The sequence below is a fragment of the Halictus rubicundus genome, chromosome 5 (assembly GCF_050948215.1).
Source record: "Halictus rubicundus isolate RS-2024b chromosome 5, iyHalRubi1_principal, whole genome shotgun sequence".
NCBI lineage: Eukaryota > Metazoa > Arthropoda > Insecta > Hymenoptera > Halictidae > Halictus > Halictus rubicundus.
In genome coordinates this window covers 10,094,658-10,346,955 of record NC_135153.1, presented here as the reverse complement: position 1 = coordinate 10,346,955, position 252,298 = coordinate 10,094,658, and the positions used below count along the sequence as shown (strand labels likewise).

At 42.5% G+C, this 252,298-nt stretch overlaps 1 protein-coding gene across 3 annotated transcripts; it reads right to left on the bottom strand.

Annotated features, from left to right (window-relative positions):
- Nucleotides 1–40,079: 40,079 nt before the first annotated feature.
- On the bottom strand, nucleotides 40,080–171,789 carry LOC143354271 (nucleolar protein 4-like). 3 transcript variants are annotated; one of them, XM_076788227.1, is made up of 9 exons: nucleotides 170,268–171,789; nucleotides 86,363–86,417; nucleotides 77,705–77,956; nucleotides 56,802–57,127; nucleotides 53,958–54,161; nucleotides 52,976–53,122; nucleotides 44,974–45,188; nucleotides 43,552–43,742; nucleotides 40,080–42,739 (listed from the first exon to the last, which is right to left on the bottom strand). In XM_076788227.1, exons 1-9 carry the CDS (start codon nucleotides 170,310–170,312, stop codon nucleotides 42,573–42,575), a joined length of 1,602 nt encoding a protein of 533 aa, XP_076644342.1. In that variant the 5' UTR covers nucleotides 170,313–171,789; the 3' UTR covers nucleotides 40,080–42,572. The 3 variants fall into 3 exon arrangements, with proteins under 3 accessions (XP_076644342.1, XP_076644343.1, XP_076644344.1); XM_076788228.1 differs by having other exon boundaries at nucleotides 43,561–43,742; XM_076788229.1 differs by lacking the exon at nucleotides 77,705–77,956.
- Nucleotides 171,790–252,298: the final 80,509 nt, after the last annotated feature.

Below are 252,298 nucleotides of genomic sequence, written 5' to 3'. Positions count from 1 at the left end.
TTCATGGAAATTCTTACATAATCGGGGAGAATTTCATTGGAAGGTGGCCCCGTGTACAATGAGCATACCGTTGTTTCATAAATTTGTCTCATCCAGGCGACTATTCGCGTTCGATACTTTCACATCGACGCTGCGAAGCTTAGGCATAGCTGGGTGCAACGCGGTAGTGACGAAATCGGGTGAGATCTAACGTGGTATCGAGCGTCTACTGCGCATGCGCTGTCGCTCAAAAATATTCGATCATTTCCTTCAGCGAACAGTCAATTCGCAACCTCTCACCAGGAAGAGAAACGAATGAGCGTTTCAGATTTTATTTTTCAGTCGAGATTCATGCATGAAATAAAATAATAGTATCTTCTGGCCGATATATGTCCGTGGCTAGACCCGTGTCTTGGACAGATATCGAGTAAACACTGTACACTGTACCTATTACCTTATTTGTACTTTGTTGACTATTCTGTACAATGAAATATTTTTGCCAACAGATGTTCTAATATTTTACGAAAATTGAAATCGACTGTTTAGTCCTTTTGATGAGAATTTTGCCAGGACCAAAATTAAATAAAACTCTGATTAAAACTTATCAATTTTTTAATTATAATTTTATGTTCAAACGCAGCAAACAATCTCAATACATAGTGTCACTAAAAAATATCATTTGAAATGTTTCATCTGTTTCCCATTATTTTTCTGCATACTCGTCTTGGTGTCCAATACGAACACACCATGCGTAGACACTGCAAATTGTGTGATCAGCCGAAGATGCCAAATAGTTCGCGCGTACTTGAAGTAAAGCGTTCGTTTTTAGTCAAACATCGGAAGAGAAAGAGAGTTAAATATTGAGTCGATTTGTATTCATGAGTACGCGCACATAGTACTTGGCCCCGTTACTACAAGAAGGCACGCATTCGTTTGATGGTTATGTAAGATCCCGTCGATATGAATTTCTTCCTTCACGCTTGCGATTCCTGTTTCTCTCGAGTCGCCCTGATCCTTCTTATTATACTTTTTTTACGCCTTCGATGGCGCGAACAGCCGTCGAAATAAAAAGGCAACCTTCTCGACTCTTCGTCAAAAAAAAAAAAACGGGAACCTTGGGAGAAGTATCCGTAATCGTTCCGAGAACGGAATAATCGATGACATTTATTTTGTTTTTCGTTTCCAAGAATATGAACGATGATGCCTCTGATTACGCGGTGTCGTAGTGTTTCGTTGTGAGATTGAATGAATTTTGTTTTTGTTCGAAAACGACACCTAAGAAGGCTTTTGAAACTTTCGACGGTAGCAGGGGTTCGGTAAATTCCGTCTGCCCGCGGGATGATCATTCTTTTCTACGATGACACCTTTATAATATACGACACAACGCGAAAGGTCAATTTAGTCGGCGAAATCTTTGATTTATTGAAGATTGTGTCGAATTAAACATGCATGTTGGGGAACACTTTTTAATCTTTTTTTTTTTACGTTTAATAGAGTTGGAATCTGTTCCATTGTTAATTCAGTGACGAAGATGATTAAGAATTTCTGAAACATAAGCAATTTTAATCGAATTAAAAATTCTTCCGATTTCATTAAAGATCAACGATAATCGACTCCCCACCCCTGCTATTGTTTCTTATTTTAAAGACGCCCGTCGTTTTGCATACTAATTATTATATGGTTGTCATATTAACCCTTAGCACTCGAATGGTGACTGTAAGGCGCCACTAAAAATTGCTCAAAATATTTTTTACATTATTAAATTTGTTTGTATTCAGTAAATCACTAAACATTTCAGTATTGTACGAGTAAATTGCACCATTTTCGTATGTATAACGTGAAAAAGAAAAAGATACATAGAAGGGAATTATTCTAGGTCGGAAGAAATGTTTCGCTTTGGAGTTAAAATAGCTTCGAGTGCAAAGGGTTAAATTCATTTTCAGGAAAACCGAAGACAAAAACACACGACGCACGATAAACATAAAACTGGAGTTTTCACCAGCGAGTACAGCTTTCTTTCGATATAAGACGATGGCTCGGGACCGTCTTTCGTCGTATTTCGGATGAGGGTACCAATGCGAATTGACTTTGTTCTCGAGTGGGTCGAGAGAGAACACGGAGAGCGAGCGAGAGGCGAGAGGTAGGGGCCGGTGTCGTCAGATGAGGGGAGGGAGCACGAATCGAGGGTGAAAAGTTACTCTCTCTCTCTCTCTCTCTCCCAGTACCGCGGCGGAAGCGAGGGGAACAGCGCGAAGGAAGGGGAAGTTAGAGGAGTGGGGGCACAAGTCTCGATCTGGCAACTCTGGCAGTGTCGCCAGATGAGGGGAGGGAGCACGAATCGAGGGTGAAAAGTTACTCTCTCTCTCTCTCTCTCTCTCTCTCTCTCTCTCTCTCCCAGTATCGCGGCGGAAGCGAGGGGAACAGCGCGAAGGAAGGAGAAGTTAGAGGAGTGGGGGTACAAGTCTCGATCTGGCAACTCTGGCAGTGTCGTCAGATGAGGGGAGGGAGCACGAATCGAGGGTGAAAAGTTACTCTCTCTCTCTCTCTCTCTCTCTTTCTCTCCCAGTATCGCGGCGGAAGCGAGGGGAACAGCGCGAAGGAAGGGGAAGCTAGAGGAGTGGGGGCACAAGTCTTGATCTGGCAACTCTGGCAGTGTCGCCAGATGAGGGGAGGGAGCAGGAATCGAGGGGAAACAGTTGCCCTCTCTCTGCCAGTACCGGAGCATGCGCGACAGAGACGGGACACGTCACGTGACCGGGCCGTGGCGGAAGCGAGGGGAACAGCGCGGTGGAAGGGGAAGTTAGAGGAGTGGGGGCACGATTCTTGATCTGCCGGCACTGAACTGCATTCGTTTTCACATTGTGTTTCGGTCCGTTTGGTTCGCGTAGCAGCCAGAAGCCGCAGAATCAGTATTCGACCGCAGAATCATTGAAATTGCGCGGGAAACCTGCGGGAAAAATGAATCCGTGTCGAGAAACGAGAAGAAAAAACAAAAGAAAAAGAAAACGGCTGATTCCTCGGTCACGATCCCGTGGATTTTTACGGGGAACGGCGACACGTTTCGCGGCGCTCGTTCTTCGGAAGATCGTATCGGCGTCAGGAATCGTGCGCCTAACAAACCTATGAATTCCGCGGGACGCGAAATTTGAGCGTAAACGCGAGGAACGCGACAGACTAAATAAAGGACGCGGCTTCCTCATTGTAAGCGGGATTCTTCTAACGGGAAACGTCGCGTCCCGACGCGACGGTCGCCGTTTAATGGAACTTCTGAAAGCATCAAGTGATAATTATCCTTGTCCCGCAAGACACTTATGACCGCGCCGCGGATATTATGCGTTCGCACCGCGAGCCATCGAACGGAACACGATGAAACGGATGCCCTAAAACCAGATTAATAAGCTTCTCGTTTTATTTCTCGCCCGTCGGCGGTTCTTAGCCGAGGAAGGAAATTCTCGCTTAATTGCCGTGTTAATTACCGGACGCCCAGCACCCGGAAACTCGACGGGCCCGAAACCGAATTTTTCGTGAAATTTTTGCCTCATGCAATCCTAATATGGATTAAAACAGGTGTATATTTTGACATATAAAAATCTTTGAAATCTTGTTTTATACTTGATCTGTAAACATATTTATAATTGTCACGGTTTTGTCTGTTCGAGAAGAAAGTGAAATTAATTTGTGTTCTTATGTAAATATGGGACACCAGGTATATCATTCAGGAGTGACACCTGTTCCTCGCATTCCTTCGCAAGAAGGATAGAGACCAGTTCAAAAAGATATTCATTTAATATTAACATGTTGACCGTCGACTACGGAACCATAAAAAGTGGATATAATTAAAGCAATTTATTTAGTGAAATAAAACAGGGCAATTTAGATTTACGACATCAATTACTAAGACTGCGGATGTCAAGGCAGAATAAAAATGCTCTTCATCAATTGCAAGAAACGGTAGCTAAATAGAAATATCTTTCGTTTTTCAATGACTTTAATAAATTAAGAATAGTAAATCGACGTTGTTAAATCCCTCTGGTAATTAAATCTTCTTGCTGTTTGAAATTTTACTTATTCATTTTTGCCATAAATGAAGAAAATTCGCAGTCTGTTAATTACACTTCCAATGCATGCATCTCAATTTATCACCGAAGAATAGACTTGGAAGATTGAGGAAATAATGCAGACTTTCAAATATAGATGACGTATAGGTTTTGAATTATTTAAAAACGGTGTGTTCTCCTCGGAAAAAAGCAAAGAAATCAATTTGTTATATAATGACAAAAATTGGACTGAATTTTTACGTTGCTAAGAATGGGTTCACCAACTTGTACTAACTCTTACTCGTTTGAAGAATATTTCTATTCAATAATAATATTTAACGCAAAGAGAACCTTTGGAAGACACGTATAACTTCACTTATTCGGTACTTACAAAATTCGTCAACCCTTTTGTATTCCATCTACTCGCTGTTGTCACAAGCACATCAAGTCCGCAGTCTAATTACAGGTCTTCTAATTAAATCTTAAGATTATAGGGATTTGATGGTCGGAGGGATTAAACCAGAAGCGTTTACGCAGAAAATGAAAAGTGGTCTTAGCTGTCCTATCAAACCGTTTTCCATCGGGCAATAAACCTCGTCGCGCAACCCGTCCCATTTACGCGACTCGCCCCGCGCGGAGAGATTCCTCAGCTCGATTCCATACAATTAAATCATCCATCGAAGGTTGCATTTAATTAACAGGTGGCTCGGGGGATCTCCGGATCGGAAGCGGCTCGAACGAGACTATATCTCGGAATTGCCGTAAAAGTGTGGCCAGGGAACCAGGGCTCGGTTAATTCTACCGTAATGCACACTTAAGCGTCCGCATTCTGGTCCCAACTGCGGACACTTAAGCGATGAGGGAAATATTCCTCAATTGATCACATCGTGGTCACTTGCCCCGAGCACAGTACGAAAAGGACATAACACAACTTGCAGAATTAATATGCTGCGAGATACAGAATCCTGCAAAAAAATTTCAACCTTCCTAAAGGATATTGATTCGTACCACCAAGTATGCTGGAACAATGCCAAGCCGAATAGGCACCCTTGTTCGTAAAAATTTCAATAATTCTGCGGTCGGATACTGATTCTGCGGCTTCTGGCTGCTACGCGGACCAAACGGACCGAAACACAATGTGAAAACAAATGCAGTACAGTGTCGGTAGATCAAGACTCGTGCCCCCACTCCTCTAACTTCCCCTTCCACCGCGCTGGGTCACGTGACGCGTTCCGTCTCCGTCGCGCATGCTCCGGTACTGGCAGAGAGAGAGAGAGAGGGCAACTACAATTTCCCCTCGATTAGTGCTCCCTCCCCTCATCTGGCGGCACTGGCCCCTACCTCTCGCCTCTCGCTCATTCTCGAGAACAATGCCAAGCCGAATAGGTACCCTCGTTCGTAATACGACGGAAGCCGGTCCCGAGCCATCGTCTTATATCGAAGGGAAACTGTAGTTCTCGATGAAACGAAAATTCTTGCCGTTCAAATGTGCGTGTAACACGACATTGAAGAAAAATATATCGAATTGCGATAAGATTTTGCGCTCGGCGCATATTAAACCGTTTCTAATTTCGCTGGACGTGACCGATCGGACGGATCGGTAGGATCGTTCCCCTCGCGGAAGGAGTGGACGGTGAAGAAGGTGGATCGAACGTTTATCACCGGCCGCAAGATCTAAATACCCTCGCGACACGCAGAAACTTCCAAGTCATTAAACACACACGGACAAGAGCCGGTGGTTTCGCGGCGATCGAACCGGTACCGGACGCTTCACCGGTACAAATCTGCATTTTGATCCGCTGATAGTATCGCGGCTAACATTACTGGAAACTGGTGCCTCATTAATTCTAGCCAACGGCTCTTGTTGCTGAAACGCTCGCCGGGGCAACCGAGAACCTCGCCGGCTAGATCCTCCGGTATCTATTAACCGGTCTTTCTGACGTATGGGTTTTCTGTGTTCCCCGTGCGCAGCCCGTCCAGCCAGAGGTCGAACAGGAACAAGGTACCTCCGCGTTCCTCCCGATGAAACCGAGTCAAACCTCTATCGGTGAATGGGCCGAGGCCCTCTATCGGCCGGGCACGTCCCTGGAATTGTTACGTGCCAATTACTTTTCGTATCTCGCCCGTCCTATCTGCGCTTTCCGGCTTCGGATCTTTTCTTCGATTTACTCCGACGCGAGCGACGTCTATTTTTCCCATCTCTCTCTCTCTCTCTCTCTCTCTCTCTCTCTCTCTCTCTCTCTCTCTCTCTTTCGTTCTCTTCCTCGGGTGGCGTGTGTCACGCGAGACTCCGCTCGCCGCGATTTCTTAAAAGTGAAACCTATCGATACGGTGCTTCGTGTTACACTTGTTCTGATAAACGAGAGTGAGTCATAATTAGCGATAGATTAGGGCTCCGAGTCTATCGACCCCGGGAACAGATCTTATCTGCCGCACACCGCCGCTCATAATTATTTCAACGACCTTAACTCGCCGATTTTCCGGCTCCGAGCACGATTAAGTACGTGCAAAAATGATTTCGGAGGGTTCGCTTTGCGATTGAGGTAATTTATCCTGTTAGAAGTACTGTTTCGTTGATTCACGCTGTAACGTGCGGATGTTTGCTTTTCTGATGGTTTACAGTACAGTCTTGATCCAAGCCGAACGGAGCTGCACGATCTTAGTCAGTTCGCCTATCCCCTCCACCGGGAGGCTGCCTCGGTCGTCGAGCAGTGTGAAGTCATGCCGCGCCGGCCTTTTCTACGTTCGGCACAAGAAAATAGTAGACCTGCACGATCTATGTCACCGCACGGACCCGAGGATTGGGCTTAGATCGAGACTTTACTGTATTAGTCGAGCGGTTATGCGCGCACAAACTGAACGTTATATTGAGCGCAACGGTGAAGACGAATTATTTTGAACAAACAATTTGCTCTATGCACTCTGTGCTCTGTGTATCAATGATAGAGACATAAAGCGGAGGGTATCGGGTAATTGGATAGAGCTATATACACGACGAAGAAAGATTAATTTTTAATGAGCCTCCACTACAAACACAACGATGCCAAACTCATCGGACGACCATAAAAACATGGAGGCGCAGCGGGTTCAACGAGGGTCAAAGTCGGTAGCGTTAAACAAATGCACCTGACGTCCATTTAGGTGAGAAAAATTAGTTGAGCAGTGCCCGGCGCGGCGCGCTGCACGCCGCAGCCGTTGCATCTATCACGTGCTTAGCAAGCTGATGTTTTGTTTATCGGCACTGACCCGGCTCGTTGAATAGACTATAAATAACGTACAATTTCTAGCCAGTAGTTTTCAATTAACATTCTCATCACCTTCAGAGAAAGTTAACTGTAGCTGCAGCCATACCCAAGAGGACTTCCAAAAGGGTCAGTTTCTTGCGAACATTCGCGCGTATCGTTTCGATGAGTAATTAACGGTTTGAACACATTACGAACGCTTCCTGATTAGTCGGGCTTCTTGTCATTTCTACCTTTACATTTATTTCTCGTTAATCTTACCTTTATATTTACTCCTTTTGTGTTTTTGCGTGCGCCGCACCGTTAGTTTTCGTGCGCGAACACCGAGTATATGTTTGCGTTTACTATCGAAACTTAAATAGGCGTGTTTTGCGGCTACAGGGGCGTACATCGGAGACCAGTCCGACGTGAAAAGTGAGTTTGCATAGGATTATTTTAATTGTACGATTCACCATAAGCGTTCCTATGTGATGAATTAGTTAGAGATCAACTCTACTTAGAGATAACATCGTGCGTTCCAAAACCTGTTAAACAATTTTCCAATACAAAGACATTGCCACCGAAGACGCCACTGTGACGGCATTTCATTCTCAGTGATTTCTCGATATATGTCGCCAAGGTCTGGATGATAAACGTCGCGGAATTATCCCCACTACTGCGGGGTATGCCCCGTGAGGAGCCAAGAAGTATAAATGTAACACGGCTCGGGTATGTCTCCTGGACGATATATGTCGCTGGAAAAACCCGTGTTGTTGACATATATCGAGAATTCACTGTAATTCGATCCAGGTACAGCCTGTTGTGCAGCCGCTGGAGAATACACAAATATTTTTCTTCTTCTATGCAATTATGAACGACAAATAAAATTTAATCACTATAAAATGTACCTAATCGTAGCGCAAGGAGTTGAGGTACACAAATATGTACGAAAACTTGATTTGCAAAAGGGTGAATTCGCGGTGCAAAACCTGTGACGCTGATCAGATTGTAGGGAATTGGAAAGTCTTGTTTGCGAATCTCGTCGACGTTTTCGGGCGAATTAACTACTGTGGCGTCATCCTGCTCGCGCAAAACCCAGGAGATCACGTTTGCAGGCTCGGGCACACGTGTCGCTCACGAACACAGAGGCGAGCGTGCATTTGCTCGCTCGCACGGTCTTAAACGGCACCAGTGTTCTCCGCAAAACAAGTGGTCTAGCCAGTCGAGCAAATTACCCACACTTATTCTCCCGGCACATACGCAAGGGAACAGCCAGGACGTCTTCATTCGACATCGACAGTAGATTGCAGTTGCAGTTGCCCGGTACTGCAACCGACGCCGACCTGTCCCGTTGCTCAGCCAGCTGGGATTTTTCCGGCCTCACGCACGATCGGCCCGTCGATAATTATCGACACCGCTTCCATTCCCTCTCGGACTCGCCGTACCTGTCTCACCCGAGATCCTGGACCCGCTGGCGAAGCTGCTGAAGACCCCTTTCGGTCCGAACGGACGGTGACCCCCCGTATTTTCCGCGACCGATCGTTGACCGAGAACGGAATAAATTTCTCCGATGTGCACACCGCCATGCGCCGATGAGGACTACAGCGCGACGCAACATTGTGCTCGGAGATGCCAGTTCCGACCAGCGAAATCTAGGCGAATGCTATGAATACATTCCCTGAGTGCTGCGGTGTTTCAATGTTGAAGTTGGTGTTGATGAATACGGTTTGCAGTGAGGTCGGAACACAGAACACATGGCCAAACTCCAAATTGTGTATGTACTACAGTATACCGGAATATGCATGAATACGCTCGAATATTCTCGAATGTACTGGAATATACTAGAGTATACTAAAATATACTAGAATATACTAGAGAATACAAGAATACACTGGAATCTACACGAATATACACACTAGAATATATTAGAATATAGTAAGGTGGACTAGAATATACTAGAGAATACAAGAATACACTGGAATCTACACGAATATACACACTAGAATATATTAGAATATAGTAAGGTGGACTAGAATATACTAGAATATAGTAGAGTGGACTAGAATATACTAGAACGGTATAGTAGAATTGATTAGAATATACTAGAATTCTAGTAGAATGGACTAGAATATACTAGAATATAGTATAATGTGCTGGAATATACTAGAATTCTAGTAGAATGGACTAGAATATACTAGAATATAGTATAATGTGCTGGAATATACTAGCCTTTAATAGAATGGACTAGAATATACTAGCCTATAGTAGAATGGACCAGAATATACTAAAATTCTACTAGAATGGATTACTGTATACTAGAATTCTAGTAGAATGGACTACAATATACTAGAATTATGGTTTAACGGAATAGAATATACTAGAATTTTAGTAAAATGGACTAGTATATACTAGAATATAGTAGAAAGGAACAGAATCTAGTAGAATGGACTAGAATATACTGGAATATAGTAGAATGGACTAGAATATACTGCAGTATAGTAGAATGGTTTTGAATAAACTGGAATATAGTAGAATGTACTAGAATATACTAGAATATAGTACAATGTGCTGGAATATACTAGCCTATAGTAGAATGGACTAGAATATACTAGAATATAGTAACATGTGCTGGAATATACTAGCCTATAGTAGAATGGACTAGAATATACTAGAATATAGTAACATGTGCTGGAATATACTAGCCTATAGTATTAGAATGGACTAGAATATACTAGAATATAGCAGAATGGACTAGAATATACTAGAATATAGCTGAATGGACTAGAATATACTAAAATTTTAGTAGAATGGACTAAAACATAGTGGAAGGGAATAGAATATAGTAGAATGGACTAGAATATACTGGAATATAGTAAAATGGACTAGAATATACTAGAATATAGTACAATGTGCTTGAATATACTAGCCTACAGTAGAATGGACTATACTGGAACATACTATAAACCTTACTCAACAACAGTTAAAATAATTCAGTCAACGATTTTGTAATTGGCTGATTTGATTGTTTTCACGTTTTATTATAAAACCGCTGCTATAGAAAGTAGAAACAACCAGCAGTGGCCAGACACAATTATTTCAGTTCACAGCATGTACTGTATCAATTTTAAACAATCGTACATTTTGAGAACGCAAACTACGGTTCTATAAATCATCGCAGATCCGCATCTGAAATGTGAACGTTTGCAATCTTTAAACTTTCCAAAGCGCCGCACCTTTCCAACTTCCCGCAATTTCCCTCGGGTACCTTCGGCGCAACGTAATTGCCGCAAGAATGTTGAAATACTTGACGCGATACGGTTTTCAGTTCCTCGATAAATACACGAGATTCCTTTATATATTTTATGCTACAATGAAATCTGCTTTACGTCGATGACTTATCGTTAAGAGGATCATCCAACGGAACGAAGTAAACGTTTTGGCACGTTGTAACGTTTCCTTTCACTATCCTCGGAATTCCCCTAACACTGAAAGTCATTTATTTGGACGAGTAGGACGATCATCATTTGTCTGTTCCTTAATTAGCTAAGCAAGTTCAAATGTTTTCACTTTGATGTTACAGAATCAGGAAATCTTAGAAATTTCTTATTGAAACATAAAATATTTCTATTTCAATAACTGTACACACGCACGAAACATGTGTGTGCACATATAAATGTGTCAATTATGTAACTCGAAGTGAAGTAAATGAATGTTATTTAATATCCGAAACGAATGATTTCTAATTGCTTACCAACGCGTTGTGTAAGAGATACGTGAAAGATAAGTAATACAATTTTCTCAGAAATATTTCTATAATATCCGGACAGTTTCCACGTTGCTTGAAACGAATGCGTGTACGTTCGAGTTAGGTGTACTACTCCTTTTTTTTTTTTGAGATTAGATTAGGTTTAATCTTAAGTTGTATCTTGTCGTTAACACACTAATGAGAATATATTTTCTGTATTTATCATGTGTAATGTTATTTGTACCTATGCGTCATGTTCTATTTTGTTGCAAACTGGTAAGTACAGTTTCAGTATATCTGTTTGCTCTTTTTGGGGCGAGCATGAAGCTGACTGTTCATCACAGATACCATTTCTAGAAAATTAGAAATTCACTTCGATAAAGCTTGGTAAACATTAATATTCAACAGCACAAGAACGGTAACAATAAAAACGCAATAATCTCACTTTCAAATCTCGATTTTGCTCCACTTGTTAAATTACATGTTCGAATCATGTTGTTCGGAGAAAATTAATTATATAAAGCTTTCTTTCATTTTCAACAGTTAACAGTGTATGCAGTGTAAAACTAACAGAACAATTATGTAGATTAGACAAGAATTCAATTATATATTTTTACAGAATCAGTCGCGATGAGTGACATAAGCGAAAATGTTATGGCTAGATTGCTTGTGCATTGAAAAATAGATCAAAAGCAAAATAGTAAAAAGATTTACAGAATTTAAAAATTCTATTGCTTTATTGTCGATTTACTAAAATTAATAAGAAATGAGATAAATGTCTACGTAGCTGTATCCTTCGGTTAATACAATTTTGATTTTGCAATAATAAAAAAATAAACAATTTTGAGATTACATTTTCAATTTAGCGCTTTTTAGTGCTTTGGTTCATATCGTCAATTATCGAAATATTAATTATGTAGTGGAGGGAACGCTAACAATCGCAGTCGCGATTCAGTGGTGCAAACATGCTTTCTCCTCGTTTCGATACGAATGAATAACGAATACCGAATTTAATTGAAATAGTAGATACTGTTAGTCAATGAAAATTCCTCGAGAGCGTAATCTTTTTGCGTCGGGAATAAATTGGCGAATTGAAAATCGAATGGATGAGAACGTAATGGTTCGCCATCTTCGTTTAGCGTGCGTTTAGTTATTTCCTCGAGAGATTAATTTCCTGGTTCAGTTTTCAAAGCATCGACAGGTCAACAAAAGTCCCGGCTGCTGATTTATGTCGAACTTTATTAGACGAAGCTTCTAATCCGATCCGATCCGGAATCAAATAAATTATAAATTTTCTGTATTTTTACACCGGTGACGGGTCGATTAAAATCTTTGCGAACTATGCGATTTATACTATACTCTTATACTATATTCTTCTTGCACTCTTTGGACACACGCGAATGCAGACTGACACGAGTAAAAAATATCGTTGCATAATTCAAGATGCGAATACCAGAAACGATTTATGTCTCTAGACACACTAAATCATACTTATTTGCGGATTGTGTGATCGGGCAAATAATTAATTCCTTGTCGTGTAAACATTCAAGCAATTTCAGTTATCTGAAGACGTTATCTCGTATTTAGAAAACAAATCGAAACGAGTTACTAAACATTAGCTTGTTTAAAAATAGTTAATAGTTGCAATAGTTTACAAACTGTTTACATCTTCGTTTCATTTTGTTGATGAATTCTACATTTTTATTCACATTTTAATTTTCATTTCTATCTCATTTATTCCCTTTTTATGTATATCTTATTTCTTTACTTTTATTTATATTTTTATTTTTATTTCTGTTTCATTTATTCTCCTTTTATGTATACTGTATTTCTTTATGTATATTTAAATTTTTATTTTTATTTCTGTTTCATTTATTCTCTTTTTATGTACATTCTATTTCTTTATGTTTATTTAAATTTAAATTTAAATTTCTATTTCATTTATTCCCTTTCTATGTATACTGTGTTTCTTTATTTTTATTTATATTGTATTTCTTCATTCCAACTAAGAATGAAACTTTTTCAAATATTTTGCAACACTGCAAGTTTAGAAAATGAATGACAATGCACAGTCTAATTATGTGCGTTCGGACGTATTGTCATAGTAAGAGCTTCTTGAATAGGCGACTGTTTCGTTCGAGGAAAAAAAATTCGCAACAGGAAATGGTGGCTCGTTTCGTCTTCGGGAACTTCAAAGGGAAATAGTGAAACACGGTGAAAGTTATTGTCGTGATTGTTAAACGCAGCTTGGTATTGTAACGCGTCATCGAGCATTTGAAGGGAACAAGGATCGGTCCTGGGAAATGATGTAGTACCTCGAAGATACTGTATACACAGTTCGGGCTATTCTAGTAGTTGTGGGTAGTACTGAGGCACAAGGGACTGGAAGTGCAGACATGCTTCCTGAACAAGCTCTGCTTCAAATTATGCAATCCGATGATTTAAGAAACAACCGATTTTGGATACACAAATTTCACTTTATTAGATAACAGAAAAATATAAGTTAGTATAAGTTAATATAAGATAACAAAAATCTAGTAAGAAATCATTTTAAAATACTATTACTAATATGAATAACAATATTATAATATTCATCAGTTTACAATTTTCGAAGAATTTTTTAAATCATTCATACTATATCACTTCCGAATTGGTTCCTGGAGATAATTCATAGACATAAAATATTATTTAAATTCGAAACAAAAATACTTATGGTAGATATTTAATTGTTTTATAATTCCAAAGTTATTCTACGTATTTTTTTATACTGATTTTGTTATTACTCACACTTCAAAATTTTTCTTCAACTTGCTCCTTCAACTCGCATATCGAGAGTCTGATCATTACTGGCTGGAACCACTTAACCTCGAAACAAGTTCTACAATATTTTCGAAAACGTATTCGAATATATTCTTCACTTGAATTGTCATAAAACTATAGTTTGTCTACTTTTTGTCTACGGAATAACTATGTAATTGTTGTTAAAAAAATTCCGAATTAATTTGTACACGTAATAGATCAATTTCTTACACCAACACAGATATAGCGAACACCACATATCACTTTTTTAATTTCTTTTTGTCCGAGACAACTATGGACACTTGCCGTTAAATTAAAGAATCTCCGGTACGACGAATCCGAGTTAATTACGTCCGTGATTGACGTCATTAATTCAAGCGTGACTCCCCCAAAGCTACACCGGAGTTATGGGATTCGTACGGTGTTCGGTGTGTCTTAACAAAGGCCACGATTCTTGTAGCAACGTGGTAAACTGTACATCGATCGGTCCTCCGATTCCTCGTTCGATCACACTCGCCTAATCGAATTCCTCCGCTAATTTGTACACAGTATGTACACCGCGCTATTTCTGGGAGTCGTTGTTCCACGCGTTGCCCGCTTCACCGTGTCATTATAAGCCGGCGCGGAGTTTCGTACGCGCACCCAACCATATCGTGCGCGTTCCTTTAAAGGCTGTTTTCACGTGCGTCCTGTGGCCAGGGCGAGCAGATAAAACGCCACCTCGATCGTTGTAATTGCGGTTACCAGCCGGCCAATTAATCTCGATCCGACTGACAGGCGCATTAATACGAGACGCCTCGGGCGATTATTATTAACACTAATGACACAGGACAAAAAAAAAGAAGAAGAAGAACACAGCGGAACTCAAAGTCGAGACTTCTACGGTTTAGTCGTAATCTGTTGTAATGACATTGTAAGGGCGGACAGGGAGCATACAATATATTAGGGTCAGTGATCAATTATTTTGAAATCTAAAACAAACTTTGTAGTAAATTCAAGTTTTTATTTCTTAATTTATTATACGATTTGCATCATTATCAAGGACAGTTTGCCATCTTTCCTGCAAATTTTCAATCCCCTTCGTGTAGAAATCCAGAGGACGGACGCCGCCATTTTATTACAGGGTTGTTAAAAAACATTATACTTTTTAGAATATTTTGAACACGGGCTGCTTTACCGAAAACTGTAAAAGAATACGTGTTTCCTCTTCAACGATCGGTACAGAACCAAAGGCAAAACAAAATCTTTGCAAATAATTGATTACTTATGGGTACCCCTAATATATTTGCCGAATTTCAAACACGTTGGTTGAAAAATTAAACGAACGCTCGATTTTTACCCAGAAACGTTGACGGTGTACAGTGTTCCCTCTATACAGGCTCATCCGTTTTTAAACGGCCAAACGTCAACCAGCTATAGAGGACCCCAAATGGAACAACTTTCACCCCTAACACTCTTTTTGATTCGGCCTTGATTTCTTGAAAATATTTTAAACAATACGTACCCAAAAGACGTATCGAATTTTTCGAAGTTATTTCATTCAGTCTCCACGGCGTGCCCCATGTCAAAAAAACCAAGATCCGAAGGTCATAGAAAAAAGTTGACTCAATAAAAAAGATGCCCCTATTTATTTTAAAGGAAAAATCATCAAGATACATAATTGCAGTCCCAATATATTTAATCTTGAGTGAACGCAAAAAATGACGGGTTTTTACAATTATCTAAAAATCAAGACCGATTCAAAAAAAAAATGTTAGGGGTGAAAGTTGTTTCATTTGGGGTCCTCTATAGCTGGTTGACGTTTGGCCGTTTAAAAACGGATGACCCTGTATATGTCCCAAATGCCCAGCCGATAAAAGTCCCAGTACTATCCCCACCGAATCCGAGGCCTCTAGCTGTCCTTTATATGACCTCCAGTTCACGAGAGTGCGAGGTCTTGTGAAAATCAGTGTGACCCGAGCATCAGCCTTGACGGTCGTGGACGGTGCCCGGCGCGGAACGTGTTAATCAAGAATAGTTTATTTATGCGTTCGCAGGATTCCAGCGGCGTGGCATCTTTCAATTAGCCGATCCCCGCTGGCCGTGAGGGGGACGGTGGGATATTAATGCTCGAGCGCAGCACCGCGACGAAATATCGCGAAAGAAACGGGATGATCCCGCGACCCGTCGGAAGCTAGCGCGTCAGCGAATTATTCCGTGAACGTCGACGCCGCGCACGATACGCAATTAAGCCGGGCCGGATGAATTGCAGATACAGTCGTTAGCTCGCCATTACATTCGAATGCTTTCAGAGGCAGCTGGACGCGGGGTCCAGGCTCCTCGGCTCTTTGCCTGTGGGATCCCTTTGCTGCTCCGGGGCTGTTGGATGGCGGATGGCGGATAGTCGCGACGCGAAACCGTCGCCATAGTTGTTCGGATCGAAGAATTTAGGGACATTTGTGTATACATAATTTTGGAACCGTTTGAGACATTGACATGAGGTTTGAACTAAAAAATATTATAAAATCATCTCTTTCGAATAATACATGTTGGAATATATTTTTTGCTTAATTTGTTGGTTAGTTATTTATATGGTTATTTGGTTTAATGGTTAGTTATAACTTCCCTTTACGGTTAATTATAACTTGCCTTTATGGTTAGTTATGCTAACAATTTATTTATATCGTTAGTTTTATTTATGTAGTTGTTGAGTCATTTGCTTTCCTTATTATAACCATTGTATAATAATTGGAAATTCAAATCTTAAAGTTTTCTTATATATAATGTAACTATGTTATTAGAATTATTGATAAAATGTACAGGTATATAAGTTATTGAGTGAGGTGTCGAACATAAATAATTTGTTAGAGCCTGGGAAGTTTTGGAAAAAAATAGATATCCTTTGACAAAATAAACAAATTTTTTTAATCTGTCATGTATCATTCAGCATTGTTTTTTAAACGTATTACTACTAGTTATTACTAAAAATATATATGATTTCTCATTGGGAAGCGATGCTCTGTATCATACAAGAGAAAATATGGGACGAAACGGATGAGGACATCGCAAAGAACTTGAGCAATTTTGCCCGGTCAAATATGCTACTTTCAAGGCGCTCAACTGTAAATGATCGTAGTAACTAAAATATTTAGTAAATTTCATTAATTTCGTCATTTTCGTGGTCTGTAGACGCTTCCAAAGCAATAGAAATGGATTAGTTTTCAATTTCGAAAGGTCGACTTCTTGGTCGAATGTCCCTAAATTCTTCGATCACTGTGCGTCGATTCACCGCGTCATACCGGCGCGGCGCAGCGATCCGAGCGACGAACGGAATTTCAATCTCCTGGCAAATGGAACACCGTGGTCCCATGGCGTAAAGGTCGCCAACCGAAGCGTGCACGCTTGCCGGACGGCTTGATGATGCCCTGGGTCGGTCGTTACCCAGACTAAGTGGTCCCGTCGTTACGGTGATCAGGGTAAGTGCTCCATATTCCGCGTGCAGTTTCTCCGAACGGTCAGATAACACGCGAATGAGAGCCGGAGACACGATTTACGACCCCGGGACGCCACTTGCCTCGCTCTCTGCCCACATGTCGTATTTTAGGCGAGCTTTATATTCGTACGACACGGGGCACCGTTTATTAGGGCACGTCGGCCGAGCTGTCTTAAAACGACCGTAGACTCTGATCGCCCAGGATTTTTCCGCTATTCCTTGGTGCGCGATTCTCGGGGTCTCTTGACCCTCGCCGTTGTCGAGCATATATCCGAGGAATTTTAATTCTTTCGGGGCCAAGATTTTCTGAAATAGTTTCGTCATCGGATTAAGTCGTATACCGAGAGTCTTCAACAGAATGCGCACTGATCTCACGCGATTTCAACACTAGGTTTATTAAAAGGGACTATTTTACGATATTTTATTCAAATAACGAGAATGTCTGTATCCAGAATTTTAGCCGTTTTTTCAATAAAATTTAGTAAAATAAGTTTGTCGAATAATTCCTCATGGACGCGTCTTTACAATCACAATGTTGATAAATTAAAAATATTAGAAGCCGTCATTTTGAGCCGGGTCCCGTGAATCTAGTGTTATTAATTAACCAATAGTAATATTTGAAAATCTAGAAATTGAATTTGTACTCTTTGTAGCTCCCTCGAAATTGTTTTAGTGGGAGTAGTTTTAATATAGCAACAATAGCACTATGTGAGACGAACTCTGAATTTTTGGAAGATATGGTTTTTAGAAAAAAGTCAAACAAAAATTTTGAATACGTATCTATTTTAATACATAATCGTTGGAACGTGAAATGTTTAAAGGATTAATGGGGAAAAAATAAGTATTGGAAAGAAAGAAATTCAAGAGTGAAATTTCGCTCCGGACATAAACGGCTCAGGTTGCAGACGGTCGGTTAATAATTGATGTACATTAAAAATAATTTGAAACTGATCAATTATCTAATTAAATATATTTATGAGTTATAAAGTTAACTGTGTAATAAAGTAATAAAGTGAACTGTGCAAAAAAGTAATAGAGTAGACTGTGGATCTCCGTGCAAAATAAAAGTCTTGTACAGTCAGTGTGAAAAGTATTCGTACACCGTTTAAAAATGAATAGCTTTTTTAAAATTAGACCAAATGGATCGAGTTTTTTTGAGGTGTTAGGAGGATTAGTTTACTAGCTGGTGTGTAAATAACTTTTTTAAAAAAATTGCTAGTTGTCACAGTGGCGAAGGAAAAAATGCAGGTCAAGATTTCTAAGTTTTTCATCTGTGCTTATAATGAAAATTTAAAACATGCCTTTTTGTAAATCTAAGTAAATTGATCTTTCTAAAATCTCAAAAAAAAAAAAGAAAACAAACTCGGGCAGTTTGGTCCAATTTGTAAAAGGTTATTCGTTTCTAAAGGGCATACGAATACTTTTGACACTGACTGTACATAAATTTTAAGATCCAGAAAAAAACTATATGGAAGTTTATTTATTCTGTTAATAAATTTAATGAGTTACCAATGATGTGAAAGAATGCTTAAATTAGTTAGAATTTTTACCATTTACGTCTTTATAGCTAACATAAAGACATAATGGTTTCTTGTTTAACTATCATTGTTCTAAAAATTTCCGAATTGACCTTCGCGTCCAAATTTTGTTTCCTTTCAAGGCCGACAGCACAAAAGGAGTCTCTCACAAATGAAGCCACGTGTTACGCTGTTCATGTCACAAAATCAGCGTAGTCGTCAAGTGTTGTTATCTCACCTACTTTCAACGCAAGAAACTCTGGACCAAGGTCAACTTTCCCTTTCCAGCCGTGCTCTTAAGAGGCTACATTCCGGGCCAAAAATCTAGTTTCGCGAGGCTTACACTGTGTAACAGGACTACACTGTGTAACAGGACTACACTGTTACAGAAGGATTGTTACGCGACACGTATCGTAGTCCTAGCGTATATTTAGCTTGTCATCGGATACGCAACACAAAACACTGAATAGGTGCCACTCTAAAAATGAATGAGATCTTACGCAGGTAATAAACGAAAAAACATGTCGTATTGATCAGATCATGCTAATATGTCGACACTGAATACAAAAAGATTTGTAGGCGTAATTAGCATCAAGTAACATTAATAAATAATTCATTAACATTACGCAATATATAATTTACTCATTACTCGTTTATATAAAAAACATTATGTCAATAATGTATTACAATTTATTTATCAATTTGAGAGATAGGATTTTTGTGTCTAGAAAAACTTACAAATACTATACAGTTGTTTTGGAATTTTTAATTATCTTAGACTGTAAAATTATTAACAGTTTCACAGTTATGAATTAGTTTAGATTTATTTGAGATTGTAGAATTGCTTGGTTTAAAATTATTTTCAGAGCAACGTAATTATTTCAAACATTACGTCAGATTCTAGTATTAAAAATTCATGTTAGGTTTACAAAGGGGAAGAATTTCAAACCTCCTTCCATTAAAATTTGCCTGCATTTATAGGTTATCGAATATGAATTAATTCAGATAGTTTGATAGTGAAGCTTTTAAATACTTTCCAACAAATTCCACTCCGACTTCCTTATTACATTCTGTAGAAATTCTCTCATGATGTTCGGTATGTGTTACCAATTCTTCTAGCTGATTAGTATCACTACTTCAATGCATTTGGCTGAGTTCATTGTAAGAATTATTGTGTAACTACCACTGGGTTGCATGTTTCAATGCAAATGTACATGTTCGTACATCGGTTTATAGACACCAGAACAGAAAGGTGAATTTCATTTTACTTTACAAGGAAAGTAGAAATATGATTGAAATTTTGTAATATATGCTTACTAACAAACAATAATATACTTATTTACAGTTTTACTGAACTTTTGTCTCTCGGAATTGATCGAGACAATTTTCATTTCGCGTGGAGGCCTCTCTCGAGCTTCGGACAGTTCGCGACATTTATCATGCAGGCCGTGGCGACATATATAGAGAAATCACTGTAACACTGTAAAAAAAAAAAGAAATTCTGTTATTCTTAGTATATTCAACCCTCCTACGTTACAGGAAACTCAGAATCAACACAAACGAGATCAGAATAAATTAAATTTGGTAAAAATGAAATTTCAATTTTTGCTCCGCGTTATAGAAGGGTTTACCGTACACCGATTCGACTTTATGCAACTCCGTGAAACCAGCGTGTTTCCGATCTCCAAAAAAAGAAAACCAGAGCTCGCATCCTGAGCCCGTTCATCATCCGAATTTCGCAACGTTCTGAGAATCCCGGCGATCGTTCGCGAACCAGCGCGCTCATCTGCGTTTCTCCTCGTGTTCCGCGCAATCTCCTCTATCCGCTGGGAAATTTTCGAAACTTCTTTCCACGCGGAAGCTCGGTCAACAATGAATCGTTCGCATAATTGCTAGCGCAACGGTTTCCCAACGGATTCGAGTTTCCTCCCCTCCCCCGCCCCCGTGTTCCAGTTGGTAAGTCAGTCAGTCAGTCAGTCACCGAGTGATTTAGTCAGTTAGTCAGATTCACCGAGGCGTTGGAACGGATCCCGACGTGCTAATGATCCGACGTCGTTACGCAACGCTCGTTAGAGCTTGTCCCGCGGTTCCCGATAACAGTCGTCGACGTCGACGTCGGCGTCGGCGACGCCGTTCCGCGGCCCCCGTCCTCGCTGAGAATCGCTGAGAATCCCTGCGAGGGCGTGACACGACTACTTGTGACATTCCGACGGAAGATTTCGCTGTGCGCAATTGCCCAGCCCACGCTCGTTCATTTAGAAATTGGCATTGTCAACGGCGAAACTAGTCTCTCGCCGCGGCGAGACGCTGGCGAAACTGGTACGCCCCGCGGTTTGCGGAATTTCGCTTTTCAGTGGCCCGATTCACCGCGATCGACAACGCGACGCTCCTACGCACCAAAGGTGCTCTTTGATCCATCAAGGATTTTCTCCTGTTGCTAAAAGATAGGCTTTGCCTCGTGCCGTTTTTGAAAGTGGGAAGGTATAGCTAACCGATTTTTAACTCTGCGGGTCACTTCTTCTTGTTAACACTAGAACGACCGGAGCAGTCAAAATGACTGCTTCCTAAATTTTTCTTTCACAATTACTGAAATTGTAAAAATGTTTTCATCGGAAATTTTTTAATCAACCTCTTCATTGAAGCACATATTACAATGAAAATTGTACGAAGTCTGAATGGGCACAGTCTTGTCACTGTTACAAAGCAATATACGTCAGTCGCATTTCTTGCTCGGTCGTTCTAGTGTTAAACAGCGGATTTCATGCGTTTATGAAACAAATTGAGTCGGTATAATTTGAAACAGTAAAGATATTGAAAATTGTTTACAAGAAAGAGTACACAATGACACATAGTTTGAGTCGGTATTTCTTGTGGAACGAAATATACGAATGGAACTACAGTGACGAGAGCAAAAGTGTGAACACGCTTCGATAGTTTTACATAAAACGTGATAATACAACCTATTTTTCAATTGAATGATAAAGATTAGGTATTAACAATTGCAAACTGAATAGGATAAACAAAACACAGCAGTTTATTTTCGTTAATATTAACAGTATACGGAATATTTATCGGAAATAGGGATTGAAGACAATTTTAAAAATTAATATTTTGATCATTTTCCTTTACTTTTTTGTTCTGCTTCTAGCCTGCGTGGCACATGCTATCTATTAAATTTTTAATCATTTCCTGCTCAATGTTGTACCATTCTTGTTCTGTCCTGTTCTTTTCACAATTGACCACAAATTTTCGATTAGGTTCATATCTGCTGACTTTGTGCTGGCCACTTCATCACAGAAAACTTTTGATTTCCTAGCCAGGTCTTGTTGAAATACTACTTCATCATCAGCAAATTCAATAGAATTAACAACAGAAGATAAATTATTTTGCAAAATATTTAAATAATGCTCTTTGCACATGATACCTTCTATCCGAACTAAGGGACCAGCACCCTTATGAGTAAAACAACCCTAACACATAATTCATAGTTTGTTTTATGCTACTTGCTTGATTACTATTTTCGGATGAAGACCAGTACCAAGACCTTCCATCAGATTCAAATCTATTAATTTTTGTTTCGTCAGACCATACAACTTTTTTCCAATCTTCTATTGTCCACTCTTTGTATGTTTGAGCAAATTTTTTTCGTAGATTAATATGTTTGTCTGAAAGAGCTGGTTTGCGTTTCTTTTCTTTCGCTTTATCTTAACTTTATTATTTTTGTAAAATATTATATATATTGTTAATATTATCTAACATAAACTGTCATGTTTTGTTTATCACATTCACGATATAATTACTATTACCTAAGCTTCGTCATTCAATTGAAAAATAGGTTGCATTATGACGTTTTATGTAAAACTAGCGAAGTGTATTTACACTTTTGCTCGTCATTAAAGCTAGAATGTAATTGCAGGCGAAATAAAAACTAATTGCACTCATTGGGATACCAAAGAGAACGAACAGGAAATTAAGCGTCTAAAAACTGCGCAATATTTTTTGAAACACCCCGATGATTGCACACGAAAGTTTTTTTTTACCTCTTGTACAATAATAAATGCTATACACTTTCTAAAAACAGTCTCTGACACAATAACAACCAGCACAAACACTTGCGGCGTGCAAAAGCTTGAGACTCGTTGTAAAAGGACTGAAAAAGTAAACAATGTTACATTACGCGATAAAATTTAAGACTTACCAAATCTTACATCTATGCGTTTATTCTTTCTGCAATTATAAATTGAAAACAGTCCTTTTTAACTTTCGTTGTACTTTAGTGGTAATTGCTGATAATTCGAGACAGAAATTAATATTTTTGAACCTGTGAAGACGTTTGAGGAATTTTATGACATTGCTATATTATTTATGATTTACTGCAATTATTCAGGGAACAGGTGAATTTCTATTTAACTCCTTCCAAGGGTAAACTTCACCTTAGCAACCCTGACATTTTAAACTTTTTTTTATACAATCCTGTAGATCTTGACGAGAAAATGCCAAAAATCCGCGTTTTAATGCGAGGATATCACTGGTTCAAAAGTTATGCGCGTTTAATGAGCGGATCAGCTGGTTGGCAGCACAGACGAGGTATAGAAGTAGACCAATCTCTACGCTGATAAAGATCCACGATGATCTACGTTGGAACTAGATCCACGAAAACGCGATCAAAGGTGATCAAATACATACAGACTCCAAATGATATTACAGACCCGTAGGAAAAATGAAGTATATGCAATAATCAGTTCTTGGTAAGTACTGGCTTTAATCACCTGTACACTACCACTCGACCTGCACGCGAAACGACCCATACCATGTTACATTTTAGCTCCATTTATTTGTTTAACTTTGTAATTTATTTGGTTAGAAATAAAGAGTATTAATTACAACATTCAATGTGTTCTTCTCTCTCCACCCTGGACACGAATATTCTATATTAGAATGAAATTAATGTCTTCGAAAATTTCGAGAAAAGCAAAATTTTGTAATTGGAGAAAATTAAGTGTCGTATTAGGAGAATATGATAGTAAAAGAGGTGGAAATTTCATGCCACCTCTTTTGCTATCATGTTCTCCTTGTAAAAATCCGAAAATTTCGAAAATCGAACTTTGTATTAGGAGAATATGATGTCGAAGGAGGTGGCACGAGGTTCAGTAGTATAAGTCAACGACAAGTCAGACCGTAAAAATTTTCCGAAATTTTTCGAAAAATCGAATTTCGAAGTTCAGAGGTACAACTCAACGACAAGTAGGACGTTCGGGGAAAATTGAGGGTTCAATAATTAAATACGCAGATACATCTTTTCATTACATTGCCTTTATTTAGTCATTTTCGATTTTTACATAAAACGATTGTGTTAAAACACACTATAAATGTTTAGATGTAATGTGGATTGCGCGTAGCAACAATTGAAAGAGCACAGAACATTCTTTTGTCTGCTCCATTATTCATAGTACCTCCGATATGAGATTTCTCGTCTGCGATGGCAGCATAGTGATGTCGATAACGTAGATTTCCGAACTCCCCTCGATTCCAACGCGATATTACGAAGCAAGGAGTGAAACTCATAAATTTGTAATGGCCACTTGCGAATGTGCATACTGTTCGTCCGCGGTTTCGCAACACGTTGTTTCCCTTTTAAAATCGAATTTGAAACACAAATTCGTAATCTTTTACGGTCGATTGGATCACAATAGATACCAGCCGATTTATGAATATATTGCGCGCACGTCCGGTGCGGTCACGATATCGGAAACGTGACTCTCGATACCTATCGTTTCTCTTCGTTCTCTTTGCACGACCCTCGTCGCCCCGAAGAAGACGATCGCCTCGGAAGTAATCAAGAGCCCCTTATTACATCCTAGTTGATTAACCGACACTTGATTATCCTCGCAATGATGGGTTAATTAAGTTGTCCAGTCCGGTGAGTGTTTCACCGCGTCAACAGGTGTCGAACGAACGCAATCGATTTCTCAGCCAAGCCGCTCGTCTATCCGCACCGATTCATCCTCTCGCGGAGCATTGTTTCGCGACACGCGCGACCCTAACCTTCCGCAAACATTTGTCACTTTCGAATAAATCAATCGGCGCGGGAAGTCTGTTTTCCGAATGACCATGCTTTTCTTTCGACATACTCGCTGTCCGCACTTCAACAGGCTGCGCCCGACGTCGTAAACGAATCTTTCGCAATAGCTATTCTAGGTTTGACAAGGCTGCTAACCGCCATGTCTCAGCCATCTTTAACACTAGGTTTACCGGAGCACTAAAAGTGACTATTTTGCATTACTTTATAAAAACAACGAGATCGTGCTGCGCACACTTTGGGGGAATATTTTTAAAATAATACATACCCACAAGAAACAAATTTGCTAAATAATTTCTCATGCTCACAATCTTAATCATTTCAAATTACAAATATTAGAATCCGTCATTTTTACGGGTTCCGTAAACCTAGTGTCAAATAACGTCGTGCACGTATTAACCCATTTGCATCATTAGCGTATATACATATACGCTCAATTTATTTTTTCGTATAATGCTGAAATATCAAGTTCTTTTACTTGTAGTGATTTTTGTACTTAAATATAATAAAAAAAAAAAAAGTTTGGTGATAAACGCCTTCTTTTCATATTTCCTTACGATGCAAATGGGTTGAACAGAAAAATGGTGGTCGCCACGCGACCGAACCTGTTGAGATCTCAGCCGGCCATTTCGTCGCGAACGCGCAAAATCCGCAAGAGTACTAATAAACTAGAAATTAAAAGAATATACCTACAGCTACACGCACACGCGCTCCACACAGAAGCGCAACCGGCCGTCTCCGTATCCAACCAACCACTTTTACTTTTCCCCCGAGTTTCGACGCACGTTTCCGAGGCAGAGAGCTGTCAGTAAAAAATGCAGCCTGCACTCAGACATCACCGGACAGCGATCCAGCGCAAACTCGTCTCGCGGGGCCGCGTTTAAAATTCCATCGGCCGATTAGCGGAGCGATAACACTCGGCCGAACGATCGGCCGGTCGGAAAATCCTTCGACCTCGTTCTCATGGCGTTCGACGTGGCGGCGGCGGCGGCGGCGGCAGCTCGTTAGAAATTCCTGAACGCGGCGTGTTTTCTAGCTCGTTCGCGGGATCGGGACTGGTCGATCCGGTCAGCGGCCTTGCGGTGTTTTTCAAACAATTAATTCGCTGGATTTTTCGGTCGAAGCGGGGGAACTGGTTCCCTCGGCTGCGAGTCGGCGCGGCGCGGCGAGGCGCGGCGAGAGGCGGCGAGAGGCGGCGCGGCTCGAGAATTTCGCGAACTCTTCGATGAGAATATATGGGAGCCGGGTACTCGCAGGCCAGGAGGCAGCACGTTTCTCTCATTATGCCGGTCGCCTCCTCGAAATCCTAACTGTACAATGCACTCACCCCGCCCAAGGGTCCACGGCGAGAGGCATCGCTAGCGCAGCATCCACGGGCGCTCCCGTGCGCGCGCGGAACGCAGAAACGTGCCCGATTATTTCGCCGTGTCGAGGGAGCGTGCGAGAAGGTCGCGCTGAGGACCTCCTCGACTCGGTCATCTTGATTTACGACGCCCGACCAGCGGACGCCGATGCCGCTCGCCGGACGACCGTCGGAGACGTCACCGAACGCTTCGAATCGTAGCTCTGCTCCACGGAGACTGCGAGTGCTCGAGGCTCCGCCAATAAGCTACAACCACCCCTACTCACTGAACAAATTTTTCGTCTCGAAGCTTGTACGCGCGTAGATGGAAAAGATCAGTAACTTCGAGTTTTCTCACATCTGTCACTCGTGCTTGGTTAATTAAAACCGCGCTAGGTTTTAAAGGGTGAGGTGTTTTGTGCGGTGTAATGAATTGTAGAAATTGTTGGTAACAATCACTCTGAATTTAACGATAACAACTGTATACACATGTGGTGTAAATGCAGACTAAAGACAAACTAAAGACAAACTGAAGACTAACGAATCGAACGCAGAGATGGTTTTTAAAGGATGTGAAATTGATGGTGGAGGTGGTAAAGAATAGTGGGAGCAAATTGGGGATGAGTGTTACAAGTGGTCCAGACGCTGTCTTAAATTGTTAGGGTTATGGCGCCGGAAAGTCGCAGAAGAAATGGGACGAGTCCCGTGGCTTGGGACTCAAGAGCCTTCGACTCTTAGGCTAATTTGTTGCCTCTAGTCGGGTAGTCGAAGCGATTGGGACTCGGTGTCGAATTCGAGAGACACTTTCGTGGGTCTCGCATTGCGTTGCGTCTCAACGAAGCTTCTGAATCCAAAACGTCATTCATTTGATTTAGTGTTGTAAACTCGAGTCTTCGAAGCTGAAGCGTTGAGGACTCCAGTTCTCACAGCTCAAGGTTCAAACCTGGAAAGCTTCAGCGTTTACGGCTGAAGTCGCGACTCAAGCCTTCAAAGCTGAGGACTCAGAACTCATTTTAACAACACTATTTTATATAATTCTGTGATAAGCGTTTTAAATACACACAATCGGTTAAACCCAAAGTCAAGTCCAAATACCAATTATAGAATATCGGAAAACAGGTTTCAATGAGACGGTCTCGTACATGTTAGCAGTCGTATTTCAGGTATTTAATCCAGTTTTAAGCATTTTAAAATCCATATATACGGCCGGGGACTATATTAAGTGGACGCTCTTAGAAGTAGCATAACCTTTTTAAAATTGGTCCAAATGACTTGAATTCTTTTTAGATGTTAGACCGACTAGTTTGCTGGATAATGAGTAAACAAAAATTTCTCTAGATTTCAATTGTTTGGAGCGATGAAAAAATGAAAAAATTATGATTTTGCAACTTTTTTAGCTGAGCCTGTAACGATAGTTTAAAAAATGCTTTTGTAGATTTCGGTGACTTGAATCAATGAGCTATAAACGTTTCAAGATGAGAGGGAATTTTGCCATTATGTGGGTTTCATTATATATTGTATATAAATTGCTTAAGTTTATGACAAGATTGAAATAATTTTGGAAAATCAAGTGGGTCTCTAAGTCAAACTTTGTTCAAACCAACAATGTCAAACCTTGACAATACATTTCAAGGTTATTCAAATCGATCAGGTCACCCCGTTCTAAATAATTATTAAAAATTTGACAACATTCTTCCTGGGGCTCGTTTCGAAGGGCAGTCTTCATTTTCACGTGCTTGAACTTGTTTCAAAACTAATGTTGCTTTTTCCTTCCAAAATTTTGCAAATTCAAATGTCCTCGCGCACTTTGCAAAAGTTTGCTTTCTTCCCTAGAGCAAGGTCTCCCGTTTCCAGTGACTTCTTCAAAGTTGATCGGGGATTTCTCGTCGCGGTTTTGCTGTGCCTCGAACGCAAAGCGCGCCGCCAGCATTAGAACAACCCAAATCAACAAAAAGATACAATCTCATACTCCCGACGGGAAGCCAGAAGAAAACAATCTCGCAAGGCGAACGAACCTATTACTCAATAACCGCCGCAGCCTTGCAACTAAACTCCCGGATATTTATGCAACTTCTCATTTTTCCAGACGTAGAGGACATAATTAAACGGAATTTGATTTCCTGCGGCACTCGCCATCGCCGCGCAAAAGAGCATCCCAAAACTGTATCAAATTCAATTAACCTCGGTAATTTACAGTTTCTTGCGAGCCTTTACGAGCCATAAACGTCCGAAGATCCGCAATCTGGCCATAATTGAATCCGCTAATTCCATAGAACAAAGTTTTCAAAGTCCCGTACAGAAGGACACTTAAATCAAGTCCGATCATGAATTAGAGGCGGCACTGTATTCGGCGCGATCATTCTCCGGAACAAAAAATAAAAGAAAAACACAAAAAAAAAAAACAAAGACAGAGAAAAAATTAAGAACGCCAAGGAAAATGGCGGCAGCATCCTGCCGACGCGGCTTGACTTACGATTAGACTGTGCAGAATTTTGCAGCGTAGCTCCGTAAACAGGAAGGGCGAGAACGAGTCGCTCTTAATTATCGATCAATCGCGATTACGGGAAGCGCCGGCGGGCACGGGATGCGCTTTTGTATGATCGCATCGTGGCAATATCAGGGACGGTCTATCGAGAGAGAGAGAGAGAGAGAGAGAGAGAGAGAGAGGGGGGGGAGGGGGGGCTCTTTGAATACGATGTACTAGGAAGTGCGCGTTGTCCTGACAAATGAGATTAATCGGCACCAAATACGGCGGTCGGTTGTTGCACTCGCAATTAAAGCCCGTTAATAAAACACCAAGGCAAATCGTTTCGCGCTCGCCGGAATGTGAAAGTAGATAAGTCTCCGCCGGTCCGCCTCCTGTGCAGAAGAAGAGGGCCGAGAGACTCGCGCATGCTCGCGCCCCAGCGTTTAGATCTCATTATCGAATTCAGTCTTAATTGAGATTAGTTTCGTTAACGTGTTCACGGCCGGACTGGTTCCGCAAACCGATACCGGCTCCTATGTAAATGTCATTATCACGATCACCGAGTCGCAATAGACCTCCAATTAGGTGGGCGAAACCGGAAACCCGCCATTACTTCCAGTGTTCGCATCGACGCCGCGTGGACACAATGTTGTCAATTTTTCTGTTTTGGTGTGCAACGATTGCCACTTCCAAAAACTTTAGTCTTAACAGCCAAGACTCCGTTGATTCGCGATAAGGTAGAGTGACCAGGTTACCGACAAAAATAGGCGAAAAATGGTTTTACGTGCCTCAACTCTTCGTCCTTATATGAGAATATTTATCGCTGGAAAAGGGCTCATTCGAAAAAGGAAGGTTCAATCTAGCGCGCGCTAGTCATCAGATTTTTGGTAATATAAGCGTTAGAAGTAGGCCAAAAATTGAATCCAAGCATTTTTATGCCATTGGATGAGTTTTCTGGATGAAATCGAGAGCAGCGCGCACTAGAAAATATCTCCAGCTATAAATTCAGCTATATTTTGCCTTGATTCTCTGCGAAATAAAGCGACAAACTTGAAGCACGTTTCTGGCCTCAGAATTCATGATATCGATAATACAGAGCAAAAAATGTGACAAGTTTAGTCACAGACTTCAGACCCGTCGGATCAAGACCAAGAAGTATCTTAAAGTCAGTGGTTGAAGACTGTGAACGGAAATTATAGTTACCGATCTGCTGGCTCTACAAAAGTCGCGCGACTACCCCTGGCTCTTAAAGACCGTTAATGAAGCACTCGAACCGAGCGCGTCGTCTCATTGAGCGAAAACCCACATTTTCATTTTGAGTTTTTAGTTATACAGCGATTTCTCCATATATGTCGCCAAGGCCTACATGATAAACGTCGCGGAATTATCCCCACCACATATACCTTCTAAGGGGCCTCGGACGCCAAGGAACGTAAGCATAACATGGCCCCTGACGACGCTGACAAGACCCGTGTTGTTGACATATATCGAGAATTCACTGTACAGCTATATGTACACGACTGTTAATATTTTCATCAGTGTACACGCAATATTGTACCATTCCACTACTTTTCTCAAACACAATTTTTGTATGCACGACAACGTATCTGCTGCCTATGTAGACAATTAACGCGAGCATGTCAATTCGTTAGAGTTTGCAAAATTTATTTAGAATAGATTGAAATATTATAAACGGACAGCTGGAACAGTGAACACGGACGAAATATAAAATTTGTCGGACCATAAGCGGCCTGCTCCAAGGTTTTGCAATTTCAATTCGTTTAAATACACCGTAAAAGGCGCCGATTTATTTCTATGGTGCAGTGTAACTCTCGTGAACGGGATATTCTTCAGAGAAGGTGAAAGTTCGAGGATCGTCCACGATGTCCTATAAATCATTCGACCTGGTCACGGAAATAAAACGACAGAAACCCTTCAACTTACTTGCAACCCCCACCACAGTCTCCGCCTCGTTCGAGATTTATCGACAATTCGGAGAAGCCTTTCTCGAATAGCTTCAAGGATCCAAGGATCTTTCTTTTCAAGCTGGCCATCTGATGACCAAAATTACAAACTACTTACCAATTCTTTAAAACCATCGCAATTTTTGCATCCTATTTTTTTAACGCTTTGTTGTCCGAAGAATATCTTGTTTTACTAAATTAAAAACGTCGCATTTTCATTAAATGTTCCGTGTCCAAATTATGACCATAAAAATCAAATTTTATGTTCTTATAATTCAGATATATATTTATTTCAACGAATTAAAACAATTCAATTATACCGTAGGCAACATTATCCATTATACGATCGAAAAGAAACTTTTTCGTGGCTTTAATAATTCGATCAGCCGCAGTACAGTATTATCTCCGTAACTGTCGCAACGGTGTCCATCATAACTGTCAAAATGTTATCCCCACCACCGTGGGGATTCCGGTTGGAACCAGTCGAGCGGTAAACACGCTCGTCGACCGAGCCAGCGAGGGGTCGAGTATCGGTGAGTATTACACTAATGCAAGCGAAGCAAAAGGTTGCAACGTTCCTAATCTTGGACATTTTTTAAATAAACCTTTTACCATCGTATTCGTCTCGTTTTTCCAGTTAAAACGACACCAAACACGACATAATTACGATTACAATTACTCGTTGTACCTTCACCGTAAATGTCAAGTCCGAAATTGGAATCGTTCGTTACACAAGTAATTACGATCGTAACCGTACCGTGTTTGGTGTCACTGTAACCAGCGAAACAAGACAAATACGATGGTAAAAGTTTCATTGACAAATCAAGAAATTTTGAATTTTCAATTTAACGCTAGGTTTACGGGACCCGTCAAGAACACGAATTCTAATGTTATTTTTTTTTTATAAACTAATGTAAAATTCTTAGTGCTCCGTAAACCTAGTGTAAAAGGCTGAGCTGACACGGGTCCTTTGATGTTTGCCGAACGCCCTCAGTCCCTCTTTCTCCTTCCATCGCTATCCTTCTCTGCGTTTACAAGGAATGTAGCATCTCTACTGGAACTGTCGCTCGACAAACCCGACGGTACGACAGTTAGGGGAGACATTACCGTAGTTTAAATACGAGACCGCATGTGCATTGTGCTTCCGCGCGGAGACCCCGCAACGAAACCATCCACTAATCTCGAAACTGCAATAAAAAACTATCAAACAACTTGTACCCTCCGAAGACGGTGGACGATCAAAAACGTTCGTTAGGCCTGCTCGAACTAAGCAATAAATATTCCTCATTGCGAGGGGCTTACACGGTGGGGGGACAGAAAATGCAGTCTAATAAGAAGAAAGCAAGAAAGATAGAAAAAAAAAAGGAACTAATCGTATACAGTGGCTAAACAAGGTATTCCAGCCGTATTCATCCGACGAAAGCGAAGCCCGTGAGGCTTCGCGAAAGGCCACCGGGACCGGAGAGCCCGGCTAAATCGCGCCTTGTAATCGTTGGGTGGTGTGTCTATGACCTTGACGTGACCTTCCTTTGAATCGAATGACCCTGGCAACCTCGCCGGGCCCAGCGGGGGACGAGGAACGTTCCCCATTTCGCAGCGCGGCAGAGCCAGAGAGGCTCGCGATGAGTCCGTCCCATTACCGGACGCGGTGCAAGGGGATTAAAGCCGGATTTAATGAGCAGTTTCTCCTTTCGGTTGGTGCGATATGCGCGCTGATTGGTCCCCAATGGTTTCTCGATAGATCGAGAGGATAATGATGGTAATAATAATAATAATAATAATAATAATAATAATAATAATAATAATAATGACAATATTGATAATAATAATGATAGTAATGACAATAATATTCCCACCGTCTTCCCGACGATGGTGGGGACAGAGGCTGTCCAGGCCCAGAGCTCGGTGCGCTACCTGGGGGTGATGCTCGACAATAGACTCACCTACTGGGAGCACATCCGGCGGATCTCCGACAAGGCGGCGACGGTAACGGCCAACCTGACCAGGATGATGGCCAACATCGCCGTTCCGAGGACTGGGAAACACAGGCCCTTCATGCCCACGGTCCAGTCCATACTGCTCTACGGAGCGGAGTCTGGGGCCCGGTCTTCGTAGATTCCCGATAAGGTAGAGTGACTACATTACCGTCGAAAAATGGTTTCACGTGCCTCAAGTTTTCGTCCTTCTGCAAGAATATTTTGTCGCTGGAAAAGGGCTCGTTCGAAAGAGGAAGGTTCAATCTAGTGCACGCTGGTCAGGAGCTGCCGAGATTATGCAGATATTTGGTAATGTAAGCAGGTAATATAAAGGTAATATTATATTTATATTTAACAACTTCGTGGGGGTCATGCTGAGGAGCGAAGAGCTCTGGGGCGCAGTCGCGGCGGAGACTGTCCTCCGCAGCAATGAGAATGACGGGTGTCTACAGGACCCCTGTCCAGGTCCTTGAGGACCCATGGAGGGCCCGGAAACGGGCACAGTACGCTAAGCTAATGCGTAGGCAATGCGAGAGTGGGGCCGGCTTTTTTTTGTCGTGGGGCATTACGCAACCCCCAAACCCTCTGGGAGGGGAACGGGGGTATGTGGGACTCCCCAGCGGTGTGTGCAATGCCGGGTGTACCCACTAAACCCCACGGTGGCCTTCGTGAGCTAATTGGGAGGCGGTCGGGATCTCGAAATCGAATGTAACCGGCCACCCCCCTAAGAGAGCGGGGCCGGCCTGGACCAACGTGGGCGAGAGGAGGTTTTTTAGTGGGTACACCAGGCATGGGAGTCCCATACTTGCCAAGTGCGTAACGCATTTTTGCTCCTATGAAAAAAAAAATTGGGACCCCATCTATCATTTCCCCTCGATTCGTGCTCCCTGCCCTCATCTGGCGGCTATAAGTCCCATCGTCCAAAGAAATTAAAAAATATGAAGTAGTTTCGTTGAAGAATTTATGGTAACTCCTAAATAAGGTTGAGACTATGAATCTGATATATGTATTTTCAATTTTGTTTAAAAGGTGTCTCAACTATTTACATGTCTGATGGAGTATAAATTTTTGTTTTGAGCGATTTGTTTTCTAAGAATAGAAGCCCATGCCGTTCGCAGTTCGAGATATTACTGTTCGCGGTGCATGTCGAATAATTTAAGCCCAGGTCTGCTTCATTGGAAATAAAAAAGATCGGGCCCGATGTTACTTTCGTTTGTTGCTCGGAACCATGCTCGTGGGCAGCTCTTATTTCACAATCGAAATAAGATCGTGATCTCGTGCGGGTCTCATTCGACTTTCCATTTCGTTCGATACCATGTGTACATAATACATTATCCGGCTGCTTGTTCGTCGCTTTTAAGGCGCTGATTATGCGTACGAGCGGATATATAGGGTGATCTACGAAGAAACATCCATAGCGCTCCGATTTAACGTCGGCAAAATTTTATTCTGTGCGTACAGAGCGGAGAAGCATAAATTCCCAAAGTTTTGGTTCGACTGATTCACTATGCAATAAATAAACAGGATTTTTGTGCAAAATAAGAATTGTCTGTATCAATTTCTAGGACAAAGAAGCTATACATATATAAAACTATAGTTTTCGGGGACCAAGGTCATTTCAAGGTCATGTTGTATTATACGTCTGAGCGTATCTTTTTTATCAGTGCCATAGTAGAATAGAGAACATCAATAACGTTCGTTCACGTTAAATAAAAAATATTTTTGCATCGTTATTAATGCAAGAGCAATGTTTATTATTGCAAGGACAAAGAAGGCACATAGACATTCATTTCTTATGTGAATAATTGTGATCAGGTGAAAATAGTACAGGAGCATTTTCGAAATTCTTTAAATGTCTTCCATATTTTGCATTTGATCTGCTAATTTTTATAAAAAGAAAAAATGCATAAAATGCCCAATCTAGTGATCAAATTTACGATCAATTTTGTATTAATAGGAACACTATTATCATTTAGCAAAATCAATAACAGAAGAACTTTATTGTAAATATTTAATTTCTTTTTCGTAAAAGTCTGTCGCGGTCACGGAAGGACGCATAATTTAAAACCATAAACGGTAAAGGGAGAGGACAAACGAACCGAGGCTCGTTTATAAGTTGAATAATCGATTATATTTGGTAAAACATTTACAAGGTAATAAGATTTTTTTTCATTTAACGTTACATTTACAGGCAAGGCATCATCAAAGACCGTACCAACTCTACAATAATCGTAGTAATGTATAAGGTTACTTATAAGAAAAGTATGTACCATCAAATTATCTTTATAGTTACTATCGATATTAATATTACGGTAGTGCTACTCTTATTATTTTCTTTCTCAGGAACAAATACATATTCTTCTCAATTTTTTTTATCTTTTATCTCGTTAAGTAATATTTATATCTTTAGTCAATATACATCAATTCGCGGTTACATTGAACGGTGTTAGAACTGCACCCCGTGTAGACAAACAAGATACGGACACGTTTTCTCGAAGATGTGTTCGCGCGTTCGCGTGGACGATCGAACGAAAAATATAAATATATAGTTTATCATATTTATATGTCTATCATGTATATTAACATGTACGTGTATATGTACGAAAAATGAAAAACGTAAATGCAACTGTCTGTCTTTGACGTGTACGTTCGTGTCTATGTATTTACGTATGTATGTATATATGTATGTATGTATGTTTGTTTGTTTGTTTGTTTGTGTTTTCTCTTGCTTCGGAGTTTCTCGTAACCTTCCTTGTCTCCTCGTTTTCCTTTCGATCCGTTTGTCAGCGTATCGTGGAGTCGATGCCCGATTTCTTTTTCTCTCTTTTCCCTAGGAACGATTCTCGGCCGACTGTCGGAATCGCAGTTCCGATTCGCTTTGAACAGGCTTCCACCGAGTTCGGTTTCTCTTTCAGTGATCATCGTCGGGTGGAACAGCGGAAAGTTCGACCAGCCGCGAACTAGTTCGAATCAAACTTCATCGCCGATCGATAGACTGCAAAATCCGTCTCTACGGGGTGTCCCCGTGAAACTAATCTCAGCGAAGTTTGAAGCGACTCGTTTTCAACCCCTTCAGTGATCTTTTCTCCATATATGTCGCCAAGGCCTGGACGATAAACGTCGCGGAACTATCCCCACTACCGCGGGGGGTATACCCCGTGAGGCCTCGGGCGCCGGGGAGTGTAAACATACACGACCCGTGTTGTTGACATATATCGAGAATTCACTGTATCCGATGCGACCTTTATTTCCGCGCAAACGGATGAATTTGTTTAATAATGTTCCGCAAATCTTCGCTATTTCGGTACCAGATTAAATAAAACTCTGAAATTGATTGTTTCGACACGTTCGGTAATTTTAGTGTTGACAACGTATAATTGAATTCGTTGATTATATTATTTATACCCGACTAAAATTGTTAGAAATGTCTATGCAGCTTCTGTTTCCTGCAATCGATCCACACAATTCTTATTTTACATATACGATTCATAATAATAACTGACATGAACAAACTACTGCTGCTTAGAATCGGATGATAACGTAACAGACTTGATTTAAAAGGATCAATGATTTCGATACAATGATTTTACAGAGATCCGAAATATCGACTAAGGTCACGTGTGGTCAAAATTGAATGTAAAATTCAAAATAATTTTCGGACAAGTCTCTAAGATCTCGAACCGTCATCTATTGTTTCATGGATCAAGAGGGATCGACCCAGATCGATTCTTGCATCGCTGCCATAAATATTCAGATTTTTATTTTGCCATTTTTAAAAAATTTCTCCCGGTTGGGGCACGAACCCTTCGCACTCGGAGCCATTTGCAAACAAGAGGAATAAAAACTGAGACTGAAATGTTCATTTATTAAGCAAACAAACGGAGGTAAAACCTATATGTTTACAGTCGAGCAAAAATTGATTTCACTAGAATTATTAGCGGTACAATAACGTCGCATTTCTCGCCAGAGACCGTCCGAGTGCGAGGGATCAAAACGAGCGTCTCGGTCTTTGACGGAAGTTTGATCGGGACCCGGTCGACAGCTGGTTCCAGAAACTGTGTGACTGCGAAACAGAATTGTTGTGGGTATGCGTTGACAGGTGCACGCGAATCCATTACACACGGTACAGGTGTACGAGTCCCGGAGGTATACAATCTAACGCGGTACAACTAGGCTGTAAAGATACGACGATCCTAATGATTATTACGTTCGCGTTGAGGAGACGTTCGAATGAAAGGAGGCGTTCCACGGTGCCGCGAAGCGGAGTCTACTTTATGCGCGCGGAGAAAGAGAGACAGAGAGAAGTTAGAAGTGTGTAAAAGGCTATTGCACTATACCGAATCACGATAGTCGCTCTCGATCACCTAGACAATGCCGGCAGTCCACGGGCGATTGGGATTCCGCGAGTCAGATGCCCGACGCGATACACAGCGATTTCTCTATATATGTCGCCAGGGCCTAGGTGATAAATGTCGCGGAATCACTCCGCGAAGAGCCACCAAGCTCGAGAGGCCACGGTAAACGTAACACGGCTCGGGTATGTCTCCTGGACGATACATGACAAGCTGGCAAGACCCGTGTTGTTGACAAATATCGAGAATTCACTGTGCTCGTCGACGTGCACATGATTCGGTTCGTTCGAAATTCTGATCTCCGATTTGCATCCGACTGGTCTCAACCGAGGCAGCTCCTGAACAACTTGCTCGCAGCACAGGACACCATATCGATTAAGAGTTCTCTCGGTTGGAACGGATTTCATCTCCGACGCAACTGCAGAGAGAAGCGGGTTTAGGGGAGGCTCGTTAAACGCTATGGATCCGGAGAGGATAGGTTCGATGATACGGGAGAAATCATGTGGTTCGTCGGTTCGGTCCACGAGACTCGGGTGGTTTTCACGCAAGAATGAGGACGTTGGGGAGGAGAAGAGTTCGTTTGGTTGAAGAAGAACTACAGAGTACAACATTCACCAATGATGAAGGGTTCCCGGTGAGCGAGGTACTAGACAATTCTCCAGGAGAGAGGCCTCGACGAATCTTAAAGAGGAACATAACCTCGTCACTACTGGAAAGTCGCCAGCCAATTATCTGGATGCCAAAGTAATTACAACATGGACTTCGTTTAGCAGAAAGCTGGTTGACATTGATGATTTCTTTGGGAAGAAGGTTGACTAGCCAAGAGCGTGCGACAGCTCCGACGATACCCACCATAGAAGGAGTTAGGGGATATACCGTCATACTTGTTGATTGGATTTGACTTGTTACATCCACCATATTACGGTACAATGAATACCAGCATCTCTATTCCAATATGTAAAAGTATCTCTGAATTCAACGGTGGCTTCAGCAAGTAAGAATCTTCAGATAACGTGAATGAATGAATCATAGAGCTTAGTGGATAATGGTTAATTGTAAGGACTGTCTTTCCTGCATCCACATAACCTCTGTAACAAACATTTTCTCTTGCTACTCAGAGAAACAACTAAATTCATCGTACACTAGATTTTTTAAAACATTCAACATTTAACGTTGCTGCGTACAGGAGTTAGAGGAAGTATCATGTCAATACCCAGATTAATGTTATGTGTAATCAAACCATTGTTGCAAGTAATAATTTCGTGTTCGCAAACAATAAGTTTCGTGTTGATAGAAATTTTATTTGGCTTTCGAAATGCCAGGAGAACATTTTCAATAATATATCTATATATATGAAGAACAGAATTTGAAACGGTTACATTCTACATCTATCAAGAGAGAGTGATCAGCAACAAGAACGCTTTCTGAATACACATTGGGTCAGTGACTTCATCTATGACCGAGTCCTTCGAATTTTCCGAATTCAGGAAAATTTTGAACGTTGTGCAACTAGATTGGAACCCACTCGGCACATTGAACGAGCGGGGATAGACGCCGATGATCGCTGGGATAGACTGGACAAAATGTCGGGTGGAAAACGGTCGCGAAACGGAAAAGGGAAGAAGGAAGCACGAGTTCGTTGGGAAATTCGCGTTTGCTTCGCCGGAAACAGTCGGATGGCTGTTCGTCAACCTTTTCTTTTTCCTAATCGTCCTCCCTCCCCTGGTGGTGGAATGTTTTTCTCTGAGTTCTCGAGCTCGGTCGTGGCGGCCACGGCCATCGGTCGTTCGCGTGAACATATTTTACAGTCGCAAACAGTATATACACACAATACGATTCGTATATTTATACGTACACGGTGCGTCCGGTTCGAGCACGCGCGCGATCGTCTCTTAAACTAGTGCAAATGAAAGGATCTTGTTCGATACGCCTCTTTGAGATACCTAGAGATTATTAACGCTTCGCAGTCTGTCGACGCCATTTTGCCGTCGCGATTATCTCGGCGGTCTTTTTAAAAAAGAAAGAAATTTAATCTAGATCGAATTCAAGAATTTTTAATATACACAGGAGCAGTCTGTGCAAAGAAAATTGCTCAATATAATAATTTTACTATAACATTCTTATTTTCAAACTACGTTTCGTCCATATTGTCAACCATTCTGACAGATTTCTTTTCACCCGTATTCGTTAAGTAAAAATGTATGACGATGTCCAGACCTTTACTACAATATTTTATGTAGACTTTTATCAAAGTATTTAAGTAGTAATAATTTTAGCAGCAACATTTATGACATGATCATTTTTCGTTGATTTGCTCCATGATTCTAAGACAGGATGCACAGCATCGTGCTAATGAGAATTTCTTAATGACCGTTAACTAGGCACGCATACGAATGTCCAATGAAATATTGATTGAAAGTACACTTTTATTTACACGGTTCAGTTAAACAATGATTCTACGAAATTTCCTTTGCGAACAACATGCTTCCATCAGAAGTAATTCGCGAGAGAATCGGGGGCACGCGACCGGACCCGGCGCGCTGTGTACAATAATTACAATAATAATAATAATAATAATAATAATAATAATAATATATATATATTCTCTCTTGAAATCTCGTTAAAAGAAACTCGTCTATCCGCAGTATTCTCTCACCATTTTCTCGCATCGTGACACAACGACGTGTATAAACCATGTGTATAAACTATGTACAAAACAACGACAGAATAGAATCAGCTCACGAGACAACCATAGTCGCGCGAAAAAAAACTAGTTCTCCACGAAGAGGAATCATCGTCATTCTCTTGAACCGATATAATCGTAGTGACAGTATCGTGTGCTAGAATATAATATAAAATGGTAGTAGCGAGAATTAGACGCGTGTTAATCGTTACTATTAGGTATAACAACGTAATTAAAAAAAAAAAAGAGTGAAAGGGAGAGAGAGAGAGAGAAAGAGAAACATCGATTGGAGAAATTGATCTATGGCGGAAGATACCGACGCGACCCACCCCCCTAGGGTGGCTTTCATCTTTTTAAACAGGTTAAGATGACTCCTTGGTCCGATGGGAACAACAATAAAAATGATTGAAACGAATCAAAAACAGAAAGGAAGAAATAAACGCCTGTATATATAGCGCTACGTATATTATCGTATAATAATAATAATAATATTAATAATAATAATAATAATAATAATAATAATCAGTGTTCTTTGGTAACACAGTGATGCGTCCGGAGACCATAAATACGGTTTCAACGTATTGTCCGATCGTGACAAGATGGTCCCGATAAATATGTACAGCTCGGGTCAAAAGCCGTGGATTATAATCCATAAGTATATTCCATAGTATACACCATAAAAAAGAATTCGACGTTCCGTTTTGTTTTCGAGAAATAGCTGTCCAAACAACACTGGAGCGATCGCTAACATTAAATTATCTTCCAGCGAGTTTGTTTGTTGAGAATTGCAGGAAAGTTTGAAAGGATAAATTTAGAGTACGGGTAACGGTTGTGTCCGATCGTTGCATTACAGCGCTGAAGTATAAAATAATATTTAATGCCTTTCTATAATATCGATTATAGTCGTAAAAGAACATATCGTCGTGAATAAAGTTAAGTAATAATGCTATTTAGCCTTTTTGCAATTGACAAGTCACAACCAATTACTAAAAAACTTAAACAGACTTTTAATCGTTCTTAATCATTCTAAAGGAGAAACCACTTGTCTATGGCTTTTGGAAATTCGATGTTTCTGAAGATTTAATGGTCCCATAAAAGTGTGCTTTATAGCATATTTTTTAATCACGTCAAAACATTATATTAGTATTTCTAAATTTTTATCTGGTAGTTCCAATTCAATTTCGGTTATAAAATATATCCTTCAAATGACATTAACGAGTTCATAAAAAAGCAAAGCACAACAATATTTATCGATTAAAATTTTGTTACTAGAGAGTCTTACAAATTCTCCCAATTTTTATAGGAATCGAATACAAAGTGATTCGCCAATCAATAACAACCTTCTAAAAATATGTTTAGTCATAAAGTAACTAGAATTAAATAAATGTACCTATAAACCAAAACATATTTTATCAATAAAATTGAATTGAACAAAAAGAATAATGTATTCCGCGTCCAATGTATCAAGTTCCTTTATCATTTAAAAAACACAAGTCTCCTTTGTTCACCGTTTAACGAAGAAAAATTACATAAATCATCCGGAATCGAACAAAATTTTCATCATAAACGCTTCGCTTCCATGTTTTCGATAAGTCCATCAGCAAGATAAAAAAAGATCAAGTCAATTTGCCCAGCAAATTACTAAGACCGGAATTCTCAACAAATCTGAAGGGTCTCGAAAGTCCTAGTTCTCAAGAACAAAACGTCACAGACCTGACGGCCTCTACGGGAAAACATCGTCTACCAATTTGTAATCCACGATCGTCGACGAAACCTGCACGATTCAAGTACTATGCTCTCTGCCGGGCCATCGTGGCTGCGCCAGTGTACGAATAATTATCAATAAACTCGTCGGTTCCCCACTGTCTCCAGTGGAAAAACAGCCATCTTTTCCTGCGACCTATTTACATACATGAGTCTACGCGCGAGGGTATGCGTACGCGCGTGTCTATGTACACGTGTGTCTGCGGGCGTTCATGAATCCTCAGACTGCTCTCATCCGTTCGCATGATCTTCGGATAACGGTAACCTTGTTTCACGACCATGCCGTATATACACGCGATTGTTGCTCTGAGCCGCAAGCTCCAGGACAAAAATCGCCAAGTTCGAGCATACAGATCGCACGAACGATCCTTGCCGTTGACACTAACACTGGTGATCGTCGGTGATCGTGGTGATCGACGTACGACCGGCAAGGATCGTTCGTGCTGCACGTGGTCGTTGCGATCGGGGACTCGGCTCGCAGGACCCTCGGAGCAATACACCTCAGCGACCGGAATCAGGTCCGCGGAGTCCTCTCGCACGCGCTCACACACGCACACCGCACACGCCATCTCTCGTCATTTAAGCTTAAGCTTATCGGTAGTTAAGTAAATATCTGTAAATCCTCTCTATGTACACCCTGTTTGAATAGTTCCCTTATATCTAGTCTTAAAACTCCGCGTTTCAGCGCTTGTCGTGTCGCAAGTGGAACCTCTGTTATCTAAGAGAAACCTCCCACAGCCCAGCCGGATAGGCTGCCGACTTCGAAATCCCGGATCTTCGTCCCCCATCATTTCACCCTCGGACCGATTATCCCAAGGACAATCGTCCGAGGAACTTTTGTTTTTTTTTTTGGTCTCTCTCGAAGGGTTGTCGACCAGGGACCGCAGCGTCCGCCCCTTCTCAAGGTCGACCCGCTCTCGGAAATGCGTTTTCTAATGCAGGATAAGAGAAACTCGTTTACCGACCGTCGGTAACCGAAGACGTCGAAAGGGGCAAGCGAGCCTCGTTCATGCTGGCGTTCAAGTCCCCGAACATCAGATATTGCCGGTGTGTGCCCGTGGCTCGTGCGGTTCAACGACGCTTTCCTTCTTTTTCTTTTTTCATGTTTTCGTCTTTGCTACCCGGCTGACACCTTACGAACTAATTTGCTGACCGCCCGCTACGTACACGTAGCTCTATGGTTGCTGGAGCAACAATTGCTCGAGTTCGTCGGCGGACCTCAGCAGGAACGCCGCGGACTCTCGATAGCCGGTGATCAATTGCCTGACCGCGGTCATTTCTGTTGCGTTTAGCTTGTGACTCAACAGCGGCTTCGTGTTCTTCATGCTCAGGTCTGTCGGTCCTGGAAAAATGATCGAGGTTACGACTTATGACCGACGGGATCAGTGGCTGCGGTTTCAAGCGGGTTTCAAGCACCCCATGCACCTCATCTGTTTACACTTTTTGATTGAGACCTTCTCTTTTGAGATTATTTTTGAAAAAGATTCTTAAGGTTCTTTTGAATATAGCAGAGTTTTGGTGGAGATTATTCTAAGGCTTCTGCTAGATAAAGTGGCTGCAGACGATTGTTAGTAAAATTTCAGTGAAAAAATTGAAGTTTGGCATGTTTTATTCCAATGTGTTTTATACACACGATCTACTGGGAAGGTCGAATGCGTTGCGTGAAAAGTAGCTCAAGCGACTCCCAACCACAAAAATGCGGACCACCGAGAAGGTATGAAGTATTTTCTAAGCAGGACTTTTTTAAGCACCGAATGTTTGAAGTTTTATATGTCAACAAAGCCAGGTGTTGTCCTGTTCAAGAAAAATCCCAACACACGGGGAGTATTTTTAAAAAAACTCTATACACAACTCTGTGGGTACCGGCGTCCAGATTGCGGCGTTGCAGAGGCTAAGCAAACGGAAGCTAAAAATTGGATGTGCAATCTCGGACGCGGAGCGTGACTCAGTTCCGATCGAAGCGAATAGAGGAATCGTCTTATCCGGTGGGAGTCGGTTCAGCTGCGCGTCCTCTAATGATTCCAGCAACCGTGCGCTCACGGATGAGCCAGCCGCGGGAACCATTCGAGGACGGCGTCTGGAAAACTGAAAAGAACAGGGGGGAAAGAGGCTAAGCTGAAGCGAAATTATAAGGACACCGATAACCAATATTACTTTGTGTACCGTTGCTCAGGAGACCTGATGTGAAGCTCTGCGTCGGGTACAGTCCCGCCGAGAGGGTCGGCGGCACCGTCGTCGGACCAGCACGCTGGAACGCCTGGCTGAAGTTCGGTCTGTACATCGCCGTGGGTGCACCGCCGCTGGCAACACCATTAACGGCCGAGGAGCTGACTATCGTTGCCTGGCTGAAAAACGCGAGCGAGATTCGTGTTAACGATAAGGTGTAGCATTGATTAGCTCCGCCCGGTTCCGCCTCCGGCTCATTCTCTCTCTCTCTCTCTCTCTCGCTTTTCGTTCCGTGACCTTTGCCCGGCTACGCGACGCTTTATCTACGACTCCTTCTGAGGCCGTTGTTACTTTGCCGATCGGTGAATGAGAGATCACTCGCCGAGAATGAACGGAATTGATTAGAACGACGAGCGTGATTTTCTCGATCCTGCGCTATCGATCGCCAATCTGCATACGGTGGCTGGCTCAAATTATTAGGGCGTCCGGCACACGGCAGAATTATACCAACCGAACAGGGACACACGACTGTTCGAATATTAGAACAATTACTCTGCCATAATGCCAGATTCAATTGTGGTAAGACTTTCGAATTCCCTCCCTCCTGTTACAGCGATTTCTCTGTATATGTCGCCTAGGTCTGGATGATAAACGTCGCCGAATTATCCCCAATACCGCGGGGTATACCGAGAGACCTCTGACGTCGAGGAGTGTAAACATAACACGGCTCGGGAGTATGTCTCCTGGACGATACACGACGCTGGCTGTGTTCGTGACATATATCGAGAATTCACTGTGTACGCCATTCTACTCGGTGTGTCGAATATGACCGTTCTTTTTGGCGGAAATCACAAGTTACCGAGATTTTGCTAACAAACCTTCGATTCGATTCTACCAAAACTGATTTCCGCGAAAAACGAAAACATGATAACCGGTTCGGATAATCGAGGTTCTGCTGAATCTAACCCGAATAGCGCCGTGTTTGGTCTCGTTTTAATCAGGAAAGTGTCACGAATATGTCGGCACTACTTTCCTAAAGAAATAAATGAAAACAAAATTTGTCATTGCACGTGGCTTCTGGGCTCCTCAAGGCGAATACTCCACAGTACCGCGGAGACGAGTTTTTCACTAATATCGTGCACATCATTGTAACATATACCGAGACATTACCGCATTACTATCTCTAGTTCGCGAAGTAGAAACGCGCGAATACCCCGGCAACGAGCGAGCCAGGAGCAATGAAACACAACCGTGGTATGTATCAATGAAAAGATCGTAGCTCACGCTCATCGCTCTCCAAAGACGCGTTCGCGATTCCGTGTAACACGTTTATGGGTTGCGGGAGGGGAGGGGGAAGGGGAGGGGGTAGAATGTTCGATATATTTTTGACCAAACGAAGTTCGTACTGACCTCATGAGACCCTTGTTATCCGACGGCGTGAGCAGCTTCGACGCTGGCGCCAGAGACAGGGGTGTAGAAGAGAGGGTGCCGCTCGGTAAGTTCGCCAAGCTGGTTAACGGTGCTAGGGACGTTAACGATGTCGGCGGTGTATCCTCCCTCTTGCCCGGAAGTGATTTCACCGGCGTACTCGAGAAATGCTCCAAACTTGACCGGACATCCGTTTGCTGTAACCAGAACGCGATCTTAGCCCCTTCTCCGTGTTAAATGACCGATGGAAACGCATCGGGGGAAGCTCTCGCGTTTTCATATTCACTCGCGAACTATTGTAGTTTCCGACCGTTTCATGCTCGAGAGCAGCTGACCGCTGGAAAAACTGTTGCGAGTTATCAAGCTTTTTTTTTTATCATTTTCGGTCAGCTCAAAGCGGTTGCACCGCTCGGTTCTCGAGCTTCTTTATTCTTGCGCGAATTAGTATAATATTCGCGTTCAATCGCTGGCAGAACGGTAGCAGCAAAGGGTTCAGCCTGCTACCAAAATTATCCTTGGAATAGTAGGAGATAAAAAAATTCAGTTTTGGGGATACAGTATATTGTTATTGTTCTTGTTGTCTCAGTGACAGTGGATTAAAAAAATCTAAAACCAGTCCCACTTTGACCAATCCGGTTAATTAGTTTGTTCAAGCTGCTACAGTGAATTCTCGATACATGTCAACAACACGGGTCTTTCCAGCGACATATATCGCCCAGGAGACATATCGGAACCGTGTTATGTTTACACTTCTCGGAGAGGCTTCGTGGCCCCTCACGTGGTATACCCCCGCGGCAGCGGGGATATTTCCGCGACGTTTATCATCCAGGTCTTGGCGACATATATCGAGAAATCACTGTATACCTTTTATGAACAGTGTACAATTATATTAACCGGTCGCCAAACGAAGAATTATTCTGTACAAGCTTAAAGATGCAACAACAATTCCTCATCGAACTGGACAGATTTGTGAAAAGATCTCTGAAGCCGAAACAGAGAGTCGATCGTTTTCCAAACGACAGAACAATCGCTAATCATAGCAAAATCTATTCAGGTCTGAGTCAGGGCACGACTTTTGGTTCTCCGGTTAAGTGGACCATAGTCGTAACATTTCGCTGGCTCTCGATTGGCTGTATCTCGGGCGCCCCCTCCACCGGTAGCACGCGCGAAACAATTATCTCACGCTCACAACAATTTTTTCGAATCCTGACCTAATTTCCACTACTGACGACGTCGCGTCGTTCCGACGCAGTTTCCAACTAGCGACAATTAACCAAAACAGAAAAAGAAAGACCGCGACTCGAACTCTCCTCGGAGAGGAAGAACGAAATACAGTCTTTTCTCGATATATGTCCACGACACGGGTCTACCCAGGGACATATATCGTCTAGAAGATACTATTCTTCGATACACTGCCGAAACGTAGAAAAGTACAACCAGAGTACGGGGTATACCCCGCGGCAGTGGGGGTAGTTCGGGGACTTTTATCGGATAGGCATTTCCGACATATACAGAGTAAACACTGTAGGAAAGCACGTGGGTGATGAGAGATAGAGAGAGAGAACGAGGTAGCAGTACCTGCTGGATCTGCACGCTATCGTACACCTGCTTGTGGACCACCCTTAGGTTCTTTTTCCTCATGTTTGACCCCGAGTGCAGTTTCGATGGCAACGTCACAGTGTCATAATCCTGGCCGATCGGCACACACCTGGCTGGGAAGCCGGTTAGCACCTGGTCGTCATCGATCGATCGAACGAACGCGGAACACACGTCGAGAGTCAGGACGCTGAAGAGGACCGTTCACGGGAACGCGGAACTGATCACTGAGGAGGATCGCCGTGGCACCAGTCGCTTCATTCAGCCGGTTTATCTTCAGTAGCCGAAGAGAAGCGGAATCACCAAAACAGCACGTGTCACGGTCCGCGCGTATCAGCGATCCCCTAACCGAGAGAGGAGACGTGTAGCCGAGCTAGCTATAGCGGCCGGGCTAGGTCGCGGCCGCGATCATCCCCGGCTAGGTGGGCCGGACTCTCTCTCACCTGTCTCGCGCGGTTCGCGTGGAAAAACCGGTGGCAAGAAACGGCTGGCTACCGGCGTCGAAGCAACGCGAGAGGCGGCTAGATGTGTCGGGCAGAGACGTTCGGCCATGAGTAAGCCGATGAAATTAATTCGTGGAAAGGAGAGCCGGCGAAAGAAAGGGGAGGAACGAAATCGAGAAAGAAAGAGACCACCCGACACAGTGGCGAGGAAGACGAGGAACGGACGGGAGAGGAGAGGGAGCTTGGCACGGAGGAATGAAATCGTCAAGAGAGAGAGAGAGAGAGAGAGAGGAGAACGGATGTAGGGAGGTGTTTTTATGAAAGGCGAGCAGTGTGCGTTGACGTCAATTATATAGGTGGCCACGGCAGATAGCCGACCGCGTCCGTGCACGAACCCCGGTCTTCTCCTTAATGGGTTAGGTTTAGGTCGCCGGAGAGGTTATCGGTCTCGGCTTCAGCGTTCCTCTCTCTCTCTCTCCATCCCGGCTCTCTCCGCATCCGTGTATCTCTCGCTCCTCCTCGCTAGGGATTTTCAACGTAGATAAGTCGAAACGAGAAACCAAGTTTCTAGCTTCTTGCAGCTCAACCGGGAAAATGGGGGCGGGGTGCGGAGCAGAGAGAGAGAGAGTGAGGGAGAGAAGGGTGGGGGGAGAGACCGGGTGGATGTGCACTATTCAAGAGGTCAGAGGGAGGATTAGGTGCGCCAACGACACGCCGTGCAGACCCTGGACCCAGTCGACTCTGATGTCTACGCCATCCGCTCGCAACACTCGGAAAACTCGAGTCTCTCCTCTCTATGCTTTTCCGCGATCAGAATGAACGAACCGGAGAGGATATCCGAGGATGTACCGGCGTGAGTTTCAACCGTGCTCTCTCTCTCTCTCTCTCTCTCTCTCTCTCTCTCTCTCTCTCTCCTATGGAATTTCTGCTCGGGTGTTCGCTTGTAACACGCAGCGGGCTAGAGAAGCTGTACCGTCACCTCCACGCTCCCCTATCGCCTGATTACCCTGATTACGTATTTCGTTGATTGGAAAATGTTGCGGCTCTCAGCTGTCAGGTGCGCCGCGCTAATTTTTATTGTTCCGACGCTGGAACGGCGGATTCTCGTTATGCTCGCGGAGGAGAATGCGTTTCAGGCAGCTGGAGGCCTGATTGGCAACCATTTTTGTACTCCGACCTTAGCTCTTCGGTTCAGATCAACGATTCTATACGACGCTCAATTATTTTGGGATCGTTAAGAACCAAGGGTGGTCACGTGACTTTTCCAGAGTCAGCAGGTCGGTAACTATTGTATGATTTCTGTTCACAGCCTTCAGCCACTGACTTAAGATCCGTCTTGGACTTGATCTTGATCGCGGCTCAAGACCGTGGAGTAAATGCAAGTGAGCGGACCATTAGCCGCTTCTTAAAGAGAATCGGGTTCAAAGCGAAAGAAAAGAAACGCAAACCAGGTCTCTCAGACAAAAATATTAAACTACGGAAAAAATTTGCTCATACATACAAAGAGTGGACGACAGGAGATTGGAGAAGAGTTATATGGTCCGACGAAACAAAAGTTAATAGATTTGAATCCGACGGAAGGTCTTGGTACTGGACTTTATCGGAAAATAGTAATCCAGAAAGTAGCATAAAACAAACTATGAAGTTCGGGGGTGGCTCAATTATGTGTTAGGGTTGTTTTACTCATGAGGGTGTTGGTTCCTTAGTTCGGATAGAAGGTATCATGTGCGAAGAGCATTATTGAAATATTTTGCAAAATAATTTACCTTCTGTTGTGAATTCTATTGAATTTGCTGAAGACGAAGTAGTATTTCAACAAGACGGGGACCCTAAGCATACTGCAAAGATAGTAAAATTATGGCTAGGAAATCGAAAGTTTTCTGTGACGAAGTGGCCAGCAGAAAGTCAGCAGATATGAACCCAATCGAAAATTTGTGGTCAATTGTGAAAAGAAGGCTAGCAAAATATGACAATCCACCTTCACGAATTGTGGAAAATGACAGAACAAGAATGGTACAACATTCAGCCGGAAATGATAAAAAAATTAATAGATAGTATGCCACGCAGGCTAGAGGCAGTACAAAAAAAGTAAAGGAAAATGGACAAAATATTAATTGAAAGCTTTATTTCAACGAGCAGAATTAAAGTGCAAAACTCTAAAAATTGTCTTCAATCTCTATTTTCGATAAATATTCCGTATATATCACTTTGTAATTATTAGTACCTAACCATTATCATTCAATTGAAAAATAGGTTGTATTTGCTCGTCACCTCGGCGGTGGTGGGGATAATTCCGCGACGTTTATCGTCCAGGCCTTGGCGACATATATAGAGAAAACACTATAAGTTCTGGCATAAAATACGGGGATTAAAGTTCTATAAGTCCGTAAAGAGTATAAACGAATACTAATCGAGTCGTTTAGTGCTATATCAAATCCGGAGAAGTGTAAACTGATTTGTTAAAATTCGACCTTTTACAAATGAGATTATAAACTGCTAATTACGTGGGACTCTTTAAACGTTTGATTTACAGCCTCGATATCCGAGGAAACACTTACAGCAAATCAATTCCAACATGACAGCGCTGTAAAAACAGCCATTCATCATTTTCCAGGAAGAATACGCACGTGTGGTGCAGCTTCTGTTTCTACGGAATCTTAGTTTATTTTGTTAGTGACATATTCCAGTGAATAGAAGAAGAGCAGCTTTCAGAGACACGATTCTACGAAAGAGTATTTGGACACGAAGTTCTAAGGACGACCGCATAATCAAGAGTACTAATTACGTCTTGTTAGGTGTATAATTTTACCCGGTGCTAAATCAATGCAAAATTATAATGAAGACAGCTTTCCCTCAACGTTCGATCAGACACTTTTCACAGTCGAATTCCTGTGCAAATTGGCACACTGTCGTTGCGAAAGAGTATCGAAAAACTGAATTTGTTCGAAACAGCAATTCTCAAATATCGGGCAATAAACAAACGATGTGCCCCGACGCCGACGAGTGCCACGAATGCTCAAACATGCGAAGCAAACGGTCACGGCCGCTGAATAAAACAGCAATTTTTTTAAAGGAAGCAAGTCAAAATTTGGCTTTCAGATTTTGCTGTCGCCAGCCGGTAACCTTCGGGAATCAAAGCATTTCCTTGGCCGTTCATAAAGAGAGACTTGGCAAATCGTAGGAGGCATCGGTTAATTGTCGCATCGTCGAACAGTGGCATTTTCGTCGGGATTCAGTCGAACGTCGTCGAGGAGGTTAATTGAAATTTCGAACAAAGTATGATGACACCAAACCGAGTCGGTTCGAGGCTTGTTGACGTCTCCTTGACGGCGAGCGTTTCAATTTTTCCGTCGTTCCGCAGCACGCGTGGAACGTGGTCAGTGTGTGCGCGGATCGCATCAGAGTGGGAGAGGTGCGCGACCCCCGGGGTTATCACTAGTCTCTCGGACATACCTATATCAATCCTAGCTTCGTTTCACGTATCGCGGCTCTGAACCGTTGCGCAGGAGAGCCCGAAGAGCCGCTCGGATTTCTACAAGCGATAATTATACGAGCGGGGCCGCCGGTTTTATGGAAAACTTTATCGCTGCCGCGCCGCGCCGCGGCGCGTCCACACGCCGTTGCGTCACGAGGTCGATCGGCGCTCGATCTCGCGATCCATGGATCCTCGGGCCGATTTCACCGGTCCCCATTGACTTGCCCCGTTTCCCCCAAAAACTCCCGGTTTTCCGGCCACTTCTACAGAACCTCCACGCCTCGTGTTTATAAACAATACGAAAGATCCGTGTGGATCGAAGGATCCTGAAAATTATGGTGCTCTTAACACTAGGTTTTCCTGGCACTAAAAGTGTGACTGTACTTTATAAAAATACAGTGATTTCTCGATATATGTCGCCAAGGCCTGGATTGTAAACGTCGCGGAATTATCCCCACTACAGCTCGGGTATGTCTTCTGGACGATACATGACGCTGGCAAGACCCCTGTTGTTGACATATATCGAGAATTCACTGTAATTGGAATCTAATCTGTCCATTTAACCATTACAGTATACAGGCTGTCCCAAAAATGTTGTACTTTCTTGAGGTGATTCCTGAGCTCATTCGAAGTAACTTTTCCCTTTGCGAAAATCTTCTCCGTGGCTTTGTGTTAACGTGTTATAAACGAAAAACGCGGACCAATCGGAGCACGATTTGCACGGTGTGGGCATTGGCCGAGCCGGAATCAGTCTTGTAGCGGCACTCTGATTGGTTCGTGTTTCGAAGATACTTGATTAAAATGCATTTTCAGTTTTGAAATTAATTTACCGCATTGGGGTCCATTCCGTGACTGTATATTTGAAATAAATTCATGAAATCAGAATGGTATTTTATAGAAACAAATTTTGTTCTACCTTTTTGATTAACCTGAACCCTCGTATGCTGTTTCCAAATAGTTGCATGAGGATGCTTGGTTAAAATGAATTTGCGGTTTACATATTGATTCAACGAATTGAGTTTGATTCGTGGATAAACATTTCGAACAAATTCATCACGTTACGACTGCATTAAAAAAACATAAAATATTTGATGGTACATATATGTATCTAGTCGAAGTAATTTGAATTAAACAATGTCTGATTTATTTAACTTCGTAGCATTTTCAGTGTGTTCATCATGTATTTATGCTTATTTGAGTATCGTGGCAAAAAGAATATGTCACGGTTAACCTTTTCATAATTTTGCATAGCTTGCATTTTTAATCAAGGTTCAACTTTACACACAATGTCATTGTAATTTCAATTTGTAGTAATACAGTTCCACGGGAAAATTCTAAATCTGACGTCAAAGTATTGGGTTATTAATATTTAAACTTTCTGAAGATCCTATAGATCTGTAAAATATTTTTCAAAACTTTTCGCAGGTGATATATGAAAAGTGAACAAAATGTTAATACCAATTTATAGTGTCTTGTTTAAATCCTCGTTCAATGACGTGTATAATAGCTGTATTAAATAAATAAATATAGCCACAAAAATAAAATAAAAATATTGACTTCAATAATTTCCCAGAAATCCAAAAGGTTAGTAGCTCAAACTTGAATTTATAAATAATATTTTCATTACTGACAATATCAATTGAAATGTTGTTATTAAAAATGTAGAAAAAGTATGGTATTTATATTATGACATATTTTACTTTCTTGTTTTCGACCCCCATTTCATCAAAGCTGTCACACTAAAAATGCATAAAATAATGCATAACATCGAATCAGTCTAGAATGTTTATTCCACACGAACATAGTGAACGAAATTCTTTTTCGCTATATGCTTTCTAAATTCGCGGAAAAATGGACTCGAATAATGAAGAAAAATGGAGAGTCTTTCTGTACGTAATTATGTTATCAATTATGAAAGTTGCCTTAGTTCAACATCTGCGAAATTTGGATTTATCACTAGTACAGGAGTTGCAGGGTTTGATTTATGATCATAGTCAACTGGATGGCGCAATGTGTCTGAATCCGAATGTATGAACCATGTGTTATTTAAAAAAAAAAAACCGTTCGCAAGTCAGTTTTTCCTAATCAGTCATTCGGATGTAATTAATTGTAATAAACATTCTCACTTTACACGCGTCATTTATACGGACCGGTTGTAACACGAAGCAAAATTCAATGTAGATAAAAAACAAAAATACTTAAAGAAGACTTAAGCTTTCAATAAAATATCATAAAAGGAGGACAAAAATTCATATAACATTATCAAAAAATATTGACTACCCGACACACAAGTGAAATCTTTTTCTTGGATATCTCGAAGAGTTTTCGGAGCAGATAACTTCGAAAAATCGAAAATATTTTTAAACAAATTATGCGTTCAGAGGTGAACACTTTCTTACAAGGAAATCAGATCGAGTGATCCACGTGGGTGAAGTACGATTAATAGTCTTGCATAAGTAATGTTACTCACCGTTGCGGCCGGAAGAGTTGGCATAGGCTGTGACACTGGTTCCATACCAATTCTCATGCGTTTCGCGTTGTCGCTCTCATTTTCGCAAGCCGTTGCCAAAATTTGTTCAGCCTGCACGGAGGTCAAGTGTGCCGGAGTGGGCCTCGCCTAAAAAGAAATGCTTGCGTCACGTGATCGTCGGCATACCGAAATCTCGAACTTGACTCAGACCTCAGGAATTCCCGAGCTTTCGCGAATGACCTTTCACGGTTCACGGAAAATGGGGAGGAACTTTTGCCGAAACGACACTATCTCCGAGAATTCTTAGTTTATACAAAGACAGACTCCTATCAATTTACACGAATTAAATAAACATTTGACTCCCTTGAGTCTAAACAGAATACAGTGCATTCTCGACATATGTCAACAACTCGTTCGTGGCCCCCCACGGGGTACACATGGCGGTAGTGGGGATAACTCCGCGACATTTATCATCCAGGCCTTGGCGACATATACAGAGAAACCACTGTATATGACACTTCATTCTTTCCCAGATGTTCTCTTCGATTTCCAAATTTTTACATTAATTATATACTGCATTGTGCAAGCACGAAGGGAGCCATTTTTGAAATATTACAAATTTTTCTTGTCCACTGAGACAAGGCTTCGCTGAGCTCGAATTTAAGTGTAACAAATTTGAAAAATTCAAGTGATCGCTACCGTATCACTCTATATCGAGACATTTCATATACTAAAGACAGCAGTGCACATTTAAGCGGCAGCGGTCGGGATCGAATGCGGACACTTAAGTGATGCAAGTGGCTCCGGCGAATCGAACCGGCAGAAAGTACAGGTGTGCGAGCGTGATACCGATATCCGGCACGTTCGAGGTCCGATTTCCTCGGAATTGGAGGGGTTGGCGGGCGGACACTTAAGCGTGCGCTACTGTGCACAGAGTCTGCGTATGCAGACAAGTAGAGCGAGAACGAGGATTCGAGCTTACCGCATCCCAGGGCGCGCCCTCCCTGCCCCGTTTGTTCCTCCGACAGCTCTTCAGGTACGTTCTGATCCTCTTCCTGGCCCTCTCCGCGAACTCGGGGAACTGTCTGGTGCAGCTGTCGATGATCGCCTGTATCTTCTCCTTGGGCTGTTTCGAGATGGGCACGATGCGGTCCAGGTTCTCGTCGACAAACAGCCTGACGAACATCTGTAAGAGGACGCGGGCCGACCGCCGCGGAATGAATTAAACGAGCCCCCGTACACTTCGCCGCCGGGACGGAATTAAGAATTCCGCGGCGATGGTGGGAGAACGCACGGGGCGTTCTATTAAACTAATTGTAATTAATAAGGGAGAGCTGGCTCTCGCGGTAGCCGGGCTCACGGCCATCTGCGGGCTGGCTACCCGGTTGGATTTCAGGTTACGCGCTGGAAAATGAACGGAGACGAGGAGGGATATCGGAGACGGAGCAGACGAGAACGAGGATGAGGATGAGGATGAGGAGGACCGCGGCGCGGAGCGGAGCGGCGTGCCGGTCCGCCACGCCGGTTTCATAAAATTTTACGATAATTGAGGCTTTTTCGGGAAAACTCCGATGCCAGCCGGCTAAAGTTTCATTGGATCCGGCGCTTTTTCCTCTTTAGGCGGTTCCCTTCCTGTTGCGAACGCGCGAACAAGTTCGTACTCCTTTTTACGCGGCTCCCGCCCGGTAATGGCGGCCGCAATAAACTCGCCGTTTCCGGTTTAATGCGGCTCGCGTGGAAGGAAACGGTAAGACCGTGTGCGCCCGCGGCCGGATTCGATTTCAGGTGTTGCACGCTCCCCCGGAGACGTTTAACATCGGATAATTAAATGGAAGTAATTGCTGGTAAACGGTATTTAAGGCCGGACGGACATGCTGGGCGGCGCCGACGCGTTTCAGGCGATCTTCTATTTTTATAGATTCACTGTTTCGATAACGGGATCTTCGCGAAAATCTGATGGAAAATTGCCGGAGCGGTCCCGATTCTTTTGCTTTTCCGCCGAGATATAGCCGTGTGACAATGCCGAAGCGCGACTACTCCTCTCTAATTGTCCAGTCTTCGCTCGAACGTTACAACGCTTGTAGGAGCGGCACGATGACACTGAAACGTCTATGAAATTGCTGGAAGAACAATTCCAGCTTGCTGGGAAATTTTAAGATCGAGGAAATATTTTTAAACGAATACGAGGATATTTTGAAGAATTTAAATGTCGAGAGACAATTTTCAAGAGTTAATTGTCTCCGGTGGTATTACTTTTGGTTTGGGCACGCTGCTTCGTTATTTTTTACGACGGTCAGATAACGTCGGTTCCATTTTTTTCTTCGATCGTTTCAAGCGTTGAGTCATACTACTTAACTATTCTTCGTAAAACATTTTTCCACCGGAAGATATGATTTCAAATCTAATCGCAGATGAAAAGAAATTTTACTGAAAGAAGTTTGTTTGCTTAATGCACTGTTATAAAAATCAATTTTTAAGTCAGTGTGTGTGTGTGTGTGTGTGTGTCATCCGCATATGACTGACAATGGCAAAGAATACTTTTAGGTATTACGCTCTGATGGCAATTGAAATAAGGTCTACTTTAATCATTGGATTTTGTCGCCTTTCCTACAGTTTTACGCGTTAAAAACACAGTTCCATAGTACGGTAAACAAATTTAAACAGTTGGCTGTGCTGCAGACCTTGAAATCTATTTTACAACGGTACGTGAAACCAACTCATAAATCAATCGCTTTACTCCAAACTAAGTAGATACCTACACTAGGTAGATTCCCAGACCTCCCTTTATTTAAAATAAACTCAAGTTACCAAATCTGAATTTATCTAGGCTAAAAATTCAGTCAAATGTTTAGAAAAAATGAAAATTTTCCGTTCCAGATCTCTTTTCTACTCCTGTATTCATCACGGAGATACGCACTTTTTAAACGGCCCCGGTAGAACCACCATAACATCCAACGGAATAATTATCTATTCATGCGAAAAATTCTGCATGTCCTCCAAAGGCTAACGGATAAATAATTAATATACTGCGGATATTTCAGCATGTGTAGTATTACATGACATGCAGGAGTCGAGATTCCAATCAAACTTTCCAGCGCACGCGTATTTTTCGGAATGCAATGAAAAAACACCCACCACTGGAAATGAACTCGTTCCCGTCTTACATTTTTAGAAATTCTGAAGCAGTCAATCTGCATTAAAATCTGTAGTGTAATTATCAGGTGTAGAAATTCTTTTCTACAAAAAAAGAAGATTGAAAGATTGTCCTACTATTTTATCATACCTACTATTCATCCATGAATTTTTCCCGATTTTTTAGCTTCGAAACCGAATTTTAAAGAATAAAAAAAAATGGTGAAATGCCGATTATTACAGTTCCAGCATCTCGTTATAGTTGTAAATTTGTTCAGATTTTTCAAAGTGGGGGCACATAGTTAAAAGAAATCAAAAACCGCTATTTTTTACCCCATCCGGCTACGCTCTTTATGACGAAAACGAGTAGGCCAATTGCATAATAGTAAAAGCATTATTTTCAATTTCTATGGTGCCATAAAAATCCGTTAATAATTAGTCTCTTTAAATGGTAATGAATTAATTTATTAGGAAATATAAGGAAGAACAGAGAGGTCAAGAGAGGGGATGCTGGTTGGGTTGGGGTTAATGTGGCATTAAAAATTTGGAAAAAATGTCAAAGTTTTTTGGCAGTCGAGGTGGGGGAGGGGGGGGGGGGGAGACTGTTAAAATATTGGGCGTCCTCCGCCCTTGCGGTTCTCCTTCGTCCCGAGAAGAAATCGGCCGCGGCCACGATACTCGAACGGGGACTCACGTTGAAAGCCTTCAGGCGCTCCGGGTCATGATGTCTGGGGTCCAGCCTCTCGTCGGCGTCTTCGTCGTCGTCGTCCTCGTCCTCTTTATTGCCGCTGCTGCTGGTCTCGTCGTGAGCGCTCCCCGTCCCTTCGCCCCCCGGTGGACTGGACTCTCGATCGCGATCCGATCGCGAGGGCGTCGCGGACGATCCTGGCGGCGGCGTCTTCTTTAGTCCCATTGCGTAGGACGCCCACAACGATGCCATGTCCTCGCCGGCCACGGCGCCCAAATTGGGAACAGTTCCGGCGGGCATGTCCACCATCTCCGAAGAGCCGTTCCGCGAGTCTGTAACCATTAAACACGATCCCCGTTAATACAGAAGAGAAAACGAACCCGGGCACAGGTGTGACACTTATCCAGATGTTATCAATTTTCTCGTACACCTTTCAGCGCATAATTTAAATCGAAACAATCCAAATGTTCCAAAACAAGTTGAAGAAATTTGTTACTCGCGCAATTATCGTACAGTACAGTAGCGACAGTTAGGGTACAGATATTCTATAGAGGTTACGAGAGATCTCAATGTATCATTTACAGGTTCAACTTTTTGGATCCACTAAAACTTTCTAGTCAATTGGTCAAGTAGAGATATCGGGGTAACCGTTCCGAAAAATTAGATTTTGGAGAAAAAAACGTTGGAAGATTCACCTGTACGTTCTGTGACGCTGTGTGTACAGTGATTTCTCTATGTGTATATGTATATGTCGCCAAGGCCTGGATGATAAACGTCGCAAGACCCGTTTTAGTGACATATAACGAGGATTTACTGTATTTGCGAGTAATCAAGTCCATGGGGCTTTTTAAAAAATGTGAAAAAAATGTGAAATCTGAATCTGTTCAGAAATCCGATTAGATGAAATTCGATTGTCCGATTGTTTTTTCTTGGCAACGGCGATTCAGTGGCGGTGAATTACGTCCTCGAAAGAGCGAAACAAAACGACCCGTTTCGTATTTGCATCAACGCACCCGACCGAGTTACGTAACTCGACATTACACCGTAAACTTTTTCTACATCCGCGACGGTGTCTGTCAACTTGTTGCGCTTGCTCGCGAAGACAATACAAATAACTTCTCGGCTGCTCGTGAAACTTACTCGCGTCTGTCGACCCGCGACTCCCTTTGAACCCACACTTCGAGACCCCGCTAAATAAATCGATGAGACGGTGTTCATCGCCGCCGGCGTAACAGGAAAATGGCACAAGGATTTCACTCGATCGATGCTGATATCATCGGAGATCGACGGAGTTATCGTACCTTTTGACGGGTTCCATTTAAAACCACATTTTTCCCCAAAAAGAAAAAAGAAAAATGCAGAAAGTACATATTTTTTGCTGGAAAAATTAGGTGACTGTGCCGAACGTTTATTCTTTTGGTCGGTGTGAAGAGTGTTTGCAGTAATTGAGCCGGGACAATAATTTGTAAAAAAATTGTCTGCGTTTGTATGAAATTTCAGCATTTCCATGGGAAATTCAGACTAAAAAGTTGAAACAATAATCGGGTGAAGTGTGCAATGGCATTGTGGCCAATCGAAAAACCCCAACCACATTATTTCTGCTGCGCCTGTTCGGAGAGTTAAAATATTTAAATAATTTGCGCATAATAACAAATAGCGTAAGCACCATTTACACGATTTTCAGTAATTTTCGCGCGTTCGATGGGCAAGCGAGTGCATTGTATTAACGTTCTCGTCAAATATTTTCCGCGGTTATCGCGAGAATAAATAAATCACTCCTACAACGACGATATTAATTTATTTATTATTTTCCGCCGACAATAGCACTTTATTCCCTCCCGCTTCTATTACAATGGGCGATCAATTAATTAGAAACCACAGTCCAAAAAATATACTTTCCGTTGCTGAATGGACAATTTGCAAAAATGAATTCTTGATAAAAGGCATGATAAAAATTCTTGAATAGAACTTGCTAAATATTATCTAACATAAACTGTTATGTTTCGTTTATCACATTCACCATATAATTATATTATTACCTAAGCTTTACCATTCAATTGAAAAATAGCTTGTATTATCACGTTTTATGTAAAACTAACGAAGTGTGTGAAACAAAATTGTTAAATAATTCCTCGTGGATGCATCTTTAGAATCTTGATAGTTGCAGATTAAAAATAATAGAAACGCAAAAATCTGGTGTTAAAGATGACTAGAAATAAAAGTGCATATCGGCAGTGTGTCGACCTATTATAAATTGTTCTGACCGCTGTTCCAGGTCATTGGAAAGCAGAAAGGAGCAACGTTAAAGTTCACAAATAATTGATGCGACGGCGCACTCGAATCCTTGACCGCAGAAAAGAACGAAGCGCTCTTTCCTTTTTTCCACGGTACGATTGGGAAATGTTGAGCAGTTAGGTTAGATCGAGGGGTAACGAGACCCCGTGGGTGGTATTTATGTGACGGTATAATAACGACGAGCGCGAGCCACTTCTTGATCGCGCGACAACGTTGATTGGGGATGATCGAAGTAGCATTTCGGAGGCAGTTCATCACGCCGGTATCCGAGGGTGGCCATTAGAGTTATCCCGATTTATGGCACAGGCTTGACAGAATAAGCACCGCGCTGCCATGCCGTCACCGGTTACCACTGCTATACGCGCTGCCCCGATCGTTCATGCGATTCCGACAATTAGCCGTGCTATCAAACGCGATAAAAAACGATAAGCTCTTTAGATTTCGCAAATCCTTCCCGTCTCAAAGTAATTTCATTTACAAGAATAGTTTTCCTGTTGTTAAACTCTTCATTAATCTCCGCCGTGTTCCTCAATAAAACGTTCGACGTCTTCCTGTTTTGTGTCTTCTGCGAACTGTAAACTTCTTTAAAATGCGAAATTATTAAGGCAATTCGCGTAAAGCGAAAATTCTCGATTATCCTAGTGCCTTTTATGCTAGTATTTCTGAGGAGCGTAAGAGGATTAATGATTTAGTGGCTCTATCGGTTTTCATCGCGGTTCGCCGTTTTGCGTGTGATCGAGGATATTTGTTTGGTAAACGCAAGATCTCCCATCGAAGATTTATTGGAAATCTGTTTTCGTAGTTTTACTCGATTTCGAATTTTATCGAGAAAACCGTACAGGATACAGGCGGAGACGAATTATTGAGCCTGCAAGAGCCGGAGGACATCTTAACGGTTCCTAAACGAGGTGGTCACCATCTTTGACAACGAGTCAGACCGTTATGCCCATTAGAAAGCCTTTTCCACCTACAATTTTTCTTCCTGCTTATTACCGGACGCGCAGCTGAGTGAGGTGCTTGATGAAACCAACGATTCAAGAGAGGTTTGTACCTCTAAGCACCGGGGAAACTTCTAACACAATTTAATATACACTTTTTGCAAATTAATATTTTTTAAATACACGGCCATTACGCTTAGAGCGCAGATATCTTTATTCAAACCATTTTCTCTCTTCTCCTTAAATTTTATTCATTACTAGAAGAACACGAGCACGTATTATTTTGATACTAACCTCTTTCTCGGTCAACTTTACACGCGTATAATTTTTCAACGAGCGAGCTCCGCGCTTTAAACCTTGCATTTCTCGAGTTTTCTCGCCAAAATCTACAGGAGCGTGTAAAGACAAGTGCGAAATTTTTGGTCCCAAAAGTTGAAGTTTAACAAAATTGAATTTTGTTGAATTCTGTAGATCTTATTTACCACATTTTTAAAAACTGTTATTGCCATATTGTAGTCCCCTGTATACGGAGAAACTGGTTAATAAAGTTTTCTCATATTTTCAATAACAGGAGATGCGCTAATACTGGACCACCCAGCATAGCAAACCTTAAAATTGCGTTGAAAAAATACAGCTGCACACTCACCCCTAAAGTAAAGGGGTTTCTCCTCTCGTACGTCATTTTAAAAATAGCGAATATAATATTACTTTCGTGGAAAACGTTTCGAACACAACATTATCGATTAGGTATTGAAACGCTGTTTCCAGCTTATTAGAGACATTAATTCACGGGTAGGTTCCCCGGCGTTGTCATCCCTTTAAAATGCAAATTCCCGTGTTTATTCGTAGCGCGAAAAACAAAAACAAAAAAAAAATAAGAAAAAGCAGCGGCGCTATTATTTATTCAATATTCGGTGCATTTTGCCCGGGCAAAAACGAATTTGCCGGGGGTTTCCGCGTGCATCGTGCAGGAGTGCATGCATCCCGGACACGGTTCCCGGTCGTGGCCTGCAGTATTTACAGCGTCGTCCCCCAGGAGCGTATCCTTTCCGGCTGGCAAAAAGGCCGCGACCTGTTTCCAAAACCTGTAATAAGTCTAAGTAGATCCCTCTTCCACAAGGTGCAAGAAAAAGGCAGCGCTGCGGCTCCGTCGTCGTCTTCGTCGTTGTCGTTGTCGTCGTCGTCGTCGTCACGATCCCCGGGAGAGAATGTACGGCAAAGGTGCTTTCACGAGGATATCGGCGAGGACAGGTACAAGTCCGACCGGCAAGAGAGCTACACGCGAACCCACGAAGAGCTGCGGATCGTGGATCGTGGGTAGGGAGTGCCGCAGGGGAACCGTAAAGAGGCTACTCACGGACTTCTGCCTCCTTCGAGGCTCGATTAGAAAAGGTGCACCGCAGACCATCGACTCTCTTCTCCCACCTTGACACCCCTGTCCCCTCCCCTCCGCCCAAAAGTCGCCTCACTTATCGAATAGAAGAAGAGGCGACAAAAAGTCGATGTTGTTTCGGTGTGGACGTAGCTTAACACTGAACCCACCATTTTGGCCCTCTAAAATAATAACTTCCAAATACCATTCGAGATAATTGAATGAAATTTAGTAGGTGAAAAGGTAACATGTATAGCTTCAAATCGCAACAAAAATCAATTTGAATTTACACGGTGTTTATTACACAGGTTTTAAACAAATTATAGAGCGAGGTCAAAATGGCCGGTTCCAGATTTTTGATTTTAAGATTACTGAAATTGGAATAAAAAATATTCAAAAATATTAGCCCTAGCACTCTCGAGCCGATATTTATCGTCCAGGTCTTGGCGACATATATAGAGAAATCACAGTAAATTCAATCTTCTCAGTTTTATAAGACACCATGTCGCCAGTCACTTTTAAAGCTCGGTGGGTGTAGTTGTTGAGGATATAAGAACTGGAAATATTAATTGTTCCTGACGATGCAAGAGTTCCTGACAAATAACAACGAAGATTCGGTCTCAATGGTTAAATAACTTTATCCTTTCGTAAGTATAATATCACGTTTCCGTATATAACAAGGGTAGCTTATTTCGAAATACACGGTTCTATCTGGAGGAACGCGTAATTGCATTTTTTGCGTGCATATTTAATGTGCACAAAATTATATATCTGAAGCGCACGCGTATCACATAATGATATCATTCAATTATATCTAACGAGAATTTATTTAACTCCGACCGTTTCGAAGATATAGAACTCGCGACAGTCACGTGTGCACACTAAATACCTCGAATTTCTACCGGAATAAGATAACAGGTTTACCGAATTTCCGAAAAAATTTGGAATGCAACATAGCTATACAATTCAGCATATTCAGGAAAAATGATAGAGACTCGAACTTTGCATTCGAATTAAATTGTAATAAAATAATTCGAAAGCGACGTAATAAATAAAACTATTACGAAGGAAGCTCGCGAACAGGCCGCCGGTTTATATTGACATTTATCGAATTCCTGAAGTTTACTGTTTCCAAAGTATTCCCTGCATCTGAGTAATAACGACGCGATCTGCTTTTGTATCTTTACTCGGTTTTTATGATTTCCGCTAAGAAAACATCGTGTATACTTTCCTTCTTTATATATGTTAGTGCATAAAAGCAAACAGAACTTTATGTCCCTTTCGCACTCATTTTTCAAGTTGGCGTTAAATCTTTCTAGGAAATTATTCTATTAGCAATGTTATCTATATCCCCGGATACAATAGATAAATAGTATAACGAATAGGGTTCTAGAACCAATTACGATCATTCTGGTATTCCCCGGTTTATCGATAATATTCTTAAAAATAAATATCGAGCTTTATCTAAAGTATTTTAGCAACTCTTCCTTGCACGCGATCGAAAACATTATTTCAGTGCGCCTATTAAATATTTTTTCCTCGGGATGTTTCGTTTTGAATTACCGGACACATGAAAACGTGAAATGTGATAAATTTAGTAGGGTTTGCATCGTTAACGCTGGAACTATTGGACGCTCCAAAATGGAGGACTTAGTATTCCTTATCTGGAAATTATTGCGATTCTAAAATTGCTTCGGTAAATAAATAATAAATTTTTATTTCTTTGGGACTATATAATAAAATTCGCACAAAATGCACTAACAGGACAATACAAACCGCCTCGGCAGTGGTAACGTTACTATTGTTCATTATGCTAGCAGTAGAGTGTAGTGTTCCGGAAGCCTCAATGAATGACCGATAATGATGAACAATGATTAGATAACATTACTGAAACCTATTCCTTGCAGTCGGGATTGAAGTTATTACTGCTACAAGAAAATCGATCGAAAAATCCATAGCCGTGAGGCATAAACTTTGAAAAACTATTAACACGCTAAGCGCCATGCCAGTCACTGGTGATTGACGATGAACTTTTGGTTCAGGCCACGTCAGTCACCGATGACTGACGATATGAAATTTAATAAATTGCATCTTTACATTAAAAATTAAAAAGCTGTCTACCCCTTGTGCCCCAAATTCACCCTCTGTCTACAGCATGGTGTGACAATACTTTTTAATATTTCTAACAGTGAAGATAAAATTGGCATACAGATGCTCTCGAATGCTCGGCGATGATCGAACCCTCCTGCAAACCGGTGTCCAATTTTCTCGTTCTATAAACTATGCAAAAACAATCATTCTTATTTTCTTAATATATTTTTTTGACAAGTTTTACCAGTGCATTTATTTCTACCGTTAAAGGCCGGTAAGGTAGAGTGACTACATTACCGTCAAAAAATGGTTTCACGTGCCTCAAGTTTTCGTCCTTGTATAAGAATATTTTGTCGCTGGTAAAGGGCTCGTTCGAAAGAGGAAGGTTCAATCTAGTGCGCGATTAGTGCGAGTGATGCGAATTCATAATATCGATAATACAGAGGAAAAAATGTGACAAGTTTAATCACAGACTTAAGACCCGTCGGATCAAGACCAAGCCGGATCTTGGGTCTGTGACTGAAGGCTGTGAATGGAAATGATTAATTAAGAAGTCACGTGACTATCCCGGGTCCTTAACGGGAAACATTTCCTGCGTTGGAAACATGATTGGCGAATGGACATTTGATTTGTTTGATCGAATGATGTTTGTGATGGTCTTTGTCGGCCAGATTTCTATAGCCGGAGCATTTAGGAAAAATGTGCTCATCCGGTAGGGATTCGGCAAGAGGAGGAATTTGTTCGATGCACCTAATCGCGTCCCAACCGAGAGATCCTTTCCCCGAGCCTGGAGAGGAGTGGTAGGGGTATCCCGTCGCGTTCCCCATGGCCACGAATTGTTTGAGCCGAGTGTACAAGCGCAAGAAGCAAGAGCCGAAGGTGCAGCAACCTCGGGCCGGCGTAACCGGGGAGCAAGAGAGAAGGAGAGCCCCCTGGACGAGGGTCCAGTTTCCTGGGTCGTCTACTCGCGCGTTCAGTTACTGGTTCTACCGGAGAGTCTTCCTGGAAGCGTGTGTGCGATCGTTGAACGCAGAATTAGAATCGGCGTCGTAGGGTGGCCGATTACCCGGCGCCTGGCTTTCTACCTCGCCACGGATTTTCCTCGGCCGTCCTCGGAGCTATAGCAAACGGGGAACCGTCCGAGGAGATCCCACAGCATCGGAACACGTCGCCTCGTTCCGTGAGATTGCGCCCGATTTCCGAACTCCAAGATCCAACGCCGAACAAAATGTTTCACACTTTAACCCTCCGCGGGCGACCTGGCTCATGTCCGGAATGAAATTTCAATCTTCAATTTATTTCGCTTCAATACAGTGAATTCTCGGTATTTGTCAACAACACGGGTCTTGCCAGCGACATATATCGTCCAGGAGGTATATGTTCTAAAGACACGGTGAATTCTCGGTATTTGTTAACAACACCGGTCTTGCCAGCGACGTATATCGTCCACGAGATATACGTATGCTAGAGATACAAAGATACAGTTTGCCTAAATTAAAAAATAAAAATATCTACCGATCTTTAATTAGTACAAATTAATTGTTGCTAACTGGAAGAACTAAATGCGTGGAGATAGGTACACTTGGAAACGTTTTACAGCTAATACTCGATATAGGTCAACAACATGGGTCTTGCCGGCGACATATATCGTCTAGGAGGTATATGTTCTAGAGACACAGTGAATTCTCGGTATTTGTCAACAACACGGGTCTTGCCAGCGACATATATCCTCCAGGAGATATACGGTGACTCCCACTGATATTCGGACGCTATTAAAAATCGCATAACTTTGTCAATGTTGCACTATACTACTTCAATTTTTTTGAGATGTTAGAAGAATTGGTTTGCTACATAACGTGAAAAAAATGTTTGAATAAAATTACAATTGGTCGAAATTGCAGAAAAAGTACTGAAAGTTGCGCCGAAAATTGCAGCAAAAAGTACAACTTCTTTTTGAGGGCTTATACAAAAAATTTAATAAGTACGTTTTGTACATCTGTATCAATTATACATATTCTGAATATTTCATCCAAATCGGTGAACATTGCAATGAGCTACATATAATGATAGTCGCTGAATTTTAGCCTTGTCAGGGTATTTCGCCCTTATGTGATCATTTTGATCATCATCATTTTGTTGGCAACTCGAAGAACTAAATACGTGGAGATAAGTACACTTGGAAACGTTTCACGGCGAATTCTCGATATCTGTCAACAACACGGGCCTTGCCAGCGTCGTGTATCGTGCAGAATGCATACCCGTGTCATGTTTACACTCCTCGACGTCCAAGGCCCATCACAGGGTATACCTCGCGGTAGTGGGGATAATTCCGCGACGTTTATCACATCCAAGCCTTGGCGACATATATAGAGAAACCAGTTTTATTCATTTTTGTACTTAACTTTGTTCGTATGCTGTTACTAAATATGTACACAGAATGTTTTAGCGTCGCTTTGATTGAAAAATCACATTGGTGAAAAATGAGTGTCACCCACAGGGCGACCAACGTGGCACATAACGCCATTAGTACAAAGATTTGTTGACCCACAGTGCACGACTATACCGAACACGTTAACTGTAAAAAGAGATCAGAAGAGCCTCGCCCTGACCAGTGCTCGGCGCCGAAAAGAAAAACAAAGAAAAGGAAAAGACATCGGGTAACGAGATCTCATCAGGGTGTCAGAAGTAGCCATAAAACAAAAAGCAGAAGAAGAAGAAGAAGAAGAAGAGGAGTAGAGGAGGAAGAAGGAGGTAGAAAAAGGGTTGGTGGATCGGCACACTACTTTCGTTTCACCGAGTATGCACACAGAGAGGCGGCAAGTAGAAGGCGCATGGGGTACAGCGGGTACGGCGGGTACGGCGGGTACGTGCGGTGAGGGTTCCTGGCCTCCGGCGAGCGGATGCCAGCATTGCAAAAGCGGCAGAGGATCGGGGGAGAGAGAGAGAGAGAGAGAGAGAGAGGGGTACACGCGCAAACCCCGGGTAGGTTGGCTAGAAAGCCGGTTACCAAACCCAATCCCACCGGCATCGTTCCTGAACTGGCTGGCCGGCCTGAACCTGAAATCAGTCGCCGCTCGCCACCACCCCACCCGGCAGTTCGTCCTCCTCATTCTTCCAACCGCTTCCCGCAAAAGGAAACTAATACCCGGCCCCGGCGACTTCCTCTTTTTCTAGCCGCTATGCACGCGGCGCGGCCGCCGTGCAACAAAATTCACGGACGAGCTGGCGCACGCCCACGGCTCCTCTCCGCTCAGCTCGGCTCGGCTCCGCTCGATTCCCGGCCAGGAAGAAGAGAACCGCCAACAACCACCGTGTACTCGCTCGCTTGCGAGACCGAGAATGTTTTATCTCGTCCCTCCTGGCACGCTACACGCTGGAACGTCGGCTCACGAGGACAAGGATACAGCCAGGCCCCGAGGAATTCGGAAGTCTTCGGGCTGAAGAGACTCCCGGTCATTCGCGGCGTTAATAGGATCGTTGGGGTTCCTGTCCTTCAACCGGGAACTCGATGTGGTTCGCAATCCGCTTCGGGCGGATATTGATTCGGCCATCGGAAAACTCCGGCGCGGACTTTTTCATCGGCTCCGCTTAGCACGTTTGCTACCACCGTTAACCCTTCGCACTCCATCGTCCCCTCCAAGACACCCTAAACGAGACTATTACTACACTGCGGATCTCTATGCAAAATAAAAATTTTCTACCCGAACTGCAACGGACTGGAGTGAAATAGGAATTTATTTTCTTTCTTAGTACGTTTAATAGGTTGAAAATGATGTAACAGTATTTGAATATTCTTCTAATGTTTTTACTGTTTTAAAATACGCCTACCCATTTTTGTCATAATTGCATCAAATCCGCAGTCTAATTGTTACACTATAATTTAAAACAATATTGCCGAGTTTCTAACTGGCAATTTGATGTTAAAGTATCAATATTTAAAAATTTCAATATTTCGTTTGCAATCTAATATTAGGTTCAATATTTTCCTCGGAGAACCACGATCAGTGTCTCAAATAACGGGAAAAGTGAGCATGTGCTCACTTGTTACGTAATGCGCATAATTACAGTGATTTCTCTGTATTTGTCGCCAAGGCCTGGACGATAAACGTCGCGGAATTATCCCCACTAGCGGTATACCCCGTGAAGGGCGGCGAATCTCGAGAGGCCTCGAGAGGTCTCCTGGACGATACATGTCGCTGGCAAGACCCGCGTTGTTGACATATATCGAGAATTCGCTGTAAATTGTACGTTTGCAACTTGAGGCATTAGATCCATAGCTCCAATGTCGTCGATACGTGTCACGTTGGTCCTCAAAGGGTTAACGGTTTCGTAGAATCGATTACCAACACATTCTACACGTATATTGTTCCGGTGACAACACATTTATCACATTCTTGGCCAGGTGCATGCGTAATTCGGTCGCCAGCCGATAATACTAAGTTGCACACATAAAATAAGCAGATAGCGAACCCTTCTACGCGTTTCACACTTCACCAGCGACGGGTTTTATCTGATAAGTTTGAAAGGTAACATCGTTCCTGGTTGCCAGATAGTGGACAAATTATGAGTGCAACGTGCTTGATCGCGGAGCATGAGCTTGTTTCAGAGCTGGATACAAAGAAGTTATCGCAATCGTTTAAAATGTTTTTGCGAGCCTATAGAGTGATTAATAATAGACTGCAAATTCCATGGTTGTCCTTCTGTATTAATTCAAAGACACATGTTCAGATGTCTTCTCTGACAAGTTCTAATACGCTAAAAATTTATAATAACAAGCCAGATATTTATGATAATGAATGCTGTTGTAAACGCATAAAATCATCATCAGTCTCGTAACTACAGTTATTAATGCGGTTTATTTACAATACACGGTATGCTTAGTCTTCTCTTAGAGAAGAGCCGAAGAATTGAAGAAAAATTAACAATTTTAATTCGGACGGTGTGTAATTATACAGTCCCGGAGATTTTCGGTTTTTTTTCCTGTCTCGAGTGCTTCTTGTCTTCTCCCATCACTACCTAGGTACTAATTTCATCATAACACACGAACTACAGTATATCATCTTCTTTTCAAATACGGCACGCTATAACGGTATCGGGAACTAGGAAGAGCGTACACTTTGCAAAAAATGCCAAGCATTTAACGTTGAATAGACTGATTTATGGTGTTAGCTGCGATAGCTTGTTGGTATTCAATTATTTATTTACCACAAATTCCCTGGGACGTGTTTGACAAAAATTTTGGAACCCAAGCGCTGCATTGATATTATTCTGGTATACTGGCTTTTCAACAAAATTCGGACAACATGATATTGTCATAGTAATTATCGATTGAGGACATTCGCAAAGACCATAAAGACTCACGCCCATAACTCATAAGGAACAAGAAAAGAATTGTGAAATTAAAGGTGCCAAAACAGTGTTAAACTATAAAGTAAAATATACACTTGCTTCTGTTAGTTACTAATTAATAGACTGCGGAAATTTATTTTTAGAGAAAGATTTAAGGATATCAGCGTGTTCGTTTCAACTTAATAAAATAATTAAAACAAGAAATAATTTTTTATTTCGCTCCTGCGTCTTGCAATCGATGCAAACATTTTTTATTTTGCATAAAGGCCCGCAGTCTACTAATTTTTCATGTATCCTCGTCTCATTTAGGAAATGCCCAGCCTAATTCAACTGTCTCTAGCTTTTTCCTGATGTTAAAATAATTTGCCGAAGGAATTATTTCTTATACCTCTATAAATTCGAAATTTTTCAACAACAAATTCTCCAACCTTATTCCAATTCGTTTCATTCGCACAGTCGTTATCTACTAAAAAGGAATATACAAAGAAGCACAATAAGTATTGCGACAAAACATTAATCCGCGAAGAGTGCTGACCGAATGAAAAATTCCGCTGGAAGCCATTCCCATTCGACACGTACAAAACTCCTAATCGTTCGAGGATCGGGCGAGTGTATTACTTTCGATATTAAAATTTCTTGAATCGTGTGTGCCGCGGCGCGGTTATATAATAGGATCGTCAACATGCAAATGCGAAATGATTCACTGCCGCGGGAACTTATCAAGATTCCCCTTATCCGAAAATCTCGACACGACACACGCGCGCGCGCGCACACGCACGTCCACGACGAGAAAACGAAAGTATCCATTGCCGAGCAAGCTGACAACCATATGAGAAAATCGCCGGAGATACGATTCGCTTCGTAACAGACGTTTGCCTCGCGTTGATTTCGTAAATGTCACAGGCCATTAAAGCGGGGATTGCTTATCGCGATGGGGACTTGCGACGCCACTGTGAGATTCGGAGTCCCGATATTCGGCCAGATGAAAAAAAATGAAAAATCCTGATCCAGCCAATATTACCGACACGCGTAACTTTCGAACCGGTGAATTCCTCGCCTCGAAACTTCGATTTTTCGCATTTTCTCGTCAATATGTACAAGATGATACAATAAAAAGCGAAAAATTTCTGTGTTGCCAAGGTGAAGTTTAGCCCATCTTTAATTTAATCTCGTAAATTCTAAATTTTAAATCTGTTATTTAGACGGGTCCGGTGGTTCCAGGGTTAACGGTACACTGTATGTATAAAAATCGGTAAGAAATTGTGTCATAATAATTGTTTGGACAGGAAATATTTTCAAAGAGAGTGGTACGAACAAGAAGGCGAAACGCGTTCTAATACAGGTTGCAATTTGAGGAAACAAACGGCAGACAAAGAGACGCAACCACGGTTTCGCTCGGCCACGCGGGACCCAGTGATTTTTGTCCCGTTATTTGAATAAAATTTTGTCCGTGGCTGGCATATACAGCGAGAGGAGATACCTTCTCGCGATTGCACGGATTTACATAAGAGACTAGATATCTTTCGCGGCGAACGTGGGCTCCTTTTCGCGCATGCTTTCTGGTCAGCAGGTTTTCGACTGGCAGCGTTTCGTAAAATCGATTTCCCGATAAAAGCTTCCTACTCGGCGCCTCGATCACGACGAAAAGATCGCCGGGAATACGTGCATGAACCATCGTCCTCTCTCGCAATCGCTCGTCGTATAACGCGGTTTCGAATCGTTCCGGGCGACTTTACCTCGACGAGAAGGAGAAAAAAAAAAAAAGAAAAGGCAGACGGTTCCCGCATAATAGCCGGTGACATTTACGGAGACGTCGGAACGGTCCGTGTACTTCCATCCCGGCTGGAATTTTACCGGCTGTTTTTCACCTTGCTGTGGGAAATTGTTTTTCAACGGTCGATTTAATCCACGCAAATCGAAAACTGTGTTCCAACAACTTTTACCGAAAACCGTAAAATTTTAATCGAGCGTGCGAACAGGGGCTGAGAAATCCATGTAAATGAATTTTGTTTCCTCGAAATTTGACGTCCACGTAGTTAATTAGCGTCGCGTTAATGTAAAATTAAATGTAGTTGTTTAGATTTCAACATTGTTTTTGGAAAACTATATTTCGAAATTATAGAATTTTGATCAAGGATGCTAATAGGGGATGAGAAATCCATATAATTGAATTTTGTTTCCTCGAAATTTGACGTCCACGTAGTTAATTAGCGTCGCGTTAATGTAAAATTAAATGTAGTTGTTTAGATTTCAACATTGTCTTTGGAAAACTACATTTCGAAATTATAGAATTTTGATCAAGGGTGCTAATAGGGGACGAGAAATACGTGTGAATGAATTTTGTTATCCTGCGATTTAACGGTAGTATTTTTTAAACATTTGAGTTTATGTCCTCGGTCGCTTTGTTTTGTTTTTTTTTTAATCCCCTTTCGCAGCTGCGTCGATGTAGAAGTTAAATCGATTTGCTTCGTCATCGAACGCATAAGAAGCTTTCTGGTATTATTAATAATAGATGGTTAATAATAATCCTGACCCCTTAACATTACGATTTTTTTCAGCAGACATTGCAACGAAACTTCCACTAATGTCTGAATCAAACTGAGGTTACTATTCGACGAGTATTGGTTGCATTTATTAATTCCTTCGAATGCATCAAATGTAGTAGAAATTAAAAAAGTAGAAATTAGATTCTTCTTTTCTGATTTTTTTTATTAAACTAATACCGAGTTATCAGCACAGTTTTAGAGATCACAGCTCGCATGGATACAGTGTCGCGTTTACTCGAATAGGAAAAACTTTGTTTCTCCCGTGCAAATATAAAGAACGTACGCAAATCACTTTGTTGTGTACAATCTGCTGCGGCCATCGCTCGAGAGCAGCATCTGCCATGCAATACGTGTTCTCTTTGGCAAACATCACTGACGAAAGATTCTTTACCGTTATAGTGCATCTTAAGCACGTTAAGGAGCATATTAAGCGATTAAAAATCCAGATAACTGTACGATTACGGGACGGGGATTTATTCCATCGCATTTATAAAATTAATCCTTATATGGCGAAACAACGGAATACTCATCATAAAAAGAATTTATCTGCAACATATTGCTGAGGGGAAAGATATCCAGTTTTAAATACCATACTAAGTTCACGTAAAAACTCTGCTATTGTTTATATTGCTCCGGGATTTATACAGAAATAAATTAATAAATCATCTCGAGAATTGTGAAAGATGATACTAGTGGACCCAAAGTTTCACCTAGGTGGGTCAAATTGTAAATTCCAAAATATTTGGGAAAAAAAAAAGGTAAAAAAGTTAGACACAAAGGAAAGACTTCTACTATTCTTATAACGTAATCGTTCCTCATTTGTGACAGTAATTACTCTTTATTGCGAACTGTTTATCAACACATTTCGAAAATACAACTCGCTGCCCGCACTTTGGAAACCCCTGTTTTATATCTCTCGGCTTCTCATACTGACCGACATAAAGCAAGACCACTAACGCCGTTTTTTCCCTGAAAACCATATCATTATCAACACTAAAAACGCTGTTGCAATGGTTCATTTCCGACATCAAAACATTTCCCAAACCGAAACGACTAATAGGGCAGAGAGTGCGCGCCTGATCCAGGATAAATAAACTCGGCGAAACCGCGCGATTCCGGTCCATCGTGGCGGCGTTTAAAAAATTCTGTAACAGCAGTAAACTGTCGGAAAGAAGCGCTTTCGTCCGATTCAGGTATCCGCGGGCGTCCAGCGAAACGAACTCGAACGGAAAAACGTACTGAAAGAAGCGAACCCTCGAAGACGGCCAGTCGTTGAACGTTTCAATTAACGGGCTGCCGCGGCTTTAAAGCGGGAGGGGAAAAGACAGGCCGCTAAAACGAAGCGGAACACCAGTAAACTAGCAAGAAATATGGTCCGCCATTTTCCCGGCAAATTTCTGACGCGATCGTAAACCGGCGGACGCGGGTTTATCGCGAAATCGATTTGCGAAACGTTCCGTCCGGGAGAACGGGGAGTCCCGGGCATCATGCGCGAAATCCTTGCTGGTCATCGTCGTTGCCTCGGGGGGGGCTACGGGAGGGGGCAGGGGTTACGAGGGGGAGCTACGAAGAAGGAGCAAGGAGGACGAAGGAGGAGAGACAGGACGATCTGGTTGTACGCGTACCATCGCGTCGCCGCCAGCTGGTTCATTACGCAATGACCACGTCTGAGATGTAGAAGCCCGCTGCGAAACCAGTTTCGAATAGCTGCCACTAAGGAAGATAGGTGGTGAGAGGGGACAGAGGGCAACGGTGAATTATCCTTCCGCAACCTCGCCTAACTGAACCACTTTCGGAGCCGCGCGCTGCTGGGAAAAACAGGACCTACGCTGATCCAGGTGTCTCCTCGACGCTGTTGGGATTCTCGCGAGGGATCAATGTTCTCGATTCAATTGCACCTTTTTCGAAATCAAAGAATAAAAATATCTACCGACCTTTAATTACTACAAATTAATTGCTGGCAACTCGTGGAATTAAACACGCGGAGATAAGTACACTCGGAAACGTTTTACAACGAATTCTCGATATATGTCAACAATACGGGTCTTGCCGGCGACATATATCCTCCAGGAGGTATATGTTCTAGAGACCCAGTGAATTCTCGGTATATGTCAACAACACAGGTCTTGCCAGCGACATATATCGTCCACGAGATATATATATTCTAGAGATACAGAGACACAGTTTTTCTTAATTAAAAAATAAAAATATCTACCGACCTTTAATTAGTACAAATTAATTGTTCGCAACTCGAAGAATTAAATACGCGGAAACGTTTTACTGCGAATTCTTGAAATATGTCAACAAGACGGGTCCAGCCGGCGACATGTATCGTCCCGCGGTAGTGGGGATAAATCCGCGACATTTACCATCCAGGCCTCGGCGACATATATAGAGAAACCACTGTATTTTGCATAAAGATCCGCAGTGTAGTGGCGACACTCGCCCTCAAGGGGTGAGATAAAATTTTGCAAAAATTGCGAGCAGTTTTACAAGAATGGTATTTGTTTTCAGAAAATAAAGAAGTTGAGTTCGAGCTAGAAGATCGGATAAAGGGCGATCGGTTAGGAGAGGCACTCGCGCGACGTAGAAGTGGGACTCGGTGGCTTGTTTAACACTAAACCTACCACCGGCGTTCAAAATGACCGGTTCCAGATTTTTTATTCTACAATTACTGAAATTATAAAAATGATTTCGTGGAAATGGTTAAATGGATACATTTAGTGCAGCATATATTATAATACGAACCGCAGAAAATTGAAATAAATTCAATCTCATCACATTTATAAGACAACATGCATTAGTTACGTTTAAGGCTCGGTAGGATTAGTGTTAATCGGACGCGATTAACACCGGCAAACGAACGAGGCGGCCGCGTCACCGAATCGGCTCCGTTGCTCGCCTCGGTTCCGAGGGCCAAAGAAGGCGTACTCTGAATTTCCTACGCGGCGCGTCACAAGCCGACAGTCCATTAGTCACGTCGAGCGCGACGACAAAACTCGCGCGAGCTAAATACCCGGTACACCTTGGCCCCGCGAAACCTGCAATTCACTCGTCGTCGGAGAAGGACGCGAAAGTTGAGCATTGAAGTCTCCGCGTCCGCGCGCGTCCGCCGCGCGCAGCGCCGCTCCGCGCCGGCCCGGATCGAACAATTCAGCGACGATTTGGCACCGTTTTCAACAAGAAACAACGACATGCCGTTTTCCAGGCGTCGAATGACAAAGTTGTAGTTGAAAAACAATTTTTTAGCGAATATTTAACTTTCAAACTATTTCCTGTTTTAACACGTTCGGTGGCGCGTCGCCCATATTTGGGTGACGGCATTATTTGTGCAGGTTTTAACCAGTTAACTGTGTTTGACGAGTATACTCGTCATGAAGAAATGGCAATATTTTGTGTCATGACGAGTATACTCGTCAAAACAGCTATAATTCAAACAGCGGTTAATTTTGGCGACGCAACTTAGGTACATATTTTTTAAAGAGGTCGCAACAGCTAACTGGTTAAAATGAATTTTTACGTTGATATATTCATTGTACTCAACTTGATTAGGATCTGTAACATGCAAGAAAGTTGGAGGATTACTCCGTATCATACATTTAATTTTTTGCAATTTTTATTCCATTAAATAACTTACTCTGATTTTATGGCATTTTTGGGGTTTCTAGTTGGGCGCTCAAAGTGTTAAGTGTACTTTGTGTCTGAATTTTGGCAATAAAGTACAATTTTAAAGTCCAATTATTTCGTACTCGGTTGATAAAACTTCTGGAGGAATATATACTATTAAACGGATTTTTTTTTTTTATGTGAAACTTGAAATTTTGTATTCATTTCTCGCTAAGCGTTATTCAAGGAATTATAAGTGGGATGATTTTTGTAGAATTAATTGTTGCACTCTCACGTTGAGAGAAAAACTGGAAAAAAGGCATTCTTTATCTATACGCTCTTTTTTAATTGCATAAGAAAATATTTTGAACAAAAGTGAACTCGTATGAGGAATCTAAAATGATTATTTCAAATTTTGGGAAATACCATCCCTGCGTAAAAAATCATGTACTTCCTGTCATTGACATTGATTGAAACATTATGATACTAGATTATTACATTCTGAACATTCAAAGTATATAAAAATTCTTAAAAAACAATAAAGACCGCTTTCAATCTGCCCCTCTAGAATTTTAAGTGAATTTTATTTCTAGATTAGATACTTTATAATTAGGGATGGAGTATAAATCCGCAGGATTACATTATTGTTCGAATTTGTATTCGTTTGTACTCTGAAACGAATGTATAATTACACATTACAAACATATAATTACAATTTATATTATTACACGTTCTACGTAAATCTGCTACACGCGTGTCTTTAACAAACCAGATTTTTTTGCAGAAAATTAATGGACAAGTGTACTTTAATTGAACGCAATTAATTTAATGCACGTTTCAGACTCACACAGAAAACTAAAATTCTGTTCTTATATATCTCTGAAACGATCGTAAGTCTCGTACTACCTTTCAACAATTATTACTTCGTGCGAAAACACGAATCAACCCTGAGCAAGTTTAATAAGCGTATAATAACAACATAAAGAAACGAACAATTAAACATTTTAGCGTCTAATATGAACGAAAAAATCGGAGCAAAACAGTTACTAATGGCAAACCACCATGATCAAAAAAGAAGAGAAACTAAGAACTCCTTTACTCATGCCAGCAAACGATAAATACAAAATAAAAAATACAAAATACGCAAACACCGTTCGCGTGGTCGACGACGAAAACATAAACGAAACCCGGGTACCATGTAACTATCATAACTGGACTTGGGATTTTATGGATTTTTGACAAAAATGAGTGGGTGCAATTTAAAACAGATTGGAAAACTTCAAGAGTATTAGTATATCATATCAGATTTTTATAGTAGTTCTGGTGTTAACCCCTTGCCATATAATATTGCGCCGAAATCGAAGTACAATCCTAATTTTCTATCGCCAACATTCACGCATGAATAGGTTCACGGAGGGTTAAACTTCACTTTGGCAACCCAAAAATGTTTAACTTTTCACTATATATTCCTGTACATCTCGAAGAGAAAATGCCAAAAATCGAAGTTTTAAGGGGAGGAATTCACTGGTTCCAAAGTTACGCGATGATGTTAAGCGATTACACTGCTTTTGCATTACCAACGTTCGAACCAGTGAATTCCTCGTCCTCGAAGTTCGATTTTTGGCATTTTCTCGTCAAGGTGTACAGGATTATTTAGCAAAAAGTGAAAAATTTCTGGGTTGCAAAGGTGAAGTTAAGCCTCACGGAGCAGTAAAAGTGGCTGTTTTGGATTATTTTATAAAAATAAAAATATAATCTATTTGGCCAGACTTTTAGCGGATTTTGTATACGTTCCAAGGAATACTACATGTATTCAATAAATTTTCTACAAATACATCTTTACAATCCCACTAATTATAAATCAAAAAATTTCGAACCCTCTCTCACCTAGGAAATTGAAACTAAGCCTACCAAGCACTAAAACTGATAGAAACGTTTCTAGAAACGACATGCCCGAATTTATATAAATCCTGTGCGATCCCCATTAAAATATGTGCTCGAATAAATGATTTTATCAACCCTTTGCACTCGAAGCTATTTTAACACCAAAACAAAACATTTCTGCCGACCTAGAACATTTCCCTTCTATATATATATTTTTTCATGTTATACATACGAGAATGGTGCAGTTGACTTGTACAATACTGAAATGTTTAAATACAAACAAATTTAATAATGTCAACAATATTTTGAACAATGATACAGCAATCTTTAGTGGTGCCTCACCATTCGAGTGCTAAGGGTTAAATCGTATCCCAAAGAAGCATCTCTAATGACTGAAAAAAAAAAAAAAGAAAAACATAAAATATGTAATCGATCGTTCGACCAGTGGTGGGAGATTTAGTGTGAAAGAGGCCGCAGCAACTGTGAAATCACCGCAGCTGTGAATAAAATCATACGGCAAGGGGTTAAACGATAATCAAGCATAGCTGACGACGAAAAAATATCTAGGGTGTTCGTTATATTCGGACCCTGACGTAACGGAAGAAAACGGAACGGAACAGAACGGAACGAGAAAGAAAAAGAGAAAAGAAGAAGTGACGTGAACCCCCTGTACCAAGGGCGCAACCAATCGTTAAAGCAAACCCTCCCGGAGGCGGTAATTAAGAACCCGGTCGGTATCGCGCGCTCGTGGAAGCGTTAAAAACCCGTGGCTCGAGCCGGAAATTCGGTCGGTTCGCGGTCGATTCGGTCGATGAAATAAGGCGTTACCTGTAAGTGTGGAGTTGTTAATGGTGTTGTTTGCCGTGGAAATAGCCGATTGACTGGTGACAGGTGTGCCAACGGTGGTGGCCGTGGTTGTCGAGGAGTTATTTGGCGAGAGGGCCGCGTTGGCGGCCTGCGCCTGTACCTGGGCCTGAGCCTGAGCCTGGGCCTGAGCCTGAGCCTGAGCCTGCTGTTGAAGATTATAATTCCACGCGAGCAGCATCAGCTTCAGCTTATCCGCGTCTTTCATGAGCGCGCCTGCCGAAATTAAAAGTGCCAATTGGTCTCAGGGCATGATTATTCATCCACACGGTGGATAGCGCCGAATGGAGCTTTTTGGGGGGAAAAAAAGGCTAGGGCCGAGCTTCGAAAGCGGTGTGGTTTACAAGTGATAATACATGGTGGTGGTGGTGGTTGGTTGGTGCGCGACTTGCAGTGGTTTCTGGGGGGAGAGGGGGGGACATGGGACTTCTCGATTGGACCGGGTGTTTTTGTATCTGTTCAACTGGTGCTACTATGAGACAGAGATATAATGCAATCGATTGTGTTACCCGGTAATTACACTGACGTTTTCCGGTCCTTTTTCCGTTCGGTCTTGCTACTGCCAGGGGATGCGCTCCGAGAATTTCGTGGCGGATTCTTTTTTGCGGGGGACGTGAAACAAGCGAGACACCTGGAATTCCCGTGATAACGACGGGCGGGGGTTGGGGTTGGGGGTGGCCTCGAGAGTGTGAAATGAGTGAAGTGTGAGTGATCGAGTGTTCCGAGTACCGGGGGATGATTTACTGTCTGTCTTTCGAATTTCATGGAACATCTTGAAATCGTTTTGTCGTATTTAATGATCGGCGGAAAAGTAACCGGGGAAAGCTTTCGAACCGAATTTCGATTCGAGTATCGCGCGGACCCGCGAAAATGATCGCAGAAAATGAATGAGAATGCGATGGGTTCAACGAAAACTGGTGAAACGAAAGTTTTTAGCGACGAATTCGAACAATAACCTCTCATTGACCTCTATTTCGCTCTATTATACACGGTTGCATATTTATGCACTTATTTTTTGGTCGCGACCGTCGTAATTGCAATATCCCAGAAAAGTGTATCCATTTACAAAATATAAACAAAATTTGCCAACAATGCCACAAACGTACGTGCACAAACGTAATTCAATTTTCTTTATGTTAAATACGAAATCACGAAGGTCCAGAAAGAATTTCAACACTTTTCTCATTCTCGAGAAATCGACTAAAATTAAGCTGACAATTTAAAAAGAAAAATACTGCAATATACCGGAACTCATTTCAAAGCTTGAAACTTCTACTTTTAAGATATAAATAAAGAAGACGCTTTTTTGGTCCGAAATAAAACGGTTGTCAGAACATTGAGAAAATGTAGTGTTCAAATATTTTTTGGACCCAGTGTATGCGACGCTGGCAGCCTAATTTTAATTTCTAGTGAAACGACTTTCTATATACAGTGACTCCCACTAATATTCGGACGCTTTTAAAAATCGTACAACTTTGTTAACATTGGACAATGCCACTTGAATTTTTTTAAGAAGTTAGCACATAATGTGAAAAAAATTTTTACAAAAATTTCAATTGGTCGACATTGCAGAGAAAATACTGAAAGTTGTATTTTGCAACATTTTCATGTGGACTTACATTGAAAATTCACAAAGTACGATTTGTAGATCTGCATGAATTATACATATTCTGAGAATTTCACCAAAATCGGTCAACGTTGCAATGAGCCACAGATGTTTCAAAATGACCACATAAGGGCGAAATTCCCTGACAAGATCAAAATTCTGCGACTTTCACCCTTAAGTTTTCATCGTTAAATGCTTGTAGCTCATTGCAACGTTAATCGATTTAGATGAAATATTCAGAACATGTATAATTGATACAGATGTACAAAATGTCCTTTTTAAATTTTTAGTATAAGCCCGCATAAAAACGTTGCAAAATACCACTTTAGCACTTTCCCTACAATTTCAACTAATTGCAATTGTAATCAAACATTTTTCTCACATTACGTAGCAAACCAATTCTTCTAACATCTCAAAAAAATTCAAGTAGTATAGGCGAATATTGACAAAGATATGCGATTATTAAGGGTGTCCGAATATTAGTGGGAGTGACGGTAAATCGTTGGCGGTGATATCCGCAGGTTAAAAATAAGAGTCGCAGCGGAATCATGCCTTATTAGAAACTATCTTATCGACAGCAATGTCAACGAGTTCGATCGATGAACGGTTCCCGTCTTCGAACGGTCCACATTCAACAGGTCCAACTATCGAAATTCATTGGTGTAGGTCGAATTCTCGAGGCCGATCGTGCGAGCATGCAACGCCATTAAATTGTCCCGTTAAGAATCGCGCGAGCACCGACGATTTTCGTTGTACAATAGCTTCGTTAATTATTATCTTTCTGTTCTCTCACCGCCGCGGATCACCTGTCATCGTATCTTACATCGAAGCGAATATAAAGTGTCAAGTGATCGACAAGACCTGCAATTCAAATCCGTGTAACAGATTTCCCCGATAAACTGTGCTAATTGATTCTTACCGCTCGGCCACATAGCGGCGAGCTATCAGCGGCAAGAATCACTTAATCACTGGGAACAAGGGAATTCAGTATTCAAAGTCGGACATGAATAAAGATGCCATTCCGTAATTATACCACACTTCGCGATATCATATTTCTTTGTCGCCACTTCGGAGATATACGCCTGTATAATTTTCTATTACATATACGTTCTTTATCAATTCCAATTAAAATCGGAAATAATTTATTGCTCCCACAAAACCATCTCGATGTAAACCGAATAACTCTGTTCGCTTTATCTCAGGAAACTAAACATTTTCAACCCTTTCTTTGTGTAGATCTTGACGAGAGACAATCACACATCTTTGCACACGCATAACTCTGCGACTAGTGATTTCCTAGAATCGACACTTGGATTTTCGGCATTTACTCGCCAAAATTTATGGAATTACTGAAAAAGAAGTTAAAAATTTCTGTTTTCCTGAGGTGAAGTTTAACCATTCTATTACTAAGTTGCCACTAACCCCTCTACTTAGCCTGTAAGTATCCCGCTAATAATTGTATTTAATTTTACTCTTTTATGTGATTCAATTTACCAATCAAACTTGTATGTAGCAAGCAACATTAACTAAAAAGACAGTGAATTGCACGCAGTAAATTACACACAATATAGTACAGTTTACATTTATAGTCTCTCAGTTTACCAAGCCGTAATATACAACTTTTATTCACCGACCACCGTGAATTAGTGTACACACGAATTAATAATAAACATTAACACTACCGGATGGGTGAAAATGACAAGTTTCTAATTTGATCTTTTACAATTATTAAAATTATAAAAGTTATTCTTATTAAATTATTAAAACTACCGAGCCCTAAACGTGACTTGGACTTATCTCTTTAAGATAACAGCAAGATTGAATTCGCTCAGGTTTCATACGATTTTTATGGTAACTCGGTAACAATGGTACTCCAAAGAACAGATATATTAAAAAATTTCTCGTGAAAACGTTTTCATAGTTTCAGTAATCGTGAAAGAAGAAATTATCCACCAGTTATTTTGACTGGTTCGGTAGTTTTAGTGTTAAAAATATTGAAAGAAATATTTCGTTCCAAGGAGATTCAGAAAGGACAGTTTTTGAACTTTGACCGGCGAAACTCTGTCTAAAAAATTCTGCTTATTTTCGCAGACAGTTCCTCGCCGGTTGTATTCCTGTTCCATAGCAAATTCGCCGTCGGGCTCTATAGCAGCTCGTTACTATATAAACACCTTGCCAATTCCGTTTCTTCTGGCGGAGCAGCGAAAAAAATTGGGGAGGTGGAAAGTGTTGCATAAATGAAGCGGCACAGGGGCGTGGTAAACATGGCGCACAAGTGCGACAGCGAGTTCGTCGAGTGTCAATTAAAACCTCATGCCCAATGGGTACGACCCCATCCCCATTGTGCACGCACTCGATCATCGATCTCGTTTCGTCTAGTGCGAGTAAAGACCCTCTTGTTTTTTCCTGGTAGGAAATCGTGGCGCGGCCGAGCTTAACGAAGAAATCAGTTTAGTTGGCACGGATCATTCGTACTGCCACCATTCATCTCGATAGAGAACATTCGAACCCTTCAATTTGCGAATACTAGGCACCGCTGGGAAAGCAATAACAATATATTGTGCAGCGGGGAAGAAAACTCCGAGGCTCAACTAAATAAAATAATCTACGAAACTAATCCCCCACTCCAGTCCTCATTTTTCGCGAAAAAGTTTCGCATCTTTCGTACACGAGACCCAATTTTATTAAGATAAGCACGCCTATTAATATTTCATTTTTAATATGTACACACATGTATGTATCACTGGTTTGAGAAATTTAATTTATTTCGTCCCTCTTCTCGAAGGTAAAAATAATTTTATTAATAGCAATATTAAAGATACAAGCTTGAATCACTTTTTGAAAATGAATTTTCATACCTAGTAGAATTTACTCAAAGAGTTATTTAATTATACAAGAATAGAAAAGACAGAGTTCGTCGCAACAATAATTTTTGTAACTGGTAAAAATTGATTCTCAACTGACAGTCAAAGTGTTAATTCAGAATGTGCATTTCGAAACCTAATATTTATTATTTTGAGATCCACAAGATAGCCACGACTACGATTTTTGATGCATATTAAAAATTGTTCCATTTCTTCATTTCAATCAATTGAAATTAGTACGACAGTGCATTCGAATTCTTTTAGTTTCACTTTTCACTGTTTCGCATTCAACTTCTCATTTTTGTGACGAACGCGCGAGATCAATGAATAAATCCATTTTTGAAAAACGAAGAACCAGAATGCTCCCTTAAGATTCCATTGGTTACACGGTTCACGCGATGAACCGCGAGCAGACGCGGCCGCGTGAAGAATTAAATCATCCGATCAAAAAGCTACGGAATCAATTCGAAGGGGGACGCAATGGCGGCACGAAGATCCTCGGCTGATTAATCAGTGGTTTCTCGGAACCGCGCGGCAACGTCATCGCGCAGAAGGCGCGAGTGCGTCTCGCTCTTTTATGTAAGAGGCCGCGGTAACGAGATTACGAGGTTGAAGTGTCGGTGCATGTTAATAAATGCATCGGTCATTCGTAACGCGGATGGCGCCCAGGTCGCCTTTATGGTCGTTGTCTACGAATAAGCCGCCAATTGCCCGATCTCTATTGCGTATTTCGATGAATTTACCTTATGGCACTTCTACGTGTCAAGCCATTGAAGTTGTACGCCTGGCAAATGTTCTAAACCCAGAAGAAAATGTATAGTGCAAATTTTAATAATGATCTAATTCAACTTAATTCGTTTGTATTTAACCCTCCGTGGCCAACTGTAGTGAAATTTGCCTCTTAGGCAGAATGTGCTAGTGAATTCTCGATATATGTCAACAACACGGGTCTCGGCAGCGTCTTGTATCGTCCAGGAGACATACACGAGCCATGTTTACCGAGGCCTCTCGAGCTTCGTGGCCCATCACGTGGTGTACCCCACGGTAGTGAGGATAACTCCGCGACATTTATCGTCCAGGTCTTGGCGACATATATCGAGAAATCAATGTATCTTCTAATTTCCCCGTCAAAAACGAAAGTCATATTCAGCGCACGAAAGCGAGTAAGAATGACGTATATAGTAGGTGCCAAAAGCTTGAGAAGGGGGTGGGGGTGGGGAGGCAATTCGAAAGTGTTAGCGAGCGCGCTGTTCCTACGGAATCCGTGGGAAAGGGTTAATTCTAATCGCCTTGTCATGGAACGTCTGTCCTAGATTCCCGTGGCAGTCACGCCTGACTGAGACGGATCGACAGAAATCAAGGAAAACTAACACCTGACCGAGGTAAGTCGCGGTTGGGCCCCGCTGATCGATACCCACCCCATCGTGACGCAAAACTCGGAGCCCGCGATCGGTTAAGTGTCCCGTCGCTCTCCAGATTTCCCTCCGGTTGCCGGGTCGACTCGTTCGAGCGGGAGAATTAGCAGTGACACGTAGAAGAGCACTCGGTCCGCGGTAGAACGAAAGCGGAGAGAGAGGGAGAGAGAGAGAGAGAGAGAGAGAGAGAGATTTATTAGCAACCGGATAAAGTTGGCGGGTGACGGGACCGGCGTGACATCTAAATCATTCAGCCGGTTCAATAATGCAGAAACACGACGCCGCCATTGGATTTGGGTCAGATTCCCGAAACGGCCGCGACCTGACCCCATCCAAAGGACAACGAACACCAAATTGCCCGGCGACTCGAACGCCGGGGCGCGACACGATTTCGATCGACTGTTTGCTGGCCGGCTAATGAACGCCGAACGCTGTTTTAATTGGTTTTTACAGCCCGTTCCAATGGAAATGATAAACTTCGCGAACTCATCGGATTTAGGACCAAACACCTGTTTACTCGGCCGTCTATAATAAGGGGTCGTACGCGTTTCGGACAATATACAGGGTGTCACCGGATCCGGCGGTACCAACCACAAAGAGCTGAAACTACGTGAAAGAATAATGTTCTTTCGTTCTCGAGAAAATCGAGTTTGAAAAAGTTCGACGAATACGCGTGCTGTTAGATAGGAATCAGCTGGCGCGTCTGTGCATGGCTGACCGGTTCTACTTACTGGACATGCTACGGCCGCGAGCCGACATTCGGATCCATTTTTCTCGAAAACGAGGCCCTCAACTGGAAAACATTATTCCTTTTTTTTTTACTTATTTTCTCATGTAGATTCACCCCCTTGTGGCTGGTACCGCCATATCTAAAGCGAGTTAGATTTCTCGCACGAACAATGACATTTTAATTTCGACTTATGAGGGAACGTAGTCGAGTTCCAGGCGCGTTAACAACGACAGTTTCTTGCAATATTTGTTGTAATCACGGAAAATGGTTCGGAGGATAATGTTTGACAAGAGTTTGAAAATTTTATTTGCAATCAACATTTTCCGGAACGCACACGCTAAACACTGAAGCTTTAATAAAGTTATCCGGGCTTGTTCGCCAAAATGTAAAAATGAAGATTAACGGTTTCGTTGCAACACGCTGTGTCTGGCAAATTTAATAAGGTCCGCGCATTGTTCCCCGCAAATTTCGTCACGCTGTGTACACGCCGTTGCTGGCCAGAAATTTCGAACCGTCTATCGATTCCGAGTGAAACCGTATCGTGCGAGAAAGTTTGCGTTTTTAGACAGAAGTGCTGGATCTCGAAATTCTTGACTCGATGAAATCGTGAAACAAAGTGTGAAAACAATGTGGGGAAAAATTAGCGAAACGAATAGAATGACTGACAGTCTATTAATTATTGAATATGCTGATCAGTATTTCCATTTAAAGAGTGAATTTTTTTAATTGACGCATTGCATATATAAAAAGATCTAAAACATTCGTTACGAGGTTATGATTAATATCTGTACGCTCGAAACGATCTCATCGCGGCCTTATTAGTGAAAAATTAGTTTTAAATGTGTACCTTAAATTTGTATTCTGGGATTTATATTAGATCTTTTTGATATAGAGTTGTTATCGGAGATTATGTGCTTGATGAGCAGTTACTGTGTGGAACAGACTACTGTGAACATCCAAGAAGGTCGTTTCAACAATTTTGTACAGTACAGAAGTATTTTACAAAAATAACGATAAAAAGTTCTAACGATGTACTGGATATTGTAAAATAAAAAGTGTCCATAAATTAACTGTTGAATAAAATTACTACCAACTTCATAGCTGATTTAAAATTATAAATTATGTACATATTTCTACATTTTCTTCAAAGAAAATTCGAAACCGTAGACGAGACGAGGTGATTCATGAAAAATGATTTAATGATCCTAGTCGAATATACTTCTTATGTTCTATGAGATGGAGAAGCATTCTTAAGGCAGTTAAAAGGAGGGTAATTCTATGTCTAAAAACGAATTAAACATGTACGAGAAATTTTCTGAATTACAGCAACAAATGATTATCAATAAATTCGGTGTGTGCTAATATTTAAAAATAATTATAGTGAGACGGCTTTAGTTACTTCTCACAGTAACGAGATGTAAATGAATTGGTAGAATTAAGATGTACTGGAATGACTCAATGTCACAGAACTGTCCGAGTCCGCTATAAGTAGAAACAGTGAGCAATAGACAGACACGTTAGGCAATCGAACTTTTTTCTCAAAATTAAAATCACACAAGAAAATTGCTGGTACATTTTTAATCGTTTTACCTAACGTAAATACGAAATGTTTATCCTAACGTACTGAGCGATAGTGTACAGTCTAATACTAAAACAAATTTTGAGTTTTCTTTTTTCCTGTAGTGAGCCGAATTTTGATAAAACAAAGTATATTCAAATTAAAGCCCGATATTATTCCCCCATATTTTCCAGCTCGCGGGAGTTAAGCTCGCGTTAGGGGAGGGAATGTCGATACGTAAAAACGTTACTATAAAACACTTGGAAAACGAGAACAAAAGAAATGTTGACCAAGACGAATCGAGTGGAGTTTCAAACCGCGTCGCACGATTATGGCGCGGAGGCTACGGATAATTATTTATGTGATGCTCGTGAAAGTGAGGTCCGATCGTCCCTGGCTAAAATATGAAACGAGGTCTACGGAGACGGGTAACAAAACGTTTTGCTTACTCGGGTAATGATCGTCCTCCGATATGTCGGCGGGTTCGGGAGTCGAGATATTTTCCTGCAACAAGAGAAACACACAATCAGCATCGATTTAATTAAAACATCAGTACATTGTAAATTTAATCCATGTTTGAAATAACTGTTACTTTTAGTTATTCCTTTATGCAACTTTCACCGGCACATTTGTGACATTTCTCCGATTGAAATGACACCACACATGACATGACTTGAAGCACATTCGCTCGTGAGCATAATACAGTCATTTCTCTGTATACGTCGCCAAGGCCTCGATGATAAACGTCGCGGAACTATCCCCACTGCCGCGGGGTATACCCCACGACGGGCCACAAACCTCTAAAGCTTCGCTGTCATTTTCCACATTCGACGTGTATCAAAGAATACTATCTGCTGGCCGATATATGTCCCTGGCTGGACCCGTGTTTGGGACATATATCGAGTAAACACTGTACGCATTTGTTGGCTGGATAATACAATTTACAGAGGAATATTTTATCAGCAAGGAGTTTAAAATTTTTAAAGGGTATTTAATGGTAAAGATAATTGAAGAAATGTTTTCATAAGATATATTAGTGGAAGTTTTGGGTTTCGTCCAGCCAGGTGGCACGGGAAGGCCGTGCACGTCGGTGAGTTTAACGCCTGGGCTGTTTAGGCGAAGTCGCTTTCGGGTTTCCCGCAGAGAGCGTGCTCTCGCCGGGTTACGCTATTGATCCGGGATTCCCGGCGTGCCTCGATCCCGTCTCCCGCGGCACGTCGTCGTCGTCGAGCCGAGGCGTAAGTAATTTGCGTTCAGACGAACCGCAAGAGCCGCTGCCAGCTCTCGATCCGGGACAATAAAGTCCACGGCCGTTCCGTGGGTGTACGGAAAGTCTGTCGGGAGTGTTTTTCTGTGGCGCAATCGGCGAAGACAATCGCGATTCCATGACACGAGGCAGACACCGCGTGCACGGTTCACCGCGGCACTGATAAACTCCGGCTGACTAGCTCTACGCCTTAATTTTTCAATGATCCGGCAATTGCGAAATCGGGCCAATTGTTCGAAATTCCCGCGTACACCTCCGCTCAGAAGCGTCCGCGCGCTCGCGGGTAACGGGGGCGAACGCGGAGGATCGATAGCTCTCGGACTACGATTAAAATTACCCATTCCCTGGTTTTTCCGCTTTCGCTGAAATTCCGCACACACTACCGCGCCGAAATTGTTCCATCCGAGGCATCTAATCACCTCGAACCACAGTGAATTCTCGATATAAGTCCCTACAAGCCTTACGTTTAAAGGGGTATAACACGGTCGGGTATGTCGGTGTGAAACCAGAAGACCACTACCAATCCAATGACAAAACTTCTTTATTTTTCATTACTTTTTTTATGGGACTTTCACCAATAGTAGGGTCATTTACGATTCCAGCGTACACTGTGTAATTCGTATGCAACGTTCGGCGGGAATCAAAGATTTCGTGTATACGTCCCTCGCCAGGACCGTGCGAGGGACTTATATCGAGAATTCACTGTACCTCTAAATTATGAACAGAAAAATCTACGGATGTTAACTGTTTTCCGTGGTAGTGGTCTTTGCAGGTCTGAAATCAATAGAAAGTATCGAATTCTGTCAAATTTTTCCACTTTTTCCATTTTTTGAAAATTTTCGTAATTTTACGGATCGGGTGTTTCGTTGATTCCGTGGGTCAGGATTCCCACAGATGACGGCATGAGATCATCTTGTGGTCCGGGTGTGCTAAATTCGCTCGGCGACATTGGTCCACCGGTTCGTCAGAGCAGGGTTCCCCGATGAAACGTAGGAGCAGCTTGTCGATTTCGCAAGGCGTGCTGCTGAGCGGCGCGCAGGCAATGCCTGGCCCGACGGACTGATTGAGTGTGGCTCTCCTATCTGTGTCAGGTCTCGTGTTGCAACTGCAGAAGGTCGACCGGTATACACGGAGCACGGCCAATTGATACCGGCCGCAACTTTGTCCGGCGGTGTTGTAGGACGACGAGCGCGGCCGACTTGTACGCGCGCATACCGCGCAAAAAGCGCCGGTGATGTAACCAAGAAATTCCGACGGTACCGTGCGCGACCTGAACAACCGTTCTGCGATTGCGGCCGCCGAACGAAATTGGAGGACTGAGCGATCCTCGAAGGTGCGACAAGCCATGGGAAACCGCGATCCCTGCGCAACGAACGGTCTGTGTCGGTCTGCTGGGCCCGCCGCGTCGGCCGCATGCCGTCGATCGTGCCCGATCTATCATGGGACACGTCGATCCTTTCTGCGGAATCGTTAACGAGAAACTGCCCAAGCTGGACAAGCTCGGTGCCAGAAATCTTTTCATTGGGAAAACCAACCCTTTAACCCTTCGCAGGGTTGTCCGCCTCCTTTGTTTCAGAACTAGTCACAGTATGATAGGATTCAATTGTATTTCCATTAACCCATTTCGAGAAGTTAAGAAATTTTATAATTGTCCCTACGTACAATTACAATACGTAACATTATGTATAATTGACAGACAGTGATAGCGAGCAATGTTTGAAAATTATTTTTGGTCAAATTACTGTGAATTAATTCTGTAATTTCGACGAAATTATGGTGAACGTAGCAGTTTCAGATTTGTATACATATTTATACTGCTTTTTATACAGGGTGTCCAAAAAATATAGTTCTTTGAAAGGGGCGATTCCTGAGGTCATTTGGAGTATCTTTTTCCTTTGCAGAAATGTTCTCCGTGGCCTCGTTGAGGAGTTATTAAGGCAAAAGACGGACCAATCAGAGAGCGGCAATAGGGGACCGATTGCGGCTCGGCCAATACCAACGCCACGCTCGGCGGGACTTGTCGCGGGGCCGCAATCGGTCCGCGGTTGCCGCGCCCTGATTGGTCCGTGTATTTCGTTAATAACTCGAGAACAAAGCTGCGGAGCACATTTTCGCAAAGGGAAAAATTACTTGAAATCACCTCAGGAATCAGCGCCTTCAAGGGAGTACATTTTTGGGACACCCTGTACTACCATTGACAATCTTTACTTATACATAGAACATAACCTTGTATAGGATACATTTTCTATTAGAGATACAAGATTAGAAAACTCTAACAATATTGTTTTCAATGCAAGAAGTCCAGTTAATTGATAAAAAGTTGCAGTAATTACTAAAAGCATGAACCTCGAATTTTTAGCAATTTCAGTTAATCAGCCGGCGCCGCTTCCTTTGGTATAGGACGAGGAACACAATTTCACGATCAGGTTTCGAATGTCAAAAAATCGAACGCGATTTATGTCCAACTCTCTCGCGGCTCGTCCACTATCAGCGATAAGCATAACCGGTTACGTTGTCCGATCGATCAAGCAGCGGCATTTCCCAATAAGAGTAATTCGTTTCGGTATTTTAATTGATTCAATCTCCGCGCGAGCTCCCTCCGGCCTCGACAGCCTGTGATTGAAATTCATACGCATCCGGAAAATAAAGGAGGCGGACGAATGTTTAATGGAAAGGGAACATTCGAGCGTACAAGGGTTTCTGGTTTACCTTTGTCCGAAGCATTGTCTTCGCCCATTAACACGCTGGCCGGTCCGGCGACCATAAAGACTTCGCAAACTCTAATTTGTTTAACGAACCTCCCACCGAAAAGTTCGAGTCTTCGCAGTAATTACTCTTCCAAGCTTTACATATTCGATAAATTTTTGTATGTAACAATAGACTCCCAGGAAATCATGTGTCGATAAGTTTTCTATTAATATAATATGCATGCTATTAACAGCTAGACCCATCCTATCGATAGTTAGTTAATTCGCTAATTAATTCATATATCGTCCAGGAGGTATGTATTCTAGAGATACAGTGAATTCTCGATTTGTGCCAACAACATGGGTTTCGCCAGCGTCGTGTATCGTCCAGAGGATGTATATTCTAGAGATACAGTGAATTCTCGATATATGTCAATAACACGGGTCTTGCCAGCGACAAATATCGTCCAGGAGATATATATTCTAGAGATACAGTGAATTCTCGATATACGTCAACAACGTGGGACTTGCCAGCGTCGTGTATCGTCCAGGGGACACACTCGACACGTCTTATATTTACACTCTTCGGATGATTCCGCGACGTTTATCATGCAGGCTTTGGCGACACATATAGAGAAATCACACTGTACATTGTAAAAGAAATGGCTGAAAATTTGGGTAGATACATTTTCGTTAATTTTACAAAGTAGTGTAGTAGAACAGGCATGTTACCCCGCATACCCCGTAAACCTGGTGTTAATGGCGGCAACATCTGCCTAGGAGGAAAATCGGGGCGTAGCAGCTCCGGGAAAAGAGAGAGAGAGAGAGAGATGATAAACAGCAGGCTACAGGTCAGCAAACTATGAAAACAATGACACCGTGAACGGTTACCGGTTTGGTGGCCCCGACCGTAGGGTCCCTCTATTGCAAAGGTTCGGCCCGATGTTGGGCTGCGGTCGATTGCCGGTCCTAAACCGACTCGTAAATCATGTCGCCAGAGGCCCGAGGTATCCTGAGGTCGTAGGTACTAATGAACAATGTCCTCTCTGGCTTTCTCTCTCGCGGCTCCGCCAACCTTCTCTCTTTCTCCCCGTCTCACCTACGCACGGGCCGCCCCACTTCCGGCGGATGTACCCTGATAAATGGGAATCTCGCTCAGCGCGCGACCAGTCGGCCGTATACACCTACGACGGCGCACACGACGCCGAATGAGAAACGAGCCGGGAGCGGTGCTCGTCTTCGAGGCTGCCAACCGAGAACCGAGAAAAGAATGGTGGAAAGGGGGTCTGTGTCTCCCCGATGGTGCCCGACACCAACCCCTACGGCCCTGCGTCGCGTCGGTCGAGGTCGAAAGGAACATGATTTCACGACCACGACCGCTAAAAGTCCTCGATACGCCGTTCCGAGAGACGCAGCAAGACCTATTGTACAGTGAATTCTCGATATATGTCAACAACACGGACCTTGCCAGTGTCCTGTATCGTCCAGGAGACACACCCGAGCCATGTTATGTTTACACTCACGGGATATACCCCGCGATAGTGGGGATAACTCCGCGACATTTATCATCCAGGTCTTGGCGACATATATAGAGAAATCGCTGTACAATCTCCCATTGACACACAGTCGCATAGCGCTTTGAAGGGGTTGTTGAGTTTTCGCGGAGTCGAAGGTCGAACGCACCTGTGTCAAACATGAAAGTTCCCGGGAACTTTATTAATTCTGAAATCGTGGAACGATTTGATGAACGTCATAAACGATCTTGTGCGCATATTAGTGAGATCGATATCTGGAAGTTACACCTAAATTATAGCATGTCGAGAAAAACACTGGTCAGTCATTAGCCATCAACCTGTTCTATTCATCGTCGATTCTATTTTCCACGTCGGCAAACGTTTATTATTCACCATATATTTTACTACGGAACAATATCAATTAATTTCGAGTGAAGAAACCGATCTACATGAGAGGTGCTCCCGACACTCATAACAGCTGTCTACTACACTTCAATTACTGCCACCGCGCGGGCGATAGCGGCGAGACAATTATTGTGACTGTCGGCGTGGTCCGAGGTTTCTTTCCGACCAGTTCTCTACCGATCGACTGATTGTATCGGAGGACAGGCGAATTCGTTCGAATACAGTGTTTTCTCGATATATGTCCAAAATACGGGTCTACCCAGTGACATATATCGGCTAGAAGATACTATTCTTTGATAGACTGCGAACGTAGAAAAGCCGACCAAGGTCACTCGAGCTTTGGGAGCCCTCAGGGGGTATACCCCACGGTAGATATTTCTAGGAATTTTATTAGGTATTTGTGACATATATCGGCTAGAAGAAACTATTCTTTGATACACTGCCGAACGTAGAAAAGGCGACCGGCTACTCGAGGTTTGAGACCTCTCAGGGGGTATACCCCGCGGCAGTGGGGATAGTTCTAGGACTTTTATCGGCTAGGTATTTGTGACATATATCGGCTAGAAGATACTATTCTTTGATACACTGTCAAACGTAGAAAAGGCGACCGGCTACTCGAGGTTTGGAGCCCCTCAGGGGGTATATCCCACGGCAGTGGGGATAGTTCTAGGACTTTTATCGGCTAGGTATTTGTGACATATATCGGCTAGAAGAAACTATTCTTTGATACACTGCCGAACGTAGAAAAGGCGACCGGCTACTCGAGGTTTGAGACCACTCAGGGGGTATACCCCGCGGCAGTGGGGATAGTTCTAGGACTTTTATCGGCTAGATATTTGTGACATATATCGGCTAGAAGATACTATTCTTTGATACACTGCCAAGCGTAGAAAAGGCGACCGGCTACTCGAGGTTTGGAGCCTCTCAGGGGGTATATCCCGCGGCAGTGGGGATAGTTCTAGGACTTTTATCGGCTAGGTATTTGTGACATATATCGGCTAGAAGATACTATTCTTTGATACACTGCCAAACGTAGAAAAGGGGACCGGCTACTCGAGGTTTGGAGCCCCTCAGGGGGTATATCCCGCGGCAGTGGGGATAGTTCTAGGACTTTTATGGGGTAGATATTTGTGACATATATCGGGAGAAGACTGTACCTCGGGAGACACCCTGTATAGGCTCGTATCTGATTGCTTGCTGACCCATCACTGGACATGTCCTTTCGCGCGCTCGCCGCGAGAGAAGCCCGGTGCGGCGCGAAACGTTGTTAATGCACATGACAAACACAGATCTCGAAGGTTGCGAGAGGATAGCGCGCGTCAGCCGGCAGCGTTGAACGACTCGCGATAGGGGGAGGGAGAAGAGCTGCTCTCCGCACCAGGTATCTAGCGTCGGCTCTATTTTGAGCGCAGCGCCGACAACTGCCGGAACCAGCTGCCTTCTTTCTACGGAATGCGATTTAAATAGGATTAGGTCAACGTCTCGCGTCCAGCAAATATGTTCGTCTACTTTATTCGGTGACGCATCAATTGAAACGGAGTCAACTGGCGACGCGAGCCTCGGTTTCTATCGTTATTCGTTTTGGCAGCTTCGCCAATTCATCCGAAGTCGCTAACCCGATCCGTTCGATCGACTGATGATTCTGTGATTTTTCATTTTCGAAAAGTCCATGCCTTTTGCACTTTCTTTGACATTTGGATTCTCATAACAAGACCTGTGGACGTTTATGCGAATTCTATAGTTCTAGGTACGAAAATCGTGAGCATAATACAGTGATTTCTCTATATACGTCGCCAAGGCCTGGATGATAAACGTCGCGGCATTATCCCCACTACTCGAGAGGCCTCGGTAAACATAGCACGCCTCCTGGACGATACACGACGCTGGCAAGACTCGTGTTGTTGACACATATCGAGAATTATGCTACTATATGTGATTATATGTAAATATTTGTTTTTCTTATTTTTTAATGTGCTGAAAGCGGAGATATATTGAGAAATTCGGCAATTTCAGTTCAAAATGCCGCCATTTTGTAAATAATCAAGATTTTTCATTCGTTTTGGTTCAGACCGTCATTCATACTGGTTAATATACTTCCTCATTTTGTTGCTTTCGATCAAAAGTACCGGAATCATGTCAACAGTCAATACATGTTTTTCAAAGCGTACCCTGTCAAAACGAAAACATCGTGCAACAAGCTTTAAAGAGCCGTTGCAAAAAAGGAAGCTTCACTTTTCGAGTCCATGGTAGATACAGTTGCAAAAAAATGTTCCGGTGCTTTCAGAGACGTTTCAGTTTGTAGCATATTTCAGTGAAAAAACATGTCTTCGGTTTCCCTTCCTATATGCCGTGTAAAAACATTCTCGAAAAAACACGAACGATGATTTAAAATGAGACTAAGATTATTGTTTTACCATTTCCTTTTACGAGATTGTAACAATTCAAATGTGGATAATTTGTCGAAAATTGAAACTGCGTTTATACGTCACTTCGAATTTTTGGAGTCAAAATGATATTGTTGTATCAACAGTGCCGCTATCCTCGACTTCAAACAATCATTAACCCATTCGCATCATTAGCGTATATACACGATCAATTTTCCTGGTCACTGTCACTTATTTTTTCGTATAATGCTGACATATGAAGTTCTTTGACTTGTAGTCATTTTTGTACTTAAATACAATAAAAAAATTCTTTTCATATTTCCTTATGACGCAAATGGGTGAAGCAAAGGGAAAAATAAAACATACACAATCCCGAGGACAAGAACGTATCAAAAAAGCTCCAGAGAACACGGTGTACGCTTGAACCCACAAACTCGCTTATGTCAGCCGCAGTAGGGTGAACCAAGAAGCCACCATGATGGTCAGGTCTAGCCACGATCATAATTGATCAAATACGTACAGTTGACAGTGCATGTTTGATCTGGTCAGTGCGCCGTCGACGCTCGTGATCCTCCAGCTTCGAAGTGGCAGCGTTAGGGGAAAAATCGAATACTCCGAGCAAACAGAAGGGGGCAATGGGGCAACAATAGGGGTAATGGGGAGGGGGAAGGGGGGTAGAGGCCACCGTGAACCGTGCCGGGGTCTAGAGCAGAGAGAGCTGTCCTCGCGAGGACCTGGAACCCGGGCTATAGAGAAAGAAATTGCCCCGGGCCTGGGGGAGAGGCTGCACGGCCCAGGGAGATACGGTTGGAACATTTGTTTAGTTGGCTGCAATTAAGCCACTTGGCGGCAATTGTTTGTCGCTCAGCACAGAATTCCGCTCCCACGTGCGGGTACGTGGCTCATAAAGCGCGCGGATGCGTGTGCGTACCGCGTGTCGTGTTGTACCAACTCGCCACCAACACGGCAATTCCAGACGATAAAGCCGAGCGAGTTGCCGAGGTTAGGGGTCAACCGGGTCCAGTAGCCGGTGTCCGACCAATCAGTAGCAACCGGCAACCGGTCGGACACTCCGCGAGAGATCGGCTCAGACGATTGCCTGTCTTTTGTCTTGAGCACCGTCGACGGACACGATGAATTGTGCACCGAAGTCACGCGACCGTAAGCGCCCCGCTCTCTGCGCTGCTAGATGTCGGCCCAGTGCAGTACATAGCGCGCAGCTTAAGTGTCTGCCGCGATCCCCCCACCCTCCTCCCCAATTCCAAAAAATGGGGGCCTCGGACTGAACTTTGAGCGGGAGGATTGAAATTTGCGACGACGGTGCTACGGGAGTTGTGCGGGTACCCGATGGTCCGGACGGGCCAGGAAGCCATCGGGTTCAGACGAGTCTCGGGTTCTCGAAAGTTTGGGATTCTCGAATATACCGGGTTTACCGAGAATTTTCGGGATCCTCCAGAATTTACGGAATTCCCGAGGATAATCTCGATAATTGTCCAGAGCCCGTCCTAATCCCGAATTAAATTCTAGACCCGGTCCGGCCCGGCCCGGCCCGGCCCGGTAGTTTCGGGATCTCGCCACACCTCTAACACATTTCCTGTCCTTTTCCTTCGGTTGAATTCGCAGAAGCCGCTTTCATCATTTAAGTGTCCGTACTCGGTCCCGACTGGGAACGGTTAATTCTGCACTACTGTACAGTCGTGCACGGTTAAATTTACATCAGCTAGCAGTGAAATTCTCACGAACGGGATACCTTTTTCCCGAGAACTGTCTCATAGTTTACAGCCATCAATGATTCATACAAATTAAAAGTTTGATTGTTTCAAACGGAAAATCTCTCTTTTCTGTTGATTTTTTCTAGTATTTTGGAAGTTTTATAAATTGCATATTAGTCTAACCTTGGTTTTGGTGATTTATTCTAAGTAGGTACTTTGTTTTTGCGATAATCTATGTACACATTTGGAATACGAATTGGCAACAATCGGTAGATTAACCAAATCGTTGTTTATCTCAAATATTGTTTCATTTCGAACCGGACGAATTAAGCTGCTGGTAATTTTGTACGTAATTAATTAAACATTTACAAGGCCGTGCAGAACGTTGGATTTTAAAGTTCAGATTTAACGATGCGTGATAGAGTTGCAAATTTTAACGAGCACATTCGCGCGACACCCTTTATCATCAATTAAAGCGAAAGTATCAAAAATCATTTCCGCAATTATATTAAAAACGCGATATAATCAGCTATCGGCCGCGCTGACCGACGTTTCGTTTCATTAAAAATTAAATCAGATAAAAGAACGCGGAAAATCGAAATGATTTTCTGCGATGGAACGAATCAACGTGCAATTAAATCGGACGAAATAATGTATCATTTGGTCAATCGTATTAAAATTATTTCGTTTCCCTCTTCATAAAAATAATTACTGTGACGCGAGGAGTGATTCGGTTGACGAGTTGAAATTATTGGACATAAATATTATCGAGTAGCTGTTACTTTCATGTTTTCTTTCTTCTTTTTTCTTTTTGCAGAAAAGGCTGGGAATAAAATTTACTCTTTGCCGCGAGAGATAACAACACAAAACTCGTCCCGATCACGACACGGTTTCTGTCGAATCGCCGGGGCGGTTACCGCGGTCACGTTTTTTTTTCGGCCACTTTTCTGGATAATAGGGAATTGATTGTGGCCTACCGGTGATTTCAGGGTCGCCTGTTTTGAGCCCGGCGAACCATCTATTGGTTATTCCACTCTCTCCGGTCCCCCTCTCTTTTCCTGTTGCTCGGCCTCTTCGCCAAATCGCGCGAGCGGCTCTCAATTTCGACTCATTTGCCTACCAAATCTGCCGGCCTCTAAATACACAGAGGCTCCAACGGTGAACGGGTCTCAAGGTCGCCGGTAATTACTGCAGAACGACGGTACGCCCTTGTAAGGGGACTTCTCATCTTCCTTTTTCTCGGCGAAATCGATTTTTATCGTTTGTCATAAACCATCAAAATCCACTTCTCCGCGCAATCAGGACGAACGAAACACAGTGACGAGACAACTTTCCAATGTTTATTTATAAAATCAAAATGCTGAATTCTAAAGAGCATATTATTTTCACTGCTTCAAAATTCTGAAGCAATTTTGTGATATCGGCAAAAATCATGAAATCATTAAAGAGTGCAAGACGAAAGATACACCCTGTATAACAGCGAATGTCCAAACTAATTACGCTAAAAAACGCGATCATTTCAACGATGAATGATTATTGAATCAATCAGGCCCACTGATTAAATTTGCTTTGATTACTTCAGTTATTCATTGATCACGATTGCTGGATTACTTAGCAATCGTAATCATTAATCATGAATACGATTTCCCGTTCGTTATAATCGTTAATCATTAATCAGATTACTTTTCGCCCGGCTCATACAATTAGCAGAGCAGGTTGCGCCCACGTCGTGCAAAACTGACATATATCTGAGAAACGCAATTTTTGGTGGTTTTTTATTGTTGAAAAATATACTTGTTTTACGAGTTCTTCTTGTTCATGCTATGCTTTCGCTCCTCGGCGTTCACGGGATATACCCCGCGGTAGTGGGGACAGTTCCGCGACGTTTATCATCGAGGCCTTCGCGACATATATAGAGAAATCACTGTATTCGATGTATTTATGCTCTACTAAATATGTTCATTTAATCGTTTCCCACGAAATCATCTTTACAATTTCAGTAATTGTAAAATAAAAAATCTGGAACCGGTCATTTCGACCGGCGCACAGTGGTCCAAAAGCGCTAAAACATGGCCAAAATAGGAAGGAGTACTTCAATTTAGTTCAAAATTGATACTCATAGGTTTCTCGGGTCTCTGATTATAAATCTGATGTCAAAATTACAAAAAACAAAATGGCGGATTCAATATAGCGGATGCGTAACCAAAAAAATGATTGGACTTTCTTGAAAATTAGTATTCCCATATTGTTCGGGCCGGCGAATGTGAATCTGATGTGAAAATTACAAAAAACAAAAATTAAATTTTTTTTTAAACAATAAAAAAAAATTGTTGTATCAGAAAATTCTATAAGTGGCACCATACAATGCTTATTTAACAAATTTTATTATAACTTCTAAATTTCTCGAGAAAACATGCTTGTACCTAGTACCATGACTACCTCTGCGTCACAAAAATGTTTTGGGCCGCTACTTTTTCAAAATAATCTAAATAACAGTATCCACTACAAGACTCGACAAGAATCTCCGTGGAATATTGTGGAATATACAACTTTTACTATACATTTGTAAAATCTGTGCACCAAGTTTCATCGTTCACTTCATACATTCCAAACATTAATTAATACAAATCCAATGTTATTATTATGCGTAGTACTTGCTTCCAGGAACAGCATCCATCGTACACGCACAAAAAAAAAATTCAATTTCCGTAAAATTGTAAGCGTGACACCTTTTTTTTCCACAACGTAGTTCACTGCATGAAAACTGCGAGACGACTGTATGGGATATTTGTACTCCCACCATTTACCAGGTATAGATAGTAAGACCTTTTTACCTTCGGTTTCTTATACAGTCATTACAATACTGCAAGAGCCATACCCCCAACGGGAAATTCATTCTTTGCATTTTGGCCACGTTTTGACGCTTTCGGACCACTGTGCGGTAGGTGTCGACATTCGATCGCAATTTCGAAAATGTAACCGTTTCATTGCCGCCAAATGGCGATCGAGATGGGGGGAAAAAAAAAGAAATGAAAAACGCTCGTGAAAAGACACACCTGTGAGCCATCATCGAGCCCGGGGCAAAAAGAGAGGAGTCGACGGTCCGGGCCTCTGCGGCTGATGTATCCTGGCCAAGGATACCACCGTGTGGTCTTGGCGCTCGTTTTGGAGCATATTCGTCGGTGCACACGAGCAACAAGAGCAACGCGTGAACGAAGAGAGGGCAAGAAGGAGCGGTGGTCTGACGTCATCGGGAACGAATGCTCCGAAGAGCGGCTTGTTCAGGTTGCGTCAGGGGGATCCGTGATGATTGCCGGGGCTCGTCCGATCTGCGAGGAGGAGTAGGAGGAGAGAGGACGACGGGGTCACCATCGACGGGATAACCTCACACGTGTGCAGCCGAAAAAGAAGAGAAGAAGAGAGGAACCGACGGGGGAGGAGGGACGAACGCGACATCGGAGAGCCCAGCACGCTATATATGCCATTTTAGCGTTGTAACCTCGCTTTACTCAAAAATCAAGAGTCCCCACGAAGCTGACAAGTTATTACCGCACCGTGCATCTTTATGCTGATGCGGATTTTTCACGACTGATTTATAGAAATTGAAATTCTTTATCCTATTTGGGGGCTGCGTCGCCATCCAAAAAAAAAATATGCTGAGATTTTTGTGTGATGATTTAGGCCTTTCGGGCTACTATTACTGAGCTACGGTGTGACGAAGATCACTGGGATTCTTATACCTTTTTTAACCCCACACGTTCTTAATCCACATTTTTCCTTCTCTTTTTTTTTTTAATTGTACAATAAAAATTCTAGGATCTTGTGTGTAACTATTTTCGAGGGCCGTTTTAATCGATTTTTGTAATTCCAGATAAATGGTAAAAATGTCTCAACAGAAAATGGATAAAATAGTGTTCTCTTTTTTAGAAATATATCATAATCGAATCTTCCAGAAAAAGCTACTAATTATTTTTTGTTTGCAAGTTTGAAAAAAACATGAAAATCATACTAAAATAAGAAACTCAAAACGGGTCAAAATGATCAAAATCAATCTCATTTGAAAAACGTTCTCGGAGCTCTTAATTTATTAAGACACTCGTTATCACTTGCTCGTATAATCCCCGAAATCTTGCTTTCACAGTCGCTGCCTGGTATGTTGCCGAGATTACGTTAATCTTATCCGTAACATCTTCGAACCACATAAATTTATGCGAATTGAACTGTCGCTGTTGGAATGTCGGCCTGATAAAAGATGGTGTTGGATCGTGCCCAACTCTTGATAGAGTTCAATATCTCTGATATTACACTCTGATATGCAACACTAATAAAATTAAATAATCGATGAGCTAAGCTTAGAGTCTAGGTGGCCTGAAGTATCCCAGCGGCAAATCGCGTCTCATCGGTGATAGCGACTGTCTCGTATCAACGTTGTCTTTTGATGCAATCACGTTGATACTTCACGTTGAAAGAAAACAACACCGTACCTCCCGCTTCAAAGAATGTGTTTCACAAGACAAAAATCATCGATACAAATCTACAATAATATAAATTCACACTCGTACAAAAGTGCATCATTCGAACGCATCCGTACGCAAAATACAAATTATTATCGCTAAACGTACCGAGCATTAAAGTGTCCGATAAATTCGCCTTATAAAAATGGCAACTGTAAATTTATAATTCTATAAATATAATTATACAATCGAAATTTGTAAGTCCAATAATTTTGATAATCCCAACATTGATTCCAGGATCAGCTAGAAATGACAAACAAAGGAAAATATGTGGCTTCAACACCAGGTTTACGGAGCACTAAAAATTACTGTAACGAACCTCTGAAAATTTGTAGCAATCTTTTTATAACAACATATACCGAAAGAAAGAAATTTCAAAGAAATAAAAGATATTAGAATCCGTGATTTGGACAGGTCCGGCGAATCTAGTGTTAAAATTCTAGCAGAAAAACCGCGATTATTATAGCGTCAACCTGACACGGCGCGCCGCAGAATGGTGGCAGAACCGTTAGGTTATTTTCTGAGGGGACTGTACGGAATATTGCAGCGCGCAGGGGATCGGTTCTTTTCGTGCAACGATTTCGAACGCAGCCGGGTGCTATACTCGCTGTATAGTGGACACCAGCGACTTCGGGGGGAGCTCGGACGAGCGCCGAGCAAAGCGGAGGACGTGGCATGACGATATCGTAAAGTAACGTCGTTGTTTTCCCACCGGTCTGTCGCTGTATTTTCGAACAGGCCTGCAGTTTATCCAGCACCAGTCACGGATGACAACGGTGCACAGCCGTGGCCGGTTGGCTACCTTACTTGACCCCCGCACAACGAGGGACAATTGGGTGTAACAGTCTCCCATTCGTTTGTCTGTCCGTCCATCCGTCGAGCTGTTCGTCCGTCCAGGCCGTCCGTGTTTCTCTGAATCCTCGGCCGTGTAACACGTCCATTATTCCCGGGGTGCAGCTCGTCTGCGACCGTGTACCCGTGTACGCACACGCGCGACCGATCTATCCCTCTCTCTCTCACTCTCTCTCTCTCTCTCTCACTCTCTCTCGCTCTCCCTCTTCACGTTCCTCCTCATCGCCTCCTACACTTAGATCATCGTGTTTTCAGCTTTTTGCGCTATTCGCCGGTCTAGCCGACTGCGCCGAATACCCGCGGAAAATGAAGAGCCTTCTCGGAACCGATCGAGGAAGATCGACTTTGAGGAAGACGCTGAAGATCTTGATGAAGACGATTATTTGGTATTTTAGTATTTTTAGCACTCATGATATATAAATGTAGAAGAGAGTAGCCCAGTTTAGACCAACGTTCGTTATTAGTAGACTGAGGATCTTTATGCCAAATGAAATTTTTATACGTCAATTGCAATCTATAGGAGCTAAGTAAAAATTTATTTTGCTCGTTGATAATTGTTATATGTTACAAAATGGTATATCGACGTTGTTGAACTCTTTGAATCTTTTTACCGTTTTGAATTACACCTACCCATTTTTGTCATAAATGCATAAAATCCGCAGTCTAGTTATTAGACTGAACCATCAGGTATAAGAGTACATAAACATTAAAAAGATTAAGGAAGAGTCTTTTCGAATCTGTCAGTGATATTAAAAATATTAAAAATTCGTCTGATCGAAAAATATTGAAAATTTTTTAAATATTGTCTTATAGTTCTTAGAAATTATTTCAAAGAAACCTATCTAATTTGACAATTGAAGGAGATGTTATTACTCCGTGATAAAAGTAATAGAGACAATCTAATTTAGATGAACATGTCTATTATTATACCTACATTATTTTTAAGAATGTACCAATCAGATAAAAATTGTATAGTTTCTCCGATTATGTCGAATCGTCACATGGATCGATCGAATGTATCGTAGATGTTTGAGGATGCAAATTTTTCAATATAGGTGCAAGCATGAATTCGTGCATTCCTTGTTATTTACATGAGAACGGTCTTGTTGTACAGGATGTTGGTTTACACGAGCCTCAATTTACCCGATTTTGACTTACACGATACCAATTAACCGTGTAAACCGAGGGTTACGTGTACTGTTTATTATAGGGCGAGCACTAAGCCAATTATGCACAAATTATAGCGCGGTCGGCGAGCATGGGACAAAGTTAGCGCCCCGCACACCATCAGCCACGCGAAAAAGTTTCAAGTCGTTTGCATACTTGAGACTTCGATAATGCCTCATCGCCAAATTGGTTCTGTAATCTAAGCATAATTCCAGGCCGATTTTCGTTACACTCAAGGTTTGTAATAATTAATTAGTCGATCTCGTACTTGTTGCTCGCACGGAGCCGTGTTGGATGGAAGCCGACTGCTATACTGGGATGCGGGGAACAGTGTCTTCGGAAAACTGAAATTTTATTCCTTAGCGATTTCTTCAAAATTTTGCTTAGCCGTTATTTAGTAAACTGATGCTGCCAACATGTGGGCAAATCGTTTGACCCAATTTTATAACAAAGTTATTACTTTTTAACACGTTAACTGCCATGTCAGTCACATTTAACATTTCTAGTTTCGCTTTCATTAATTAAATTACTCTGATTATGTAAGAATCTCTGAGAATGATGAATGAATGAACACCGAACCTACCACCGCCGGTCAAAATGACCGGTTCCAGATTTTTTATTTTAGAATTACTGAAATTATAAAAACGATTTCGTGGAGATAATTAAATGAATATATTCTGTAGATCATGCATTATAATACGAACCGCACAAAATCCAAATAAATTCAATCTCGTCATTTTTATAAGACAACATGTATTAGTTACTTTTAAGACTCGGTAGGATTAGTGTTAAAGAATGTCCCCTTAACCCTTTGCACTCGGCGCTATTTTCATTCTAAAACTAAATTTTTCTTCCGTCTTAGAATATTTTCATTTTATTCATACGAAACTGATCCGATTTCCACATATAATATTTAAATGTTTAGTAATCTGTTAAACACAAATTTTGTAATGTAACAAATATTTTGTAAAATTTCTCGTAATTTCTTTGAAATAATACCACAATAATTTCTAGTGGTGCTTCAGAGTGACCACTCGAGTGCAAAGGGTTAATTTCGACTTTATTATCTACACGTGCGACTAAATCTACTAAATAAATAACTGATCGGACGTCAATTTCTCTTCGAGTTATTTAGTGTCACAAAATTCATTTCCTTTCATTCAGTTGCATTTGCGTTACAAATTCTTTCGACAAATTTTACAACGACGAGAAAACTTGGAGCGGTCGGTACCGGCACGCTCCCCACCCTAAGGCAATTTGATGCCAGCACTCCCATGATCTTTCCGTAAAAATTTCACCTTAGCATGCTTCGACAGAGAGAGAGAGAGAGAGAGAGAGAGAGAGAGAGAGAGAGAGAGAGACTGGGCTGCGTATCTAGAAGTATTTATAAGCGCGTCATCAATAAGTATAACGTTCCGAGGCAATATTTCTCCCGGTCCGCGTGTTGGCCCCTCTCACCTAGATTCCGCGTCGCGCCGGCCGCGACAAGAAGCGGCGACGAGACTGGTATCAGACGTGGTTGTGCGTGAGATATCACCGGGCCGAGTGTTCGACAACACACAGGGGGTTGGAGGACGCGAGGAGAACGGAGGAGACGAGGAGGAGACCGAGAGAGGAGGCGAAAAAGAGGAAGAGAATAGAGCGTCGGTTTCGAGCACGCGCCCTACTCTATTCGGTTCTGCCGCGTAGACGCGTTCAATTTGTTCCCTCCAGTCGCGTCTCGCGCCACGAGCAGGGAGTATGGCACTCTTCGTGACCCGTTTACCCGCGATCTTTTCCAACCGCAGTCCGCGAAACGATCGCTCGATCCGAAGCCGACGGAATCCTGCTGCCTCCTTCCTACCCCGGAACGCACCTGTGATTTTCGCTCGGTCTCATTTTCTTTTTTTTTTTTTTCTTTTTTTCTCCCTTTCTCCCGCTATCCTCGGGCAAAAGTGGTATTTTTCGTCGGAACGGGACACCGGTCGCGGCCGTACGCTCGAAATTATTTATTAACCACACGCAAGTCTGATAGCCCACTAAATTTCGGTTTTACCACTCGCGTTTATTCGCTCGGTCGCGGTCGGAAATTACGAGCAGAGAATATCGTAACGTACGAACCGCCCCGCCGCGCCGCGCTGCGCTGCGCTGCGCCACACAGCGCACAAGCAGCCATCGCGCTCGCACCTTCTGTACGATAAAAACGTACGCGGACGTACCGTTTTTCGAGAATTTTTATGGACACCGGATCGAAAAAGTATTCGAACGCTGAACCTCTCGAGAAATTGCCAATATTTGATGATTCCGTTGAAACAAAAAAATATATTGTACGATAATAAATTCGGACTGGTTTTATAGCAAGCTATTCTGTTCTTCTGGGATGTTTGTGGCATAACTGGGGACACGGTTCTCCTAGAGAATGCGAATTTAATCGTCTGTGAAAGCACCAACAAATTTTTTTCGGTATTAATCTATTACAGATCCGAAGATTTTTTGTTTTTACTGTTTTCTGAAAGAAAAATTGGGAACAAGTATTGTTATTATACTGTTGCAAAGATGGCGCCAATGGCAAAAATGGGTAGATTTAATTTTTGAAGTTATTAACGAAGGACAGAGATTTTCTACCACACATTCTGTTCATACTCTCATTGGTAGACTGCGGATATCTATAGCAAGCAAAAATGTTCTGAGTCAGTTGTGACAAAGAGAAGCTAAATAAAAATTCTTCGTTTAATACTCGCGATAAGATTAAAATATAATATAACCACGTTTTCGAAGCCTCTTAATGCTTTTACAATTTTGTATTTCTGTACACACATTTTTGTGACAAACAAAATTCGCGTCAGTCTTCTTATCAATATTATCAACTTTCAATGTACGAGGACATTGATTTGAAGCGGATTTTATGCGCTTACGGCAAAACGGGTGGGTATAATTATAAACTATAATTGGAAAAAAATAAAAAAATATTACGATAATTTCAGAGTATAAATACATTTTTTTGCAACTTAACAGAACCACTAAAGACAGAAATAAATTCCTGCTTGGTTCCTACGTCTTGCAATTAATGCAAACGATTTTCATTTTGCTTGAATTTTTTATTTTTGCAGTCTATACTTATTGCTATAACTCTACCATGCTTTTTATAAGCGAACGACGGAATAAATTCTATGAAATTGAAAGGACTCACAGTGGATTGCATTTTGATCTGTATACACGAATTACATAGTATTTGAACATTACAAATATGAATGGTAACCAACCACTCGTTTCCCACGAACCTAATACATATGTATGCGCTAGCCGAGGCACCAAAAAACGTTTTGCTTTCTAGAGATGGAACGGCGTGCACACTCCGAATATTCATACTTTGAACTTTTTACTATACCCGAAAAATAAAAATCGAACTGAAATTGGTTTCCATTGCAAACTCTAACTTTTTCCATGATTTCTTCGGCATTTCTTTCTCCGAAAATTCTACGTGTTACGCAACCAAAACTTTTGTATCATATTTTTTGAGATTATTACTTATTTGATGAACTATGCAAATTTCAAAATTAATTCTTCTCGATGAACAACCATTTTAACCGTATTTTAAGTGAACTTATATGTAAACAACAATGTTCAAATTAAGGGAATAAAAATAAATTTAATGTAGTTAATGTACAATTTAATTGTACGAAATAAATCCAAAAAGTTATTCAATTAAGAAGTTCGGATATGTTTGAATAAATATTTAACAAAATGGAAGAAGTTAGAAGTACATATAAAAAAATATTAATATACAATTTAATTTACGAAACGAACTCGAAAAGCTGTTTAATTAAGAAGGTACGTACGAGTCGGATGTACGTGTATATGGATTTGAATAATTGTTTGATAAAATGGGAGAAGAAGGTAGAACAATAAGGTGCTGAAAACTGTTCTGATCCCCTTCAGAATTTTCCTGCTCGTGCCTCTCCCACGTAAGGGCCGCAGAAACCATTCTGTGATCTCGACGATTAACGAGGAATCCAGATGACAGTGGAACGTTGAAACACACGCGGCACACCGATTAATGCCGATCTCTTCTGGATCTTTTCAGCTGTGAATCCTCTGGCAATCCTTGACATCAATCTTGAGATTGCCATCGGATCTTTATTCTAACGGCCTTGTTTTTATTGTAAATCCGCGACGCGACGTTCCGTTGATCGGATTCTTGGCGTGCCGAAGACAAGATTTATAGATTTCCTCATTTTTTCCTCTACCTCGTCTTTTTCCCAAACAATAGAATTACAAAAGACTGTGAAATATTATCGACGACTGATGTCGTTGTTCTTTTTCGAAGCATTTACGCACAGAATGATTCCTTTTTTTATTCTAATAGTTCTAAGCAATTTATATTTAAGCTAACAATTTGTCACAACAATTTATAATTATTATTGTTTTAACAGAAAGTGAAGCTAATTTTTCGGTCAAAGCGTTCTCCATTTTTTTCTATTATTTTTAAGTCGTCTTAAGTCAATCGATGCGCCCTGCCTCTTTTATTTCATTGATTATTATTGATATTAATATTGTTTTTTAATTAATACTAATATTTTAACCACCTGTACAATCCTCGATTCTTCACTTGCACGCTTAACATTTTCGATTTTATGTCTACATTGTTTTCTTTTTTATAAATTATTGTTGTTCTTGCTGTGACGTATGCATTTAGAACAATTTTCAAAACAAAATGAGAGAGAGAGAGAGAGCGGGCAAAATTATCAAAAATATTTATTACGTGAAAATTGAAGCACTGTTCACTTTAAAAAACAGAGTACGCGCATTAAACCATTGACAAGCTGCAGCATCCACTAAAATTGTCGAGCTCTAATCAAGCTTATCAAAATAAAATCCTTATGTGAAATGAAACACTAGCGAGGAAGTGAGCCGGCTGATGTTTATTCAATCCTTTCCATGTGTATGTTCAATCTCGTGCATTTATGCATCGCGCCATCAATGCCACTTACAGATACGAGCACAAAATTGTTGACAAAAAACCTGCTAGCCATTGAACAAATAACAGGAAGAAGAGCTTGTTCCTGGTCAATCTTTCAAGTGGCGTGTCCGATACGTCTGAACACTAAGTGCCGAAGAATAATTGGAACAGCCTGAGCTATCTGTTTTTTAAAAAATTTTTTCACAATAATTCCATTCTATCTACAAAGGTTCGAGAAAAGAAAAATTTATTATTTGTACATTACAGAAATGTATATAACTTCCCTATTACCCATTCCATAAATAAAGAAAAATGAAATTGCAAATAAATCCTACAATACAAATAAAATTCTTTAAATACGTAAAAATATATTAATTTAACGAATTAATAATACATTTTATTAACACTAGGTTCACGGAGCACCAAAATTGACTATCCCGCATTAATTTCTAAAAATAACAAGAACGTGCTGCCCACATTTTTAGGAATATTTTTAAAACAATATACACCCAAAGAGAAATAAATTTAATAATTAATTTCTCATGTATGCATCCTTAGATTCTTCACAATTTTAAATTAAAAATATTAGAAACCGTCATTTTGACACAAATGCAGCAAACAAATATAAATTCTCTAGACAATAAAAAAATCTCTAATTTAGTATTGAAAAATTCAAGCTCGTTCCGAAGACTTCATTTTATTTTCGTTCAACGATATGGTAATGTAAGGTTCGTGTTGTTGCTAATTTGCGTAAATAGTCGCGGCAATTGCCCCCCCCCCCCTCACCAAAAGAAACGAAGCTGTTTATTCAGGGTCGCCTAACGATCAGTTAGTCAAATATCCAGTGGAGTCGTATATTCGCGAAATAAGTGGCGAAACGTAATTATAGAATTGCATAGCGCCCCAGGCGAAATCGTAATGAGGAAGCAAATCAGCTTACTTAATTCCTCCCAGAAATGAAACCCGACATTCGTGAAACGCACCGCGGCCGACCGATGCAAATCTCAGATGCACGATTACAGCGGGATCATACGCTTCCATGCTAATTCCTAACGAGACGTATAATATTCTTATTAAACGCATCCGCGCGTAACAGGCGCACCTCGTCGGCACCGTTCTGCCGTGCACCTAATCGAGCCGCATTAATTGACACCGGGTCACGGGCTGGAACATCAGTTATCATGGCTAATACAAATATTAACATAAACGCGGCGTGTTAACCCTGTTGCCGCGATGTTACGGCTAATAGTAACAGTAATGCGAAAATACAGTGTTTACTCGATATATGTCCAAAACACGGGTCTAGTCAGTGACAAATATCGGCCAGGAGATATTCTTCGATCCATGCCGAACGTAGAAAAGTACAGAGGGGCCCCGTATACCCCGCGGAAGTGGGGATAATTCTGGGACTTTTATCGGCTAGGCATGTGGGACATATATAGAGTAAACACAAAAACAAAATTTATAATAGTCGTGTTGGGTATCATTTTAATCGGAAAAGTGTGACGAATACGTCGGTGAAGGTTCCGCACAGAAGTGACTAAAAAGCTACGGAAGTTTTCTCACTGGATTAGGTTTCGGTCCCGGAGTTTGCGCGTGTGTATCGACGCATTAGTACCGAGATCGGTTTTTGTTATTTCAGCGAAGGTATGCCGCTCCTTGGAAGATAAACTGGGAATAAAGCTGCGGAGGGACCGGTGGCCTCCGGAGCGGGCTAGAGCCACGGTGGTGCCCCGACTCTCGAGCGGAGACAACCCCCTTTCCGTGCGCGCGGGGCATCGAAATCCTTCGTGCTTGTCGCGTCTCGGTGTGCGTGACGGGCGTCGAGGGCCCCCTCGAGCTGAACTCGCATGCGAGATACGAGAAGCCGAGGCCTGCCAAGGGAATATTATACTTGGCGATGACGCGTACGCGCCGCGAGGAGGAGGCCCGCCTCGCCTCCGCTCTCGGAGAGAAAGAGAAAGAGGGAGGGGACGTCCAAGAGAGAGAGGGAGGGAGAGAGAGAGAGAGAGAGAGAGAAGGGGAGACAGCAAGGAACGGGAGAAGGAAAGGAAGGTAGAGGGCATGGGGGCAACAGACAGTGAGAATCAGAGTTAGGGAGTACGACGGAGAGTAAAAAGAGGAGAGGAGCCCGAGGAGCGAACGAGGGAACGAGGAAACGAGAGAGGGGGGAGAGAAGGGGGAGAGAGAGAGAGAGTGGTTGAAGGGATTTAGAATATAAGGGGGGAAAATGAGAGGGCCGGGAAGCAAGAAAAAGTGGGCGCGGGGGGAGGGGCAGAGCGAAGGGAACCGACGAGAGGGGGCCGAGGAAAGAGAAGAAAAAGGCTTAAGAGATTTTGAGCGAGTGCTGCAGGGAGAGTAGAAGCTGGAAAATGTTACATGGGAGAAATTCTGAGAGTATGATAATCGAATGTAACTGGGGAAAAGAGAGGAAAACGGGATACGAGAAAAATAGCATCGGCAAATGACGGAGAATTTATTCAAACGTGAACGACGGTGGAAAAGAAGAAACTGAGGCGCGTTGGGTTAGGGAAATCGTACATGTGTCTGCGACAAATATGAAAGTATTAATCTGAGATATACAAAAGATATGCAATGGTCCATTATCACCGGACGCTTATGCACTTTTATAGTCCAATATGTGCGGAGGAACCAGAATCAAATAGAAATCGGTTCACTCGAGTTGCTCGTTTAAAGTTGTGCACAAATTGTTTTCCTACAGTTAGGTTAGGTTCGGTTATGCATAGAACTATATTGAACAAGGCAGCCGAAACGTACTGGAGGAGAAAGAAATATTCCTAGTGGTTCTACTCGGTGTTGCCAGATGAGGGGAGGGAGCACGAATCGAGGGGAAATGGTTGCCCTCTCCTTGTCAGTGACGGAGCATGCGCGACAGAGACGGAACGGAGTCACGTGACCGGCCGCGACGCCAGCGTGGGGAATAGGGCGGTAGAAGGGGAAACTAGAGTGGGGGAGCGAGTCTTGATCTGGCAACACTTCCTCTACCAGACCCTGGTTCAGCTACCCCCACTCTCCCCTATGTTCCAATTTTGACGACATATTGAACTGCCCCTGAATATATTTTGGATATAATTCTGAGACAGTAAATCGGATTGGGGGAGTGATTTGAAAAAATCTTGATAAACAGACAAATTTTTGCAACGTAGTTAGGAAATGGATTATCGACATAAGGGTCGCAACCAGCCCTCTTCAGGAAAGTCTACGGCTCCCAGACGGTCCGAAGGTTTAATCAGACAGGACTGTCCGCATCAATCTTCTTCGCGTGCACCCGCTCCTAGAGGTTCGAGGCGAGGCGAAGGAATCGTTAGCTGAAAGTAGAACCGATACCCATTGGCTCTACACCCAGACAAGATCTATGGCCGATCCTCAGGATATCGGAGAATTCCTGGTGGAGGTATCGAGAGAGTAAAATGCGTTTGTTGATAATCGGTGTGTCGTTTATCGCTGGCGACAAGGTATGCCAAGGACTCCGGGGGTAGATTTAATCGATCCGAGAACGGATTGGTGATTGGCAAGGTGCGTGGTTGCCATCGGACAGCAACGGGGCAAGTTCTAGGTAGTTTCGACTGTGATCTGATTCGGATCAAACTTGTGCTCGCAAGCGCCGGCTTTTTCGCCCTGTGTTAATCTATTAATGGACGCGAGTGTCGGCAATGTTGCTGCATTTTGATTTGCAGAGCCTAAATATAATTTAATAACTTTCTGCAGAGATGATTCGTGTGTGTACGCATTTCCCAATAAAAGTTGTTTCACTTAAGATTATTAGTTCACTCATTTAATTGAAAACTTCATTTTCAGAAATTCATATTTAATATTGCATTCCACTGGTCTTGTTCTATTCGCATGTAATTACTGAAATATAATATTGAGTTTAGAAGACAGCATCTCTCGGTGGAACTATTTTTTTAATTTATCATTTAGCAGCCACTTGAAATGGACAGAGGTATTATATTGTTAACGAGACGTGCCCAATTTTCGCCTCTGGCACTAAACACTGTTATAGAAGTCTTGGAAATCACGCGCGAGATGACCTGCGCTGACACGATCCGTGGTCAGGCACAAGACACGTGACATGTGGTGCACGGCTGTCCAAGAATCTCAAGCTCATCATGTTGTCATTCCCAGACTTGACAATAAACTGACTTCTGAGGTGTTGAGGTCTGTACAACATGCTGAGTCAGAGCCGCTGTGCACCGTTTGGTAACTAAATTTTCCACGTTTTTAACAATCAACGAGTATTCATTGAACACGACCGCTCAAAATTAATTCTAAAATTCGAATTAATTGATAGGCTGAGAAAATAGTTTGAATACAGAACATTTTAAAATTTGGCGACTGATGGAGGCACTGATATTTGCTAAAAAATAATCTCTATTAGTTTTCTAACGAAAACTCTATCTTTGTACTATTCATTGAATATATAATGCACACAGTAGTGAATAGAGTGCAGTTATAGAAAATATAAATTAACAAGAATCAGTAAAATACATTACTGGATTAATTTTCGTCCACTGGGTATATTGAGTGCAACTCCATTTTGAGGTTTGTCCGCGAAACTAGAAATTCCCAAGCACAGTCTAGTGTCCCAGCAAGCGATTTATAAAAGTTGTATTTATTTTATAATGAATTTTACGATAATATATTTATTTTATAATTTCGTTTAAAAATACACGGCTTCGACCACTGTTTTAGTCGCCGGTCATCAATATACATGCACGCTATCAGTCCGAATGCAAATGTTCTCCATTTCGTTATGAAAATGTCGCTGGAAGGACGCCTCGGCGTCCTCTCGGGTTCGAGACCGCTCGAACGCCAGGTAATTTAATCAAGAAGCCCCGGCCGTAGCCAGAAAAGGCGTCCAGACGCATTTTCAGACACTGACCACGTGTTTCCGGTGCTCGAGGAGCGAAGCAGTCTGTCCTTGAGTCGCTTGACCAAACCAGTGGGGAACGGTGACACGTGGGGGTCTCGAAAAGCAAGAGATCACGGGGCGTACTTGTCCTCGCTGATACGGTCTGCGCATCGGAACGCAACGGGAAGAAAGAAAGAAAGAAAGAAAGAAAGAAAGAAAGAAAGAGAAGGAAGAAAAACGACGAAAGAAAGAAGCGAACGGTAACGGAGGACGGCCCCTCGTTTGTAGCCCCCCTTCGTTATCAGGCCCTGCCCTTTATTCCCTTTTCTCGCTGACGGTACTTGATACCGCAGCCATCAAACCAATAAAATTGATGATGGATTCACTCTGGAAAAAGGGGTGTCCAGGCTGGTCAACGAAATGGACTTCTTGGAATTTTTATGCCAATCCTGCTACCTTTAAAGTATTGTCGCTTATTCTACATTATATTAGAGAGATTTATTTATTATTATTACTATATTCTTATTATATTATATTACATTATTATTATTCTAATATATTTAGAGTATTAACCATTGTACACCACTATAGTGGCTTCCGTGGAAAGCATCAGTTTCAACGGTACGAACCACTATAGTGGCTCTTGTGCATTGCGTGGCCAGGCGCATCGTCCCTGGGAAACAGAGTTGCGGACGAACGCGCCGAGCTTAAGAGTGTAGATGTTTTACTGCGGTTATTTTTGTAGCAACCTGATATAATGATTGTCAATTATTATTTGATGATAAAAATTTTATTGGAAAATTATTTGTAGTTTCCGAGAAATGTTTCGTTTCGAGATTTAGATTTCCTAGGATTAATAGCGTTTATCGGTAGCGTAGAGGAATTGTAGAAATCGCGATTGGGAAGATAAGCTATACCTAGAAGTATATTCTGCATCGAAAGAAATACTCGCACGGTATCGATAAATTTTAATCTAAAAGTTCATCGGAGAATGTTGTGCCAACTATGGTGAAGTACCAGCTGTTGTCTTCATAGCTGTCAGGTTTAATCTATTATCGTACAAAGGAACATTTTGTTACATTCACTTTGAAGGCAGTGTGCTATATTTACAGCATGAATCATGACGGAATTCTTGCTGCTTCTCGAAATCTGTTTCCCTAAATTCCTCCATTAAAGTTGATTACGTTTCTGACACTAGTGTGCTTTGCTCAGGTGTCAATTATCAAATGCTTATTGTCGGCGAAATATTTGTAATTTAGAACAGATAGAATCAATTATGTGAATTCCATAGTTTTTAATAATGTAAAAGGAGTTGTAAACAAATGCTCCAAAATTTAGTGAAGGTCTTTGTATCTTTGTACCTTGTGCAATTTTACAAAATCTGATTTTTCTACGTTTTTATCCAACATTTCGATTTAACATATTGTCAATGATTATTAAAAATATAATAAATTGCTCGGGAAACTAGAATATATAAAAATATGAAAATCAATAAATATATCGGTAAAAATCTTTACACATTTTATCGATTATTTTGTAAAATCTGAAAAGAATTCTGGTAGCTGATTAGAGAAATTTTGCAATAAAAATAAAATAAAAAAGGCTAGCAGTTTCGCTAAGCAATTCCACGCACATTGAAAATTCAGGGGCTGCATTCTTTTATGAAACGATCATGTTCACAACTCTGTTTAACCGTGCGGCCAATTCCAAGCGGTGTGATTACAAGAACGGAATCTTGCATGACAGGGAGGGCAACCTATCAAGATAAAATCCATGTAAACACAATCAATTCAGAATTCAAGCTGCCTAGTACCGCTCCCAACAACCGAGTGAAATCAGGATCGAGCAACGACGGCAGTTCCAATTTGTATACTTTTCATTAGTATTCGTTAGTTACCTTCGGAACAGTTTCTACCAAGAAATCGTTTAAAAAAGAAAAAAAAACAAGAAAAGGGAAAACAACTGCACGTTGTTCCAAGTTTGATACCCTGGCAGACTTCAAGAGACGCGTTCCCGGTATTGTCGATTATCGGATTTCCATGCTCCTCTTTTTGCTCCCTCTCCCTCTTTGCTCGACCTCCTCCCGACGGAATACGTCAACGACAGTGGTACGGCAATGATCATAATCGGAACCAATAAAGTACAGTACCGTTTGTCCGCGGGCGAGTCGAAAACAATGCTGCTAATTCAGTATATCGATTGGTTTGGGTTGGGCTCCACTTAATCGCGTTATTACGAAATTATTATCTCAAATTTTCTATTTCGATTCCATAGAGAAGCACAGGCTCGCCCAGAAAGGCACTAGGCCATTTCAAATTCGAATTTCTTTGCGAAAGAATAAATGTGAAGTTTTTAAAAATGAAACAGTTACTCTATTATATGAATTTAACCCTGGCATGACGATCACCGAGTCTTCGGTGACCCACAATATGTGTGCGCGTGAATCCCTACATTTTTTGTCTCCGACTAGCTTGTATGGGTCACACGAGACCCGGTCACCGGCAACTCGCAGAGAACTGTATTTCTGTTTTATATTGTTTACTTCGTTGTCCCGAATTTTAAATTCCACAATTCACTGTTTAGATAGGAGCAAATAGAAACAATAGAGTCGATATAAATTTAATAATACACAAATTGTTCTGAATCATGGTATGGTAATTGTCAGTGGCGCCACGGGATCGCCGTTTTATCAAACGGAATTCGCTAAGTCACGCTAACTAATGCTTGCCAATTACAACAGAAAAAGTATTCCATAAAACAACGTTAGTGCCACTATACGTGAGAATAAAAACCGCTGCTTGAAATCCACACGTAGATCTGAAACCTTTGATCATTCCCGGGAGTATCGAGATTGTAAAAACAAACCAGAAATTGAAAAAGCAAAACACTGACGATCCCAGTAGTTATTAATATATTACTGTCAACCACGTGTTACGAGTCTAGATTCAAATGAATAGTTATCGTGAATATTAACGTTCTATCATAACACCACGAAATGATAAGTTTAAGCACAAAAAGTACGAATTGATTATTTATGCATATAGTGCTGCAAAGCAAGTATAGCCGTGTTCTACTGAATCGTCAATTGAACAAGCAAATGTGCTGTATCGTGTTTGGACTCATTTTACTCAGGAGAATGTCACAAATATGTTGACCCTTAAAACGATTAAAAAAAAAAAGAAAAAAATAAACAAATTCGCAAGTGGTTCGTGTGTTCTGCAGCGGACGCAGACAACTGTTATTTTGCGTAAAGATCCGCAGTCCAATCATGGCCCAATACAGTGATTTCTCTATATATGTCGTCAAGGCCTGGAGGATAAACGTCGCGGAATTATACCCCGTGACGGGCCTCGGACGCCGAGGATTGTAAACGTAACACTTCTGGACGATATATGTCGTCGACAAGGCCCGTGTTGTTGACATATACCGAGAATTCACTGTGTCTCTAGAATGTATATCTCCTGGACGATACATGTCGCTGGCAAGACCGGTGTTGTTGACAAATATCGAGAATTCACTGTACATCCCGATTTTTCCGAACCGGTGGAACTCTCGATCGATCCGAAACGCGGATAGTATCGCGTCCGAGTTTCAGCATAATCGAGCAGTTCGGCGGAAGTGTCAGCCGGCGCGAACACGAAGCCGGCTCTCCGCGTCGAAACGTCGAACAATCTCCGATCGGTATCGCCGCGGAGCCGTCTTCGATAATCGACAGTCCGTCGCCGATTCGCTCGGCGTCCCGAAGATTAAGCCATCGGGGGACACTTAGCGGGACACGGGGGCAGTAATGTGCAGGACTGTGCGCTGCGACAACGGTCTTCTCTCTCTCTCTCTCTCTCTCCCACCCGGGTTCCCATCGTCCAATCCATAAATCGAAAGGTACCTCCGTTTTGTACTTCGCTAATTGCCCTTGAGGGGAATCGGTTTCCCAGAGTCCAATAAAGTGGTTCTGTCTCTGTCCGGCTACCTGTCCCGGTTCCGTCTAAGCGTCCTCTCTTCTCTGTGAGCCCCGGTCTGTTGATCGCGGCCGGGGCCGAGAGTGAAAAGCTAAAAGAAACGCGAACGGGGGGAGGGGGAAGAGGTGGAGAGGAGGAGGAGGAGGAGGAGGAGGAGGAAGAGAGAGAGAGAAAAGAAGAAGAAGAGGATGAGGACGAGGTGGAGGCGATGGAGTAGTAGTAGTAGTAGTAGGAGGAGGAGATGGGCTCGACCGTTTTATTTTGGCATGCCGCGAAGAGAGAGGAGAATCCTTTTTATTTCTCCCGCAGCACTGGCAGCCATGCTCGCTATAAGGTATTCTATGATGGTTCGTCGGTTCCAACGGCGCCCCTGCTAAATGGAATACGACTGGAGACGGGTCGACGAACAGCTACAGAGGGAGAAAGAGAGCAAGAGAGAGAGAGAGAGAGGCGGATAGCAAGAAAAGAGGAACACCGTGTGGAGGAAGAAGCAGAAGAAGAAGAAGAAGAAGAAGACCAAGACGAAGAAGAGGCAACGCGGCGGGGGAGCCTCCCGTAACTCTCCTTCCTCCTTTCCGAGGCACAGAGCGTCCTCTCCCGGCTAGACTCGCCCCTCCTGCCGCTCCGCAGGACCACTCCTGCCCCCATTTCCCCTGGCATTGGGGGATTTTTTCGAGGGCTCGGCCAACAGCACCAGGGGGACAGAGAGGGAACACGAAAGAGGGAGCAGCAGCACCAGGCAGGCAGGCAGGCAGGCAGGCAGGCACAGCACCAGCACTCTCTTCGTAGTCGCCAGGCTGCCAAGCGTGAGCAAACCGACCGCTCTCGGCCCCGAACCCACACCTACGAGGGCCGAGCGAGGTCGATAGCTCCTCTTCTGCTCCGCTCCGCTTTGCTTGGCTCGAGAGAGGACACGGCATCCAGCCGAGCGAGCGAGACGAGAGTTTACCGTGCACGCACAAATCGGCCACCGAGCTGTGCGCCGAAATACACACGCCGCGCCGGATAAGATAAGAACCGCGCCAAGCCGCTGCGATCCCACGACGCCACGGGGACAGCCCGAGAGTGAGCTGTCACGATTTCGACCACACGCCGCCTATCGACGGATCGAGGATCGATCATACCCCCAGGCAGCCCTTTGTACCGACCGATGTCGATGTCCTGCTTCGATCCTACCGGTAATGAGCGGCGCCGATGCGTGCGCCTCGCCTCGGAGCGCATACGGTGGCTTCTTAAATTAATAGGCAAATACACTTTTATTGTCGAGTTAGGGCCGCCAGAATATTTGGAAAACAGAATGTACGCATTCTCGACACTAAACCTACTAAGCACCAACAGTATTTGGTAAATACAGTGATTTCGCTATATATGTCGCCGAGGCCTGGACGATAAACGTCGCGGAATTATCCCCACTACCGTATAGTTGAGAGGCCAAGAAACTCGAGCGGCCTCGGACGCCGAGGAGTGTAAACATAACACGGCTCGAGTATGTCTCCTGGACGATATAGGACTCGTGTTGTTGACATACATCGAGAATTCACTGTACTGCCTTATAAAAATGGCAACCGTAAGTTTATTGAGATTGTCTGTAATTTTCAATATAATAAATGCTTGTACAAGGATTCTACTATTTTCCATAAATGAATTTTTATAGTTTCAACAATTGTAAAATATAAAACCGGACCGTTTGACCGTGGTAGGTTTAGTGTCAACCCTCGGACGGATCTTTTTTATAACTAAATACTTGACGATGTTTAGTCTAGAAAATGTTGTTATCCAGACACATTTTTAATATTCCTACTTTAATAGTTCGTGCGAAATGATAACAATTCAGTGTAGCTAGGTTTCTATTTAAAAATTGATTGTTTTAATATACAATCGTGGAATTAGACACTGGAGTTAAAATAGATTTTTTAAGTGTTTTACAATAACTGTACAAAAATGGATGTCAGGAAAGATTTATTTCGCTCGCTGAGAGATGAAATGTCTAGCAGAGCGAATAAGTCATAAAATCTTGACAAATTCATCCGAATCTTGTTTACACTCCACTTTGCTCGTCCCCCTTGTCTACGTCAAATATACGCGCAGTGTAATGATTAACGTGATGCGTTATTTAGCCCCGTGTAACAAGGTAACTCGGATAAACTCCATAGCAATACTGTCCAACATATACATTAGAGTTTAAAGACCCTCCTTCACTCTACCATGGATAATTCCTCCACTCCACGAGAGTCATATGCCGCGTCGTAAAGAGCCCCAACTGTGAACAATAATGGGCTACAGTATGTAAAGTGTAACTAGAATACAGCAGCGAACGCTGCTAACATTTTACCTGTGGCCGCAAAATTAGTTACTGTGAATCGTTTACTGTAAATACCTTGCTTACTGTTCTATCGGGGTGTTCACTGATTGAAACAATATAGATACACAATGAACACATTAGGTTGTACTAATGGAAAGGATTATTCGTATACGTTTTGCTTTCTGAGCACTAAATAATAATTGTTAAATATCATTATTCGTCTTCGAACATTTCAAGAAGAATAATTGCAAACGTGTTTTTGAAATTCTAAAAAATATTTCGAGTTAACGCTTTACTTGTTCAAAAAAATTTTTTAAATAAAATATTCATTAAATCAATTTTATTGGCCTCAATATCTTTTTGGAAATACATTCAACGTTTTCAGTGACTAAAAGAGACTATTACAAAAAAATTACAATATTTGCAATTTCAGCGATTTTTATAATATTTGACTAAAGAAATAAATCTTTGGAATATCAATGCCTAATTGTAAATGAAACATTTGGAATTCGTTATTTTGACGTGCCTCATGGTTCTAGTGTTAGTGTTCTAGTAAGATAAATAAGATATTTGTTAAATCTATTTTGTTAGTTTTAACACCTTTTTGGAAAGACGTGAAGGTTGTCGGTGACTAAAAGAGAATGTTAAATTGTTTAAAAAAAATTACAATATTTAGAATTTTAGCGATTTTTATAATATTTGACTAAAGAAGTAAATCTTTGCAATATCAGTATCTAATCGTAAATCAAACATTTGGAATTCGTCATTTCGAAGTGCCCCATGATTCTAGTGTTAAATATAATATTTTTTGAAAAATAAGGAAATATCGAATTTCATTTATCGCGTTACAAATGTTCAAATATTTATGTAAGAAAATAGAGGAAAAAAGTTTACGAGTCCCTGCTCGTATGCATGGTCTTCTTTCATACGCGCATACCGTCACTCACTCCCACAAACACAAATTTAGTTCTTCAAGTTAGCCTACGCTCGCAACGGATCCTACGGCACTCCTAGTTGCGAAACGCCATTCCACGTGCCTGCCGGAACAATTTTTCCCACCATAATGCTCGACGGTGCTCAACGATAAACAGACTAATCAATTAAGCACCAATCTACTTCTATTACAAATTTAATAACCTGGGGCCCGAGCATAGGAGCAAACAACCTGAGTGGATACTAAATCATAAAGCACTTTTTTGTTTAAACATTCTACATCGTAGTAGTTAGTACAGCAGTTATAGCATTAGAATAGCGTTATAAACATTTGGCATTCAAAATATTCAAGCCTGTCACCTTTTTGCAGTCATTGAACGCGCTTATGCCTGACTATTAATTTTGTTTACAATCTCCATAAATTGTAACGTTGAGTAATTGGATGCAATTTAGAAAATAAATATGGCTGACTGGTGTTAGTCGGATAAAGTTGGAAGTTTTGAAGATGGCCTTTCTCATTTCTCTTTTCCCTCCAATTTTTCTTTAAATGAAAGTTTTATCTTTAAGCTGTAAATTACCATTGTCCATTAAAAATTACTATTCATAATCTATCAAACATGTTATGCCAAATGCAATGTAGAAAATTTTCAAAATTCTTAAGACTTCGCAAGGGATATCTTCTGTATCATACGAGATCATAGAATTTTACAAAATGGAGTGTTTTCAGCGTACTTTCTTCTACACAATCATATAAGAATTATTTCCCATCTCGTCCCATATCACAAGTTATTATTGCTTAAACTTTGTCCATTACTTCAGTATATCTTCTAAGACAGAAGAGATCATGGAATTTTACAAAATGGAATATGTTCAGCACACTTCCATCTATAAAATCGTGCAAGAATTATTTCCTATTTCGTGCAATATCAAGCGTTATTATTGTTTAAAGCCGTCCACATCCGTGCAGCTATACGCATAGGTTCTCGGGTTCTTCGTCGGGGCTCTTTGACGACTAAAAAGCGCTTTAGGCACTGAACCAAATCAGATTTAAAGAGCGATTTTTCAAAAATTTAAATGAACAATATATTCACTAAGCTGTGTTTCTAAGAGTTGTTAAATTTGTAAATATATTTACAAAATAGTAACGAAAAGCTGTTACATGAACCAAAAGTATGGTACATTGTGCGCCATTAAAAAAGAATACTTGTTAATATTCTACACCCCAAATGCCACTTCGATATCTCTGACAGTTCCGAAGTTATGCCAAAATGTAATTTCGCTGTTTAGACCACTGTGGGCCGGCGGGCAGATACGAACGAGGCGGGTCGTCGCGATTACAAGATCTTCGAAGCGTGATTACGGAGTACGTAGAACTCGGCGTGTGCTTCCTGCCCGAAAAGAGTATCTGATCGAGAGGAGCCCGGGTATAGAACCGGGGTCGTCCTATTCCCCCGTGAGCGAGCCGAACGACGCGGCGCGTCGCGGCGCGGCGCGACGCGACGCGTCTGAAAAGCATCCGTAGCCGTTGACAACCATGGAGTTTCCCGCGTGTCCTCGGGAGAGAGCCGTCCTTATCCGCGGGTTGTTCCAGCTCTCGGTGCACTCGAGACTGCTGCTAGGCGCATCTGCACGGGTGTGCAGGCCACGTCGCGTCGGCTTTCGTGCAAGAGCAAAACGTGAGAGAGAAGAGCACAAGCGGCGAGAGAAGCCAAGAAAGTGGCGGCAAAAGGGTGGGGTGAGGTGGGGTGAGGTGGGGGCGGGGGGTGGAAGGGGGGATCGATGGGTGGGTGGGTGAGTGGGTCGAGGAGTTAGACGAAGAAGCTGGTAGACGACGGGGGCTCTTGCGTGGCGGCACCGGGGGGAGCAAGGGGGGCGGTGCAGGGGCCAGAGGAGGGGTTCGAGGTGTAGGGGGAGGGAGGCAGAAGGGAAGAGTCAGTAGGAGAGGAACTGGGGGAGTCGGATTGAGAAAAGAGACGGTGGACGAGAGGGACGGGAGGAGGAGGAGGAGGAGGAGGAAGAAGCGGGGAGCGAAACAGGGGGGCGGGAGGGGAGGGGGAGGGGCAGAAAGAGCCAGAGACGCCAGAAGTGGGAGTCAAGAACCCTACAAGGAATTAAGAGCTTATTCGTAACAGGCACTGTGATGAAGATCCTATGGCTCGTGAAGAGAGGAAAGGAAGGAGGAAAGTACCTCGACTCTCCCACACCAAGGATCTTTGGAATACCAATCAACCAGCTAATACGTTTGCCCATGCGGGCACGAAATTGCCTGGGACGAGAGGGCCCTCTCCTTGTTCGAACTTTCGTCCTCTGACGTGCGTTACGACGCTTTTGCCTTGTTCCGCGGGCACGCCTGTTCGACAGCCTCTTTGGACGTCAGCTTTTAAATGCACGGTCTGTTTGGAAAGGAACGTCGGCGCTGATCAATGGAGTCAGAGCCCCGGCCGATTGAACGCTTGTTGCGCGCGCGAACACGTTGACGAGGAAATTTTTCCCTCTTTCTCTCTCTCTCTCCATCGCTCTTTCTCTGTCGGGCTTTTTTACGATTTTTCGGAGCGCTGGAATTTTAGGTGGCCTGCGAGACCGAACTCTCTGCTCCCCGGATTTTCGTCTAATTTTGACTACGACGCTTTTGTGCGGGTTCGACTGCTTTCGACGCTCCTGCGAACACACCTATTCGAGAGCCACTGAATTTGCTTAGAAATATGTCCCTTGTCCGAAAGGGTTTAACGTCACTGTAACGTGTTGACTGAATTTTCTGAACGCCGTGACTGTACAGGGAATTCTCGATATATGTCAACAACACGGGTCATACCCAAGCCATGTTATGTTTGCAGAGGCCTCTTGAGCTTCGTGGTCCTTCTTGGAGTACATCCCGCGGTAGTGGGGATAATTCCGCGACGTTTATCATCCATGCCTTGGCGACATATAGAGAGAAATCAATGTGTCAGTAAGAAGTAGTGAATCAAGTGCGCCTTTCCTTTTGAGTTTCACAAAATGGGTCCTGATAAATTTAATGAGTGCACTCTCATTTTTACTATTTCTTAACACATTTGTTTATAAAAGTCTGATTCAAGAGGAACGTTATACGTTACATTCACTTTCCTCGCAATTAGGGCAGATTAAATAAGCTATTCGGGGCCATTTCCCGAAAAACGAGTGTTTGATGTAGAACGATGACGTCGTCGCTTCAGCAGGAAGTAATTGATTTAGGATCTGTCGTTCTTACGATATTAATTTCGCATTATAGCCCATCAAGATGAAGATCGCTCGACTGTTAACTGCTCGATGAATGATTTTTCCTGCTACAGTTATTTTATCTACAATTAAATGACGGTCGATTGGCTGTCCGAAGTGTGAATAACGCGAGACAGACGGTACAGTCGGTACAACAAGTTCGAGAAAATGAAAATCAGACATCGAGCGAAAGAAAACATTATGTTTTCCGAAGAAAAATCCATTCTAGTTTCCCTGGCGGGTTTTTCACCAATTTTCGGGAAATTTTTTTTTTAGAAAAACTTAAATTTTTTGTATGAGGATTTTACACACCCATCCATGGGTATTCCAAGTATACCAGTTATTTTTCTTCAACAAAAATAATTGAAATTACGCGAGTCATTTTTTGATACGTTTTGAAATGTTGGGGATGCGCTGAATTATATGAAATGCGAGTTCTATTGTGCTTTCGGGCACAGATTCTACAATACTCGAAGGAAATACAAGCGAAATCGATTTTTTGAAAATGGGAAATCGGAATAACCCCTTAAGACCAGCACGTAACAATTCCAGTTCCGTTAGACAGAAGGCGTGAAAAATGTCGCCATCGGGTCGAACACGGGGCACGGCATCCCCGTTTTCCTTTGAAGCCATTGTGTATATGCACAGTGACGCCGACTCGTTACAGATCTTTGAAGCACCACTTCTCGCCAGGCCGCGGTAACTGTCGTATAAACGACGCGATCGCAGGGCAGTTTGCGCGGGACGATCAGCGTCGCGGCGCTATAACGGCTCGCGAGTTACGAGGGAGGCTTAAACTTTTACTGGTTCTGGAACGTCAGCGTCTGGGATTGTTTTTCCCCCGCGTCCTGCATTCGAGCCGACAGAAATATATTTTTTCCGTCGAACTTAATACGCACCCGCCGTTTCTGTATCCCCTTTTTAATCGCCCGATCGCTTTCCTAATGATTCGCCATGCGAAGCTCAATTACACACCGTGTAAAAGTGACAAACGTTTACAGATCTTTGTGCAAAATTTTTACCCGAATTGCAATAAACTGGAGTGAAACAGAACATTTTTTTTTGTCTCGTTCAGTACTCGTTTAATTAGTCTCTCGTGTCCAATAGGCTGATCTTGTCCTAAACTATATAAATTGTTGCTGTTAAATTAATTTCAAAATTAACCTCCTTAGAATATTAATTTTCTAAAGAAATATAACGTGGCATTCTGTCCACCGAAACAGATTTCTCAATAATTATGCTACATCAAAAAGTACCTCGAAAATCTCCTTTTAGACAACAATTTTATGAAAAAAAATGATTCAATCGCGCCACCGAGAGTGAGATTACAGCTACTAAAGAAACGTTTAGCTACGAATAAACATTAAAAATTACAAAATAATTGCCGGTAGGTAACGTGTTGAGAACGGAGCCCTTATTTTTGAAAATCCACTTCTCGGAACACGGTGATCGGAATAAAACCTGTACAGATCTGTAAATGTTCTATTGAATCGATTTGCATAATGATATTCTCGGTGGAATTAAAAGTGATATCCGTATGCAAGAAACATGAAAGCGACCGGCACGTGTCCAATAATACTTGCGCGAACATGTGTGAGAAAGGACATACGGCATCGACGAGTCCGTCGGACATTTTAACAAGCCATCGAGAATCGTACGAAAATGGATAAGGGATGACGCAATGCCCGCGTCCCACACCAACCATCGTTTGCGAAAGGGGTTATACGTTGCGATAGAGAACGATATTGGCTTGGTAGTCCTCCGGATATCTAGGTGGGGGCGAGCCTTAAAACGGCAGTGAGATTTTATAGGAGTTTATCTTCCGGTAATGGGAATGCTGGATGGGAATGGAGCCGTTTCAAGCTATAGTTCGGCGCAGTGACTAAAGACGACATGGAAAATGACGGAAGAATTCCTGATGCCGAACTACGAGATTTACGCGATCATGCGTGCAGTTCAAATACAACGTTGTCGATTTTTCCACTCGCTAATTCAATATTTCGATATTGAATATGACCCATGTTGTTGACGTATATCGAGAATTATCCGTGCATAGAAGCCAACGAGAATAATATCGAAGTGGAAGCAGGAGATCTTGGACGCGCTCTAATGAGGAAAAGAATAGGTTCCGTCGGGGGGATGCAAGGGTGATTAAAATTGTGTCGTCGCAACGGTAGCCGGACGAGCACCTAAACCCAAGTGTTTCGTTTTAATCGCGGGCCGTTCGCTTTCGATGTCTAGCAAATAGGCAGCTGGTCCGAAATGTCTGCCGGACAGAAGGGAGAGATGGCCAGGCTAAAACTGCAGGAACACCTGGGAAGTATTAGCATAGCATGACTTATTAACAAGGCTAAATACCCGACGGAGGAGATCCAGATGAAAGTTTCGAACGGGGAGAGACTACTTCGCCTGTAGCCGCCGCCGCTCCTCGGCCTTAAGTCATTGACGAGGTTCCAGCCGTTAGTAATGGAACCAGAACACCGTAACGAAGTCCCACACATTCCTGGTTTAACGAACCGTCGCGGCGTATTCAAGGTCTCCTTCATCAATCGCGCTGATCTCCTCGAGTCCGACGCGGACTCGTCGAATTACGGGACACCTCGTATCGTATCGCGCGTCTCGCACCTCGTCGCCGGTTTAGCATTAGACAGAACTACTAGGATAGGTCAAAACGTTCCATGCTTTTTTTATTTGTGGAATTCCATGGGCTTATCATGAAATATTGGGTCGTGTAACGTGAACATGTGATACTAGAATATGCTAGGATATACCAGACTACACTTCAATATACCCGAATACACAAGAATATACTAGAATATACGACAATACGCCAGAATATTCCAGAATATACCAGAATATTCCAGAATATACCAGAATATACCAGAATATACCAGAATATACCAGAATATACCAGAATATACTAAAATATACCAGAATATTCCAGAATATACTAAAATATACCAGACCATACTTCAATATACCCGAATATACAAGAATATACCAGAATATACCAGAATGTACCTAAGTATACTAAAATATACTAAAATATTTCAGAATATATCAGAATATACCAGAATATTCCAGAATGTGCCTGAGTATACTAGAATATACGAAAATATTTCAGAATATACCAGAATATACCAGAATATACCAGAATATACTAGAATATACCAAAATATACCAGAATGTACCAAACAATACTAGAATATACTAAAATATGCCAGAATGTACCAGAATATATTAGAATATACCAGCATACACCAGAATATACCAGAATGTACCAAAATATACTAGAATATACTAAAATATTCCCGAATGTACCAGAATATACCAGAATATACTAGAATGTTCCAGAATATGCCAGCATACACCACAATATTCCAGAATATACTAGAACACACCAGAATGTACTAGAATATACTACAATACGCTGGAATATTCGAGAATGTTCACGTTTCCATCTGCAATTTGATCGTTCAAAGGATTTTTGATCGAATAGTAAGGAGGTTCTACATTCGACAGGGCTGCTAGGATTATAGTCAGATGAGGGGAGGTAGCACGAATCGAGGGGAACAAGTTACCCTCTCTCTGTCAGTACCGGACTAGTCACGTGACACTGTGACGCTACCGGAACGCGTCACGTGACCGGGCCGTGGAGGAAGCGTGGGAGAACAGCGCGGTAGAAGGGGAAATTGGAGTGGGGGAACAATGCTTGATCACATTATTATAGGTTGTCGTGTATCGGTCCTGTATTATAGTTACCAGCGGCGGATCGAGGAATGTCAATAAGTTGTTTGTTTCTAGAAAAGTAATCGATTACTTTTGCATAAACTTTGAAGTAATGGAGAAGTGACATATTTCTTAACATTCAAGCAGAAAACCATTTGAACGATCAAATTGCAAATTAATTGAAATCTAACATTCCATTTCGCACGACTTAATGCATTGCGGCTTTCCGGTCTGTTATTTATAGGGCGATTATACACCTGACATTTTTAATTTATGTTAATTGCGCAACACACCATTTGAAAGCACGAATGTAGCTCTATTAATTAGCGTCTCGTTCGGTTCCTATTATGAGCTGCGTTTTTGTTCTGTGCGTTCATCTAATCTGAGTATCGGTAAACAAATTCGTGCAATTTTTTAATAAATAGGACTTGAAAATTATAGATGAGTTATTTTGTAAAAAAATAATTATAGATGAAAAAAAATTATAGATGAGTTATTTTGTACAATACTTTGAGTGTTAAACAAAGGATTAACTGCACAAGATAATTACACTTGAAAGTTCAATATGTTATATTCTTATCGGTTCTAACGAATATTCATGAACTTAAAAGGAGAAAATGTGTGTAAATACGAAGCTGTAATCATAAAACAGCATGTTCAGTTAGTATTTCGAAATTACGTAATTATGATTGCATAAAGCTACTATGTTAAATTAATTGGTTTGCAAATTTTCGGTAAAACGTCCTCCGATTTTGAATGTACCTTATAGAAATATTCGCGTGAACGTATTAATTAATGTATTAATTTACATTTCTTTGCCGAAACGTGCTATTTTTATGAGTGTAGTGAAAATAATCGTTAACTTGAGCAGTAACAGGTTTTTAAAATCGCATAATCAAGTATCGAATATTTCTAGTGGAATTCGACACGTGAATTAAAACTGATTATTCATTCAACTTGAAGCGTTCACATAGAGATAAGAGATCAAAGTGTAACAAATATAATATTATGTAAAGAAGTTTTCATATTGTGTTTAAAAAGCATTAACATTTACGAGAGCTGAAACAACGGTTTAAATAAGTACCACCACCCAGTAGAACCAGAGATAATCCACAGGTAAACAAACACGCAGGAATATAAAATATTCCTTGCTTAAAGTATGCACAATCAATATTACAATGCAATACCACATTTTACATCCATCGTTCGTACAACAAAATAAAAGTGAAAATTGCCTCCAATAATGTACTCCGACCGAAGTTACCCTCGAGTGAAAATAAAATGAAAAGTTTTTCAATAATATCTGCCCCACCTATAATTCGTTCAATGAAATCGCCAAGTGAAATAATTAAAAAATTACAGATTTCAAACGCTTGAGAAAGACAAAGAGGGAACTACACAGGTATAAATTTATTCAAAGTGAAAGAGCTAACATTTAATACTGTTGTTTTTCATCCCAACTTGTCATCCGAACTTACATTTCAAACACGTTAATAAAAACGACAAGAAAAACATTTTAAAACAACATCGCAACGAATTATAAAGGAAAATTGTTAGTAATTCTCAAGTTAAGAATAAAGATTAACAATCTATTATGCAATTCGCATTAATAAGAAACTCGTCGAGTACCTACGCGTACTAGAAATCGGCTGACGGTATTTACTCGATATATGTCCAAAACACGGGTCTAGGACAAATATCGGCCAGGAGACATCTACAATTCTTTGATCCACGCGACGTTACACTCCTCGGCGACCGAGGTCCGCTGGAGTGGGGATAGATCTGGGACTTTTATCGGCTAGGCGTTTCGGACACATATAGAGCAAACACTGTAGTAATATTTCAAACTATGCGAAAGATATGTGTGCGAACACGCGTGTTAGGGTCTGTTCATGGCCTATTCTACCGGTTCTACTTTTTACAAAATGGACGCCGAGCCTGAGGAACTTGAAAAATTTCAGCTTTTCGAGGAAACGCACCGTTGCACTGTGCGCTAATTTCCAGATTATGGAGGAGCGCGCGCTCCTCGCGAGAACGCTCGCGAGCTCTCCGGAGCGGTCCAGGGGCACGAGGGCGGGGGCGCGCGAGTGCTCGCCGCGAAAAGATAACCCACGTGACCTTCCCTCGCCCCCCCCCCCCGGGGGGCGTCATCCGGCGTCAGTGGCACGAGGAACAGCACACACAGGCCGTCGGCGGCAGCGGTGTGTGGCACCGGTCGCGTCGCGAACCTCGCCGCTCTGCACCGCTCTGCTCCGCTCTGCACCGCTCTGCACCGCTCCTCGCGTTTCGCTCCGCGCGCGGCTGGGCGCCGCGGGGCGCGCAGGGACTGACAGGAGCGATTGAAGGGCCACCGGGTAGGAGAGAAAGTAGACTCCGCGGGCTCTCTGGTGGTGGTGATGCCGGTGCGGTGGTGGTGATGGCCGATGGTGGTGGGGCACCGGGGCGATAAATTCGCTGCGGGGCGAGGCAGGTCGAGGCGGGCGGAGGGGAGAGAGCCAGGCGTGACGCGCGTGCACGCCCGAAACTCAATGAACTGCTATCGATTAGCTGCTCATTTTATTCCTCGCGTTCTCGTGCGGCAGACTCGTTAAACGCTTCGATCCCTTTCTCCGCATCCCGCGTCTCATCATCCGCGTTTTTTTCCGCAGGGGTAGGGATCTGAGTCACGAGGGTAGTGGGTCACAGTGTGGCTGGCTGCATGGCGCTTTTTTTTTTGTCGTACCGCGCCGGACGAAACGGAGAAAGCGGGTCGTGCGGGTGATTCTGTTTCTCCCCCTCTCTCTCTCTCTCTCTCTCTCTCTCTCTACCTCTAGCTGCTCGTCTTCTTTCTCTCTACCAACCGGTGTCCATCCCCCCCTCTCCCCCTGCCGCCATGCTTCGTCCTGGCTGACCAGGACAACACGATTTTGTAATAAAACGGGAAACAGCTGGGATCCGCGTAACGGGTCTAGATGCCTGGTGTCTACGGATCCGCGGGCAGCCGTGAGCTGCTCGAAAGTAGACAGGGTGCAGCGTGGGTAATTTGCGCTGCAATCGGAAACGCGGAATCTCGGTGGGAATATAGGAATCTAGAAGGTTGAAGGAAATTACATGTTTCGAGAATCGTCTTCGAGATCGCAGTCGCCGTTGGCGATGTTACGTTTGTGATTTTTATTGCGTTCCTGATCCTTTCAAGCCTGCAGGTTCGTTTGATACGCGGGACAGTGTGTCCGCCCCTGGTCGGCTGTTTCTGCTCGTAGAAATACGAATAATGGTAACAGGTGTTTTGAAGAGAATTCAATTTGGAGAATCAAATTTTAATTGGCAGTTCGATACCTGAACGCGACCGAGCCAATCGTCTGTGTGAATAACAAAGGAGACTGAGTATATGATCGAAACAATAAACGTAACACTACGGGTAGTACGTGGTAGAACATTTTCTCGAAAGTAGTGTGAACGAGATGCGAAAATAGCGCGCACCGGAAGTCGAATCCGAAAATTGAATTGTGTACACTTCGGAAACAGAAACTTAGCTTGAGACGTACGAATTTCTAATACTAATTTCTGAGGCGTATTGGTTCGGTTGATTTCTCTGTCTAACGCTTCCTGTAAAACCTCTCTTCTGCCGAACAGAATTAACGAAGTCGTTGGAAGACGTATCCAAACGAGCAATTAGAAACGTGATTCCCACGAGTAACCGTTGCATCCTTTCAATGAATTTATCGAACAATGCGGTATCAATCTCGGTATGCAAATATCTCGGTATGTAGTATTCTTTCGTATAAATATGACGACGATTTATTCACCACAATGAAACTGGTTTAAGGATTATTCGAAACTGGAAAAGAGAAAATGGTATCTAGTGAAGGGACACAATCACTTGCACATCTTTACGTATATCTTTTATGGCAAAGAGCCACGATAGTGTAAGGGACCTAATTACTGTGCCTATATGAATTATACTTATCTTTATAGCATATGAATATTAAAAAAGCGATATACAGTGAATTCTCGATATATGTCAACAACACGGGTCTTGCCAGCGACAAGTATCGTTCAGGAGACATACCCCGAACCGTGTTATGTTTTCGAGGCCTCTCGAACTTTGTGACCCCCATGGGGTATGCCCTGTGGTAGTAGGGATAATTCCGCGACGTTTATCATCCAGGCCTTGGCGACATGCACAGAGAAATCACTGTATAACATATATTGAAAAAAGTTGAATATCTCTTTTCTGATATGCATTGCGCTCTAAAAATAAATATAATTAATATAGGCACAGTGAATGGTACCCCCACAGTAATTGGCTCCCTTACCCTTCATCGTAGAAGGTACTGAATCTCGAGTGGTGTCGATTGAAAATTTCAGAGGTCCTATTTTTTACTCGATGACGCGACAACACAAATTGCAACAACTAATACGTTCGCCGAAGAGGATTTAGTGTTGGCTTGCAGAGCGCAGAGTGGCGAGCTCGCGGGCAGACAACGCGCCGAGAAAGGGAGCGTGAAAAACTGAGACGCGTCTGCCGAGCAATCACGCAACGCGTTCGCCGCATCCACCGGCCGATGATCGCGAATTCAAAGGGGAAATTTGCCTAATTCGCGGTTTGATTTAACGAGCGATCGTTCGATTTGGCCGCGATCCAATCGCTCCCGTTTCTATCGGTCGGGGGATGGCCGGCGTTCGGTTGCCGGAGAGGCAGAGAAGAGGAGGAAGAGGCCGAAGAAAGAGAAGAGGTGGCCGGCGCGGCGCGGCGCGGCGCGGCGCGGCCGCGTGTCGAAAGGTGCGTTGTACTCAAACAAAGTAAGATATAATTAGACCGGTAGACGGCTGCGACTGCAGGAAGCCCACGTGTGAAAGTCGCTCGCAGAAACCTCAGTCATCGCTAAAAAGATCCCCGGGAGGACGGGAAATCGTTTGCTTTCTACGACTTTTACCGGCGCGGCGTTCCCCGCCGATTTCTGTGTCGAAACCCCGCATGGAAATATATTTCCAAGAGCAACGCGACTTTATTATACAAGCGGAATCGCATGAATACAAAAGCCGATGAAAGTGCGTGTGCACGGAGGTTCGGGGAAGCAAGGGAAATCTCTAACGGCGTCACTCATTAACGGCGCAGGAAACTAGACTTTTCGATCGGCTAACGGCAATGAAACTGTATTCGATTAGAATAAATCATTTTTATACGGCCGCGATGCGACCTGCTACTCGTTTGACGTTCTAATGCGGGAATTTGCATTTTTCAGTTGTGAGACCGAGTTTTAGCGACGATAAAGGAGGAACGCTTTCTAGAATAAATATCTCAAATTTAGACCACAAACAGATAAGAAGCTATTAATTTCGAAAATATTCGCTATTATTATTAACAATATGATGCCAACTTTTTGAAATCTCCTGCAGAGAAGACGTTACAATTTTAGGTATCATGCTCTTTTATTGTCATTGTTGTGAATAACAGTGAATATGAACTGTCTGGAAAATTTTATTTACATTTAGTTGAAACGAATCTCATGAACTGTTCCAATTGCCGATCAATTTTTTATAATTATTGCGACCTTTAGAGAATAGTACCAGTACCGCAATTAACGATGAATTTCCCTGTAAGCTGCGGATGTGATTGATTCATTTAAAAACTCGCTGTCGAAGATTCACAAAAATTCTACCCGTATTGACAACATTTCCATCTCATTAATCCTCTCTCATTGAACCTACCAGCGAAGAACCTTCAAAGTGCCGTATGAAAATGTACATTTGCATAAATATCGACAGTCCGATCAAACATCACAGTTTGCAGTCGAAACGGCTCTCGCGAGCACGTGCAAAAGAACCGTTGAACGAACGGTAGGGGTTGTGTGCGGCGGTGGTGGGGAAGGCTGGGAAAGGGGGGGGAAGAGGGGGAGAGGGCAGGATCACGCTAATCCGAGGTGAAAAGCCGGAATCCGCGGAGCGGCGAACAGTCAGCTAACAAATCAACCAAAGGTGCCGGGAGCGTCAGAGTTAACCGGGACACGTGTAATCAGTAATTAGCGGTCGCGCGACAAATCGTCCTTTATTGGCACGCTGCGAGCATTATGCGCGCTCGTTAATATCACTCTCCCTCCGCGAGACGGCGAAGTTCAAAGTCGTAGATTTCAATTAGCCGGTGCGCCGCGCGTAGAGGCCGATGGTGGCGGTGCTAGAGCCGCGCTTGTCCGAGCCCAGGGCAGCGCGCCAGTTAGCCGGTTAGGTTCCCTCTTGAAACGGACGCGCGCGCGTACGCGGCGCATAATCGAAATGCAAAGCGGCCAGATCGATGATATTAGCCGCGATAACGTATCCCTCCGGCTCTTTCTCTCTCTCTCTCTCTCTCCCTCTCCCCCTCTCTCTCTCTCTCTCTCTCTCTCTCTCTCTCTCTCTCTCTCTTTCGTAATGGAAGGGCGACGCGGGGACCTCTGCGGAATCGTGAATGATGCAGTCGTACACGGAATAAGACTGGTGCCGGAACCGGCGCGCGATTAATCGCGGCTGTCGGGGTTAATTCGTTACCGTGCCCCCAGGGTTTCGATGATTCACCGTGCGCTAGAAGTATCAAGGATGATGGATCCTGGGACCCATGACCCCTTTCCTCCGGTGGAACGCTCTTTTCACTCAGAATCCCGGGGATGAAAGTTTCAGCGGCCGCGCGGAGCTGCCGTCGTCCGTGTTTCTTTCGGAGGACACGAAACCACGTTTACTGTTCAGCATAACCGAATTATAGCAACGTCCCTATACGCAGGGTGAGGCAATAACTCTGTCCTCGAATATTCCCGTTACTTGTGATAATCAGGAAAAATTATATGCACAAAAGTTGCATGGTGTACAGAGGACAATATTATGATATAAATATTGTCTTACGTGCGTGACGGCGTTTCACAGATTTCAAGGTCACTCTGACTTTTTTTTTTTAATGGAAAGACCTGGCATTTGTATCACGAATCGATAAAATATCAAATTCTGCGTGAAAATGTATTAATCTTCATAGGTTCTGGGCCTAATAGCGAAGGCGTTTCGGAGATTTCAAGGTCAGCTTGACTTCTTTAAATGGAAAGACTTGTGAATCATGGGTCGATAGAGTATTCTGCGTGAAAATGTATTAACCTTCGTACGTCCCAGATCTAATAACCCGATGCAGTTTTCTTTCGATATAAGACGATGACTCGGAGTTGCTTTCGACGTATTATGGACGAGGGAACCTATTAGGCTGACATTGTTCTTGGGTGGATAATTGGTGTATCAGTAAATACGATCGAAATTGTGTCGTGTTTGGCATCATTTTAATTGGAAAAATGTCACGAATACGTTGATAAAATGGAAAAATTGATGAAAAACATAGGCTTCTAGAGTTCGGGAGCTGCGAAACACTTTTTTTCATGTATCCTACGCTAGAAAGCGATTGCCCGATTGATTACTATACTTTCTCTCGGGTAGCGGGTTTGCCTCTCTGTGAAACTTAGGTGTTACGTGCATCATCAAGACGCGCGAGCGGCGAGTTTAGCATAAAAATCTCTTTGAGCCGATCTGTATAAGCGCGCGCGCGCGCGCGAGCTTGTATTACCGGGTATTACTGTAACTACCACATCATTATAGCAATTTCAATTTTGCCGCGTTCTCAATCGCCTCCCGCCATGTCTTCTCTTCCCCTTCGCAAATGAGCTGCCATAGGGCGAGGGAAAAAAAAATTGAACCGACGTCATTGATTTGCAAAATTTACGAGCTGACCGTGCGTCGCATAATTTTTTCACGTCAACGTTCTTATTTCTCGCATAATAAACTACAGTAAGTGGAACCTGTACAGGCCGATGCAAGTAACTTTGTCAGTTCGAAACAGTTCGAAATAGAAGTTGTACAAGTTGAAAATTTTCAATTGATTTTGCTGAATTTTCGATTGATCTTCGCGAACAAGCATTGCGATTCATTGAAAAATATCATTGCAACTTTGAAGTAGAATTATGCGCGTATAAATTCAAGCACGATAATTAAAATTGAGATCTCGTTGCAAATACCTTTGTTCGTACCACTTCGTTTTTCCTTCGACGATTGGAAGTAAATATATGGTTCGTTTCATAAATGGCATGTTACCTGTAAAGGAGAAAAGAATATTTGATTAGTTCTCGAAACATATGCGGACAATTATGATATAGAAGAAAATATGTAAATTTGTATTATACAAGATATAAAAAAAACTGTTCAAAAAAATTTGTTTCAACAATAATTAACAAGTTATTATCAATTAGCAAGTTAAAACCGCTAACAATGCCCTCAATCAAGAGAAAATTGCCCAATTTGAATCAGTGTACATGTTAAAAGTATTTAACAATATTAATGTATCCGTTTCAGCTTGTAAACATGATTAAAAAAAGAAAAGAATTTTTACTGGGCTCCTCTTACTCGCAATTTTTCTTTTAAAATTCTGTTATTTTTGACAAGGTCCTTTCAAGGGCCCCAAAAATTTCGATACAAATCGAGGAATAGGAACGATGGAGAAATTAGAAAATTTTGTATTAAGAAAATTGAAAAGTCGAGACTATTTTTAAACAAATAGACGGATAGAAACGATTCACGAACCAGAGAATTGGAACAGAAAATCGCGTACATATTTCTATCGTGATTTTCTCAATGGAGGAAACCATGATGCACGGTGTGCAACGGTTGCGTTCTGATTTCGATAAATGCGGCGATTCGATGCAGCTTGATCGCGAATCAACTTGGTGGTCACGGTTGCTCGTGACTGCTGCAAGTAACGGTGAAGATTGCCAGGGTTCTTTCGCGAAAGTAACGGAGCGAAGGAGACTGTAAAGGCTGTCCGTTGTATCGAGCGACGAAATTAATCACCCGGGATCGATAATCTCCGCTTCGACCTCCGAGGATCTTAATCTACGAAATCGAGAAGGAACCGAGGCTGCCCAAGGCTGCGATCGTATTTATTATGCGCCGTAGATCCTTGAAAAGGCTGTGCGCACCTTTCTCGCTTAACCGTTCGCGACGTGTTGCGATTAATATGACCGTATCTATTACAGTTATTCCAACGAAATAAAAATTCGAAAAAAAATATAATCTCAGAGACAGGCCGTCCGTGTCCAAGTATACGAACACGTCTGTAAGAGCACCAACTTCTGTATGTACAGTTTATGTTTTCATCAGTTCATAAAATTGTATAATAACTCACGGTTGCATGACGAAACGCGAGCGATAAATATTCAATGAAGTAGTGCGCATGAAGTTCGTTGAAGATTTCGATGTAGTATGTTAATAAGTAGCATGTTCTCACTTCATAAATTTCCTTGAAATCATGTTTTCCGAAAAGAAAATGGCTTTATTATTTAAAGCAACAATCAAAATTGTGTGGAAATGATTTTATTTGTAAACACAGTGAATTCTCGATATATTCTCGCTCGAGCTTCGCGGCCCCTCACGGGGTATACCGACGTTTATCGTCCAGGCCTTGGCGACATATATAGAGGAATCACTGTATTCAGGTAACGGACCATATTCTAATATTTAGATTCTAGATTTTCTAATTACGAGTACAGTGAGATTATACATTCAATTATATATAAGAATGTGAGGTGTTTTGCAGTGTGTGAATATATGAACAAGACAAGTAAACAGGCGCTACTTCAATGTAAATCAAGTGTCGGTAGCCTAGCTGAATAACGTTTCCGATTCGAGCAAGGCAATCTAACCTAAATTGCTAATGATCGCGCGCTAGACAAATTATTCAGACGAAAAGAACTCGTCCGGCCGATCATATCGGATACGCATTCATTCCGCGGGTAATCATTTAAAATGCATATTCATTCGAACGCTGGTCGAATAATGGACAACACGCCGCGCCGGCTCGATCCGACCGAATTCTCACTCTTTCCCCGAGCAATTCCATCGAGACTCGGTTTACGATCCCATCCCAGAGGCTGCGCGGCTCGATTTCTTTGCCGGCGTTTCAACCGAGCCGTGCGTTTCGCTCGGCGAATGTCAGAGGTAACACTGTTCGCTGAGAGTTTTTCGCAGGAGCGGAGCGATACGATGCAGATGAAGCCGGAACGAAAGCTGCGAGCGTTCTTAATAACCTGGTAATATATGCACTTTCGATACAAAGTCTGTTCCACTCTATCTCCCTAATCGAATAAAACAATTTTCGAAAATTTCTGTATTGAAATTTCTACGCAACCTCGTGCATAAGGAGACTGCGGATTTTTATGCTGAATGAAAATATTTCAAGTCGATAAGATGAGAGACAGAGAAAAAAATTAATTTTTCCTTTTGATAATTTTATCGAGTCCAAGATGGTCCTTCAATTTTTCTGTCTTCACAAGTTTTATATTTTGTCCATTCAATTTTGAATACGAAAATTTTGTTGAATGAGAAAATGTCATATGTGCCATAATTATAAGTAATACAACAGGTGTGGAAAGATTGAAACTGAAAGCTAAATTATTAAAAACGTGGGCCATATCTGTAATGGATTATGAAAATTTACAATAAACAGAAAAAATTTTACATTATTCACATAGTAATATTTCACAAAATTCCGCATGGTCTAAAACGCCATAACGCAGAAAGAATTTCAGTAATTTCCCATCGTTCTTTCGGATACGCATTTTCACGGATGTTCAAATGTTCACGATCAAAGGTGTACGTCATTATAGCACATATTGATTCGCAAATAAGGCAAAAATATTCCACCGGCAAGCCCCACCCATAATCGCAGGTAGGGCACCAACCACGAGCAGCCCGGCCGCGGCCGGTTCGATTTTGCTGAAACTATAGTGCTAGCCCACGTTCACCAGGTCAATCTCGAAAATTATTCATCGTCGAGGTACATTTTGTTCGGCTGTGTTTTCCGCCTCGTCCCTCCAGCAAATAAATTTAATTTCCTACCTCTGGACCGGTCGCGCAGCAACGATATTTTCCATTTTCCATCGACAACCTCTCGGGTTCCGATGTTCTCGATGATTTAAGCTCCGGCGCATCACCGCGCCCGCGACATCAAAAAATTAAATCAATTAAAACAATTCGTTTAATTGAAGTGATAATTGAGTTATCCGGCCCGCGGTTCAACGTCGCGATCAAACCCTTTCGCGCCTTATCCGCGAACGCGAATTTTCGGTCGCGAATTAGCCGCGCCGATGGTAATTACCCGTGAAGCCGGCTCTCGACTCGACTTAATGGATGCGTGATCATGTTCTTTGTACACGGAAATTCCGTTCCGAAGTCATTCGTTGATTGATATTATTCCTGTCGACGGTGTAATTTCGAGTAATGAGGGTCACGGTGCGATTTCATTTTATTTGCAAACCGACTTCCTTCGACGTTGGAATCGTCTCTAATTGGGACGTTAGATTGTTTAGTATCGATTTGGCAAGATCGAGGCTGTCCATTTGTTACATTGCTACGTTACATAGTTGTTAGGTCGAATCTTGAAGCTATGCGCTTGTATTCGGAAAGAAATGAATATTGATTAACAGGTTCGTTGCCGAAAAATCCGAAAAATGGTATGAAATTAGAAAAATGTCATAACAGTGCAACAACACTGCAGAGTTTAATGCTTTGGTGCAGTGATGGGCCCCTACCGCGCCCATCACTGCTTCAGAGTATCACTAGACAATATACAATAGTCCTATTGTAAGTTTAGTTTAACAAAACTTGGTCAAATTTGAACAACATTGCCAAACTGTAAGATAAAAATACTCCAAGTGTTTAGACAGCTCGGGCCGACGATACTGTTACGGCGCGTGAATATCGAAACAAAGGGAGCGGAGGCAGCAATTCACCGTTTAATTACAAACCGAAGTGTCAGGTCCCCCATTAGGAGCTCATAAAAAAGCTCCCATAGCTCGAACACCTCCGCTCATCAACCATTCTTCGGCCCCGGCGCGCGGCGGCGTTCCCCATACCCTCTTCCTATCCCAGCCGGCTCCATTTACAGATTAAAACGCGACACCCAGTATAAGAAAGTAGGAATCGCGCGCAGGCGGGTTCAGGTGAAAGAAACACAAGCGGGGCAAAATGATTTCGGCCTCCAGAGGATCTCGCGCAATAATTTCCCGATCCATTAAGGCTGCGAGAGCCGCGGTCGTTCCGTAAATACGAATACACGCGTGTACGTGTAAATTGTATAAAGATACGTGAACACACACGTGTGTACCATCGACGAGCGAAGAGGATCCTGGGGGACCTGGGTGTCCCTCTCGTAGCTGGTAGGTTGGACGGCCGCCACTAAGAATTCAATTAACGGTAATTATATGGCGACCCTCGTGGCAGCCCTCGTTAATTTCTCCCCTCCGCCATCGGTCCTGCGACCTTCCACCCTTTCTTTCAAGTCTGCAGGTGCATCCGCGATGCGGAGGATTGGCAGACGCGCTGCCAGAAACTTTCCACCAAGTCCCATTTGGAGGCTAATGCTAGGAAGCCAGCAGCCCTCCCTTACTCTCTCTCTCTCTCTCTCTCTCTCTTTTTCTCTCTCCTCGCAGCTTTTTGTCCTTTTTACCCTCCTCTCCTCCGCCCCTCCCAGGCCATTCCACGTCCCCTTTTCTATGAACCACCACCTCCAGAAAAGGGGCTCGCATTTAATACCGGTGGAAGGTTCTCAAGAATTGGCAGGAATATCCACGGTTTCACGATCCCCTAATTGTGTATCCGCGGACTTCTCGAGGTGGAATGGCCGCTTTTATGCCCACGCCGGGATCAGGCTGCATGCCAAACCCCGACGAATCTTAAGCCCCCGAAACTCTTTTCGGCGCTGCGAGATGCCTAGCCGGCTCTGCGTGACCGTGAGTTAGCGTCCCGTTGTGTAATTTGCGACGAAGTTTAGATCGGTGGACTGGGTGTGCCTTGACGATCTCCGGGGAGACTCCGACTACGTGAAACATGTCAGCACGGTTAATGGTCTTTATTAGATAGAAACCGATAGCGCGAACATTATTTTGATGCGGATCTCTTCACGAGACATAATTAAACTTACAGTCTTCTGCGTGGTTCCCGTGGAAATGCGATTCATGGGACTTTTTGGTTACCATTTGCGTTATCGTCAATGTTACCATTCTTTTTAAATATACTTCTTGTATCAGGTTGGGTTTGCGCCTCAAATATCTTTGTTCTTTTCAAAGTTCGTTCGATGCCATCAAAGTATTTGCTTACATGTTATTCTTGTCAGAGATCTCAAGGTCACCTCCATCTTCTTAAACGGGACGTTCTTAAACACCTACGATGATAATCCCTTTCGTTAGCGATTCAGTGGCTATAATTGCTCAAGGTCATTCAAGGTCACAGACAGAGGAAACTGTACGTTCGTAACCTGAGATAAAGTGAAAATATTCGTTTTCTTTTGGGAAACGATTAAAGGCAAAGAAGCTATTGTGATTTCTCTATATATGTCGCCAAGGTCTGATTATCCCCACTACCGCGAGGTATACCGAGAGCCCTCGGACGCCGAGGAGTGTAAGCATACTGGTTATGTCTCCTGGACGATCTATGTCGCTGGCAAGACCCGTGTTGTTGACAGATATCGAGAATTCGCTGTACTGTTAACGCATTCTCTTACGGCATTCGCCGAGTATTCTATTCGTCAGCCCCTAAATTGAGACCTCGATGATACTCCCGGAAAATTTCGTGCGTAAGAGCCGGTTCGTTCGGGGCGTGACCGAGCACAATGAATTTTACACGATGACGAGGGAACGAATGTGTTTTGTAAACGCGATGAAAAGGTATTCTGGTGGCCGTTTGCCGTTTTTTCGATTACACGGGATTGGTAAATATTCGACGAATTCTGGCCTCGCGACTGGCGGAGCGCAGATATACAGGTCCGGGGCATAGTTATTGGTTACGCGTTTATAATTGATATTACAGCTCCGCGCGCGAGGTCGCTCGTGAAATTTACCGACGATTGCCGGCCGTTGTTTCGATCGTTCATTCGTGTTTGCCCTGGTAAAAAATATTTCCGAGTTTAAAAGCTCGATGCCGGTTAAATGAAAAATATCCCCAAACCGTGGCAGTGACGGGGGTTGTTAATCCGGCGTTTTCGAGCATGGACCGAGCCGGAGGTTCTCCTTTTTTTTAAATTTCCTGCGGGTAACGATGTTCAGTTTCTTGATTTATACGGGACGCGCGCGCGCGCACGATTTTCCTTGATCGTGGCCTCATTCTCCGAAACCCGCGGTTTCTCTTTTTCCCCCAGAGAACGATTCGAAAGGAAAAATTGAATTAAGCGGCCTGCCCCACACATCGAAACTCATGAAAAATTGAAACGGCTTTTATTTGCGATATGTTTCGTTGAACGATTTTTTAAAAATCGTCGAAGACTATTTTTTTTTTCGACGAGTTTTCCCCCGGCTGAAATCTTTGTAGTGCAGTTTAGTTATTGATAGACCAGAAAAACAAATCCAAAAATCCCCGCGGATTTATTAGAAGCTTTTTCGGTTGATTCGTGAATGTGTTCAATATTTAATGATGACGAACGTGCCGAACATAAAGTGGCTTAATTATTATCCAATGAAACGCCCGCAACATTGATGACGTCGAATATTTATTTATTAAAATTCATAATGTCAACGAAGGAAGTCGCGACGGTCAAACATGTTGCCCAAGGAATTTCATTTAATCTGTATATGCATTTTTTCGCGCAACACAACAGCGCCGGTGAACTCGAAAATTTCGAGATTCGTATTCATGATTACCATATCGGTCGCAGTAACGAGTAGATCGAGTAGAAAGAGGCTCTGAACCCGGCTCGATCGAGACGAGAATTCGCTGGTGAAAAATGATTCAAATTGTTATAAATAATTCATTAAATACTTGCTCACTTTTGTCGAATTACTCCGCACTGTTGTCAGCGATATTATAGAAAGTGGTTCGCGTTGCAGGAAATGAGTCGTTTAAGAATGCAAACGGTATTTCACATGAACATTAATTTTCTGAATTAAACGTTATTAAAGAATATCAAATTGATTTTATGCGTGAAAGCAGCATTCCGTGAAACTAGAAGAACCCGTATCATTGAAACCTGCTTCATAAAATATACAGTTAATGTAGGACAAAAAAGTAAATTAAACATTTCTTCTTGTCACAAAGGTTTAATTTCCAATGTGAACATCCGTTTGAGAGACATCAAGTTATTTCCTGGCTTGACATTAATAAATGTTTGACAATGAAAATTTGTCGCTCTTCTAATTTATATTAAAGAAAACGTTCGCAAAAGGAAGACAATTTCAAGTTGAAATATTCGCAATATTTCCTGCAACGTCCTGCCAATGTAACTTTTTATTATAATATGCTGTTAAATTAAAGCATAAAATAACGCGATATTTTCTGCAGTTAAAAATATCCATATCATCAGGAAAAGAACCAACTAAATTTCTCTCAATAATATTTTCAAAATGGAGAACATGTTAAAATAGCGAAACTGTTTAAATATCTACAATATCTTCAACAGCAGTGCAATAATAATTCTTCTTCGTAAAATTGAAAATATTCCCCTCATCGAAAGAAGAACAGAAATTTTTATGACGGCGAAAGAAGGATAAACAAAAATGTGGATACAATGGTTTCTGCGAGAGCGTATATGCTCTGAACGAAAAATATTAGGAGAATAAAATAAACTCCGTGATATTTTCTCGGGGTGTGATTGTTTTATATTTGCGTCAACTGGCGCGAAGATTCGATAAAACAGGGACAAACTGAAAAGTTGGTCATCGATACCCGACGACACGTACACGCTACCTGCTTCGAAACTCGTGCCGGGTTAATCGCGGAACCAGCGGCAGTGTAGATAAGTGTTAGGTATCAACTTGTTGCATTAATTACAGCGGGGAGGCTATTAGCCATCGATTCGCGCGAAATCTCGTTTCTCTCTAGTTACCTCTCTTCTCGGTTTTCCGTGTACACAGACGCACGCGTACGCGGCTCGACCACTGTTTAGGGGCTTCGTATACACGCGTTCAAGTCTTCCGGATTTACGATACGCGCGTACTTTCCGAACAAACGCGGACAACAGCTACTAATACCCGGGGCACGATGGTACCTCCGTTATACGGACTAGGAAACTGACATGCTCGGATAAACCGAGCATAACAAATCATTTTCAACATCTAAGCTCGACTACGGAGGTAGACAACGGCTTTTGTAAAAACCAATAACAACGTGTCCCCTCTTCCGGACCCGGTCTTCGTAGATTCGCGATAAGGTAGAGTGACTACATTACCCTCAAAAAATGGTTTTACGTGCCTCAAGTTTTCGTCCTTATATAAGAATATTTCGTCGCTGGTAAAGGGCTCATTCGAAAGAGGAAGGTTCAATATAGTGCGCGCTGGTCAAGAGCTGCCCATGTATGCAACTTGGGACTGTTAGTGTTAAACAATTGTTGTACATACTTGCACACAGGAAGGATTAGATATTGCGGACGACATTCAGGTGGATCACGACACTGGACTAGACTAATAATATGTTGAATTACATCAGTAATTAGTTATTAGTTCATTGAATATGTTCAATGAGTACAGTAGATGGCGCAAGGGGTGCGACCGTAGGTCAAATTTCCAACAGATATTAGGTAAAATAAAAAGCTTGTTTCGTTTTGCTTCTATTACCTAATTAAGCTACACGGTGTTCCAGGAATTCGCACAATTAAACTGTGCATCGTAAATCGTATAGTATATTCTTTTTGCGTGCCACATTTCACAATGAAATGTGTGCATCATTTTATTTTAAATCGTGCGCGCAGTAAATCAAAGAAACAGAACTTCTGTTGCAAAGGTAAATATTTATTGTATGTTAACAAGTGCACCAAATCATATTTCAATAATATTGATGAGATGTCCGTGAATGAAATAAACTGTGAAATAAAAATTTGGAATAATACCGCGTTGAGCAAACATAGAATTTTGGAGAAATTTGTAAATAATCCAATTTTTGAAAGTATTCATTTAATTTGTTACTAGACACAACATAGGGAAGTATGAAGAATCTAATAACAAATAGAAGTTGTTACTTAAATATAATGATGTAGTCTTTTGTATAATTTTTTATCGTTCGCTTATTGATCCCACAAATTTTTTAACGATTTTCCGACTTTCTGCATATCATTTTTTATTTCTGATGGGCCAAACGATCGATACCGTTCATCAGCGCAGCAGCGTGGACAAATATTTTTAGATGGCAAAAATAGATCGGTGCAGATATGGTTTTATGCGACTGTAACGGCTAGTGTGTCGCGACGAGGCGTAGACGAGGATGATACGAGTCAAAATTGAAATGTAGTGGAAATATTTCCGAATTTACCGAAATTATATTGCATGTCATTTTCATATACGTATTCTACGAAATTTATTGGGTTTGAAATATTTTCGTGTATAATTCCCAGTTTCTTTCGGTTCGAGATCAATTGATTTCTAGCATACGTAAATATTCATTTTTGCTGACCTTGTCGAGCAGCTACTCAGACCTTTCACATTTTACAATATTTTACCTACAATCCTTTTGCAATTATGTATACCTTGCACATTTCTGTGAACGGTTACCAATTAATGCGGAAACTAACAGTAGACAAGACATACTCTCATATGTTACATAACCTCTTTATTTCTTCATAATTTCGTTAAATGGTATTTTGTATTATTTTATTCAGTGATTATTCTGGTGTATAAATTGTGTTAATAAAGAGGTGAAAAATTACATGATTTCTGAATAATGTGGAAGACATTGTTTCCAGGACTATACATCATTCGCTAATGAGTCCATTGTTACAGTTCGGGGAATTTTGGATGATGGAAGCACTCCCGACTGGTTGCAATTCCATTTACGATGCGAATTCGACGTACATATCTATGGCGTATCGGCGGTAAGTGAAGCACAGCAAAATATAAATACGTGGACCAATTTTGCCGCGAGTGATAACCTCTCTCCGAGCGGATCACGCCGTCTGCAAATACTGCGTTTGTACAGGCTAAGACGGAAACACTATACTCCTTTACAAGAAGAAAGAAAACATTTCTTCCAATATACTCAGAAATAAAATTTTTTCATTTTCTCCTGTATTAATTAATTTAATTTTATGGATAGAAACAACAGTTCACGTTATAAGAGAAATATTAAATATTTATATACAACAATAAAGCTTTACATGAATTTAGCAATTCCACAGAAATTATTAAGTCTTATAAAAATATTATGGTACACATTATTACGTCGTAGTGTGCTTGAAAAATTCGAATAAAATTGAATTACGTTAAATTTACGGTAAACGTAAACAGATCTATAATATAGTGATTAAAGATGAAATTATGCGGAAGGTGCGTAATATAGAATGATGGGAGCAGCACTTAGGATCGTCATTATCACTGGGATTCTGAATTTATGGAAAGATGGCGTGTGTTGAAACGGCTGTAAATTTTATTACATCGTAATAAGAGTGATTGTCGGTCATTTTACTGTAAATTGTAATTAACTTTCGAAACTATAATACATTTTGGTCTCACCAGTGAATTATGTTATATATAGCTCGGAAGTCGTACTGTTGGGATGATAAACAAGCTGAGAACGATAAATATAAACGGGAATGCCCAAATATTTCCGTTGCTTTTAGATAAATAAAATGGCAGTTTAAAGCAGAGTTGAACTGTTCGAAATTCGTGAAATTCTTTTTTTTTTTTATTGTTCGCACGCCTACCTGTAAATTTTTCTTTTAATTTTTCGTTCATTTTTCAATTTTCCACGAACAACTCTAAATAACTTGAAATTTCAGATATGTTGCACTAGCAGGTCATCTTATTTCACTACTCGAGCTTAAAAAGAAAATAAACGCACAAAAAAGAAAATTTCAAATTCAGTAATTTTTGTTTCATCTCTCCAAATCTGGTACTAGTGGATTGTTGAGATTCTTCCGATTAGAAAGAGTCCAAACACGACGTAAATCGGTCTACTTTTACAGATTTCGTATAGTATAGCAATTGCACATACATTCGTTTTGTTATTTACATTAAGTCTATCAAACTAGTCCGAAGTACGTCGTGTTTGTACTCGTTTTAATCAGAAAAACATCAACAATCCGCTGGTACTGCGTTCGAAAAGGTAAGATAAAAACCTTCAGCTTAAGTGTCTGAGGTCACTCTACAGGATGTTCCAAAAATATTCTTCCTCGAAAGGAGTGATTCCTGATGCCATTTGAAGTAATTTTTTCCTTTGCGAAAATATTCTCCGCGGCTTTGTTAAGGAGTTATTAACAGAAAACACTGACCAATCAGATCGCGGCTACAGCGGACGGATTCGGGCGTGGCGTTGGATTGGCAGAGCCGGAATCGGTCCGCTGAAGGCGCGCTTTGATTGGTCCGCGTTTTTCGTCAATAACTCGTTAACGAAGCCGCGGAGAATATTTTCGCAAAGGAAAAAGTTTCTTCAAATGGCCTCAAGAATCACTCCTTTCAAAGGAAGAATATTTTTGGGACAGATTGACACTTATTGAAAGCAGAAACGTTTCGTTACGGAGACGTGGTTTGGAAAAAAGGTGTGGTCGAAAAAGTTGAAGTGTCTTCAGTTCGCGGGAGTCCTTTGTATAGTTTTACGATCTCGCGGGAGTCGTTTTCCGCCGAAAGGAAGGTGCTTGCAGGAGCGGATACGTGAGCGGAAGTGGTTGGTAGTACCGCGCCGGCAATTACGCGAACCCGCACGGCCATCCCTATCAGTTCGTCCACACGTGACCGTATGAAAAACACGGGTGTGTTGCCGCGTACATGCGCTTCGTTTCTCTTTCGGTGTTCACTTAAGACCCGTTCACACTTCGTTAACGTCGCCAGAACGTAGCCAGCGGTAGTCACTTTGAACCTCGGACACTCGAATTCATTACTCGGAGAATAATAAAACAAAAGGTCTTCTCATATTTCTCGTTCAGGAGACCTCTCGAGCTTCGCGACCCTTTACGGGGTATACCCCGCGACGTTTATCATCCAGCCCTTGGCGACATATATAGAGAAATCACGGTATTATATTGCACATTGAGCTAACAAACGAGGAGCCACTTGCAATAAATATCTGAGCAGTCATTAAACTACTAAGTCACTGACTAAACCTACTGCTTCAAACAAACGCGAAAACTAATTTAAAAAAATATGATGAAATTAAAAATTCAAAGTTAAAAGATCTGATTTAGTTTTAATTTTTCACGGGATCATTGCGACGAGTGGGAGGTTGATTCAAGGCAAAAATTAATTGAAATAGGGAAATACTCTCATCATGGCGGCACCCTAATATCGAGGCACCCATTGTCATGCTCTCGCATAGAAAGGTTTGAACTGCAATCGCAGACGAGATTCGTCCAGCGTAAACGCGGCTTTACTCGCGCAAATACGGCTAGCACACCGGATGAAAAAAGTGCGCCGCGCTTTTTTTCCTTTTCTGTCGGCGCGGTCAGCTCACCTTGATAATGCGAGATATCACGCGAATATACTAACAAACGAGTGTACGTACGGTGAAAAAAAAAAGGAAAAACGATGTGTGCCGAGGGAAACGGGGTAGGAGGGACTGGCAGGGAGGGAGGGAGGAGGCCAGTGGGTATCTGTAACTGAACACTGCGGTTCGCACGAGTATGCGAATCTACGAGGAAAATTAAATATTATATGGGAGCACTGCCGACGGGTTTTTCCGTTTCTGTTATTTTCTATTAATTTGGAGGAAAATGTACTCGAGGAACAGGGAAGATTATGTGTTCGTTTCGACGTTGAATTGATACATTTTTTTTTTATTAGAAAGTTTTACAATAATAACCGTATTGAATTTACTCAGTTCTCTTACGACTTTTATTATAAAATCGTGCTTGAATTAAGAAGTTTAATCAAACATTTCTAATGAAAATATTTTCGTAATTTCTGTAGTTGTAAATTCAGAATTAAATTATTTTGGCCCCCATTCGACCGTTCTAGTGTTGGAGTGAGTATAAGAATAGTTTTGTGACAAAGAGAATGATAATTTCTAAACACAGTTACAACTTTAAACAATCGTTCAGTTATTCGAAAATGGGATTTTTCATAAAGATGAAGTTGTTAATTGTATAAAAACAAAAAAACCAGATATTGTCAAAGCTGTCGAACCGGCCTGTAAAGCGTATGTACATACAGTATAACGGGAGCCTTTTTTTTTTGAAATTATAAAATTGGCCTCTTGTAGGTGACGCACATCACAGCGAGCTTTTAGTTTAATAACCAATACTTGTTGCCTACTCGTATCGTCGCAAAATTCATTTTGGCCGTACGCAACACAGCACTGCGACAAATTCATTAAAAATTGATTGCGTGTACAGCACTTCGGCGGACACGGAACAGTGTTCGAATGTACAAACTGCAATTAATATCTTCGAAAATTTTGTGTCGAAAACTAGTAGCTATTAATTAACTACCAAACTTGTGGAAGAATGTTCATGAACGAATATGAAACACTTGATCACTTTCGTGTTGAAAAATCGTTCAATTAGTGAAGAAAAAATAATTCTGAATTTATTTAGTTTTCTAAACCTTTCTTTCATTATGAATAAACATTTATTATGAAGCGACTCGCTTCAGATGAACTTTCTAACAAATCTACCAGACTAGTTAATGATACTAAAATATTTTCAGTAATTATAGTGTTCGCTCTATATATGTCCCAAATGCCTAGCCGATAAAAGTCCCAGAACTATCCCCTAAGGTAAGGTCGCGTAGATCAAAGAATAGTATCTCCTGGCCGATATATGTCCATGGCCAGAACCGTGTTTGGACATATATCGAGTAAACACTGTATCTATTGACAATGACTTTTCAAATTGTTATGTGTGCCAAGAAAAACGATCGAAATTTTCTACACCACACAGACAACGCTCGGACAACTTCTTAGTATCGCGTGCGAGGGTCAAACCGACAAATGACCCCAAGGGGACAACAATAAAGAGACAACAGACACAGTGCAAAATTAATGCAGAGTTAACTCCACATCCACAGCCGACCGGATCAATATTAACATGATCATAAAGCAACCCTAAATCATCCACGGAACTGTAAGGACCCTATAAAACTCGGTAAGGGATCGCGAAGCAACTGTAAACCGACTTTAAAGCGCGCGCTTTTGGTAGCGAGGTCAACAAACCTCTACCTTCAGGAAATCTTAGACAAAATGAAAAATGGGCGATTTTGTTACATTTGTTAACGAATATACTCGGAGTTCTATCAAATAATAATCTTACCGGACTGCGGACCTTCGTGTGAAATAACAATTGTTCCAGTCAATTCTAACGAAGCGAAGTTAACGTGAGATCTGCGGGCTATTATAACACATTCTACATAATTTATAATTGAATCTATTACCAGTTTTGAGAAACATTAACCAACACATTTGTGACACATTCTCGATTAAAATGAGAACAAACACGATACAGTTCGGTGCATGTTTGTTTTCTTATCCACAATGATAAATTTTGGAGTTCTCAATTTTAGCTACATTATTTTGTAGAACGGGCCACCAAAGCTGTCAATTTCGGACCGGTACCAATGTGACTGGGCTTTATAGAATGATTTCAGTATCAATCGTTCCAGACCTTCTTCGACTACCTAAAAATTGCAAAGCCCCAAAAAAGACACTTGTGTCCACCTAGCCCGACAGTTCACGTGACTTTCTCGGTTCCCGAACCAAAATGCTCGGCGAAGGATCTACACAGATCGGTCTCGTCGCCCGGCGATCAACCGGTGCCCCGTGTTCGCCGGGTGGCGACCGTCCGAAATCCATCGGCGGCGACTGCATATCCTGACTAAATTCGAAAAGGTCGATATTTCAAATGCCAGCATCAGGGGTTAACCGGGGGCTATTTTGAGTGTGCCGTACAGCATGTAGGACCCGAGCACACCACCCGTCAATAATCCGCTGAATAAACTATCGTCCATCCGCCCACATGGCCACCCACCCGTCCACCACAACTCCACTCAACCGCCACGTACAGCCAGACATATATCACGTAGGAGTTGCCCGGTGTGCGTTTATGTGTGTGCTCTCTCTCGCATGGCGCTGTCTGTCGGTTCTGTGTGCACGGAACGTGCTAATATATGTACCGCAGGCGCGGCTGGACGAGATTCGCGCGCGTCCCCCCCTCCACCCCCACCTTTCACCCCCTCCCGCCGTTCGTTGCGTCGGTGCATGTGCACGCGCGCACCTGTGTGGCTGCTGGCGAGCGTGTATGCACACGCGACGGTGTGCACGCGTGTGTGGGTAGCGGGGACCGCCAGGGGTGGAGACCGGGGAGCCGTAAACTCGACCAGAGACCAGTCACGAGGGAGATACAACGATGGCTACGACCGAGGAAACGAGCAAAGTTCCGCGAATAAAATAATAATTTTGTTGCGGCGTTGTCCGCGGGATCGCGCTCAAAATTTCGCCGTGGAATTGCGAGCGGAATTGGCAGAGCCCGAGAGCCCGAGAACCCGAACCCGAACCCGAACCCGTACCCGAGGCCGCGCGCGCTCGTTCGAACCGGGCAACCCGTATCGCGCCGGGCTTGTTCGATCTCGCGGAGCATTTTTGCACGCGGTAGAACGTTTCGGACGCCTACGAAATATTACGTAGCTTCGGTTGTTTTGTTTTCTGTTGAATTCTTCTTTTTTCTTTTTTGTTGGTTGCCAAGCCGCAACGGAATATGGGGCTCGCGGAACGACGACGGTGCCCGGCCCGTAGATTGCGACGCGAGGTGTTTTTTCTCGATTCGAATGATTTTTTCGGACGCGTTTCTGCATGGAAATTGCTAATTCGGGGACCCTACACCGGCCTTTTCTGTTGCGCAGTTCATCCTAATCTCAATTTGAAGGTTTCTCATTGGGGAGAGTGTCGCGATAGACGGAAACGTTGATTTTGCAAAGATTTGTGGATTTGAATATTTTATTTTTGAATTACACCTTTTGAATAACGAAGAACTTGATCCCTTTCTGCGTGATTTATTTGATTTTGTTCTTCTGAAAGTTATTTATCCTTAATAAGTTTACAGAAGAGAAACGAAAAATTATAGTATGCATTCACTTGAATGCTTAAATATTAGTTGCAGAAAATTTTATTTCCACCACAGTCGTCGTAAAATAATTGAAGCATTCTCGCGTTTAAATTTGCTATGAATGTATTAAAATTATTCAGTTTTTCTGAAAAAAAAAACAATTGTCGAAACTGCGAATTTTTCAATGATTTAATGTAAATGCTGTTGTATATTAAAAGCGAGTAAAGATTGAAATCGCGCGGAATAAATTGTATGATTCAGTTACAAAAAGTGCAACGCCGTCAATAAATTTCAGTTAAAATTCATGTAAACTGCGATCAATGGGGACAACAAAATTGATTCGGCTGATAACGGGTGTCAGCCAACAGCTTCAGGTTCCAGTATATGCACAGATATCATTATAGAGTGTTCCCTCTCTATAGAGCAACGCGCGGAATTGATAATGTTAATCATAGAGAGCAGCGGATCAGATTCTGAAACCTATTCGGTCGATAGCATCGCGTTTCTGCTTGTACTTTTATATCGAATAATTTAGACTGCACAGTTTGCATAAACGAACAAAAATTAAATTTTTGGAAGAAAAAACAAATCTCCACTTAACTCCTGTTTCTTAAAGTTAATTCGCAAAATTTGTACGAAGATCACCAGTCCCAAATAAATCACAAATAAATCCCAAATAAATTGTAGAATTTCCAGATTAAAAATCAAATAAAAACTCCGCTAAAGATTACTGAAAAAAAAAATCGGAGTACAAAATTCGTCTTTCACTTGTTAAATATTCCCCTAAAAACGTACCATAAAAATCTCATTTTTTCCGATTTATTCACTATTTAGTCGAAATCGGTACCCCCACCCCAAAAAGAAAAAACCGTCGCAGCGGAGCGTCGCACGAAGCGTTCCCAAAGCAATCATTAATTTCGCCTATAACGCGACACCGGTCGCGTCCGAGATTCATCTTTCGAATAAACCACAAATTTATCAGGATGGAATGAAATTGAACAGGCCGGGGGTCATTCGTTGTCTTGCAGGGCTTATAATTCCGCGCTGAGGAGACGGTTCGGTGCCACGGGGGAATAAAACATCGGAAAAAATTTATTGGTCGCACCAGTGGACACCGATGTGTGTGCATAGTTTGTGGAACGCCACCCGGTACTTATATGTATACATATATGTATCTATAATATATATATATATATATACATATATACCACATATATATACATACCTATACATGTGTACTGTGGATACACATATAGGTGTATATACGGAGCATATATCTGGCGCGCGCACACGCGGGAGAGCACATACCTGTCCAATTTCCAACATGGGAGGGCACAAAGAGGGTCGACGGCGGCGGCGAGCTACATTGGGGGTTGCGGTGTCAATAATACATCGTGGCTGTTCGTATGTAGGTGACTCTCGGTAGCGACTATTCGAATAGCGCTCGGATACAAACAAAATGCGGTGAATTTTATAGAAGCGAAATGATCATGCTGACAAGGGGCTCGCCCCGGGTCGCCGATTCGAAATTTCGAGCGGAATTGGCTTGGTTTAACCGCCCTTGACTGGCCTGTTGGTTTCGCGGAATCGAAGTCATTAAGCTCCGGTTATATGTGGAACGTCTGGAGAGACTTTACAAATTATTTTGCGTATTCTCTGCTTTGTTATACAGAGCGACTGATAACTGATGGTACGATCTAAAGGGGCTGATTCCACGCGAAGAACAATTCTACGGGTACAATACCCTCGAAGGTCAATTGAAGGTCACACATGTTATACATGGTTGAATTTGACTTTTCATTAGCTATAACGTTACGTTACAGTATAAGCTACAACCTAACAGAATCGGTAGGCCATGAACGCGTCGGCCGATTTCTAACAGCGCGCGCGTTCGCTGAATTTTCGAACTCGATTTACTCGAAAACGAAGCGTCGAACGGAAAAATGTTATTCCTTTGTTTCGACTTGTTTCTTCGTGTAGAATCGCCACCTGGTCGTTTGTACCACGATTTCGTTGGAAGAAACGATGAACAGCAGAGAACTTACAAAATCACTGCAGAATAAATCGTAGCGCGACTGGGGTTGGTGAACTGTACGTGCTACGGTATGTCTAAATGGACTAGCAATCTTCATCGTGGATCCTAAATCCAGACCCGATCCTCCAGCCGAAGAAGAAACCCGAAACTTCGCACGAGAACGAAAATAATCGTCATTAGAGCGCGCAATCGGTCCCAGACGGAATGAATCATCGACGCGGCGGAAAGGCTAGAAAATCGGCAACCTCCATTATCGCAAATTCAGTGTGACAGACGAGGGAACGATTCTCGCTTTACTTCAATTACGTGGAACCCGAGAGGCATCTCTGATAATATCGTTCTACCCACCCGGTCGCCCCTCCCCCTCCCGCAGCCCCCCGCCCTTCCCTCACGCACACGCTGACTCTCTTCCCCCGGTTGGCCCCTCATTTGAGTCGGTTGTCAGTCAGATGGAACGGCGCGGGCGAGGCATGAAAGTTTTACTCGTGATTACTCCGGGAGTCAATTAGCGGCGAGCGGATTCGATTATCGCCGAGTAATCCCGGACCTAGGACAACCGAAGGGCTCTTGACTGTCGTACGAATTATTCGGAGCGGAGGCGACGATGAATTAAGGGCCGGCGGTCGCAGTTTAAGGGTGGCGAACCGGGCGAGACGCGGCGAGGATCCAAAGATAGGCCCCCGGGCCGGTTCGCCGTGGAACGGAGCGCGTGCATTCCGTCGCCGCGCCGCGCCGCGCCGCGGCGGCTGGTAATCGAATTCGTCCCCAAAAATACGGCGAGCGCGCATCCGAAATCCCCGGCGCGAACGAAAACGCGACGATTGTCTGAATCGAGACCGGATGCGACGCTCCGCGCCGGTAATTATACCGAGTCGGAGGATTTTCATTATTTATGCGCATAGGTGGGAGCCGCCGCGCTAGCCTCCCGCTTCCACCTTTCGCTTCGACAGACAGAGAGGATCCAGGAAATTAACGATGAAACCGTCTGATGGCTGAACCGGGGGCTTCGCACCGCGCGGAAACGTTATTTTTTAATGCGAATAACTGCATGCCACGCCGCGTGGAACGCCCGCCCCTCTTGCCGGCTACTCTGCTGGGTTCGAGGCTTCTTCAGGAAAGTTGAACTGCATAAGCTGCTCTCTTCTTCTCTAGACAGCAAACTCACGTACCCTCCAATTTCAATGATTTTTATATATCTTATAAATCTCGACATTTTCGACAACTTTTTCCTGTGTATGTTGCTCGCGATGTCGCTCAGTTTCCCAGATATTTGCGAAAAACTTCGGTACAGTAGTATCTTCGTAATTGTCGTATTCTCGGGTCTGCCGAGCGACAATTCTCGTAGAGGTGCTACATTCTTTGTGTCCGCCGAACGCAGAGAAGTAATTACGACCGTAACTGTATCGTGTTTGGTGTCATTTTAATTGGGAAAATATGACGAATGTTAAAAGTTTCATAAAACAAATTAAACATTAGAAAAGTTGCAATCTTTTGCTTAGCTTGGTTCAGTGTGAGTCTCACCGATACTCGACCCCTAGCTGGCTCGGAACGTTCAGCGTGTTTGCCCCGCTTGACTGGTTCCGAGGGGGATCCCCCAGTGGTGGGGATAAATTCTCGACAGTTACGGTAGAGACCTTTGCGACAGTTACGGAGACAATACTGTACAATGAATTCTGCTTATACTTGTGCGCCTGTAGCTACGAACCCAGATATTTGCAATTTGCGCTGAAACCGATACATAAACTAACCAATGGCAGTTCTGCGACGACTTTCCACGACAATTACATAGATTCGCATACGCCGTGATTTAAATAACAGATAAAATATTTCACACTCACTACGCCGTTTGTCGTTATCAAGTGCCTTACAAACATAACAGTGCAATACACTTAGGGGTACTCTTGTGTCAGTCTAACAACGTGTAATTACTATTAAAGAACGATAAAGTCCAAACTATACCCGCAGACACGTAATTACCGTCGTTCCCATTAAAGTACAATCGATCCTGCCCCCTCCTTCTCGAGCATAATTTTGATCACTGCCATTTGATTCGAGGCGTGAATTATAAAATGTAAAAGAGACCTAAGTGTCCTTTAACGTTGAAGCGGTGAAATTTCGTTACTCGAGCGTGCCTACAGCAGGACCGGAACAATTCTCCCGCATAATCGCGGGCCTGGCACGCCCATAAAAACCATGAAACTCAAGGTGGGACGCCTATTGTTCCATAATTTTGACCGACGTACCCTTCGGGTTATTATGGTGTTCAGGTAGCAGAGTGCCTGTTTAAATGGCGATCGTTAGCCGGTGTCAGCCCCGAGGATTACAAAGAGTGTCGTCGGCGAGTAGAAGTATTCCGGAGGCCGCGCAGAGGGGTGGCAGAGAATCATGTGCGAGAGGCAGGTCAGGCGGGTTCTGTTGCCGGGTGACCTTCCCGAGGAAACCATAATTCGATTACCGTTCGCATTTCTACGGGAAGATGCGATATCCCCGGCACTTTCCGAATATTTGAAGTGCGAGGAGCCCGGCTATTCAGAGCCGGTAACCATGTTTAGAATTTGAGTCGCCTCGAGCACGAACGGCTTCCATTCGAAATTTCGCGAATCTAATTACCGCCTGCTCTGGTGACGTTTAGCTATTAAGAATGGACACTGATTCCGAACCCGACGTTCCAGTATTCTCGAATATTTATCGTCCACGATATAGCCTAATTGGAACGGAAATCGTAACTATGGCTTGACTCCGGGTTTTCGGCATTTATGATCAGCACGAGTGAATTCTCGATATATGTCAACAACACTCTATATACTCTTACACTTTACACTCCTCTTGACACTCTCTTATTACTCTCTTCACAGTCCTCCTTTACTCCTTCCATTCCTTGCGGTGGTGGGGATAATTTCGCGACATGTATCATTCAGGTCTTGGTGACATATATAGAGAAATCACTGTCCGAGGGAAACAGAACCTAGGCACACAAGCCCAGTTTTCTTCTCTTCAAATTACCGTCTATGATACTAAATTGATGGAAATCAGACTAAACGAAAATTTCCATTCGTCGAGCAGAAACCTCCTCGTGGTAAGAACGGAATAAAAATATCATCAAATGTTGCTAATTTACGCGTTCCGTTGTATTTCACGAATTATTTCAGGTAATATATGTATAATACGTAAAAATTAATTTGGTATGCAATTTTAGAGGTATTAAAACAGTTTGTAGGTTTTAATTAATTTGAGCGGGATTGTGCGAAGTTAGGAGGAGCCCGTATCAACTGCGATAGCGTTCAGTTTGAATAATGTATAAAATAAAGTAATTTAGAGTACAGTGAAATACAGAGATTTAAAGCACTTGAAAAATCCTAGTCACGGTGGTCACGTTTGAAAATCTGGTTGTTACGAATTTTAATTTGATCGCGACTTCAATTACTTTATATCTAATGTCGGTAGGGAAACTTGATGGAGATTCTCAGTTATGGTAATTTAACACTTTCACACTCTTTTATCTCAAATTTATTGAAATTCAAAAGATGCTTCCATCAGAAATGAGTAAATAAATTTCGTCATCAGTTATAAAAATTGTAAGAAATTTAGATACATTCGATCTTGCAATTTTTATAAAATATGAGGTCACATTTTGTGCTCGGTACGGTTATTGTTGAGAATGACGATTGGACTGGAGTTGCAATCGGAAACAATAGTAAGATTAAAGTGTTTACTCGGTATATGTCCAAAACACAGGTCTAGCCAGGGACATATATCGGCCAGGAGATACTTTGATCCACGCGGGCTTACCCGACAGTGGGGATAGTTCTGGGACTTTTATCGACTAAGCATTTGCGACAAATATAGAGTAAACACCGTATCGATTAAATCAAGAAATAAATCTATAGGCGACTCCCGTTTCTTTTGACGAACGCAGAAAATTTTTACTTCGCATAAAGACATCCGCTAAAGTATAACGATCACGAATCTTCGTCGGAGATCAACTATGTCCGCGATCGCCGACTCAAAAACAACATAATACATCTGCTCGGGGTCGCGTTACTTATCTGTTCGAACGCGCGACTAAAATTACGCGTCAGGTCGAGCCTTATTTCACAATGTCACCGGCCGTGTGATTATATCGATCGACGGCATTCCTCGTATCGATACGTTTTCGCAACAACGGAGAAACGCGCTCGCGCGCGCCGCCTGTCCCGCGAGTTGCGCTCTCGATCGCCTCGTAATTTCCTTCCGGCGCGGCGCGCGCGCGGCGGGTTTCGCGTAATTTATCGCCGAATCGCGTGTCGCGGTTAATAGAAACGTTGTGCGAGAAGACGACACTCGTTCTCGGAACGATCTTGAATCCTCGATCGCCAATTAGACGCTAAACCGTTCCTTTTCCACGCTCAAACTAAAACGATTGATGGATCGATCGTTACCCGCGAATGTATTCCGATCGAATGCAAACAATAAAAACGTTTAAAGAATTTAGAATATTATTCTACTATTTTCGACTCGTACAAAAAAATTAATATAGGAAATAAACGTCTATGTAGCCAAACAATTTTAATTTTACTCGCAAAATTCGAATAGTGTAAAAAATTTATGAATTAAAATAATTCCATGGGAGGTTGGTTTGTTATTGCATTTTATGACACTAAACAAATGGCAAGTATATCCGTATCCTATCGTAAAATATATTCATAATTTTCGTTTATGTAATTTCAACTATATACAAACGGAAAGTTTTAAGTCAGATAGTTCACCTGTTGAACTGACTAGACGTGAACCTTTAAAGCAGCGGTCCTTAACCTTTTCAGTGACCCCTTGAACCTAAAAATAAGTTCTCGCACCCCCGTGAAAAATTTGTTCCTATTTCTTTACTTAGAAAATTACATCTATTGCGAGATAATTTATTTACTGTGACATAAATATTCCGTCGAAAATTTCGAAACTTCTCTCGCACTCCCAGGGGTGTGCACCCCAGGTTAAGAACCACCGGTCCAAAGACATCGTAGCAAAAAGGAAGCTTGCATCTTTCCAAAAGCTCTAATTACACGTCATGCAGAATATTTGGATACACTTTTAGATTCGAGTGAAACAATTAGTACGGTATATGTGGACTAATTGTCTTCAGTTTCCTAGCCTGCCCATACATCATCAACGCTCTCCAAGAGCACGCAAGCTGGATCCAAGCACAGACCATGACGAATATTTGATTATGCTCCGGGAGCATTGTTACGAGCAGTCCCAGCCTCTCCAAAATGGAGGTTCAAAATGGTTCAGATACCCATGATCCACCCGTTGATTGCCTTCTTAGCTCATCTTCTTTGTCAACACTATGCCGTCGCCGAAACCGAGTGTACAGTACATCAAAAATATTTTATCTAGTTTCAACATCTCCTCCGAACGACGCTTTTCAACTACCTCCGGGCAATTCGAAACGAGACTGTCTCGAGATTTCTATCCGACGTGCTACATAATCAACGCTAATTGGCCAATTAGCCGGCGAGACGGGCGGCACAGAATTTCGAAACTATCTCGTTGAAATAAAAAATTCCGCGACTTTTCAAACCGGCGCGGCGGCGGCGATTGCTCCGGGTGATTCAAGGTCGCCGTGAAAATTCAGAGTCCTGTTATCGTTCCTCAGGTTTTTCGGAGCATCGTCGTCGGCGCTGTCCAAGTGGCCAAGCGAACACGAGCGTGCGCCAGTTGGTACGTGTGCACGTGACTGTTGCAAAAAGAGCACAGGACGTTGCATGTAGACGTCGATGCGGTGTACCTTGACACGGATGGCTCCCTGAATCAGCCGACAGCTAGCAACAAACATCACCTCGCTATCACACACGCCTACCGGCTGTGCGACGGGGAGCCCGGTGACAACGAGTGTGCGTGAGTGTGCGCCAGTTGACGAACGGCGCCGATAAGCCCGTCATCAGACTGACCAGACAAACGACGACGACCACGGCTTCGTAGGAAATTCCATTTCCTCCGGTCCCTGTCGTAGGCCGAACTCCTAATGCGACTGACATCGTCGCCCACCCCCCACTCCTCACCCCCGCACACCATCGTCCACTATTTTAGCGTTCAGCCATTTGCGAGCATTTTTTCAAATAGAACATATAGTTTTCTCGATATATGTCAGCAACACGGGTCTTGCCAGCGACATATATCGTCTAGGAGATACTATTCTTATTGTAATATTATGTTTGCATACCTCGGCGTCTGAGGATACCAGGCATACCCCGCGGTAGTGGGGATAGTTCTGCGACTTTTATCAGAAAGGTATTTGCGACATAGTATATTGAGCAAAGACTGAAAAATATGTGAAACAGGCAAATATCACGAGATTCGCATTGGAACGGTCAAGGAATGATGATTGGAAGTATTGAGACACGCCTCGGTTTCTAGAGATATTTTTAGTTTTGATGGACAAATGTACAGATATTCATACGTTCGTTGTAACTCGTGCAGCATGTATCAACGTGGTATCGCAATGCTTTCTTTCGGGCAGTGTTGCACGAACGTACTGTTCATCAGATACACGCGATGTTTCAGAACTTTTACTTTTTGACAAACATCCAACAGTTTCGAATTTCGTCTGCCAATCACGGCATTCTCTAGTTGGCTGGGGTTCCATGCTCCGAACGCGATTCAAATATTTTTGAAATGGAAGCTAATTAGTTCAACTACTTCCTTCTCTACTCGAACATAATTATTTCGATGCAGCCATAAATAATGAATTAATTAAAATTAATAAAAGAGAAAAATTTTAATTTTTTTCATTATTATTTATTTTTTATAAATTACATTACCTTGGCACCACTGAGTCGTTTAACACCACGTCTCGGGGGTTGAATCATAATTAAATAAAATAATTATTAACTATTATTAATTAAATAAAAGTACCACTGTTGTATCAAATACGCTCGCTCATGTTTTTATTTACGTTTGCAATTAGTCCTTAAAGGAACGAAGCAGACGAGGTGAGGCGGCGTACTGTATTGGCGGAGATTAGCGTTCTGGAGTTAATTACGCGTTAAACAATTAGTCGGTGGCCTCGGTAAACACCGAGGAACGTCACAAATGCACGAGGCTCGTCCAGAAAGTAAAAACCGACTGCAGAGAAGACTTCCTGGTAACCCTATCGCGTTTCAATCATGCGACATCATTGTTTCACACTTCCGATAAGGGAAACGCTATAAATGTATGAATAGCATTGTTCTGAAAAAGTGGTTCTGATTATAAAGTGCAATCTGTGATAACCAGATTGCCGATTTTGTTTATAAAAACGAGTCGGTGGAACACAAAATAATGAAAATTTTTAAAAATTATATTATTCGTAAGTTCTCAAAATTATTAAGAGAAGAAATAAATGTCTGTACAGCTCCTAGTTCTTGCGATCGATGCACCGCACCATTTCTCATTTCGTTCGCTGATGAGATTTTCAAAGTTCATAGTAGAGAAAATTTCAAAAATTCAGAAAAAAAGTTTCTCGCAACAAACACAAAACACGTTTCTGTGTCGAGTTAGTGACGAAACAATGAATTACGAATCCCTCCCGAGCAACGGAACTTTTTCAGTTAGATAATGATGAAAAAATTCTCCCGACATTTTCTTATGCATATTGGATTTTCAGTTTCTGTGCAAGGCTGGTACTTAGCGTGTTCCACACGGCGCGGCAGGGAAGACAGCTTTGAAAACGGGGCTCGACACGAGCAGCCCCCGGGGTGGCTCGAAACGGCTCCGAAGGAAGGGGGGATGGCTCTCTTCTTCCCTTTTTACTCCCCCACCCCTCGCCCTTCCCCCAGTTCCCCGTCACTGAATATAGCGAACGAGCACACTGGCACACTCTTATTGTCGGTTCCAGGCACTGGCATACCTGATCTTATGGGAAATCCATACTGGCCCTTACCTCGCCTGGAATATGAGGGGTGCGAGAGAGGCCCACCCCTCGCTCAAACTCTTTCCTTCCCTCTCGCAGTGCCAGGCTGCCCGTGTGATGAAGAAGCTCCACACCGAAGTCCACCCCCCTTGCTCGCCCTCCTCTTCTTCTTCTTCTTCTTCTTTCCAGTTCCAGTTCCAGTTCCAGTTCCAGCGAACTCGCCCCGGCGAGATCACAGCACCGTGGAAAAGCAAGGGGTGGCAGGGTGAAATAAAATTCGTGGTACGATCGGAAAGAATACGATTTCCTCCGGAGACACAAGTCTGAGGTGTAAAATGAAAGTACCTTAAACGTGGTTTCGTATTCGGGAACGCGAAATTTAAGAATTCGTGAACTATGCACTTCCCCTGTAGCTCGATCAATATGTTTCTTACTCGCATGAAATTTTACTTCCACGATTTCGGGTTCGTTACTTCTTTCTGACTCACTGTTCCAACCCTAGATAACTAAGCTTTTGTGAAAATTGTGACGTCAAATTATCCACCAAATATGACTTTAGCATTTTACTTGCACTACTTTTTTGGATCTCAAAGTATCTTTTTTTCTTTTTGCTTAAGGGAAAGCGACCAATTATTTTTCCAAGAGAAAAAGTTCTCAAATTCTGCGCTATACAGTGATTTCTCTATATATGTCGCCAAGGCGTAGGAGCCAACAGTGATTTCTCTATATATGTCGCCAAGGTTATAAATCATTCTACATTTCCAATCTATTAGAAACATTTTCGGCAAGAAATAAAAAATCGTTGTAAAAATTCTGTCGGTTAATTTTGCAAGGGTTGTGAACCGATTTTGAGTGTTTGAACTGTCAAATGTATCTATTTTCGAGATGCTAAAGGAGTCGTTTAGGGGAGTAATATTTGACTGAAATAGCGTTCAGCTGGCTGTGCATGTATACGATTGAATCGCTCGAAAATTAGCAAGTTGGGGGACCGAAATGCTCCTGAACAGTTGCGTGTCGGTCTGGCACGTGTATAACCGATTTAATTGCCTGATCGAATGGGAGCGATCGTGTCAGTGATAAACCAGAGACGTCGATATTGATATCGGGAATGCTGTTTCTTGGTTGATAACTTTAGAGAGGGCAAATCAACGGGGTGGATCGAAATACGCCGTTCCGCTCAACTTTCTTAGACATTAACCAACAATTCTCGTGGCTTTGTCGTCAGAAAATTTGACCCTTTCAGCGCCAAAAAATTAACTATCCTATAATTTGTAAATTTTTAACAATTCTATCTTATCACACTAGAATATCAGAATTTATGGATTCCTCACCGAGTTAAAATTTGTTTAGAAAATTGCCGTTTAATTTTGGCTCAGCATTTTTTACTGAATTTTAATTTTCTGATCAGCACTTTCGACTAAGCAATTTAAATTTAAATTAAAAATTTAATTTTTCTTTTTTGTGTTCGCATCGAAAAATTATACAAATTTTCCGTAATATTATATTGTCGTATATAAGTTTTCATAATCGTCTCGTTGCGCTGTACCTTTTCCAGTTGCGAACTTTTTACGATTCATTAGAGTCGCAGTTGAACTTGCGCAACAAGTGTCAGAAACTTCATTAGAAAGAATGGAATATGTATAACATTCCTATCATATTTCTTCGCCTGTCTATCGGCTTTTCCGTTAGGAGAAAAGACGATCTCGCATTGTTCCCATCGGTAAAATTCGCGATAGCCAATCAAGTCGGAACACATTAACCCCGGGGGCGAACCGGAGAAGGCAAAGTCGTAGAAAAGTAGTGTTTCGCGAGAGAATCGATTTTCCGTCATTTACAAGCTCCATTAAGTCCTCGGGATCGTCGTTAAAGGACGGGAACACCCCAAACCCCCCCACCCCACCCCCTTATGCCTAACCCTCCGAGCTTTTACGACGATTTTCCGCGTCTAGTAATTTAATCCTTTAACGAGAGAATCGCACGCCTCATTAGCGCGCTCCGGGATTCCACGCGTCTAGAACAGCTTTGGGAACCATGCAAAGTCGCTTTCGGCGGATCTTATCCGCGGGATTTTGAAAGCTCGCCGAGGAGTGACTTCCGGACATTTTCGGAACGAAAAATCTAAACCGAAAGCCGAAAATCGGCATTTAGTTGAACAGTTTCGCTTTTGCGGTTTCACGATGATACTACGACATTTAGAGCAGAAGGAACTTTTTTAGACGAAGAACATTCCGATCATTTTTATAGAACTGCCTTAAAAAATTTGAAAATTTATTGCACTATTATACAGAAATTATTTTCCTCAAATAGTCGATTTTTAACAACTGTACGCCTCACAACATTCCTAACGAGTTGGAAGCGTTAGCCCTCCTACTGCGACGCCTGGGTCTACTGTGACCCATACTATCAGAATTAATGAATTTCAAAATTTATTATACTATTGAACAGAAATTATTTTTCCCAAATAGTCGATTTTTAACAACTGTCCGCCTCACAACATTCTTAACGAGTTGGAAGCGTTAGCCCTCCTACTGCGACGCCTGGGTCTACTGTGACCCATAATATCAAAATTAAAGAATTTCAAAATTTATTATACTATTAAACAGAAATTATTTTCCCCAAATAGTCGATTTTTAACAACTGTACGCCTCACAACATTCCTAACGAGTTCGAAGCCTCCTACTGCGATGCCAGGGTCTACTGTGACCCATAATATAAAAATTAGAGAATTTCAAAATTTATTATGCTAAAAACATGCGAATCAAGTTTATTAACCTTTAGTCGCAGTGTGCTTATTGTGAAATAAATCTGTAATTAATTAATTTACACTAACTGTTAAGTAAAATAAAATGTTACATAGAAACGACATTACTTATGGTAGTAAAAGGTATTCCTAAATTGGTAGTCACGCGTGTTCGTTGACTGCTGCTGATTGAACTCGTCGAACTATACTACTCGATCGCCATAGTAAAGCCAGAGGCAAGACGAGGAAAAGAATGAATAAAACCTGAATCAGTCAATGAGACGATGGATGAATTGTTTCCACTTTAATCACGTTGCTAGTGCCAAGTTGTGCGACTATACGAATGGAATGTAATTAATTGAGGATACTACACTCGTCGTGCCACGATTGAAATTCAGGTCTCATTTCCTTGGAAACAATCACAGTCACGAGGCAATTATAATTTATCAGAAATTTGTGTATTCGCGTGCGATATATTTTTGTCTAAAAGAAATATTGATTTGCACAATTTATTTCCAAGAAAAGTAAATCCATTTCTAGTTCAAGGAACCTAGCTTCATTCACGAGGAATATATTTCATATTACAACAACAACCTAACAAATATTTTTAATTTAAACAAATTGAAATTTAAGGGAAATGCATGTACATCGCTAAATGCTTCACAGGACTCCAAATAGAATTGCACATAGAATTTAAATAATAAACTTAGAATTTAAATAAATAGTAATTATTAATTATGTACATTTCCTTGATATGTACTAACGTTATCTTCCGAATTGAGAGCTGCCGATTTCGCAGAGATGCAAATGAATGCGATTCACAGTTAAAGTAGTCGGAAGGTATGGAGTAAATGTTACAGGCTTTGGATTAATACGTTAAAAGCGTCCTAGTTACAAACATTTCTTCCTGTTTCCTTTTAAACGCGTCGTCCATTCTCAGCTAATCCAGCTTACCTTTTGCCGTGTTCTTCGAATAATGTACGCGGCAGGGGCTAGGGGGAGGGGGGAAGGGAGAGACTCTAATCGCATTATGTAATAGTGCCAAATACATCGTCCCCGAATTCTACGCTTATCTTTTATCTGTTTCGTTTTACGCGAGAACCGACCCGCACAGGTCCGTCAAAAAAACATTTGAATTTCAAAAGAATTTTAAATGTGTCTGTTGGTTCGTATTAGCGGCAAATTCCGGGTAAAATGTGACCATTGTTTACGTATTGCCGATCCTATCCGGAAGCTGTGAATAACAATTTTTAAGCAATGTTTTTGATGAATATTATCGTTATAAAATTACATTTACATTGGACAAATTAATAGTAATTTGAATTGCATTTTAAATTACACTTGTATGTAATATTCATAACTCTGTCGAAATGTTAAATGGAAAAATAGTGAGATTTTACATTAAATAATTATTAGCCTAAATTTAAGCGGGGTCCCATTGGCCCCAATAGTTCGCTTAAGGGTTAAACAAAGGGTTTTCTTCTGGTAATTACTAATGAAACCGATTCGCGGTAATACATAAACGGTATAATTTGATGGTTAGATTTTACGGTATAGTTCTTTAAATTTTACATTTTTCCTAGTAGAAAGCAAGCGTGAAAATGCTTAAAGTGACGAGACAAAAAGTTGCGTGCTCATGTATAAAATCCTCCGAATGGGGCAAAGAGTTCATAATAACTTTGCCAGAGAACACTACTGGGGCGCGGTTAGCACGCATAAAGGACCTACCACACTAATCCAATTCCAGCTAAATGAAAAATGCGAAGGTATTTTACCTTGCTAGAAGCAGATTAACCACGGAATTACAAAAAGATACGATATTATTGCAAACCATTCTTCCGCCATCGACTTTGGTTAAGTAACGAGCTGCAACAAATCCCGCGGCCATCGCGTTACAGAGAGCAGTGTGAATCAGACATAAAGAATTTTCAGCAACGACTAACCGGGTAAATCAAACGCACAATGGATTTTCATGACGAGGTTCGCGAAAAATGTGTGTATTTCGTTGCTTCACGCTCGACTACTGTCAACTGAATAGACAATGTGAATCATGCTCGTCGCACCGGGACGCAGGACGAATAACAATCGGATAAATAAATTTTCTAACACAACAATTGCGATTTTCGAATACCGTCGCGCCAAAAATATTCGAAAAGGAGCCTTCGAATTTCTAAAACAATTTAAAATCCTGTTTATTTAACCGTGGAACTTTGCGAGAATTATATCTGGGTATTTCGAAATTCGAAACTTTCTTTCACGAAAGACATTTTTATCGCAAGTGATTTAAAACACTTGTTATTGCAATATTATCGATTTTTTAACACGATAAATTTCAACGAACGCCGACGGAATATTTTATATTTATTATATTCTAGGAAATATTTGAGTGCCCCCCTACTAAAAAATATTCGCGTACAAGATAAACATGCTATAGTAAGTTGTATAAAAATTTATGTAAAATACCGTAAGCGATCGGCTTTAGTTTTTTTTTTAAATCCGTTCCAAATAGGTGTATAAATCTCTGCAACTGTTCACGGATGAACTGTAAACCGTGCGCTTCGAAAGGGATGCAGCGTATACGCAAATAAATTAATGCTTTCAAGGTAAAAATTCAAAGCATATCGCTTCCGCACGTTTCCCCGCGTAGCCAGTTTTGATTCACTGCCATTGACGACGGCCACCGGTGTAAACTATTTTTTTTTTTTTTCGTAGTAATGAATTCAAACGAGGTTCGGACAACACGGAAGTGGCCAACCTTAATTTTTTCACTTCAAAAGCATTAATCCATTCCACCTCACCGCCTTTCCTTTGAAAATGTAAAATTTCAAGGTATTACTATTAACCGTGTCATCGAATGCAACTTTACCTGAGATGCGCATAAATTGGTCTGACAAGATTCTCGAAATCGATACAACATTTTTACATGAAATTTGTAGTAACATATTCGTGACATTTTCCCGATTGAAACGAGCCTAAACACGACACCATTCGGAGCACATTTGCGAGTTTAATTCACGATACAGTAGAACCTCTATTATCCGAACTGATCAGTAGAACAGTTACTCAGAGCTACACTGTTAGAGTACATCTTTACCGAGTTGCGCAATGTATCGTACATTGTACACGAATCGCTTTAAATGTTTACAGTGTTCGGGTATCGCCAGTTCGGATAGTCGAGGTTCCACTGAATCGTCAATTAAACGAGTAAACAACCTCCGAATGGTGTCATGTTTCTACTCGTTTTAATCAGAAAAATGTCGCAAATAAGTCGGTGGAAGTTTCGCGAGGAGAATCGGTAGTGGGGAGAAATTTTGTCAAAAATATCGTGGCCGACCTCTTTCGCCTACACCGAACACGTTACTGGACATCGAGGTACTAACGAGGGTTAAATCCCAAGAATACACAATTTCATTCCCCGAAAGGTTTAATCCCAATAATTTCCTTGCGGCCCGACGGAAATAACCGAGAAGTATCCGAACCGCGGGGGTGGATTCGAGCTTCATCCCTTGACAGGCGCGCGGGCGTGAAAAACTTCGAAATCCAGCAGGAAGAAAGCTGGTCCGTCGTGGAAACGAAAGGGAACCCGGAGGGAAGATTGATTGCCCTCTGAATGAGCAGGAGAAAGAGAAGAAATCGAGGGGGTTGAGGAGTAAGCCAGGGGTTGGGGAGAGCGGGGGGCGGGGAGGGGTCGAGGGAGAAAGAAGGTACACGGGGGAGAAAACCGGTGAACGAAGACGAAGAGGGGGAGGATGAGGGAGCTGGAAAAATATAACCTGTTGGACCGCGAAGGAGCGAGAGGAAGAGCGCAAGCGCGAAAGAGAGGGACGATTCGGAGGGAAAGAGAGGGAAAGAGGAGGAAAGAGAGGCAGCGGAGCGAGACAGGCTCGTTAGCCCGAGGTCCGGGGAACGGGGCGCAAAGGGAGGAGGACGCAACGGGGTAGGGAGAAGGACGCGGACACGTCCCGAACCTGCCTTAATTCTAACTTGACATCCGCGGTTCAATTTTGATCGGATCGATCTAAGTGGCGCAGCAGCAGCACCGGGTAAACCGGCCACCAGTATTTACTACCCCTTCCCTTGTTTTCTCTCTCCCCTTGTTCAAGCGTTGTAATCACTTTTGTTGTGTAGCGGAATTAGCCCGATGCTCACAGATCGTAACCGAGGGGATGCGTAGCCGTAATACAACGGCGTTTGAAAGTTTCAGGGCGCACTTTATTTCCGAACAAACAAAGATTTTCCCTCGAGCGCAGCCAACCCCCGTAACCGTGTACGGTTTCACGGATATTCCCCGAGCACCATCCCCGGATCTATTAATTTTCGAAGTCTAACCCGGGATTTTGAACTAAGTTTAGCTCCGGGACGGTGTAACCTGCGAGGCTTTTTTATGCATTCGATTTAATTCGGGACGATGAAATTTTAAAAGGTCGCTGGAATAGAAACTTCGCCATTAAGTAAAAATTGTAGGGGTAGCGAGTCGAGGGGAAAATTTTTCAAAAAATTAAAATTACACTTTTAGATATTGCTAAGCTCGAAACTGTCTGTGGAATAATTTTAAAAAGAGCATGAACAAATAAAATTATTTTGCTGGTAAAAATATATTTTTAAAAGACCGTTTAGCTTTAGTTACAATTTCAACGTGCTTTTTTAAATATCCTGCTCGAAAACATTTCTCTGAACCCCATGATCCAAGCATATGCAATTAATCGGAGATTTTAACGACGTTTCGAACGGCCCCTACCCTACACGCTGCACCAAAATTGAATTTCCACATCAATTAGGTGCAACACGAGTAATTGGAATATATATATATATATATATATATATGTATATATTCACTCAGAAATTCGGAATATGCAACTATCATAATAAAATTCAGAACGATTGCAATCGACACAAATTTGCACAGACCTACATATTAAAATGACTCCTACATTAATCCGACATATAACAAAAAATGGGAAAATACCAAAAAGTTAAAGCACATCACACTTTTCAATACATCCTTAAAATGTATATTTAAACTGTTATTAATTTAAAAATTTGTTTCGAAAATATTTCTCTAGATTTATTGCAAGAAGAAAGAACAAAATTGTAACAGTTATAGTTATTCTAATTACACATTTTATTATGGTCTTCCACTTTTGTGTAAATTGTCCTACATATTTTCAGTAGCGCAAAAACTGCTTTTCACTTTGAGTAAAATGATTATTTCAATATTTATTTTGCAAATCAAATCTATACGATATAAATAAAAACAAAATCTATACGATATCTCAAATTTCAGAAAATTCTGCTCCAATTTTCGTTGGAGTACAATTTTTTACACCCCAAAAATCTCTGAACCGAGACAAATTTCGTCAGGAATATTTCACCCTAATGCAACACCCCGGGGATAAAATTTAGACCAGCGACGCAACTGATTTAAATGCGGCTAGTCACGAAGGCTCTTCGATCGAGCACGTGCTCGATCGGCCGCCCTGGAAACGCGATCCGCGGATTATCTTTCGCGCGAGATATTACAGGCCTAATCTGGCCGAGGAAAAAGAAAAGGCTTCGTGATAAGACAGATCCGACGAGTTCGTCGATGGTACGTCGTCGATTTCCGCCGATCAATGAGAGTTACGCGAAAAATCAACAATTATACGTAGAAGTTTTCAGACACGTTTACATAACTCGTAAATCCCGGCAGTATATTTCGCGAGAATCAGAGAAAACGAAAACTTGTCGCCTACACACACAAAAACAATATCGTTGTTTTTAAATAATATACAATCTGTTTTTCTACACTTTTAAACGTTCGAGAAACACACTAGATGCAATTAGAATTTAGTACAGTGACGGAAAAATTTGAAAGAAATCTGTTCCTATTGATGCTTCAATCAATTGTATAAAGTACTTTTTTTCATAAAAAATTAATTTCACTGAAAATTCCTTGCCAAGGTACTTTTATTCTGTCGAAATAATTTTGGAGTTGAAACTTCTGACAAATTCAAAGAACATTAATATGCTCATTGTACCAACAAATTTACCCCAATTTGTACTAAATTCGAATAGTATTGCATAAAAGAATGTATAAATCGAATGATTAGATAGAAAGAATATTGAAAGCGTAATATTACGATATTACAAAAATAAGAAATGAATGAGTACACTGCTAGTAGTGCTAAGTAGACTTTTATCTTCTATCAGAAACTTTTCGAAGATGGTCGATCAATCTTTTTCACTCTCCGATTAACCCTTCCGTCAATAATATTTACCAGCACGCTTAGTACAGCAATCTTCCACACTTAAGATTGTTCCAAAGTTGCAAAACTGCATTCGACTTTCCCAGATAATTTATCACAGATTTTAATTTCTCAAAGGTATCAACTCCCAAGGCTTCGAAAATAATTGAACACCGGTAGAAATCGAACCACAATACCGTAATTACTCTAGACAGCGATGATCCCTGTGTACGCTTGAAGTATCGGTGCTCACTGGGAACGGTTAGTATATCGACGCGCAGCGGTGGCGGGTCTCCGGTAGTTCGAGAAACAAAAATCAGAAATAACGACGCAGCTGACGGTTAATGAGTCAATACGCGTTAAGTGTCGCCCTCGCAACTTTTACCCGCGTGTCCCGGGTAACATTTGCGTAACTCTTTCAATTAAAACTTTCGCGGCCGGTTCATCTTCTCCCCCGTTCCAAAAACACACGGAGCGTCGAGTGGGCGGCTATGGGGGCGTAAAGGGAGGGGGTGGCAGAGAGAGAGAGTGGGTGTCCGAGGGGTGGGGGTAGTAGTAGTAGAGTAGCGACGGAATAATGAGTTCCGTGGAACGAGTGGCTCCGGGGTCGTGCAAAACTCGATCTCCAAACTCGATCCCGGACGGATTTTCCGGCCGTTACGAAAATTGCTCGCCCTTCGAAAACGGGTCTGTTTATCGCGACGCGCACGGTTCATGCCGGCGAACGTGCCTGCGTGCGTGCGTGCGTGCGTGCGTGCGTGCGTTTGTACGCGCTCGCGCGATCCCTCGGCCGCAATTTCACACGACACTTTGCGAGTAGCCGGCGAACGTAACGACGAACAACCTTGAACCCCGTCGTCGCTTCGCGTTAAACTTTGACACCCGGCGAAACGGTTCTCGTTTTTTGCTCGAACCGCGACGGATACATCGCCGACTGATTTACGGGGCCTCGCCGCGCAGCGAAAAGAAAAGAGAGAGAGAGAGAGAAAAAAAGGAGAAGTCCGATCACGTGGCAACGCAGTGGCAGCAATCGGTCGACTCACCTTGTGGTGCTGCATGATGGCAGTGGCCTTTCGCTTAGCGGACATATTCAGTCCCGACTGGTCTGTCTTTCTTCACCGCGTGCAACGGTAATCGTGGTTCCCTCTCTTTTTTCTTGCGTCCTTGTCCCTCCGGCCGTTAACCGTCTCTTCGCTCTCGCTCTGTCTAGCGGGATCTTCTTCTTTGTCGATTCGGTACCACCCGCGCTACCGAAAACCACCGATCACAAAAACAATAAGAAAGAGATCTCTCTGTGTGTGTGTGTGTGTGTCTGCTATCCCCGTTTCTCTGGAGGGATTCGGGTCCCACTGTCCTTGTCTCGTAGGCGCGTACACACGCGCACAAACTGGCACACACAAAAACACACGCGCGCGCGCGCGTGGGTACACGGAGTGAGAGACCGATAACAGAAACTGGAGCGAGAGAGAGAGAGAGAGAGAGAAAGAGAAAGAAAGAGACGGAGATGTCTCGAATTCGTCTCGATAGCACGTTTCACCCGCGAACTTTCGCGGAGTTCTCGGGTTTTAGTCTCGTCTCTGTCGCGCACTCGCGGTCTGTCTCGTTCTCTGGCCGACGCGTATGCACGGTCGCGCACTCTATCCTTGTTCGGCGCACAGCCGCGAACTTTAAGCTCGCGCACAACAACACCACGCAGCAGCGCCGCGAACCACCGCGCGATAAAATTCCCGCGGTCGCCGCAGGTGCCGACGTAGTGGTAGACGGGTGCGAGAGTGGCAAAAAGGGCAGCGAGCGAGCAAACGAGCGGAGAGCCAAGCGGCAAGCGAGGCGAGGCGAGGCGGAGGCGGAGGCGGAGGCGAGCCCGCACGAAAACTGTCCCGTCCTAGAGACCGATTCGAACTTCCGCTCACGTACACGCGATACTCGCCGGCCCGGCTGCCTCTATATAGTCCATCGAGTCGATGCGACAACACTGCCAGAATCGCGATCAGCTGGTCGATCGAAACGTTCGGTCATCACAAGAGGGGCACAGTCACTCCAATCACTGACAGCGTTCCCCGTACGATCTCCGTGTATAACGACCGGTAAAATACCCGCGCGCGTGTGTGTACGGTGTGTGGTTGTGTATGTCGGCAAGCAGGGTGCAGCCGTCGAAGCGGTCGTAGTCGTGTCGCACAATTCACAATAATCTCGCCGCGCGGTTAGATCGGCGGGAATCGACACGGGAATGAATGTACGTAGTATGGTGACCCCGCTCCGTCTCTCCAGTCAGAGGAATGATCGTGTTTTCCTCGTGCGGGGGTCGCGTGACCGCGCACGCCGCGGCTCTCTCGACTTCGATGAATAGAAGGATCGTCAATCGTTGCGCACGATCCTGTATCGATGTCCCCGTTGTTGTATCATTCGGCTGTGCACGGAGATGATATTCGCTCCACACCCGGTTCTCCAGGGAGCGCGAATGTGCGAAAAGAAAACGCGACACACGTTCCCCTCGTTCCTACTTGCGATAGTTAAGAGAGCGCCACGCTCGTAGACGAGATCATAGAACGTCCTCACATCACGAGCGCTCACGGCAAACTGGCGACTGGCGACGCGGCGGCGACCCCCCTCCCCTCGACCCACCTCACCCTTTCCACTACTCTCCTCGCCGCCGCCGCGCCGCTCCCCTGTAGCACTCGACTCCCCCACGTCTCCTCACCCTAACCACGCCAACCTCACTCCACGTTTCTCCCATACCCCACTCTCCCTTTGCTAGTCGCACTCCTTCTCCTTTCTCTCTCTCCTTCCCCCCTGCCCCGCTCTGTCTCTCTCTCTCTCTCTCACTCTCTCCCGTCCCCTCGTTACGTCTCTGTCTCTCCCTGACGCCGCGCCCTGCTATGACCCGCGCCGCTCTCGCTCCCCAACGGTCCTCCTCGAACACGTCAACCCTCTCTCCCTCATCCCCCGTTCCTTTCGTCCCTCTCTCTCTCTCCCTCTCTCTCTCTCTCTCTCTCTCTCTCTCTCTCTCTCTCTGTCGCTCCCTATTTGATGCGGCGGTCTCTCTCCCGCGGACAGTCCTTCTCTGTTTTCCTTTCTGCTGTTCCAGCGCCCTTGCCGGTTCCTCTCGACCCTCGCTAGCCCGCGGAGGCGGCAGCGGAGGCGGTAAGGTAGGGTCTGTCACCATCAGAACACAGAAGAGGCCGCTGGACGGGTAACTCCAAGGGAAAGCAGGGATTGAAAGGGGCGCAAGGGGCCGCACACGGACGTCCATAGGGCTTTCGGGGGAGCGAGAGGGGAGGGAGAGAACACGACGGAGTACCTTTGGCTGTGTGGCGTTGGGGCGAAGGGGGACAACGGGAATAGCGAGGGGGCAAGGGGCGCGGGTACTCATCGGCCGAAGGGGCTTTTACGGGTGTGTTAGGCTTGTGCTTAGGAGGGTATGTGTATACGCCGCTCTGCTGCTGCTGCCTAGCTTCTCTCTCTCTCTCTCTATCTCTCTCTCGCTCCGTCTCTCTTCTGTATGGACACGTCGTCGCCGCCTGTGTGGATACGCGGACGTACACGGGTCCGTGGTCTCTGTTGCTTGCCATCTATCTGTACGCCCATCTTTGTCCCCTTGCCCTCGCCCGTGGCGAGCTGGTGTGCGATATCAATGCCCAGTTCTGCCCGTGTGCGCGACGCCAACTTACACGCGCGCCGCGCTGATGATGACGAGTCATCTGAGCGCTGGCTCGCTCGCTCGCTCGCTAGGCTTCGGATACGTATCCCGACGGGTCTTTGATAGCGCCGTCTTTCGAGTTATTAGCTGACCGGGGGTATCGGCGACTGCTGCTGCGACCACCTGCGGCCTTGATAAGGGAGGATGCGTGCTGCAAGGATGTTCAACTTTGAATCTAGGAACCCGCTGGAGCAGCCAACCCTCCCACCTCTCCGCGCGAACAGTTTTACAAAAGAGACGTTGTACCTCCTTGGTACAGGGAGGCCGTTCTGTTCGCGTAACGCGCGGGAGGCCACGGGTGGCCGTGGACTTGGAATTCGAAACGGTTTCGCGTGTTCCAGACGCGTACTTGTTGTTCGACGCTGCCGTACAACGGTTTTCGATATTTCGAAACCGATTCGAAATAGTTTCGCTTTCGATGAGCCCGAACTTTCGGCTAGCTCGAGTTTTAGCCGATGTAATTGCGTTCCTACGCCCGACTCGACGGCGATAACGCTTTTCTGCAAAAACTTTCATGCTAATTTGATTCGCTGCGTCCACGCTCTTCAAGGTAGGCTGCCATGGCCTTACTTGGAATTACAACGATAAGGAATTATTTACGAAAGGGTACTTCTCTCCGATTTTGATGACCTTGAAATATGTTGTACTGCTCGACGTTGTGAACTTTTTGTGAAAAATGTCGCTCGGCCTTCGGTTTTTGAACATTCACAAAACACTGTTGGGTCCACCGTATCGAATTCCGCCATTTTAGACGAATTTTGGTTAGGTTTTTATGAAAGGAGGTGCACGGAGCAACACTGGTCTTTGCCAACGTCACGTATCCGAGGCCTCCCGGTATACCCCGCGGTAGTGGGGATAATTCCGCGACGTGTATCATCCAGGCCTTGGCGACATATATAGAGAAATCGCTGTAATTAGGAAATGATAGAAGACCGAAGATTTATTATGGTGATTATATGCTGACCGTTGACCCATCACATTATGTACAATCTAAAAATTAAATTTTCATGGTGGACTAAAAATCGCATCGCCCGTTTATGTCCGTCTCTACCTATTTGGAGGAACGTTTGCTTTGTCTGGGTATTCACAATTCATCTGCGATTATCCACCGTCCGTCACCGAATGGAAGCGTTAAAATTAATGTCCGTCATTTCATCGGTAGTCAAATTAAACGTTGCCCGCGGTTTTAAAATGGCATCTATTAGCCACGAGGAATTGAGAAGTCGCGAACGGAACGGAATGAAAATAAACCGTGTCCCCTCGGCGCGGCGCCGGGATTGTTTCTAATTCCTTCGCGTCGATAGGGGGAGTATCCTCCACCCTTATCGGACGGCGTACGCGATAACGATCTAAGCAACAGTTTGCCGCGGGGGCGGAAAACTTCGGGACACGGGGAGCATAAAAAAGGTTGAAACTTTCCGGCGAAAGTGCAATTCTCCGCTTTCGATTCCGACTCCCTTCGGCGCTATCGATGACACTCTCGGTCACAGTGTACCAGAACTGTCTTACTTTGTACTTTTTGTTTACTTTTCGAACTTGCAACACTTATTGAGTAATTCAAAAAAGTTTCCCGGCTTCAACTTCGCGGCTCGAGCTATTACTCTATCTCCATGAAGTCAAGAGACTCGATTCGAGACGACTTCTCGTAACTGCTTCCACATCTTCTAGTAATGTTTAATAATATTAGCGATTGTAACTCGTTGAGTTTTCATTTTTACAACCGTACAATCGATGATGTTTAAGACCGCTTCGTTTGTCAATTCTTTAACAGTAACCGACCAAGCATTAACAGTAAATACAGTGAATTCTCGATATATGTCAACAACACGGGTCTTGCCAGCGTCGTGTATCGTCCGAGTCATGTTTACACTCCTTGGCGTCCGAGGCCTCTCGGTATACACCGCGGTAGTGGGGATAATTCCGCGACGTGTATCATCCAGGCCTTGGCGACATATATAGATAATTCACTGCATGAATATGCTCAAAAGTGCTAAGAATTGAATAGTTGTAACATTTAAAAAATTTTGGTTATTGGTATAAGGCTTAATTTTGAAAACAATTCTCACATTCATTTAAATCTATACAGATAGCAAATTAATTTTATTAAATTTTCGAAGAACAAAATTTCCACGTAGCTTAAACGTAGGTTAAATAAATCCTTAGGTAATTTAAATTCGCGTAAAAGTTCAATGTGTGGAATTTATTTACTTCGTTCCCTAAAATTATTTCCAGGCCTTGGCGACATATGTACAGAAATCACTGGATTGCCTTATAAAAATGGCAGCCCGAAAATTTATTAAGATTGTCCGCAGATACGATGTAATATTTCCACTGTTTTCAACATTGCGAAATATTTACAATTATTATTTTGTATGTATTTACAGTTACAATTATTTTGAGCAATTTCTTACTTTCGTCCTACCAAAATTATTGCAACTTCTACTTCTTGCAACAAATGCAGACAATTTTTATTTCGCGTGAAGACCCGCAGCCTAGTAATTCATTGACGAAAAATGCTAACTTCGAGTATGCTGTACATTGAAGAACCTTATATTGTTGAACTTGCGAAACGTAGCATTGATATTGAACGGGAGTATCTTCGTGGAATAAATTAAAATAAACTTTCCAGGGGTAATGTATCGGAACACACGATTCATTGACCGTGAGTCCAGTCACTGACAGCGTGCAGCAAGAAGCTGAGAGTAGGGTGAGGAAGGCTCCCGGCCCGCTTTTTACGAATCGTTTGAGCCGGATGCAGAACGTCAGGGAACCCCTACGAAAAGCTTGATAGAAGATCCATGTTCATACACGATTACTCAATTCTTAACTGTCATGATACGATCGAACAACTGGGGAACGCGAAATCAACGTCAGAGATGTATTTATTATTCTAGCGTTACGGAACGTGGACGTGTACACGGAATCCGTTATGTGTTCGCGAATTAACTAACCGTCTTCGTAATACACGTGTAATCATGCTATTCGCCATGCACGCAGACGTAGAGATCCGCGTAAAAGTATCTGACTGACGGGTTTTTGTTTCCCTCGTTATCAATCCTCCAACAGTAACCCACCAAGCATTAACAGTAAATACAGTGGATTCTCGATGCATGTCAACAACACGGGTATTGCCAGCGTCGTGTTATGTTTACACTCCTCGGCGTCCGAGGCCTCCTGAACTTTGTAGTGGGGATAATTCCGCGAGGTTTATCGTCCATGCCTCGGCGACATATATATAGAGAGGTCACCGAACCTCCTGTATACCGAACATTCTCTATTTTATCGACGATATTGTTCAGCATTTGCCGATTTTCCGCGCCTTCAATTCCGCACGGTCGGATTAAGAAAGCACGGAACGCGGCGAGGCACCGCGCCAAATGAACTTTCTTAGCGCGCAAAAAGCCGCGAGCAGACGGGCTATCTTGCTCCATCGGTATCGTGGATGTACGTGTACGTATATTCGCGATCGCGGGTGAGACCAGCGCACTCGCGGGCGCAACGTGTCATCCCACGAGGGAACAAAGACCACTCGACCCGCCCGCACACCCCCGCACACTTTCAGAAGCGTCGAACCGCGCCAGATCCTCCCGCCGCGCCGCCTCCTCCTGCCACGGCTCCGGCTCCAGAGCTCTCCCGACTCCTGTCCCGCTCGGTCGAACAAAAAACCTACGTTCCGTCCGTATATGAAAGCGGTCGAATTAAATCTATAATACTCCGGTCACCCCAACGGTGGTGGCGCGTTCCCTCGACGCGCTCGGTCCCGCTTTCCAACGCGCGCGACCATAATGCAACGGCCGGCTGACGTTTGGTCAGCCCTACCGTATACCTAATACACCGGAGGCTCGTGGCGGCATGTACTGGATCCATTTACGGCCCGCTATCGACGCAAGATACGCGCGTGCATTTCGCGCAACGTTACCGTGTGCACCACCTGAAACACGTGTGCACACGACGACCGTTGCCGTAGCCAGGCCAGCGTTGCCTCTGTCTGCTGCGACGCAACGCGCGTGTACTTGTATACACAGTGTGTCATCTCGCGAGCAACGAACAAAGTCCACTCGGCATTAGACACCCTTGGTTTCTGAAGCCTTGCGCGGTACTCCCCCCTCCCCCTACCCCCTTTGCCGGCACCCTTACGTATCTCTCTCGCTCTCCTCTACCCGGCCCACAGACCACCCCCCTCGGCGCAACGACCCTCCTAACCCCCTCGCCCAGACCAACCATCCACCTTCACCGTCTTCACCCTAACCTCCACCTCTCGTCCCTTCTCGCTTCCTCAGCTACCACCATCCTCTATCTATGTTTCTCGTTCCCTAGAGCAGCCCCTGCCTGCCAGTTCTCTCCCTCCCCCGCCCTCCTACCACCACTGGCCTCCCTGCGGCTCCTCACAGTCGCCCCGTCTCCCAACCCCTCCCCCACGTTTCTCCCTCGTTCCCCCTTCTCCATCCTCTGTCCCTGTCTCTCTCCCCCCTCTCTCTCTCTCTCTCTCTCTCTCACTCTCTCTTTAGCTCACCCGCGCACTGCTCCCTCACAAAAAACCCAAGTCCAGTGTGGTCGCAACGGGGGGTTTCTCCCTTCACCTCCTTTTACCCTCTTCCCATCGTACGTTTCTCCTTTGCCTCCCCTGTCTCCCGGCAGCCCGACCCGCCCCGCCTCCCCTTTCTGTCCCTCTTCCGAGCCAAGTCTCATCGTGCTATACCTTAGTCCGATCGTACTCTTCTTGGCTCTCTTTTCCTACCCACCACTCTCTCTCTCTCTCTCTCTGTCACTCCGTCTTCGTTTCCTCTCTGGTATATTTTCTCTCTGCGTCCCTCTCACGCTTGCGCTATCCCCCCTCTCTCACTCACTCTCTTCCTCCTTCTCACGATCTCTGTCTCTGTCCCCCCCCCCTCTCTCTCTCTCTCCCGCACGCGCGTTCTCGCTCTCGCTCGCTCGGTCTCTCCTTCTCTGTTGCTGCCTGTCTTTTAGTCTGAGGGTAGTGACTCTCAACCTACGTCAGTCGATGACTTTGAGACGTTCTCGTCGGAGAGTTTCGGCTCCTCCTGCGAGGAAACGTTCCGGGTTACGGCGACGGTAGCGGCGCGATCAGACGTTTGGTATTACGTCGCATGGGGCTGCTGGCAACCGGAGTACGATATTGACTGATGTAACGTGTTGGAATGATAACATTTGCGACAGCATGCCCGAGGATACTCCCGCGATCGATAGTATTATAACTATTTAGCTGCCGGATAACTGTTGATATGTTCCTTGAGGGCCCGGGATAATCACGCGACTTTTTAATTAATAATTTCCATTCACAGACTTAAGTTCCGTCTTGGTCCCGATCCGACGGGTCTTAAGCCTGTGATTAAACTTGTCACATTTTTTGCTACGTATTATCGATGTTACGAATTCTGACGCCAGAAACGTGCTTCAAGTGTCTCGCTTTATTTCGCAGGGAATCAAGACAAACTATAGCTCAATTTGTAACTGGAGATATTTTCTAGTGCGCGCTACGCTCGATTTCGTCCGGAAAACTCACCCAATGGCATAAGAATACTTGGATTCCACGGCATGCGCATCGTCAATTTTAAGTTAAGTAATTTAATTATTGTAACTTTATATGAATAAATTGCTGAAAATTTAAGATTGCACATGAGTCAATGCTACTCAATCTTAGATGCACAAAATGGAACAGGTCATACAAAATGAAAGTATTCTAACTTTGGAGGCACAAAGTGAAGCGTATCACAAAGAATACAAATACTCTCGAATTAAAGCGAGTGCAAATGCTTAAACTAGAAATTCCAACGGGTAAGGTTGTTATTAAATAATATTTTGTAACGTTACATATGTTGCAACTGCATTAAATTCCCAATCTGTTGGACAATATCGTAAATAACTTTGACTCCCGGTTTCGATGTTTCCTCTTGCAAGACGCACCGACAAACATTGATTTATCGCACGCTCTCGGTCGTAATTGATCATAATAATAGCAATTCGCCTTTAATGTCTTCGATGTAATTGTCGACTAATCATTATTCAGTACTCGTTCCACGCATGCGACGCGAATCATCTACGACTGAGCCCAACGCATATTACTAGACCGACGAGTTTTATGCCAAATAAAAGTTTCGTGCATTAATTGCGACAAACGTGAGCCGAATAAAAATCGTTTGCTTTTCTCAATAATTTTAACAAATTCGAAGCAAATTCTCTTAATCTTTCTACCATTTCAAAATGGCCACGTGTCGAGTGTTACTCGATATATGTATATCCAAAACACAGGTCTAGACACGGACATATATCGCCAAGGAGATACTATTCTTTGATCCAGCGTGACCTTACGCTCCTCGGCGACCGAGATCTCTCGATCTTCTCGGCCCCTCCCGGGGTATACCCCGCGGTAGTGGGGATACTTCCGCGGCATTTATCATCCAGACCTCGGCGACATATATCGAGAATTCCTGATTTTTAAAAATACATACTTTGTACAGGGTGTATAAACCACCATAGCGTGATTCTACACCTCTGGATCGGTGGAGATCTGTTCAAAAAATGCATCGCAAAATTGACCCCGACCTTGAAAGTCAAGGTCAAAGTGTCGAAAATCTTTTTTTTTTATTGCATCGTATAGTACTCGTCACTCAAATTTTTCGTATTTTGGAATGTTTCGACGTGTGTGACCGTGAGATCACGAAACAGCGTCTGTAGGTAGACGAGTGAAATATTGGTCCGAAAGTTTTCGCATATACCGAGGCACTACCGTATTCCTGTCGGTCGGCATCGGCAAGACGAAAGCTAGCGGCCGGCCAATGAAACGATCGCAAATTGTATCCGGTGCCCTTTCTAACCGCGTTACGTGAACCGTGCGGGGCAACTATACGAGCCGAGCTGTACATGCACGGTTCGAAAGTTTAATCAAACCCCTAGACAGCGAACGCAGACGGTTAGAAGGCTGGAGGAACCGCGAGAAAAAGTCCATCGTTGGCGGAACGATACGACGGGTCGACCTCGGGCATTCTAGCCCCCGATGACCCATTTTATTGGCGTCGTGACAAAACAAGCGGCGCGCAGAGACAACCGGAACTCGCGGTTAATAACGACAGCACTGTACCGATCAACGGACGCGCAGATGGTAATCGTAACGGGACGCCGCTCAGCGCGGCGCCGCGAGAAGGAAGATCGGTCACCGGTCGAAACGCATCAGCCGTACCGTTAAGACGAATCGTGATTTAATCGGATAATCCCATTACGATCGGCCAAGAATCGGGGACCTCGGCGCGCGTTTCGCGCTCGTAAAAGCCAACGCGTTGCTAAATTATCGTCCCCGGGCTGGCGCTCTCGCATGCGATGCAACGTTCTCGTCTCGAGCCAACCACTCCCTTCGGCTCTTATTACCTTGTTCCATTTACGCGGGCAAAAATGAGATACGCGATTACTTTCGATGGCTGCTCCGCGCCGTAGATGCGATCTAGGAGGCGTGCTTCGCCGTCTTGTCGACCGGCTAGATCTTCGCAACATCCCCTTCTCGTTCTCCACTAATTTCTCGTCTCTTCTCGAAATCTCTTAACCTCTTAACGGACGATTACACCGGCATTCTGCTTTTCCATTTTCCAAAAATTGGTTCTCTTTCACCACTGTTCTTCGAACAGATGAATCTTTTAACGCGTGTAACAACCTTCGTATGTTTTTCAAAACGTACTGTATAAAACAGTTAATAATAAATAATCGAAATTAGATGAGAATTGATTCTATTTGACCATAAATGGATTTCTTCGAACAGATGAATCTTTAAACGCATGTAACAACCTTCGTATGTTTTTCAAAACGTACTGTATAAAAAAGTTAATAATAAATGATCAAAATTAGATGAGAATTGATTCTATTTGACCATAAATGGATTTCTTCGAACAGATGAATTTTTAAACGCATGTAACAACCTTCGTATGTTTTTCAAAACGTACTGTATAAAACAGTTAATAATAAATAATCGAAATTAAATGAGAATTGATTCTATTTGACCATAAATGGATTTCTTCGAACGGATGAATCTTTAAACGCGTGTAACAACCTTCGTATGTTTTTCAAAACGTACTGTATAAAACAGTTAATAATAAATAATCGAAATTAAATGAGAATAAGAGTAATCACTGAACAGAAGGAAAACTGTATCATGCAAACAAACTGATAAGTTTATCAACAAATTCAAAGTTCAAACTCTTCTTTGTTTTACAAAGTTTTTAAACTTCGACGTGATTGTTTCGCAAATGTTTCAGTATTCGGACAGAATGCAATAAAGTTTCAGATCTTTTGATATATTGCTGACATATTTTATTTTTTTGGGGGGTTAAAACACGAGAATAATGCAACGCTTGCTCACGCTTCATTTGAATATTCAAATAACGTTTACAAAATATGAGTCTAGATTTTAAATTTTGCTGTTTCGAGTTTCGAACTTTGCATATTTTCGCGCATTTAGAAATCCATAATTTTTCGCATAACCTTACAGGAAAACAACTTCGTTTGGTATCTTGTGTGTACATTCTGGGTAAAAAATAATTGACCACTCGTTGAAAACCCACAAACCCATTCTTTTAAAATAGAAAATTGTTCGATAGATAAATAAAATATTTTTGAGGGATAACATACATGTACAAACGAGAATACTATCCATCTCGTTTGACATTTTACTTACCGGAAACGTATTATTAGACTCCTGAATGACTGTGCTACATCAAAAGAAACTTCACAGCCCGTTCTCAAATAATAATCCCAAAAGAAATAACTAGATTCGACGCGATTTACATTTTAATGGCGGCTCTGAAGCGCTACTAATTGTAAGATTTATCATACCGTCGTTTCAAACAATTTTTACGTTACTAAATTCATATTTAATAAATTGCTGCAAACTTCTAGTGTCACTTTTAGTTCACTATTTCTTATTCATAAAATATTTTTGGCGAGATCAAATTGCTGAAATGTCCGAGCTCAAGAGTCAAAATAATTTCAACTGCAAAGAATTAACAAAATATCGAATAACCCTAGGTAGGTGATGTGTTAATACGTTTTACATATTTTCGTTCAAATTAGAAATCTTTTCGTATTAACACTAGGTTTACGGAGCACTAAAGGTGACTATTTTGCATTACTTTATAAAAATAATAGGAACGCGCTACCCACATTTTTGACAATATTTTAAAAACACTATATACCCAAAGAAATAAATTTGCTGAATAATTTCTCATGTATGCGTCCTTAGAATCTTAACAATTTTAAATTAAAAATATCAGAACCCGTCATTTTGACGAGTCCCGTAAACCCAATGTTAATATTATCAGTGGACAGCGGAACTTTATGCAGAATAAAAATTTTCTACCGGAATTGCAACAAATTCGAGTGAAACAGAAATTTCTTTTCTTTCTCAACACTCTCTTACTCCTACCCATTTTTGTCATAAATGCATCGAATCCGCTATCTAATTATCAGTAATGTTTACACATGCACGACCGCTGACGTGAATTCGCGTCATTTTATATTCTATTCCTGACGTGAATTCACGTCCTGCAATTTTTCTTTCTGAATGGGGCAACATTAGGCGCATTAATGGGATTGGACTTAAATTTAAATTATTAAATAATTTAATAAATTAAGGAATCCTTGCTTCAGCGATATAAGTTTGCGGCAACCAGCTTCAGAATTTCATTATTTCCGCCGGTACTCAGTATTAGAAACGGAAACAATTTAGACGGGATTATTTCTCCACGTTTGAAAAGAATTTTCGTATTAATATATTCAGCGACTACGAGGATCTAGGAAGTCCAAGAAGGTAGAAAGACTGTTCAACGTTCTACAACATTATTCAACATTATATGAAATTACTTTGATTTTACGGGAGTTAAGCAGGCCAGCGTGTTCCGTGCGATCTCCGCTAAATTTTTCATCGTGGGAAATATGAATTGCAGAGTCCCATGGTCCTCTGTTGCGGGTCGAAAAAAGATCGAAGAGAGGCATTCGTTCTGGACGGGTCCCGGGCATCGTTGTCGGAAACCTCCCTTGCAAGTTGCGCAGTCGTCCCGTTGCCACCGGCAGACGTTGTCTCCGCGGCTAAAATTCCTCCACGGTTACTTTCAAAAACCATAAAGCAGCACAGCCATATCTCTCCGGACAGGTATGACGCAGGCGGACGCGGGCAGGCGCAGGCACCAGAAGCATCGCGCCGCGCCGCGCCGGCTGCGTAAGTCTCTCTCTCTTATGCAGGACGCGCGGCGGGGCACACAGATATATGTCCGGCAACGGCCAAGAAAGAAACTTCAGCTTTGCTATCACACATGGTGGCCACGTTGCCGCCTCCTCGGCACACACAGTTCGCCTCCACCTCTAATGTATTCCCCGGCGTTAATACCCGAGGAAGGCTCACCGAGGCCATTCTGTCTCCATCACACGTGCAAAGACGCAGGCCCGAGAAGCCCGGCTTCGCTCGTCCCTCTTTTTCTCTCTCCCACTCCCTCTCTCTCTCTCTCTCTCTCTCTCTCTCTCTCTCTCTTTCTCTCTCTCCGATCCTCTCCTCTCGGCCCGTCGTTCACGTTGTCTTACCTCTCTCGGGGGTGAGAGGCTTCTTTTAATAGTGCTAGAACAGGATCCGCAGCTTTCATGACCGTGCGCCGCAGTCAGATGACTTTCAACTCACACGGCACTTTTTCCCCGGCCGATTTTATGTACGCCTTTTATGTCCCGCTTCCTCCTCTTGCCCTTTCGTTTATTCTTCCCTTTGACTTTTTCGATTTCTTTATGTCGGCCCGATGGATTGTGATGTTAGTACCTTCCCTGCGCCTATGAGTAATCCACCGTTCCCCGAAAGAGACGGAAGGATAAAATCGGGAATCTTTTGTTACGTACTCACGTGTTTTGGGCTTTCTTGGAAACGGTAACTAACTAATGGCACGGTCAATCGGGATATAATATTTAATTTTCTCTTTTCTTCGAGGAGCCAATTGTTACATGGTACAGGTAACACTTTGTTCAATATGCTGCTGTAATCTATTAATTTTTACCATTCGTCATTTTGTTTTCCCTCGCGAATGAGGCACTCGTAAATGTTGCACGTAATGCTTTGTTTAATAGTCCCCTGTAAACCAGCAGTTTCAAACTTTTTATATTCTTTCTTCTTGGAGGAGCCAACGATTTTGAGCATTTTGTTTTTCTCGGAAAATTGGTAAATGGTACGCTCATCGTTTTGCTCAACAGTCTCCTGTAAATTAGCAGTTTTAAACATTTTATAGTTTCTTGATCTTTGTTCTGCGAATCGGAATTCCCTTCGATTGTAATTAATGCAAACCGATTCTGGTGCAGTATAAATTACACGGGTCGCTTAGGCGTGTATCCACAGATTTCCGTGGCAAGATTTTCCATAAATTCGTTCGGTCGACAGCACTAAAATACAATTTTTACTGAAAATGTCAGTAAACATGGTGGTATAGTCAATTACAAATACAATTACAAAAGTGAAAAGTCTGCGAATCAGAGTTCCCTTCGATTTCAACACTACCGAGTTATAAAAACAACTGATGTACACTGATTTCTCTATATATGTCGCCAAGACCTGGACCATAAACGTCGCGGAACTATCCTCACTACCGCGGGGTACACTCCGTTAGGGGCCACGGACGCCGAGGAGTGTAAACGTAACACGGATCGAGTATGTCTCCTGGACGATCCACGACGCTGACAAGACTCGTGTTGTTGACATATATCGAGAATTTACTGTATATTGTTTTGTAATAATCACAGGACTACATATATTCAAACCTGATATCATTTTTATTCTAACACGTGCTTCAATAAAGAAGTTCGTTCAAAAATGTCTGATAAAAATATTTCTACAATTTCATTAATCGAAAGAAAAAATTCGGAGTAACAATTGGCTAGTTCTAGTTTTAATTAATGCAAAACAACTCTAGAGGAGTATAAATTCTACGGGTCGGTTAGGCGCGTATCCGCAGATATCCGTGGCAAGATTTTTGATAAATCCGTGTCGTCTACAGTGCCAAAGTGACTGCGTCGGCGTAGTTAATTAAAGGTGATGCGCCCCGGGTAATTAATACTCGATACACGAGCCATACGCGTGGATAACGAGCAAAGGGCCGTAGCCTGTCGCGCGAGGCGCACACAATCTCGTCGGATGTCCCCGTGGAGGCACGAAGTTCCGTGGATTTCATAAATGTGTATCCGATCTGACGTGTAATTCGACACAAGAGGCGATTCGACGCGGCGCGGCGCGGCGCGACGCGCTGCGGCGTCGGATTCGTCGTTCTGCACCGGTCGTTCCGCCTCGTGTTCTCAAGTTCACCGAGGAAATATCTAGAGTTCTATCCCAACAGCCGAAGACACCCACGGCAAACAAGAGAACAAGTTGCTCATTGTTCTCAATTAGGCATCAGCCGGATCGGCTGGCAGCCGGATAGATCTGGATCCGTGTGGACAAGCGATTCCAGGGTTGATTGCCTGAACGAAGACGTTTCGGTGATCGGATGTATGACGTTTATGTAATTGCGAGCTTTCACTGCTCCGGCTGGGTCATACGTGATCGTTCACCTATCCAGAACAGCCTTTTTATCACTAGGTTCTAGTGACTGAAAGTCACTATTTTATATTACTTTATAAAAATAACACGAACATGCTGCCCAAATTTTGTCCTAATAACATACACCCAAAGAAATAAATTTTTTAAATAATTCCTCATGGATGTACAGTGAATTCTCGATATAATGTCAACAACATCGGTCTTCTTCAGCTCCAGCCCCTCGAGCTCGTGGCCCCCCACGGGGTACACCCCGAGGTAGTGGGGATAGTTCCGCGACATATATAGAGAAATCACTGTATCTTTAGAATCTTTTTGTCGGGTCCCGCAAACTTAGTGTTAGTACGCCTACGTCCGCTCGCTATACAGGGTGGCAAGTTCATTTTTGTTAATTCTAATGTCTGCAGGGAGTTAAACGCATTGGTTAGCAACAATAGAGACTCAAACAAATTAGATGAAATCAAAGCCATTGAACTCTTCGATCTCGAAGCAATTTTAATTCCGAAATTAATCAAGCGATCATCAGAACATATTTACGAGGAAGAAACGTGTGATAAACTATAATTCTAGAGCCTTTTCCCATTTTAAATTTTGATCGTTATGTGTGTGGAAGCGGTGTAGAAATCTTACACAAACACATTCATATCGTATCGTTTTCTGCGTATCGATTCATTTTACCTTTTAGACACAGAGATTGATTAATTTGTCCAAACTTAAGAGCACCAACGATATAATCTAACCCGAAACCGCCTAAATGTTCATTAATATTGCAAGCACATATATTGCGACGCTTCCGCTCATGCTCGTAATGATACCCATAGTTTTTCGAAATAATATTGATGGCCGCATTAATGAGCATCGCGAACGAGCCGCTGGCCGCGACGTGATATAATTAATGATCAAGTTCCGAGATATTAATTAGAAAAATAATTGCGTATGATACTATTGCCTCGCGCGAACTGGAGTAAGTATTGAACGCTAGAATATTTCTATGGAACGATCGTTTTACTTTCTAGGTGATTTGAAATCGATCAATCCCATTATCGCAGCAGGAACCCTAATGCTTACTTTATACGCGAGCATTGACATAAAAGCAACGTAATTATGATATTGCAAATATCAAAGCAGTACTTGTTTTGGCACTGGTTAAATCTTTTTTTTATTTCTGGTCAATACCAAGCGCGTCATAAAAATTATTAATATTGTTATTGTGCACGAATAATCAGTTTGAAAGTGATCAGGTTAGCAAAAAATGATTTCCACGTAGCAAAGGTTAGCTTCCCACTTGGGAAAATGAATCATCGACTCCCAATAAATAGACTCAAAGTCTCTTCATATTATGAACGAAAACTTCGTATCATGAATAATAATACCGCCACCGTTAATTACTAATTAATGAAATAAATTAGTTATGAGATTGCAGAAAGGCATATAGTAGTAACTCGTTAGCGTTATTAATGCACACAATTCACGGAATAACTAGAATATTAAAGCTCGTGTACAATAGCCGATTGAATCTAATTTAGACTTTGTTTGCAAATCCCTTTACAAACCAAAGTATAGTGATATCGAAACGCTGTGTAAGTCTTTGCCACTTACCTTCAGCAATTAAATGTGCAAATCGTACTAATACTAATTAATTCTTAATCATCTCCAGAGAGCTATCGATAATATATTCACTTTTCTGGAATGTATAGCTAGGTGCATATATCTTTAATCCACAAGAAATCATTTTTTAACGTTGCTTTCGTTTATTTATTTGTTCCAGGGAAAACCATCGTCTCAACCTGCTCTGCGTGTATGCCCTTATTTCCGTGACGAAACAAAGATAGATGTACCAAATATTAAAAATATCTTCTTTATTCTTCTTTAAAATTTTCAACAAATCATGTATGTGCCATCAATTTGCCTATGTTTAGAAGATAAGATTTTTTCTTTCCATTTTTTATACTGATAGATAGCATTTTGCAGATAAAGTATATACCACCAAAACGTTAAATAAATCAGGTGTGCCATCTTTTTGTCGCACAGCGTATGACTAATTTGGCACCTAGGGGGCAGACTTTCGATTGTTCCCTTTTGCGCAGGCCATCGCGCATATCTTCTCTGGGCAGCGTTGCCAGATCAAGACTTGTTCCCCCACTCTAACTTCCCCTTCCGCCGCGGACCGGTCACGTGACGCGTTTCGTCTCTGTCGCGCATGCTCCGGCGCTGACAGAGAGAGGGTAACTTCTTCCCCTCGCTCCGTGCTCCCTCCCCTCATCTGGCAACACTGCCAGCGGAGGGGGAGACACGCGTGTTCCCGCGTGCCTGCAACGAGAAGGGGGATTTTCGCGGGCGTATGCGTACCACCCACATAAAGCCACTCGTTGGAAGTTAGACTTCCTTTTAACACAGCCAACCGAGCGATGTGCACGGCCTCGCACACGAGTGCACGCCGCGCGCAGCGTTACGGTGCTTGGTGGGTGCATCCCGCGCTGCACCGAGAATGCACTTCGCGGACCGAGCGTAAACGGTTCAGCTGGAACGGTTCAAACGCGGGGAACGAGCCTGTGAATAGGGAAAAAGTACCCTGGTCCGAGGGAAAATGTCTAAATCCTTTTAATAGAATTGAAAGTGAAAAACTGCTCCGCTGGGTCTAACTGGAACTTGCGTTTCGAGTAATTGTTGCGCGCAAATTCGCGCTCTGTACCGCGAAATATAAAAGGGAGACTCGTCTTGACGCAGACATGACAGTTCATAAATAAATTATGCGGAGACAAAAGTTTTTTCTATTTCGCCTCGGCTCGCTTCCAATTTTATATTCTTCGGTGTAATTTTTTGTTCTGCGCGCAATTTGGGTAAGACTTATTGGATCATTAGTAGACTATATTTAAATTATATGTAGACTAGATTTTATGCATTTATGTATGTCAAAGCCGTGCCTAGATGAAAATTAAAACAGGATCACAAAATTGGAAAAAAGTTTCTTTTAAATTTAAAAAAATTTCTCAAATGTAGTCGCAGTGTTTTCAAGCTGGAAATTGGAAATGGAAATTTTTCTTTTGCATAAAGATCCGCAGTCTAGTTATTAGTTAGGTAATTTGGAACATTCTGTTCGCCTTTAGCAATCTTCACAAGATACAGACAATATATTTACGTTAGTCTTTGTTATAACGATGAAAACATTTGTTTCCGTCGTAAATTCATAAAATTCTGAAAATTCGCGTCACAATTATCGCCAACCCTAATGGATTTCAGTCTCGCGCAGAACGAACTGCGTCTGGAGGGTTCGTGGGGGCCGGGTTTAAGAATTTCGAGGTTTTTCGTGCGGCGGGCTCGAAGAACTATTTTTCGCGACGAGGTGAACCCGCGGCAAATAAAAGTAATCGAGGTAATGGATTTTAATCGGACGGTCGCATGCCGGGGAACGACGCGCCTTAACGTAGAACGACCTAGGCAGCCTTTTCAACGAGGTCGGGTACGTGTACGCGTGTGTTACATCGTGCGTTTAATGACGCGCCGCAGCGTGGTGCATCCCGGGCTGCACCGAGAATGCACTCCGCGGACCACCATAAACGATTGCACGCGCGAAGGGCCGCCTTGCCGTTCGTAAATCTGTCAGGAGCAGCATTTACGACGGCATTAATAAGCCTTGTACTGATGTAATCTGTCAGAATTTGTCGAATCGATGGACGAACATGGAAATGTCGGCGTTTTCGATATTAGCGCACTCGTTGGCGCGGTTTAAGTGTCACGGTTCGCGGAACGTCGCATAACTCAGGAAAAATTGCGCTCCACATATTCTACAACGTTAAATTATTCCTAAATTATTATTATACGTACCTTTTACACACAATACACGTTGGATCTTTATGCAAATTTTAAATGTTCTACATAAATTGCAAAAAACTGCAAACAAGGAGAAATTTCTTTCCTTCCGTAGTTACTTCAACGAAATAATAAATCTGTAAGTTAATTTAATCCCTTTCAAATTGCGCCTACTCATTTTTATTAGAAAAACATAAAATTCACAGTTTAGATATAGTGTATACAGATAGATATTTTTAATGAAATTCTTTTTATATGAACGAAGAATGTAATTTAAAACAGTAAAAATATTAGAAAAATTAAAGAATACCGATGAGATATATTAAGAAAGAAAATGATAAATCTTAAAGCAAAAAACTGCAACCAAGTAGAAATGTCTTTCCTTCCGTAGTTACTTCAACGAAATAATAAATCTGTAAGTTAATTTAATCCCTTCCAAATTGCGCCTACTCATTTTTATTAGAAAAACATAAAATTCACAGTTTAGATATAGTGTATACAGATAGATATTTTCAATGAAATTCTTTTTATATGAACGAAGAATATAATTTAAAACAGCAAAAATATAAGAAGAATTAAAGAATACCGATGAGAAATATTAAGAAGGAAAATGATAAATCTTAAAGCAAAAAACTGCAACCAAGTAGAAATTTCTTTCCTTCCGTAGTTACTTCAACGAAATAATAAATCTGTAAGTTAATTTAATCCCTTTCAAATTGCGCCTACTCATTTTTATTAGAAAAACATAAAGTCCACAGTTTGGATATAGTATATCCATATAGATATTTTTAATGAAATTCTTTTTATATGAACGAAGAATATAATTTAAAACAGCAAAAATATTAGAAGAATTGAAGAATACCGATGAGATATATTAAGAAGGAAAAGAAATGTTTGATTCCACTATTTCTTGAATATTTCATCGAAAAACAGTATTTGGGGAACCAGTGCGCGAAAGAATAACATTTTTGATAACTCCACGTCAACGTCGTGATCCAAGTTACTTCACCACTCCCGGAGAAGCAGCGGGAAGACGCTGTCTTTGTGGCAAGCTTTACCGCACTGCGCAATGGGGTGAAAGGCATGTGTACGCTCTACTTTTCGGGCGCATTTACATTTCGGGTTACCTTGTAACTGGCCGGAGAAGTGAAGTCGCGAAACTTTTATCAAAAATCTTCAAGAGTCAATAACCCACAAATTTCTATCACCCAGTTCGGTGAGAAGGCACAGAACCGACGACCAGATTTCCAAATTTCGATTTTCACTCGTATCTTCAGAACTCGACCCTAAACTTGCTCCAAAGACTTTTTCAGTTCTAACTTTTTTCCACTCATACCACTGATGCACTTTTTAATGGGATGCATTTTCATCGCGATATTCTTGTTTTTCCTCCGAATTTGAGGATTGAAAAATTATCCAAATATTTTTGTAGAATTCTAATCGTGTTTTCGCACCCAACTTGAGGATTAAAAAAAGGATTATTCAAATATTTTCGTAAAATTGAAGCTGAATGGCGAAATGAATAACAATAATTTTGACGGTTTTATCAACCGCGCTTATGGTGATACGGAGATAAATATAATAAAACAACAGCGTTTTCTTGGCATAATTACGTCTTACGTCGTCCCCACTGCAACACAATACTTTTGTTCTTCCTCTCCCTCTCATTTTTGCTCATTACTATTTCACGCCAATTAGTGACTTTCATTAAACAAGCAAAAAATCGGGCGCATAACCACTCATTACAACAGTGACTCTCGCCTATTCTCTAAATGTTGAAATGCAATTCAGCACGCTATCGACCAAGACTAAAACTAGAATGAAAAAATCGACTTTTCTCTTTTCACCAAGAGAGATTTCATTTCTGATCGTTTGTCCGCTGAAATGATTTATTCGAAACCATCCGCGAGACTTTCCTGCTCTTGATCTCCACGCGGAAACAGAGAGACAAGTCATTCGATAAAACAATCACAATATCGTGTAAACGGCAAAGTAAATTACCTTAACCGTTCACTCATTTTTCCATTCTCTTTAAACATTCCTTTATTACTATAAATCCTTGTGCTTTATTTCTTTCGTTTCTGCTTCTTTCTTTTCCTTTGTTTACCTCGGCTTGCTATCTACCGCCCCGAGCATTTAACTACTTTCTCCCTTTCATTTTCTCTTAACACTTCTACCAACATGTATACTCTCCACTTTTCATTTACTTGTTTCAGAAATTTTATTAAAAATTGTGGCGAAGGTTTTTCATTATCAAACTGAATTTTATGTTAGATTTCCGATATATTTTACGTGCCAAGAAATAATTTCCAACGGCCTCGACAATACCACCAGCTATATAGACACCATCTGACTGAGGAATGAAAATATACTATAATATATTACCATAATTTTTTAAGAGAACGACTGCGTTTTGACCCATGGTTCCCTCTGCACTTTCTATCCTTGCGATGAGTAGCATAGAAAGCAGTAAATAAAAAATGGTTGACCTTTTGACCTTGAAATACAAGGTCAAGGTTAATTTCGCGGTACCTTTCTTACATCGATCTCCACCGAACAGAGGGTGTGGAATCACGGCTATTATAGTCGCGACACGTTTCTTTACAACCTGTACCTGCAAACTAATTCGTAACCACTTCCGCAGAATTTATTGATAATTTCCAAGCAATTAGAATACATTATGCTTTCCAAAGAAAACAAAACTTTCAGAATTCTTTACATACTGAAAGTAAATGTTCATGGTTCTATTGTCGGACCGAAAGCTTGTTTAAACCGATAGAAACGACAACATAACTTGCAGATGGAACAGTTTTACAGATGGTTCGGTGGTTGGGGGTTAGAAAAATGTGGTTGCCACGGGAAATGTCGAAAGGTCAGTTTCTGTCTCGCAAAATAGTGTTCTTGGGTTTCGTAGAATTCTCAAGGTTCCAATTCGTATAAGCGTTCGCTCACAACGTTTCCACCCCGAACTAGCCCGGGCAAGTTCCGCTGTAGCGTCGTCTTTCCTCCCGCGGTCAGCGTTCATCGCCATTCTTCCCCCCCCCCCCCCCGAAGAAATTGATACAGTCCCGACGACCCTGATCCTGGCGTATCGTATTCGTCAGAACTGCCGTTTCCTGGCCAGATAGACAAAAGGGCGAGTTGTTTACGCGCGTTGGCCGGCCCCGTAACACGGGCGATAACGGAAGGAACGAGATCGAGTGGGGTGGTTGATGGAGAGAGACGGGGGGGGGGGTGGAGATAAAAAGAGACAGGGAGCGAAACGATTTTCACGGGACGTTGTTAAACTGCATTAAACTGCGACGCACAGCGCGGCGCCAAAAACACAGCCGGCTCGTCGGAGGGCAAAAACGGAAAAGGAAAATCGATATAGCGCAGGGGGCGGGGGTGCGAGGGGGTAAAAAGGGCACACGGCGTCATCATCGACAAACAGCTCGGTGGAAAGCTACGCGGAACGGCCGCGTTCCATTTTCACCGTTCTGCCGGGTGGGCAGCTGCGAAGGCCACCGATACGCGGGGCCAATATTTGACGAATTTGTATGCACGTTCACGAGCGTCCATCTACGCGTCCCGCGCCGGAACGCCTCTGCGAATACAAGCGCCGCCGCCACCGTCCAGGGGGTCGGGCCGAGCCGGGCCGGGCCGGGCCAAGCTGGGACGCATCCCGACGCGCTATGCCATTCCGCGTTGCAAACGCGCTGCGCCGCTCCGCGCCGGGGTGACATCACAGAGGGACCAGGTCGCATACTGTTGCCAACGCGATAAAACCAATCACCGAAATAACCACGGACTACCACGGCCATCCCCTCCTCCCCCCCCCCCCCCCCCCCGATGAAAACGTGTGGCCACGCGTACTCTGCCTACTATTACAGGGACTGCTGACACCGTGCACACCAGCCTGCATTTTTATGGAAACTGCTGATCGGAAACCCGGGGCCATTTGTTGCCGCTGCGAGACTCGCGGTCTTCCGGTTGCGCCGGTGTAGTGCTACGATTGCCATTTCAAGGTTGAGCATTAACCCTCAACATGCTTATTCTGTTTCGGTTCGCAACTTGCTGCAATATCGTATTGTTACATCGAAATCGTGTTTTAGGATACTGTGTTAGGAGAAGGTTGAGTATACACTGAATTCTCGATATATGTCAACAAGACGGGTCTTGCCAGCGACATAGATCGCCCAGGAGACATACCCCGTATGTTTACACTCCTCGAGTTTCGCGGCTCCTCGCGAGGTATACCCCGCGGTAGTGGGGATAATTCCGCGACGTTTATCATCCAGGCCTTGGCGACATATATAGAGAAATCATTGTACAACAGGAATTGTTCTTAGGTACCATTTACAGTTAGAGACAGCGAGATACCGAGGTGCTCTGGACGATTCTTTATTACGCCAATTGTCCTCCGACAATTATAAAGATATTTTCATCAGAAATTTTCGAGTGAAATTCTTTATTGAAGCATATGTTACAATAAAAATGGTATAAAGTCTTGTCACTATTACAAAGCGATATACATCGGCCGCATTTATTTCTCGATAATGTTAATTGTTAACCCATTTGCATCATTACTATCACCGGAGGCGTATGCATACGCTCAACTTTGTCGGTCACTACCATTAGCGAAGAAATAGAAATGGAGGGTGTTGTTGGAGATGAAAGTAGTAATTCTGATTTTTCCTTATAATGCTGAAATGTGAAGTTCTTTTACTTGTAGTCATTTTTATAATAAATTTATAATAAAATAAAAAAGTTTGGTGATAAAGGCCTTCTTTTCATATTTCCTTATGATGCAAATGGTTTAAATGGAATGTTTACGTTATTTTTTAATTAATCCGAGCGTCCAGGCGTTTAGGGCTCTGACCAGATTTCCCGAAATTTTGTGAATCGGACTGTTACACGAGTAAGATCGATTCTACTATTTTGACCTACATCCCCCTGAATACGTAATCCGCCAGGGTCGCAATTCACCGGCCCTTATTTCTATTCATTTGCCGTTCCTTATCCTTTTCCGTTCGTATCTCTCGGCGTTTCCGGTGGCCGCGCGTTTGTGTGTACCACGCATCCCCGTATCTTTCTTTCCACCCCCGTTCAACCCCTGTTTCCGACCTACACGCATGAGAGGCCGTTGTATCAACGGCACCGAGGTATGTGTAGCTTCGACTGCTGCGGCTCACCGATGCCACCGCTAAAGGTTTAATTAGTGAGTCAGTTAATTGAATACGTGACTATTAGTGCGAAATCTGGGGCTCTGTCGCGGCGCAAGAAAAACATGGAAGACGACGTTCGAACGGATTATTCTGCCCGGCGTGTTCTCCTATCGATTCCGCCATCTTGTCTTTTTATAATTACTCAAAGCATACGTGCAATGCACGATTTCGACTGCGTTTTCTAAGAGAATTTCTGAACACGTGACAATCTATTACATTTTCATTATGGACTCGGATAATAATGTGACATTAACCCTTTTGTACTCGAAGCCATTTTAACTCTAAAACGAAACATTTCTTCCTTTATGTACAAACAAATTTAATACTGTAAAAAATATTTTGGATAATGATACAGGAATTTTTAATGGCGCCTTACAGTCGCCATTCGAGTGCTAAGGGTTAATATTCACTATTTTTTCGCAGTTCGTGCCGAAAAAAGTTCCAGTTCTTGCCAAATTTCTCCAAAAATTGTTATCACGCCATTTAAATAATTCTTCTAAACTCTTGAAAAATGTCGTTTCTTAAGAAAACTTGTTGAGAAAATGAACCAAAGAGAAAGGAGAAGCAGGGAAAAGAATACGTTCGGCACGCTACAGAGAATGGTAGCATCTCTACTGTAACTGTCGCTCGGCAGACCCGACGATACGACAGTTACAGAGATACTACTGTACTACGCATAATCTTCCGTACAGATATTTGCAATTACGTCTACAATAGTTTCGATAAAATGTACTTTTTATCCCTGAATTTTCATGGCGTTGACGTTCTTCAGGTTCGAGGAATATTCCGGCGGAAAAAAATTCTACGGCAGAGCTTGCGGCATATATAACTATGCAGCATGAACTGATTACGTATGCTTTGGAGTAATAAGCAAGTAAGAATCGTACTCCCATCGTTAGCCGTAAAAGGGGGTTGGCGGGGGGTGAGATAGGAATCACGGTGTGGCAATTCAGCTCCCATTGACCGGCTTTCTCCTCCTCCCCCGAGCTGGCTAGGTAAACCAAACTTTAAGAGAGGCTGGCACGCGCGCAACTGCGACAATTTATGCCCCTGTCCCGCTTATGCGAGGCCGGCTCGCGAGCGTACGGGGAAAAAAAGGTCCGCGGGAAAAGGGTTGGAGGATTAAACGCGCCGGCTCGAGAAACTCGGTGTCTCGCCGCGCGCACCTAATGGCGGCATAAACTCTCTCTAAAATCTTAAAATAGTCCCAACAATTTATGCGTCCTGTTGTTGCACCTTTGCCACTGTTCTCTCCCCTCCCAACGGTGTTTCCCAATGATTTCTCGCGATTTCAGAAACGAAACTGCTGGAAGGGTCACGCGGAAAAAGAAACGCGTCCGTTTATACGCCGGATTTTACGCTCGCGGCGATGAATTCGAATTAGGCTCGTTCCTTCTGACCTGGTATACATTGTAATGTACAGAACCTTTTTTGCGCACTGGTTTCATTTCGTTTGAATCAGAATTATTTCTAAGCTTCTTGTCGGACGGTTCGTCGACGTTTCAGCTCTGTCGCGAGTTATACCAAATTCCGTGTAATGTCAAATGGTTCTGTGAAGGATAGGTTTGAACGTGGAGCGGTGTTTGTTTTCCCTAAATGTTAAATCAAACGTAATGCAATCAAACGGGAATCGATAAGACGGTGAGAGACGGCCACATGGATGCTCTCGAAATCGGGGTCATAGAGGAATTAAATCGTCGGTAGGTTAAATACGTCAAATTAGCTAAGACTTTGTTAAATCTGACTCAAATATTATAAACGAATCATGTGCCCCAATTACAACATATTTATAAATTATTTTGACGCAGAAAATAATACTAAAAACACAATATCACAAATAATTTCGTACAACGGAGAATGCAGATGCCATCCATTCGGATAATAGAGACTCTACTACCATCGTGTATTAAACAAGTAAATATGCTCCGAATGGTATCATGTTTGAACTCATTTTAACCAGAAAAATGTCCCAAATGTGCTATTAAAAGTTAAAGAAATCATTAGACCCAAGGTAGTGGGGAAAATGTTCCACAAATATCGTGCACATGTCTGCCACATATACCGAGGCGTTACTGTACTTCCATTTACCGAACACAAAGCTCTATATAAAAAGTTTACTCCATCGTTTCTTTTCGGAAAAAATCGGAACAATTCGACTCCGCAGCTAGACTACATCGCGAATTAAACAAGCATCATGTTTAGGCTCATTTTAACAAGAAAAATGTCGCAAATATGCCAGTAAAAGTTCTATGAAAAAAATCATTTGAACCAAGGTAGCGGGGAAAAATGTTCCACAAATATCGTGCACATGTCTGCCACATATACCGAGGCGTTACTGTACTTCCATTCACCGAACACAAAGCTGTAAATAAAAAGTTTACTCCATCGTTTCTTTTCGGAAAAAATCGGAAGAATTCGACTCCACAGCTAGACTACATCGCGAATTAAACAAGCAATCATGTTTAGGCTCATTTTAACCAGAAAAATGTCGCAAATATGCCAGTAAAAGTTCCATGAAAAAAATCATTTGAACCAAGGTAGCGGGGAAAAATGTTGCACAAATATCGTGCACATGTCTGCCACATATACCGAGGCGTTACTGTACTTCCATTCACCGAACACAAAGCTGTAAATAAAAAGTTTACTCCAACGTTTCTTTTCGGAAAAAAATCGGAAGAATTCGACTCCGCAGCTAGACTACATCGCGAATTAAACAAGCATCATGTTTAGGCTCATTTTAACAAGAAAAAGTTCGCAAATATGCCAGTAAAAGTTCTATGAAAAAAATCATTTGAACCAAGGTAGCGGGGAAAAATGTTCCACAAATATTGTGCACATGTTTGCCACATATACCGAGGCGTTACTGTACTTCCATTCACCGAACACAAAGCTGTAAATAAAAAGTTTACTCCATCGTTTCTTTTCGGAAAAAATCGGAAGAATTCGACTCCACAGCTAGACTACATCGCGAATTAAACAAGCAATCATGTTTAGGCTCATTTTAACCAGAAAAATGTCGCAAATATGCCAGTAAAAGTTCCATGAAAAAAATCATTTGAACCAAGGTAGCGGGGAAAAATGTTCCACAAATATCGTGCACATGTCTGCCACATATACCGAGGCGTTACTGTACTTCTATTCACCGAACACAAAGCTGTAAATAAAAAGTTTCCTTCATCGTTTCTTTTCGGAAAAAATCGGAAGAGTTCGACTCCGCAGCTAGACTACATCGCGAATTGAACAAGCAATCATGTTTAGGCTCATTTTAACCAGAAAAATGTCGCAAATGTGCTACTAATAGTTCCATGAAAAAAATCATTTGAACCAAGGTAGCGGGGAAAAATGTTCCACAAATATCGTGCACATGTCTGCCACATATACCGAGGCGTTACTGTACTTCCATTCACCGAACACAAAGCTGTAAATAAAAAGTTTACTCGAACGTTTCTTTTCGGAAAAAATCGGAAGAATTCGACTTCGCAGCTAGATAAATGCGTGAAATTGTGAATACGCTGGCAATCGGGCCAAGAGCAGAAAAGTTGCCACCTACGCGGGCCTCAATGGCCAGTACGAAGTGGCTTGCAGCGAGGTCAGAGATAGGGACGTGGACACCTTTCACGCCCACTTCCGGTCCGAAAGGGTGTTCGCTACCGGTCCAGGACAGATAACGGAACTGCTCGAATCCGTTATCCTCGACGTGCCTCTCCTGTGAAGTCGTTGTCAGGATTTGGAAAGGGAGAAGAGGAACCGTAAGCATCGGGAACGGTGTCACGATAAAAAGAGCTGTAACAGTTGGAATCCGGTTCCCGGTGAGGGTTGACAGGCTGATACCGCGGAGCCGGAAATGGGCTACGGAATCGCGGCGGTGGTTTTTAGATGAAGAACGTCGGGAGGAAATGATGTTTTCGTGTAGTCGATAATTATTATAATTTCTCGCATTCCGACGTTCGCTCCAATGATCGTCTCCCCGATGTTATACGAGAACAGCATTATTTAGCGATCGTTAAAATGATTTATTCGTGACAGATGTAACCGAGCTAATTTCTGCCACTTAACTGAATCCTGTTGGAGCGCCATCTGCTTCGAAAATTAAATATCTTTTTTAGAAAGTAATCTTATTTCTATATGGACAGGGAGAAGGAAAATATGTACGTACATAGAGAAAATATTGTTAATGCCCCGTTTGAACAAATCGCATATCTCTGAAACTATCGATGCCATTGAAAAATGATTCAAACAAAAGTTACATGGTTTCGAGGGAGACATAGTTCTGTGTTAATCGTTTTTTTTTTTTTTGTAGGTGGAGGACACATAAAGGTCACTTTCAATTTATTGAATGGAACCATGTACTTTCCGATACGTAAGTCGATGTAATTCATTGTTGTCCATGAAAAATGATTAACATTCTTATATAGATTACTTTAGGAGATATTTAAATTCTTCCGATCCCTTTAGTTTGAAACATTTCTCGAGATCGTTAATCATTTCTGGAGTGGCTGAAATGGGACACCCCGTATAACCATTATCGCCGTCGAACTATTTAACATAATATTCCATTCACTGAAGGCTGAAGTCTTAAGCCGTACTAATAATAAATAACAACACACTGCGCAGGAACATACGGAAGTAACGCAAGAAAAGCTGCCGGAAATGCGAGGCGATTCTCCGAGAAGTCGGGAAGACGTTTTCGGCCGGGATGTACAACAATGCAAATAAACAGGCAGATCCTGGTTTATTTGTAGGCAGATAGGAGGGTCCGGGATAACAATTTGTAACAACAAACTAGTCGTAGATATTTCTCGTGTGCGGGACCGACTCAAGACACTCCCCCGGCTACCCTATCTCGTTCGTTGCACGAACGCCACCCCTAATACGATAATCCGGCCACGAACTCGGAACGTATTTTTTCATTGCGCGAGTGCCAGGTACGAATCGACCACCATATTGCCATCACAAAAACGCCCTCTTCAAGTAATTTTTTCTTCCAATTTCGACGACCTACCCTCACGCCGCATCTGGGTAAACCGTTTTTTTTTTCCAACGTCAAACCCATCTAAATTATGTAATTTTAGGTTCGGAAATTTACTGCTCTCTTAAAGACTATGTTTTCGCGACATATGGTGGACTATACGCTTCGGGGGTGTACGTACGAGATAATTTGAGGGTGTGTGCGTGGGATCATTTTTGCGTGACAATTTAATTTGCGAGCACCTGAAATTACAGTTTTACTTTGAACGACACTGCCATCAATATTTTAGTGAAACACAAATTCTCGATAATCAAGTAAGGAAAATTCAGTACATCTCTGTATCTATTGCATTATATTTAAATATAATTTTGGTGCTAATATAATTTTATTTGTGTGATATTAGAATTTATTTTCTTACAAGAGGTTTTAATAATGGAAAAGAAATGTTGAGATTACAATATAAAATATAATTATAACAATCCTCTGAATTCAATTGAAGGAAGCATAATTCTTTTTTACAAATGATTGACAAATTCGAAATATCAAAGATTGTCGTATTAACCAGAAGATATCATCCTCCAATTTGCATAACACATTCTACACATTACCTTTGTCTTAGCACCGGAACGAAGGTAGAACGTTCTATACTATCATCCTGCCGGAATTAGATAATACAAACGCGAATTTCGACTTCTATAATTCAGGCGGCATAATTTTGGTGCATTAGTACAACTTGTGCAGCGAGTACTGTCTTATCCAACGTGCTCTCTTCAATTTCACTTATTTCGCTTGACGTAACCATAAGCTTTTTGGGTTCGAGAAGCCCCGAAACGAAGTGGAGCACCGAAAACGCGTTGACGATATACGCACGTACACTGTATTATAACGAACAATGAATATTCTAATTTGCTTATCGATTTCCCTCGCGAAGACCTTCGCCACGTTCAAAATACGATTTAAAGAATTTCAGTAGACCTTAAATTATCTTAACTTTATCACATCCGAATTTTCCCATCCGCCATATTATTGTGATCAAGTTACAAAAATAATAAATGGAATACCAATTTTTAAAAGAGTTCAGAGGCGGTTACTGAAATGAAATTATTTTTAGAACACAATGGCATATACCAATAAATGAAAAATGAAAAGAAATTACGTTGATATTTTATACTTCTTGGATCCACTGCATGTAACAACGCAATACAGTGATTTCTGTATACAGTCAAACGTGTGTTTGTGCGGTACTTTTCTATGCGATTTTTTTTTTTTTGTGAGTTGTTTCGTGCGATTTCTTTATGCGGCATTATAACACCCTTGTAATGTTCTCATCACAAGAAGATGCGCGTTTTGGACTACGAGTAGTATCGAATTATGTGCATTCTGAAAATTTCTCCACGTTTGAAATGAGAAATTACATTTTTAATTGTGACAAGTTTAGTCACAGACTTAAGACTCGTCGGATCAAGACCAAGACGGATCTTAAGTCTGCGTCTGAAGGCTCTGAATGGAAATTATTAATTAAAAAGTCACGTGACTATCCCGGACCCTTAAGGGTTAAAATATCACGCATCATAAGAATCTCCCTTAAACTCCGAGCTAACCGGCGATTAACGTGATCGGGGCTTCACACCCCATCTCGAGCAACACCGTTCAAAGCAGCCCCGAGTGGATCGAACTTTTGCAACAACCCATCCGTCCGGCAGTATCCATTAGCATTCCACAATTATCCCCTTCAGAATCTCCGACACGACAACTATTCCCATCGAACAATACCAATCCCCCTAATCCCGGTGCCCCATCTGGCTACGCCGCGCCGGTGGTAATGTCCGCGGAAGGTGCGTCTCGTCCACGAAGCAAAAATCGCTTCGAAACAGAAAAGGTCTTCGCCCTAGTCGCCTGGTCCGCGGTAGGAAAACCGGCGTAGTGCGTTGGGGGTAGGGCGGGGGCGAGGGGGGGGGGCTGGAAAGAGGATGAAGAGGGGGCCGAGGGGGTGGGCAGAAATGGATCCAAGGAACGCGGGGCTCTCGGAACCGGGGGCTACTCCAGTTTGGAGGTTATCCCTAGATAGGAAAAAATGTCTCGGGCACGGCAGCTGGGGTAAAATCGTATCTCTCTCTGGGCAGCGTCTCTCCGTCTCCACCACCAACCCCCTCCCCCCTGGGGGGTGGCTCAAGGAGAGGAGTCGACCGTCTCCTTTTAACGAAGGGCTCCTCTCGTCGCCGTAGCCGGAGAGTATTGGCTACCACAAGCAAAAACCTGGGAGCCTTGGGTATGTACGTGAGAGAGCGAGCGAGCGAGCGAGCGGTGGCGGATGCACGTAGACCCGTGCACGTCTAGTGGAACGAGAAAAGAGGGTGACAGAAGAGAGCCAGAGAAGGCTGCCCGAGAGAGAGAGAGAGAAAGAGACCTGGTGTGCACGGAGCTACACACACACACACAGAGGGAGAGATGGACGGAGAGAAAGAGAGGGAGAAAGAGAGAGAGAGATGGGGGAGAGGAAGGGAGACGCTCGAATACAGAGAGAACGAAGCTGTGAGACTCGTTCCACCGCACACAGGCCATCCTATATTACGAAGTCTCACCCTCTATCCTGGCCAACCTTCCTCCCCCACCGCCCCTCCACAACGCTCTCTCATCCCCCGAGCCCTCGAGATGAAACCCAACTTCTCTGCTACCTCGACTCTCTCTCGGTCCTCCCTTTCCACCCCCACACGGCCCTCGTTCCTACCTCCCTTCCTCCCCCCTAGAGCCCCCCACAGCCCCAACCCCCTTCGCCCTTCACAGCCCCCGTTTCCCTTCGCTCTTCGCTATGCCCTGTCGAGGAGAGTAAGGGAGTCCTTTGGGGTTGAATCGAGGATGCGGGGGCGGACGGGAGGGGCGGGAAACGGGACGGGTACATCGGCGCGGAGAAGGTAGAAGGACACGACCGGAGAGAAACGTGTCCGAGAAGCATCCCTATACTGGGTGGCTCCGTATATCATGATCCCCCGTTTGAATGTCTCTCCGGTTGATTTTGACGTTTCGAGAGCACGCCGCGGGGAAACGTTATTCGCCTCCTCCTCGACGCTCCTCCTGCACGTGTATATGTGCGTGCGACCTCGAGCGCGCGCCGCGCTTTTTTTTTCCTTTTTATTTTTCTTCTTTTTTTTTTTATCGGATCTATTGGGATCTTGTCAGCCGATCCTGCGACCACCTCTTTCGGGGGAGGGGCGGCCGGACGGCTATGTTTATTAATGCCGAGCGCGGCGGGCGACTGGAAAATAAATTCGATTATGCACGACCTGGTGTGCCTCCGGTGACCGGGAACAATGACATCGAGGTCTGAAGAGCTTTGTTGACGGACCCGGAATGTTCAGGTAGATCAGTGTTTCGTGCACCTCTTGCGGCGGTGCTCGCATCATTTTTACCGGGAAAACTAAGAATTCTAATGAAACAGATTCTAATGAAACACCGCTATCTTTTCGCTGCCCGTTTTTGCCTTCGTTCTTGTATTTTGTAAGGCACCATGTTTTCGTATTTCATTAATGCGGCTATGCGCGCTATTTCTGTTTCTTTCGATTTGGGAGTCATTTATTTATTTTTACTTAATGTCAGTCATCTATTTTTTTTTATTTTTTTACTGGCATACTAGCCATTTGTGTCTAGCAGTAAATAAATAGCCCCTTTTCTAATCGAAATGAAGAAATCCATGAGTGTTAACGAAAGATAACGATATTTATCAGTGTAGAGAATTGTTATAGTTTTCTCTGTACCGTTAAAAGTGATGAATAGAACTAATATTACCGTATATAATATGAATAATATGGTCGTTTTTACTTGGCGATGAAAAGACTAGTTTTAATCGTGTGGTTGAAACAAATGTGTTAATAATAGTGTGAAGTTGTCATTTAATGAAATAACATTAACTCGTTGGTGTTATTCGTTAATCCGTAACGCGTATGAAGTACTTTGAGCAACATTTTGTTAACTAACAGACTGTCGATTATTTTCTTACCTGTTTATTCCACATATTCTGTATTAAAGATTTTTTACGTTATTGCATTGGTGAGAGATTAAATAGATGAACGAATCGTTTTCAGGATTCCAATAATTAGATTTTGTCCTCTCCATTCTTCGGTGAATACACACTTTAACCCTTAAAAGCTATCGGTGATAGCACCTCAAGCCAACCTCTTTTATTAGGTTTATAATAAAGTACGTGATCGAACCAATCTATTTTGTGGTTGAAAAATGAGTCGTGTTATCTGATAATGTTAAAACTATATTCGCGCAGAATGAAGTTTCACCTACGATAATTTTTAATTAATTAGTTCCCATTCATTCAGATAAGAATTAATTCGCATTGATTCATACAACTTATGAATCTTCAGATGTAACTTGTCTGCGATTGAAATGTACATACATGTTCGATATTTAATTACCACAGCCATAATATTACATTTATATCGAGGTCTTAACCGTGGTATCAAATTACTGCATTTTTAATACTAGTCATTCGAAACAAATTACTCCAATCGGGGGCCACAGTTTAATAATAAAAACACTTAAAAAATAGTGTCAACAATTTCTAAATGACCGAATTAATTATGTCTAAAGAGCACTTCCTTGTAACAATGCTACTTACAAATAGACTATTCTTCACGATTAAATGTTATTGTAGACGCAGTTTGTGAGCATCAGTTGCATCGCTGAACAAAGATGTTAACGGGGCTTACAAGAGATGTCTACCAACACACTGGAATACATTTGAATGAGCACAATGGTCAACCTATTTCTTACTTGCAATGCGTAGCTTCGTGTCCCTATATAAAACATTTAGGAAACAGCATATGAATAATAATGAATGAATAATTCATTCAAACATAAAAAACGTTATACAGGTCATTAAATTTTGTTAAACAGCGCAAAACTTTCCTGTACAACACTTTTTCTATCTTCAATAATACTCGACTTATCTTTCGGCCCAGTCACTGGATACACCCTGTATGAACGTCTGCCGAGATGCTCTAAATAAAAGGTAAAAGAATGAAACGACGATACCCGCAGATAGGTCGCTCAGTGTTTCTGGTGGTGATGCCATTAAGAGCAAATAAGGCGAAATTTATAATGGGATCCGGGGTATAAGAAGTCGGTCGAGAAACGATGAAAAAAGAGAGGGAGCTCTACCGTACGAGCCACCCTGTATAACCCATCGTGCACAGAGTCGTGCACACCTATGCAGCACACGCGTGGGTCTGCGGTACGTATGTACGCGTGTACGTATATAGGTGAACGCCGCCGCTAGGCGATATTAATTTCTGTGCAAAGGCTCTCGCCCACCTACCTTCCTGCTGTGCCAGGCCCCTCGTGACCCTGCGCGAGAATGCTCTCCGAGTTGCGACTTTCGGCGGTCATTTCAAACCAACGCCAACTTCCCAGCCTCCCCCACCCCCTCCCACCTCCCACAGCCCACTCAACCACCCCGAAACACCCCGCCAGCAACCCAGCCACCCACCCACAACCCGGTGCTCGTGCCTCTTTGCAGCCACCCATCGACCCTTCCTCGGCTCCCTATTTGACCCTTTGCAGGTAGCACTACTCCGAATCCTGGCGAGCCCAGCGAACCTGGCCAAGACTGCGGCGTCTCCGTGGAAACTTTCCTGCCAGGTATATTCCTGCTCTCTGGCTCTCTTTCCTACGAACGACCGTATACCCACCCAGCCAGGAACAAGTGTGACGCGTTTCCGGGGTGGCTGACAGGCGAACGACCCCGACTCGGCGAGACCGCAATTTCATTTTTCAAATTGTGCCTCCTAATTTTCAGTCGGCGACCAACCGTGTGACGGCCGTTCAACTTTATTAGGAATGGTTCCCCCTTTTTTCCCGGTTCTTATTAATGAGAGACTGAGGCACGAATCTCATCGGTTTGCCATTCGGATGATCACATTTAGGTGGAAACACCCTATACAGCCCCACGGCTATCAATAGGAATCGGACTTGGTTTTACAACTAAACTAGCTTAACTGGAACCCGCGATACAACTATGAAACATATAATGGAAGGCAGAACAGGTGTGTTCTGGTAAGAATTTTTATTCTTCCATTTCTAATGCAGCCCTATTTAAAGACTATAGCCGGGGTTAGGAGTCAAGATCGCCACCCAGCCGATTTTAATCGGACCTGAACCATTCGATAACCTACAAAACCAGAAACCTTTCTGCCAGGTTTCAGCCCGATACCTCATCCGTAAGGGTAGTTGAAGGGAAAATTCGAAAAATCAGTTTTTGCCCCATTTTCCCCACTTAGTCGCAATTGAAAAATCTGAAAATAATCGGACATACTTCGGGTACCGAGCCACATGTTACAGAATTTTTTCCGATTTTTCCGTTGCAAACTCCGGTTGTGAAAAATGAAAAACACGGGGGGAAAATCGAAAAATTGTAGATTCCATGTAGAAATCAATAGGCACAGAAGTTAATAGTATAAAAATCGGGAAAAAATTCCCTAACATTTGCTTAGGTATCCGAAATGTGTCAGATTTTTTTCAGAATTTTTCATTGTGATTAAATGGGGGAAACGGGGTAAAAACTGGTTTTTCAATTCCACCCTGTAGCTACCCTCACGGATGAGGTATCGGGCTGAAAGTTGGCAAGAAGGTTTCTTTTTGGTAGACTATCGAATGGGCCAGGTCCGATTAAAATCGGCTGGGAGGGGGGGGGGGGGCGATTTTGACTCCCGAACCCGGCTGTGTCCTTTATGCTGCAAAGCAGAATTGATTTTCTTTGACTTTGACATACAAAAATGAAATACGTAATAGAAAATTGCGATTCAAGTTTAAACACACTGTGGAAGGTCTGAAATTAGCTTGTCTAGGAATTTTGGAAAAATCGTGGTTTTCCGGTGGGGGTCGTTTCACAGCAAGACCTGGTATTGTGAGGGATTGGCTAACAGGACATTTCGGTGGGCGGGCTCGCAGAGGTAAACTTACCTGCGAACTAGATAAGGGACTGGTAATCGCAGGCAAATGACAGTTTGTTGTTGGTGTAACATGGAAGGAGGGCAACTGTGGTCATGGTCACTTTGCTGAAGAATGGCCCTCGACAACGGTACCTGGAAATGGTCCGAGTCTATGTAGCCTTCATCAAAGTGGTCGAAAGTTGAGCCCCTGTTTCGATTATTCGAATTGCTACCGGTGCGACTATCACGTAGAACGGGCAGAGCCCGTGAAAATACTTATCAAGCCACTGCCAGCGCGCCGCTGCCCCTGTTAATTATGTAGCTGGCATAATTTAACGACGCGGAGTCGTTTTAATCGCGTTAGTCGGCCGTCCTGACTAGGCGAATTTCACAAATCATACTTTCGTTTATAATTAACGCTGCGAAAGAGATCGATTTAAATTATATTTATAGTGTGTCACGGGTAATGTGATGTGACACAGATAATCCTTTTACCTTTCCTCTGGCAGCCATCGACGCAATTAACCAGATTACTCGCCAATAATAGCCGAATTTCGGGAACGAATATCCTGGAAAATTGTACCTTCGGCCGCGCCATGTTCAACCCCGGCACTCCAACTATAGTTCCCGGTCGATCTTGCGATGAAACCTAAAATAAAAATGAATCGATTAGAATGCGAACGGTATTAACGCGACCGTCGAGGTCTCTGAAAGTGATGAAAGATTACGAGATTACGAGATTGAAATATTCGCTCGATGAATCCTTTTTTTTCTGAACAAAAAGTGTTACACCTTTTCATAAAAGATGCATTTCAATGTGCAAAAATTTTTTACATTTCCCGTGGTTTTATGTTATCTTATAATTAAATGGATTTATCCGTCTTTTCTCGTTTGAGATTAATTTAGTCATTTTTAGAAGAATAGAAAATTTGATGTAAGTGTGACGTTGACAATAGAGATGTGTAACCGAGTCTTCGAACGAGATTGTTTTCTACGTTACGAGACTATGACAACAGATTGATCGATGAGATTGTGTTTTGTGGTAGGAAAAAGAGGGTAGACCTAATCATTTACACGAGATCTAATCTTCAGTTTACGAACTTTTGTGTTTAGTGACTACCGCTGCTTCGAAATACTTTGTTGAGAATTCTGCGTGTGCTGGATATTGACTTGAACATAAATATTAGAAATTAATGAAATTGTATGGTCGAAAATTAGTGAGTGATTACTAGACGGCGGATTTTATGCATTTATGACAAAAATGGGTAGGCAAAATTTAAAGCAGTGGACATATTAAAATGATTTAAAGCCTCCAGCGTGTTGGCTTTAGCTTAATAAAATAATTAAAATAATAAAGAAATTTTTATTTCGCTCCTGTCTTGCAATCAATGTAAATATTTTTTATTTTGCATAAAGGTCCGCAGTCTAGTGATTACTTAAGCAATCTGAAATTAAAAATTTTACAAATGTGTTTCTACAAATATGGATATTATAAAATAGTAAAATTGTAAGGTCGAAAATTAGTGATATAATTTGAAATTAGAAATTTTAATCGTGTCTCCTTATTATGATTTTCACTATTTTCGTAATTTTTCAGATTAAATTGTATATTTTGGCTTGCACAAGGTTTTAAGAAATGTAGAACGTAAAGTTCATTTGGATTATCTTTTACCTTCAGCAAAACCTGAAATCGTGGAAACTAGCGCTGGAAGATTTCCAAACTTCGACAAAAGACTTAAAAATTTCAAGGTTTTTGAAACAAATCCGGGGAGACTTGGAAATGATAAAAACGTTGTACGTGTACTGCACGATAAAATTAAAGGACGTTCAGTTAGTAGTTTAGATAAGCTCCATAAATTGATGGAGAAATGTCAACAGCTTTTGCAACTATGAGAACAAAGACAGATGCAAGATTACACAAATTAAGTCAAATGAAATATTGTAATAAAACTTTTAATATTGTAATAAAAATAGTCACTGCGCATTTAGTAGTCATTCAGCTTAAAGGGACGAAACAAAAGAGATGTTAATATAAATTAAATTGTAAATATAAGTCAAAACTTTAACTGGAGGCCACAGATTGTACTGCTAATTTATAATAGTTTTTGTCAGCATAAAAATTAAATAAACGTGAGGGCCATAACGCAGCTGTCGTCTTATCGTCCTCGTGTTTAATAATTCTGTTATGGCTTTTAGCAAGGTACCCAATTCATACAACACTTTCTAATATTTACTCGAAGAATATGCCAACAAAGTTAGGTTTCGCTTGAATAAGACCTACATAGACACTAATGTTTTCGACAAATATTCTCGAAAGTTTCGAAGAATATTTCTAAACTATTAAAGACGGTATACAAGGGTACCCTAAGCTTTCCCGCAAAACGGTGCTAGCATACTCTATGACAGTGGTCCTTAAACTTTACGAGTTCGAGGGCCCCTTACGTATGACGTCCATTTTGCTGGACTCCTAGCCGCTAACTATATGCTCGGATACAAACCCGAGTGCATGGTACTTTCATTATATTTTCACCGATAATACTAAATGAAAAATCATATTTTCCAAACATTTTGATTTCCCATAAAGATCTTCGGTCCATGGAAAAATGAGTAAATGAAATTCCAATCAATGGGAGATTAAAATAATTTATAAATGTCGACGTATTACTCCAAGATTATTAAATTAATTAAATAAAGAAGTTTACCTGGCTCCTTACAATCGATGCACAAAATTCTCGCACAAAAGATTCGCGGCTCTGACAATTCGGTCGCCCGCCGTCCTTTACGTCGTACATAACAACATCCCCGCTAAATGTCACTCGAGCAATCTTCCCGAGTCCCGTCGAGCGATAATTCATTTGTATGCGAACGCATTCCGACGCTCTCGGTTTACAGCTGGTCTAATTCCGAGCTCACCAAAATCACTACGGACATCCCACTTAATTGAACAATCGCTATCAACCAAGAGCCGAGCGTCCCGCGGCACAACGGGCTGCGAGAATCGTCATCGACCGAGAGTCATCGTTCTCGTCCGTTCAATCTAACCTAATAACAGGCCCCAGCCTCGAAATATCAAATTATACGACATGGCAAACAACAGGGCCGTGGAGGACCAAGGACCAGAAGAGAGACGCTGGAGGATCACCGACGGGGCTGGGGGTGGGGGTTGGGGGGCAGGCTAGAAGTCGAAAAGTAGAGTATTCCGAAACGTTTCACGTCCTCCTGCTTGGTATGGACCAGCGAGTCGACGATCCTTTGTAATCTCGTTGAAAACGATCGTGGACCATCCACGGTCCGGTGGATCCCGGAATCTAAAACCCGTATAGTGGCCCGTAGCCACCCTCATCGCGCGCATAAATCACAATAGAGGCGGAAAGTGGCGTGGAGAACTTCTCAAGCAGGGATATGTTCTTGGTGTAGTCTTCCAGGGCCTTCTTCCCCCTCCCTTTTCTCCGGCCTCCCTTCAGCCGCCGCTCCCCTCCCCTGTCCCCGTCCCTCTATACAAACGCGTCCCATCCTCGACGCTCACCGTCGCCTCACCACCACTTCCACGGATTCTTCCTTTTCTTTTTGCCGTTCTTCCCCCCCCCCCCCCTCCTCTCCCCGGGCTTCTTCTTTGCCTTCGCTCCTTTTCAACCCGACTAGTCATCCTTTTTGCGCCGGGGCTAGAGCCCGGGGAGCTTCTTCGCCAAGTGCCGGCGGAACCGTGTCACGGAGCTGGCACCGGGGCTTGATGCATCGCGGAAATATCGTCGAATCTTGTGCCGCGTAATGCTCCGTGGCCGCGGCAAATTGCATCGACGTCGCAATTTCGGTATCGCAGTAGACTCTCCCGACCCGGGGATCGAGAAGCCCCAGCCGATCTCTCACTCGCTGCTCTGTTGCTGCTCCCTCCCCAACCCCCTGCCGATTTATGGAGCCACCGATGATCTTTGTCCGACCCGTTCCGCGTTGCTCTGCGTTGCTTTGCGTTGGCTGGGAATTGCGCGAAGTATGAAGTAGCAATAAATGCGGAACAGCCAGCAGCGACGCTCAAAATTTCGCTGCCGGGATAATAGCCGGAGACAATGCGTTCCTTCCGGATTTTACTGGTGCGCTTTCGACGATGGAAAAACCGGTTAACGGACCCACCGATGACGACGCTGTGATAACAAGGTGCTCGCGAGCTTTATTAAATAATCGGGGGATTGTTTGCATTGGCCGGTGGCCCTTTTATTGACAATTTGTTTATCCATGTCCTCCGAAGAATGGCGTTAAACCGCTCCGAATGTCCGTTCTTCGGACTCCACAGTGATTTCTCGACATATGTCGCCGAGGCCTGGATGATAAACGTCGCGGAATTGTCCCCACTATCGTAGGGTGTAGCCCGTGAGGCGCGTCGAACGTGGATCAAAGTATCTCCTGGACGATATATGTCGGCAAGACCCGTGCTGTTGACATATATCGAGAATTCACTGTGTTTCATTTATAGTTTCAAGATAAAGATTTGGCCAAAGAATCACAAATAATTTTTAAATTACTTAATTATTTCGTTACCAATATAAAGGTAGGCTTTACTATTAATTTATTGATGTTTCAAGTACGAGTAAATAATGGAAGGAATCTGAAATGCTGAAGCTTTGAAATTACTTACTAATGTAGTTAGTAACGTAAGAGTAGAAACATCCTGTAATGTTAATTATCTTATATATAATTATCTTATGTTAAGTAATCATTGGTAGATAAGGTGGTCTATATTTGAGAATATAGAAGCTAAGTGACTTTTTAAAGAGTATAATATCGACAAGTATTATTGTTACTATTATTATCATAGTTAACATACAATTATACATTACCTGTAACATAAAAGTAACACTCGTTGATACATGTCGATTAATGGTAATTCATTTAATTTTTGCATAAAAATAGTCTGCATCGATTACGAGGTATAGGGATTAAACAATAATTAATTTCTTCTTTTAATCATTGTAGCAAGTTGAAAATAATAAGTAACGGTTTTTCGTAAATGCATAAAGTACAATTATTAATTTAAACCTAGTACTGTCACGACTTGAAGTTCATTGAAGCTAACTGTTTTTGTCTTCGAGATGCAATGTAATGCAAATTTACTATTAATGATGCGCCATACATCACTTCTTGCGAATTGGATTATGCATGAGAGAAGACGGCGGCCGTATTGAAGATTGTTGGCAGTGATAGCTTTCGTAGTTTCATTAGCATTATTTATTTGATTAAATATTACCATTTGCCACGGTGCTAATAACCTAAGTTCTTTTAATTCACTGTCTCCAATACCTCGATCGTAATATTCATTGGTTTACACGTCAGTAATTACAAGCTAGTAACATTGATGTTAAGAATTGTTATCGAAATATTTGATTTTTGTTCAATTATGTATATTTAACGGCAGGATTTTTGAATATTTATTTTCCGCAATAAATACTGTTAATGTTCTACGTAACAAATTGTAATAGCATAATACTCCATGATATTCTATAAATATCGTATTTATGCATCCTATTAAGCTCCGCATGAAAACAAAATCACGCCACGAAATATACCTATGTAACGCAATCAAGATCATGTTACGTAACACTAATGAACTATTACAGCTTGCGATAAGCAACTTCATGAACCATATTTTTTCGCGATGAAATTTTCGCCGTGTTTAAAACTTTAACGCGATTTTGACGGTTACATTCTGGCCAAAAAAGATTGAAAAAATCGTGGGCGAGATTGTAGTAACAACTATTCTCTGGCGTAAAAGATAAAATAATGTTGCGAAAGAACTTTTTCAAAATTTATATATACAACAGAGAATTCAATGATTTAACACTGCAAGTGTAACTATTTTCACTATGCTTATAATATTTTTAAACTATCTTCTGGCATAAAGGTTAAAATATTACTAAAAAATATTTTCAAATCATATACACAAGAATTTAACAATTTTACTCTGCAAGTATAATTTTCACTTTGTTTCTAATATTTTTGATAACGCAAGTGGTATTCGCAGATGGGAAATTTCTCAGGTTTCTTAATTTTTTCATTCTTCTCCAAGTGAAAAATACATTTTTCCAATAATTTATTACAAAGAATAAGTTTTCAATCAATTTTATCATTAATGAAAAAATATTTTATCTCTCGCAACATTCAGAAATTGCAGAAAATAAGGAATGCTCGAGTTCAACCATTTTTATGTAATTATGTATTAGTATATGAAGTAAATGTTGTCTGTATTAATTGCAAGATACAGAAGCCGCGTAGACATTAATTTCTTTTCTAAGTAATTTTAATGAATTAAGAGTAATACGATACTGTTTCGCAGTTGACCTACTCATTTTGACCATGAACGCGTATAATCCGCAACGAATATTTCTTGTTGGAAGAACCCAACTAAAATGACTTGAACCTCCACTGGACCCGATAAAATTCAGCAGAAAATTGAGTTGTGGTTCGGAGGAGCGTAAGATTAATTACGCACTGATTAAATATCAGCGGGCTCTCGCGACGCTTTAATCCGTAATTTTTCTTACAGTCATTCTTATCATAGATTCCCGGTGAATCCAGCCCCAGATAGAGAGTGTACATAACCGCAGCTATGAAAGCACATATATACGAGCACTTCTGCAACGAACATAGCCCCACACGTAGAGAGACGTGCACACTGACGGAAGCACGAAGACCGTAGAGGGAACAAATATGGGGGTGGAAAGACCGAACGTCGTCCTTTATACCTTAGGTGGTCCCCGTGGATCCTCCGGCTGAGTCCTCCTTTCGTATCTTTACCCCCATTTCATCTTCTGCCACCCCCGCCTGGCTCCCGGCCACCCTTATTCTCTTTCTAGCCTACGCCGTGCTTCTCCGGATCGAGTCTCTTAGGTTGGGTTTCCTGCCACCAACCCCCTCCCCTCCGCCCTTCGTCCCGACCGCCCTTTCGAACCGCCCGAGGCAAAAAACCTGCCAGCCCTTCGCTTGGGGGAGAGGGGTGAAAAAAGGGGAGTGGTGAGACGGGGGGCGAGCAGTGTAGGGGGCAGCTCTACCGGTAGATGAAGGTGGAGAGTTATTTTTCGAGGGCTCCGGACGATGATTTTTTGCCCCTGCTCCACATCCTGCGGAAAATCGATGCGGCACGCTTTTCCGCAACCCTTGAGCATCCCTACAATAATATGTTTCAACCGCTCTTTGTCTTTGACCGCGACTGCTGATTCTGTTTTCACCACCGGATGGAAATAATCAAATTGGAATAAAGTATTCCGTTTAAAAAGAAGGAAAATTGTTGTTACCTTGTATCAAGGTTACGAAGGACATTAGTGATATATTTTTTTACGGTGACAGTAATTCTTCTCTTTGGGTGCCCATAGGCATTTCGGCGGCACCCTTGTATAATATTTTTAGTAAGAACGAAGCACCTGTGCGAACCAAGGGAAAATCTATAAGGCTTTCCTTCCTCCTGTTCTTTAGCTGTCACTAAATTCTCCTCGATATTTCTGAAACGGAGGACAAAGGCCGGGGCACGTCGGGAAAGAATGCAAAAAGGTACGTATGGGTTAGAGGGTACCGGAGGACGAGGGTTGATATGGAAAGATATTTTTCAGGCTTCTGCCCGGTTCGTCGAGCCTTATAGAAACCAACCCTCAATCATGATCCCGGGATCCCCCTCGTTCTGCGGGCTCGCCCGTTGATCCTCGTCATCGTACACCGAAAAACATGTATTAACGGGACGCTCGCATTTTCGGGCCCCCCTCAAAGGGATTAATTACCTGGGGGATTTAATTCGCGCAGTATGTCCCTTCAAATCTCTCGCCGCAAATTTAATTCCGCGTCAAAAATCATATAAATATGTAATACCGTCGAGCGACACGAACGGTCAAATATTATACAGTAAAATATAAATGTTTTTATGATGTTCACATGCTAGTATACAAAAATTAAGGAACATAAGATCATTTTACCGCGCGGTAGTGGGGATAATTCCGCGACCTTTATCATCGAGGTCTTGGCGACATATATAGAGAAATCACTCTAAACGTAATTGCATGCACAATTAGACATGCGAAATTAGTGTGGCCATCTGAGAATTGAAAAATCTTCATCCGCAGAAAGAAATTTCGCTGTGAGAACTCCTACTTTTAACCCCTTCGTTACGGGTGCCGACTATAGCCGACTATACAGACCTGTGTATAGTGAATTCTCGTTACGAGTCAGTTGCGCTGTTCTGGTGACTGACTCTTAGACGAAATCGCGTCGCATTTGAGATACACAGGGCACGCTGGAAACCTAACAGTCATATCCGTCTACAAGTCATAAAAGCCTATGACTACTAAGCGATAGTGACAAGAAGACTGAGAAAATGTCTTTCTCCGATACAATGTTGCACATAGCTCGAGAGACGGCTCTCCCTCACCACGGTGGTGTGGGTAGTTCCACTGACTCTAAATTGTAAGGTTGGCACTGACTCGTAATAATAATTCAGTGTATCGAGTGCCGACTATGTTCACACTTTTTGCCGCGGTGTCACATTCAGTGGTGGTTCTTCGGCTTAGCGGACTGTCGTAACGAAAGGGTTAAGTAAATGAGTTGCACATTTAATCCGCATCAGGGAGAAGAACTATATAAAATTCACCGGTCATTATCCATCGAGAGAACGCATAAAGGGGTTGAACTATGCATCGCCAGAAGCTATTATATCTGCGAGAATATTACCGATAGAATCTTTCCAACGCGCGCGGAGTCCCCGCGATATCCTCAGGGGCGCAATTCCTCCCCCAAAGTGGCCTGTTCCCTTAACCGACGTCCATCGACGCGCGTCGACCCTAAACGTCCCAAGGAGCCCGCGCACGCGGAACAACGAGACGCGCAGAGCACACCGTACGAAAAATCATCAGCACGCGGAGGTCTGTTCAAAGTGCATACGACTAATTGCGCGAGCGGGAGTCCGAAGTAGGACAAAAGGAGGGACGAGGAACAATGCCGGATGACCGGGCTCGAATGGTTTCTTCAGGGTAACACGTCGGGATTAAACGTTCTCTTTGTTCGTCCGAGCCAAAGTCGCCAGTCCGGTCTGTCGGTACCCCTTTGTCCTCCGGTGTCTTTTTGCAAGAAACTTCTCTTTCTATCTCCGCCAGCCCCGATTCGTCCCTCCCCTGCACCCCAGGTTCCCTTCTCCTCCTACTACACCTCCTCCTCCCCCCCCCCCGTCGCCCTCGTATTAGACCCTTAGGTAATGCCTTCGTCCCTGTTACACCCCTGGCGTCCTAGCACCCCCTGACATTCCCTACAATTCCAACCTCTCCTCCACCCTTCGCAGACCGAAACTCCCCGGCTTCCATCCAACGAACGAGCCCCCGCAGCTCTCTCTCGCCTGTTACCATCAAGCTCCTTCCACAGGCAGGAGCGAAGGAAGGACGTCCGGAGGCTTGGGGGGTGGAGGGGACGGTGGGCCAAGAAAGGGAGGTTGGACGGAAGGGTAAGTTTCTTGTTAGGGTCCAGACTCACTGGCGACTCCTAAGTTGCTATAGGTATGTGCTTCGCAGCACGGAACGAGCCGAGGGGGTGGGGTCGCAGGGGCGGGGGAGGGGCGGCGGAGACGGTGCTAGCGAAGGGTACAAACAACCGTGGCTCGACAAACAAACCGGACCCGGACACGGAGCCCCAAACCAAGCCGAGTCGAATTGTTTGAAGATTAAATCAGCCTCGAAGCACGACACTGTACGACCACTTTGCTTCGATTGCTTCGAGAGGGGGTGGAACGAGGGTGCGGACCCGGCCACGTGGACCGTCCTGATGGCGAGAGCCTGGCTTTCGATGCGGAGGACCGTTCCGAGGTGTGTCACCACGCTATCCCCTAACGGCACCGCTCGCCTCTTCGAGGATAATGGTTATTAGCTGTTTATGCCTCCCTTCCGCGGTGCCATTCGCTAACGAATTTCTTTGATTCGCAGCGCTCCCGTGTCACAGATGCCAGCCAATCGGTCCTGCAGACTTGGTTCGAGGGGTTAGGCGATGTTTAACACATTGCCACGCGTAGTTTATGCACCTCGCGCAAGATTCGCCGTAAGTGATGACGCGAGTGTTTTTCACCTGAGTGGGGAGGTGTTAATTGAGTGACTTTCCTATTGTGCCCACTTACGAGGGACAAGTAAAATTGAGATAACAACAATTGTATTGTAAGCAACCTGAGTGATTTCTCTATATATGTCGCCAAGGCCTGGATGATAAACGTCGCGGAATTATACCCACTACTGTGGGGTATACTCTGTGAGGGGCCCCGAAGCTCGTGAGGCATCGGTAATCATAACACTTAAGACAAGAATGGCCAAAAATTATAACGAACGAATAACATTTGAAGAATTTAAAAATACTCATCTTCTGTACCAAAATCTACAAAATTATTAAGTACAGAAATACAGTGATCTCTCTATATATGTCGCCAAGGCCTGGATGATAAACGTCGCGGAATTATCCCCACTATCAGGGGGTATACCGAGATGCTTCGGACAGGTATCGGAGAGGTATCGTCTCCTGGACGATACATGACGCTGGCAAGACCCGTGTTGTTGACATGTATCCAGAATTCACTGTGTTAGGTGATTGCAAAAGTAAATTAGATTTGACAGTGAAACACAAGTTACATTCTAAAATAGCTGTTCTGCTAATCACTACTATTTTTCACCAAGTTGGTGGATTTCTTTTTCCTAAAAATTGCGTGATTCTTTTCAGAGGAATTCTGTGACATATGACACAGCGACTATGTCAGCGACGTATAGTGATTGTGTAAGTTCTATGTCCATAGCGATTGAGAGTTAAACTTTCGGTAATACTTTAGTAGATCTTCGAAAGGTGTGGGTAAAATTAAACGTATTCCACGCGACATATTGGTTTCATTTTTCTAAAAATGAAACTCACCTAATCTAATCTATCGGTCACGGTCTAATACACCATATCTTTTAATTAATACCGGCGGTATGTTTGCACTATTTAATGTATGACTCGTCTGGGGAGAGATGATGTATAATAAATGAGTTTCGAAAGTTGTTGATCGATGAAAGATCGAAATTCCGAAACAGTCGTTCGTCGTAAAGAAATAATAAGGTGCCGCGGAATCGATGGTTCAAGTGGAAGTTCCAAGCGCGCGGGTCCGACCGACAAAACATTTCCGCTCAAACGATTAAAGCCGAAGGTACAGAAAGAAGGAAGCGCCTCGTCGAATCCGACGTTTCGCCTTCAAAAATCAAAGAACCTCCAACAACCCGGAATTCTCAAGGACAAACGTTTGTTTAACGCGATCCTCGCCGATGTTTCGCCCTTTTTAGCTTTTCATAAAAATTCATTCTGGTCAACTTTCGCGCGTACGAATTCTGTTTCTTTAATTTCCAGCTACCCTCTTCCCCGTGTAGAAGTTGTTTTCTTTTATCCGTTATTCGACGAAGCTATTACGTAGCTATCTTTCGGGACGTAGAATGCTTGGACCGTAGAAGGAATTTCGGAATTTCTGAAGGGTTAGGGGTTTTATCTTGAAAATGAAGTACCCGGTCTTGTCGAAAGGGAACGCCAAAATTTACTCGCCAGGAGCATCGTACAGTTTAAACCGATAAGAACGAGTTTTATCAGACAATTTCTGGAAAATAGTGAATATAAATAATGATAATAAATAAACATTTGAAAGTGTTGTCAACTGTATTTAGCAAATTTATTTCTTCGGGTATTTTAGAAATAGTTCTAACAATGCGGGTAGCACGTTCTGGTCATTTTTACAAAGTAATGCGGAACACGGTGAATTCTCGATGTATGTCAACAACACGGGTCTTGCGTCATGTATCGTCCAGGAGACACATCCAACCTGTGTTATGTTTACACTCCTCCGTGTCCGAGGAGTCTCGAGTTTTGCAGCCCCCCACGGTCTATACCCCGCGGTAGTGGGGATCATTCCGCGACATTTATTATCGAGGCCTCGGCGACATATATAGAGAAACACAAATATAACAACATTACAGACGGCATAGCCGATCGGACGTCTAATAAATACATTTTTCGTGCGGTGTGTCCAATAAATCAATTACCCAAAGTACTCGCGACAGACGCAGTTCCACAAAACAGCACTCGACGACCTCCGACCCCGGGTCTACGTTACAAAACAGCGTTTCGAAGTCCAACGATTCCGAGGGTATCCTCTCGACGGAAACCGTGGCCGGCGTGGAGACGCACTTGGGGCATCCGATCTTTACACAGCCCGATGGAAGTTACAGCTCGTACCTCGAAGAGAGACAGACAGAGAGAGAGAGAGAGCGAGAGAGAGAGAGAGAGGGGCGTGGGGGGCTTGCGAACTGCATTGATTGGACCCAGTTTCCGAAAACCGCCCCGGTAGTTCTCGGAAAGTTTGCGGGGCGAGGAAGTTACTTTCGAAACACCCGGTGGAATCGGGGCTCGATCGCGGCCACGTCGAATCACGAGGAAGCGTCCAAGGCGTGGAAATCGATCAGGTAGCCGCGGTGGAGCCCAAACTCGGCCAGCAGTTGTTCACCAGGTGGAACGGCGCAGATCGAAACCGTGAACACACACGTGGACACACACCACACACACACACACACACACACACCCACACACGTGTACATACATACAGAGACACACACAACGTACGCGTGCACATACATACAAGCAGACGGTTGCCGGTTCGATCGGCCTGGACTCGTCTCGGCCAGAGGTGAACGTTCTTCGCTCGTGTACGGCCGGACATTATTTAATAATGCATTACTACGTACATTAACGCGATACACCGGCGATACGTGGCCGTGCCTGGATGCACTGCCGCGGCTGGTGTACGTGGGTGCACGGGTCCGCATATACGAGCACACGGCCGCCTATCTTTGTATACCTTTCAGCGTAGTGACGCGCAAAGAGGGGTGGCCACCCTTTCTCTCACTCGTCCGCGTCCCACCGATCCCTGCCGCTCTTTATCTCTGTCGTGCCGTGCCGTGCCGTGCCGTGGGCACGCGTACAGGCCGCTTCATAACTCGTGGCGTCAGCTTCAAGGATGATTAGGTCTTGAACACGGTTTCGTGTGCCTTCGCCTTCGCCTTTACGCTTCGGGAATAATTCCTCTCGCCAGAGCGGGGCCAGCGAGCAGGCCGAGCACACCAGTAAGCGACCGAGCACCAGTCACTGACCGTTTCCATGTAAATACTAACGGGAGACTTTAATTAATCATTTTTAACTAGTGTCGCGGTAGATCGAGCCTGAAGATTCCTTCTATCGTATAATTATCTGTGGTCCGGAATGGCGAAAAATATAGTTTGCCACGGCTGCTTCTATGGCAGAGTACTTTTTTCGATATATGTCGCCAAGGCCTGGAGGATAAACGTCGTGGAATTATCCCCACTACCGTGGGGTGTACCCCGTGTGGGGCTCGGAAGCTCGAGAGTCCTTGGACGCCGAGGAGTGTAAACATAATACGAGTAGGGTACGTCGTTCAACGTGGATCAAGGAATAGTATCTCCTTGACGATATATGTCGCTGGGAAGACCCGTGTTGTTGACATATATCGAGAAAACACTGTATATTGTAACATCGATCACCCACGGAATATATTATTGATTTCTAATTGACAGTAGAGGTAAAATAATTTTAGTTTGAAATGTTAGTTAGTTTGAAATGTACAGCAATGCGAGCTATGCGGAATAGCACGATCAAAGACTTCATCAAGTAGTTTGATCCAGTTATGTGTATAGGTCACTAGTGAAAATTGCATAAGTGTATAATTGAGAAAGTTCGAGCAAGCAGTATGGAGAGTCTGTAAAAACTGCTTATACTTCAGTGTTTCTCGTATTAACGTGTCCCCTAGTCGAGGGTTGGGGATTATGTTAATGCACATAGATGAAGAATGATTTTAAGCAGTAAAAGAACTTCGATGACGGTTCTCAAACGGAATAAATTAAGATTGTTGGAGATGAACAGCTAAACAATAACGCCAACAAGACCCGCTTCATCTTATTCAATGGTGAATGATTGTTCAAGGACTGGACTACAGCACTATAGCATTCATTTCAGACGAAGATGACTGTGAACCACCTGTAACATATCGATCAGAATTCCTTTCAAACGTTCCTGAAGAAATTGTATCAAAGGCACGAGTCTCTTTTGTCATTTCGAATACGTCGAAACAATCGTAATGCTTATTATTATTAAACGGGAACTCCTGTTCGAGACCTTTCTTAGAAATAGTCTTCTATTCAGTAAATTATTACTACTAAATAAACTGTGTACTATGAAACTAACTAATCAATGTCTTCAGTTGACTAGACTTTATACTTACACAAATTTTTATTCGAAATAAGTATTATTTATAAATATTAATTATAATTACGTAGATATTTATTGAATTCCTTAATAATTTTAATAAGTCGAGCATTGTATAGTAGTATTTCCAAAGTTAAATGTCTGCAATGTTTTACATTCGATCTACTCGTTTTTATAATAAATGCATAAAGACTGGTAATGTTAAACCAAATTAAAAGCAATACAAGTTTAGTAAGTATGAATACGATTCTAAGGAAATGTTATTTTTATATCAGTAATTACACCGTGAGACGAGCGCAGACTTAAGATAATCGTGGAATTCGTTCTTCATGTAAGAAATTATTAACGATAAAGAAACTCCGATGGGCACGGTTGCGGAAGATGTCGTAAGAAAAGGGGTTAAGAATAACTCTCAAGAGCAGCTCTTATGCTTATCTTCACTCAAGAGTAGTCTCAAATGGGATTCGCTCTTAAGACCAAAAATTGATAAATATCGAAGTGTCAGCTGTTCGAGAGATATTCTTATGTAACGTGTCTGCTTAAAAATAATTTTTCAGTGCAAATTTGAGAGATCTCATACATTTTTATTCGCATGGTGACTGTAGCGTCTTCTATTCTAAAGAAACGCAACAGTCCTAAATTGTATGCTATTCCTAATATAAAATATATATAAATAGTATAAATATATATAATATAAAATTAAGGGAAAGTTTTATTTACAATTATTTGTTTAATATTATATAGAATGTTTTATACCTCACTTCTTTTATGCTTTTATTATAGTCTCTCAATCTTTATATTGATGAGCTAAAGAGCAAGCTGTTGACGTGAACATGCTGCATATGTCAGTTATGCCATCACCTCGAGCAACTCTAAAAAATAAAACTCCTGTGTCGACATTTTACTGGACGAGAAAAAATTCCATTCTAATTCATTTTGGCTCAGATCTTCAAAGTCCGGTAAAAGTAAATTGTCAACATTTTCCCAATGTTAATTACCGCTCAATCTGCTCAAATCAATTTTACACACACAATTTCTTAATTTGGAAAAAACACTGAATCATGTTACGAACTTTTTCACTCGTTATTATTGTCTTTCGTTCAACCGGTTAAATTTAGTCTCAAATCATTTCGTTCATGTTTGTCATTTAATAACAGCCTACTGGATTAAATGCTCAGCTGCTTAAACAATTTCCATGTACGGGGAACGATTGATGGAATCGATGAGGCACAGTAAAAATCCATATTCCATTAACTTTTTGTGTCGTTATTTTTAATACATCTTGCGCTATCGCGTAACAAGATCAGTCTCTGATTAATTAATGTCGCTTTCTTATCTGATCATTTAAAATGTATTCGATGTAACACACTCTGTACTGACGGCGGGGGGGGGGGGGGTGTGCAAGTAAATATTCATTTTCGAAAGACGAACATTTTTTAAACGTAATTCTTTCGAATATTATTTTTTTGTATTGTTACGTTTGCTGTCTTTTCTCTGTAATCTCCATGCTGTCTTAGAATCTTGTCAGTTGGCAATTTTGTGAGTTTTAACCAATTTCACGGCATAAAATATTTTTTAATTAATTCCACCTGTCTCGTAGAAACGGCCCGCTGTGCCGAGGTGGTATTTTATCTTTGGGATCGTCGGGAAATCTTCTGAAACAGCCTGTACGAGTGCACATGCGGAAGCCTCGCACCCGTTCGTGTTTCCAGCGGGCTGTATATTTCAGGACCGCGGGCATGGTTACAGTGCACCGTGCAATATGCACACCGCGGAGAGAGCTAGACCGAATGAGAGAAAGGGAGAGAGAGAGAGAGAGAGAGAGAGAGAGAGAGAGAGAGAGGGAGGGAGAGGGTGCAGCTATAGTGCTCGAAGCCTCGGAGTACCGGCTGGGAGAGGGTAGAGGGTTGAGGGTGGCCGTAGCTGAAGGGGGTGGGTTTAGTGCGAGGTATAGTGGACAGAACGGTGGACTAACTGGGGCTCGTGTTACGGTCCGCACACCGGCGAGTTCGGGGTAGCTATACTGTCGTCGGAAAGTTTTGGTAACTGTTCGCGAAGGCGATAAACGGCTGAAAATCGGCGTTGTATGATTAGTTGCTGAACATAGGGTATAAATTCAGGCGCAAACAGGAGACGGAATTTTAATGCACCGAGATTTCATTTTCGATTATCCCGAACTCCATTCGCTGTCGAATTTTTGATAGGCTGGTCCTGCGATTTTTAGGTCGCCGCACAGTGGGCGAAAACGCGATTTCGGCGCTCGAAAATGGAACAGATTTTCTGTTTTTAAATAAATGAGTGATGGGGATGTTTTAAGAACATTCCAAAGGAAGTATATCCAAGAAAAAAAATTTTTATCCCCCCCGCGACCCACAGGAGGCCGGCAAAGTTTGAGGAAAAACATGATTCACATGATTTCACATGATTTTTCCAATATTCAAGTGCAATTGAAAAGAAAACTATTAGAAATGGCTGAGTTGGGCTTAGACAATACGAAAGCTTACACCTTCTAGGATTTAAAACGATGTTAAAACAAATAATTGTTAATACATTTGAAACATTATAGTTTTTTCAAGTGAGCACAAGTTTTTCACCTAAATTTGAACTAGTATGCATTTGTTAGCGGGAACCTAATAGAACCTAGCAACGATTACACTGTGATAAACTATGATTTGTTGACTAAACGATGCAAAAAAATTCATTTACAACAAATTGCAACAAATCTACCAGAAATTACAGATTTACTTCAGGAATATTAATGCAGAAGAACAGGTGTATTAATTTCACTTATTCTATAATTTGTTTAAAACCTGTGTAATTAATAAACACCGTGTAAATTCAAATTGATTTTTGTTGCAATTTGAACCTATAAATGTTACCTTTTTACCTATTAAATTTCATTAAATTATCTCGAATGGTTTAGAAGTTATTATTTTATATCGCCAAAATGGCATTTTTGGCCACTGCGCGCCGGCGCGTTTGGCTCGCTAAAAAATGTTTGTTTGCACGATGTGTGCCGTTCGATACAAAAATGTTGTAAGGCAAAATTAATCAGTAAAGAATTAAGTAGAAGTAATATCAAGCTATGCTAAAATTATATTACAATTATTTTATCTCATGACAGTTAACAAGATGTAAATATAAAAATTTGTCTTGTATCAATGCAATACAAATTTAGAAAAATTATCACACGAAAAGTCGAATTTTACTGTGATTCGCGATTTTTCCTTTAGCTTACTGTTCACCTTCCATTGCAAAACTAGAATGACGATATAAAAAGATTATTTTAAGAACACTAATCTGCGAATACCTGATATTTATTCTAATCGAAGATCAATTGAGATCTTCCCAAGTCGAAGTAGTTTAAACAACTTCCATACGAAACAATTCCGAGAATTATAAAAATATTGTCTATTCCTAATTAAGGTGGCGCAGTTATTTTTTAGGTTTACCCGAACGAAGTATATTCCGTGGCACCGTCAAGGTGTCCTCATTTACTGCAAGCTGTTCTTTTCAGAACACCTTTTCCTCCGATATTAATTGGAAGCTCTCGAGCAGCCATCGCACCCCTTCCCCGCCCTCCTTCAAGGGGTGTGTCCCATTCGGTAGTCCCGGCACCCTTACCGTTCCTTATTTCGTGCAGCGGCTCGTTAGCTGGAGTTTCCTGGATGTTAAATAATTAACATTTTGGTCAGGCCGCACTCCCGCCAGCTTCATTCTATTCTCCAGTCTTTCGCCACCCCGACAGCCGTCTTTATCCACCTAGCTCCCCCGAAAGCTATATACGCTATGGTCAAAAAGTTTCTGCTGAAATATAGTAATAATCAGTCGGGGAAAGGGAAATGATCGATCACCGGCGGAGCACTAGGACTTTTGGTGCGTATGTTATTATAAATTCACGTTTTACAAAACAAATGTTTCGTGCATCTATTTTAAAGCAGCAGAAACCAAGTAAAAAGCTTTTTCTTTGCTAATTTCAATAATTTAAAAATAATACATTGATGCTTCAAAATTTTGATAATTCTCACTATTTTAAATGGCACCCACCTATTTTTGGCATAAATGAGTAATCAAAAAGGTCAGTAACTTGCTGACCAGAATAGCATAATAGACAACAGTAGAACCTCGATATTTGCACGCATGTTCGGCCCCGTTTCGTGCAACGAGCGAGGCTATACTGTACATAGTTGCAAGTTGATGGGACTTTAAAAATCCCGGAAAAAAAAGATAGTTTCATATTTTTTATCCAACCGGGGTTATCTAATGCCGACATAAATGCGGTCGTCGTGGCACAAAAAGATCAGCGCAGGTTTACCTGTCCCCGAAGCAAATTCCGATTATGCTAGTGGCAAGCAAGTTACTGGGGAAAAATTAATTGTTCACCGAAAAGCTCAGTGAACACGTCGAAAGTAACGGGAGAGCCTGAACAATATGATAACACGATTGTTTCGCTCCCCTACCCTCGGCCAACCCTCTTTTGTCCTCTTTCTCCCGTTCGTCCTGCCGCGCAAGAGTGAAAGGGCCACCCCCGGCCGGGCCACCCCCGTCGCTGGGAATGGGGTAAATCGAGATGAGGACTTTGAAATTAGTGCGTGGACGATTTTATTAGAGCGGCTGCCGCCTGTAATGAAGATTTTATAAGCGCTACTCAATTATTGGTCATTTAACGTCGTCGCGTTTGAACGGGATGCGCTGGCCACCGCGCTGCCACGCCGCGCGGTAATTGTTTCGCCCTATCCACCGAGTATCGAAGTCCTTGGTAGGACTCGATTCGATCAGAATTCCTAATTAGGTTCGCGCGAGTATCAGCCACCGATCTCCGTAGACCCTTCGAGTTTATGGAAATTAGGACGATACAGATATGCCGCTGGTTTCGCTAATTCTTCCCCGTCTGTTTCCTTTAACGATCCGAAAGTTAGACGGCGACTAGTTGCTTCAGCGTACGCGTACTGTGCCCGATCAAAATATTGCAAACGATTCCAAAAGTTCACGACTTTATATCAAAACAATCAATTTCTGAACGGAAATCTAGATACACTGCATTCCTACTGTAAATTCACATTTTGCAGCACTATAGACAATATTATTAATTTTATATGAATATATCATATACAATGTTATTCATTCAACACATGGCTAAAAAATTAATTTTTTACTCATTTTTTGTCATTATTCTGTTCAACGAAAGTCACTGGTATCTTTTTTTGATTGTATAATATGAAATTACTTTTTTAAATAATTACAACCGTAGAAAATACTTTATTTTGTATGGAAAAATTAAGAGTAGAGAACAATAAGGAACGCTCTTGCAAATAAGTATTTCCTATATAATAATGTTAATTTGCTATTTTAATACAATGTACCGGAAAGAGAATGAAATACAGTGTTCAGTATTAAGGACTTGTTAATGGTAGAAATGAAGCAGAAACTGCATGAGTTTTTATAAACTTTCGGCGTTGCTAGTTTTTACGATTTTTAACGAACGCTAATTCAATATTTCTATTTAACACAATGTGTAGTTTTAGTTGTGGATTAATGCACCCGTAGAGGGACAGGATAAAAATGAAATAGAATTTTCAAAGGATTCTCATTACTTCAAACTACATTGAAATTATTTCAGCCTTTCAAGAGATCTCGATGTGATTAATCATGGAACGTATTATGCGAGTGGAAAAAGTTCCTTTTTTTCGCTAATATTGAATCGGGACACAATAAAAAAATTTATATGCAAAATATTAATACACATTTCATTATTTCTCACTAAGAAAGGTTCATCGAAGGAGTGGATATTCATGGAGTGGATATTTCTTATGATTACAAATCCTTTTGTCGCGTAAAAACTACCGTCACAACTAAACATCATTTTTCGTTAAATACGATTATTGTTACACTTGGTAATGTAGTTCGTTTTTCGAAAGAAGTGGCACGAAATGTATCATCGATCATCATAATTGTCTATTCCACCTAGTATAGTGAGCATTTCACAATGATCACTATTAAAATCCAGGTATGTCTTTATGAGGTGTACACATTTCAAAACATAAAACTCAAGTTTTAATTAGAAAATGTACGATATTATTCTTTATTTGTTGGAACCACTCACAAGAGGAATCGACGTTAAAAACATTAACATTAACGCAACGATGAGACAATGATCCAGTGACAGAATTTTTTATGATTTCCATATGAAACTTTTATAAACATATTTGTGACATTTTTCTGATTGAAATGACCCCAAACACGACACAATTTGGATCACGTTTACTTGTTTAATCCACGATAGAATAGAACCTCGATTATCCGAACCTCAGAAGAACCTTGTTTTGTTTACAGACTGAACACGTGAATCAATCCGCATTGTATCGTGTTTGGTGTCGTTTTGTTCAGAGAAATGCCGCCGACATCCTGACAAAAGCTTCACGAAGAACTAATAAAGAACAAATAAGTTCAATTAACCCTTTGCACTCGGCGGTATTCTAATTCTGAAACTAAATTTTTCTTCCATCTTAGAATATTTTCATTTCATTCATACGAAACTGATCCGATTTCCACATATAATCTTTGAATATTTAGTAATCCATGAAATACAAATTTTGCAATGTAACAAATATTTTGTAATATTTTTGGTAATTTCCTTGAAAAAATGCCACAATAATTTTTAGTGGCTCTTCCGAGTCGCCACTCGTGTGCTAAGGGTTAACATGGCCGCGTCGATGTATCGCATTCACGTTACGCGTCTCGCAACTTCTGTAGTTGGGATAAATGGTGCAGGAAGTGTGTAGATCTTTGAGAGATGTATCGAGGCATTACTGTGCATGATCGTTTCCCAGCAAACGAACGGTGACCTCGACCCCCTACAGAGCCCGTTCAATCCTCTTGATTATTCGCGATAATTGTGTGAAAATTGGTTCTTCGGGTTCTGGAATCAGGCGAAACGGAATCGGCGTGCAACTGCTCCGGCGACTATTCGGCAAGTTCGCTCAACGGAGCGGAACACTGGCCCGGGCGAAGTCCGAGATTAACTAACCCACTCGAAACAGGACTCCCAAACAGTTCGGCGATCGACGACGGAGATTCTTGGCCGGAAGTTGGCGGTCCCGTCCATAAGTATCGACTGGTCTGTACAACAGGTTCCCCGATAGCCTCGGACAGCCGCGCGGAGGAGCAGCTCTTCGGCGGAATGATCCCGCATCTCGATGTCCTTCAAGGTGTCCCCCGACCGGTGGCTTTAAGTCCAGGGGGATGAAGGAGAAGCGCAGGAGGTCCTCCGCGATACCATGAATCCACCTAGAGGTTCTGGAGCGGCCATTTTGCCCGTCTCTCACCCTCCTCGCTGACTACTCGCCTCTCTGTCTCTCTCCCTCTCCTCTCTCTCTCTCCCTTTGCCCTCCCTCTACCCCTTGGGTTCTACACCCTGCACAACCCTCTAACGGCCCCCAGAGCGTAGTGGTACGAAGGGGGAGATCCACGGGGGTGGCTGAGGTGGGCTGAACGAGGGTGAAGGCCTGCAAGCTATGGTATATGTGTATATACGCCTGTATATACCGTGTGTATGTACGTGCACGTTGTATATATGGCATATAGATATACCTGGTCTGCCCTCCAGTACCGGAAACAGCTTCGTCCCGAGCTCAACTGACGGCATGGTAGCCAACATGGCGAACTCAGCGGTGCTCATATTTTCGTCCGACCGCTGACCACTGAGGTTACTACGCGACCTCTTCAACTTATCAGACCACGCTCGATGGACGGATGAAAGGTACTGGATGGAAGCGATGCCGCGTTCTCAGCCGTAAATGCCCGCTGAAGAGCCACCACGCGGCTACCGGCTCGATGAAACACTGAAACCGAGTCCGCGGCTATGATTCAGCTGGATCTTCCAGTTATGCCGGGACTATTCGGATCATCAATCGGCAGCCCACTGTTCCCCTGATCCTGCGAGCACCTGGCAACCCGGCGGGTGACCGTATTCTCATTTTCTGCGAAAATTCCGAGGTTCCACCTAATTATTCACCCCTTAAGACTTTAATAAAACTGAGTGTTGCAGAGAAAAAAATAAAAATGTAGGATATTTATAGCGAATTATTTTATTAGCAATTCTTCAATGGTGGGAAAATGGATTTCCAACAGGGATTTTGATACGTCAGTCTCTGGCAAGTAGAAGCGGTAGGTCGTGATCAGACGCCATTCAAACTCAATCTCTTCGAAGACAAAGTGAACTATTAAGAAGGAATATTGTTGTGAAAATTTCATTGATATTAGAGTTTTTATTTGAACAAAGTTTACATATTCCTAGCTATTAGAAATGTATTTAAAATTTAGAATAAGCAATGAAAAATTGGTTTATTGAGATCTGTAACACTACAGCGATTTGTTGAAATTGCAATGCTATATTAAACAAAAGAACTGACTGAGTGTTGCACACAAAAAAATAAAAATGTAGAATATTTATAGCGAATTATTTTATTAGCAATTCTTCAATGGTGAGAAAATGGATTTCCAACAGGGATTTTGATACGTGAGTCTCTGGCAAGTAGAAGTGGTAAGTCATGATCAGACGTCATTCAAACTCAATCTCTTCGAAGACAAAGTGAACTATTAAGAAGGAATATTCTTGTGAAATTTTTATTCATATTAGAATTTTATTTGAACCAATTTTACATATTCCTAGCTATTAGAAATGTATTTAAAATTTAGATTTGTTGAAATTGCAATGCTATAACGACATCACTGGCACATAGTTTCGAATAGAACCGAACTATTTCTACCTAAAACTGTGCAGTTTAAAATACTTTTCGCATTGCAAATAAGTTCTGCCGTTTTAAATAGACCAGAACTATTTGACAATAAAATTAGTACAGTCCGAAGTACTTCTATTTCACGTTCCGAACGAATTTAACACTACGTTTTAAGGAATATTTTGTTGAAGCGTCTCAAATTTGTAATAATCAAAACACAGATCTTTCGAGCTTCTCCCGTTGTCCTCATAATTAACACGGTGCGCCACTCGTACCTCCAAGCTCGCAATGTAAATAAAACCATTGCAACTTCGCCGCTTGCAACATTACGCGCTGTACACAATGGCTCCGCTACAACGGTGTACATAAACCCGGATACATTTTTTGAGTAACACTCCCTGTCTTTGTGAACGATTTTATTTTCAGCTGATAGACCGGCTTGATAAACTAAGATGACTCCGGCGGTATTCGTGTTCCCCTTTGTAAACTTCGCACGATTTTCCAGCTCGCAGCTTTAAAACTTGTAAGACCTACCTTTCTTGACGATTTGACAATTTGTAATTGTTCAACTGGTCCGCAAATATAGCCTGGCTTGGCTGAATTCGCGGGAAAGATGACAGTCATGGAAAACGAACAATGAAACAATTATTTAAAAGTTTGATATTATTTTTCTTATATTTTCTGATTCATGAGAACTTCCAAAATAATCTCAATAAAAACAAATCCATGATGATTCTGTTCATCCTCCTTTTCAAAGTCGGTTAAAATATAGATAAAGAAAAAATTACTTGCGCTTTTAATATACTTATAATATATTTACATTCTACATTCGACGAGTGAAAATGGTATCACTTTGATTAATATAATGAACTTAGAGGTACTGTGTAATATAGTAAATTCAATTCACAATCAATTTGGCGAAAATTTTGATATCCCTTGTTGAGATTTTCATTTATAAAAAATATGATAGAACCCAAAGTGTAATAAATCAATTTTTGTTTTGGATCTTGAAATGTTTACTAAATTTATCAAAAATATCTACGACCAATATTTGGAACTCCCGATGTAACACTGGTAAAAAGTTATAAAATTAGATATACAGTATTTTGAAAAATTTCTAACAAATAAAGCACAGAATAATTTGGAAATTGAAAGTTCTATTTTTTTGTTTTTGCATTTGGAGTTTCCGTTTGGGTGATAACGTTTGAAGGCAAATCGGTTAATTGGCCTTTCGATAAAATTGTCAAGACTTAGAATATTCCCTGGCTCGTTTGATAACGGTTGTGTCAGGCAGTATGCGCAGAGCCCGGCGTCCGCTACAGTGTTGAATGCGCGTAAGAAAGTTCATGAGGTCGCCAGCCGGATGAAAATATGGACGCCGTTGGACTCCGCAGCGAATTTAATATATCACGGCGGAACGTATCATATTTTAACATCGCCATGATACACCGTAATACATTATTACCTGGGTGCTGCCAAAAATAATGTTGCAACGCACCGAAAGCTCCGAGAATATTTCGTACGAACGAGGACGTCCGACAGCGAATATTACCATACTATCACTGGCCATTCCATCAGTTTTGCGGAAGAATTCGACCTTCTTTCTGTCACCTCCTATTTATTCTTACACGACTTTGTTGCTTTATTTATTCTTAAAAATATATGCACAAATTTCTCTCTGCTTAACCCTCGGACTCGGATCATTCACAGCTTTATTTACTAATCATTCAAAACAAAATTTTGAAGGCGAATGTGCTTTTATTTTCTAGTACCTTATATTTTTGAGAATGTGTGGTCAAAGTGACCTTGAGTTTTTGTATACACACCGCATATATTTTTGGATACGGTTCTACAGTTGCTGAAATATGACCTTCGGTTGACCTTGGGATACAAAAAATATGTTTCTCTTTATTCCGAATTATTTTCTATGAACGCAGTTTATATTCGTATCCCACAGTCCAAGGGACCCCAAAATACAAATTTTTATTTGAAAACAACCGTGAAAGCTGGGGGGAGAAAATTGAAAGGGTAGCGAAAGAATGTCGGTGGTGTTTTTCAATCAAATAACAAATATTTCGCGGCGATCAATGTGCGTCCAATAAAGAATTACGAAGAAATGCTACCTGTCACGAAACGTAACAGGTCAATTTTGAAGTCTCAGGGACGTGGCAGCGCGCGAACCATAGCACCCCGCGGAATTGCTAAAAGTGGGAACAATTTCGAGCGGTTGATCGCTGGAATCGCAACGTTCGACTCGGCGAGCAACATTTCCCATTGAAACACCCTGTAGAGCTATAATCACGAGTAGTGTGTAGGGGACAGATGTGTGGGTCCGTACCTACGCGCGTTCGCACACGATGCGGATAATGTGTACGCCGCACGCCATTCGTGGGTGTGACGGGACGGCAGTGTTCAAGTTCTACCTCGCGGTAGTCGTGCCTCGGTCTCCAGCGTATTCCGCGTGTATAAAACGACGACCAATCAAGAGATTAATAAGGAGGGAACTGCGCGCAGACGTTCCCTCCGTTTCGCGTAAATTGTCCTTTCGTTAAACGCGACGGAGCGCGGCGAACGGGGGCATTAATTCTTTTCCTTCGTTTTCTTCTTCTTATTCTACTTCTTCTTCTTCTTCTTCTTCTTCTTTTTTTGCCTTTTTTGTTCACCGGTCTGGGTTACCCTGACCAGCCGTAAACGCCGCTTTGAAGCCCTCTGCCCCTCTCGCGAACAAACACGCGACATAGGTGCGGTTACATGCTAGCTTCTAACTTCATTTCAGCTAATTTGAGCGATGCAGCGGGACGGGTCAGCGGCGCATACACAACCGGCCAATTAGCAAAGAAATAACCGCGGACCCCGTGAACAATGCCCGCGGAATTCCCGGTGTAACTGGAATCCTAGATTTCGGATCGATTCGCCGCGAGGTATTGGGCTGGAACGAAAGTTCACGGCGTTTTTATCATAACTTAAGATTCAAAGAAACAATGAACCTCTCGCACTACGATTTACTTTACGGTTTCAGTGATTAAAACTTTTTTGTAATTTGTAATTTCTTAAAGAAAGGAGGAGAAAATTTATATCTATTGTGTGCCTGTATGTTCTTCGATAGCTGTACATTAACCCTTTGCACTCGAAGAAATTTTAACTCCAAAATGAAACATTTCTTTCGAACATTTCTAGAATATTTCCCTTCTATAGATTTTTTCTTCACGTTATACATACGAAAATCGTGCAATTTACTCGTACAATACTAAAGTGTTTAGTAATTTGTTAAATACTAACAAATTGAATAATGTACAAAATATTTTGAATAATGATACAGCAATCTTTAGTGGCGCCTTACAGTCGCCGTTCGAGTGCTAAGGGTTAACAATGCCATAATAGAATTTTCTTTCGGTTTAAAGGAAATTAATGACTAGACTGCGGATTTTACGCATTCGTGACAAAAATGGGTAGCCGTATTTGAAAACAGTAAAAACATTAAACATATTAAGGAAGAAAATAAATTTCTATTTCACTCCAATCTGTTGCAATTCACGTATAAAATTTTTATTTTGCATAAAGATCCGCAGTCTATTAATGTCTATTTATTAGACTCTGTTCGGAATCTTTATCCCGAGTATGACTCGGTATTGTAGGGCAAGGGGTTAAGATGTTTATTCGTAGGTTTGTTCCATAACAGTATGAGATTCCTCAAAAAAAGTAACAGAATGGAAAATATGTTATTGAATAGTGGATAAATGTCTGAATTTTATCCGTGATTTTTAATTTCAAAATTCGACATGTCGGGGTCAGAAATGACTCCGGCATAGGCCTAGGACTCCGATGGTTAACCAACTTTTCGCAATCGGTGTCTTCGATCAAACGTCTCGAATCTCACAAGACAGAAAACGTGTCCACTCCAATTTTTGCGGTTCACAAATTGATAAAAAAAGAAAAACAATGGCTACAATCTACGATTTCCTCGGTATCAATGTCAGAGGTGATCAACTCCCGGGGTAACCGAAAACAGTGAATTCCTCTCGATCAGGTCCACCGTAGCCGTGCCTCGCTGCTCCATTTGCTCTCCTCGCTCGGTCCGCCATCTTTACACTGGAAATTTCATTATAATTTTGCACCATTCACGGTCGGTAATTTGCGCAAACGTTGCTCTCATCTTTGGCTCGAGTAGCGAACGCAAACATCGAAGCCTTCAAAGGGAAACGACACATTCGGTCGTTGAACACGTACAGAGCGAGCTTCTACCTTTCACCGAAGACACGGAGCCAGGATAACTAGGAACAGGGAGGATCTCTCGTTCGAGTTGCAGGCTTGTTCCTGCGAAGCTCAAGTAAAGGAGAAGCTTTTGCCTTCGACCCCACGTACGGGCAGACTCAGAGGATTCGGAGGGGTTGAGAACGAGCAACCCTCAGGATTCGACCTGGACCAGCCCCTCTGCGAAATATCCTCTGGACCAAGGCTGTCTGCAACCATATATAACCTGCGTTTCTCCCCCTCTTTTCTCCCCCTCTCTTTCTCTCTGTCTCTACCTCTATCTCCGTCTCTCTATGTCGCTTTGTCCCTCTGTCTCCTTTCAGCCAACCGTGTATACGGGTGCGTACATACGTTACTCAACCATTCCAAGCGTTGCAGTTACTTCGCACTGCTCCACATACCCGGACCTTGCATGTATCTACATGGACGCGTAAAGTTGTTGGAATCGTTTGTTCTGTTCTTTGTGTCCACGAGTGTCTCTGTTGGAGCGCCCGCTACACGCATAATAGTCCTTTACCGTCCGTTTATTAGGGACACGAGACCGGGGAAACCGTATTTCCGAGGTACCGATCTTTCGAGGCTGCCGAGATTAGCGATTGCTTTCGGCGAGGCGGAACAGAGAACGATTTTCAGAGGAGCAATTGGTCGATAAATCTGCTAGTTCGAGAATTATTCTATGATTCATGTCAAAAAAATGTGTTATTGTGTTTGTCACATTTTTCTGAATGCAAGGACACCAAACTCGATATAGTTCCGAGGATATTTGTTCCATTGACCGATCACATTCTACAATACGTGCCTCATACGCAAATGTAGTTCAATCTGAAGAAATCCATATACAGTCTTCCCTCGATATATGTCGCAAATATCTAGCCGATAAAAGTCCTAAGTCCAGAGTATGTATTTGTAAAAATCAGGTTTGTCATGTCCAGAGATTGTATTAATTAGACTGCGGATTTTATGCATTTATGGGGAGAATGGGTAGGTAAAATTTAAATAAAAAATTTGAGGATATCGTTACATTATTTTTAATTCTGTACAATTCTTAAAGAGTGGAAGATATTTTTATCTAGTTCCTGTTTCTTACAATCGATGAAGGAAATTTTTATTTTGCATGAAGATCCGCAGTCTAGTAATAATAAAGTACATAAATATATGTACTTTGAGTTCTGGATATATGTCGCCGAGGCCCGGATGATAAATGTCGCGAAATTATCCCCACTGCCTCGGTCGCCTTTTCTACGTTCGGCAGTGTATTAAAGAATAGTATCTCCTATCCGATATATGTCCCTGGGTAGATCCGCGTTGTGGAAATAAATCGAGAAAACAGTGTATCTAGTATCGTGAATTGAACGAGTAAATAATTGACTCATGTGTCCGCTGGTTCAGAAAATGTGGCATTTAAAACACGAATTTGCCATTGCATAAATTATCTACATTCAAAAGAATATGTACCCTACTTCTATATATTAACAGAACATTCTGTTCGTGGTTTCCCCGTAATTCCAACTATTTTTATGCAACGAGGATAACATTTTGTTTATTTATATTCACGTTACATTACATTTCACGTTCCGATGGAAATATTGGGTACAAAGTAGGCTACGATGCAAAAATGCTTTCTCGAACGTTAGCCGTCCGTTATGCTAGAGGAGAGAATATGCTAATACGATAGATTATGTTTTGTGGAATAATTCACAAAGGTAGACAAAACATCACTTCAGAGAGTAAGAAGAAAATTGTTACGTTGTAAAATGTTCGTGAATTTGTTGTATTATTATAATATATCGAATTCTCAACGGTTTTAAAGGGAAGAAATTTCAATAAAATTGTGTCTAGAAGGGCCTCTGCACCATTTTTCGCGACTCTGTTTCAAGTAACCGAAGAGCGAGAATTTATCTAAGAATCCGCAGTCTAGCAACCGATCACCGCACCCCCAGGCGTCACAGCGCAGCAACCCCCAAATAGTTCTCACTCGAATCAGCAAAGAGCCATTCTCCATTTCAGAACCAGTCACCGGCGCCCTCGAGCCACCAATTAATTTCAATTCGACAGTAGTTTTCATCGACTCTCATTTCACCCGAATCATTCCATTCACTAAATCGCACTCGTTAACACCCCCGCACACCTGTTACCCGCCGCGAGGAAACGAACTTAGCATTCCTCCCCGACTCATAAAACACAATATCGCACGCACATATACACGCGAAAGACCGAGGGAGAGAGAGAGAGAGCGAGAGAGGGGGGGGGGGAGACGAACCGCTAGCACTAGATAGACAAAAAGAGAGAGGGTGGAAGAGGGAGTTGTAAAAGCGCCGCGCCACCCTCGGTGCTCGCGTTCGAAAAGAAAGAAAAACACGCGGCGACCGTATATTACTTTCCTCGCGACATATTCAATCTGCAGAAAGCCTCGACCGAGCCGGCTTATTGTTCATAAGTCGCGTAATCGTCGCGGATAGGGTTAGGGGGGGTTGGCGCGTGAAAGATGAGCGTGGAAACCGGAATAGGGGGGGGTGGTGGAACCGAAGAATCACGGGAGCGAGAGACCACCCTAAAAACTGGATCGCGCATCGATTTCCGACGGCCTTGAAAATAACCGAGACATGCTGACCCATTTTTCCGGGCTCCGTCGCGACGCGGACGCCGGTTTAATTCGCCGCTGTCCCCGGAGTTAACGCGCTGGAAGCGATTCCGCGCGTGCCAACTTCGACGACGAAAAAGAGAAACGCATCGCGTTCCCGGAATCGTTCTGGTACGTAGCATGGAACACCGGTATATCTATTCGAGGGGGTGGGGGTGGTGAGGGTTGGGGGTGGTAACGCGAGAGGGAGGCCAGAGAAACTTCGGAGAATTTATCGGTTGGCTCGTTATCCTGGCCATACGGGGAAAATAGGAGAGTCCCGTGATCCGATCGAAACGCGAAGTATGCTTCGACCCACCGTGGAACGCTATGTATCAACCCGTCCCTTTGGTGCCAATTAGCTGATTACCGTGTTGCCGAATACAAATGCCGGCCCCCCTGGGTTAATGAATTTACTAACTGTGCCAGATAGCCTCGAGTTAGGCGCGATTTCAAGGTCGACCCGCCCCGACGCCGCGTTAGTTTTGTAACGCGATATGGAGTATCTGCTTCGCGTTACAATTCCAAATCAATTTTCGCTTTGCCCTGGCCTGTTCGACACTAAACCGTGCGTCCACTAGCATGCGTTGCCTTGTAGAAATGACAATGTCAAATTCAATTTAGTTTAATTTAATCCAAATAAATTAATTTGTACTTTGCACAACTTTAAAGATCGCTATAATAAAAAAATACAACTTCGTACCAAAGTGATAAGCTGTGCACAGTGATTTCTCTGTATATGTCGCCAAGGCCTGGACGATAAACGTCGCGGAATTATCCACACTACCGCGGTGTAAACATAACACGGCTCGGATATATCTCCTGGACGATACAAGACGCTGGCAAGACCCGTGATATATATCGAGAATTCGCTGTATTAAAAATATATTTCTTCATTAATCCATTCTGGTATAATCAAAACTTGTATTGTCACATTCACTTTTCCGTATCCACAGTTTCCTCTCTAATTTAACAGTTTTTGAGGTGCGTAAGAGACTTAATAAATAATTCGCGTACAAATTCAAATTTCGGAATGATACAAGTAACAATACAATTACAATACAATTTCAACTACTAATGATAATTATTGGCTCCGGTATAAAGATACATCTGGTACATAATCCAGTAATCTATTAAAAGGTGAAAATTTCCTGCGGCGAACTCCACGCAAACAAAGAAAGGTGAACGGGCATTGTTTATTATGCGCGGGTTCCATCGTTTACTTTTCCTAACCTATAAAAAGTGTTCTCCACATTTCAACTTAAGCAAGCGTGCTCTTGCGCCGCTGATGGAGAACATTTTGCCGAGGAGGAACTGTTTTGCGGGACCTATGTAAACCGAGCGCTTTTGACTCGTTTCAGCGAGGAAGTCTGTGAATTCTTAAATTTCCCTTTCTTTCGATAGCCCGCATTCCTTCAGAAAACAAAACCCTTTGTGCACACTTCGAGAATCCTTTCACTCTTACTCGTATATTTTATTTGGTTGGCTCGACGACAGCTCCTCCTGCCAGCAAGCTAGAGCCAAAATACCGAATCACCTAACGCGTAATTAGACGGTCCGAGCGCGAGACAGCTTCGACAGCTGTTAATTGTCGGAGAATCGTTTAACCCCTTGCACTGCAGCACCGAGGTAACCGTAAAATAAATCGCAGTGCTTCGTCGACACCAAAGACAAAAAGTTGCATACACTCAGGGGCCATTCTTTACCTACGTCCGTTCAGTCATGTCTCCTTCATCCTTATTGTCAGTGGACAGACAACCCATTAATGCCTAACTTCAGCCCTTCGTACTATTAGTGCTACGAACGCGTATTCTACATAGAAAATGAGTGACCTTCATGCGCCGATGCCAGATAAGGAGGAAACACGGACTGTTGCGGACAGTCGAATGAGCAGAACGTAGCAGAACAACAAACTTCCGAACGTCGACTTTTGTTATCGGAACAAATAAGAGCCGTAGGTGAGAGCGATTAGAGCGAGTCTCTGTTGACCTAACTCGTCGGTTATCCGAACGGCCTTGTACCCGAATATGTTTTGATGAACGAGGTTCTAACCGTAGTTAAAAACCGTTCGGCCGGTAAGTCTATCGGTGATGCGACAGCACCACCGGACTTTTTCTCCGGCGTAAAGTCCCCGTTGGGATTGGCTCGTCTTTCCGGGTGCAGCGCAGCGTAGGACGATGTGGATTTTGAATTCGCCAGCAGGTGGAGCACCGAAGCCCGCAGCAATCGTACCGCGGAATTATTTAGAACAGTGGATACTAGCCACGTTGTAGTTAGGTGGGCTGCGGTGTCCAGGACTACCACCCCGTATCCAACCTACCTTTGCCACCCCACACCACCGACAGAGGCCGGTGTTCAACCACCCTCTCCCCTCGTAGCCGCCCTTCTGCCCCCATACCAACCAACCATTCACCCTCCTCTGCCCCCTTTTGCCCTTCGCCAACCACCGAGCGTACTCCACCTCTAGCCCGGCTTAGTTCAAAGCAGCCCACCACCCTCCTACTCTTCCCGCAGCCCCTCGACACACCTAGCCTCTCTCTAGCCACCCATCTACCAACCACCCCCTCGCAGTAGCTCGACGTACCCTTGCGTGCCTGCCTGCCTGCCTGCCTGCCTGCCTGCCTGCCAGCCAGCCATCCACCTAACCCAACCACCCATCCCACCTACCCTACAGCCCCTACTACGCTACCCAACCACCTACACTCTGCTCCCTTTACGCCCCATCCCACGGCACACAGGCTTGCCCGCTACGCCGCAACCACCCCCGAACAGAAAACACAGCTGAGCCAACGTGCTCTCGGGCTGAAATGCCTTCCACCTTTCAGAGGGAAGAGTGTCTTGCTTCAGCCCGCCGCACTCACCACCGCATCGTCCTCGTCCTCATCCTCATCCTCTTTCTCTCCCTTTCTCGTTTCTCTACCCCAATCCCTTCCCCTCCGCGCCCCTTTTGCCATCGTGTTCTTCCCTGCCATTGACGTTGCCGCCTCTCCTCTCCCTCTCCCTCTCTCTCTCTCTCTCTCTCTCTCTCTCTCTCTCTCTCTCTCTCTCTCTCTCTCTCTCTCTCTCTCTCCGCTTTTCTCTATACGTACCCGCGATACACACTGAAACACATAACTGATAAAATAATTGAAGGCACCGTGTAACCGTCGACGGCGAACTTTCACGTGCCCACCCACTCTCCCACGCTCCCGACCTCTTTCACAGCTACCTGTCTTTAACCGGTGATTCGGGCTCGTCGCTGCCGGTCGGGAATATTTTACCTGGATCTGCCGCGAGCGAACCAGAAGGAGGAACCTCTTCTTCGCCTCTCCCTGTCGTCGTTGCGCTCGAACGCGACAAGGATGCTATAGACGGTGGAGCCCCGGTCTATCAGAAGCTCCTCTCGAGTGTCATCGAGTGGTCGTTTATAACGGGGCCCCGCTAAAGGGATGTTTATTTGATTATCGGAACGATTGCTTTCTTAATTAGCCGTAAGGTTTGCTCGCTACCCTATACCCGGCCCGTTTGTCGTCAGCTCGAGTGGAAAATCCAGAGGACACTCGCATCCAGACGTAGCTGCTGTTGCTGCCCCCCCTCCCCCCTCCCCTCCTCCTCACCCTCCTCTCACTCCACCGTCCCGTATTTCTTTGTCGGCCGCGCATTCATCATCCGATGAATAATTCTCGGATTTTCTCGGCGAAGATCCCGCGGTTTAGCTCGGTATACGGAAAATGCAGGCCTCGTCATGCGGTTATGTTTCGGTTTTTTGCCAGCGGATTTTCAAATGCCGAGGGGACCGGAAGTTGAAGCGGTAACAAAGTGCCTTTGCATTTTCTAACGACCCGGTTGGATCATTCGGATCAAGTGGTTGACAGTGAAATCTTTTACAGTCCACATCTCGGAGTACAGTCTTCGCAGATATCTAGCCGATAAAAGTCCCAGGACACCACTGCCACTCGATTCTTTCGATCGGCCAAAGAAGAATATCTTCTAGCCGATATATGTCCCTGGGTGGACCCGTGTTGTAGACATATATCGAGAAAACACTGTATTTCCGAATGTGTAGGAATTAGTTATTAAATGCTAATTCAAGGTAATTTCACTGGTAAGAGTATTAATTTGTGTCCTTTGAGTGGTAGAATCTACTGGCATGTCTGTGCATTGCGCACCGTTTCTACTTACAGCGAGCACAACAGACTGTGATACGCGATTTTCTGGAAACTCGAATGAGAGAATTAATTCCACGTTTTCGACATACTTTTCGCAAGCAATCGCCAGATTGTATCACAAGTATAGTATATTGCGTGGTACGTGCATGTCGCACATTTTCAAGACCGATTATCTCCGTAATGGGTGGCCGCGCAAAAATAAACGTTCCCGTCGAAACAATTTACAAGTAAGCGCGTTTTTACCCTTTGGTAACTAGGCAAAATCATGTTTACCGCGCGCAGAAGCGAGACACTTTATTAGCATCGGTTCGAGAAATATTACTGCGAAAGGTCAAATTTTTACTCCTCTTCCTTCAGCATAAAATACCGGTTTTTTTTTATTCTCGTTTCGCCACGGCAGCGGAGGCAAACCTTTTTCCTCAATTAGAAATAGTGTCCCCTTCGCGAGCATTTGCTAAAACAAAGGTAAGCAATTTCCTGTGTTGCTATGAAAGCCCCCTTTCCGGAACGGTAACGAGAAAATTCTCTGTTTTTGTACTAACCGCAGAAACAGATTAAAAGCAAATTTACCTCGTCTAATAAATCAATTAGCTTAAAATGGCGAATTCAATTCCCACGGAAGTTAAATAATGCAATTTGACTGATACATTTTTATTTTCCTACCGTGGCGGGAATTATTCTTTCTTTCCTGCCGCCGCAACGTTTCGAGCATTGTTGACCTCCATTACGTAGACCTCGCGCGAAACAACACATTACATAAAATCCACATCGCCGATATATATATATACATACTTCTTCACCCATTTTGTCGTCTGTGCAAGTCCTTCGACCTACGCGAAAAATATTTTTATCAACTGTATTTTAATAAAGTTAAATTCTTTGGTATACTATCAACTGAAGGGGTAAAAATACGTTTTTTAAATTGAGTGGTGGAGAAGAGAGAGCCAATTGTGTAAACGACGCGTTCGAAATTTGATTTATAACCATTTATAAAAATTCTCCAATTTCAAAAGTGTGCTCATTAAAACGCAGAGTACAGTGAATTCTCGATATATGTCAACAACACTGGTTTTGCCAACGTCGTGTATCGTGCAGAGGCCTCTCGAGCTTCGTGGCGTAGTGGGGATAAATTCGCGACGTTTACCATGGAGGCCTTGGCGACATATACAGAGAAATCACTGTATACCAAACTTCAGCTGCTCGATTATGTTTCATTAGTACGTTTGTTGGCGAAAAGGTTGATCGAATCTTATAAAAGTTCGTATTTCGCCGAATTTGATTCGGATTTACAAGGAACGAAATGAACAATACATTGAAAATTTTATTTTTGTGGGAAAAGTATCATTGTTTTTGATCATTTATACAAATCCTGAATTTCGAAAGTGCGTTCAAGCGTATTATACAAAACTTGAGCTGATCGTGTTTTATAAAAAAATAATTGAAAAACGGTTGGAGCGACGAAGGTGGTTGAACAAAAATCATTTGAGAAACGTATTTTGTTTTCGTTATGTATTTTTCCCTTTCGTGCGGCCGCGGTGTTCCGAGCGCAGTTGACCTCCATTACGAGGACTTCTCGCGGAACATCAAACCATTAAATTTCAAACACCCCGTATATTTTCCAGCCGCGTTTCCCGCGTCTCCCTGTCAACTCTTCACCGGACGGGAAGGTAAAAGGGGTATTTCGCGAGTCGCCTCTGCACACGGTGATTACATCCCCATTTTTCCCTTGGCTCTTACTGGCCCCTGCGCCTCGCCGTGTGTTATCTTTATTATTACTACACCGTTTTTATTTACTTCTCTCTCCCCGCCGACAGTGCCGCATCAGGTGTTCCGGTCCCCGTTCCTTATTATTTTATGCAAACACATTCTCTACTCTCTCTCTCTCTCTCTCTTCTCGTTTTTGTACACCCCCGCTCTTCGTATCTATATTTTTTTTGTCTCTCCGCGACCCCCTCTCCCGAAAGTGTCTCCATTTCGCGCCACGGGAAACACGTGAACCCCATTTCCACGAACTCCGCGTAGAGGCGTCGCGTTAATAATCACTCATTTGCGTAATTAAGTAAAGAGCGACGGTAAACTGAACGCGCACTAGCCCCCTCGCCACCCCCTCGCCACCCCCTTTCCCCACCGGCGAATTCAATATTTCCGCGTGCCGCGGGACAAGATTCTTACATAATAATTTCACCGGTGTGCTCTGGGTCGGGGCTGAAAGGTGTCGGGCGGCGACACGCAACCACAAGCACACGGCCGATTCGATCGGCATCGATCGCGCCCCGAGAGCTCGTGCCGGGGCTTGTATATGATAAGGCCGTGTGGAAATCAACGGTGGAAGAATTCAAATGTGATCCCGGTGTCATACAGTAGCGGACAAAAGTTCGAGACGATCAATTACAATTTCAATAATTCGCACACACCGTCGGTTATACACCCCGCGACGATATTGCGAGACGTACAGGGTGTCCCGCATGCCGTGGACAATCGATCGGGAAGTACAGTGAAATTCGCGATATATGTCAACAACACGGGTGTTGCCAGCGTCATGTATCGTCTAGGAGACATCCTCGAGCCGTAGTTATGTTTACACTCCTCGGCGTCCATGGTCCCTCACTGGGTACAACTCCGCGACGTTTATCATCGAGGCTTGGGCGACATATATAGAGAAGTCACTGTAATTCCACGCTCTTCCATCCGACATTAAAAATTATTCCCACCGCTGAAACGAGAACAAAGGCCCCACAAATCCATAGGAAATCTACAAAAACCACTCTCTGCGAAAGTTTCATCAAAATCGGCTGACAAGGGTCATTGAAAGCACTTCAAGTCGTTCGGGGTGTAGAAAGTAAAAGACGGAGGAAGCGGTTCGCGCTTGCTTCTATTTACACAGGCGTGTGCAAAATCGCGCGGTGCGTGCCACGAGAGAGAAAGAGAACCAGAAAGAGAGAGAGAGAGAGAGAGAGAGAGAGAGAGAGAAGGAGAGAGGGACGTAGACTGGGGTGTGAGAGGTCTACAATATTCTCTATGTATTAGCCACGTATCCGGTACATAGACGATCCGAGTATATGGAAGTAATGTTTGTAAGGTGTAATACATAGCCACCAGCGTACATAGAGTTGCGCACGTTTACCTTGCTGCTCGCACACGTGCGCCCCGGCCGCCACATCCACGGACCTGCTGTACTCTACGGGGGTAGTTGAGTGGGAAACCGGGCTGCTAAGGGGATGAGGGGGTCGGAGGATGGGCAGAGGGTCCCAACGCGGCTGACACACAAACAACGTCGCCACCCTCGGCCTCCGCCACCCCTTATCCTCTACGTTCTTCATCCACCCACCTTCGACTCTGCCCAGCTAGACCACCCTGTGAAACCTACCCATTCCGAGCCATCCGCCACCCCCGACCACCGTTAGATACAGCTGAATTACAGGCTACCAGCGAGCACTGTGTTCGACAAATTTTTTCTTTTTTTTTTTTCCTCCACTGATAAAGGTCACACCCAACTACCGCTTATTATAGTCCACTCCTCGGAAGAAGACTGACGTGCGTCGCCGGTTATTGTTAGGCTGTGGTGGTTTACACGTACACGTTGCATTTTATAGACGCGTTCCTTAAATGTCGCCTTGTTCGAAATTGGGATAACTTGAAAAAATAGAGTAGATCGGTTGAGCTTTTTCGAATGGAACGGTTAGATTACTATGTGTCTTTTAACAAAAACTTGATGGTAGACAAGTATACAAGGTGTCTCAGGACAGATGGTAACAAAAACAATTGAAAAGTGACGAATAACATTTTTTCAGGGCGCTCCGTTTTTCGAGAAATTTTAGTTTGAAAGTTCGGCGGAAACGCATCCAGTATTCACAGGAAGTAGAATCGGTTGGTTGTGATCAGACATGTCAGCTGACTATTCGACAGGACACGTAACCGTCAAAATCTCGTGTAGTTTAGAAATTAGGAGAATCTATGAATGCATAAACAATCGTGAACATGGTCTATAAATTCTAAACTACAAATTCATTATAGTCTATAAATTTCAAAACACAAATCCACCGTAATCTATGTATTATAAATGGACTGTGGATTTTATGCATTTATGGCAAAAATACATTTCTTACAACGAACCAATACACCGCACCAATACACCATACACTGTACCTATACATCTCTTACGACTTCATAAAATCACTCGAGAGGAAAATAATTTCCTGTTTGCTTCCTGTGCCTTGCAATTAATGAAAAGAATCTTTATTTTGTATAAAGATCCGCAGTCTAATTATAAAATACAAATTCATCGTGCTCTATAAATTTCGATTATTCAACACTAGGTTTACGGGCCCGTCAAAATGACGGCTTCTAATATTTTCAATTTAAAATTATTAAGATTCTACGGATACGTCCATGAGGAATTATTCAACAAATTTATTTCTTTAGGTATATGTTATTAAAAAAAAAGGGCTAAAAATTTGGGCTACACCTTCTTGTTATTTTTATAAAGTGATGTAAAATAGTGACTTTTAGTGGTCCGTAAACCTAGTGTTGATTTAAATCTATGATACGACTGCATAAGAAAATTGATAAATGTCAAAGATAATTTAACGTTTTACGACGTCACGTTGTATGTGTAATTAAACGGTGTTTTAACTTGTTTGCAGAAAGAGCTCGGAGATGTTTCTCTGAAATGTGATTTATAGACGCGAGCCTGTGTATGATATGCAAATTGAAACGCATTGGAAAATTATGAAGAAAAATGCGAACGTTCCGGCCATTTCTCCGCTGATCGGAAGTCGGTCCAAGTGATTCTGAAGTTGCGGCTGATAGAAGAGGCGGCGGTTTCACGGGGCGGCCGATGGAGAGCGAAAGTTCGCGGAGTTCGATCGCTGTTGAATCGATCACGCGGCTGATGCAGCCGATTGGAGTTCAGTGGATGTATTGTCCGCTGGGAGCTGAATTTACATGCTACTAAATTCTCTTACCTGTAGAATGTGCGCTATAATATTCCCCAAAAACCTAGAATACATTTCGCACTTCTTAAGTGACTATTCTAGTGGCTTTCGGGGCCGTTTTTTCCACCGAGTTTTAGCAATTTTTTCGGGAGAACTATCCACCATTTCTTATTAGCATTTTGCATGCATAGATATTTAGAGCAGATAAGTTAATTTTCTCAAAATAATCAAAATTACGTAAGCTATATATTTTCTGCACAGTACTTTTCGAAACACATGTGTGAACCCTTCTGCTGATCGAGAAGAAAAAAATTAGGAAGTGGAGTGTTTACTCGATATATGTCCAAAACACAGGTCTAGTCACGGACAAATATCGGCCAGGAGATACTATCCTTTGAGGTCTCTCGAGCTTCGAGAGATAATTACATTGTATTTCAATTATATAGTAATACAACTACGTCGTAACTGAATTACATAATTCAAACCTTTCAATTAATTCGATTACTAATTATTGTAATCAGATGTGTAATTGAAATACGATATAATTCAAATACAGCTGTCCAAATTATGTATAGCCCAGAACTTTGAAGAATTTCCTAGCCCTTGTTCGTAATACGTCAAAGCGATCCTATTATTAGTTAGTGGTAAGCTAAAAACGTTCCTTTTTTCAGTTTTTTGTTATTAGATAATGTATTTCATTTTACTTACATATAATATTAATGTTTGTTTAATGCGTCTCATTAGATGATTGTCGTTATTTTTTCCTTGAATATATATCGTAACCTAGGTAAAGTAGAGACATGTTTCCTTTTTCTGCCTTTTATATTTATGTTTGAAATTTAAAAAAGTTGTAACGCGGAAGTTATTCCTGTTCAGATATTATAAATTTATAAATAATAAATTTCTCCTGTTTGAAACCTTCGCATGGATTTTTCAACCTCTTATTACCTGTTACTTTATTATTCTTTAATTTTTAAGTTTAATTTAATTACATCGTAATTCGTAATTGATGTAGTTTAATTGCAAAGTATAATTGTACTCCATAGCAATTACGAATTACATTGTAATTTAATTGAACGAAGATCTGAATTACAAATTACAATACGATCGAATTACAATGTAATTCAATTACTTTGTAATTATAATTCCTGGAGTAATTCAATAATATAATATCGTAATATTGAATATTGAATATTGTAATTCTGCACAACTCTGCTTCGAGGCCCCTCGCTGGGTATACTCCGCGGTGGTGGGGATAGTTCTGCGCCTTTTACCAACCAGTTATTTGCGACATATATCGAGAGAACACTGTATGAATCAGTATGAATGTGACTGAATATTGAATCCAAATACGACCCAGACAATTTGAGATTGGCGCCAAAAATTAATTTTTCGACCTGGTCAAACAATGGAGAGACGAGGTTCTCGTGCGAACGGTTTAAGAAGGTGATGCGAAATTTGCGTGTGGCATTAGAGAATATTCGTTATTTTTAAGGGCTGCGATGTACGAGCAGCGTCAAACGTATTTCGAAATACGTTTCATAGAGAGCTTATCAGTGCCCATCATGAACCCGTCGATGCGAGATCTCAATCCTGTGTGCATTTGAATTACGCACTCGCGGAGCGATCGCGAAATCGTGGAAATGCGTAAACCGGAAAATCACGAGTACGAGGCGCAGTTTCCCGGGTATTTTTTTTTCCCCTCCCCATAAGTGGCCGATCTCTATTGCGGAATTCCGAAATTCATACGATTTTTCCTCTGTAAACGCCTCCGGTTCGAGCGTTTCGACGATAAATAAAAGATAAAAATCCGCGGTGGGTGGAGGGGGAACGGGATTATTCGCGGCATTATAAAAATATGATTAACGTCAAATTGAAAGGGCCCGCGGCTTGTCTTAATATATTTGTCCGCGTCGGTTCACCCCACGTAACGCTACTCAATCCTGTACACGCATCCAGCTCTACCCCTTGCCAGCGTTAGGTATTACAGTTGAATTACGCACCCTCGTGCTTGCCTGGAATTAGTGTGGCATGCGAAACGCTCGGAAAATTATAAAGAAACGGATGAGCGTTTTCTTTGTGGCGTGCAAAGGAACTTTCCGAACCGTGGTAAAGAAGATTAATTGCATCGGTTCTACAATGTACTCGGAAATCACGTGAAAGTATCGCGCGCGGTTCAAATGGCATTCCCTTGTAACAAACGGGGAGTAAAAACCAATCCAAAGTAATTATTTTTCGATCGGCACTCGTTAGAATTTAATTCGCCATTTTCGAATGCCACGGCGGAGGATGTGGTTCGACATTTTCTAATTCGTACTTCATTTTAAGTTGAAAATAGTACAGTCAAACCTGTTTCTGTGCGGTTCTTTTCTATGCGATTTTTTCTTTTGTGCGATTTTTTTTTATGCGGTGTATGAATGCCAGCGGTGTTGGCATTGTAACACCCTTGTAATGTTCTCGTCACAAGAAGATCTTGACTCCCGACTACGACGAGTAGTATCGAATTATGTGTACTTTGAAAATTTCTCCATGTTTAAAATGAGAAATTACATTTTTTAAAAATGTTTCCATGTGTAATTTAATTATTTATCTTGCTTGGAAAGCACTTTCTCGCTATTTCGTAAATCTTTGACATATTTTCTAAGTGAGACTTTCTTTTAATATGTTGTACAAAATTATTTGTTATGGCTACTTATGAAGTTCCTGAATATTTTTCTTTTGTGCGGTTTTTTTTATCTACCGCACAAAAACAAGTTTGACTGTATCGGTGTAAAACGTTTGAATTATTAAAAATCATGAGTCATCCAATGAATCCAATTAAGCGAGGCATATAATTGTTCATTCAGTCTTTCTGATCTTCCCAATATAGCATTCATTCCATTTAATCGCGAGAAGTTGAGGAGTTGAACGACGACCTTGATACTCTGGGTCAAAATAGACCCGGGCACCTCCGTAGACGGGTCAAGGTGCACTAAATATTGATACACTCTCAACACTCGCGTGCTATAATCATAAAAACTATCTCGTACACTGGAGAATGTTATGGGACACCCGGGCACCTGGCTAGAGTTTGTTTACGCGGATACCAAGGTCATTTTTGTTTACCCGGTGATCTCGCGGGGAAACCCGGGTACCGGGGCACCTCGTAAGCGATAGCTCCGCGTCCTGTCGCTCTGACCGTCTCTCGTTCTCGTCGTCTCGTTGCGTCATGTATCCGGCGAGCCATGACCATATTTCAAAGTCCCTTTAGGGCCGGGGCGCGGAGTCCTGGACAGGAGCCCAATTTCATGGCGATGCATCGTTACCTGTGATTATCAGCGCGAACCCGTGTTCCCACGGTAGGCCGAAGCCTAATTCTGCGTTTACAATCAACCCAGTCGACGATACCCCCGGCCCAGGCCTCTCTCTCTCTCTCTCTCTCTCTCTCTCTCTCCTCTCTCGTATCTGTGGTCGCACACACTTCGCGCCGCTGCGTGCGTCGGTCCGGGGTCTGTACGTGGACCGACGTGCATTCACCTACGGATCCGCGCATATGCGTCCACGCGTTATAACAGATACCGAAGCCGTGCTATCACGCATACCAGCCCACGGGGCCCCCCGTGTCCCTGTTCGCCCGCCCCCGTGGCCTATCCCCGCGTATCTATATCTACCGCTGTATCTACCACTATATCTACCACTGTAGCTAGCGTCCATTTTGATACCATACTCGCTTATATACCAGACGCCTATGTAACCGAACGGTACATGGACTGGTTGGCTACATGGACCTATGTAGAACCGCGTGGGCTCTCTCTCTCTCTCTCTCTCTCTCTCTCTCTCTCTCTCGACAACTCGCTCGCTCGCTCGCCCACCCGCGCGCGGGTAGATAGGGTCGGCTGTAGAGTGGTTAGAGGGTTCACAGGGATGGAGGTCGCTCGACGAGGGTGGTAGGGTGGCAGCAGGGTAGGTAGGCAGTGTAGGTAGGTGGCGAGGTCGGTCGACGAGGGTGAAATAGAGGGGAAGGTGGTGAACGTTCCACGAGGGTGGGTAGAGGTGTGGTTGCTTTAGAGGTGCGTTGAACCCAACCAACGCAGGTAGGTTGACATCAGCGTGCCTTGTTCCATTGAAACGTGCGAAATCCATGTGAAATCCACCCTCTCGCAGCTGCCTTCCCTTCCCGGCCGAGGAGGAGGAAGCTCTGCCTCTCGGCGTTCGTTTTCTTCCTCGCTCGCTTCCCGATGGAAACCGACGAGAGAAGAATGCCGATACGTTCCGTTGCCCTCCGACCTCCCCCACCCCCCACCCGGGAAGGACAAGCTGATCTTGATAAAAAAAAAATGTCGACACTCGTGCGCTTAATATGAAAAGGACGAGACTCGGCTCGGTAATTTCTGCCGGGTCGCCGCCGCGACCTTCGCGAATCGCGCGCGCGACACGGACATTCTTGTGTCGCCGCCTCCTCCCGCGCTTAATCTCGCTTCTCTTTCCACAATACGTCCCTCTTTCTCTGTCTCTCTCTCTCTCTCTCTGTCTCTCTCTCCGGTGCCTGTCTTCTCCCGCAGCGCGTACGGTAGCGCACAATTAAGCGTCCGCAGTCAGGACCGAATGTGGACACTTAAATGTGGCCTCTGCGATTTCATCCGAAGGGAGGACAAAGAATGCGCGCGAGTGAGATACCGATATCCGGCACGTATCCAGTTTGAATCAGTCCGCACAAAGCTCAAGTTGAGATCACATTGTTTAAAATTGATGACTCAAAATACGTGTACCCCGTTAATACTTTGAGCGCCAGGTCAGTCTGAAAAATTCCATAAAATAAAGATAATTGACTGAACAAAATCTGGTTTAACAGCTCAGTCCCCCATTTCTGGGGGACTAGACGCGACATATAAAGTATTGAACGGGTCAAATGCAATTTTCGTGGTATTAAAGATAGCACACGCGTGCTATCAATTTGGCCAGGACTGCAGGAGAGATGTAGTGCTTCGACGACGACGAGTATCCCTACACCCCCCAGATTTCACCCCCTATCCCCCGGTTTACCCCCCCCCCCTCCCCCTACCTCCAGTTCTCGATAATCCGCCACCTATGAATGTAGGTCGTCGACGCGACCTGACGCGACGCGACGCCGCGCGGAGAGGTGCGGCGCGACGGAACGCCAAGTGACGCTGCGCGCCGGTGTGTCACGCGTGTGTCGCGGAAATTTTAATGGGCTACGGGGCGAGCTTAGGGCGGGTCGCGGCACTGAATAGACGTTCCCGGCAACCGGTGATTCATGAATTCGTGTGCTTTTGTTGGGAGCCCGGTGATTGACGGCCGTGTGATTAACGGATCGTGAAAATGTTGCGATTCCACGTTTTTCGGCGAGTAATTAACCCCCGCCCCTTCTCTCTCTCTCTCTCCCTCTCTGTTTAACCCGGAAACCGACCCTTGCATCGAATTGTAACTTTTCTCGCTGAATTATAGGTATTAAACAGCGTCGTACATGTGTTACCCTTTTGTACTTTTTGAAAACAATTTTTGTACATTTATTTATACCCAAAGATATAAATTTATTGAATTTTCTGAATTAATACAATTTCTAACATTTTGAAATAAAAAATCTCTCACGACCAAACAAATTTAGAACATGATAACGAGTATAAAATTTAGCCTAACTATTAAATACTAGAACGAGGGTTTCTGTTGTCTACAATACATTTCAAGAATTATTTCTTCCACTTGTCAAGAATCGTTTTTGGTTTATTGGATATGTCCTAAATAGTTCCAATATTATTTATTAATAGATCTTTTCGGAAGACTTTAACACTAAACCTACCACCGTCAAAATTATCAGTTTTCTATTTCACAATTATTGTAATTATGAAAACGTTTTCGTGGGAAACTACTAAATTAACTTTTTTTATTGAAGCACTAATTATAACGAAAATCGTACAAAGTTTAATTTTTATATGTTTTGTGCTTGGCAGGTTTACTGTTAAGAATAAATTCTGATTGCTGACGGTTAAAAGTTCCTTAATTTCGTGATTAATACTTTCTGGTTTATTCGGTGATTTGTGGTTTGTATTTGCTGCAAATATTAATAACTCACATCATATTTATTAATTAATACCATGTATTATTTCCGGTCTAAATAATTACCATTATGACATTATTTGTATTCTGATTGTTTGGGCAGCAACAGGTACATTATACGAAACAAATGGATTCAAATGATATAACTATTCAGAAGTATTCCGAACTTCGATACGTAGAGATTGTTCCACGTACTTATGTTATTAACGAAATATTCACTGGCATTTGTTCCTGTCATTTACGTGGTATAAGTTTGCAATGAATTCTGTATTGGTGTTAGCGTGGAATGTTCAATTGGATCCGTCAATACTATGGTAGACCAAATACGTAGTACATTGTGTGTGGTAACCGATAGACGCCATATCGAACTGTCACTGCGACATAATCGTGCTAAATAATGCTATTCTATCACCTAAATTCTTACGATAGCAAATGTAATCAAATCTCAGTAAAACCGTCTTTTTTGCTACAAATTTTTCAACAACTCCAATATTTCGATACGTTAAAACGTTAACTTCCATTTATCCTTGCAAATATTTAATGTTCTCCAACTATCAAAATTAGGTCGCAGTCCATCAAAAAATATTCATCAGACGTTATCTATTCACTCGCTCCGTTCGAATACCCACGCAACGTACAATCCATATTTAGTTTATTTTCCTCTTTTATCTTAAATTACCTTCGACATTCGTTGCTGGTAGAATTTTATCTCAGTTTGTTTTACATATCGTAGAATTTCTATCTAGTTCACTTTCTTTTTTATTATAAATACACAAATATTTCTCCCCCACCAAAGCCAACTCTTACATATATTTAAATTTTTTAAAATAAAGGAAACAGCGGAATCTCGAAAATAT

Coding starts and splice junctions, on each gene's coding strand:
- LOC143354271 (XM_076788227.1), bottom strand. CDS start 170,312: ATGTCCGCTAAGCGAAAGGCCACTGCCATCATGCAGCACCACAAG. Junction 86,418..170,267: donor CCATCATGCAGCACCACAAG/GTGAGTCGACCG, acceptor CTCTTGTTGCAG/GAAAATATCTCGACTCCCGA. Junction 45,189..52,975: donor CAACTCTTCCGGCCGCAACG/GTGAGTAACATT, acceptor TTCTGGTTACAG/CAAACGGATGTCCGGTCAAG.